Genomic DNA, 288,358 nt, shown 5'->3' with positions numbered 1-288,358 from the left:
GTTGCAGTTCTCGTGTGTTTAGTAGAGGCTTTGTGTGTGTCTTAGAAATATTGTCACTTCCTGAGATAAAGTTGCTCATTTTTAAAGAATTCTAAAACTTTGCTAATTTTCGGCTCTGGGGACCTAAAAAGCATCACTTCAGGTTGGCTTTAGTGGATCAAAAATTTTAGCTGTGGGCTGAAGAGATGGCTCAGCAGTAAAAAGCACTGACTACTTTTCTGAAGGTCCTTAGTTCAAATCTCAGCAACCACACGGTGGCTCACTTCCATCTGTAATGAGATCTGACGCCCTCTTCTGGTGTGTCTGAAGACAGCTACAGTGTACTTACATATAATAATAAATAAAAAAATCTTTGGGCCAAAGTGAGCAGAGGTCTTGAGTTCAATTCCCAGCAACCATATGATGGCTCACAACCATCTGTATAGCTACAGTGTACTCATATACATAAAATAAATTAATTAATTAAAAAAATTTAGCTGCAAAAACATTTTCAGGATAAGGCATAGAATGGGCATTATAACACACATGTAGGTAACTGCCACATGTAAGTATTTCACAGTTTTATAAAAACACACTTCTTGTCCACTGAAACACTTGACTATGTATAGAACTTTAACAGAGCTGCTCTCAGCACTGAGAGATCTGGAAGTCTCCAAGTTTTTATGCTGGAGGTAAATGGTCCTTCAGAGACTAGAAGCAGGAAAGAGAGACAAGTCTTGAATAAGCAATGCCACATCTCTAAGCAGGTTAAATTCTTTGGGAATCAAAGATATAAAGAAGTAGAATTCATAACTCAGCCTGGTCAGTGTTTTTACTAACTGAAAGACATTCTTTTCAGGACTTAGAGTTGTCATCATTATAATTTACCTTGCTCTGTATCTGATGTATTTTCTCTCTCTTTTTTTTAAAAGTCATCAAATAATTTATAATAGTTAAATGCCTCTTAAATATACATGATATCTTCTGAAGCTAAAAGTAATATGCATTCAACCAGTTTTTAAAATCTATTTGGAACATTAAACATGATAGAAGTAGAAAAAAATCTCTTATGAAGTCCTCTATGAAAGGAAATTGTGAAAAGTTCCTGATTAGACAGAAACCGTTCCATCTCCAAGGGAGAATTACTATTCAGAAAATAGTATAATTATAATACACTAATCATTTATCAATAACAGGTTTCTCACGATTTGACAATTAAAAAAAAAACCTTAATAAGCAAAACACATCAAGGCAAAAGTTAGTCTGCACAGTTTCTATAGCAACACTTTTCTGTGAAAGCCCAGCGTTTCCAGACAGTGTACCATTTCCTTCCAGCAGCTCAGCTGAAATATTCAAATGGGTCAGCATCCCTCTCCTGAGTCCTTCCCCAGTTCCATAAAGGACACTACATGCAGGCCACCTGTCTTAGTCAGGGTTTCTATTCCTGCACAAACATCATGACCAAGAAGCAAGTTGGGGAGGAAAGGGTTTATTCGGCTTACATTTCCATACTGCTGTTGATCGATGCAGGAGTGGAACTCAAGCAGGTCAGAAAGCAGGAGCTGATCCAGAGGCCATGGAGGGATGTTCTTTACTGGCTTGCTCAGCCTGCTCTCTTATAGAACCCAAGACAACCAGCCCAGAGATGGTCCCACCCACAAGGGGCCTTGCCCCCTTGATCACTAATTGAGAAAATGCCTTACAGTTGGATCTCATGGAGGCATTTCCTCAACTGAAGGTCCTTTCTCTGTGATAACTCCAGCTGTGTCAAGTTGACACAAAACTAGCCAATACACCACCTATGGCTGCAGCCTCAAAGAGCTGCCAGGGAGAGAACCACGACAACACTTGTGGATGTCCTTCCAGTGTTTGGGTGAGCACTGGGTCAAACAGGTAGTGAGAAAAACTGTACACCCCGCCTTAAAATGCTAGGCTTGAAATTTTGGACAGTGCTGGCTCAAAAAGTGGTATAGGTTTTGAGATTCCTATTAACTGGTATGAAAGTGTTGAGCAAAATCCCATTCAAAAAACCAAAAGTCTTCTTTAACATAAAAGGGTATTTTGCTCATAAATTCAAAACAAAATGAGAGAGAGAGAGAGAGAGAGAGAGAAGGAAGTCAGTCAGTCAGTCAGTTGGGAGAGAAGAAAGGGAAGGGGAGGAACTGGGAGGGGAAAGACCTGCAGGTTGGAAGGCTCATCCCAAGCCAATCCAAGCTGGCAGAGAAACCACCAGACTGTTCCAAGGAGCATTTAGTAGCATAGCCGAAGGTCTGACAGTGAGGGTAGTGGGATGCGGCTCACACTTGGCCCCACAATAGAGCTGGGGCCCTCTACTGGATGCACACGGCATGGCAAGCACCCGCAGAAGTCCTTACCTTGCTGCCTGGGCTCTCTTCTCATCATCTGAGCTCACACCCACATCACCTACATCTTCTGCAACAGGGGAAGCTGCCTGCTCCTCCTTCCTATTGTCCTGTTTGCACTTCTTTCTCCTTCGTTTCTTCTTTTTCACAGAACTCTGAGTGAAAACTGCCTCTGATTCCAAGGTGTGAGAAACGTCTGAACTCTGAGCTGGCCTTTCATTTCCACTTGATTTCACCAAAGGGGTTTCAATATGTTTAAAGAACTGGTCTTCAGTGGGAATTGGTGAGGTGGCAAGATAAGCAGGTAATTTTTCCTTAAAGAACAAAAGGAAAGTTATCTATGACAAACTGGATGCTCTTTGAGTACACACCTTTTTATAGGGGTAGGAGGGAATAGTTCCTAAGGGCAGAACGTCAAGTGCTAGCAAGACTCAAGTGCTAGCTCATTTCAGGATGTGACTGAGTACAACATGCAAAAGCTGTGGTTGAAGCAAAGCCAATTATTCTGTGCAAAGAGCTGTCCCAGGGCAGCAGCTGAGCATTACAAGGACTGACACAATGTGATGAGGCAGAGGCCAAGGCCAAGGCCACATCTAACAAGGGCAGCAGGGCAGGCGAGAGAAACAGGAAGCCAGCAGGTTTAGAGCCATGTGAACAAATGAATGGGAAGGTGAAGAAGGTGACTGTGACTGTGACTTAGGGACACCTACAGTGAGTGAGGTCAGTCAATGTCATTCCAAATATCCTCTCAGGAATTCAAAACAAAAGGTGGCCCAATGTTTAGAATAGTTAAACTTTCAACTTAATACTGAATAAACTAATCTAGTGAATTTCTTGGCCTTTCAAAAGAAAGGAGAGGCACATTAGACAGGCATAAATTAACTCCATAACTTAAATGGTCAAAATTTTATACAATAGTTCAAAAAAAGTGTGTTTTCATAACTAAAACTTTTAACTTGGATTTGGTAAACACCCTGCAGCTGAAAGTTTAGTTTACCAGCTCACCACCAATATACAACTGCCATAGCCTGAACGCCCCCAAGGCACCCAGATGAGGCTCATGTGCCCTAATTTCTAGAGGTTTCATTTAATGGGTTTTGTTACTTATCAAGGTGCCTTGCATTTCAAAGCTGTTATGGTTTTCAGGAGTGTCTTCCAGTTTTATCACAGAAGTGTCTGGGGTGAGGGAGAAAGTACCCGGATGTCTACGCTAGTTGGTTTTTGTCAGCTCAGCACACACCTGATATATCTGGGAAGAGGGAATGTCAGCTGAGGAACTGCCTGCCTTAGACTGCTCTTTGGTTGGGCAAGTCTGTGGGGTTTTTTCTTCATTAATGTCTGACGTGGGAGGGCCCAGCCCACGGTGGTTGGCTGTGTAGGAGAGCAAGCCATGAGGAACAAGCTAGTCAGCCACGATTCTCTTTAGTTTCTGCCTCCAGGTTCCTGCCCCAACTTCCCTTCATATAGTAAGCTGTAAGGTGAAATAAATTCATGGTATTGATCACAGCATTAAAAACCTAGCTAAGGCATCTACTAACCAATAAGACAAGGGCTAGATAAGCCAGTGAAACCTCACCATGGAAACTGTGCAGCTATGAAAGAGGCTGTTTCAGAATCGCTGACTGAAAAGCAATGTTGATGTGGACAATTATGTGAGAAGAAGTCAGAGAAACAGACTAAATAAACAGTACCTGATGAGTTTTGTTACCTTCTAATTCACTTTAAAAGCACGTCTTTATTTTATTATTATTTTATTCATAGTATATGTCCTAGTACAGTAATTCTAATGTTTGTTTAATGAATTTGGATATTTTTATTTTTACTGTGTTGTTTTGTTTTGCAACAGAGCCTATGTAGCTCTGGCTGTCCTAGAACTTACTATCGTGCAGTGGAATCTGCTCACAGAAAGAAACCGCTAAAGCAGGGTTTCCAGAGAAAGGCTGGCAGTACCTGCAGGCAAGAGCTCTAAAGAACCCCCATCTCCTGGGTTATGTGGTGACAGCCAGCTAATATTTATTATGCTTCACTTGCTCTTTGCCTCTTCTGAGGAGGTGAAATGTTGTTTATGTCACGTCAATGCAGATGAGGTAGTAACACACCAGCAAGAGGGCCAGGGACACAGCAGCCAGAGGAGGCTCCTTTGTAGGCTGCAGGACGCACAGAGCAGCACCTCATGCTCATAGGCAAACACTGACCAAAGTAAACTAACGCTGCTTGCTGCTGGTCACTCTTGCTGTCATCAGGCTAGAAGCTCACCCGCAAAAGCCTGTGCCCTAATAACTTGAAACTTCTTAATTTTGTTATAAGATATAATTTCTTATGGAAAAAGATATAATGACGCTCCTATAGTTTTAGAAAAGAGTCACAATGACTGCGTCAAGAATAGTTTGTTCTTGTCCCAAGTGGGTTATGTGTGTCTGGAGTGCACAAGGACAGGGACTTGTATAGACTTGTAGAAGAGGCCAAATGTATACTAAAATATAGAAAGCCATAGGCCAATCAGTTTCTATCTCTTGACATTATAGGTCAGTGGTTCTTAAAGTCATGGGTATAACGTTGCTAACCAAACAAAAGAGTCATTCTTGAAAGCCTCATATGTGTATGTGTGTGATCGTGCATGTGTGTACATGCGTGCATGTGTGTAGTGGACTCGTGTGTGGCACAGCATTGAGTTCTCTACATCTTCATGTGGAGATAAAAAACGCAGGCTTGTCAGGCCTATGTGAAATGTGTCTTTAACACTGAGCTCTCTTTCTGGCCCCAGAAACATCTCTTCTAAATTTAAAGGTCACATATATACACTTGCACACTTAGTCTAAAGAGATATGCCTCAAGGCAGGGCTGAATAACTTCAAGTCAAACCGTAAGCTATGATGGCTATGAAGCAGGAAATCCCTTTGATATCACAACAAGCAGCTTTCTGCATGCTCTCTGGACTCTGAAAGCTGGTGTGAGCTCTTTTCTGAGAAGTTGATTTCAACATATAACAAAAGCTTGTTTAGTTAAAAATAATTATTCACACAATCATGGAAATAGTGGAAGAGCTGTTTTGTGACATGCTATAGAAGCCTGGCTCAACATGCAAAGGGCTTTGAGAACTCACATATTCTTCTTCAGTCTCCTCTACAAAGAAGGCTTCCCCATTATCACCCAATTTCATGTGAAGATCCACAGCACTGCCATTGATTTCTATGTCAATCTGAGGAGGAAACAAGTGTGGTTTAGCATGAAGAGTCTTTTCCTTCAGGCTTAGCCAAACCCAAATTCTGGACTCTCCAGCCAAACTTAGCACTGGGTTTCTAGAGCTACAGTCCCAGAGAAACACTGTTAATAACCCACAGATTCCCCCCCCCCAACAAACTTGGGGAACACCGGTAACCATGGGTTGAAAGAAAATGTTTTCACAGCATTTCAAAAGTTTATTTCTTAATCTCTCAGTTTTCTTTTCTTTCTGGAGAACAAGGCCTGGCTACGCTGATCTTGAACTCACAGAATCCTGCCTCAGTTTTCAAGTGCAGAGGTTACAAGTTGAGTCACTACACCCAGCTTAAACTTCATAATATTGTGAAATGGGAGAAACATTCTGCACTTGCAAGTTATAGCATAAGCAGGGCTCGTATTGCAGAACTCAGACATTCAAATGTTTCACTGACTCTAGTGTTGAGTTGTGAGCATAGTTCCTGTGAGTATTTTTAACCCAGGTCACTATGCAACAGCAGACACTGTCAGGACCAGTGAGCAGCCACTGGCCTTCTGCAGACTGTGCTGGTGACTGGCTACAGAGTTTTGTTACTCAGTTCAGCCACAGAGTGAAGTGTGGTAGGCATATGTGTATGTGTGTATATGTATATACATCGTTGTGTATGCATGGGTGCACATGTATGTGTGTGCATGGGGTCCGAGATCAAGCTCGGGTTCTAAGTCCTTAGGTGTCATTCACCTTGTATAAGACAAGATTTTCACTGGGATGGGGACTTGCCTGCTCAGGGGGTGCTGGCTGGGCAGAAAGACCTAGGGATCTGCTCATCTGTCTCCCCAGAGCAGATAACAGCACATGCTACCATGCCCAGCATTTACATGGGTTCAGAAAATCAAAGCTAGGTTCACATACTTGTACAGCAAGCACTTTACTGACTGAACTCTCTCTCCAGACCTCAAGTAACATTTTGTAAAATTAAACAACTCAAAGAGGTAACTATTGAACAAGATATGAAAATACAGGGGGGAAAAAAAAGGAAAGAACTGATAGTGTTGTACGGAAAATCTAGCTTTTCCAATGTGGTGTCAGTAAGTCAGTGTACACTCTCATCAAGGATGTTCTCCTTGTACCAGATGGAGAGCACTACAGAAAACCACCACCAGTCCAAATGCAGAGCTGTGGAGCCCAGTCCCAATGGATGCACAAAATCCTGCACGCTGCTGGAACACTGCTGAAGAGGGGCAGAAATACTGTAAGAGCCAGACAGGCTCAGGAATTTGCTGTTAGACTGTGTTCCTTAGGAATGTTAGAGGTGTCACCCGTAAAACCACATGGCCACCCAAACACGCTCATCACAAGGATACCACAAAAGCGCAATAACGTGGATGAGGTCTCAGCTCTAGAAAGCCAACTACAGGCGACTATGGCATGCTGAGTGGGGCGTGTACTCAGTAGGGAAAGCACACCCGCTACTTACCATGATCTGTCCTGAAAACATACGTACAGGTGACATGATACAGGCCAAGTGGGTTCTACTTATGTGTTTCAGCACGCACGTACACACACACACACACACACACACACACACACACACACACACACACATATAATAACAATGAAAACAGTCATGATTTGAAGGAGAGCCAGGAAAGGTATCAGGGAGGCTTTGGAGGAAGGAAAGGGAAGGGAAAAATGATGTTATTTACATTATAATCTCAAAAAATAAAATAGTTTAACAAAAGAAAAATTAAAATCAAATTTGAGAGTTATACAAAAAACAGCTCACTATAGGAACCATGAGGTTGGAGCTTTTGGACAGACCTAGATATATAACCAGAAGAACTATATATAGAAAAAAGTCTTTAGGTGTCCTTGAAATGTCTTTTATACATCTATATGTATGTATTCTTTATTTAATATATTTAAATACATATTTATATAAATATATAAAACACATTTATTACGTGTAAGCATATGTACACGTGTGCATATGTATGTATTATGTATGTGTGTATGTATGTATGTGTATGTATGTATGTGTGCAGATGACAGCACCAGATGGGTGCCTTATAGCTATAGTGACCATCTTTCTGCATTTTTACTCACAGGACCAAGGGCAATCCCAACCCGACAGACAATCTACACTGTAACTTCTGTATTCCTTACAAGTACAGGGAAAAATGCAAAGTCAACATTAGAAAGGACCCTGGCACAGAAAGCAGACAGTCCTAGAAACACTTGAGGCATCTGAATAATGTCTCTAGTTGGCAGTGTATGCCACTATGAATTTCTGGGTTTTGGCAACTCTCCGATGGCAATATAAAGTGTTAACATTAAGGAGAAAACACTGGGTAGCAGAGTCTCTTAAAACTGTTCTATTTATGAATGCTGGGAGTTCCCAGGGCGGAGGCCACTGTGGCCAAGCGGAGATTTAGATGAACTTTCTGGAGTTGATTTGCTTTCTGCCACAAGGTTCTGGGGACTGAACTTAGGTTGTCACATCTGAATGACAAGCACTGTCACTGACTAGTCTCACCTAAAAGAAGCTTTACCGAATTACATCTGTGACTTGCCTACAAGTAAAAAATGAACATATTCCCCTTACTTTTTAGAGGAAATGGCAATATGCCATTTTCTGTGCGAATCATGTATGTGTGTGTGAGAGAGTGAGTGCACGTGTGTGTATGTGTGTGTGTGTGTGGGGGGGGTGTGCTTTCTTTCTTCATTGCTCCTCACTCTATATCCTGAAGCAGCACATAACATTGGAACCTAGGGTGCACTTTGGTTAGTGTACCTACACAGTTTGCTCCAGGGGTTGCGTCTGTCCCTCTTGTATGCTGGGATTAGAAATGGGTCATCCACCACCCTGCTGCAAGCACTATCACCCCATCCAATGCCATTCCAAAGAGCATTTATGCTGCCTCATTTTCTAGTCAGCTTTCTTTATTTTACTGAATATTTACTGCCAAGAAACCAATGAATAGAACTATGGTTTCTGAGAGGCTTTTAGCCTGGAAACTTCTACAATCATGGAAGGATGTTTGCTAACTTAGTACTTTTTAAGAGACAGCTCAGCAGTTAAGGCACCAACTGCCTTTGCAGAGGACCTGAGCTGAATTCTCAGCTCCCACGTAGGACAGCTCGCAACCACCTGTAACTCCAGCTCCAAGCTGACATCCTTTTCTGATCTCCTCAGGCAGCTACACTCACACATGCAGCTACACACACATACACATTAAAAATAAAAAATTAAAAAACTTAAAGGTAAATACAAGTGTTTAAATAAAATTATGTATCTGACATTTAATAAAAATACATTCCATGTATTTGAATTCTTCCTATTTGGATGCTATCCATTCAACCCAATGGAGATAACGTTAAATAACACTTCTTTTAAAATGCAAATTCAAAGTCTAAATTGCGTAGGCATCATCTTAGAAAAACTACCACTCACAGCCATTATCTTGAGATTCAAATACATTACTCAACATGTTCACTTATTTACTCTCTTCATTTGTCTATGAATAAAGTTTTGTCTTTCCAAAAATTAAAACATATGTCAAATTGTGCCAGTACTGAGTGCACTTAAAAGAATGTGCTTGGTAGATTTCTGAGTTCAAGGCCAGCCTGGTCTACAGAGTGAGTTCCAGGACAGCCAGGGCTATACAGAGAAAGCCTGTCTCGGAAAAACAAAACAAAACAAAACAAAGCAAAACAAAAAGAATGTACAAGAATTCCTTAGGCAAACAACACCCCCCCCCAAAAAAAAAAAAACCAACCAAAACCAACCCAACTTGTGCACGTGAGAACATGGTTCCCTTGGTGGAACTATTTAGGAAGGATTAGGAGGTGTGGTCTTTTATGTCATTGGGGGTGGGCTTTGATTTTTAAGAGCCCATACCAACTGTCTCCAATTTGTAGACAAGAATGTAAGCTCTCAGCTCCTCCTGCAGCACCAGGCCAGTCTATATCCATGATTCCTGCCTTGATGGTCATGGACTTACCCTCACAAGCCCTTAGTTAAATGTTCTCTTATATAAGTTGCTTTGGTAATGATATCTCTTCACAGCAACAGACCAGCAACTAAGACAAGCACCAAGGTAGATCAAGTGCTCCCCAAGGAGGACTCTCAATTTGTCAAATTCTAGTGATACTGTCTAATGGTGGTGACTCATTATTCCCTAGTTGTATTCCTAGATTGTGCTTTAGCCTTGTTCAATGTATTCAACTGATGCTAAAATGAGAAGATACAGATACTGGAGGTAATGAATGTCTGCTTTGATGTGCATCCTTTAGTTGTGAGTATCTCTGATACCTTCTGGGATCTGCCCATCCTTATTTCAGACTCTACATTTCAAGTGGATTCAGGTGAAGGTGAGGCTTTTATTTAATCCAGCCCAATGGACTTGTTCCATTCCAGCGACAGTGACTAGCCTTGGATGGATGTGATCCAAGCATGAAGCCAGCACTTCTAAAGGCAATGTCTCTCTCGCCTGTGCTGGCTGAATTAATGGCAGTGAGCCTGGCAGCACTGGCTGCTGTCTGGCATGAGGAAGAACTCAGACAGAGGCAGAACTCTAAGGTGGGGAATCAGAATCCTGCCAGTGCCTTTAACCCCTCCCTACACCAGCACTGACTAAAGTAGATGCCCCTGGACTTTGGCCTAACTTTTCTGCTTATAACAGTAGGAGGGTAGGCTTTTGTCACCCATGCTGGGGACAGTTCCAATACATTGGGCATTTACTTCAATAAATAATCATGATACTGATTTTGTGAAACATTAACAAAACGTGTACTCTGAGTTACTAGATGTCACAAGAGGACTGGTCTTCTGTCAAACATGGACACGTCATAGGAAATGACTGCCTCTAAACAGCTGTTTTAAAGTAGTTATGATTTCAGGTGCTGCCACACGTGAAAATGTAGTTAATTTAAAAATCAGTGAACAGCTTACCCTAATGCAGAAAGGCCTGCGACAAGAGGTCAATGTAAGTCACCAGTGCGCCTATGACAGATAAAGCTCAAGTTTTACTTTCATAAGAAAGCTGTGTTTTGGTAAATCAAATGGACAGATTTCTTCTCAAATAGATCTCCTAGATTCTGGGATATGAAGGAAGGGAACAGGAAAGAAGAAATTTTTTCTTTTCTTGGGCCCTGTGTATTATGATCCTAAAAGTACTTGGGGTAGGGGTGGGATGTCTGACAAGGTATTTAACAGTTAATGGTTAATAAAACCACCCGTGTAACCTGGTAAAGAAATTACATCTCTAATTACAAAGTGCACAGAGAATACACACATCTGCTCAGCTTCTCACTTACACAGAGGACAAATGCCTGCACACATCTGCTGCAGCTCCACTCAAAGGCCAAAAGCCTGAGTCAACCTATCAATTAGAAACCTGGTTCCAGAGAACGGTGGGGGGCGGGTATGGTATGGTGGGAGAAACTTCTGAGAAGACCCCCAAAAGAAATTTTACAAACAGATCCTTGAACATCTATGGAGAAACAGCTCTAATATGAAAGTACTAATAGTGTCACTACAAAAACCACAAAGGAAACAAACACAGAAAGCACTAACTATGGCTAGACAACCCTGCCCTAGAGTAGAAGCTGCCAGGCCAAGAAGTAACACTGTAGCTGCTTCTGCTTTCTAATGGGATCAAGCAAAGGCTAGTCTGAAAAATCCAGTGGGAAATGATTTTATAACACCCAAAGAGATGGTTTCTCTTTGAAAAATAAAGTCTAGTTTTGGAAACCCACTTTCTTTCAGTTTCAAAAACCCAAAGCCTAAGTAGAGGGAGATGTATATCCAAAAAAACACCAGCAAAAACCTCTTTAACTTGTGCATGTTGGTCCTTCGGCACCCACCCTTCCACTGTGCTACCCAGTGGCAAAGTGCTCCGAAATCTTAGTAAGAGTTGCTGACATTATTATCACCATGTGGAAGACAATGTGGAAGTGAAAAGTTGCCAAATACATGCTCTACAAAGTTTTATCATTAACTCTGTTTTAAAACCTACCATACACACAATTCAAAAACCTTCTTATTGCCCAATACTTGAGGGAAATGATAATTTAAAAACATCCAAACACTGCCCCCCATTAAATGCAAAAGAGGAAAAATACAAACATTCAATTGGGGTGTTTATTTCTTTTAAATAAATATAATCTACACTTGATTACATGAGCTTAGTCTACCTACTCATAATCAGTACAACAATATTATCATATATGTTTGTGTGTATGTATCAATCAATCAATCAACAGGCTCTCCTGTGTCTCAGGCTGGCCTCGTGCACCTCTGCTATGTGGCTGAGCTGAGAATGCTCCTGTCCTTCTGTCTCTACCTCCTCAGTGCCTGCACAGGCTTGGTGCATGGTATGCAAATGTTTTGCTGACTAAGCTGTATCTCCAGACTGCATTATTTTATTTTTAGAGAGCCTTTTTTTTTTTTTAAACTGAGGATTTAAAGCATGTACATGAGCCACAGGGTACACGGGTCAAGTCACTGGATGACTTCTGAGTGTGTTCTCTTGTTGCACCCTGTGGGTCTCAGGACTGATGGAGAGAGCCTTTACCACTGAATCATCTTGCTGGCCCTACACTATTTTAAAGTGCTATATTAAATAAAGCAAAATTTCTTTTTCAAAATAAGCCCAACTTCCTCATTTGTAATTATCTCCAGTTTTGTTCTGAGTCTCTTCATGATTTCAGTTTCTTTTTCATTTGGAGAAACTTTCTATAAGAGAGTCTTTTGAATTTAGAAGCCAATTCAAAAGCAGTACCTATAAAGTTGGTTTCTTACCATGGTCTTCAATAGCATGCAAGTTTAAAAAAAAAAAAAAGAGTAAGAGGAAGGGGCCGGTCACCATGGTGACCTGTGCACTCACCACTTTCTCCTTGGACCTCAGGACACCCAGCTTCCCGAAGCGTACGTGAAAAGGCGAGCACTGGTAGGAGCCATCCTGCTGCCTCACCACGACCACATCGATGCATCCAGACAACGTGGCTTGGTTAATGCCCTTGTAGAGTTCCTTCACAGTGACGAGCACCTGCCCAGCCAGCTGGCCCACATAATTCATGGTTTGAGACTGAGAAAAGAAAACGATGTCAGCACTAACTTTGACAACTAACAGCAACGACATAAAGAGTTTGATTAAACATACACTCTGCTCTGCTGTCCAGAGCCCATTGCTCTCCTGCTGCCCCAGCTACATCACACATATGTCTCAGACTGGCAGTGCCTCTAAGTGGGGTTGGAGGCTGTGGAAGTTCTGTTTCCTTCCACACCCCAGGGTGGGGCCAACTGTCTTCATCTCCCTCCACCAACCGCTCAGGACCTGCAGTACTATGTCCACTCTGACCACAGGAGGCAAGGACAGGAGGACTGTCACCTCCAGGGGAAGCTTGGGATTTATCTTTGCAGAGAGACAAGGGATACAACTGAGAACCGAGATCTTCTGGTTCAGATACATCAGGTACATGCTGCGTCAAGCGAGCTGTGGTAAGCTGCGCCAAGACTAACACACGTACCATGACTTCAGAACCTCAACATGGCATAATGGGACATAACGTTTGTGTCCCACAATGTTCAGAGCACAAAAGGGGTTTTGGTTTCTCAACTTCAACTCACTACTCAAATCAAGATCACCAGAGCTCTGCAATTCAAAAGAGAGAGGGTACATCTAAATCTGGCTTCACCCCTTACCCTGACTCATCCACTGAAAAACCCAACCCACACCAAAACAAACCCATTAGTCCTCAGGCTGTCAGCTCTCCCTCCAGCGGGTGAACACACCATCACTCAGCAGACACCTTTATGTTACGTTAAAGCCAAATCCACAGAGAGTCCATCCCCTGGATGTAGGATCAGAAAAACCTCCAGCTTTAGGCTAATGCAGAAGTCAATTTTTATTGGACTCTAGGAGTAATGAGTCCAAACTATTAACTGCGCAGAGTGGCCTCTCTAAACCAGCTCTGGTTGCCCTAAGCTCAAGATTCCATATTTGCAAAGTTCTAGAGAGACATTCTGTGTTGTCAGGTAAGTCCTAGGTGGAACAGGGACAAAGTGCTGATCCCCTAAAAAAAATGAAGTGGACCTGCCAGGTCCCATCAGCACATAACTCAGCCTACTGGCCAGAGACAGTCAGTGCCTAAGGCAAGACAGACTCCACTCAACAGTCTATACAGAGATGACTGTAACCACAGTCTAGCTGTTGAGTAGCCTGAAGCATATAATCCTGATTATTCCCCTGGGTATTCCAAGGTTTCCAACTGCACATTCCAAAGAGCTTGCTTTGTGCAATGTACACAAGCAGCTACATTTACTACGATCTCCTAAGGTGGAGGATGTCATAATTATAAAGAAAATATGTTATAGCCATGAAACAATTATAAACAGGTGGCTTTGGTTTTAGGATGAGGATGGTTGCTTTTATTTTGATAGCAAGGCCAGATTAAGCACACATCAAATACTTAATTTTTGAAAAAAAAATTTTTTTGAGATAGAGTCTCACTGTACAGTCCTGGCTGGCCTGAAACTCAAGACATAGACTAGGTTGCTTCTGAGCACAGAGGGATCTGCCCACCCCTGCCTCCTGGATGCTGAGATTAAAGGTGCCACCACTCCTGACCAACCTTTCTCTCCAGGGTCTCTTTGTAGTCAAGATGGCCTAGAACTTAAGACAACTTTAGTCTCTAAAGTGTTGGGATTACAGGTGTGTGCTACTATATTTGACAATAATTATTTCTTGAATAAGGAAAGAACTATCAAATGAACTACCAATAAACAAGCTAAAACCAATAAACAGCTAAGAGTCATTACTGTACTATGTGCAGCAGAAATACTATTCCATCAGATCACTCATGGATAATCTCATTGTATTTTTTCTTTTTGAAATGGTCTTACTATGTAGCCCCAGCAGGCCTGGAATTCACTATGAGGACGCTACCGGCCTGGACTCACAGAGACCCACTTGCCTCTGCCTCCTGAGCACCACTATTCCTGGCTCATTATGTTTTTAAAGATTAACATTTCTGGATCCAGAGTTCAGAAGCGGCCTGGGCTGCATGAGATCCTACCTCTAATACAGCAAATAAACAACAGTAAACTGCTGTGAGATCAGTGTAGACCTTCAGAGCTCCAAGAAAGAATATGGCTGCCCCAAATCCTCTACTGAGCGTCCACTCAACTGAGTGTCTTTTACTTGGTGTTAATTGGGATGCACAAGCAAAATATCATAACAAGGACACCAACAATCGCAGGTAATGACGGAACACGCCAGGCAGCGTTAACGCACGCCTTTAATCCCAGCGCTTGGGAAGCAGAGGCAGGTGGATCTCTAAGTTTGTAGCCAGCATGGCCTACAAAGTGAGTTCTAGGACAGCCAGGGCTACACAGAGAAACCCAGTCTAGGATGGGGGTGGGATTGTGAAAACCCGAAATTCCACCATCAGCACAACAATCCTGTTGCCCCATACAGTCACACACATTTTTCTCTTGCCTTCTCCTCCCCAGTCCCTGGCAACATTAATATGTTTTCTATTTCTGAAATGTCTGCCATTTAGAAAGGAAGTCATACACACAGCACCATGAAGAATGTAGCCTTTTAGGACTGCCTTCTTTCCCTCATAATTCTCTGGAGACTGATCCAGATGGCTGTATTAATGAACTCATTCTATTTTATTGCTGCACAGTATTTCATGGTATAGACTTACCATTAAAAAGAAAACAAAACAACCCTCCCCCCAAAATAAACCTCTTGTTGAAGAACAAGTAACTGCAGTTTCTGGCTATTACAGATAAAGGCACAATTTTAAGTATCCACACACTGTGTGTGTACAACTGAGTGCAGCTTGTCCGTTGTAAACCACTACAGGCGTGGCTGTTTCGGAGCAGTCAGACTACTTTCCAGAGCTGCTCTACCATTTTATCTTCCCACCAGCAATGTCTACGAGGTGAAGTTATCTGGCATTGGCACACAATGAGGCAGTACTGTTTGGCCATGATTACAAAGATTTGCATTTCTTTAATACCTAACAAAGCTGAACATCCATCTTTTCATGCACTGCTCTGCCCCACGAGTGTCTGACTATGGCATGACAGGACTCAGAGAGTCCTCATCTCACTAAGAAGGGAAGAAAATGCAGGTCTTTGTTCCCACTTCTGTGGTCATGGTATACTGCCATTTTATGTTAAAGACAGACTATCTCCAAAACCAGCCCTGAGGTGAAATTCATCTGGAGGTAGTTCAGCTCATCGCCTCTTTTACCAGAAATGCTTCTTTGTCACCTACCACACCTGACTATTCCTGTCCTCTTAAGTTACACACACTTAAAATATGCTGTTTTATCTGCTGCACCAGACTAAGCAGTCAGTATTATATGACTGACCAATGGTGGTAATGATAAAATGAATACTGTTACAATTTGTAAAAAAAAAAAAAAAATAATAGTACAGACCTTAAAAAAGAAACTGAAAATGGCTACTTTTAAACATCTATATTCAGCCATAAACAACCATGTTCTAAATGTGTAACAAGCTTATATCAACTAGAGCATACAATCCATAATTAAATATAACAACATCTATTCAGGATGATTTTAATTACTGTGGTTAAGAGATATGCTGTTATACATGAAAATCTAGTGTGGAAATTTAGTTGCTAAATGTAGCAAAATACAGGCTGTTAAGAAACTTGTTTTCTGGAGCTGAAGGGATCTGCAGCCCTATAGGTGGAACAACAATATGAACTAACCAGTACCCCTCCCAGAGCTCGGGTCTCTAGCTGCATATGTAGTAGAGGATGGCCTAGTCGGCCATCATTGGGAAGAGAGGCCCCCTGGTCTAGCAAACTTTATATGCCTCAGTACAGGGGAACGCCAGGGCCAAGAAGAGAGAGGGTGGGTAGGGGAGCAGGGTGGGGGGAGGGTATAGGGGACTTTTGGGATAGCATTTGAATTGTAAATGAAGAAAATATCTAATAAAATTGTTTAAAAAATTTAAAAAATTAAAAATAAACTTGTTTTTTCTTGGAAGGCATGAAGCCCTTTGGGTTTAAATTTTGTAGGATACAAAACCAAAAGTTACACGGAGGCCTGGACTGAAACAGATACTTACCCCAGAGACAGCCAGAGCAACCTGCTGACCACACAGGAAACCTAGCAGCAGTAACTCTCAGAGAGCCCACTTACCCCAGATAGACCTTATTTTGAGATGGGATTTCACGGTATGATCTTGGCTGTCTGAGATGGAATTTAATTTGTACACTAAACTAGCCTCAAACTCACAGATACCCATCAAAGGTGTGCACCACCATGCCTGGCCTCCAAGTATTTTAAGAACTATAGAAACAGAAGCTTCAGATACATTGGGCGATGTTACAGGGTGGATGCTTCTACGTGCCTCCTACCCCCACTGCATGCACTGAAGCCCTCATGCTAAGTGAAGGTATTTGGAGAAGGGCCTTTAAACGTAATCCGTTTAGATGAGGTCACGAGAGTGAACATTAGTGCCCATCCTCACAGGTGCCTATAGAAAAAGTTAAGAGCCAGCATCCTTTTACCTTGCCATGTGAGGACACAGTAAGACAGCTGCAAGCCTGTGAAAGTGCTCCCAACTTGTGTCCACACACACACAGACACACATTTTTTTTTAGATACCAGTACAGTCAACTCAAAGTCCTAAAAGTGATGCTCACACAACAGAAACCAAACACTTTTCTCCAGACACTAGCCAACAGCCTCCCAGGGGAAAACCTGCATAGTCTAACTTAGACAGTGACGAGACACTCACCTCATAATGTAAAGTCTCAAAATATACCTGTGAGAGCAAACGACAGCCATACAGATCATTCTGAAGGACCCTTAAGTGGTCCAGCAGAAAACTGCAGACAAGAGAGTCTGCTGGTCTGAAAAGGAAGTTCCTGTGGGAGTCAGTGTGGGTAACTAGGTGACAAGTGATCATCCCAGACTACAGACACACACAATGAAAGGTGGGCCAGGTTATTTCAAAACACAACATTACAATCTATACAACATGGCTTCAGGAATGTTAGAGCTACAGTTTAAACATTCAACAATGTACGAGTGTATTTCTTCAGTAGCCATATTTAGACTAGAGTAGGAAAAGCTACATGCTTACTCATGTACACATCTTCAGATTTCAAAATAACGAGCAGATTCTAACATGGCAAGCAGCACATAGGAGAGGGGGTATCAACTTCTCTTCCCAACCCCCACAACAACACTGCCCTGCCCTGTGGAGGAAGAAGAGGAGGAAGAGAAGGAGGAAGAAAAAGAAGAAGTTTCAATAAGCTTTAGAAGGGGCATGGTGGCATACACCTTTAGCCCCAGCATTTGGGAGGCAGAGGCAAGAGGATCTCTTTGCATTTGAGGCTAGCCTGGTCTACAAAGTGAATTCCAGGATAGCCAGGGCTACACAGAGAAACCCTGTTTTGAACCCCACTCCCCACCTCCAAATAAAACAAAAAACACAAGTAGACTTAGATATGTTATGATCAGAAACCTATGTTTAAAGGGTCAAGTTCTAAACTTTCTCTCCCTCACACTCCCAGCTTTAAACCTTCTACTTACAATGTGATAACTATACTACTAGTCTATTTTGGTAGTGATAATAACTTCAAGGTCTCTAAAATAAACACAGAAGTCTGGTCCTTTGGCTTCCACATAAAGTCATCCAGTTTTAGTAAGTTGCTATAGAAACCATGCTTTCTACCTCAGGGATGACTATTAAATATACGGGTAGTACAATGTACAATATACAATTTCCTTTGAAGCATCCCTCCTTACTGGAGGTTCTTTTTACTTATGCACTGACTTCTAAGCCAAGAATTAATATGTGCTGGAGCTGTGGGTTAGCAGGTAAGACTGTGGACCCAAAAGACCTCAGTTTGAACTCCAGCTACTGTTTGATGGCTCCCAGCCATCTGAACTGTCATTTCTGGGCTGGAGACATGGCTCAAAGGTTAAGAGCACTGACTGCTCTTCCAGAGGTCCTGAGTTCAATTCCCAGCAACCACATGGTGGCTCTGTAATAAGATCTACTGCCCTCTTCTGGTGTGTCTGAAGACAGCTATAATGTACTCACATAAATGAAATAAATCTTAAAAAAAATTAATATGACTCTTTTAGAATCAATACACTCCCTGGGCTTACAACCTACATTAAGATTAGACTGTAACCAGGCTGAAGCTGTCCTTTGACCACCAGAGTCTAATATTCATGTAGTCGTAGCCCCAGGAAAAGTTAGGTTAAACCTCATTTATCTTTCCCTCTTCTCTTTTCTTGCCCCCTTCCACCCCCTTTAAAACAGTTTAAAATAGTTTTAAAGCCTAGAGCCAAGGGACACTGATACTGAGGAATCATACAACTGTGTGAGTTCTCTAGGCTGAAGGTCTCCCCTGAGTCTGATGGTGCCCTGGTAAAGCCCAGGGAGCAGTGAGGCACAGGACTCACTGTGGCTTAAAGAGTATCACAGCACTTCTATTAACAAGGCAGCTATTAACACTCGCAGGCCAAAGGTCAGTGACAGCCTCAACAACCCAAAGCTAAGACCTTTGTTTATCAATAAGTCTGATAGAATAATATTTTCTATAGAAAGAAAGCTATACTTAAGAGTTGAAATAGAATTGGTTTTAGTAAAATTCTGGCCCAGTTGTACTTGAAAGCGTGGCTGAGGGGAAGCAGAACCTCCTAAGCATCCCCTGGTGACTATAGGTAGCCACGTCACACTCTTACACAAAAGGGAAGACAGTAGCTTTACAGTGTGGGACCTTCAGGCACCACCATAATCAAATAATCAAGAGGCGACTCATTAAAACGGAGTCATTGTTTCTGTGGTATTTTGTCAAGAACACAAAATCCCAACCTAATTGTGAGATGATATCAGACAAACCAAAATTAAGGATACAGCAAGTCTGATCAGTATTCACTGAAATGTGAAGACCCTGAAAACAGGGAAGAGTAAGAAGGTTGGAAGGGACTGACTGAGGACACACAGCAACCAGAGAGGCGGGTTCTGAAATAGAAAATGTGCGTGCGTGTGTGTGCGTGTGTGTGTGTGTGTGTGTGTGTGTGTGTGGTGTGTCTTGGGCTCCCTACTGCTTCAGTCTGTTTGGCACATACATGTGAGGGAATAGTACTCTCTGGCTCACAGCAGAGGCCCTCGAGGCCTTCCTAGGACCAGCATACAACCTCACTACAGGTACAGTAGTTCCCAAGTCCTCAAGTGACTGACTCCTAAATGTCACTTTACTTCAAATTGACGACCAGAGGCAAGCTTTCAGTTCTCAAAGTTGAAGGTGATACTTACTGCTTTTTTTTTTTTCTTCCTTTTTTGCTTCATTGTCCTCGAAGGAATTGGGTTTTTTCCAATATAGTTTCAATATAGCTCATGAGTGGATGTCAGCCTATATGGGCTATGGTACTATGCACTGTTACCAAGTAAGGAATATAAGGTGATAGATGACCACCACAATCTCAGCTCTTGTGCCCCTTGACCTGGATGGAGATCCACTTGTTTGCTGGTCAATCTGTGCGCGTGATAACACTTCTGAGATTACACAACTCCCTTCAGGGCTGCCCCAGGGTTCACTGTAGGTGGAGTTCTTTTTTTCTTTACCTCTATTTTGTTTTTCACTTTGAGACAGTTTAACAAAAAGCCCAGGCTGGCCTCAAACTCACCAGTCTTCTGCTTCTGCCTCTTGAGCCTAGGAGCCACCACACTTACAGACCCTTACAGCGTGCCTACATACACACTGCTAGGGAAGCTCCCTTGCAGATGGACAGCAGCTAAGATGATCTACCAAAGGCACCCAGGAGCAAGTAGGATTTCATCACAGTTAAAAAAGACCATCAGCAGTACTGATGACTTACAAAAGACATTTGGATAAGTCCTCCGGAGCATATAGGATTTGAGGAAGAGGGAAAACAAGTTCTACAATAAGACATGAAAGCCGTGAAAACTCACACAAGTTGCCCTATTTTCAATTAGGTAAAAAACATCACACACAGAATTCATTTACTCTAGAATGTGAGCCTATAGTTTTCTTTTCCTACTGTGTGGACTTTGTAACCCTGTAGAATTGGATTAGAATACATAAATGGTATTAAATACTTTCCCAAGAAGGGTAAGATTTTAGACCTTTTAGGGAATTGTGTCCCAGTTCCTTTAAGACCGAGTCAGCAGCCTGAGGTTCTATCAGAGCACCCTTCGTCCAGGTGTTTTAGAACACTCTCTCAGATACAAGGATTTCCGCAGCGCTAGCACACAGCCAGTGCGACTCCTCAGTTCGGGGAGTGAGGTGGAGGAGGGAAGCCATGGGGCTCAGCTCATCATGGGCACTGGCAGGGCCAGGGTTGGGGAGTGCAGTGAAGACATCTGTTTAATGTCCGTTTAATCTGTGGAAGTCCTGTTTAGACTCCAAACCACTTTCCTCAACAAATCTGGTAGTCAGGAAGACAGAGGACTTCTTGCCTTATTATCCTTCTGTCTGTCTGCCTGGTTCAACACTTAGAGCTCTGGTTAATTTAAAAGCCAGGGCTCTTTACTGCACACACCCATGTTCGTTCAAAAGTCAAACTCCTAAATAATTATCATAGCTTATTAAAGCAGATATCAAATCTAGTATGCCAGCCACTAGCCATTCAGAAAATTCTCTTGGGGTGGGGTGGTGACTCAGGGCACATCAATGACATAAGAGGGAACTGTTAACAAATTGCAGTCTAAGCAAACGTCTCTGACTTCCCTTGAAAACATCAGTAGCAAAACATCAAAGAAATTCCCTTGAAATGGGCAGTCTATATGCGGTACCACTAAGTGGACTTTAGAACTATTCCACAGAGAAACAAGTATGCCCATATCCTTTCCTCTGACCATTAAGACAGACGTGCACGAATGCATAAACATACCCTTTGTATTATGACAGACTTAAAAATAAAATTGCCTCGCACAGAATCTTATGACTCATATTCATACTCGATTAATGCTGCCACTAGTGAGTGAAGTCTGTATGTGGACACCGGTAACCTCATCAATATCAGACAGAATATGGCAAAACTTCTAAGGCAGCATAAGCACTCTCATGCCTTTAAAACCCAAATCAACTAGGTTAACAGATTTCAGAATTTATTCATTTTTTATTTTGTTGACTTCATCCTAGTTTTCATAAAAATATTCAACCTAATTCGATTTTTTAAAAAAGTAACCAAGGCAATTTAATGAGAAGATACAACGTCAGTACTCTCATTTGGAGTTCCTGATTATCTGAATGTAGTTTTTTAGCCTCTGCCTTTAAAATGAGCATTTAAGACAACCCTAGTGGCACAGGACTGTGATTCCCAACACTCAGGAGTGCTGAGGCAGGAGGATAGTAAGTTCAAGGCCAACCCACAGAAGCAGTCAGCATGAGCAACACACCAAGACCCTCATGCAAAACAAAAACCAATGTAATTAAAGTCAGACAGATTCGAACACATTGGTTTTTTAAGGTCCCACCAGCAGAGTTAAATGATCTTATCTTTACATCATCTGACTTTGTTTCCTTAACAGATTTCTAGAACTCAAAACTTAGAAGTCATATTTGACTTTGTACCTTGTAGCAAGAGAAAACTAGATTAAAAGTTCCAACTCCAACAGGCATACTTTTTGTTTGTTCATAGTCATAAAAGGGACAGCCTAACATCATTCTTTTGTATCACATAGCCAAACAAAATGCCACTTTCAAAATACTTGCTTAGCCTTACAGGAGAGTTTGCCAGGACAATAAAACCCATAAAACTTAAGTGACTTCTACCCCCTCAACCACCACCTGAGATGCAAGAACAGAGCTCAGCACGTTGCTTTGAAATCTAGCGGTAGACAAGTTCTCAGTTTAGAGCAAACGCATTTTTTCTAGGCATAAAGTTATTAAATAATAACGAACAGAGTAAGGAAGGCATAAAGGCAAGTGGGGAGAGCGGGCAGCCAAAGATTTGTGTTCTTTGTAACATTTTAAAAATTAGAAACTTACCACAACAATACATTTTCCAAACGAGGGGCGCTCACCACTTACAGGGGCGCTCACCACTTTCATTTAGCAGGTGCTGCCCCTTCTCAGTGCTACCCAGTCTGAGCCTCAAGCAAAGGGAAAGAGAAGTGGGTGAAGGAAACTCACCAGAATCCCAGGAGGGGCCTTGCCATGGTAAACACTTGCAGGTTTACTCAACGAGCTTTCCTGAACCGTCTTCTCATCTTCACTGTTATCTTCTAGGTAAAGCATCTTTAAACTAAAGAGACTACTCAAGCATGACTCTACCTACAGAGGTGAAGGCACCACAAACAAAAACTTATTCTGTGGACAACCAAGTGCTAACTGCCGCAGAAAGGGACATAGTTAAAACTGAAAGCAAACAGGTCTTTAAAAAAAAAAAAAAGCAATGCACACACCACTTTACCAATGAGATTTGCTCAAAATGCCTCAGCCCCATCTCTCCACGGATGATAAGCAGGGGCATGGGGCAGGCCGCACCATGTGTTTACACTGATAGGTACCAAGTCCTGCCCAATCACAAGACGGTCAACTACAGCTTCCATCACACAGAACAGGGATTGAGTTAATGATTCCTTAAGCCAATCACATCTTCATATGCAGAAATAAAAACAGCTATACACAGGGGGTAAAAAAACTCCTGTAGTCATGCGAGGGAAAAACTTTTCATATGCTTAGACTGCATCACTGCGCTTCTATAGTCTAACTACTAGATATTTTTTCTTCATTATACTGGCATAACCTAGCACTTCTCACAAACCTGGGAGATACCCTGGCTCAGCACTCTATAAATGACAAAACTAGATGATTTCACGAGTGTGACAGGGCAATACTTAGTTCACAGTGTTTACTTGCCAGCTCTCAGAATGCCTACATGGTTACCTCAAACTTTTCTAGAACCCTAGCGCACACGATACACATAGGTAAGGCACACATATATACTTCATTTTTAAGTTAAAACATTTTATTGAAGTCATTTTCTAAGACTCTGGAATTTATTACAAATAGCCTCCAGCCATATAAGCCTATTGAATTTGCAAGCTAGTACTAAATGTTATTAATGAGTGAAGATGGCCACTTGATTTGGAAGGCTTAATATGAAAAAAGAAAGTGAAGAAATTGTGATGTATATGTGTAGTAAAATAATATTCTATATTCTGAATTAAATATACTAATTGAATTTTTGGGATTCTTTTTACATCTTGTATGTTAAAGTATGGCACAGGTACACATGCTTAGAGTGATGTGCAATGTTCAGAGGACAGACTAAGTCAAGTCTGCTATATTACTCTGCTCTTCCTTATTTCTTTGAGACAGGGTCTCTCACTGAACCTAGAGCTTGTGTGACAGCCAACAAGCCCCAGTGATCCTTCTTTGCAATCCTCGGCAGTGCTAAAGGTGTGCACATAAGCTTTCCCATGTGTGCTGGACTCCAACTCAGACCCCTATGCTGCATAGCAGGCACCTCTCTCCCACAGAGCTACCTCCAGCCTCTGCCGCTTCTTTTAATAACATGACAGGGAGGGAATCTGAAGTTACACTACAGCACACATGCAACTTCTGCTTATGCCACTGTTTTTAACACCAAAAGAACCTGGAGAGGCGAAATGTTTTCCTAATGAGGAACTAAAGATAACGGGATTTTAATCATTCTTTTCAAGTATTTAATTCATCAACCCTCTGATTCACTCAAACATTTTGGCCAAGAGGGGATGGAAATGCTAACTGCAGCAACACTCCATCAGGACTCAAACAAACTGAGGTGTGATGGAGGTGTCTCAGTGGGTAAAGCATTTCCCAAGCCCGACAACCTGAGTTCTGTCCCTAAAACTCCTATGGTGGAAGAAATGACTCCCATACACTGTCCTCTGACCTTCACACACATGCTGTGGCACTCCACCCACAAAACGAATTGTAGAAAATAAGGAGAACAATTGAGAAATCAATCTCCCCAACATTAAAAATAGGAAACCCATTCATTATATTCAAGTCATTTTCCCAGCTGCTGTCAGAGATTAACAAAGCATCCATACTCACTTGCAATTTAATTACACATCACATATACTACTCTCCCCCTTCACAGGGGAACTGAAGAGTTCTGACAGCTGAAATGTTATGCCATGGACAAAAATTCCAGACTCTTCCCCCATGACCTGCAGTAGCTCCAGGCCCCGGCATCAGACAAGAGCAATAAAATGTCACTCTGAGGTGAGGGAGACATGAGAGGTCAGGAGAGAAGAATGGGAGAAAAACGAACAGGGAATTGATTAAGGAGAAATGACCTAAGATGAAAAGTTAGATGCAGAGGAAATAAAATGTGGGTAAGAAAATATATAGAGAGAAATCGGAAAAGGCAGAATTAAGCAGGAGGGTAGATGGAGACAGAAAAGAGAAAAATCATGTTTTAAATGTGAGGAAGCTAACTAAGGCCCAGAAAGAGGTCAAGCTACTAACTAGAGGTCACTTGCTGAAGAGGGCAGGGTACAGAATGAGACTCCCCCCAGCTTCTCCAGTCCTTTCTGTGGTTTATTTGTTTCATTGCTGAGACCCAGAGAGAAGCAGCTGGCAGACTCAGAGGCCATGGCTCAACAAGTGAAGAGTGTGGAACTCAGCAGGGCAGTGACAGCTGTAACAAAGTCAGTGGACAAGGGTCACTCCAAAGGCCTCTTACATGGGTTCCTGCCCACCTCAGTATTATGTCACTGTTTTGATGAATAACTCACAAACTGTCCTGCCTGCAAACAGCGTGTACCTTGGACCCACCAGAGATGAGCTCCTCTCTACACCTAGATCGCCACCTCTGGAATCCTGAAGGCTGCTCAGGCGGCACTTTTCATCATGTCCAACACACAGTAAAATCACGGGCAACCATTTCCAATCAGCCCCATAACTTTCAAAGAAAAGCATCAGCTCTTCTGTCCAGGTTAAGGATAACAGTGACTCCGAGGGCTTTGGAAGGAGCACAGTGTAGAAGGAGCAAGCATCTCGCCTTCAGGAAGCCCTGAGTCCCGTCCCATCCCTAAAGCATCAATAAAGCAGGTCGGATGGTGCAGCACTCAGGAGGAGAAGGAAAGGGTCAGGAAGGAAGCCCAGCATCGGCTCAAGCGTGTGGGCCAGGCCAGGCCAGCCTGGGATACGTGGGGTTGTTTGTTTGTTTGTTTGTTTTGATTTGTTTTATTTTTTATACAAATGGTTGAATCCTGAGAAAAATATTTTTACTTTTGCATAGCATTTTTTTTTTAATTATCTGCCCACCTTGACCCTCGAAAGCAGACCTCCCCACTTTGCCCAGGCTGGACTCAAGCCATACTACCATCTCAGCCTCCTAAGTCTTGAGACTCTAGGGAAAGGCCACTGTGTCGGCTCTTTTGAGACTTTGAAAAGTGGGGATCAGAATGTGGTCTATGCCTCCAACGCCAGCATTCAAGAGGCTGACTCAGGAGTGAGGAGAACCTGGGCTACGTAGAAAGTTCAAGACAGTCTGTGCTGTAAAATAAGACTGTCTGGTGATGGAAAGGAACGGAGGGACAGAAGTTTCTAAGATTTAAGTTTGCACCTAGCTTCAAAAGCAAAGTTAAAATGATGCCCAGAGAATCAGATTCTGTTTTTTCATTATTAAGTACATGGGACAGCAAGGTGTGGTGGGTTTCTCCTTCTCCTTTTTTTCTTTTCCTTTCTTTTTCCTTTTCTCTTTTTAAAACTTTTTATTGATTTGTTTATTTCACATCATGTACCCCAATCCCACTCATCTCCCTGTCTCTTTGTATTTGCCCTCTACCTCTGCAACCTGCCCACAAAACAGAAACAAACAAAAAGCAAACAAACCAACACTCCATCTTGCCCTGGAGATGCAGTGTGTCACAGTGTTTTGCTCAAACATCTTTACTTACAAATGTCCACTGTAATGAATCATGGTCAGGCTTGGGACCTCTGGCTTCTGCTACATTAACAATACTGAATCCTCACCCAGGATATATGACTCCTGACTCCTCTTGGATATATGTTGTTGTCCTGTTTCATGGAGATTCTGCAGCAGCTTTGGATCTGTAGGACTGGCCCCTTTACCCACTTCAGCAGTTCATAGATGGGCTAGATATACGGGTGGGCCAACTCAAAGCCCTGGATCTGGGCCTGGGTGGTATCTGAGCTAGTGAGCACACCAGCTCTCTCAAACCCACACTAATAGTGCTAGCTCTCTAGCACTGCCTCAGCTAGTTCACCCACCTGCTGCAGCTGGGGCCAGCTTACCCCCACCTCCACCCCATTCACATGTCCTTGGTTTCTCTCCCATTCCATTCCTTGGGTCCCACTCACCTGCAACTTCACTACCCCAAGTCAGCTTTACTGTGATGCACAGGGGAGGTGCAGGGGCTGCTCTTCTGCTGCCGTAAGGGATGAGGGTGAGAGGAAGAGAGCATCTCTCCGGCACCCAGACCACCTCACAGCAGACGAGGTTGGTACCAGCTCTCCGGAGCTCCAGAGCCGTGCGGCTGGATCTGCCACCAGGGCCAGCTCTACTTGTGCTGCCCAGTTCCACATGTGGGGGACCTCTCTCTAGAGTGCTGTAGCTGATGAGGGGCATGGCCAGCTCTGGGCAGCCCTTGAACATCTACACGGCCCCAGTGGCAGCCCAGTGCTCTCACATGGCCTTTGGTGGTAACATGGGTCACAGACATTGACACAGACTCCTGTTGCTGCATGGCCATAGACACTGTGAGACCCTCTGAGGCAGCACAGGCTGGCCTTCATCATGGCCTTAGGTGGCAGTATAGGCTACTCACATCAGGCTATTCCCTATCACCCCCAAGTCTCCGGTTTCTGTGTCTCTGTCTCTCCCATCTCTCTACCACATACTTGTACATTAGAGTGACACCTGTTGTAGGTGGCCTATGCGTGTCTTCAGCATGCCAGCTCTCCAGGGAGCTAGGCAAATTTCTCTAGGATGGATTTTAATAACTAATACTGTATAATTGTGTGTTCTATATACGAACTTGGCAAATAAGTGCACTGAGAACGCATCAATCACTCAGTATTCCAGACTTCCAGACCACCCCTGGATTTTCAATTATTTGGATGATTGGCTGAAGTCCTTGGGTAAGCTAAACCACAGGAGTCTATCTTCCACTTAAAGCAACAAAACATGGGGTCCTGTGATCCCCAGTGTGATGATGCCCCTCTGGGGCAGACTGATGCCACACTGTCAGAGTTGCTGGCTAACTGGGGACGCTCAGGTGGAAAAGTCACAGTTCTTAGTCCTTCGTATGTATTCATCTTTGATCCTTAGAATTGCTTACTCCTTTCCCTCACAGATTACAAAATAAGAGATTCAACGAAATGTCAGAGGAGCTGGAATAACGGTTCAGTGGTTAAGAGCACTGGCTACTCTTTCAGAGAGCCAGACTTGGTTTCTAACACCAACATGACAGCTCACAAGTTCAGTAACTTCAGTTCTGGGAAGATCCGATGCCCTCTTCTGGCCTCTCCTGACAAATCATCTTTGCAATGACATGGATGAACATGAATAAAATATGCAGATAGTACTCTTCTTAAAATTGAAAGCAGATTTTATATCAAGGGACATTATGAAAAGACAACCTAAGAATATAAGAAAATATTTTTAAATCATCTTTGATGAGAGTTTAATATCCAGACTATATAAAGAATTACAAGTCATCAAAAGGACATGTTATTTATGGCTGAGGAGATAGCTTAGCAAGTTAAGGAGCACGTGGTCAAACCTGGCAACTAGAGTTTGATTCCCAGAACTCATGGAAAAAGAACTAACTCCTCAAAGCTGACTCTGGCCTGCATGCATCAATGTCCTCCCCTGAGAAAATAAAGAAAGGAAATTAAAGTGTGGGCAAAGGGTCTGAACAAACCTTTAAAGAAGGTATACCAACAGCCAGTGAGGAGATGAGAAGATTCACCCGTGAAATACAAGTCAAACCACAGTGACCCTGTCACGCCACTGCCCACTACAACTACCATAACTTTTTGAAGACAAGTACCAGCAGGGTAGAAAAACTTTGTGCACTCTTAATGGGAATGCAAAATTGTGAAGCCACTGTGGAAATTGTCTGGCAGTTATTCAGAAATCTAAACAGTGAGTGACTATAAAATCCTGTCATTCCATATTCAGGTATGTACATGAAAACTTGAAGAGACTCAAACTGATGCTTGTAAGTAAAATTGTTCATGGAAGCATTGCTCAGAATACTGAATGAGTTAGTTGGAAAACTCACAATGTTCCATTAGTAGATGGAGAAAAATGTAGAACATATAAAAAGATGTATATTCTCTAGCTATAAAAACAAATGAGGTTCTGACATATGCTAGCCAGTCCCTGAAGCATGCTTAAAAAAAAAAAAAAAAAAAAAAAAAAACAAAGCATACATAAAAGGGCATCATATGATTTCAGTAAAAACAAAAACAAAACTAAAAACCTAGAAAAGGCACATTAATAAGTCAGACTAGAGCTGGGTGTGGATACACATGTCTGCAGTCCCAGCCACTCAAGAAGGTAAGGTAGGAGGAGAGCCAGGACTGAAGACTAGCCTTGGCCTACAAAGGAATGTGAAAGATCACGCACAGACTGCGTTAGGACGAGGGCTAGGGAGCTACTGCTTAATACTGAGCTACTGCTTTACTGAGCGCACGTCACAGACGCAGGTGCCTGTGAAGGCCAGAAGAGGTCATTAGATCCATGTGGAGCTAGAGTTACAGGGAGCTGTGAACCCTCACCCTCACCCCACTATGGAAATCAAGCGCCTGTCCTCTGCAAGAGCAATAAAGTGCTCTTAACGCAACCATCTCTCCAGCCCTTATCAGGCTTCTAAGGATCTATTATGTAGCCTGGGAGAAAACAGTTAAATGGTAGTTTATGATAATCACATTTTTCAAAGCCTAACCAAGTGCTGGGATGTGTCTTCTATCCAGTGTCCTCGTTGACAGACAGCATAATGTGTATGTATACTCACACAACTACAATGTCTTGTGGCCAAAGCTTTCCTAGAGCCCCTCTTTAACTTATAGATTCTAAGAATGAATGTGGTATGTGTGCTACGTGTGCACTTGCATAGTCACGTGTGTAAAGATGGAGGTCAGAGGACACTCTGTGGTCCTTGCCTTCCACCTTGTTTGTCACAGAGTCTCTGTTGTCAGCTGCTGCATGGACCAGCTAATGGGGACAGGAGCAATTCTCCTGTCTCAGCCTCCCATATTGCCATAGAAGCACTGGATTCAGACAACTGATAATGTGTCTAGCTGTACGTGGTTCTAGAGATTCAAACTCGGGTGCTGTGCTTTCAGGATGAACATTTTTCTCACTGAGTCACTGCCCCCAGCCCAAGAACCTCTGATTCTAAGTTAACTACTATTTGTGAAACAAGAACATTCAGGTGTAGAAAAATTTTCAATTATTCCTCAGACAAAGTAGTTAAAATATGCTTTATCAGTCAGGGTTTTCTAAAGGAACAAAATTTATAGAATGAATCTATATATCTATATATATCTATATATATATCTATATATATATCTATATCTATATCTATATCTATATATCTATATATATATATGAAGAGGATTTATTATAATGGCTTACAGGTTATGCTCCAGGTAATACAACAAAGGCTATTTACCAACAAAAGGCTAAGAGTCCAGTAGCTGTTCAGTCCACAAGGCTGGATGGCTCAGATGGTCTTCAGTATATGCCAGAATTCCAGAGAAGTAGACTCTAAAGCCATCAAAGGAGGGAGAGGCAGGTAGAAAGAATAAGCTTTCTTCTTCCAAGTCCTTACATTATAGACTGCCAGCAGAAGGTGTGGCCCACATTAAAAGTGGATGTTCTCACCTCCAAAAGTCTGGATTATGGGTGGGTCTTCCCTCATAAGAAGATCCGGATTAAAAGTGGGTCTGGCTACTTCAGATAACTTCATTAAGAAAAACCATCCCTCATTGCTATACCCAGCTGCTTGGGTTTTAGTTAATTCTAGATGTAGTCAAGGTTGACAACCAAGAAAAGCCACCACATGCATGTAGTAAAGCCAAAAGCTCAGTCTGGCTTTACTACATACATGACAACAGTCCTTAAAGTAGCACAGGATGTACACACATGCACATCTATCCCTCCAAGATCTGAATATGGAAATACAATGTCCACTAACCAAATACTTCCTCTTACAGGCCAGGAACCATGCCATCCTCTAACTCTGCTCCCTGCACTCTAGAAAGACTGCAACATTAGAACATTTGGAACATAAGCTGGCTTTCTCTCTTTGCAGACTTCTATCTAAGTTTTTAAACATAGATTCAATTTGCCCAAGAGAATTGGTGGTTAGCATCAGTCAGATTGCCTCATACCATGCCCTGTGATGCACAAAGAAACAGCTGGAGAACAGCAGAGCAGTGAGGTGTGTGTGTGGGGGGGGGGGTGTCAGCGGCCAGACCACAGGAATGCTGATTGGCTTTCTAGCTTTTTTTTTTTTTTTTTTTTTTTTTGGTTTTTCAAGAGAGGGTTTCTCTGTGGCCCTGGCTGTCCTGGAACTCACTCGATAGACCAGGCTGGCCTCGAACTCAGAAATTCACCTGCCTCTGCCTCCCAAGTGCTGGGATTAAAGGTGTGTGCCACCACGCCCGGCCTGGCTTTCTAACTTTTGATATATTTTTAAGTCTGGATTTTCCAGTCTTAGCATACTTCATTTGGGGTCAGATAAATCTTTGGGAATAAAAAGACACTCAGCGTCCCTGGCCTTCAACCACTAGATGTCAGCAGCACCCTCTCTTAAACTGTAACAATTAAAAACAAAACAAAACAAAACAAAACAAAACAAAAATTCTGTTTACTTTTGAAAGTCTGCTGGCAGCAAACCTGCCCCCAGGTGGTAATCACCATCATTCTTCATTTGTGTATTTAGTTAGTCCTCTTTGTTTTGATGGTTGGTTAGGTCTGAGACAGGTTTTCATTTTTCAGCCTTGGCAAAATTCACTAGGTAGCCTACCTAGGCTGGCCTCAAACTAATGATGTTCCTTCCGGTCTACCCAGTGCTGGGTTTACAGCTATAAGCCCTCATGAGCAACACAAGAACCACCAAGTTACACGAATGGCATTTCCCTTATTTGTGACTGACGGGTTTGCTAGGTTCTTAGAAATGTTGGCAGTGGGCCAGCAGGTCCGTAAGCTGCGTCTAACATCATACATAGCGCTCTCACTTGCTATGATAAGAACCTGCAGCACATAACCATTCTTAGTTTCAGCTTGACCTGGGGCAGGAACACCTATCAGGTAGGACTGTGGTTAGGACTCCATGAGGTGGTGCCCAAAAACTACTTAAAGACAAAAACTATGCCACGCACAGTCCATGCTTAATCAGTAACTGTCAGTTGGGTCACTGCCACGAAGGTGGTCACTATTTAGAGAGGGACACAGGAAAATACAAATGACTCCATCTAAATTCTCACTGCCATCAACAGTGCTTTAAGTCTTTTTAGCCTTGCGAATCCTTTTCCCTTTCTGAGGAGCTCAACCAACTGAATGCCACTCTTCAGTCCATTGCTCAACAAGTTAGGTCTAATTCACAGTCTAGCTACAATCAGGCAGGACAAGACAGAAATGGGTCAGAAGAGCCTACAGCCATATGAAACAGCTGTAAAGGTGAAGCTAACAGCCTGAGCTCTCCCAGGCCTGTGCTCAGGCAGGTAGGAGCACTTCCCCACGGTGTGCAACACTTTCTAATTACACTCACATCTCTGCAAAATCACACATGAAGGCTATGTGTGAGTCACCTCTTAAGGCCCTGATAATCAACATATCACCACCTAGCACATTATCAGTTCCTCTTTCCTACCCATGAATTCTTTCTTATTTATTTTTATTATTTTTAACAGGTACTTGTGGAGGCCAGAGGCATTTGGGTTCCTCTACAGATGGAGTTACAGGTCTTTGTAAGCCATATCTGTCATGAATACTGGGAACCCAATGTGGCTCTGAAAAGGGAGCCATCTAGCTTCTAAGAGTGCTCTTTCAATAGTCACAACACTCATAAGCCAAAAACTTAGTTCATTTCTCTTATATACATGACTCATCATCAGATAGTGCAGTGAGTAACTTTTTAAACTATTTGTAAAACCTTAATCTACCACCGTGAAGGGTGAAAAATACCTCTAACGCTAAAAGATTTACTGGGAGAGGTGTTTTCCAGTATGACAGAATAATTGAAATGTATATAAATGTATATATTACATGGGCAAAAAAGGAGCTAAATGTGTCAGGTTACACACACACACACACACACACACACACACCCCACAACAGTCTTTGTACCTTTGGTTGTGTTCTCAATCATTCTCCTTCATAGCTACATTTTCATTAGTAGAGCCAACAGTTTCCTTCCACTACTCATATAATAAAGGGTAATACTAAAAACTACTAAAATTATAATTAGGTAACAGGTGAGGCTGACATTAACAGTGTTACATGCCATCTGTAATGGCTATCGATACTCCATTTTCAACAGGCAGAGAAGATGCAGAAAGAACTGATACTTTTACACCCTAGAACAGCATTTTCCCACATACAGCTTCACACACATATCCACAAACAGAACAACGCCCCTACACCAACTATTTCTTGGTTCTCCCAAAGGCCTTCTCTCAGCCACCAAAATCTCTGTACCTGCTATTAACTCCAAGGCTCATTGCCAACTTTTGCATAGCAGGTGTCAGCGGCAATACTTCATGCCTATGCACATTTCACTTTTGGAGGCTTGTATTTCTCTAAACCTAACTTAAATGCAAAGGAACACAATTGAGGTCAAAACTACAGCATTCCCCTTTGAGACAGTATCATAATGCCTACCCACTGAGCCAGTCATCCCTCAGTGTGCTATGATAAAATCTAAATGTTAGGGAAATGAGGGAGGGAGGTGTGGAGAGAGGAAAGTAAGAGGGGGTGGGGTGGGACGGGGCAGAGGTTACTTTAACATGTAGGAACAGAGAAAGACCAGAATAAGAAAACTAAGGAGAACTCCAGGAAACTTGCCAACTGAAAAATGGAGTTTAAAGACCCTAGGAAGCATCAGAATGGGCTACCCTGTAAGAAACCAGACTAATTCTGTTGCACTAGGCCCCACCATTGGATTCTTTGTTCTTGCCAACCTCTGAATTACTTTAGAAAACAAATAAGAATGAAGCACGCTAAACTATTAAACATCTGAGAAATTTTAGTGGTTACACAAGACTGAACAAAAACTTCCAGTTATAATCTGAGAATTACTTCCTAAGGACTTTCTGATCTTCAGTGAAAATTGCAGACAGTGCCTCAAGGCACTTTTTAAAATATTACTGTAACTATACACCCTGCTAAGCCACACAATGACACAATGTTTCCACACCCTTCACTGGGGATGGAGACAGGAAATCTAAGCTCTGGTTCTGGTTCTTCAGAATGGGTCCTTAGCTCAGTTTTTAAAAAAATTTTTAATAAAATATTCAAAATAAAATGCTATTGCCAGGTATGGTGGCACATGGCCTGTAACCCCAGCGTTTAGAAAGCAGAGGCAGGCAGAGCTCTGAGTTTTAGGATAGCAAGGGCTACACAGAGAGACCATACCCCACCTCCAAAAACAAGTGGGCCCTATTCCAAGATAAAAGGGTCCTTACATTAAACAGGGGATTTGGAATGGATTCATACACAAAAGAAGGTGAAGACAAAGAAAACAAAACAGCCCTTGCAGACAGCCTTGATCTTAGCTTGAGTCAATTCTGAGGCAATGAATTCCTATTGTTCACGCTACCTAAGCCCACAGTGTGTCATAATGCCCTCACAAACTATACACATACACAGGATTACATCATAACCAACAGTAGCAGAGGCTATCTATGAATCTATTCCAATGCAAGCAAATAACCTGAACTTATCAACTGGAATGAGATACTTATTTTTCATATAAAATTCCAAATGCATGATACTGTACTCTCAAAAATGACATGGGTAATTCCCACCCTTTAGATATTAGCTAGGAGAGTAATTTCTAGAAGACATAAACTAGGGCCAGCAGGATGGTGGGGGATGGAAGGTAGGGACCAGAGAATTGGGATGGGGTGAGGCTTTCATACCCAGCACAGCAGCAAAAACACGGGAGACAGACCCTGCCTTAACAATGTGTAAATAAAGAACCAATTCCTGGAGAGTTGTCTTCTGACCTCCACACACTCACTGCGATACATCCTCCTCAGTAAATAAGTAAATAAGTAAATAAATAAATAATATATAGGGCCCAGAGAGCTGGCTCAGCAGTTAAGAGCATTTGTTGCTCTTGCAAAGGACCTAGGTTCAGTTCCCAGCACCACATGGTATCTCACAATCACCCATAACTCCAGTTCCAGGGAATCCAACACTCTCTTCTGACTTCCACAGGTACCAGGCACACATATGATGCATTCACATACACACAGAGAAAGCATGCATACACATCAATATTTTTTATTAAATTTATTTATTCACTTTACAGCCCATTATCAGCCCTTCCTTTCCTCCCAGTGCCCCCTCATGTAAGTCCTTCCCCAATTCCCCTTAGAAAGGGAAGCCCCCCTCTGGCTGCCAACCCCCCTCCCCCACACACACACTACCATCCCCCCCTTACGACCCCCCTACAAACTTCTTATACATAGAAAAAAATACAAATTAGGTTGTCAGTAGAGAAAAATCTGAAACACACAACCTCAAACTGCTGTTGATCAAGGCCATGACCACCATGAGTCACAAGGTACTTTACCCTCTGTGGTCTTCCTTAGTCATAACCCAGTCTTATCATGAGAAAGCAATAAGGAAAACTTACAGTGAGGCATCCCACAGAATACTGACTAGTTCTCTAAAAGCTGGTGAGGTCTTGGACATAGTGGCATCCCCCAGTCCTCATCTCAAGAGCTATAACAATAAACTGAAACCATGGAAGTCCTTGAAAGGCCATACCAGAACGACCGAAGGGTCCACCAATGACAATCCTAACAGACAAAATGCCAAGAGCCTCTGGAATCCCCTACAGACAGGACCACAGCAAGCAAGACAGAAACATTCCCACTCAGAGGAACAGAGCCCAGCGCCAGCCAGCCACCTCCTCAACTTCACAAGAACAGAGGCCCCGATGAGTCTCTGGTGCTCTCGCGCCCTCTGGCCTGCAGACTCTGGTAACACACCTTCCTTCTCAGGTGTGAGGGACAAAACAAGGCCAGGAGTGAGGCCGGTATTTCCCAGGTGAGAAAGGCACTTCAGTAAGAGAAGGCAAAGTTAGAAGATGAAGATTTAAGAGATGGAGGAGGAGAGAAAGAACCACAAATAAAGAAAAAAAACCCCAGTAAATGCCGCAAAGGTAACAATTCCAGATAAGCAGGAAATTGAGTAAAGAATGAGGACAAGGGACCCAACGGGAGAGAGACTCAGATACTCAGAACAGGACGCAGACCCCACTGACAGTCAGGCAATGTGAGCCTGGAGTCACGCAAAGTCAGCACACCACTGTTCACTACAAAGAAAACAAAATGTATAGGAAAAGTAAAATCACCGCACATGTGTAATTCTGCACACTATCTACCTATGAAGACATAAGCAGTGAAAACTGCTTATACTAGCTGAGTATTAAATATTAGATAAATACTAGTTACACTGTGAAGTTACCCTAGGCAAATTTATCACTTTTGCACAGTCCACAGCTCCACACCAGGAAACCTCAAAGTCCACTTTCAGGTTGTGCCTTCCCACATCAGGTAAAGGAACCCAGATGATCCCCACAGCCAGGCCCACAGGCCAAACCAAGGCGCACAACCCCTCCTCCCCAGGCTAACTCCTAGGCTGTACCAATTTGACAATTAAAACTCTCACACAGGATTTTCCAATACACAGAATAAGATTATTTCAAATGCTTCACAATTTTTATTAACATGAACTAGAATTCACACAAAAATAGTCACTCCTAACTTTATCAACTATCAGCAACAAAACTGCTCGTATTGTCGCTAGGAAGGCAAGAGTCAAGGAAGAAAATCTATGCAAGCACACAAAATGGTTTCCTTGAAATATTAAAAAAAAAAATCCTTCAAGTAAACATTGACACACTAAAAATATAAACACAGGAGCTCTCCCCAAGATACTTCTTTGCCTTTCACTTTCAATTCTCTAAGCTGACTCCCATTCCTAACCCTCAGGGCCTCCGTTTAGAACACCCTGCTTTATTTTATACGTGAGATGACTAGTTCACTTCCCCCAACAGCACTACAAGTTACTTTCAGGTCTCCCTTTGCCCCGTGACTCGCCCTTAGCTCGCAGTCTTCCAAACAGGTATGCTTTAACACACACCCTCATCTAGTATCAGACATAGCCAAGCGGGCAGGCATGCAGGTCTCCAAGAGACAACCGAGTGAACCATGTGCCAAAAGTATCATGAGAAAATGCCTCGATAAAGTCAGTTATTTTGCACAATTAGTATAAGCTAATACATTTTAAGTGGTTCTAAATATACTTCGTCTAATGAAAGATTCTTAGCCACTCATTGATTCTATTACATAAAATAAAAGGTGCCATCACAGGGACCTTATCTGCACATGTAAGTACTGAGTGAGTCAAGTGACACTGTAAGGAAAGCCCTGGAGGACAAACAGGATCCATCCATGTGCGGTACTGAGGTCTCAGCTGGGTACCAGTGTGATGGAATCCAGACTTGGAACACAGAAAGAGACAGGCACTTCTGCATCTAATGCTGACAGGTTAATGCTCAGTACTTAATGCTTAGTCCCTCTGCTCAGTACTGTTCTGCGGGGATCTGGTGTATACTCTCAAGTCAGGAACTGGTAGTATTATAGTGACTGAAGAAAATCCGTTAAGGCAGCAGCACAGCGGACAAACGAGCGTGTATCAAACAGTCCAACAACCATTTCTCCTCCTTCCCAACAGTGACACAGAGCCACCTGCCATATTTGAAAAACAATTTTTAAACATTTCCTCTGACCCAGTCTCAGCCTAATGAGAGGTCCCCAGGGGAACAACAGCTGGATGATGCCCAGTTCGTCCCAGTACAGGCACCTGACAGGCAATGGTGGGGCCTCTCAATGCCATTATTTTCCCAGATGTTTTTCCTCTCCCTGGTTCAATTGGCCTTGTACACATAAATGCTTCCGAGAAACCCAGGGCTCCACAGCAGGTGCACTCTACTACCAGTTTATAAATGCTGGCATTAAGAACAGTTTCTTATTCTAGCAAATGCAAGCAAAAACAAATTCCTAAAGTTGACTTAGGGATATCAAGTAAATGCATATGAATTGTAAATCCTTGGGCAGCAAGGCCCAAGGGCCAAAGGAGAGTAGCTATTTGCTGTGAGCCCTTCCCTACATCTCTTGGCTTCAGAATTCTCACATAGAAAGCAGGGCCATTCTCTCTACCTGGTAGTATTATAGTGACTCTTAAGACAGTGTAAAGCTCTCAGCACATGCCTGCCCAAAGAAGGTGTTAATCAAGTGATGATAGTAGCAATAAGTTTTATAAAGCTAAGATACACCCTTAGATGAGTCTAGTAGGCATCACACCACGTGATAGAGTGAGCTTAGTGCATAGACCATGTTGAAGGCTCAGATTCTCAAGTTCACCCTTTTGCATCACACTGATTAAGTAGGCTACTATGAACTAGTTTAAGCCACGACCCATTAGAAAACCTTACAACTGAAAACCAACCCTTTCTATTAGGCATTTGTCCAATACACTGTAAATCAGTTTCTCTTTTCTAAGTCATCCTTCATATTTAATTAGATGGTACAACTGTCAGATTGGTGCCTCTTACACACCAAAAACAAGGGAAGGCAATTTAAGGAAACTTAGCATGTGGATAGATGTTTTGGAGTGTTTAAAAGGGAAAATAATGACGAGTGCATCCCTTTAAAGGGTTTTTTCCCACAGATGCTTCATGAAGCCTGGACATTCCTGACTTACAGCCTCTCCTAAGAGAAGCCCTTCCTTTCCTAAAGACCATACTTTACAGACTCAACCACTGGGGAAGAAATTACAGCATGAGCCAAGCAACACCAATCCAAGCTTCAAATCCAGATTAACTACTGACGTAAGGGATAACAGTCCAAAACCTCACGAAACCAAATCACCAGATAACACTGCTCCATTTCAGTCCCCATCGATGAGCTTTTTGTTTAAAATTGAGTAACTTTTTATTTTAAAAAATTCTTTTAGTCAGGCCAGGTAGAGGCCTTGGGGGGTGAATTAGGGAGACTAGGGGTCCAAGGCCAGTCTGGGCTGCATAAGACTGTTTCCGAAAATGAAACCATTGTACCATATAGATTTAAAAATAGGTGTTTAAATGAATATTCTTGTGTCAACTATCCCTTCCATTACATTTCAGAATATAAGAGCAAAAGTACAACCAGCAACTAAAGAAGGTACTGGATGCCACATACCTATCTTCTCTTCCTGGACCAACCTTGGCACTTCTAAAGGATGCTTTTCCTGCCTGCAGTTCCTCCTCTTTATCTGATGGAACCATGGAGATCAAATCTAGAATCTTCTCGTTGAAATACTTGTCTCTAATCATGTTTCCTAAACTTTACAACTCTGGTCTCTAAGCCCCACTAAACGCTACTTAAATTTCCACTATTACTCCAAAAATACTGAAAGAACACTCCAAACCTTAAAACACACCCCAGTGCCATGAGCTCACAGGTCTCAGCAGTGCCTCTGCCCGCTAGCACTCTCATGCACACCTGCTCTGAGGTCTCTTCTCCCTACATAAGCACGTGTAGTTGATAGATCCTACCTTGCTACTCCTACTCCACAGGTGTCAGCCCAACTTGCCACCAATCCTCAAGTCCTACTTTCTCACTAGACTTTGCTGTACCCCCAAGGATTCACTTCCCAGGATTTGGACTCAAGGTTACATTTCCCTCTAGTTCAGCACCTACACTAAAGAAAGATCAAAGGGGCTCTGCCTATACCGAACGTAAGAAAGTTTAAGAAGGCCAAGTTACTCACCCTGATAATGACTAACAACTACAAGAAATACCCAAGCAGCACACAACACAAAGTAGCATGCCGCCACATGTGAGGGGGTTGACGCCTAAAGCAGAAGTTAGTCAAGATGCGGGGAGGTGGGGGTATTAGCGTCTGGGGAGAAAAAAGCCAAAAACTCAGAGAACAAAGATGAAAACTAAGAATGGATCACTGCGTAGTCTAGAGCAGGAGAGACAAGAGTTGAAGACAACTTAGAATTTATAAACCGTCACTTAACATTTTATGTTTCTAGCTGATAAAAATGAAGAGTTGAGACAGTGCACACACTATTCAGCAATACATGGAGGGAATGCAAGAAGCAGATGAAGATATAGTCAAGTGGCATTTAATTTAGTGTTCAGTGTCAGCTAATAATGTTAATTCCGTTACAGCTAATGAAGTTAGTAGAAGTGCGAGCCCTCTGAGAAACTGGATAAAGGCTGGGTAAGGAAAACAACCCAACCCCCACTAGGTCTGTCCTTCTGGAAGCCAGCGTCTACACACCAAAGATACAAAGCTTACACTGGACAGCAGTTCCTATTCAAAATGTGTGTCATTACATATAAGGACCAGCACCCAATTGCAAATCCTTGGCTTTGCACAGAGGTGAGGTAGAGGTGACTGTTTTTAACATGATATGCAAGTTAGGGTTCTACCTTCTGTCCTGATTTCTTAGTAACATCACTAACAGCTATCTAAATCCACCAGTTTAAAAAAATCACTTAATATTAATATCCAAAGGCTTCTGAGGCAAAGGACTCTAATGCCTGTGAGATGGCTCAGCAGACACTTGTCAGCAAGCTTGTCAACCTGAGGCTGATTCCTGGAACCCACGTGCTGGAAGGACACTGGCTCCAGAAGTACACATGTACGGGTTCACAAGTCAGTAAATGTAAAAAGCTGTTTTAAAAAGACTCAACTGCAGTCTGTGAATCAAACTAGAAAAGAAGTGCTTGTGTCGTCATACCGCACGGAATAGATCTTACAATGTAATAAAGTCTCCTAACACATCCTCGGGTTTTGTTTTGTTTGGTTTTGCTTGGTTTTGAGATAAGATCTCACTCTGTACCCCAGGCTAGCTAATCGTGGAACTGGTGAGTTCCTTCTGACTCCTGATCCCAAAGCACTGGGATAACGACTTGGGCAACCTCTCTTCTTGTTCTTCCTCTTATCTCTTTCCAGATTCTAACAACAGTAGGAGGAGATGATCAACTCAAGCTTCCTGCCATAAACAACAGGGCTGGAGGTGAGGCAGACAGACAGAACGCACAGGGTAGTAGTACTCCGGCCATCCCGCCACCACATACGGGTTGCTACCAATAGTTAGGGATCTCTACTGATTTCATGTGGTCCCCAAGAGTGAGTGATTTTTCTCTTACATGTTCATCTTGAAAAATACAGGACTGAAACATGTGAAGTGTTTCGCTATTAAACCCACTGCTGTGGCTGGAAAGATCAATCACTGGCTAAAAATGTTTGCTGTACAATCATGAAGACCTAGTTCAGATCCCAGCACCATTAGGTCTGGACAACTGGAGTGAGAATTGCTGGCTTAGCAGAGTAACTAAATATATGACCTGTAGGTTCAGGGAGAGACCCTGTCCGAAAACAATATGGTATAAGGTAATAGAGGAAGGCACCTGACTCCCTTCTTTGTTTACATGAACACAAGTGCACACATTTACCTATGACATTGTAGGGGAGGTAGATCCCCTAACTGTTAGCAAAGTGAGTAAGAAAATGTATTCAAATATTTTATTACAGGGGGCTTAGGATATAGTTCGGTTGGTAGAGTACTTGCCTAGCATGCACAAAGCCCTGAGTTCAAGTCTCAGAACTTCCTCAACCAATTATGGTGGCACACAATACAGAGTAAGTTCAAGACCTGAACTATCTGAATGAGACTGTCTCAAAAACATAAAAACTTTATTATCAAGACATCATCAGAGTGTTATCACTGCAGGGTATATCTTCCAGCTATTCCAATTTTTTTAAAGAATTATTTATCTTATATATATGAGTACACTGTAGCTGTCTTCAGACACACCAAAAGAGGGCGTCAGATCCCGTTACAGATGGTTGTGAACCACTATGTGGTTGCTGGGAATTGAACTCAGGACCTCTGGAAGAGCAGTCAATGCTCTTAACTACAGAGCCATCTCTCCAGCCCCCATTCCAATGTTTTAATGAGACATTGTTTACACTGGATTCTGACAACTGAAGGCCCGACTACAAAGCTATAAGCTATTTTGCCATGAAGGTGACAGGTCCTAGGACCCTGAACCTAAGCCAAAAGTATTAATTTACTTAGCAATGAAGGGAGTCAGACACAGCTAAAGCAAAGTTGCAAATCAACTCCTGCAACCCTGCTGACCAGCTGATTGAGAGGGTACACTTCCTACAGCCCCACCCCTAAACAAAGTGACAACAGGCCCTGGGGACAGACAGAGGATTTCAAAGACAAGACACATAGGCTTAACTTAGACTTAAGATCTTGCCCACAGGCTGCTGAACACCTAAGGGAGGCACCAGTGCACCTCCCAGCAAGAAGGGTTCCAACTCATTGTCCCACTTCTGAAGTATATTATGCACACCATCAGAGAGGATAGCTGCAGTGACCTATACTATATTTAAGTCCAATATTAATATTTAAACACAACAAAATGTCCACCGTAATGTTCACTGGCCTAACCTTTGACCACCTCTGACCCGTGATAGCACCAAGATTATCCCATCCAAGGCATACCATACAAGAAAATTTGATGATTTCATTTCATTCCACTGGCTCCCAGTGACCTACAAGGACAAACTGCTTGCAGCTTCTTCTCTTCACTCAAGAAGCCCCAACCAAAGCTCTTCTAAAAGCCAGCCTCTGTGCTTAGTAATAAACAGCTATTGGAGTCTTGCCTGCGGGGATCCTGTGCCCAGTGCAGGGGATAGTCCAGTCAGTAAACCAAAACGCACAAGGCTAAGCAAGGAGAACAAGCATACAGCCATTCAAGAAACAAAGCTCCGACCTTTATCCCTTTATCTGCTTAACTGCACTTGGCGTTCAAGGGTTTTCAAATGCTCCCATTTCCAGAGCCTCTTAAGCATACAGCTGCTCTGCCGAATCTCAATTTTGCCACAAACGCGAAAGTAGACCCAGCCATTTCATTTCTAGCATGCTACAGCTATTCTGCTACTACCTCGAACTTGAAGATCGCTGGGGCCGATAAACCACAATCAAGAACACATTTAACTAGGAGGAAGCCCGTAGGAGGCTACCCACGGGCAATGTGAGAGGGCACACCGGGCAGGGCAGCCCAACGAGGGCTAAAACACCTGTTTCCTCCCACACTTGGTGGCTGGCTGGGTTGCTAACCCAGTCTAGCAATACCTGCCACGATTCGTAGTTTTAAGCCAGTGAAAGCAATCAATGTCGGATCAACACAGACACTAACCGGCAAATGATCCCAAAATAGATTTCAAAATTCAACTTGTGTTATCATAACGTTTTAAATTAGTGAGGCGAGGTTCGGTACCAACTTAACCAGCATCCCTACTGCTGGGCAAATGAGCTTCAGCGCCATGCAAGAGCCTCAGTTTCCATTTTTAATTTTTTTTTAAGTCTCAAAGATGCATTAAAATAAGTGTGTGGCCGCTTGTTCAGTAATCCCTCAGTGCCTCTCCAAGTATCCTGCGTTCCAGTACTTTCTGAAAGCGAGGGCGATCTTCCTAGTCTTGTTCTGCATAATTATGGCTCCGAAACGCCATCCTAAATTTGAATGAAAATAATTTTCTTAGGCTGGGGTGGATCCGCGGCGCTCAAAACTGGGCCTCAGAGCTCCGGTTCCCACAGCCGACAGAACCTTCCAGGGCCCCGGGGGTCGCCGGCAACAGGCTACTCACATCTAAACCAGGTCCGCGGCCTGCAGGAGGCGGCGGCGACGGCGACGGCGGCGGCGGGCAAGCCAACGGCCTGAGGGAATAACTGCACCTCGCCAGTCCCGGCCGGGGGATGACCGCGACCGCGCGCCGGCGTCCGCTCCCCTCCCCCAGGCCCGGGGCTGCGGTCCCCGGGCGCGCCGCCCGCGGCTCGGAGGACCGCTGCCGACGTGAGGGTCTCCGCAGACGCCCGCGCGTCCTCAGGCGGCGCGGCCGCGGCTACGTGGCCCACGCGAGGCGAGGCCGCGAGCGGGGACGCGGCCCCCCGGGAAGCCCCGGCGCTGTCTCCGGCCCGCTTACCTGCGGCACCGCGCGCGGCTCTCACTCGGCGGACTGTTGTGCAGCCCCGCAGGGATGCCCCAAGAAGCGGGGGAGCAGGGGGCGGGGCCGCCGCCTCCGAAGCCGCGGGCTACAGCGGAGCCCGCCGGGCCTCATGAATGGGACGCGGCGGCGGCAGCAGCGGCGGCGGCGGCCGAGCTGGCGGTAGACTGCGCGCACGCCCCGCCCCGGCCCGGCCACGTGACGCGAGCTCCGCCCCCGCCGGCCGCGCGCCTGGAGCCCTGGGCCCCTCCGGGGAGAGAGCAGCTCGACGCCGGCGCCGGCCTCAGAAGGGCGCTTTAAAAAAAAGTTTCCTCCGGTCCCCATGGCAACCTTGCGGCGCTGCGTCGGGCTTCAGAGTCCAGCTACCAAAAAAGAGTGCAAACGGTCTGCTGCATAATGGTGTCCCCGCGTAACGCGAGTGCACCATCATGGGATCACTGCAGAACCCGTATCTTTCCTTATTTACCCTTGGAGCTCGGTGATAACACCGCCTACTTAAAAAGTGCACTTTAACGGCTGCAGCTGCGAGTGTTAGTGACGGCGGCTGTTTTTCGTCTTGTATATCTGCAGCTGGTTCTTTCGATGGAAGGCCATGGCATCACTTCTAAATGCTTGTTAATTTCTTCGTGCTCACCGCGAGCATGAACAGTGTGACACAGTCTTCCGGCCGCTGAGCCATGCATTTATACAAACTCTCTCCGGTATGGGCCTGGGCACAGCAGTTTCTTTGCAACAATGAAGCGCGGTGAGCATAGTCTGTGCTGGGACCCGGGAAACCTTTCGTTTCCCTGCCTAAGTACCGCCGTGTGGAATTCAACCAGATTGCCTCAGTAGTTACCAAGGTCCACAGAGACACCCAAACCTACTGGGATTTTTCACTTCAGCGTGGCTCTTCATCTGATCTACCAGTGAAAGAAATGTTTTCAAGGTTGAAAGTTTCCCGTAAATGCTCGAGAAATACTACTCCTCCGCTGTGGGGAAGTGCAATTAAACCCAGAGAACCCAGTCCTCAATCCCCAAGTCAATGCACTGGGAACAGCTACACCTTCATTCCCATTGGGAGCCCAATGTAGCTTGCAGCCCAGACTGTAGAACACGCTGTTACTGTTTGTTCTCTAGCTTCTCATTCTTGACTTTTCCTGTTTCTCTCGGGATAGTTTCATTACCTCCTACCTTGGGAGGGAAATATTCTCACGCTTCCTTCCTCTCATCATGCAGAAAGCAGCAGACAACCCGCCCTTCCTCTGTCACCGCCCCCTCTGGGCTTTGACACCTTACTCAGAAGGATTGGTTCATGTTTATAGTATTTTCCTCATTCTCTAGTGGCTGCCTGCTTCATGCTACTACTGAGGCAGAAGAGGAACTAATTAAATATTTGTTGACTGTTCCTCGACTTCCCCCAGCTGATACCTGTAAAGTTGGGGCACACCCAACTCCCATCTGCTTCACTGCCCAGAGTCTTTCCTCACCTTCTGACCCTACCACCTTCCAGTTTCATGGCCAAGAACCTTCCCCCACCAATCATCGGTCTGCTAGTCTAGATGTATCTTTCATTTCAAAGAGAGAAGACCTTGTTGCCCCTAATGTAGTTTGGCCCGAGATGTTTTGACTCTAGAGTTGCAAGCTGTCTTGATGTTTTGTTTAAGAATATCTTTCTGTGTCCTTTCGGGGTTTCCCCACCGTGCACTGCAGCCTCTCCTTACAAGCCATGGAACGGCATATTCTTTTGTTTGTTTGTTTGTTTTTGTTTTTATTTTTAATAATTCTTATTTTTGAAATTAGGATATAATTACAGCATTTCACCTTCCTTTTCCTTCCTCCAACCCATCTCATGCATTCCTTGCTCTCGCTCATATTCATGGCCTCTATTTTTTCATTGCTTATACATACATTCATAGATATATAAATCAGCCTGCTCATAACATAAACACATACATGTTAATTGTATGTATATTATTTCAGGACTGATCATTTTGTACTGGATAACTAATTGGGGTGTCTCTTCCCTAGAGAAGACTATTTCTCCCACTCAGAATTACTTAATTGTCTGCAGTTCTTTGTCTAGGGGTGGGGTCCCCTAAGAATTCTCCATTCCATATTAATATGCCTATTGGTATGGTTCTTGTTCAGGTCTTGAAACAGCCAAGTTGAGGCTTCGTGGGTATAGCTTCCTTGACATTTCTGAGACAAAAATCTCATAGCAAACTTCCTGTTCCCTCTGTCTCTTACAATCGGTCTGCCTCCTCTTCTTCCACATGATTCCTGATCCTTGGGAGCAGGATTTCTGTGGTAGATATATTGGTTGGGGCTAGTGATGGGCCAGCCTGACTCCATCTGAGTGATGGAAGCCATTTTACTATAAGGTCAGAAGAAGTTCAGTTCTGTTTGCTGAAATTTTCATGATTTTTTTTTCTTTACAGCTGAGTAATATTCCATAGTCTTATCTGTAGCACATTTTCACAGCTGAGCAATATTCCATAGTCTATCTGTGGCACGTTTTCATTAGTCTTTCATCAGTAGAAGAACAGTCAGGTTGTTTCCATTTCCTAGCTATTGTGAATAGAGCATCAGTGAAGAGGGCTGAGCAGCTTTCTATAGAGTAAGATGTGGAATTCTTTGGAACTATGCTGAGGAGTGGTCTAGCCCTGCCCTCAGATGATGAACTATTTCTGAAGATTCTGGAAACTTTAGGAGATGAGACTAAACTCGAGGAAGTAAGTTACTGTAGCGCGTGGAGACATGTCACCTCTGACTGCTTCCTGTCTTGCTTTCTGTTTCCTTCCATACATGAAGACCTGGGTTTACTCTCCAGGATCCAGATGAAGATGCCACACATGTTTACACTAGATTATAATCCCCAGGGTCTTAGTTATACTCAGTCTGCAGTCCAACCAGCCCAACAATGGGCAACTGTGATTGGGAAGTCAAGAGTCTAGGAGTTGCTCAGTCCCACAAGGGTCGCTGTTTCAGCTGGTCTTCTGTATGAGCTGGAAGACTGAAGAAATAGATTCCCACAGATGTGCTGACAAGTAAGCCTAAGCAGGAGAAGGAGGAGAAAGGGGAGTAGGAAAAGAGAGAAGAGGAAGAGAAGGAAGAGAAGAAGAGCGGCATAATCTTATTTACTGGCAAGGCTGTCTCTGTTTATCTGGTGCCTATTTTTAATTTTCCCAAGTAACGTTCTTCACAATTAAGAAGTGGAATAGGATGCTTTGCTAAACTATTATTAAAATGTTTCTAGGTAGTACCTGAACTCACTGTTGTTGGGTAATGTAAGAAAAATAAAAAATAAAAGTCCAAAATGACGGTTGCTAAGGTCTTGCATGATATCCTACTACAGTGGCTCATCGATTTAAATTTTGGAAAATGGGTGTTTTGAATATGATTAGGCCACAGTTTTCATTATAAGCATGAACGTTATTTCAGCTAGTAGTTACTTAAGGTGTTTTCTGTGTCAAAGCCTGGTTCCTGAGAGTTTAAAAAAAAAAAAAAAAAGAAATGGTGGGCATCTTCTCCAATCTGATCTTCAGCAAGCTCTCTCTTCCCCGTAACCGTGCTCCTAAACTTCTCTGGGTGCCACGTGTGAGTTTGTGGCCTCAAATAGTGGACTTCAAAATACATGAAAACCACTCATAAAGGGCGCCTCAAACATTTAATGAGGTTTAATTTCCACAAAGGTATGTTCCATCCTAATCAAGCACCTGGATGGAGCTCACTAATGTGTGTCAGCTAGCCTCCATGTGAGGTTAATTTGTCTTTATTCTTTCCCTATTCAGGCACAGTAAATCTTAGAAGGATTTAATGAGCTGTGAGATCTGTAAACATGGGCCTCCATCCCCTTCCTTCTTTCTAACTTAGGCAACACTCCCGTTCAAGCTGTCTACTTTTCCCTCGGAGGCTGCATTACCAGGCCCAGCTACCTGGAATAGCATGAAGCTTCTCCCGGGAAAGCCTGTCCCTCCTCCACCCATGATACTGCCCAGGCTAGAGTCACCAAGACCCCTCTCGAAGTCAAACATGGCGGACTCCTTTTGGGACCTGCATCTGGAGAGATGCTCTTGACCACCACTTCCCTGAAGCTCCTTCCTGCTCTCGTTGGCTGAACACCTGGGCAATCTGTGTGCATGTGCTGGGTGGTTTTCACAATGACGTCAGATTCTAGTCCACCCTTTGCACTCCTCTTTGACCCTGGCCCAGAATCTCATATCCCAGCTAATGGCACTACCAACCATTTAGTCATCTTTGTCGGAAACCTAGGGAAGAGTCTCAATTCCGGTACTGTCATCACATGTCCACCCTCCCTACCTCAGCATGTCTACTGTCTAAAGTTCTCTGAAGAATGGCTACCACAGGCACAAGTCATATCCTCTTCAGTTGTCCAATTTGCGACCTCTCCCTAGTTGCAGTAAATCTCTCCATCTCTCTGAAAGTCCAGAAGGGCAAAAGAGCTTTCTTCCCATCCCTCCAGCCAGTAATACTAACCACCCACCCTCGTTTGGGCAGATCTGTCCTTGCCAGTCCTTTGCCTTCAATACAAAGACTGACCTCCCAAGAAGCAGTGCCCCCTTTTGCTCCAGTTGTCTCTCCCGTTCTATGTGCGTCAGCCGGTCCTTCTGCAGTGTGATAACTTTTTAAATATTAGCTTCCACATTTCTCCCTGCACGCTCCTCTTTACAAGAATTCAGCAGGCATGCCACTTGTCTTGGGGAAGTCTGCTGGGGAGATGAGAAGCAGAAGTTGCCTGCAAGATGTTTCCTTCCTGTCTGTTATTTCCCAAACTCTAAAATCACCAAAGCACCCAAGTCAAGAGGGAGAAAATGTGTCTTTCATTCCTGAAAGAGAGCTTTCTCTGGAGTCAGGAGGAAAGCTCCTACACCCTCCTGCCTGGCAGCTCTGAGGACAGGGTGAGGTAGGGAACGAAACTTTAGAAAAGCAGCTTTTCTGTTCCTGGCTTTGATGTTCCCTGGGTCAGATGACAGCCTGGGTTTCCTGCACCGCCACAGTAGACCCAGCTCGTTTTGTAATTATATTCAACGGAGACAGGAGTGACTCAAGTAAGTTCCCACGGCTTGTAACTGGTGGTGCTGAAAGCTATCCTCAGGACTCCGTGACTCTGAAAGCTGTTTTGGGGGGAAGATATACTTTATTTCTAATTAACTCACAAAAGTGTAAATTTTTAGGTGACATAGCATGACATTTCAATACATCTCTAAGGATGTGATGATAATGAAGAAAACTGGCTTGTGTTTAGTTTCTTTGTTTTAGGAACATTCGTGATCTTGTCTACAAGTAATTCTAAGTATGCAATTAATTGACGCCAACCACAGTCAAAACTCTAGAAGTTCTTTCTCCTATCCAGCTACACTCCTGTCCCTATTAGCCCTCCTCTCTCCATTCCCACCTCCCACACACCCTTCGAGGGTTCTGTAGACACTGTGTCCACTTATCCTCCAGTCCTAGAGAGATCAGCATTGGCTTTTAAGTGTAAGTGAGAATGTTCCTCAACCTGTATTTTTAGCCACCAGTTTCCATCACCTTATCTCAGTGGCTTCAACTGCCTTTCCCCAGTCAATGACTCTTTTTTTTTTTTCTTAAGCTTGTAGTTGACCACATAGAGGTAACAACCTTAGCTCTTCTTCTGGGCATACCAGGCAATCAATAAACACTGGAAGAACAATAAAGGTGAGCTTATCTTCCTAGGAATACGCATGTGTAGGGGTCCAGACCACCTCTCCCTCTAAAAGCAAAACAATACAAGTTCACTGCATGGCTCCAGGGACAAACCTTCCTCTGGTGGCAAGGGACTCAAAACAAAACAAAACAAAACAAACACAGATAGAAATCTGGTACTGAGTGATCTGGACTCTCAAAGGGAGACACTATAACACCCAGGAAGCACAGCATGTTTATTATCCAGTTGGACATGGAGCCGGGATTATTGCATACAGCCGGACAAAGAGGAGAGGCCGTTATGTACAGATAAACAAGAAGACAGAGGCTATGGTCTTTAGCTGGATAAAGGAGACAGGTTCTAGTCTTGGTAGAAGCAGCCTCTGTAGGGGAACAGTCTTCAGGCCCTGAATATCTCAAGGGAGAAAGCCACAGCAGACATGTTCTGCATGAATTGTCAACATCCAGACAGAACAAAAGGGAACACGTTGTCATTTCCCTTGGGTCTACAGCTCGGGGTCTTTATACGGCTGATCCCAGAACAACAGCACACACATTCACTCAGGACCCCACGTGTTCAAGGCTTCCTCCATTCCTCACCAAGGTGAAATATGTATAAAATATGTTCCAGAAAAGTCTACAAGTTGTCAATAAACTAAGACAGCAAGACAGGATGGAGACCAGAAGCCAGAAGGCAGAAACTCAGCAGTGGCCTGAAGGGTATTTACTAAACTTGAATTTAAACAATGCTTCCTATAGCCCCAAGTGTCTTAAAGGGCAAAAGGAAAAAACACCCTGTGCTTAATAGATGACCAATAAAAATAGGCCCAGAAACAAAATAAAAGAATGAGGAAAAAATATCAGTTTTTCACAAGCCCACTCCAAAACCTCATGAAAGTTGACACTTGGAAGTCATAAAGCAAGCCTATGAGCATTTTGAAAAATTTGGATCACACTAACTAGAGTCTCTGACAACTGAGACAAGTGACTAGCCTGGTGCTGCGTGGCTGTAATTCTCTTGGGTTCTCTTGGGAGGGAGGCGACTGAGGCCAGCTTGGGTAGAGAGTGAAACCTTATGTCAAATGATAATAAAAATTATTAAGTTAAAATTAAAGAAATAAAAATATGTAAGCAAGCTGGGTGGTAAGCCTGTAGTTAAGGAACAAGGCTGTGTGGAAATGCTGCCATGGTGTGCATGAGGTATTTGATACTATGTATCAAAGCTGAGCAAGTAATCAATGAGAGTTGTAAAATAAACCTTTTTAAATGTAAAGCGCTTACAGGTTATTAAAAAAAACCTGGCAACATAAAGTCCAATAGAAGAAAGTAATGAAGGTCAAATAATATAGCTAGAAACAGCAGACAGCGGAAGGAATACCTGCTCAAGTTTATCTATCTGAGACTCCTAAGTTTACAAACCTTGCAGAAAAACAAGGAAGAGAGAAAGGAACACACCAATTCGAATAACATAAAACTATAATTACACACAATCTAGAAATTTCAGAATGTGGTGGATTTTTTTTCTCGTTAGTTAATTTGAAAAGTAAACAAGGAAGTCAGGACAGAGTCATAATCATGCAAGAACTTATATCAGTAGATATTTTCTGGCAGGAAAAATTCAGGCTGAAACTGTTTTGTAAAGGCTTTTGGTCAAACACTCAAATGGTAAGAAATTCCAATCTCATTTGCACTATCCCAAAGTGCAAAGGGGGGCGGGGGGCTTCTTCTTCAGTCCCATTTCATGGAGCTAGTGTATCGTTACACCGAAATCTGACCAGAAGAGTATAAGAAAGAAAGAAAAAAAGGTCCAATTTCACTCAACTATAGATGCAGAAACCGTGAATGAAATTTTTGTAGTATCAACCTGGCAAGATAATACATCATGATCAAACTAACTTCTTGGAGAATACAAGTTGGGCTACAATGACAAAGCCAATTAATGTCGCCCACCACATTCAAGAATTGGTGATGATCTGAACAGATGCAGACTTCATAACCCACCCAGGGAATTCACCTACTTCCACCTCCCTGAGTGCCAAGATTAAAGTCCTCAGCCACCATGTCTATGAGGAATGTTTTTCTTGCAAAACGGCATTTATCAAAACCTACAACCAATATTATAAGCTACCCTTCGTTTGAAAATGTTGTGTTATCTACATTTTTTTTTCTCAGTAGACCAAAGCAGAGAGGTAAGGTAAGAGGTAAAATATATCCAAGTCTGCAGTGGGAAACCCATAAGGATGGGTTGAAGTGTGCAAATATGCAAAAGAATACACACTTAAAATAACTCGAACACCGTAAGCCATTGCAATGTTGCAGGACGCCAGAATCAACAAATAAAATCAGTAGCACTTAAAAAACAGTGGCAATAAATAGTTAGGGAGTTTTTGTTTGTTTTAAAAATCCTGTTTTGTGTCATGTTCTTTGAGTCAAACTGTTACCATCTTCATCAGATCAGCTGTGCCTGCTTGCAAAAAGTCCATCACTGTCGCATTCATTGACTATTGACATTCCCCCAGAAATATCAGGAGGAAAGGCAGAGAAGGTCGTGGAACCCTGACCCAAGGATGCAGCCATGCCTCTCAAATGGCTGTTTGCCATTCTGCTCTGACTGCACATGGTCTTAGTAAGGGGCTGGAATATATAGGGAGGACTAGAGGCGGGGCTTCATCTTAGAAGCCATTGGAAAATCATCTTCAATGTTATGGAGACCTGGTATGGCTGTTTAAAAATGACCCACATTCCTGCCAAGAATCCCTCACTCATAGCTCTGTAAATCAACCTAAGAAACTCACTGGTGCCCCTGAGTACAGGTGGAACTGTACCTTAGCTTGTCGTTGATAGTTTAGGACAAGGGGGCAGACACTGTTTATATCTTCAGCAACAGATCTACCTAGAAAGATATCCAAAAAAGAAAAAACAAGCAAACAGAAAAACAAAACAAAACAATAAACCCAAGATACTTAGGAGCAAATCTGACAGAACACGTGTCTGACCTTTATAAAGATCATTCTAAAACCTTACTTATGATTATGAGAAAGAACAAGGGACATGATAATGTATGTGTGTATGTGCAGTTGTGAGTCTGTATTACAGAAGTTATAGGTACCAGGGGTGGAAATGAAAGCCTTGGGCAAGCTCTGCCCTGAGCTACACTCTGCCTCTGAGCTAACACTCCCTGTCCTTGGTTTTATGAAACAGAGTGTTTCTTTGTAACTCAGGCTGACATTGAAGTCACGATTTTCCTGTTTCTGCCTCTTGAGTGCTTGGGGTTATAGGTACATAACACTAAACCCAGCTAGAAATAAAAGACAGAAAGATCTTAATAATTACCCTATGGAATCAATGCAGTTACACAGAGGCCCATTTTTTTCCCAAGAAAGCCCTAAAGAAGATAAAAGTAAGAATTACCTTGTAGCTATAAAAACTTTAATAAGGAGGCAGGATGGTGTTGGTCTGGGATAGACAAAAAGACTAATTAAACACTTTAGAGTCAGGGAAGGGGGGTGAGAAAGGATAATGAAGGCCGAATTTGACCAACGTACATGACTTACGTGTGTGAAATGTCCTAATGAAATCTATACTTTTGTACAATGATTATACACTAATAAACACCATAGGAATGCCCCCACGACAAACACATGAGCAGGCACTGAGGATACAGCTTAGCTGATAGTGTTTGACTCACGTGCATGAAACTTTGAGTTCCAGCCTCAGAACTTCAATACTGGACGGAGGAGAGGAGCATGCCTGTAATCCTATTGGAAAGGAGAGGTTAGAGGGTCAGAAATTCAAGGTCATCCTCAACTACTTAGTGAGTTTGAGGTCAGTAAGCTACTTGAGACAGTGAGACCATGTGTGTAAGTGTGTGTGTGTATGGGGGGGGGGCGACAGAGACACAGAGACAAGGGAAGAAACAGAGAGAGGTTGTGTTTTTAAGAAGGCACGTGCATGGCTATTTTACTTAGCTTGACGTAATAGGGGGAGCAAAGAAAATCCTGAGTCAATGTGTATTGTTTGACATCACACAGTCATGTCAAGAAACTCAGACCTATGGGAAAATGGCAAAGCCTTCCTTTTAGGTGAGGCTCCGAGGGGCAGCAAAGCCTTCTATGTGTGGATGTTGATAGTGTATGCAGTAAATGTCCACTATAGCTTTCTCCCTACCTGCTACCATATTTATGGCCTGAACACTGTTCCTACCAAGATTAGCTAAACTTGCCTCCTTGGTCCAGCTGTATACAGCTGTATACCACAAATCCTGTCTCCTTCCTTATCTAAATGCAAGAACCCTGCTCAACTGTTTATAAAATACACTCTGGGCTTCTTGGGGCTTCTCCTTTACCCAGTGTACCCAACTGCAACTTTCTGTGTGTCTGTTTTTCATTCCCTCGCTGCCTGTGATGGTTTGAATAAGAATGGCCACCACAGGCTCTTTTGTTTGAAAACTTGTTCACTAGTTGATGGAACAGTTTGGGAAGGATTAGCAAGTGTGGATTAGCCTTGTTCAAGGAGGTGTGCTATTAGAGGCAGGATTTAAGATTTCAGAAGACTGGCCTCATTATCAGCTCTCTGCCTTATGCGTATAGATCCAGATACAAACTCTTAGCTGTTCTGACCATCATGCCTTTACTTAGATATCATGGAAAAACATAAGTTAAAATGTAGTATAACACTTCTAGATGGTCCTTAGCAGGGTAAAATGTCAACTATTAATGCCAAGATAATGATGTGGCCAATTAAATCTCAGATAGCACTGCTGGCTCCCACTCACATTGTAATGATTTCAGAAAACAGTTTGATATTTCCTAGATAGAAAGTCAACAGTCTATATCCACAAGCTGTTCCAGAGTTAGATTCCTGCCCTAGGGAATTAGTACAGGAATAGGAACATACAAAGACATGCAGAAGAATACAGAAGAATTTCGAAGAAGCATGGATCAGTCTGGAAGATACAATGTTAGCCATCAAAAGAGTAACGCTTTCTTCTGACAGCTCTATTCCATGATACATTGTTTAAGGATGAAATTGAAGGCAATAAACACTAGAAAGAACAAGGAAATCAACAGCAGCTTTCACAAAAGAAGCCTATAATCCCAGTGCTGGAGAGACAGAGACCAGAAGATCAAGAGTTCATGCTACAACATGATTTTTGAGGTCAGCCTAAGCTACAAGAAGGTTGCTGCAATCTGAGAGAGATGCACAGTGCATCTCTGGACTGGTCATGTGCTATTGCTTAGACTGTAGTTTTGCATCTTTATTTCACAATACATTTTAAGACAGGAAAATGAGTTAAATCAATACATTTCTATAGGTTTTTCCCAAGTTATTGTATACATTTAAGCTTTGTTAAGTATTACCTCCAAGACAAAATCTGTACATTTAAGAATTTTCCTAACACCTTGCAAGGAATGGCTTTAAAAAAAACAAAAACAAACAAACAAACAAAAAAACAGGGTGCTATACAATTTGTTTTGTAAGAATCCCTTCTAAATGCTGAGGAAAGAGTTATGTAAAATAGGTCAGACAGGCAAAAACAAAATAGCTGAAGCATGGAAGCTCTTTTAATAGGTTGTCTGCAATTTACATTGCATGGCTCCAGTGCGTTACATGTAGGTCTCTGCTTTTGTTTTGTTCTCTGAAACTGGAACCCCACAGCGTCAGCTACACTAGGCAAGTGTAGTTCTCCTGCACTGCACTTTCAGCTCCTTTAGTTTTCTTTCATTTTATTTATTTATTTTAAAAGTTATTGTATTTTATACGTACGACTGTTTTACCCGAGTGGATGTCTTTGCATTATGTGTATGCCTGATGCTCCTGGGGGCAGAAGAGGGATACGATCCCCTGGAACTGGAGTTATAGAAGATCTCAAGCTACTATGTGTATGCTGGGAATGGGACCCAGTTCCTCTGGAAGAGGAGCAAATGCTTTTAACAATTGCATTGAGCTCTCTCTCTCTCATCCCACTAATTTATTTTCAGGATAGGGTTTCCTATGTATCACTATACTCAAGACCCAGAACTCGTGATCCTCCGGCCTCAGTTGTCAACTGATGGGATTATCCCTAGTCTTCTCTGCTTTCTTTCAGAATGATGGTTATAATTCTTTGTCCCCAGAACATCTACCCTTCTAGTTGTTCCGTGAGCTTTCTATTGTTGCTGCCATCTTCCTCTAGCTCATAAAATTGGAGTCCTCAGGGCATTGGAATCATTGCTGAGGTTGAAATCCCTGGAGACTGTCTGGCAGAATTCCTTGGGGGCATGTCCATGGGAACTTATGCTATAGCCAGCACCTAGGACTATTGCTCTGCCCAGTAGACAGACCTATCTACAGAAAGCCGAGCAGAATCTCTCAAAAGAACGTCAGCTATTTAGAGTATCTGTTACCTCCCATTGCTTTCAACTAGCCAGTTTAGAGAAAAATGTGTGCTGCCAATTCTGTATAAGAAGTGGGCATCAGAGCTGTGGTGACCAGTTTGGTCCTTGTTTTGAGTTATTTCATAATACACGGAACCATGTCTTTCAGGCTGTCCCTTGCCCTGAGTGACTCCATTTTGGGTGTCAATGCTGAGGCAGGATGACTCTGCAAGTAGCCATCCACTATCTATCTAGAACAGACCATTCAGACTGACAACGTATTCATGTAAATAAAGTATTATTGACAATGAACTTATGAAACTAAGTCAGGAAGACATGGACACACGGGCTTATCAAAATCATATCATAGAAGCCAGGCTTATCAAGGATACCAGATGTCACTCCTTTATCTAGGACTATAAAAGAAGGAGTATCCCAAAGCTGAGTCATGGCAGCATATTGACCCATCACTCAGTCACCCATCGTAAGTCTTGCCCAGGGGAATTGCTGCAGCTAAGGACCTCTGCCTCAGTTCCTGGGCTCCACCTCGAGTTCAGGTTCTCCTGCCTAAGATATTTATAGCATGCTTCACACTGCCTGTAAATGTGTGTGTAACTATGTGTGTATAAGAATGTATGTATATATGCCTCTGTGCACACTCCCCTCCAAGATAGAACTCATATGATACCCAGACTTGTCTTAGCTGAGAATAGAAAAGGTAAAAGAAAAAAAGGTACAAACAGGAAGGAACAAGGAAGAACAAACTAAAAAAGCCACTCAGACCTACCACCATGTAAATTAGGAAAAAGAAAAAAAAAAACCATTGTGGCCATTCTGTAAGTAAACATGTACACATGTGTGTGTTCCTGAGACATTATTAGTAATTAAGATTGAACTGAGGAACCGAGTTTGCCAGTAGCCAGGAGTACCTTGGTGAGTGGTCAGATTGACACAAACCTGGACATACGCAGAAGAAGGAATCTTAGTTAAGAAAAGGCCTCCATGAGATGGCCATCTTCTTAAGTAGTGATTAATGTGGGAGGGCCCAGCCTGGAGTGGTGCTCTCTCTACCTTAGGCAGGTGGTCTTGGCATGTGTAAGAAAGCAGGAGGAGCAAGCCATGGAAAGCAAGTCAGTAAGCAACATCGTTGCATGGCCTCTGCTTCACTTCTTGCCTGCAGGTTTCTGCCTTGAGTTCCTGCCTGGATTTCCTTCGGTGTTGAACGGTAACCTGAGCGTTCCAGGCTGTAATAAAACATTTCCTTCTCAAGTTGCTTTTGGTCATAGTGTTTTAGCACGTCAATGGAAACCTGGATTAAGATAGTGAATTAGGCAAAAATGTAAAATGAAAATGACCCAGCTTGCAAAGTTATTGTTACTCAATAAACTAAGACAATGTGGAAAGATACAAATGTATTTCTTCTAGAGTTTACTCCAGTCAACAGCCTCAACCAGGCCCCACCCATTCACAAAGGTATCCAGGGCCAGAGATATAGCTCAAAGTGCATTGCTTAAGTTATGTCCAAAGCACAGGGGGAATGGAAGAAAATGAATATGCTGATATGAATATACTGATTACAGGAAAAATAATTAGAAATCTGTATCTTTCAAATAGATTAACCACATGGCAATATAGATAATATTTAGTCCTCGTTAAAAGAAACTAAAGGTTGTTCATAAGAAGCACTGTGTGGTTTTTCTGCTCCTTGGCACTAAACATTGGTGTTTATATAATCCAACAGCTAATGACAAAATCATTTTATCAGCTAAGAGGGACAGGAATTCTGAGTGTCACTCACCTCAGAAGGAATGTCCCCACAGCAAGCGTGCAGGCTTTCAGGAAGCCAGCTGTAATGCAGCTATGATTCTTAGCCTGTCCTGGAAAACTTATGACACATAAGTCTTAACTGTCCCATTCCTCCAGACTGCTTGTGTCAGTGGCTAATATCTCAATTTCTTTTCAAAAACAGTTCTTAATTTAAATGGAATGCCTGGACTGTTGCAAATTGTTTTTAAGAATGTGCTGTGGGAAGATGGACATCTGGTCTCTGAAATTCTACCTAAGAAACTTCCAGAACTTCCCATTCCTCCTGGGAAGGGCTGAGGTGCGCTCTCACCAGGACAAGGCCTCGTTGTTATAGGGAATTTGTCTTTGGCAGCTGTATGGTTTCCTCATCTTCCTCCTGTATTAACCTCCCCACCTCTCTCATGAAAGGTCTTCTCACCCATATTTCTCCTGTCTCCTTATATTCCTCTAAATAGCTTAGTCATGTTAGGCAGATGATCCAGACAGAGGAGGGGGCAGACAGCTTTGTAGGCTGTCCTCTACTCTGCCAACTTGGTCCTTTCTTGCTAAGCGATTCTTCTGTTAATATTCCCCAGGGTTGGCAGGATAAATACACAGCCGCTTTACAGTGTGTATCTGTCTTACCTGATGGGTGAATGTATGGACACCCCCTGAGCTAGTTAGCTGGTTGTTCACTACCCACAAACTTTGATGAGAAAAGAGTGTACTCCTCAGCCCAGGGATGGCCCACCGTGTTAGCCAGCATCAACACCTAGGCAGAGAATTAGTCAAGACTTGTCTCAAAGAGCATATGAAGAAGGCACAGGGACGGCTGAGTGGGAAGACTGCAAGTGTGTCCTTGTTGAACAGCTGCTGTCCCCAGCTCATCGCCGGCAAACGACACATCCCGCTCCCACGGCATCCTCCCCTCCAAGACTCAGCCCGCAGGATACTCAGGCTTTGTTCTCATCGAGAAAGGAAATGTACAAACTGGGGAGGGATGAGGAGGACCAGGATAAGAAAGCCCAGGCTGGATGCCTCCAGACAAGAAAAACAATTTTATATTTGGGGAGAAGAGGAGGAGGGATAGAAGAAGGAGGAGGAGGAGGAGGGATAGGAAGAGGAGGAGGAAGAAGAAGAGGACATTCCCCAAGCCTGAAAGTATTGATGCCTAGTAACCACCTTCTTTGCCAAACTTTATGTGTCTTCAATTTTTGAAGAAGTCTCTGGAATTTTTCTGTGATCTGGTGCCAGAGAGCACGACTCTGTATAACCAACTGTCCAGAAATGGATGAAGCCCGGCAGAAAAAAATGCTCAGGCATGACTGCGCACAAGACTCCAAGGGGGTGTGGAATTTGCAGGAAAAGGGCTCCTCATTTTGTTCTCAAATTGGAGTCTAAACATAGGTCCCATATAAGCAAGTGTGCACATGACTGACCAGCTCTTCATGCTGGGCCAGCATCTCTCCCCTCATTCATTTTTAGGCTTCTGGAGGAAAATGTGTGCTGCTTCTGTTAAAGCTTTGGAGATAAGAGAGCTCCTGCGAAGGCAGGCTTCAGAGTGGCTTGTCAACTGATCTCTGTGCTATACACAGTGAACACTATTAACAGCGTCTGTTAAAATGCTTCCATTCCATGTCATGAAATGGGACTTGAAAGCATTTAGGATAAATGACCTAGTGTTAGGAGCCAAGCATTGACACCAAAACTTAAAGTCTCAATTGTTATTAGTTTGTCCTACTTTGGAATGTCTAGAACATAAAATGTTAGCACCATCTATTTGGTCCCAAGCCTATGTGAACTTTCAGTTTCATCTATTTTTCCATATACATGGCTGCTTTATCCAACTTATTTGCCACTTCCTCAAGGACCAAAATATGTCCTTCAATTATTTACAGTTCTGTTATTAGTTTAGGAAATAATGACAATGATGATTATAAGTGTCTGTCCCTGTTCCTGCTACCACCTTTGTCATAGATAACCCACTGTACTTCTGGAATGTTGTCAGACATGGAAGTGTCACTACTAACACATACACATACCACATGCACATACATATGCACACACATCACACACGTACACCACACACATACACCACCCATGCACATACACACCACACACAAATACACCACACATACACACACATACACCACACATGTACACACACACAAACAGACACATACACATGCATCAGTCTCTACCCTCTTACCTGTGTGCACCTGACAAGCCTAGGGCTAATAGAAGCCCTCCGAGGGCCTTACTCAGATCTGAATGATCTTCCTTGTTCTGCTCATGCTGCTTCAGACTCGGCCTTCATGTCGCCTCTGCTCCTTGTGAAACTCCATGTCCCCATCATTTTCTCCTGTGACCATCACCCTGCTTGTTCATTGATCCTCAAGCCTGCATACATCATTAAACAGCATCTTGTCTCTATTCCTCCCCACGGTCCTTCCAGAAGACAGGGCAGTGTGTCACATTTACTCAACAAACATTTACGAGTGCAATACCCCAAAACCTAAAGTCCCAGTGTACTTTTCACTTCTAGGCTAAAAATCTATGTCGATTATATAGACTCTATAATTATACTGATTATATAAATTATATATGATTATATTATAAATGATTATATTATTTATAAATGATTATATTAACTATACTGATTATATAAATCGGTAGCTTGTTGCTAAATGCCTCCTGTATTGCAAAGAGATCCAAGACAGATTTCAAAAGGAAGTTTCCCTTTCCAAAATTGCTTTTGTATCTCAAATGTTATTCAGGAACACGGCAACAGTATCACCTGAGGTGAACAGTATCTTTTTTACAAGTGCGCGCGCGCGCACACACACACACACACACACACACACACAGAGTATTTAAATTACAGCAACTGCTAATGATAACACTGTGTCTTCTAAACCGCTGGCACTTCTAATTAAAGCTTTTCCTGTCTCGTTTCATCGAATTTAGCTGTTAAAAAAAAAACAAAACAGCAAGGCAGATCAATAAACAGCAGTGGTCCTTCTCTTAAGCCTAGCTTCTCAGCATAAATCATGTTGGTGCTTTAGACTGCTGGGGTTAGTGACTGTGAGTTACTGTTTCCAACAATCTGATAAAAGAGACAGGGAATGAGCCCAGGAGCTCAGGTGCCTATGTTGAATGGGTATGTGCTCACATATGCAAAAGGAAAGCTGACTTACTCAGCCTTACATCATTTAAGAGAGCTGGAAGGAAGCGTTTGGAGGAGACAGAACTAGTACTCACAGAAGTAATTACTACTACAGAGGTAATGGGGGAAATTTCTAATCCACAGATCTCAAGTGTATCTATTACAGAAATGAGAACTACAAAAATCAGCACGAAGGATTCTAAACAAAGCAAACAAACAAACAAACAAACAAACCAGCAAGAAACAAAAGCTGCCCTATGACCCACCTGGCCATATATACCCAGTGGTTCCATATTCTAGCACAGAGATTTGTTGTACATATTCATTGCTGTTCTACTCAGAATGGCCAGGGAGTGGACTCAGCTTGGATGCTCATCAACAGGTGAATGGATAATGAAAATGTGATACATGTGCAGAACAGAATTTTACTAATTTGTAAAGAAAAAGGAAATTATAAAACTTGAAAGATAAAAATCCTCCTACTCTCTCATGTATATAAATATAGGTGGAGCCTAAAAAAACTAGAAGAGACAGACCAAGCAAAGGTGAAGAGAGAGACAGAGGAGATGGAGAGATGGCTAGCAGCTCTCCCAGTACTGCAGGGCTCTGTTCTCAGCACCTACGCGCTAGCCCAATTATCAGTAACTCTACTTCCAGGGATAGCCTCATAGGGAACCACACGTGCATGCGGTCCCTAGAACATCCATGCAGAAAGAACAGCAATACGCATACAATAAATTAATAAAATCAAATAATACATGTGTACAATATGGAAATGAAATTAGTAGAAGAAGCTCCTAAAAGGAAAACAGGGTGCCTAACACAGAGTAATAGAATAGGAACTATGCAGTTTTAGAAAAAGGTTTATATTCATTATTTTAAATTGTATCTCTGCGTGGGTGTGTGCACATGAGGACAGCGCTAGGGAAGCCAGAAGCATTGAGTTCCAAGGAGCTCAGCTACAGGAGTATGTGAGCCATCTGCTGTGGGTCCTGCTGAGTTCAGGACTTCTGCAAAAGAAATATGTGTTCTTCACTCCCAAGCCTGGAACTATGGGGTCTGATTAAATTAAAATAGTGGCAATTATTCCATAAATTCCAATTAAATAAAAGATGTTTGAGGATGTTTACCTAAACATTAAAAAAAAAAAAAACCCTGAAATTTTGAAATTTGGGTACATGGCAAAAATTTCATTTTACTTTATAATTAAAATTTATGATTATTATGCTAAGAATAAAATTAATTGATAGTTGTAATAACATAGTATAGACATTTCTAGGAATGGAACTAACCCAATCTAAAAATACTTATTTGTAAGGTAAACATTTTTTTTAACATTTTAGTTTGTAATGTAAATAAAGTTTATTTCCTGTTATTTTTCACTCACTCATTAATCTCTATAGGGATCCAGTTAAGTCACCAAGTTTGTTTCCTTTTGATACATGCTGATGTAGCAGACAACAGCAACAGAGCATGTGGTATGACTCGTTCAAATTACCCAGCTAACCACGCACAGTCAGCTGGGGATGGAACAGAAAGGCCTGACTCACTATGTTGTCTTCCCAAGTTGTGAAATCTTCCTTCTTCCTGTTGACAAATCTGGCTTACTCACAGATACGACCTAGCAGAGCGCTAAATATGACACGAGACAGAAGTGTAGCATGAGGCCCTATCAGCTTCCCCTATGAAACTCATAGCGTGTGGTCTTCCCTGAACACAAGGAAATTGGGCCCTCACCAAAAGGCAGGCACTACTGCAGGACTGAAACTCTGAGCAGATGTTAGAAGGTGAAGAAGAAGAAAAAAAACTTTCTTAAAAATGCTATTTACTAGTAGCATACAAGTGCGAATAACTTGCAAAATAAATCCATTTTTCTTGTTTCTGGCATGTGTATGCTGTGGTACACATATGTGTATGTATGCATGGTACACATATGTGTATGTACATGTGTACATGAATCCCTGTGCATGGGACTGATTTGTATCTCATATATAGAGGCAGGGCCTCTCACTCGAACCCAGAATTCACCCCTTCAACTAGTCTGGCTAGCCAGGATCCTGGTCTCTGTGGTTACAGGTAGGCCACCACATCTGCCTGGCACTATGTGGGCTCTGGGGATCCAAACTCTGCACTTACCATCTCACAATGTACTTCTGTAAGAAGCAAACTAGCTGGGCATGGCGGCTCATACCTGCAACAGAAGCACCTGGGAAGCCGAAGCAAGAGGCAGTACAAGTTCTAGGCCAACCCAGACCTTGTCTAAAAATCAAATAAATCAATAAACAAGAAAGAGCAATTGACACATCAAAAAAAAAAACCAAAAAAAAAAAAAACAAAAAAAAAAACAAAAACAAAAAAACCCTCTTTCTTCCAAACCTAAATCAAAATAAGACCAAAAAAAAAAAAAAAAAAAAAAAAAAAAAAGGAGAGAAAGAGAAAAGAAAGCATAGATTTTTTTTTTTTTCTCCCAAAGGTTAGACCCTAGTTAGATTACACTTGAATATCTGTTTCTGCCATGGTTAAATCAGAAAAGCTCTGATCAGGTCAACTTATACTGATCACCTCATAGGGAAAGCATTCTAAATAATCAATTTATTTTCTTCTTGCTCCTGACCTTTACCATCTGACACCTGCCACTAAGTATATTCTATATGTTATACATACCATATATGTGTGTTATATAAAATACATGTTATTATACATACTATATAATACAAAATTTATAACACATGTTTTCTTGTTTATATATTTTTTCTCATTTATATGAAATATATAACATATACTTTATCTATAGTTATATAAAATATATAACATACTTTATATATAGTTATATAAAATATATTTGCATATAGCCTCTCTTGCTACTTGCTCTTGAATTTCATGTCTTCCTATCAACCTTTCACTGATTTTGTGCTCGCCTGGCTGAATTCCATCCATTTGTCCTGTGTGTTCCCATTGAACCAGGAGGTTATAGCCCAAGATCTAAAATTATGATCTTTTTGAGAGCCGGCACTGGGGTGATGTGTGTGGCCTATTATTTGCAGTTGGCTCAGCCTGATCAGCGTGACTGGCATTCTGAAATATCCTGTTTCTCTAGGATGTGATCCCTACTGGGGGTTCTAGGTTTGAGCATCAGATCCTTCCCTTCGCCAAAATGTGTGTTTTCATGGTTTGGAGGAGACGGCTCAATTGGTAATATGCTTGCAGTGCAAATATGAAGACCTGAGTTCTGTTCCTCACACCCATATACAAGGTTGGGTGTGGCAGTGCACATCTGTAATCCCACCCCTGAGGAGGTGGGGACAGGCAACTTCTTGGCACTTGCTAACCAGCCAACCTAGCATAATCAGCAAGTTCAGTGAGAGATCCTGTTTCAAAAATATTAACATGGAAAGTGGCTCTGGCCTCTACACATATCTACACATATGTGTGCACACACACATAGACACAAACATACATGCACACAAAATAAAAATAAAGTGTGAATTTTCAAAGGCTATTATTATTCATTTTTATTTTTATTTTATTTTTTTATTTTTTTTATTTTCTTGAGATAGAGCCTCACTATAATAGTCCTTGCTGCCCTGAAACTTTCCATGTAGACCAGGCTGGCCTCAAACTCACAGAGATCCTTCTGCCTCTGCTTCCTGAATCCTGTGACTCACCTGCCACCACACCTAACTGGAAGTATTATTTTACTCTAGCGACCCACAGCACACTTTGTCCAGAGCTGGGCCTGGTTTTTAGGTCAGGAGGACTGTTGTGACAGACAAGCCCCAAGTGTGTCTGAAGCCAGTCAAAGCTGCAGGACAGAGGTTTGGTCAGCTAGACTCTGCCTCAGGTTTGTGGGACACAGGTAGAACAACCACACTCAGAGAAGGTGTGTGACATAAAGTGGGAGAAGAGTAAAATCATTCCTCTGCTTCACAACCTGCTCTGGGCCCACTCTGGTTCTACCTTTAGTAGATGCAATGACTGTTACACACTTTATATACGATATAGAGCATAGTATATAGTATACAGTGTAGTGTATAGTGTACAGTATAGTATATAGCATAGAGTGTATAGTATATAGTATAGTGTATAGTATACAGTATATAGTGTACAGTATATAGTATACAGTGTAGTATGTAGTATATGGTATATGGTGTATAGTGTACTGAATACAGTATATAACATATAGTATACAGTGTAGTATTTAGTATTATAGTATACAGTATAGTATATAGTATACAGTGTAGTGTTATAGTATATGGTGTATAATATATAGTATACAGTGTAGTATGTAGTTTATGGTATATGGTGTATAGTATACAGAATATAATATATAGTGTACAGTATAGTATATAGTGTAGTATTTGGTGTATAGTATACAGTATAGTATATAGTATACAGTGTAGTGTGTACTATACAGTGTATCATATATAGTACACAGCATATGATATATATTATGTAGCAAGTTATTATACAATGTACAAATATTATGTTTCAATTTAAAAAACCAGCCCAGAAAGCCAAGTAAAAGCCATGTCACAGAGGTGCTTCTTACATAAATGCCTGCAGAAAGTCACTGCTTAATTATCCCAATACTAAGAGTAAATCATGACCAACTATATTTATTTGCCTAAAACTCAACTCCACTTGTCAAAACAAGTCAAAACGAAGAGAAAGAACGGGCTTTGAAAACATTTTTTGCAGACAGCTGCCATCTGTGTCCATGGGACCCTGAAAAGCCTGCTCATGCAAGCTTTCGTCCCGATTCTTGTCTTCTGTTTTATCCTTCCCACTTGTAATTTGCCTTTTGCAGCGGCAAAGCTTTCTCTCTTAGCAGGTAATAGCACCTTTTTAAAGGCAGGGCAGGGTCATTGGAATCTGAAGTTTTCTGAAGCAGCAAAATAGAGGAAGTTGTCATGTGTTAGTGAGAGCTGTCACTCCCTCTAAACCATTTAATTAAGACGCGTGTTTATACTACTCCCTATGTTGGGTATGTGTTTGTGTGTGATGAGTGTATGTGTATGTGCACATGTGGTGCTTATGTGTGTATGTGTGTGTGTGTGTATGGCGTTATGATGTGTATGGTATATTTTTGTGTATGGTATATGTATATGTATGGTATGTGTATGGTGTATGTGTGTATATGTGTATAGTATGGTTTGTGTACATGCATGTTTGTGCATGTGCCTGTGTTCATTCCAGCTCAGGATTTATGTATTTCAGGCAAGCATTCTATGTCTGAGATATGACCACAGCCTACATCTGCTTCTTGACCCTCACAGACAAAGCCAGAAGTTATCTAGTACAGTCAGGTGCCCACCTTCCAACCTTGGGCTTTAAAAGGCCAGTATTAGGAAACAGCTTATGTGGAGGTACAGAGAGACAGTCCCTTCTTCCCTCATGGCCAGTGGCTCTACCTCCACACTCCTCCTCCATTTATCTACACTTTATCAATGATTCATGTACAAGAAATGCTGTCCCCATTACCAAGCATTAAAAATGTGTTTGATTCAACAATAATAAAATAGTTGCTGTAAAATTCTAGGGCAATTTAAGTAATGATTTCACACGCTTAAAAGACTTTTATGGGGGGGAGGGGAGGACGGAAGCTCTTTCTATGTCTTTAATATGTTTTGTTATCTTTTGAAAAGGGGCTGTCTTAGAATTTTATGGCTGTGAAGAGACACCATGACAACACCAAGTCTTATTAAAACAAAACAAAATGAAACAAAAACCAAACCAAACCAAAACAAAACAAAACAAAATATTTAATTGGGGGTGGGTTCCAGTTCAGAGGTTTACTCCACTGTCATCATGGAGGGAGGCATGGTAGCATGCAGCCAGACATGGTGCTGGAGAGTTAGGTAGCTGAAAGTTCTATATCTGGATTGGCAGGCAGCAGGAAGAAAGAGTGCCACTAGGTTTAGCTTGAGCATATGAAACCTCAATGCCCACCCCAGAGACCAACTTCCTCCACCAAGGCCACACCCACTCTACCAAGGCCACACCTCCTAATGGTGCCACTCCCTATGAGCCTATGGGGGTCCTATTCTTTCAAACCACCACAGGGGCCCTCAATAAAATGAGATAAGAAGTAAAGGGCAGCAAAATGAAAGAAGAACCCCCCTGACTAATCAACTAAGTCACGGAACATTCTACCTGGCACATTTTCCCGCTTCTTCCAATTCATTCGTGCACTCATTATCTCTTACTATAAAAATCAAGCAGGCCTGGAATTGGCAGCCATCCTCTTGTGTCTCTTCCCTGAGATGACAAGCATGAGCCACCTTGCCTGCTGAGTAAGCGGTTTTTACCTGGCCCACAACAGCACGAAAGTCTTACATACATTTATCGGCTATCGTGTAATATTTTAAAACATGTGTATTAGATACCCAGGCCACAGTATGCATGTGGCAGTCGGAAGACAACTGGCAGCAGTCAACTTTTCCCTTCCACTGAGTGCATTCCAGGAACCAAACTGAGGTTTTGAGCTTTAATAGCAAGTGCCTTTCCTGGCCGAGCCATCCGAGGTCCCAGGACTTCTGTTCATTACTTAGCAGGTAGTCATTGCCTTCTTCTCGCCCCCTCTCTCCTTTAGATATTTATAAAACAAATGGTCTCATTTGATCCTTGCTTAGTCTCCATGTGGGGAACACAACAGTGTCCTTCTTTCCATTTACAGGCGACTCAGCATCAGACGGAAGGAGGAGGTAGAGTCCATCTCCCTCGCTCTGGGAGTCTCCTACTGAACAGGGTCGAGTATGATCCTTACCCACCATGGAAAATCCGTAACAGATTGAGACTGAGCTAAGCTGACTCCCACCAGAGACTTGTATTGGTCCCAGATGGCTGTTAATCAGCCCTGAAGTTAGCACCAGAGAGCTTTTGATGGTGTGTAGCAAGACTCGTGAATGGGCTCAGCTCCAGGATGTGCATACATTTCTGCCTCCATTGCAGTGATCAATAAGATAGGAACTGTCTGATGTAAGAGGCCCGGGGTCACCTCTTGTCACCGTTGGGAGCTCTGGGTCTGGGTCTGGCTCTTTGGTCTAGCCGGGTGACTACTCTGTAAAGTATCCACGGTGCTAACTTCTCATTTGTAAGCTGGAGCCTCTGTATAGAATACAAGGAAAACCGTGGCACTGTTTATTCTTGCTGAAGAGTTCTGTGATATTCCTGTGGCATAGAGGCCAACAAGTCGGCCCTTGCTGCTCTTGCTGCACTCACAGATTTGCCTGGAGTTGCTCAAGTCCCCAAACCAGCCCCTTCACAAGGCCTCTATTGTGGAAATGTAGTCAATACATTCCAGAGCAAAAGATTTCAAAGCTTTTGAGGCTTAGCAGCAGGTCTGGTCTAGTTTCTGCTTGCTGAATGGGCAAACGGTGCAGATGGGCCACCCACTGACTGCCCGAGGTTGGATTCAGCAGGGATAAGTTAAGTATTTACTCAAGGTTGTCTGAGCAAGGACCCTATCCTGTGGAATGCAGCCAAGATCTAAACGGGCTACACTAGGCATCCTAGGAGGGTGTTGAAGGAGGACCAGTCTATGAACAGACAGGTAGGAAATGCCAGCCTGGGGGGACCTGGGCTGCACAGCTTTGGCATGCCTTTAAAGGTGCTCGTTACAAGGCCCAGCAAGAGGGGAAGGAACAGAGGCTAATAGGCACTGCACAGCAGCTACTGGGAGAACTAGAAAATGACCAAAGCCGATTGCATGATGAAGCCCAGCTGGGAGAGGGAGGGAAAAGCAAGTGAAAGGCAATGTTTCTATATCAAAAGATTACCTGATTATCTGATGCACAGACAACGAAACAAAAAGCCAGACTTCTACCAGTCATGCTATGGCCGGAACTAAGGTACCAGTTATCTTTGGGGACTATATTCTAAGACCAAGCCCCAATGGATGCCTGAAACCTCAGATAGCATAGATTCCTATGAGAACTATATAAATATAGTTCTACACAGTCACATTCTTCCCTATACGTACAGACCCATGATGGCGTTTAATTTACAGAGTAGACACACTAAGAGAGTAGCAACAGTAATCACTAATAAAATAGAAAAAAATATACAAGGAATAAAAATTATTTAAAACTTAAAAAAATTGTTTGTCCCTGGAATTTTCCTTTTAGTTCTTTTGGAACTCGGTTGACTACCTCTTACGAAAACCTTGTAAAGTGAAGTCTGGGTAAAGGTGGGGGACCTGTGACATAAGATAGAAAATATCCAGACGGTGCCTGCTGGTGGGGAATAGACAGGCAAAGGGCAGGGAGGTGACCTTGGGCTTGGCTGTTGGGTCAGCTGAGGAGACACCACGCAGAGACTTCCTCTTGGTTTATTTCCTGCCAGGGTACTGTTTATCTGTACTTTCAAATTAGATTTCTTTGAGCCCCCTCTTTGCATCTGGCTTAATGTCATGCAAAAAAAAAAAAAAAAAAAAAAAGCAGACTTACTGTACTCTGTCCATAATAAAATGAAGCCTCTACAAGATGGGGCGTTGGGAGGGTAATGAGACATTAGATGTAGGTCTGTCGTTAAGAGACTGGCTTTCTTCAGCATCTCTTCTCTTTTCTGGCTCTATCGTGTGTCTGTGTGGCCTGGATCTTTCTGCTGGTCTATTTCAGATGTGCTCTTAAACACACCAGACTTCCTGAGCTGTGGCCATGTTCTATACTGGGACAAGAACTATACAGGCTTGCAAATCCCTTAGAATTTCATGGAGATGGCATCTTTATTGCAAGCCTGGAGTAAATATCTACCTGTGAATTTGATATAAGAGGGAAATCTGCCTCTGTGTGGTTTGTTATTTGGGGTTTTAAATTATTAGCATCTGTGATGGCTAGCTTTGCTTGTCAAGCAGACACAACCTAGAATCACCCGAGAATTGATGTGGAAAGACTCAGCCCACTGCGGGTGGTACCATTCCCCGGGCAGGGGTTTCTGAACTATCTAAAAGTGGAGCAACGGAGCTGAGCACACACAAGCAAACAAGCAAGTTTACATGTTATTTCTCTGTTTTGACTGTGGGTGTGACGTGACTACCTGCTACAAGCCTCCAGCACTGTGATTTTCCAGCAGGAATGGTCTAAGATGAACCAGTTCTATAAGTTGCTTTGTGTCAGACTATTTTATCAGAGCAACAGAAATGAAACTGCAATAGAACTCTGACCTTTTCTAACAAAAATTCAGTTTTTAAAAAATTTTTAATAGGTATTTTCCTCGTTTACATTTCCAATGCTATCCCAAAAGTCCCCCATACCCACCCACCCCCCACTCCCCTACCCACCCACTCCCCCTTTTTGGCCCTGGCGTTCCCCTGTACTGGGGCATATAAAGTTTGCAAGTCCAATGGGCCTCTCTTTCCAGTGATGGCCGACTAGGCCATCTTTTGATACATATGCAGCTAGAGACAAGAGCTCCGGGGTACTACTTAGTTCATATTGTTGTTCCACCTATAGGACTGCAGTTCCCTTTAGCTCCTTGGGTACTTTCTCTAGCTCCTCCACTGGGGGCCCTGTGATCCATCCAATAGCTGACTGTGAGCATCCACTTCTGTGTTTGCTAGGCCCCGGCATAGTCTCACAAGAGACATCTATATCTGGGTCCTTTCAGCAATCTTGCTAGTGTATGCAATGATGTCAGCGTTTGGAAGCTGATTATGGGATGGATCCCTGGATATGGCAATTACTAAATGGTCCATCCTTTCGTCACAGCTCCAAATTTTGTCTCTGTAACTCCTTCCATGGGTGTTTTGTTCCCATTTCTAAGAAGGGGCTAAGTGTCCACACTTTGGTCTTCGTTCTTCTTGAGTTTCATGCGTTTAGCAAATTGTATCTTATATCTTGGGTATCCTAAGTTTCTGGGCTAATATCCACTTATCAGTGAGTACGAATGGATACAGAAAATGTGGTACATTTACACAATGGAGTACTACTCAGCTATTAAAAAGAATGAATTTATGAAATTCCTAGGCAAATGGATGGACCTGGAGGGCATCATCCTGAGTGAGGTAACCCAATCACAAAGGAACTCACACAATATGTACTCACTGATAAGTGGATATTAGCCCAGAAAAAAAAAATCAGTTTTATAATAGCATTTCTTCTTTGTATTATATTTAAACATAAAATAATTGATAAACAGCATATGCACATATGGAGGTGTTTTCTCTGCTTCTGCCTCTCTCGGCTTGCAGACACTGTAACAATCTGAGCAGGAGAGAGGTTTGTTAGCTGTGCAGACTGCCCCATCCGAGTACCATGAGTGGCCTACTCCAGTAGACAGTCCTAGTGCCCTCCTGGCCCAAAGAAAGCAGGGGTAGAGTCCGTGGAAGAAGACAGAGATTGAACCATCAAAGAAGGGACATGAAGGGAGACTAGAAATGGAAGGAACTGAGGGTCATTATGGTAAACATCTGATTGTCATTGACGCTGGGCTGTGTAAGAAACTCAGAGTAGCTATGGCAACTCAAAACTCACACGTATATTCTCTAGATGATGTGAGTTCAAGCCGAGATACTGCTTAGGGCGTGTCCCCTCAGGCTGCCAGTGATGTCGCTGCAGATCCACGTTCTCCATGGTTTGTTTTGTTTTGTTTTGTTTTGTTTTGTTTTGTTTTTCAAGACAGGGTCTCTTATTGAATTGGGAACTTGCTAATTTAGCTAGCCTGGATGGCCAGCAAGTCCCCAGGGTCTCTTGCTTGCCACAGCACGTAGTTACAAATGTGTGCATTTTGTTGCTGTTGTTGTTGTTTGCTTGCTTTTGTTGTTGTTGTTGAATGTTTATTGAACTCTAACAATGGGATAGGTACCACACAAAACATTATATACAGTATCTGTCCAGTGGGCTTACAATCTAATCTAAGGACACAAGTAATTTTTTTGAATGGTGCCATGAGCTTACTTACTGTTGATGAGAATGAGGTAGGAATTGTACTGTTCAGTGCAGGGAAGGCCCACACAATCACTGACCTTTCAGGCAGGTTTGCCTGCACGAGTATACCCAACTGCTCATGTTGCTTGTTCATGGAAATTATGGATACTATTTTTCAGGTATTTGATGATAATCACAATAATCTATAAGGATAGAATCACTAAACCCACAACTTTAACAAAACCAGGGTTCAAAACTGGCCTCTAGTCCAGTAGAAAATTGTTGTATGTTCAGAAAAACAGCTAAAGCAGGACCCAGAGAGCAAGTGTCAGGAGCCAAGGCTTCTGTCAGAGTCCCCAGACTGTCCACAGCAGTGTCTCTTCTGGGCAGCTTCCCAAGTGCCCTTTATTCTCAAGGTCTTTGTCTGGGTAGCCCTGAGATGCAATCATTTGCTGGGCCTTTAACTCTCTGCCCTAGGGAGGTGTGTCTGAGGGCAGAACCTTGTCAGTGCCCAAGGATCACGGTGTAGGTAACCCACTTGTTGGTCCTTGTCAACACAGCACAGGGATTTAATTCCCAGAGTAGTCAAAACATATTAGAAGTATCTGGAATATATCAGTAATTTGTAAATTATAGCCCGCTAAAATATCTGCCATTGATACAAATTCCTAAACGTGCTGCTTATAAAAGCCTGCCCTTTCCTTGTCAAGGTCAAATCAGTTGCTAAGCAGCGCTTGCATCTGGTAACCACTTAGCACTATCAATTGATTTCATAGGGAAGGAAGTCTAAGGTAACAAATACGTTAAAATAAAATCTCTAGTGATTCATTGTTAGATTGCAGGGTCCTTTATCTTCTCCCTTAGCATTCCAATAATTTACGATTTCACTACATTTACATCCTTAGTCTTTATTCGTGTGTATCTTGAATTTCAGCCAAACACAGAGTGCAGATGCAGATGCAGGGTCTGCATTTAGTAATAACAGAAGTTTTCTGAGAAAACACTCTCTCGGTTTTAATCCTGCTATGACCTGTGTTATTTTTCTAACAGTTTTTCTCTGTTCTTATGAAAAGTATGAAAGACAAACGAGCCAGGCAAAATCCAACCGGCACACCCTGAAGAGTTTATGTCCATATACACAGAGGGAGCCCTCGCTGTTCTGTTCTGTTCTGAAATCTCCATTATGCTGACCAGTCACAGTTCTAAGTAGATTTCTGTCTGATTTGGAAAGGCTGCCTGAGTGTATATTTGTCATTTTATAATTATATTGCTTTCCACAGCCAAGCTATTAACAAGCTTATCTTACAAACAACCTTAGTGCTATTAAGTTGCATAAAACCAAATACATGAACAAATAAACAGTACATGCTGATGGGTTCGGAGCTTCTGGTGGTCAGTCTGAGGCCCTCTGTGCTTCCTTCTTAAGTAGCTCATTACACTAACTACAGCTTACATGGTAAAGCCCAACTTCATTTGTAATTCAAACCCAACTTCTAAGACTCTGTTGAGTGTTTACATAGTTAGTGTTCCTAAAATTCAAATTAGAAAAAAAAAAGGGGGTGAGATTTTTTTTCAAAAAAAAATTTTTTTTTTATTGAATTGATCCAGTAATGTTTGGTATTTGTCACTGGATAGGTTAGAAAACACAACTGGAATGATAAAACCACACTATAGAATAGATACATTATTTGAATAGTTATATCAAGGATGATCTTAAATTTAGTGACTGGCTTATCTAAAGGTATTTTGCTTTTAAGACATGTCTTGAGGGCACATGGTCTGAGTGAGACACTCAGAATTCACCATTAATCCAAGCGAACAGGTTTCATCTTTACTCTGTTTTTTTGTTTTGTTTTAATGTAAACAGGCTCAGGTTTCTCACATGGGTGTGTCCCTTCATGCCAGAACTGCTTATGTCTACAGAGTCCCCAAAGAAGTGAATTTTTTTTTTTTTTTTTAAGCATTAAACATATGGTATGGAGTTCTTCCTCAGCTCTTGGCCTGCAATTCTGAGTTCTTCATAGGACCAAAGGCAGATGAAAAGCTGGAATAAACCTACCTCAGGGTCTCTCTGTGTGTCTGCCTTTTCACGGGAGCTGGGGAATCAGAATTCAGGTCTTCATGCCTGCACAGCAAGTGCTTTGCTCCCTAAACCATTTTCTCAGCTTAGGGAAGAGTTAAGGCAGAACTGTGAAACTGGTTGACGGATACATTTCACACAGATAGGAAACAAAAGGAAATTGGATATTTCCCTTGATAGCTATGTATACTCAGGGTAGCAAACTCATGCTCGCCTTGGACTCTGTATGAACCCTGGGCCTCAGACATATCATCTTCCTGACGGTGCTTCTGGACCCCTGGGATTAAAGGCATGCATCACATCCAGATATCAAAACAAAACCCCCAACACTGTAAAGCATCAAGTATCAAAGTAAACTGAACAAAAACCTCCCATAATTCCATTCTTCAACAGTTGTATATATACGTGCCCCTTTCAGCTTTTTGTCCCCTACATTTATTTATGTACTTCTGAGCTAAAAAACAAAGTAAAGGGCACGGGTATGGTGACTCACCTCTATAATCTCTGCACTTGGAAGTCTCAGGTTCAGGAGTTTAAGGTCACCCTTAACTTCACAGTAAATCTGAAATCTTGCCTCAGAAAACCAAACCAAACCAAACCAAACCAAACCAAACCAAACCAAACCAAACAGCATTAATAGCAGCAGCTGCAGAGGCTACAACAGAAATAAGCAAAATAAAAGCTTTACTAACTAGATAAGATCTCAGACATACAGAAAGACTGAATGGCATTTCCTTAGTAGATTACTAAGGTCGTTTGCTTGTTTGTTTTTCTCATTAATCTTCTATTCTTTAATATCAAAATAGCCTTTTGTCTGGTGGTACTGTAAATAAAATTATGATGAACATAATTATTAAGCCACCTTCTACTATATTAGGCTAAATTGTTTAATGTCAAAATTTTCTGTGTCTAAGGGTACAGTCATAAAGATTTTTTTGATACAAATTTTATATGCCCTTTTACAAAATTGATTTCTCCTACCAGTAGGTTTATTTTTTAAAGAGTGATTATAAATGTTTGAACCTGTTACCTAAGGGGGAGAGTCTAACATCTAATTCAACAGGAAGCTCTGAATAGTTACATTTGCTTCAGTGGAGGGCTGTGTGCCACAGTAGTTGAGGCAAAAATGGGGCAAATAAAAAAGTTAAATTAGTGCTAAACAACGATCCACACGCACTTGGTTCAAACAAATCAATTCTTCTTTTGTAAACCAAAATTGTTTTTCCATATACTCTTTTTTGATACTAATTCCTCCTGTTTTCTTTTTTTTCTTTTTTGAGACAGGTCCCACTGTGTGGTGCTACATGACCTAGAACTCACTATGTAGATAAGGCTAGCCTTGAACTCAGAGACCTGCCTGCCTGTCTCTCTCCAGTGCTGGGATAACAGCTTGTCACCCCATTAACTCCTACAGAGATTTTAATAGAAAATAACTAGGACCAGTGGCTTGGGTTCCTCTGGCCAGTTTACCTTGGACATGAACTCTGCAGCCAGTCCCACAGCCCCAGGGGAGGCTCCACTCCCAGGTGCTCTAGCACACCCAAGATCACAGGATCACAGGATCTTGGTCACACCATGATTTCAGGGACCCAGAGGCAGCTTGACTCCCAGAAACAATGACACACTCAGAATCTCAGGATCACAGAATCCCGGAACCACAGGATCACAGAGACAGCTGGACTCTGAGGAGTTCTGACTCAACCAGAATTACAGGAAGGACAGGCTCCAGTCAGATATAGCGAAGGCAGGGAGCACTAGAGATAATCAGGTTCTTATAAGAACATAAGCAACAGAAACCAAGGTTACTTGGCATCATCAGAATCAAATTCTCCCACCATAGCAAGTCCTGGATACATCATCACACCATAAAAGAAAAAAAAAAAAGACTTGGATCTAAAGTCACTTCTCATAATGATGATAGAGGACTTTAGGAAGGACATAAATAACTCCATTAAAGAAATACAGGAGAACACAGGTAAACAGGTAGAAGCCCTTAAAAGAGGAAACACAAAAATCCCTTAAAGAATCCAGGAAAACACAATCAAACAGGTAAAGGAAATGAACAAAACCATCCAAGATCTAAAAATGGAAATAGAAACAATAAAAAAAAGTCACATAACACAAGAGATAGAAGAGAGAATCTCAGGTGCAGAAGATACCATAGAAAACATTGACAAACAGTCAAAGAAAATACAAAATGCAAAAAGCTCCTAACCCAAAACATCCAGGAAACCCAGGACACAATAATAAGACCAAACCTAAGGATAATAGGTATAGAAGAGAGTGAAGATTCCCAACTTAAAGGGTCAGTAAATATCTTCAACAAAATTATAGAAGAAAACTTCCCTAACCTAAAGAAAGAGATGCCCATGAACATACAAGAAGCCTACAGAACTCCAAATAGACTGGACCAGAAAAGAAATTCCTCCTGTCACATAATTATCAAAACAACAAATGTATTAAGTATAGAAAGAATATTAAAAGCAGTAAGGAAAAAAAGTCAAGTAACATATGAAGGCAGCCCTATCAGAATCACACCAGACTTCTCACCAGAGACTACGAAAGCTAGAAGGTCCAGGGCAGAAGTCATACAGACCCTAAGAGAACACAAATGCCAGGCTACTATACCCAGCAAAACTCTCAATTACCATAGACGGAGAAACCAAGATATTCCATGACAAAAACAAATTTACATAATATCTTTCTATAAATCCAGCCCTACAAAGGATAATAGATGGAAAAAAACAACACAAGGAGTGAAGCTACACCCTAGAAAAAGCAAGAAAGTCATCTTTCAACAAACCCAAAAGAAGATAGCCACACAAACATGATTCCACCTCTAACAACAAAAATAACAGAGAGTAAGAGAGTAACAATCACTTTTTCTTACTATCTCTTAACATCAATGGACTCAATTCCCCAATAAAAAGACATAGACTAACAGACTGGATATGTAAACAAGACCCAGCTACATACAGAAAACGCACCTCAGAGACAAAGACAGACACTACCTCAGAGTAAAAGGTTGGAATACAAATTTCCAAGCAAATGGTCCCAAGAAACAAGCTGGAGTAGCAATTCTAATATCAAATAAAGTTGACTTTCAACCAAAAGTTATCAAAAGGGATAAGGAAGGACACTTCATACTGGTCAAAAGAAAAATCTACCAAGATGAACTCTCAATTCTGAACATCTACACTCCAAATGCAAGGGCATCCACATTCATAAAAGAAACTTTACTAAAGTTCAAAGCACACGTTGCACCCCACACAATAATACTGGGAGACTTTAACACCCCACTCTCAGCAATGGACAGATCATGGAAACAGAAACTAAACAGAGACACAGTGAAGCTAACAGAAGTTCTGAACCAAATGGATCTAACAGATATTTATAGAACATTTCATCCTAAAGCAAAAGAATATATTTTCTTCTTAGCACCTCATGGCACCTTCTCCAAAATTGACCATATAATTTGTCACAAAACAGGCCTCAACCAATATAAGAAGACTGAAATAATCCCATGTACCCTATCAGATCACCACAGACTAAGGCTGGTATTAAATTCTAACAAAAACAACAGAAAACACACATACACATGGAAACTGAACAACACTCTACTCAATGATAACTTGGTCAATGAAGAAATAAAGGAAGAAATTAAAGACTTTTTAGAACTTAATGAAAATGAAGACACATCATACCAAATCTTATGGGACACAATGAAAGCAGTGGTAAGAGGACAACTTATAGCTCTAAGTGCCTCCAAAAAGAAACTGGAGAGAGCTTACACTAGCAGCTTGACAGCATATCTGAAAGCTCTAGAACCAAATGAAGCAAATACACCCAAGAGGAGTAGATGGCAGGAAATAATCAAACTCAGGGCTGAAATCAACCAAATAGAAACAAAAAGAACTATACAAAGAATCAACAAAACCAGGAGCTAGTTCTTTGAGAAAATCAACAAGATAGTTAAATAAACCCTTAGCCCAACTAACCAGAGGGCACAGAGACAGTATCCAAATTAACAAAATCAGAAATGAAAAGGGAGACATAACAGTGAAAACTATGGAAATTCAAAAAAATCATTATATCCTACTACAAAATTTTATACTCAACTAAATTGGAAAAGTGGATAAAATGGACAATTTTCTAGACACATACAAGGTACCAAAGTTAAAACAGGATCAGATAAACCATTTAAACAGTACCATAACCCCTAAAGAAATAGAAGCAGTCATTAATAGTCTCCCAATCAAAGAAAAAAAAAAGAAAAGAAAAAGAAAAAGCCCAGGACCAGATGGGTTTAATGGAGAATTCTATCAGACCTTTCAAGAAGAGCTATTACCAATACTCTTCAAACTATTCCACAAAATAAAACAGAAGATACACTACCCAATTCATTCTATGAAGCCACAATTATACTTATACCTAAACCACACAAGACCAAACAAAGAAAGAGAACTTCAGACCAATCTCCTTTATGAACATTGATGCAAAAATACTCAATAAAATTCTTGCCAACCTAATCCAAGAATACATCAAAATGGTCATTCACCATGATCAAGCAGGCTTCATCCCAGGGATGCAAGGATGGTTCAATATATGGAAACCCATCAATGTAATCCACTACATAAACAAACTCAAAGAAAAAGACCACATGACCATTTCATTAGCTGCTGAAAAAGCATTTGACAAAATTGAACATCCCCTCATGCTAGTTCAAGGGCCATACCTAAACACGGTAAAAGCAATCTACAGCAAACCAGTAGCCAACATCAAACTGAATGGAGAGAAACTTGAAGCAATTCCACTAAAATTAGGGACTAGAAAAGGCTGTCCCCTATCTATTCAACATAGTACTTGAAGTTCTAGCTATGGCAATTAGACAACAAAAGGTGGCCAAAGGGAGAGGAAGAAGTCAAACTATCACTATTTGTAGATGCTATGATAGTATACTTAAGTGACCCCAAAAACTCCACCAGAGAACTCCTAAACCTGATAAACAACTTCAGCAAAGTGGCTGGGTATAAAATTAACTCAAACAAATCAGTAGCTTTCCTCTACTCAAAGGATTAACAGGCTGAGAAAGAAATTAGGGAAACAACACCCTTCACAATAATCACAAATAATATAAAAATACCTTGGTATGACTCTAACTAAGGAAGTTAAATATCTGTATGACAAGAACTTCAAGTCTCTGAAGAAAGAAACCAAAGAAGATCTCAGAAGATGGAAAGATCTTCCATGCTCATGACTGGCAGGATTAATATAGTAAAAATGGCCATCTTGCCGAAAGCAATCTACAGATTCAATGCAATCCCCATCAAAATTCCAACTCAATTCTTCATAGAGTTAGAAAGAGCAATTTGCAAATTCATTTGGAATAACAAAAAACCCAGGATAGTGAAAACTATTCTTAACAATAAAAGAACTTCTGGGGAAATCACCATCCTTGACCTAAAGCTGTACTACAGAGCAATAGTGATAAAAACTGCATGGTATCAGTACAGAGACAAGCAAGAAGATCCATGGAATAGAATTGAAGACCCAGAAATGAACCCACACACATATGGTCACTTGATCTTTGACAAAGGAGCTAAAACCATCCAGTCCAAAAAAAAAAAAAAAAAAAAAAAAAGACAGCATTTTCAACAAATGGTACTGGCTCAACTGGCAGTTAGCATGTAGAAGAAAGCAAATCGCCCCATTCTTATCTCCCTGTACAAAGCTCAAGTCCAAGTGGATCAAGGACCTTCAAATAAAACCAGATACACTGAAACTTATAAAGGAGAAAGAGGGGAAGAGTCTCGAATACATGGGCACAAGGGAAAAATTCCTGAACAGAACACCAATAGCTTATGCTCTAAGATCAAGAATAGTCAAATGGGACCTCATAAAATTGCAAAGCTTCTGTAAGGCAAAGGACACTGTCAATAGGACAAAAAGGCAACCAACAGATTGGGAAAAGATATTTACCAACCCTACATCTGATAGGGGGCTAATATCCAATATATACAAAGAACTCAAGAAGTTAGACTCTTATTTAAAAAATGGGGTACAGAGCTAAACAAAGAATTTTCAACTAAGGAATACTGAATGGCCGAGAAGCACCTAAAGAAATGTTCAACATCCTTAGTCATCAGGGAAATGCAAATCAAAACAACCCTGAGATTCTATCTCATACCAATCAGAATGGCTAAAATCAAAACCCAGGTGACAGCAGATACTGACAAGGATGTGGAGAAAGAGGAACACCTCCATTGCTGGTGGGATTGCAAGCTGGTACAACCACTCTGGAAATCAGTTTGGCGGTTCCTCAGAAAACTGGACACTCTTGTGGATGCCAAGAAGTACATGCTGAAAGGAGCCTGATATGGCTGTCTCCTGAAAGGCCCTGCCAGAGCCTTTCAAATACAGAGGCGGATGTTCACAGCCAACTATTGGACTGAGGAGTTAGAGAAAGGACTGAAGGAGTTAAAGGACTAAAGGGGTTTGCAACCCCATAGGAAGAACAACAATATCAACCAACTAGAACCCCCCAGAACTCTCAGGGGCCATCAACAAAGATGCATGCCTTTAATCCCAGGACTTGGGAGGCAGAGACAGGCAGATTTCTGAGTTCGAGGCCAGACTGGTCTACAAAGTGAGTTCCAGGACAGCCAGGGCTACAGAGAAACTCTGTCTCGAAAAACCAAACCAAACCAACCAAACAAACAACCAAACAAAAAACAAAAAACAAACCAAACCAAACCAAAACAAAACAAAAAACCAAAAACAAAGGAGTACACATAGGTCCAGCTGCATATGTAGCAGAGGACGGCCTTGTCATGCATCAATATGAGGAGAGGTCCTAGGTCCTGTGAAGGCTTGATAGATGTCCCAGTGTAGGGGAAATCAAGGGTGGGGAGGTGGTAGTGGGTGGGTGGGTAAAGGAACACCCTCATAGAAGCAGGGGGAAGGAAGATGTGATAGGGTGTTTCGGGGAGGGAGGGAAACTGGGAAAGGGGATAACATTTGCAATGTAAATAAAGAAAATATCCAGATGAAAGAAAGAGAGAGAGGGGGGGGGAAGGAAGGAAGGAAGGAAGGAAGGAAGGAAGGAAGGAAGGAAGGAAGGAAGGAAGATAACTAGATGGTGAAACAATATAACTCCTACAGTGATTTTAACAAAAAATAACTAGTGGGGAGGGAGGGAGGGACCTGGGAGGGAAAGTGAAGGGGGGGAGAATGGGGGGAGGGAAAAGGGGAGTCTGATCTTGTATTGGGTGAGGAAAAAGGACTGAAGCCCTGAGGGCCAGCAGAAACAATGTAAACAGGCAACCTCAGGAAATAGGAGGTTGGGGTACCCCCCCAGAATGTACCAGACACCTGGGAGGTGAGAGACTCCCAGTACTTAAAGGGAGGGGTCTTAGATGAAATGCCAGAGAGTAGGGAGAGGGACCTGATAGAGCCTACCTCCAGCAGGAAGACAGGACATCAAGTGAGGGACGGGTTGCCAGGCCCAAGTCATACCTCTGACCCATAATTGTTCCCGTCTAAAAGAATTACAGGGTTATAAATGGAGAGGAGCCTGAGGAAAAGAAGGTCCAGCGACAGTCCCAAAGTGAGATCCAGCTCAAGGGGAGGTCCCAAGGCCCGACACTATTACTGAGGCTACGGAGTGCTCACAAAACACGACCTATCAGGACTGCCCTTCCAAAGACCCAACAAGCAACTGAAAGACTCAGATGCAGATATTTGCACCCAACCAATGGACAGAAGCAGCTGACCCCTGTTGTTGAATTAGGGAAGGCTGAAAGAAGCTGAGGAGAAGGGCAATCCTGTAGGAGGACCAGCAATCTCAATTAATCTGGATCCCCAAGAACTCTCAAACACTGGACCACCAACCAGGCAGCATACACCAGGTGATATGAGGCCCCCAACACACATACAGTAGAGGACTTCTGGGCCTGTGTTCATTCAGAGATGATGCACCTAACTCTCAAGAGACTGAAGGCCCCAGGAAGTTTAGAGGTCAGGTGGGGGAGGGAGGGGGACATCCATGTGGAGACCAGGTGGGGTGGGGAGGAGGTGTGGCATGTGGAGCAGTCAGAAAGTGGATGGGAGGGGCAGGGAATGGAATACGGAGTATAAAAAATAAATTAAAAATAAAATTAAATTAAATTAAAATAAGAAAATAACTAGATGGTGAAACAATGTGATTTCAGCCAACCATGCAGAGGTACAGGCATATATCCTGGGTGTGGTGATGCCCCATTCTTGCCATTTCTCTTGAAACATTTTTTTAAGCATGATCATTATTGTACATGGGCATGTGTTGCAGGGACCAGTTTTCTCCTCCCACATTTATCTGGGTTCTGAGGAAGAAGCTCAGGTTATCAAGACTTTGCAGCAAGCCCCTGAACCCATGGAGATATCCTGCTGGCTCTTTTTCTTGTCATTTCTGAATCTCATCCCATAACCTGCTCTTGTTGTTGTTGTTTTCTAGACTGAGTTACACTTTGTAGCCCTGGCTGACCTGGAGCTCACTATGTTGGTCTCAAACTTTCAATGACCCTCCTGCCTCCCAAGAGCTGCGATTACAGGTGTGTGCCACCATGTCCTGCTTCATCCTATAGATGGTCACCTATTCTGCAGATGTGTAAGTAGAGGTTAGGGAGGAGGATGTCTCTGAAATTTCAAATCCAGGTATTCCACACTCTGACTAGGATGCTATCCCTCCAGTCTACTATATCTCCTCAAGACTTCACGTTCACCCAACATAACTTTCTCTCCTCTGTTCTATCCAGGGCCGTGGTTAAACATGGATTGCCGAGTTGATGCGCGTCTGATTCACAGTGGAAAGAAATCTCTGGGCGTGCCTGTGTAAGTGTGTGTTGGGGGGAGGGTATGTAGATTACGCAGAAGTGAACCGGTTGACTGTAAATGTGGGATGAGCTACCATACTCTATGATAGAGTCCTGAACTGAATACAGGACAAGTGGGCTAAACATAGGCTTTCTGCCTCTGCTTCCTGACTGGATGCAGTGGTGAGCCCCGTCCTTCTCCTGCAGGATGGACTGTCTCCCCCGGTACTGTAAGGCAGACTGGACACTCCCTCCTTAGGTGGCTTTTGTCGGGCATCTGGTAGCAATGGCAATGACACTCCTAAGCTGACTCACAATGAGGTCCAGCACTATAATCATTTCTCTGTAGTTCTCCCCCGTTCCGTTTCCCCATTCTTCCTCTGCGTACTCACCTGCCAGATTCCATCTTCATCGTCATAACAGCTGCACAGCCCTGCCCAGCTGTGCCGAGGAGCCTCCTCTCACACACAGGCCACCGAGCGTCACGTGAGCCCTGCACTTCCTAGAAATCCTGCTATGTCTTCAGCTCTCTAAGATCCTTATGCCAAACCCTTTCCTCCTTCTTAATAATGAGAACTAAATCCTCTATCTCTTCTTTGATCCCTCCCTTTAGGTTGGTGGCTTAGCATCATGATTCCTTAAGAAAACATCTAGTGGTCTCCACCTATAATCTCAGCAGTCAGGAGGCTGGGACCGGAGGCTCTGAAATCAAGGCCAGGCTGCTTGAGTTTGAGGCCACACTGAGCTACATAGACAGATCCTATGCAAAACAAAGATACAGTTAGATCGAAACATCCCCCTTGTCTCACCGTTAGCTACCTGCCTCTCTGTCACATAGAGGTAGAAGGCCCTGGTCCCTGTCCAAGCACAGTACAATTGCCACCTGCTCTCTGACAAGTTGCCTTTTCCTGTCTACTCAGGACTCGGTCCTTGTCTTTGTTGTCTTGACGCAGACAAATTTCATTACCATCTTTCAGTTTAATACCCCTGCCCCTAAAGAGATGCCTCCCCCTGCCCCCCAACCCCTGGCCCCTCAGCTCCTTCCTTATCTCTATTCTCCACTCAGGCTATGAACCCACCACGGCCTGCAACTATGCGTCTCCAGGATTCAACCTCTATGTTTGAAAGTCCTCACCAAGGCTCCTGACACCCGAGTTCAAAGACAGCTTCCTTCCTTTCACCCTGCTGGTCACTCCATTTGGGGGTAGGATGGGGATCCAGGTTTCTCTTTTGCCTTTCTGATACTTCCTTCTTCCCTGGTTGTTTCAGGAGGTAGCTTCCTCATCCTCTCTCCTAGCACCTTAAACACCAGTGTGAAGTAAGGCTCTCTGCCTGCTTCCTTTCCTCTAAACGTGGTCTTCTCTTAAAAGCCTGAAACTCTCAGGAGTAACTGTGTTACAGTGATAAATATTTTTTTATGCTAGTTGATTAGCCAACTCTGTGTCAGAGGGAGGCGTGAGTGTACCATGATACATATGTGGAGGTCAAAGGACAACTTGCAGAAGTTCCTTCTCTTTCAGATGTGTGGGCTCCAGGAACTGAACTGAGGTCATCAGAGATGGTGGCAAGCACCGTGCCATCTTACTGACCCTTGATGACTTTAAGGAAAAATCTGAGACATGGTCTCATGATGACTAGCCTCAAACTTGTGCCCCTCTTGTCTCTGCCTCTGAAGCACGGGGCACCACAGGCCAGGACAATGACTGCTAAATATCTTTGTCTTTGGGTCAGCCTCCTAAAGCCCACCCAAGTCCATCTAACGCCTCCTCTACCCTATCCACATGTCTGATGAGCATCTCAGATTCAACACACTTGACAGAAGGTGTGAGTTCCTCCATCCCCCAGATGATTTCATCTCCATTTTTTTTTTTCTGCCTCAAGTCCTGGAGCCACCTTCCCTCGAGTGAGCAGATCAAATGACGTGAAGTCCACACAGCTCTCCCCCTTTCCCTCATTCCTGTGTCCAGTGTGTCATCAGATCTGTGAGTTGTGTGCACACTAGTGTGTAAGCATGCGGAGCCCTAAGGACAGTCTTGAGTGCTGTTCCTCAGGACTTGTCCACCTTCTCTTTTTGATTCAGGATTCCTTGTCATCCTGGATGTCATTAAGTACCTAGGCTTGCTGGCCATCTAGTCTCAGGGATCCACCAGCCTCCACATTCCCAGGGCTGGAATTACAAGTGTGTACTACTATTTCTCCCCTCCCCCCTCCCCCTCCCCCCTCCCCCTTCCCCTCTCCCTCTTTTCTCTCTCCCTCTTTTCTCTTTCCCTCTCCCTCTTCTCTCTCTCTCCCCCCTTCTTTTCTCTCCCCCCCCCCTCTTGTCATATGGGCTCTTTGGCTCAGACTTGTGTTCTCATGAATGCAAAGTTAACACTTTCAGGACTGCGCTCTCTCCCCAGCGCAGAATTAATGAATCTTAAACCTCAAACTGTATCTCAAATTCTTCTGTTTTTCTCCATCTCTACTGCTAAATAATCATCTAAATTGATCAAATCTCACCTGGATTTTTGATGCAAGACCAACTTTTACTCTCTTCTTTCATTTGCATTGCTTCTCAATCCATTATTCTCCACTAAGCACCCAGACTAGAGCTGTTCTCTCTTGGCCCACTGAAGCTCTGACTCAAAAGTGACTCAAAAGTGAGCCACGAGGAAAAGCTGGCCACACACCTGCTCCCCTCATGGGCTGCCATGTGCTCTCACGCCTTATCCACACATGTAGTGCTAATACAGTGACTCGCAACCTTCCTAACATTGCAGCATCCCTAACATAGCCTCTCAGGTTGTGATAACTCCCTACCATAAAATTACTTTCATTGTTACTTCGTAACCAAAATTTTGCTACTGTTATGAGTTGTAATATACATATTTGGGATGCAGGATATCTGATATGTGACCCCTGGGAGTTGTTCAACCCAAGAGGTTGCTACCCACAGGCTGAGAACCACAGTGCTAGAATTTTTTTCCCCTTTGTTATCCTGCTCATGAAACTGAATCATATTTTTTGAATAAACAACTCCCTTTCCCCTGATAATGTGTATGTGGCACACGAGTGCGTGCATGTGCGTGTGTGCATTGTGTGTGTGTGAGAGAGTGTGTGAGTGTGTGAGTGTGTGTGTGTGAGTGTGTGAGTGTGTGAGTGTGTGTGTGTGTGTGTGTGTGTGTGTGTGATGTGGATAAAGTCTAAAAGTCTAGAAAGGAGATCAAGAGAGTCTAATATTAGGTGATAATAAAGAAAGAAGAGGTCTTGGGAAGACAGGAGAGAACCAGAGACACACAAATTGACAGAATATTGCAGAGGGGCTGGAGAGATTAGGCATCAGCAATTAGGAGTTAGGTCCTTTTCTAGAGGACCCACGTCAGGTGGCTCACAACCAGCTGTGTCCTACTTTGCTTTTGATTGCTTTGCTAAAGATCATGACCTAAAGCAACTTGGGGAGGAAAGGGTTTATCTGACTTACAGGTGACAGTCTGTCATGGAGGGAAGCCAAGACTGCAATCTGAGGTGGGAACTGGAAGGCAGCTGAAAGCAGAGGCCCTGGAGGAATGCTGCTCACTGGATCGCTGTACGCTGTCCGAGACGTGCTCAGCCTGCTTTCTTATACATCTTAGGACCACTTTCCAAGTAGTGGCACCGCCCACAGTGGGCTCTTCACATCAATCCCTTAATCAAGAAAATGTCCCACAGGCTTTCCTGCAAGGTCATCTGATGCAGGCATTTGCTCAATTGAAATTCTTTCTTCCCAGATGGCAGTGACTTGTGACAAATTGACCAAAACCCTACAAGACCCGCCCCCCACAAACTAAGCAGCACGGCCTGTAACGTCAGCTCCAGAGAACCCAACACCCTCCTCAGGCTTCCTCAGACACCTGCACACATGGCATTCACACACACACACACACACACACTTTAAAAGAAAGATATCGGAAACCCAGAATATTCGCATGTGAAAATATCATAAAAACATTAAACTATCACAATGGCACCTAACATGCCATTTTAAAAGTTGAAACATAAAATGTAATACCGTATTCTTCTTACTCACTTCTCTGAAATTCGGCTTGGGTTTATATTGATATGGTTTGTCATTATTATTAATTATTACTGATTTTTGGAGACAGAGTTCCACTATATTGCTTTGCCTGGCTTGGAACTTGCTGTGTAGACCAGGTTGACCTCCAACTCATTGTAATCCACCTGCCTCTTAAATGTTGGAATCAAAAGTATGCACCACCACTCCCGGACTGATATGGCTCCTGGAAAAGATTGACTACCCTTCGGTCTATATGTTGGGTGTTTTGAGTGTATGTATGTCTGTGCACCACGCCTGTGCACCATGTCTGTGCCCGGTGCCTGAGGAGGAACTGGAGTTACAGAGAATTGTGACTCACCGTGTAGGTGCTGGGAACTGATCCTCCTTCCTCTAGAAGAACAGCCAGTGCCATTAACCTCTGAGCCATCCCTCAGGCCCCTAATATGTCTCATTTTGTAAGACCCCCTTTCGGGGATCCCCACTCTAGTCTCAGGAGTGTGAGAGCACCCAAAGAAACACGAGGACCCATCTTGCTGTAACTACATGAGGTCGTTTAATGAAGGAGCTCCAGACCGACATGCATCTCACACAGGAGATAATGGATGTCGGCCACGAGGCTCGAAATCTAGGGGTTTTTATGGGGTGAGGGGCTTAGGGGTGTGGAATTCAGCATAGCGACACACTAGACACACTATTGGCTTATTCAAACATTAACAGAAAGATTACATGTCAGCAAAAGAGCATCAGGACTTTGTTCCTGTGGGCTGGGGGCTTATCTTGTTCACATAGCAACCAGTTGATGTATGACTTTACCCGGCGTCAAGGGGCAGTAGACAGAGGGGAGGTTCCAGCCAGGTGGTGTTGACCCAGACAAGATAGCCCTGTTTGTCCTTGCATTTTTTCATTTTTACAGTCAAGCTGTTCTTAGGAATGTCTTAACAACAGCCCTGTCTGTTCTGCTTTGTTCTCGGCCCCAGGCCGTGGGCTCATAGACAACTCTTTTACATGAATCACAAGTTACAAAATCTCATTTCCCTTCAATTTTAGACTCCAGGTCTCTCAAATGATCTATGGTTTTCATTCATATATATATATATATATATATATATATATATATATATATATATATATACACATACACATATACACATACATATATATACACACATATACATATATATATATACATATAATCAGATTACATATAATCAGATACATATATAATCTGATTCATGAGCTATTTCCTTCCATTTACTCTCTAATTCACTAATTACTTTTCTGGTCAACTCTGTATTAAGTTTTTCTTCCATTTCAGTAAATAAATTTTTGATGTTCCTTTCCAAATGCATTTGCTTGTTACTATGGCAACTAGCTCCTGCTCCCAGGCTCCTGCATTTCTTTCTTCTTTCTATATTTAAACACAACTACCTTAGAAATGATTTTCTGTTATTCCATCAGTTCTTGTTCTTACCAGAAGACTCTCCTCTGGCGTGCTTCTACATGAGACATCTTTTCCTGAGTGGTTTCTGAGTTTTCGCTCATGAACTTGCCTGTAGTATTTGTTTTGTCTCTCTGCCCCACAATTTATGGATTGTGTAGACAGACTTCCAAGAGATCAGGTGGTCTCAGAGTTAGCCGCTTGCTTGTCCCGTTAGAATGTCCTAGTTTCTGGGTTACAGATGAGGTGATCTCTTGGCTTTTATGGGGCTCTCTTCTCACAGCGTTTGCATGTGTGTGCATGCACATGTGCATGTGTGTGCAGGAGCCCTAGGAGTCCAGCGATGTCAGTCTGCACCAGAGCTACCCTTGCAGGTGGTTGGAAGCCACCTGACCTGGGTGCTAGGAATCAAACTGGGATCCTCTGCAATCGTGGTAACCACAATTAACCCTTGCATGTCTCTCAACCATCCATGGTCAGTGGTCTCTTATCTTTTCTTTTTCCTTTTTTTTTGGGGGGGGGGGGTTCGAGACAGGGTTTCTCTGTGTAGCTCTGGCTGTCCTGGAACTCACTCTGTAGACCAGGCTGGCCTCGAACTCAGAAATCCACCTGCCTCTGCCTCCCAAGTGCTGGGATTAAAGGCGTGCGCCACCACTGCCCAGCGAGTAGTCTCTTTTCTACTTTATTTCTGTTGGACACCTTTTCTGAAAGCATCTATTAAACCACTTTTCTAGTACACTTTTCTTTTCTGGGGTGCCTTCATGATGCTGAGTGATTTCTGGTGGTAATACTTTTCTTTTTGGTTTCAAAATGAGTGAGACTCACCAGCTACAAAAGCCTGGAGAAAGCACACACACACACACACACACACACACACACACACACACACACAGCCCTTTCTCAACCCTGGCTCTTACTTTTTTCTACATCCTTACCAATGGCAATTGCAGCATCTCTGAGAGCACCTATCTGTCTGGTACACACATCTGTTTACTGCTCTGCTAAGTGTTTAGTAAGCATCCCGAAAGCAAGTGTCCCTGTGGCTTGCCTTCATATCCTCATAGCTCCTGCTCATTCAATATGCTTTGAAGGATAAGTTATTGGCACAGCAAACCTGGTGGCCTCTCCTGAGTATTAATATGTTCCAAAAAAAATATCAGATCAATAATTGACTCATTTGAAGAGATAAGGGGCTTAGTGTAACTTTTCCTGCCTTCTTCGGGTAAATTCCTGGGAAGCCTACTCTGTGGGCAGGGAAAACATGCAATGACTCTGTTCCTTTATAGGTCAGATGGACTCCTAGGAAAAGAGCGAGTAACAAGCTATTATTACAGCACTTTGAGGCTTGTGCACACATGGTCCACAGCGCGTGCAAACACGGGTCAGTGATTGGCCCGATTACTACATAAAACATGCTTTAAAAGGTGTATCCATTGCTTATTTTATTTATGCTATGTGTGTTTGCTTTCATGAGTTTATGTACACCGCATGTATGCAGGAGTCTTGGGGGGGGGTGTCAGATACCCTGGAACTAGAGTTACAGGCAGAGTAACAGGTAGAATTGCAGGTAGTTGAGAACTTTCATGTGGGTGTGAGGAGACAAACTTGGGTCCTCTGTAAAGGCAGTAAATGCTCTTAATCACGGCTACTTACCTATATAAAGTAATTTCTTTAAAACTTTATTATTAGTGTGTGTACGCACGTGCATGCATGCACCATGGGGTGTGTATGTGTGTATGTATTTATGTTTCATGGTGTTTGTGTATAAATATATGTATATGTGTGTACCATGGTGTGTGTGTACCATGGTGTGCATGTATGCACCATGGTGTGTGTGTGTATACCATGGTGTATATGTGTGCACCATGGTGTGTGCATATATGTATGAGGGTATACCATGGTGTATGTGTATATACCATGGTGTGTGTGTGTTTGCAGCATGCTCTCTGTATGTGTGTATGTATGTATGTATGTATGTGTGTGTACACCATGGTGTGTGTATGTGTATACGAGTGTGTACCATGGCATGTGTGTGCAACATGGTGCATATGTGCATACCATGGTATGTGTGTGTGTGGGCCATGGTGTGTGTGTGTGTATGGACCATGGTAGGTGTGTGGACGTCAGAGGACAACTCTGTGGAGTCAGGTCTCTCCTTCCACCTTTGCGTGGGTTCCGGGACTGGAAGTCAGATTGTTGGGGTCAAAACTGGGTGATCAGGGCTTACGCTGGAGAGAACCAGCTTCCTCCTAAATCAAACCAGCCCCCCTCCAGCCGGGAAGCTCCTTAAAAAGGAAGGTAAACAACTCAAAATATCTTCAGGAAGTCCCTTAAAATGGTCAGATTCACTAGGCCCCTCCCTGCCGGAGTAACCTGCAAAGTAGCTGAGCTGCCCAGACTCCGACAAACTGGGCTTGGAAGAACGCTCCAAGACTAGAACAGCAGCTCGAAAGAGGCAGAGAGCAGCCTCGCCATCTGGAAGATGTCTAGAGCAACTGAGGTACCAGGAGATGTCCCTCCTCATCGTGTTGAGCAGTAGATAAGGCTGTGTGCTGCGCTGCAGGCTCCCAGCTTTGTGAGGTGTTAACCAGGCTGGGGTGTGGGCTTTGGTGATGCAGCTGTCTTGGAGTCATTTCTGCTCCTATGAGGAACTCGTCACCCATGCCTTTATTAAGTAATCCCTAAAACTCATTGGGTCACCAAATTGGACTTTGGTGGTATCAGGGATGTGCTGTGAGCTCCCTGTCCAGGGTGAGTAGACCTGTGTGCTGCATCTCCCCCAGGAAGTTTGTCATGCCAAGCACCTTGACTTACTGAACCACCGACAGTCCCTATATAAAGTATTTTGGAGCCAATGGAAGTAAATGCGTTCTGATCCACCCTTCCCCCACCCGTTGTATTTAAAAGGTGTTCCCAGCATTTGACCCTTGTTGTGAATGATGTCTTTATAGCCAACTTCCTGTGTTGACAAGAGACACAGTGCATTTCTGCTTCTGTGGCTACTGGAGAGGCAAGAAGCAGTTTCAAATGTTTCGTTTAAAGCATTTATGCAATATTTTTTAAAATTCAAGATCCCTAGTTTTAACTTACTTATAGCTCTATAGTAAACAACTATAATATAGTATTATAATAAAACAATATGCAATTATATCCATATACTATCTCTATGTAACAAAAACTCAGCTTTACATAATAAACAATACAGAAATAATAACATATAATCGTATCTCTACAATATACCACTGTAGTTATTGTTTAGTGAGTGAGATTTTGTTTGCATATTTTAACTTCTAGACTTTTGTCTTATTTTGCTTTAAGTGATTAATTAACAAAGATCTGATCATTTACTGGATACTCTGGCCTTGGGGTGATGCGTTTTCCTCTTTTAGTTTTGAATTAACAAAGTGGAATGGACAGACTGGCTGGCTCTGTGCACCGCTGTGCCAACGGTCCAGCTACTTCTGCTTCTTAAATGTTGCTTGCATGCTGCCCACTCGAACCCTGTCAGATATCCCAGAAATGTCCTCCATAGGGTAAAATGACTCTTTGCATGATTGGATTTTTAAATGGTTTCATGATTTTTATTTTTAATGGGGTGGTGGTGGGGCACATGTGTGTGTTGGTACCTTTAGAGGTCAGAGAAGGTGTCCAATCCCCTGGAGCTGGAGTCCTAGGGTTTCTGGCAGTTGTGAGCCTCCTGACAGGGGTGCTAGAAACTTAACTTGAGTCCTCTGGAAAAGCAGTAAGCAAGGGCTCTTAACCAGTGAGCCATGGGTAGAAAACTTTTCCATTCCTACAGACAAACTTGCTTATTCTTACACCTCTGCTTACAGCTTTTCTGACTTCGGACACTTATATTTAAAGACATAACTTTTATTAAAACATGGCTTTTAAAGTGCTCAGCAAGCTTTTAGAAATGCTAATGACCATAATGTGGCCTTGTCAAGAAACTATATTAAATGTAATGAGCCTTAAGAAATATCAAATTAAGGAGTATTCTAATTGAATAATGATTAAATGCAGTAGACTAGTTCTTCACAGGCATGATGTTCATGTGACTAGGCCAGGACTTTGTTCCGTCTTTTCTTCTTTTTTTTTTTTCCCCCATCACCACACAATGCTAGACACTTGTGAGGAACTGGGTCCGGACGCACTAGAAGAAACAGTTCTGCACCCGGAGGCACTTCCTTGATTTTCAGCAGCGTGTGTGCAGAGGTCAAAGCCATTAGTAACTTTCCACTTACATTGGGCAGCAGCCTTGCTGGATGTCAGGGCTTTTCAACTTCATGCTGAGGGCTCTGTGAAGATGGCCAATATTAGCTGTGAACTCTGTAACTACTTACTAAATGAGGAAATGATAAAGACATATATGACAAAGTGACAGTGACATAGAGGTAATCGCTTTCCTCTTCAGCTTGGAGGCCATTGGGTGCTGGATTTCATTGGTACCATCAGTCTCCTCTTTATTCTGTGACTCACAAACTGGCAGACTCTGAAAAGGATGAGTTCAGCTTTGCTGGTTCAAGTGTAGCTAGGAGCCACTTCACTTCTCCTTCTGCAGATTTCTCTTCCGTGAAATAAAATACTGAGCCCTCCTCTTGGTATCAGGGGTCCTTGGTTTGGGTTGCGTAGAGGGACACTTCTTGTGTGACTTTCTGGTGAATGGAACTGTACAGTTCAGAAGTAAAGGAACAGGACATGTCTGTGTTGGCAGATGGCAGCGAGCATGGATGCTTTCCAGGCCTGGTGACCCAACAGGGAATGCTAAGCTGTGGAGAGCAATGGGGAGTGGAAGGGCTGTGTGGATGGACTGTGTACATGGGCTACATGGACAGGCTGCATGCATGGGCTGCATGCATGAGCTACATACATGAGCTGTAGCTGGCAATGGAGAGCTGCTTGTGGAAGGCTTTTGGTGGGCAGGACCAGAACACTGTTGAGATAGCCAATATTAGCTCAGAGCCATCAGATAAAGGACACAAAACACTACAAGGGACATAACTGGCTTCTGGGAGGAAATCCTTGAGTTCTGTTTGTCCCAGTGACATGGAACTTTTATTCCTGGCTTAGACAGAGCAAGGCCTTTGAGATGATCCAAAGCTGGTTGTTTTTTGTGCTGCTGGGGATTAAACCTAGGGTCTGATGCCTACTAGATGAATATTTTACTATGCAGTGACACCCCCAATCTTTTCAAACCTCTAAAAATGTAGTCCTTTCCTTTTCTTCAAGGTGCAAATATCTGTTCTCAGAGGTGGAGTCCGGGGACTAGAGAGATGCTCAGTGGGTAAGAACAATGATTGCAAAACCATGAGATCCAAGGTTTGAATCCCTAGCATCCGGGTAAAAGACCAAGCATGGTTGTGTGCACTAGTAACCCATCAAGCATGGTTGTGTGCACAAGTAATCACCCATCATGGGATGAGAGAAGCAGAGGCAGGTTGATGGCAGTAAATACTTAGAAGTAATCAAAGCATACAGTTTGTGCTAATGACAGCGCAGTGTTATTAGTTATTAGCCTGGTGTGTAGATGTCAGGTAGAACTTGAAGCAACAGAGCAGTATAGAAATTCCAGAGTCATGGCTGGGGGAACTTATTTTCAACCCAGCAACTGTGGTTAAAAAAAAAATCTGTCCAAGGATGAGGGGCTTTGATTTGGGGGTGCACAGTAACAGAATTCAGAGTTCCTGGTGTCTTCACTGTCTTTTAGTTGTTCTTCGACACCAGCCTCTGCAGCCATGACACACTGTCCCCCCATTGCCTTCTCCTCACACATCTCGCATCATCTTAGGGTTAGCGTCTAAAATGTCTGTTTGTTTCCATAGGCACACATGTACAATTGCAGGTTCACATGCTTTTGCCAGCTGGTTTTGGGGGTCCCTTGACTCTGCCCTCTGAGGATGGATTTACAATCAGACAGCTACAGCTACACGCCACCCGTGTGAGTTCTTAGAGACTCATGCCCCAGTCCTCAACCACTGAGCTGTCTCTCCAGGCCCTAAAAGCATAGTTTTTAGTAAACGTCATATGTTTGCCATCTTGCTACCCTCCACACGCCCTCTCCTTCAACCTCTAAATGGTCTCCTAGCAGCTGCAGAGCCCTCCTGCCGGTTGTTCTTGCATATAGGTAGGCAACACCTCCTGATCAATTCTCTCTCTTAGCATTCTGCTATCCCCAGACTGGACTTCCTCATTTCACTTCCGAAATATGTTTCCAGCCCGGGCATCATCCTCTTCTCTCGGGTCGCCATAGTGGCCTCCGAGTTAGCCCTGACCAAGGAAGAATTGACTTCCCAAAGGTTCAGGTGGAGGGGTGGAGAGGGGACTGTCACTGACACTGGAGAAGCCTGGTTCTGCTATAGGTTGACACGCTTGGGTGCTGGTCCTCGATGCCGGGCCAGATGAGATGCACCAGGAGTCAGAGAAGGGACATGGGAAGAACTGTTCTGTAGTTAGCCAAGTATTTACACTTCCATAATGTCCACTCGGTGGATATGAACTCCCACCTGGTGCCATCTGTCTCTGTCAAAGGACCTTTCTTTACCATTTCCTGCAGCACAGATCTGTGGGTGGTAGATCTCTCAGCTTTCATTGGACAGGGAAAGTCCATTTTACCAATGCTTAATGGCACCTGAAAATGTTGCATGTTCTTTTTAGAATATAATCTCTGTTCCCCACAGACATCAGGGACCACCCTCAACTAAGATTTTCATGATCACGTTTCAGCTGTGCTCTTTTTTATCAACAACTTTGTTTTTTATCTAGACCTTTATTTTACGAGTTTTAAAGATAATTTCTAAAACTTTTGCTTGTGAAATATTTAATTTTAAAAATACACATTATAATTTATTAACTATTGCCTGTGTAAGTCTCTTTCTGAATAAACAATAAATGGTTGAAAAACAAAAGTCCCTTTTACTTTCATTTTGTATAATATTTATAACAGATGTGTGTGTGTATGTGGGTGGGTAGGTGTGGGTGGTAGTGTGAATGAAAATGGCCCCTATAGGCTCATAGGAAGTGGCACCATTAGGAGGTGTGGCCTTATTGGAGTGGGAGTGGCCTTCTTGAAGGAAGTATGTCAATGTGGGAGGGGCTTTGTGATTACAGAAGCCCAAGCCAGGCCAAGTGGCTATCTATTCCTGCTGTCTGCAGTCCAGAGGTAGAACTCTCAGTTTCTCTAGCACCATGTCTGGTTGCATACAGCCATGCTTCCCTCCATGATGATAATGAACTAAACCTCTAAAACTGTAAGCCAGCCCCAATTAAATGCTGTCCTTTATAAGAGTTATAGTGATCATGGTTTCTCTTCACAGAAATAGGAACCCTGAATAAGACAGTGTGTGTGTGTGTGTGTGTGTGTGTGTGTGCTGCAGCATGTGTGTGAAGGTCAGTGGACAATCTGTGAAAGTTGGTCCTCTCCTTCCAACTGTGAGTCCTGGGGACTGAACTCAGGTTTCTGGGGACCGAACTTAGGTCATCAGGCTTGGTGGCAAGTGCCTTTACCCACTGAGCCATCTCTCCAGCCCTGCTCTTTGGTACTTTAAAGTTCTTGATCCTCTGCCCCCTGGTTTCCATAGCCTCTCAGGCAGAGTCTCATAACAGTCTACTTTTGTTCCACTGCAGTGTAACTTGTAGTCTGCTGACTGCTTTAAGGAGTTTTCTTTATGAATATTTTTCTTTTGCAAATTCACTATATTTTGGTAGACTTCCATTTCCTACTTAATGTATTCATTCTCTCCTCGGGCTCCTTGGATACATGGAAGATATTAAGTCATTTTGCAGTCAGCACTTGGGACTGAATTTAGCTTGCACATGCTCTGCACAAGTAATATACGAATGAGCTACATTCTTGGCTTTCTCATTTTTTTATTTTGAGACAATGCCTCACAAGATTGCCCAGGCAGGCCTTGAACTTAAAATTCACCTGCCACAGCCTCCCTAGTTGCTGGTATTACAGGCCTGTGCTACCAGCCTATACTATATTTATAATGAATCCTTTGGATTGCTTACTCACCTAACATGTGTTCCATACTCATGTCATTTCTGGGATTATTTTTATGACTATTTTTCTTCTACTCATCAGCTATAACCATTTTATGCCTTATGCCATTTATTACTTGTCTGTATATATGCATGTATGTGTCTATATACATATATATGTATATATGTATGTTTAAATGTATGTGTGTTTGTATGTATATATGTACATGCATGTATGTGTGTATATGTATGTATATGTATATATGTATGTGTGTATATATGTGTATGTATACATGTATATATGTGTGTATATGTGTACATGTATACATGTGTGTATATGTATATGTGTGTTCATGTATATAGGTGGATATATGCATGTATGTATGTATACATGTATGTATGTGTGGATATATGCATGTATATATGTAGTATGTATTATATATTGGGGGTGCTGGAAACTGAGTAAGGCCTTGCCTGTGTGAGGCAGGTGTTCTCCCAGCAGCAAGACCCCCAGTGTAGAAGCCTACTAAATTTGGATTGGATACGTGCTCTTGTAACGTTACTCTGTTCAATCCTGACCTTGTTTGAAGTGCTTTACATATGATTCTGACACAGTTTCCACTCTTTCAGAAATGTCATCCTTTTTAGGCTTGTTTCCTTTTGTGTTTGTGTCCTTGTGTGTATGTGGTGTGTGTGTGTGTGTGTGTGTGTGCATACACATTTATCTGTGTGTGATGCCTCTGTGTGTGCACACATGTGTGCCTCTGTGTGTGTATGTGTTTGTACATACACATGTACCTGTATGTACACATAGAGGCCAGAAAGCGATGTGGGCTGTCTTTCTCTATTATTCTCTGCCTTCGTACATTGAGACAAGTCTCTTGGAAGCAGAAATTCACCATTTTGAATAGGATGGCTGGCCCGTGAGCTATCCTGTCTCTGCCCCCATGCTAGAATGGTAGACACTTGGAGCCATACCGGGTCTTTATGCGGACACTGAGCTCAGAGCAGGCATGCTCAGCCATTGAGGCACCTCTCCATATGCGCAAAGCTTCCTGAGCCACCCCTCCGTATGCGCACAGCTTCCTTTTCCACTCTGGGGTCTGAAGCAGCTTCCTTTGCTGCTTTCAGTCTAGGCCTCCAGGGTGAAAGTGAGAAACTTCTGGTCCATCTGCCCAACCCGGTGTGGACCACACTTTTCACTTGCATTGGTGGCAATGAGCTCTACTTCCAGCCCACGTGAGCTTCAAGAATTGTTTGTCTGATCACTCCACTGGCTCCCTCCAGAACTCCCACAGGCCACCTGCAGCACGCTGGCCCCTGTCCTCTGTGCAGTTCTTCTCACTCATAAACTTCCTAGGCGCCTCTCCCTCTTCAGTTCAGTGAAGCTGAGCGGTAGCCTAAGCTCTTCATCCAAGCAAGCAGCCAGAGAAGTCACAGCTGTTGCTATCACCCATTCCCAGCCCCCTTAGGAGTCACAGTCCTATGTGTGTGGGCTACCCCAGGCCCCAGACATTTTCTGCTTTATATTTAGCCAAGTTTTCTAGCCGTCTGTGGGAGAACAATCCTCCTAACAGTGATCCTTTGTGGCCAGACTCAGAAGTCTCCCGTAGCGAAGGATTACACTTGCTTCTCTGGACTCCAGACATCATTTCCATTTTTATGGGTGTTCTTGTGGGACTCATACCATGATATGCTGTAAATGTGGACCCCACATGCAACCATTACTGACTTGAAGAGTTAATTTTTTTTTCTTCCTAGAACCACCTCCAGGCAGATGGCTTATACAGCGAGCATCCCCATGCCAGTTGGCGATACTTTTTACTGTGACCAATTTTGTTTTGTCTAAGCTGCCTTTGCACAGCCCACTTTGAACAAGTGAGTCTTGTTCTGGGGTTAGTATTAATTTCCAGTCCCTGCTGTGAGGACCTCTCTCTATATATATAATTAGTATTATGGCTTTATAGAGTCTGCATATTTTATGTGTGTATATATGAGTATTATGCGAGTGTATGTGTGTGAGTGTGCATAGGGGTGTGTATGAGTGTGTTCATATGTGAGTATGTTTGTGTATGTAAGGGTGTGTTTGAATGTGTATATGAGTATTGTGAGTGTATGTGCATGTGTGTGCATATGTAAGGATGTGTGTGTGTTTGTGTGAGTGTTTGTGTATGGGTGTGTGTGTATATACATTATATGAGTGTGTGAGAATGTGGTCAACCTCAGATGACATACGTGGGGAGCCATCTACTTTGCTTTGTCTAGACTGGCTGGCCAGAGGGCCCTGGGATGCTTGGGCCTCCCTCTGCCTCTTCAGCACTGGGATCCTAAGGGCACACCATGCTCTGCTTTGTATGAGGTGCTAGGGATCCAACTCTGGTCTTCCCCCATGCCTGCGTGGGAAGTTCTTTACTGACTGAGCCACCTTTCCACTCTCTTTATTTTTATATACTTGGAATTTTTCAGATAGTTTAACCTAGTAACAGCTTAGGTTTCTGATTCGAACTTAGAATGTTTGACTATCATCTTATATCTAGGTTTATATATAACATGAAAATATTTAAAAGAACTCAAATTTTCTGGGTTTTGGGTTTTGTTTTGTTTTGTTTTGTTTGTTGTTGTTGTTGTTTTTGGCTGTTAAGGTTAATTTCTTGGGAATATTGTTTAAGCCAGATAATGACAATGATTAAAATGGAAAAAAGATCAGTTGATAAATATACTTTAACAAATTAAAGAGACTTTTTAACACTATAAAGAGTAGTCTTAAAACTAATTTTTTCAATGACTAAACGTTTAAATAGAAAAAAAAAAGTAAGGATGTACTTTCAAGGACTTGGAAATATTCAGAAGTTGTCACTGGCCTGTATATATTAATTTTATAAAAACAGACATTTACTACGTTCCAGGATGACTATATCCACAGCCTGCCTGCAGCAGGCCACAGATTCCTAAATTATGGGTTAAAAGGAAACTTCAGAATAGTTTTATCAACATGACTGTGGTTTCAGTTGTGGCCTTCTATGTAGAAATAGCTTCAAAAGCTACTGGATAATGATGTGGTCCAGTTTGGTCGCTATACTGGCTGGGATAGTTCTTAGAGTCAGTTTGTTGAGGAATCTTAGCATCTATTTCCCTGATATAAACATTTCTCTCCCTTTCCTTGATGTTATCCCATCAGGTCCTCCTACCACATCGTGGGGTTCCCAGTGGGAGTACATGTTGGTTTCATGTTCTTGTACAATTTCAGAAGTCAGAACATGGTGTGTGTGTGTGTGTGTGTGTGTGTGTGTGTGTGTGTGTGTGATTTAGCATGTCTTCTCCAGCAGCCTGGGTAGGTCTCTCTCAGTAAAAGGCAATGGGATCAACTCCCACTTCTAGTCACCCAACACTGGGACCCTGCTTGCTGCTTCGGTTGCTGCATTGTGAGTTCTGCAGAGGGCTCAGGAGCCTCTATCTCAGCATGAGAGACTGCCTCTGCTGGACTCTTCTCAGGCTTCCTGGCAGGTATGCATCCAGTGGCCCGTTCCTTCTGGGTCTACTTGAGCCCAAGCAGCCTTTTGCTGAAGCAGGGAGAATTTGAACTATGTCTGGAAAGCGACCTTCAGCTGGGGTTCACTTGGTTTCCAGGAAATGCATTTATTAACTACACTAGAGTGTATATTTTTCCATACTGAAGGACTTGAAGCCTGCTAGTTTTGCAAAGAAATGAAGTTTACTTAGTTTAGAAGTGGAGCAGCCAAGATCAGGCAATCCCAGGCTTGGCTTTGGTGAGAGCCTCATGAGTCCTGTGGAAGTGAGGGCTGCCGTCACCAGAGAGGAAGCTGCCATCCAAGGAACAAGCCCTTCTCATGAACCAAGCTTCCTGTTACGAGAGCTCAGTGCCCCGCTCCTGCCTGGGTTCATCGCTGCAGCAGCTGACACTCAGCTGGATAGGGAAGGACCAACAGTCAGATTAGAGCCAACTTCAGCCCTGATCTTTTAAAAGCTCTATATACTTAGGAGCCATTTCTGCAGCATAGGGAAGACTGCTTGGTTCTTGGTGTCATAGTTTGAATGTGCCCCAGTGTTCACAACCAGGACTCATGTCTGCTGGTGTGGAGGAACGGGATCTTCAACAGGTATTTAACCAGGAAAGCAGGGGTGAATGTTGTCAGTGTGCACAGTAGACTGGTTTAGTTGCCTCTAGAGAGGGTTCCTGACAAAAGGCTGAGTTTGTATGCAACCTCCTCACTTCTGAGAGTTCACTCTTGCTTGTCTTCCTGGCATCACAGGGCAGCCAAAAAGTCCTTAAGATTCTGGCTCCCTATCCTTTCCAGATGCCAGAATTTTGATCTTGGATTTTGGTGCCTCCAGAACTTCAAAAAATTAATCTCTTTTCATTAGGTTTGGATGTTCTGTCATAATTAGTTGACACACTTCAATCAAAGACTACTCCATCTTAGTGATGGAGTATAGTGTACGTGATCAGATGTGCAATGTGAGTGTGACTTGGAATTCTGAGCCGTGGCTGACCACAGATGGCTTATCTGACCATGTCCAGAAGGAACTGCTTTTGCCCTAAGGGTGTAAACCAAAAGATGAGCTACAGAAATGATTAGGAGGAGGTGGAAAGGCCCCAACATGGTGAGGATCAGAGAGACACAAGGGGAAAGAGGAAAGGCAGGAGACTTTATTCACACTGGGGGAGGCCAGTTCACAAGGCTGCTATCAGAAATGCACCACCTCTACTAACAGGGACCCACCATACTCAAGCCTACAGGCACATGCCTCTATTTTGATAGAACATGAGGTATGGACACAATTCCTAAGAGCTTACAGGTAAAGCGTCACCGGCTTCCATGCTGGCCTCACTTCTGCTCTCGCTCAGCACTTCTCCAACATCCTCTGCCCTTCTTCCTTGAAATCATTTCCTAATGTTTTCTTACTACATAAATTGTAGATTAAAACCCTTAATGTGTTCTTCAATGGTGCCTCCTCATCTATAGGAATAAGAGATCTGATGACTTCCTCCTAAGCCAGCACAAAATGGAGCCACCAGGAGGATTTCATCGTCTGTAGCCCAATCCTTTTCACGACAGCAGCATGATGGGTGGCCAGCTGGTCCTGGCTCTCCTCAAAACTCCCCCAGTCTCTGCTCACTTGGACTTCTGGTTGCCCTTGGGAGGCTCCATTGCTCCCTTCCTCAACTCCTCCTCTGGGATGAACACACTAACGGTGAAGTCGCTGGTCTCCGAGCCATATTTGTTCTTCACCACCAGCCCGTACTTGCCGGAGTCTGCCGTGCTCACGCCTGAGATGGTGAAGAAGGCGGTTTTCCCGGCCTCAAACTTGAGGCTGCAGTGGTCGTCAGAGGTCAGTGGCTTCTCGTTTTTCAGCCAGGACACCTCAGGGGGCGGGTCACCCCACACATTGCAAGTGAGATTGAGTGCCTGCAAGACAGGATTATGGGAAGGGAGGTGATAAATCAGCTAGTTCTAATCCAACTCCATATCAGCAATAACTGCAAGGCCCCCAGGCTGGAGTTTAAATAGTTGCATAGTTTAAAGCTAGGCGCCCATGGCTATGCTCCGAATAAGGTGCAAAAAGCATCCATCCTCAGGGCGGGACTCTGGGACTCTGGAATGCTTGTCTGTGTCAGCACACCGAGGGGCATTCTTTTTTTTCATTCTCCATCTCCACTCTCTCCTCCATAAACACCCAGACACCTTTCACTCCCTTCGATGTGGGCCTCTGGGCTGCATCAGCCGAGAAATCTCACTCCCTCCTCGCCACCTGCTCAGCTAGGCGTTGCATTTGCGTCACGGGGCCCAGCAGTGGAATGGCAGCAGCTGCTGTACATCATCTAAGTAATTTCCCCATTCCATCTTCCTCATTTTCTTCAGCTCCCTGGGCCCTGCCAAACCTGTGCTGTGGCAGAGGCGCTTGGCCCAAATGCATCCTAAATAAAATATTTCCCGGCGTGTTGAAGCTCTTCTGAGACGCTGGCATTTGGGGCTGCAGTTTTACTTTGCCTGATTAAGAAAATGTAAGACTCTCGTGTGCAACTCTAAGGAGTACTGTAGAGGCTTCTGTTTAAGATTGTTCCATTCAATGGGGAGTGTTGTATACCCACCACCATGGTCGATATATTTTCCTCACCACAAGCTCTCGATGCTGTGCTCTCAAAGCCCCGTGAACCACCCCAGCCTCTCAACCTCGTTCCTTTTTAAAAATATATATCTTTTATTTTTGAGATTATAATATAATTGCTGAGATTATAACTTTATCATTCCCCCTCCCTCTCCTCCTCTGAACCTTCCCACACTCCCCTCCTTGCTCTTTCAAATTCATGGCCTCTTTTTTTTCATTAATTGTTGTTATATAAATATATGTATACATGCACACACACACATACATACGTATATATCCCTACATACAACAAATACAATGTTACTTGTATATGTGATTTCAGGACTGAATATTTGGTATTGGATAACCAGTTGGTTTTTTCTTCCCTGGGGAAGACTGTTTCTCTGGCTCTCAGCATTTCTAGCTGGGCCTCCTGGTCCTCTCCCTGTCCACTTTGGCAAGCCCATTGCTGTCTTTGTTCAGCTCACATTGGGGTGGGTGGGGTCAGTTCCTGATGTTAGTAGGAGACACAGTTGCACATAAACTCCCCATCCCCTGGCTCTTACTATCGATCCTTCTGCCCCCTCTTCTGCCTGATTCCCAGGCCTGGGGTATGGGAGCTGTGTTATAGATGAATTCACTGGGACTGAGTTCCACAGCTTTGTGTTTTGATTGTCAACACTGTTCTCAACCTCCAGCAGCCACTCCTCAATTTTCCATTCATAAGACATTGTCATTTCAAAATGTTATATAAACATGGTCTACAGTAAGCAAACTTCCCAAGCTGCTGCTTTGCCTGCACACAATTCCCTGCAGATCCACCTGCTGCTGAATCAGCCTCCTGGCTCTTTGCTGCTGACGAATGTGCCAGTATATGTGTGTGTCCCTGAGGGTCATGTGTACCGTTTCCAGTTTGGGGCGGTCATGAACAAAGTTACTATGACTAGAGCACAGGCTTTTCCATTTCTCTAGGGTAAATGCCCAGGGTTCAGTTGCTGGGCTGTATGATAAATATATGATTCATTTTTCTCCCTAGAATTTGCCAGGCTCTTTTGCTAAAAGCTGATGTAATTTTGGCTTACATCCCGCCAACAGCACATAAGTAATCCAGTCTCCCCACACCCTTCCTGCATTTGCCACTGTGCATTTCTGTTGTGTGTCACTTATCACTGGAGTTGAGGCGGGTTCATTGTAGTTCATGGTCTCTTTACCCACTCTCCATGGCTAGGGCTAAACGACATATTCTTGATTAGGAACGAAGTTGGCATTACTCAGAAAGGAGTGTTCTTTTAGATATCTTCCCAATAGATCTTACGTGATCACTTACTGCCTCTTCTGTGGGAGCACAGCTGGGTAGCTTACAGAACTTCCTTACATCTCATCATTAGTTAGCAAGTTTTAGAGACAGGCTGTGTAGCTCAAGCTTGACCTGGGATTCTCTCGCTTATAATGCTGGGTTTATAAGCATGTGCTGCCATGCTAGTTTAAATTAGCATTTTTACTGAACTACTCTCCATTTAAGAACGAGAAAAGTACAAGCTAGAGAAATGGCTCTGAGGGTAAAGATGCTTGCTGCCAAACTGGGTGACCCGAGTTCAATCCCCGAGTAACACACTGTGGAAGGAGTGACCCAAAACCTGTAAGTGCCGCTCTGACTTCCACACACGTACTATAGCACGTCCTCCAATAAAGGAATGCATGCGTGTATAATTTTTAAATGAGTCAAATCATTATCATTAAATATACCCGAACAGACCGGGTTCAGGTTTGGGAATCTGGGGATTACTTGGGGTAAAATGTAATTAAGTCAAACTGAAACTGCAAACATTGTAGGCAGGCATTGTGGAAGACGAGCATCCATCCTTGAGAGCTGAGCTGTGAACTGGAGTACTTTCCCATACATTCTCCCCTAATTGTCACTACTGCCCAGTGAGTTCACCCTCGTGGAGTGAGGAGAGCAGAGGAGACAGTTTAACAACAGAAACTGCTCTCAGAGGTTGAGCTGAAAGTCGACTATGGTATTTTCTACCTACAAAGAAATGTATTGCACAGAATCTACAGCCTTGCTTTGATACAGAAGCTCTGCCTGGCTTCCCACCCCCACCGCTGCAGCCACTGCTCTTCTGGGTAGGAAAAGGTTTTATTTCACTACGGGTCTCTCTGGACTCGCAAGATGTATATTAAACCTATTTTGATTGATGTGGGGTCTGGCTATGTAGCCAAAGGTGGCCTTGAGCTCTAGATTTCCCCATTGAGTCCTTAGATTACAGGCAAGGACCATTCTGCCCGGTTTACAGGTCAGAGAGCACAGCCATTGCCTCTCGGATGGAAGAAGCCAGGAAATACCAGTTTAGCATCAAATGGAGAGATTGGATTTCATCAGGGATGGAGCTAATAAAAACTCACGGGCCAGGCAGCATGTTTCCCTGTAACCACAAGATAGCATGGCACCTTCCAGTATGCTGGAATAATTTCTTTCTTCTGTGGTTACATGCTTAAGAGCTAACGCTTTCAGGTTCGTTTTCAAACAGCCTAGTGGCTCCTGATGGTTTAAAAACATGACTCTAGAGAAATGGCCTAAATCCAGGCTCACAAGATAAACTTTCATCTTGATGCTGGCCTGACAAGGAACTATGACAGGAATGCTGATCTTTTAACCCTGTATTTGGTGATTCTGGTCAAGTGCAGGCCCAAGGAAATAAGACAGAGATGGTGGGGTACAAAAGGAAGGACTATGGTGTAGGGGGTGAACCTTTCCCCATGTGGACACAGGACAATACTCACCTTGCCCTCTTGAATGGTGACAACATCAGGGAGACCACCTAACACCCGGGCCCGATCTGCAAGCACAGGAATTTCTGGTTAATCTCTGCAATGAAGAGAGCCAATGACCATGCCTCAAAATGCTTAATGACACAAACCTCCAACATTATTCTTTCCTGTCCTGGTGGTTATTTCATACTGCTTTCAACATGCAAAATGAGAAATGACTCAGCAGCTCTGGGGTTTTTTGTTTGTTTGTTTGTTTTGCTTTGTTTTTTGAGACAGGGTTTCTCTGTATAGCCCTGGCTGTCCTGGAACTCACTTTTTAGACCAGGCTGGCCTCGAACTCAGAAATCCGCCTGCCTCTGCCTCCCAAGTGCTGGGATTAAAGGCGTGCACCACCACGCCCACCCGGCAGCGGTTCTGGTTTTAATCCTTCTTTACTTACTGTGCACACGCACAGGTGCCTGAAGCTGTACCTATAGCACCAGCTTAGAACTACCTTGTCACATAAAGACCTGCTGTATGATTTTCATGGTTATATCCAGCTCTAGCCCTTGTGTAGTTCAGCAGGTGTAAGCTCAGGAAAGCACAACAAATCTTAATGTAGTGGCTCTGAGCAGGCCATGGCCTCGGTATGGTTTCCCTATGATGAATACAGTTGCATACTAGAAGGGCTATAATCTGGGAGCTCTGGGGGGCTGTGCAGTTGTGGGTCTCCTCTGAGGTTCTCCTTAAATAGCTCCCTTTTCTTGGTTCTTGGTAGTGCTGGGCCAGTCTATCTGAGGCTGAGTATATCAATAATAGGAGAATAGAGGTGCTGAACTCTAGGGCTGGACACACACACATGTTCTGGGTATGACTGTCTCGATACCTGATGAAGGAGCCCTTCTCTAACACACTCCAAGGCTTCCTCTCTGGCAGAACACCATGGCTCCCAGCCTTATTTCATTTTGTGACTCTTCAATCTTGTTTGCCCAATGTCAAAAAGACAGTGTTTCAGACTCCTATATTATTCATTGGGCCTAATTTTCTTCTGACACACTGTACCTACAAGTGACTAATATCTATCATATGGTTTGTAACCAAGGGATTTTTTTTTACAATGTCTGCAGGGGATAAGAACCAGATGTTATAATTGAGACCTTCCTATAGACACAAGACTAAAGTGAAGACATATGTAGATCATCTATAATTTATAAAAGAAAGGAGACAAAACCCATTTTCTATTTTGAGACAGGCTCTCAGTACATAGCCTTGACTGTCCTGAATCTCCCTCTACAGACCGAGCTCAGAGCCTCTCCATTAAGATTTGTTGTTCTCTCGAAGTCAGAGATCTGCCTGCCTCTGTCTCTCAAGCGCTGAGATTAAAGGCTTACACTACCAAGCCTGGCAAGAAAAGAATCCATTGTCATCTGTGGATGTGCCAGGAAATGAGACTGGTGCTGAGTTTGCCTCTGTGATAAGTATGAGGTAGTTACTCACTTTTTTCAGCAATGGCAGCTTGTCTGTGGTTGAGAGAGACAAAGAAGAGTTGTGTTAGTATCATTTCAAGTAGTCTCTCTCTTCCCCTGTGTGTGTCTGTCTGTCTGTCTCTCCCTCCCTCCCCCTCCCCCCCCCCCCCCCCGCCCCGACACACTTAAACACACCCAGGCATTTGTCAGTGCAGGCTTGGCAAAGCTGCTCTCCCAATTGGAAATCTGCTCTGAGTTCCATGAGGAGCTGCATTGAAACCAGGCTGCATTTAATACACAGAGGAGAGAGGGGGAAAGTCAGTCCCCGCTCTGCTCTGCTCCCGAGAGAGCTGGCAGCTCGACTAACAGTGTCAAGTGGGCTCTTCCTGCGCTTGCTGAAACAAAAAACTTTCTGATGCTCAGATAGGCCAGTGGAACACAGGGTTCCAGGAATAGAACTTGAGTAGAAATGGCCCTTGCCAGGAAGGGAAACTTACTTTAACCTCTGGAATTCAGCAAAGGCCTCATCAAATGCTTTAAAAGAAAAAAATGGAGAGAAAGAAAGAAAGAAAGAAAGAAAGAAAGGAAGAAAGAAAGAAAGGAAGGAAGGAAGGAAGAAAGGAAGAAAGTTAGTTAGTTAAAACTTTATCAGTCAGAATTGATAACACAAAGTTAAAGTCACAAGGTTAGGTCACTGACCACCTTTCCATGAGACTGCCTATGGCTTCACATAAAGCTCTCAACAAGACAGATAAGGACTTTCTGTGTAGGGAGTATAAAGTAGTAGGTTTTAGATGTTTTCATTTCAGCAAGGAGCCTTCAACCTTAAACAAAAAAGTTAGCTAACAGTCCCAGTAAAAGTCTTTCAAACAAAGGTGTGTTGTCTAAACATCCTTGCAAGGAAAAAAAAAAAAAAAACAAAACCCAAAAAAACCCAAAAACCTTTTCTTATTAAATTAGCCCTCCTAGGCTCCTGGCTAGATGGCTCAAATGTGTTCATGTTAGGTTTTCTGCTCTGTTTAGGCAGGAGAGCACACTGAATCAGAGTTATCACGCTGTATGCCAACACTGGCCTGAAATCCAGTGCTCTCCATTACAGAACACAGACTGTTGTTTGTTATTATAATTTTTTAAATACAATTTTGTTACCATAGAAAACCATAGGTGTCACTAAGGCACTGCTCACACGCGTACTGGTGGGCCTTGTTCATGGTCCTCCCCATCCTCTGTCCCTCCTCCCTCCTCTCACTGAGCACTGTTTCTCAGTCTGATCTCCCTCCTCTCACTGAAGCAGTATTTCTCAAGCCACAATGGAACAAAAATGGAGGCGACTGAGATAAGAAAACAAGCCTCACAGGGTTCTAAAATAATCTTATCCCCGTGACTTCAGGGTGAGACACTTGACTGAAGTTCATGAAAAAAGGCAAGTTTGTTTAGAAATCCTTGTATTTCATTTCCCACCCCTTTTGTAGCCCAAGAAACACACACACACTCATGCACACAAACATACACATACATGCACACACACACTCATGCATACAAACATACACACATGCTCACACACACACACACACTCATGCACACAAACATACACACACATACACACTCATGCACACATATACACACATGCACACACGTGCTCTCACACACACATGGATATGATTTATTTTCATGTGAGTTGAAGGTATGTCTTGACTTGTGTGGAGGGATCGGGACACAACTTTCAGGAGCCAGTTCTCACTAGCTGCTCAGTGAGGCAGGGTCTCCTTTCTGCAGCTGCTCAGCTTACTGGGACTGGCTTGCCTTGAGTGTCTTGATAATTCTCCTGTCTCCACCCCCATCCCTATGGCAGGGTAGAAGTAGAGATTGCAGATGTGCACCATCACATCCAGCTTTCCATGTGGGCCTCGAGAACCAGCTTCAGGCCACCAGACCCTCACACCCACGGTGCCATCTCCCCAGCCAAGAATCCTACTTATATCTAGAGAGTATGGATTTAACTGGGTTGCACTAATCCACACCCCTACACACACACACACACACACACACACACACACACACACACACTCTCTCTCTCTCTCTCTCTCTCTTTACATATGGAAGAATAAGGATAAAGTCAGGCCTTGTTTTTTCTCCTCTGAAAACTGACTGAGCTTCAGGTTGAACACAGGGTGATAACACAAAACTATTTCTGGTCCACACACCACACTGAGAAAAAGAATGTATGGTCAAACTAATGTGTTTGGTGGCTATGGCAACCTGGTGAGAAGATCCACAGCCTTTGTCTTATGAGGGCTTAAAGTGGGGTAGTTGCCTAAGCTTTGTTGTTAAAAATAGTCTTTGAAATGTTTTAAATCTACCCGCCCACCTGCGGCTTCCCCTGTCTATTGTATTGCCCACAGTCAGATGAACGGTGGGAGAGATCCACAGCGCTGCTTGTACAATGTGGGTCAGAAGGCCCTGCCTGTCTGCTGCACCTTCTCCTGTGACTACAGATCCTTCATTGAGTCTTTGTGGGTATATGGGTAGGGATTGGGTGAGAGTAGGGGATTCAGAGAAAACACACACACACACACACACACACACACACACACACACACACACACACACAACACGCGCGCACGCCCTCATTGCATGCTTAGAAAACTCTTGTCTAAATTGTGAATCTATTCTGAGGTTGAAAAACACGAAGAGTATGATACTCCAAGACTGCATCTTAGTGCACAAGGGCATGAGTCAGATTTAGCCTGTGGTGGCTTTCATCTCAAGGGTTTTATTCTTTCAGAAAGAACAGAGGGGAGAATACAGCCAGAGGACAGGGAGAAACAGCATGCTGATATTAGCTGCTCACTTAACTCTCTCAGTTTTATTCAGTAGTTGTCCACCACCTTGGGTCACTGCTTGTTGCCAGTCATATACTTGTTCCTCTTTTTACCCCCCTTTATCTCCAGAACCTCCCCCATCCCTGCCCCTGCGCCAGGCCCGGTCTCTCAGCAGGGAACTAAGACATCTGGGACCCTCAGTTGCGGTCTCTCCAGCTTCCTCCTGTCCTGCTCAGCATTTCCTCCTTTCCTTTGCTTCTTCTCATCCACTCCTCTCTAGTTTTGGACAGAGAAGTCCTTTGTCACTTCATAGGTGACCATTTGCCTTCTGCCCTTGCTCTCTCACCGACCACTTCCTGGAGCTTGGGTAGGTCACTGATCCCCTTCATAGCCAGCTTTCCACTCAAGCAACGGTTTCCTGGACTGGATGGATATGCTCAGATCTCCACCCCTGTGCACAGTTCCTTTCCCCTCTTTGCTCTTAAGGATGTGATCATGAGTCAGCTGACCTCTTCTAAAACTCTTCCCGTGAAGAGTCGTGCCTTCTCTCCACGTTTGCCGTCTCCACCTGCTTTTTACGGTTGTCTGTCCCCTAAGTTTTCCACAATTAAGACTGCCTTGCCAAGAAATCACCATTAATAAAATGCACTGGAGGCCATTATGTTAGCCTAGCCCACACTAGTCCTCAGCTGACCAGATCTAAGTAGAGCGGCGTCACTCACATAAGGTGACATATAATTAAACTTAAAAACAAGACCGGCTCCAAAAAAAAACGGATTGGGACTCAGAGTAACCAATCAGAACAGACCCACTCAAACACCAACTCCTCTGACATCCCCCGTGTAACAACCTCATTTCACTTTTGTCCATTCTATAGTAAATGTGAGTAAGTACATTTACCTTGTCCAGAGAGATCCACCGTCTTCTGGTGTCCAGTCTTGCCGTCAAAGAGCTCCATCACGTATTTCCCTTTATCATTCGGAGTGGGCTCGTTGATCTGCAGCCAGATCTGCTCCCCAGTCACGCCACTCTTGACTCTGTCTGTGTACTTAATCCCCGTCCCACTGTTAGGGCGAAGAGAGTGTCATCAGTGCTTCCTTCTGTGGACAGCTCATCTTCCCTCTGCTTTTACTAGGTGACATACCATAAACTTTCACAGGCTTTCAGAAAGCATGAGACCTGCTGCCTAAGCCATCCCACTTCGGGGTAATTATAGGCCCAGAAGCCCACCATTTGGATTCCAGGGACCAAGAACTAACTGATAGCCCAAACATCTACTAACTCTTTACAGTAGACTGAATATCAATTTCAAGACCAGTCTTTCTCAAGGATGCTGACTATCTTCAGGTTTGCTTGGGTTTGTTTCCAGGATTAAGAGACTCTTTAAAGATGGAAGACCAAACTAAGTACTATTTTCCTGCATATTTAACACAAATACTCTATGGCCAAACTTGATTAGTAAAAGAGCACACTGACCGGGGGGACTCCTGACATATGTCGCTCCGGAGCTATTAAAGAGTACGTAAATATGCACTTGGGAGTAGAGTCAAATGTGAATGAAAAGCAGAGTGGCTGGCAACAGAGTGAGGCATGTGCTACGACCGTGTATGAAATCAGAAGGAAACACAGCCCTTTCACTGTGAGCGGACCCTGATGACACATAAAAACATGATGGTTACAGAGAAAACAGAGCACAGCCGAACAGTCTCCTCATACTGTCAAGAGGTGCGTCATGAAGATTTTGTGAGACTGTGAAGAAATTTTAAAAAGCAGCATAGGGGCAATGAATGGTGCAGAGGTAAAGCTGTGTGTGGCCAAGCCTGGCAACTGGAGTGAATCCCTTAAAGCTCACGTGGTCAGGAAAGAACTGACTCCTACGAACTGTCCTCTGATCTCCACATGTGCTATGGGATGTGCTCACACACACACACATATACACACACACTAAATGCAATACATTTTTAAAGCAGTATAAAAAATTGACAGATATGTACATATATAAAATAATTATAGAAGGAGAAAAATTATAAGAAAGTACCTTAAATGTACATAAAGGGGCTAACCAAACTACTGATGATATCATATTATAAATGCTTCTAGACACACAACTTTAAACCCAATAAGGACATAGAGGCAAGCAGATCTCTGAGTTCAAGGCTACTGTCTACAGAGTAAGTTCCAGGACAGCCAAGGAGACAGAGAAACTCTGTCTTCAAATCCCTCACCAAAAAATTTTTCTATTTCATAGTATCTACATATGTATTTTCCAAAAACGCATGTAGGAAGTTTATAGCTTAAATACAATTTCAATATGAACTTAAAAAAACAAAATATTTTTACCTAAAAATATTTAGCTTCTAATTAATATTTAGTGTTTTTCTAATAATACTAAATGCTATGAGGTATTGCACATTTAATGACATATCTTTAAATTTATTAGCAATTGAGATGCCATAAAAGTAGGGTAAAGAAACACATCTGTATCCTGTAGTTTTTAGCCTGAATAATAGCTTTTTCTTAGAGAGTGGGACAGGAAGACAGACCTCTGCTTTGCTTGAATTATTTAGTCTTTGGCTGGCTTTCACAATGGCGCCTTCTATATGCTAAGTGCTTCGGACACAATGGATCATATTGTTCTTATTTTACATGAGAAAAATAAAATTCATAGAATTTAATGATTTGCCAAAGAAGATAAAACAAAGTCAAGGCTAACTCCTACCTAAAGGTGTGTTTGTTCTTCTCAGTATGCCTCCAACTTACAAAAACAAAACAAAACAAAAAAACCCCACAGTAGTATAATTCTCAAGCCCTGAGCTTTGTGTGGGCACAAAAGTATAAGACAAACTCATGTAAATGAGACTAACACTGTAGGAAGCGCAGGCCTTGCTACTCTAGTGACAAGTTTCTTAAAATATTTTCTCAATGCACTCATTAAAAAAAACTAATTATGGTTTTAAAAGACTTATTTTAATTATGTACATGTGTTTTGTGGGGAAAGGTTATGTACACCTGAGTGCAGTTGCTCGTAGAAGCCAGAGATGTGAGATCCTCTGTAGCTGGAGTTATAGATGTTTGTGAACCATTTAACATGGGTCCTGGAAATAGAACTCAGGTCTTCTAGAAGGTCATTGTGTGCTCTTAACTAGCGAGCACTTTCCCTAGTCCTTGAATAAATGGTTCTTTTCCAAAGGACATAACTTTACAATACTACATTTATGTATTTAATTATTACTGTGTGTGTACATGTGTGTGCATGTGTGTATGTGTGTGCATGAGTGTATGTATGTTTGTGCGTGTGTGTGCATGTGTGTGTATATGAGTGTGTGCATGTGTGTATATATGTGCATGCATGAGTGTATGCATGTGCATTTGTGTGCATGTGTGTCCATGTATATGCATGTGTGTATATATGTGCATGCATAAGTGTGTGCATGAGTGTATGCATGTGTGTGTGCATGTGCCTGTGTGGTGTGCCGCAGTGCATATGTGGAGGCCAGACAACAATTTGTTATTCAGTTCTTTCCTTCCACTTCCATCTGGGATAGAACTCACGTCCAAGTGCCTTTACCCACTAAGCCACCTCGCTGGCTCCAAGGCTCAGCACTGTGATAGATGATCCAGCTAATTCTGCTCCCTTCATTCTTCACACTGATATATTATAGTGTCCTGGGTGTCACAGAGGAATGTCCTAGGATTTGATCTATTTTAAATTTTAATTACTTCTCTGTACTATTTTCAGGGGGGAAAAAAAAGAGTACAAAGGGCCAAAGACACAGTGTTCCACACGGGCATTTTTCTATTTAATTCTAGAACTCAGCAAATGCCCAAGAGCTCCATCAGATGCCAGTCTGCATGTTAGTAAACGCTAGCGAACGCTCTGTGGGGCCTGGCTCTGGGTAACTGTTTGACTTACCCTGTTCTTTTTCCCTTTCTGCTTTGTGGTGCCAGGGATTGAACTTAGCCTTGTGTATGCTGGGCAAGTGCTCTACCTCTGAGCTACACTGACACATGGTTTAGTTGGGTAGTGCTGGGCTTATTGTTTTGGTTTTACTCACTTGTTTTGAGACAGGTTTTGCTCTGTAGTATGAGTTGCTCTCAAACTTTTAATCCTCTTATCTCCTTAGAACTGGGATTACAGATGTGCACCTGTAATCCACCATCCTCCGCATCACGTGACTTCTGACATTGTTTTTTGAGGCAAGCACTTGCTATTCAGTCCAGCTGGCTGGAAGTTCCCTAAGTTGCCCACATCGGCCTTGAACTCACAACTCTTCTGCTTCAATTTTCTAAATACTGTTATTAGAGCTGTGTGCCACCATGCCTTATGTTATCATTAGGTCTCAAACTGAAGACAAATGGCAAACTGAAGTGTCTGATTACCATATCAAAGCAGACACTGGCTGCCAATCTCTCTCAGCATCAAGAATACCTGCTACAGTGTCCTGGCTCTTCTTAGCCCTTCTTACCCTGCCCTGTACCCTAAACTCTGCAGTCTAGGGGCTTTCCTTCCCAGCCTCTGACCCGTTTGTGTGTGTGTGTGTGCATGTATGTACCTCACATATATATATGACAATCCTCAGTGTGTGTTTATATCATAAAGAGACAGAGGTGTATTTAAATCAGATTAAAAATATCTTCCCAAACTACCTTTCTTTTCTATGTGGCCTGGCTGGCCTAGAACTTACTGTGTAGACCAGGCTGGCCTCAAACTCAAAAAGAACTGTCTGCCTCTGTCCTCCAAGTACTGGGATTGAAGGCAAGCACCGCCACACATGGCCTGCTTATAATGTCTTCTTTTTAATAGATATTTTCTTTATTTACATTTCAAATGTTATCCCCTTTCCTGGTTTCCTCTCCGAAAACCCTCTATCCCATCCCCCCTCTCCCTGCTCACCAACCCACCCACTCCTGCTTCCTGTCTTGGCATTCTCCTACACGGGGGCATAGAGCCTTCCCAGGACCATGGGCCTCTCCTCCCATTGATGCTCAACAAGGCCATCCTCTGCTGCATATGCAGCTGGAGCCATGGGTCCCTCCATGTGTACTCTTTGGTTGGTGGTTTAGTCCCTGGGAGCTCTGGGGGTACTGGTTGGTTCATATTGTTGTTCCTCCTTACAGTGAAAACTTCCCAAATCTTTTTCTATAGCTTTTTGGAATATGCAATGTATTATAGCTAGTCATAGTCACAAGCAGCAAAGACTCTTTGTTATATTCTGTACCCTAGTAACCAATGGTCCGCCTCTTCTCCCCCACATTTGAAACTTTCCATGCATGGGGGTGGGGGTGGGGGGAAGCACAGCCATCAGTAGTTCACTTAGCTATGTGCCCACAACCAAGTCACCTTCCCAAGATTGAGCTTTCTCTCCCCTGAAGAGAAGAGTGCCTACTTCACAGAGCTATATAGCTACAAAAGACCCCACGTGTTGACTGGTTGGTAGCAATGCCCGGTGGATGGCTAGTGCCCAGGGAAAGAATAATATAAACAGCCATTGTTGTCTGCTTCCTCAAGGATGCTGCAGGACTCTGTTAATAGTTTACAATGAACGTCTAAACTAGATTGGACTAGAGGTGGCTGCATCCCCACAGATTTTCTAGGCCATGTCTCTTTTCTCTTTCTGCCAAGGATGTCTCAGGGAACCCAGGGGTTGAGTATACTCTCAGGATTAGGTTTGAAAGTCTGGTTTGATTCAGATATCTATGGAATTCAAGGTAAATATGAATGCTCACAAAGGTAGCCTAGGAAGAGGGTAGACTTCCAGATTAACACAGTTCAAACACAGGTCCCCAAAGCCTTCTGGAGCTGGACAAGCAAGATACAAGATGCTAATGCCTAATTATGTCAGCTGTTGTAAGGGACAGCAACAAGCCAGGACTCCTCTCAGGATGAGACTTCCATGGTAAATGGCTCTGAGTGCAGATTATAGGAACCTCAGAGTCCTCCCAGCACTCACTGCTTCAGTTTGTTTCGGAGCACACGCGCTGACTGTACACACAGAGCTGCAAACACAGTCTGGGTGCTTGGTAGCAGAGGTAGCCTGTGTATGGCTGTCCCAGGTACATTCCAGAGATACTGGTGAATGACGATACGTCCGTCGCAAGCAAAGACATAGTACCAGCCATTACTAGGACGTCACTGTGTGTGTGATGAGAGAAAAAGCTAAAACCGTAAGGGTGGGGACTCAGTGTTCTGTCCTATGCCCTTCAATACGATACCTCTTTCTTGAAAGGGGTTGGGTTTTGGTTTTCATTCCTCCTACTTGCCTGTGGGGGGAAATGTCTACCAGGCAAGTAAGTTTGCATGTACTTACTTGTGGGACCAGTTAACTTTCAAGTCATCCAGGTAATAACAGACAAAGGAGTATAGCCGGATGCCCTCCGCTGTGCTCTGGATTTTCAGGTCTGTGGCAGACAACGCTGAGGAAGAGAGCAACACAGTTGGCATACCTACGGGTTCCTCCTGGAAGGGGCGTCCTGAAGCATTTGCTGCAGCAAGGGAATGGCCACTTACCTATCTTCTTGCATACTTCAGTCATCAAGTCTTGGAAGGCTGTAGATAGAGAGGGTCATAGCCAAAACTTTAGCATAAGTATATTCCATATAAGGTCAAATTTCAAGCTGTTAGCTCTCAAACAGTCCTTGCCTAGTAAAAGCCATTTGATAGGAGGTAAATTTGGTGACCCCACTGATAGTGGGGTTTGTTTGTTTGTTTGTTTGTTTAGTAAAATAACTCAGTTTTTATAAGGCTTTAAAAAGATTTCTGCTTATTTTGATCGATGCTTTCCTTGACTGGTCTGTAACTAATACCGTGCGTACATCCTAGAAAACGTCTGTAACTAATACCATGCGAACATCCTAGAAAAGGTCACAGTGGCATCTCTAGAAAAACTGATGGCTTTGGGATGCTCTATCTTCTTAAGTCCCAGGAAGCCTTAGTTTGAATTACATGAGTTTTCTTATCTGTGTCAATTCATAATGAAATTAATTGTCTCTGTCAACTGTAGTCCCACCTCTACTGAGAACTGGAAGGTGAACTACGGTCTCTGAGGCTGATTGCGACCCTGCGTATTGAGGGGGAAACTGGACATTTGGGGGTGGGGGTTAGAAGTAGATTTGTTATCATGATATATTTGCCCTTAGTAAAAGTCTCTGAAAAATGGGGATGGCTGCTTTGATCTGCTAATAATTTGTGAGATCTCAGATTTCACACATGTATCTTTGTTACTGCTCTAACAATGGGCTGTTTGGGGCATTCTTCTACAGAAGGTTTTGATCCTGGAACATTTTTGTAGAGTTGAAACAAAGTGATGATTTAAATTGAAAACAGACTTCTAGTGGCCTGTGGGCTATAAATTCTCTAAGGATCAAAGGTATAATTTTGATTTCTAGGAAGGCGAAAAGGAAAAATGTTTTTGAAAAAGAACAGTACTTTGCTCCGCTGGAATTTCCATTAAATTAAAATCAGTGGACACAAATCAGCATGTCGTCCATGGGCAGCCCAGCCCTGGTCATAATTCTGGTAGCTGTAGAACTCATTAGACAGACTGCAGCCGCTGGCTGATTCACCTTCATCCACGAGCTTCAATCTGCTCTTATCTTTTCCTCGGTCATCTTTCAGGATAACTTCATAAAATCCAGCGTCTTTCTTGGAAAACTGAGGAGACAGTGAACGTGAGTGTTTGCCATAGCTCGGATTTGGTTGTTACAACTCTGTGTGTGTGTGTGTGTGTGTGTGTGTGTGTGTGTGTGTGTGTGTGTGTATGTGTCTGTGTGTGTGTGTCTTTGTATTTGTGTTTGTGTGTGCATGTGTGTGTGAACATATGTTCATGTATGAATGCATGTGTGCCATGTGGCTATGTGTGTGAGCATATGTTCATGTATGAATGCATGTGTGTCATGTGACTATGTATGGATGAGCATACAACATGTGAGTAGAAGCAGAGCTCAACCTTGGGCATCACTCTTCAGGGCTGTCTATCTATCTTGTTTGCTGTTAACCTTTTACTTTTATTGTATGTGAATGAGTGTTCTGATTGCACGTCTGTCTCTACACCACAGGCATGCAGTAACTGTGAGCAGTGACATGGATTTCTAAAGAAATCAGTCCCGAACTATTTTAGTTGAGAAAGGGTTATAAAAAAATGAACAGAACGGCACTGTGTTCTTTAGACTGGCGTTACAGACAGTTGTGAGCCATCCTGTGGGTGCTGGAAATCAAATCCGGGTCCTCTGGAAGAGCAACTACTGCTCTTAACCACTAAGCCATCTCTCCAGCTACGACCTTATGTTTTGAGGCAGAGTTTCTTATAGGACCTAGCGCTCTCTAATTCAGCTACACAGCTGACCATGAAGCTTCCAGGATCCACCTGTCTCTGTCTCCACGCTGGGATTATAAGTGTGTTCATATAGCAGTTAGTTGTAAGCTGTTGTAACTCGTGGCATGGAACGAATGATGAATCTAGTTTTTGTTGAGCAAACCTCAGTACAAAGCCAGCAGCTCACATAGCCATGGCCACCCACCTCTGTGATGAGCAGGGTACAAATGCCATCCTTAAAGTCATGTTTCTCGTCCACGGAGATCTCCCGTTCATCTTTGTACCATACAATGTGAGTCTCTTTTTTAATATTTGCCACCTGTAAGAGGAGTTATGATTATCCTCCTTGGAGAAATAAACGTCATTTTTATGAAGGTAAGCAGTTCTTATGCATCCAAGTATTAAAGAAAAAAATACTGAATTTGGAGTCAGAGGACATAGGGTTGTAAAGATATCGGTCTGAAATGATTTTAGTGGAAAAAGAGTTACACTAAGGTGAACGCCAGACAATAAGCTTAAATCAGAAGCATCGTTCCATGACAAATACAGAAAGTCTACATTTGTAGAACTGCTTCCTGCATGGATATACTGGGACAACTGGAATGGAATGGACACTATCTTACTGCCAGGCTCACTCCTAAAGGAGCAGAGAGATCAGTAGTCAGGCCAGCTTGTTGATGCTACATTGTTTCAAAACCAGCTTAAAAGTGATGCTGAGGAAGAGCTCGATGTGCCCATTCAATCAAGGCACATCAAAGAAGTACTTTCCAACTTTAAAAAACAAACAAAAACAAACAAACAAACAAAAAAAACACTGTATCTGTGGGGTTTTCTCTCAGATGTCTCAGTATACAAGCACAATTATTCGAAAATCCCAAACAAAACAAAATCCACCCTAATCCCCATACTTTTTTTAAAAGATTTATTTATTTATTTATTTATTTATTTATTTATTTATTTATTATATATAAGTACACTGTAGCTGTCTTCAGACACACCAGAAGAGGGTATCGAATCCCATTACAGATGGCCATGGGCCACCATGTGGTTGCTGAGATTTGAACTCAGGACCTCTGGAAGAGCAGTCAGTGCTCTTAACCACTGAGCCATCCTTCCCCATGCATTTTGGGGAAGGGGCCTTCAAGCTGCCCTTCAGGAGCTCAGGGGCGACAGCAGGAGCCATCACTTTTCCTCACATGGTTTCCCCCTGGCTCTCGCCAACAGAAGGGTCCACCACATTCACAGAAAGGCTGTGTCTGCTGCTTGGGAGGTGGAGGGCTGATCTCTGTTCCACATTCAGTTTTATCTTTATTTCACCTGAATCAAATATTAAAGACACACCCATCTCTTACCTTGCATTTCAACAGCACGTTACATTCACCAGTCACTTCCCAGCTCAAATACTCAGCGAAATGTGGGCCTGTGAAATTTTAATAACATAAGCCATCTTTTAACAAGTTGCAATCGCAAGATCAAAGCGCATCCCTAAATCCTGAGGCGATTTATATTTGAAGTCAGATTTTCTTAAAGTTAGGGATTTGGTTTTAAAGTATTCTAATGCCTGCATATTTAATATTTACTATTTAAAATTATTTTTTAGCAAACATAAAATGCTGCTCATTTAAGTTTGCTATGGAAATAACTTTGGAATACTTTATTTTTTAAAAATAAGTGTCTATTTTTACCTTGCTTCCTGATCCATTCTTGTCGCTGGAATTCAGCTTCTTTCTGTAGCTTCTTATAAACTTGAAATTGAAAAACAAGGAAGTGTGAAACTGAGTTGAGCAGCACAGACCCACACGACAGCCATGGTGTTAGTGACCCACTGACCTATTTTCATTATTATGATATCATAGATTGTGATGACACTATAAAGAGATAGCCTTTGAAAACTATGTAACTTTGTGTGTTTGTGTGTCTGTGAACATGTGAATGTGTGTGAGTGTGTTTATAAGTATGCATGTGTGTTTATGTGTCTATGTGTGTGTGTAAGAGAGTGTGTGAGTGTATGTGTATGAGTGTGTATGTATGTGTGAGTGACTGTGTGTGCATGTATATGTGTGAATATATACATATGAGCATGTATGTGTGTATATGTGTGTGTGAGTATATGTGTGAATGTGAGAGTGTATGAGTGTATATATGTGTGTGTATGTGTTAGTGTGAGTATGAATGTGTATGAGTACATATGTGACTGTGTGAATGTATGTGTGTGAGCATATGAGTGTATGTGTATAATATATGTATATGTGTGGGGAGTGTATGTGAGTGTATGTGTGTGAGTATGTGTCTGTGTGAGTATATGTGTACAAATTTGAGTATGTGTGTGTGTGAGTGCATATGTGAGTGTGTGTGAGTATGAGAGTGTATGAGTAGAGTGTGTGCATGTGTGTGTCTGTGTTTATATGTGAGTGTGTGTATGTGTCTGTGTATGTGAGTGTGTGTATATGTGTGTGTGTATATAAGCTGGAAATAGACATTGGATATCTTTGTTAATTGTTCTCTACCTACACCCCCCCCAAGACAGGGTCTTACTATATGGCTTGGTTGTGCTGAAACTTATGTGTAGATTGGGCTGTCTTTGAACTCAGAGATCTAACTGCCTCTACTTCCCAAGTGCTGGGATTGAAAATTTGTGCTACCACACCCAACTCTCTCCTTATTTTTTTTTTTAAGACCAGGTTTTGGGACTGGAGAGATGGTTCAGTGATTAAGAGCAGGTATTGCTTTTACACGGGACCCGAGTTCAAGTCTCAGTACCCATACTGGGCAGTTGGTAGCCATCTATAACTCCAGCTCACACACACTTCTGCAGAGACCCACACAGAAACACACATTCTCACACTTAAGAATAAAAAACAAATCTCTCCTTTTTAAAGGTAGGATTTTAAACTAGACCTAGAGTTCACTGATTGGCTAGTCTGGCTGCCCACAAGCCCCAGGAAGGCTTCTGCCTCCGTATTCCCAGTCCTGGGATGAGTAAATGTTGCTATGCTGGGCTTTTTATATGGGCACTGGTGATCCAAACGCAGGTCTTATTGTTTGTACCTGCAGCACTTTATTAACTAAGCCATCTCCCCAGCCCCAAGGTCATAATGCCGGGAAATGGAAAAACCGTACCAGCTATTACAAACATAGACAGCTGGCAGTCTTTTCGAAGCTGGTGAGTGCCACATTTTAAACCATGATGGTTTCCACAGACATTTATTACAGCTGACCTCTACAGTCTAGTTACTTTATGTATATATATATATATATATATATATATATGATTGGTTTGGCACACATACAATACTTTAACTTTTTTTTTCTCTCCAAAGTTGAATAACTTACGGTAACCACCACATGTTGTTAAGATAGAGTCATGGTTCATTACTGAGACTATGTACGTCTCTAGAGTTCTGGCTGCCCTGAAACTTCCTAGGTTAGAGAACTTAGCAATACACATTTGTTTATGTATAAAATGACTTAAGTCCAGTCATGCCTCAAAGTCGGGGATGATTCTGGCATTCCCTTAAAGCAATGTTCATTGCTAGGCAATGGAATACTACCGGAAGTATTGACTGGCCTTTTAATTTGATGCAGGAATCCAATAAACAGTTCCAGCCCAGCAGTCAAGGACGTCTCCTAAGCCACTCGGTATTAGTACTGACATAAGTCACCAGGTGTCCCACTGACTGCCCTTCAGAGTTCTTACCGTCTCCAATGAGAACAAGAGTCGAATGGCCAGTTGCTTTTCCATCTTGAATTTGGAATGTGTACGTCCCTTCATCCTCGTCCTGTAGCTTCTCCATGAACATTTCAATGATGCCCGTGTTTCGGTCTATGTGCATCTTGTATTTCTTCAACGTGAAAAAGACACAGACACAAAGCCAAAGAAATCAGCAAGGAAAATAGTTTGCTTTGGAGACAATAACCTCGATGAAGTAAAAAACAACCCCCCCAATCAGAATTTTAATATTTCTAGACAACTGAGCACGGTGTCTAAATATCTTGTTCATGGAACAAGGAATGTATTATGTGGGTAGATGCGTACACAGAAATTGACTGTGACATCTCAACAATATGGTTCCCTAAACAAGACCTTCTCGGTTGACATGCCACCATAGATGGGGCAAATCTTATAATGCCTCATCTTTCAATGAGAGCTGAGGCTGCCAAGAGGGGGAGAGTCAGTCTTTTCCTAGGATGAGCCCCTGATAGGTTACCCAATCCCAGCTGGTTTTCCACATACATACGTACAAGCCACATTTTAGATAGATAGATAGATAGATAGATAGATAGATAGATAGATAGATAGAGATCTGGACATATAGGTATAGATGTAGATATATTGATATATATCACATATATGAAATTATTTAAAATTAAATAAAAATAAAATATCAAAAATAAATATTTTTAACTGAAAGCAACAACAACAACAACAACAAGTGTAAAGCCTACCGGCCCCTCGAAAATTTCCTTCTCGTTAAATATGTAGCTGACTTTGGCATTGCTAGACAGCTTCTCAGCCTGCATCCAAAACCGGACCTGACCTTTCTCCAAAATTTCAACTGCCAACTCAGACTTAGTTGGGACAGCTAGGAAGAATAAAAATAGACATAGTAAGTCACTGGGGAACAACAATATTGATACAGACGTTCTAACAAGTGGAAAAGATGGTCAGTACCGATAGCAATTGTAGACCCTTCGTCTACATGATCCAGGGATGGTGGGCACATTATGGGGGGGCCTCAGACTGACAGACATCATTACAGGGGGACCTCAGACCTTGAGTCACATACACGGGACCTCACCCCTTTTGAAGCACGGTTGTCTCAGTTGTCCAAACAATGGGGATGACGTTATCTATAGGGTACATAAAGTTAACCTCTGGGACTCTCTACCGCAGCTTTGGTCAAGGTTATTCAAGGGCAGTCACAAGGTAAAATGAGAGATAACCTGGAATGCCAGTGTATAGCCCCAAATCTGCTAGTAAAAAAAACAGGCAGATGTCAGGGATTCCTTTCTTTGGGTTTTCCCCCTCCACTCCATAAAATCAGTTACAGATTTATTCTGCTTCAAAACTGAAGGGACTCTTGGGTATTCTGTACTGAGGGGAAGCATCTGGGGGAAGAGAAGATAGACTTTGAGGCTGAAACATGATCTTGACATTGGCCAAGGGGTCAAGGGTGCTCCACACCTGTCAACATGGACACCATGTGCCTTGCTTGGCAATCAGACAGTTAATTATGGGACAACATGATACATTAATTATCAGTAGATGGAAGTAACAATACCTTAGTAATCAGTAAATGGAGGTAAGTTCTCTGTCCCCCACCACGTTAACTGATGAGAAAGGTGAATGCTAAGAAAGAGTGGTGACCCCAGAGACACAGAGATTATCCCTGTGATAATCCCTGCTATTCTGTGCTGGTTTTTGTTCCAGTTCCATTTCTAGGGCCGGGCGTGGTGGTGCACGCCTTTAATCCCAGCACTCGGGAGGCGGAGGCAGGCGGATTTCTGAGTTCGAGGCCAGCCTGGTCTACAAAGTGAGCTCCAGGACAGCCAGGGCCATACAGAGAAATCCTGTCTCAAAAAAACAAAAAAACAAAAAACAAAAAACAAAAAAAAACATTTCTATGCAGAAGGCCATGGTTTTCCAGTGTGAATAAAAGTCTGAGTGGCGGAGATAAAAGTTCCCAAGACTAGAGGTTAACCCTTGCTACAAATAAATCTTGAGAATGTTCCAGAAAAGTCTGGGGAACCCATCACGGAGGACCTAATGTGTGGTACTGTGACTCGGAGTAGCAATGCCAAGTAAGGGACTGGCTTTCCTGGGAGCCTTTGATGTTCTCTGTCTGGCCCCAAGTCACAAGAACATTGTCTAGAGGAACACAGATCGCCATGAATTGCCACTGAGGGAACAAGCAAACATGACATGTGCATTCGAGAGACAGACTCAACAAGCTACATGTAACTGGTTTCACTATTGGATCTGCTGGTCTCATGTGTTCTTAACCTCTAAAATCCAACCACCATAGTACTTTCTGCATCAGTGGATTCCAACTGAATGCCCCAGGAAGGGCCTGGCATATAATATATGCTCTTCTTATTTTGGTATCTGCTTTTTCCTCCAGTTGCTTCAACAATATTCTATAATTGTTAAATATAATGTGTTAAAAACTAGGAGCACCTAGCAGTGTGTTTATAGTTATGGATATACACTTATGTGTGTGCATACAATACATTACCTGTGTATGTAGGACAATAGCAAATATCTATAAATGAAGAACCTTGATGCAGGATGTTGACGCTGTTGCATCTTCTATGCTCAGACAAGCTAGGTGACTTGCCACACTGCAACTCAGCACTAATAATGCAGGGCAGGCTATATTATTTTTAGGTTTTACATCTCTACTTTTTTTTTTAATCTTTTCCTGTTTCCAGATCCAAATCACCTTCTCAGGCAGTTTATTTTTTCTAGCAAAACATATTATTTATAGACTGAAGGCATATGCTTACTGGTTTTCAAAATATTTTTGAAAATGGCTTTAGAGAGGAGAGTTTTACTATCTCAAAGGATAAAGGAATGGGATTTTTAAATTTTACAATCAGTGAGAAATGAGACATGTAGAACCTTATAAATCTCAAGAAAATGACTTGATGTCTTCTTTGACCAGGAGGAAGTGGGTGTGAACTGAGAAAAGAGATATGCTGCTCTGACCCACTGGCAGCTCTCTGAAGGTTTCCTTTCACAACCTCATCATTGCAGTTGGTGAAAGAAAATACTGGAACTGTCCTTTCTACAATGCTCTTTCAAGGGTCTCAGAAAAGCTTCTCTGGGTTGGGGTATGATATTCACACTCAGAGTTTAAAACCTGTCCCTGGGCTCTCCCTGTGTGCTGGCCATGATGTCACATCTGGTCTGCAGTAAGGAAGCCTTGAGTTTGCTCTCGCCCTCTCCAAGCACCGATGATTAAACCCTTAGGCACAAGCAGGATAAAGCATCTGCGTAGATGCCGACCATATGAGTTGGCTACGAAGCCCTTAATTATACTGTCTCCACGTCCACGTGCTCCTCAACCCGGGGAGGCCCAGGCAATGGGAACCTAACAGTGACACCGTCTTTTAACCTAAATATAAACGTTGTTGGGGAGGCTGTTGCCTGGATACATGAGCAGTGTTTCCTAACTAGATTAGTGCTTCTTTCCACTTCGATCCGGCTTGAGCAGAGGATGTAAACATGCACCTTAGACACAGCTTCTGACTGGGGCCTAAGAACTGTCACGACTGCCAGTCCTAGAAAAAGAAACCGAAGCCCAGGGAAACGGAAATGGTTCACGCCGTGTCAGGGAGCCAAGAATGTCCAGGGAGGCCTCCACCTTCCACATGGCTTTCAGAATTAACTCTATCCTCCACAATAGTACTTTCCAGCTTTATGGTGACTAAGCACACAGAGGAAGTTAGTTGCATGGGCTGGGACCTCCTGAAACTCCATAGTCATAAGAAATATAAGCAAGCATTGAGGAATCTTTTAGATTCTCCATTTAAAAGAGGGAGAGCATTCACCACTCTTTAATCTGCTTTCTCAAACATGACAGTGTGCTTGACTGGCCAGTGAGTAAGGGATCCTTTCAGGCCAGCGGAACCTCCGAGGTGTAATTTCAAGCGTTCCTTCCGTTAGGTGTCAGCTGTAGGGTTTAATCTTTTATATGGAAGGTGCTTTGTCTAAGGGCATGGAAACAGTTCAGAGGGGCTCTACTTCAGAATGGGGCCCTTTATCCGGTTTCCCAAGAGTACAAAACATTGTGTTCAGATTGGCTTTGTTTAGAGCTTTGAGTCTCCTGCTATGTGCCAACATTACAGATTTGTCTGAAACGTATAAATGAGTGTGTTTAGAACATATGAGTGTGATCCCAAAACACACGTGTTAAGAACTGAACAACAGATCTACTCATGATACATCTCTGGCCCCTCACACTGCCATGCAGAATGAAGCATGGTGTGGGTTTTCTTTCCATCCCCTTCCCTTTCTCTTTCCTCCTGGTCCCCTTCTCGTTTTCTTGTTTGTTTCTCTCTTTTTTAGACAGGGTCCCTGGTAGCCCAGGCTGGCCTCTAACTTCCTATTTTGCTGTATCGCCCAGAGCGAGCTTGAACTCGGGATATCAGGTGCTGGGACAGCAGGGGTATGCCATCATTTCTGACTTTATGCAATGCCGGGGATCAAATCCAGGGATCTCTTCATGCCAGAGAAGCACACAGCCCATGGGGTACTTTTCCTATGGTAGTATCTTGGCACTTCTCGGGGAAAATGGCAAAGAAAGGTGTCATTTCTATAAGGCGTTTTTGTGGCTGCTGGCTTGTGATATATATCCTAACGCCTCTCCCCATCTCTCTTTCTCTTTCCTTTCTCCCTCCCTCATTCCTCCTTTCTTTCCTTTGCCAGGTTTCATCATGTAGCCAGACCAGACCATGAACTTAGGACTCCCCTGCCTCTACTCGCAGCTCAAAAAAAAAAAAAAAAAAAAACAAAACAAAACAAAAAAAAACCTCTTAGGTCTAAATAGAGACTTGAGGTTGTCTAGTTTGACCTTGAACTTGAACTTTGTAGCCCAGGCAGGCTTTGAACTTGCCTTTTCCCTGTCTCTGCTAAGTAACTAAGATTACAGCACTGTGCCATCAGGTAAGGCTCTAAACTTTTTCTTAATTCCACCTGAGCTGTCATTTGTTCTATTGCAGAAGCTGAGCCCCGGCAAAGCCACTGAAATCTGCACGGGTACCAGGGTACTTACTCGGGAACTTGTGCTCCTGGCTGAGGGCAAGCAGACGTTTCATTTCTGTATAGAAAAATGGAAGACAAACCTTTACTTACTAAAGCAAACGCCACTTATCACACACAGTTGATAACAACTGGGAAATGAAAGCAACATTAGACTCAGGGAGAAATGATTTAAACTCACCCTCCTCGTCTATCAGGTAGCTTGACGCTATCCCATCCGTGTCTGTCACATCACAAGAATAGGTGCCCAAATCATCTGTCCCGAGGTCTTTAAAGGTCATTTTTGTCCTTCAAAACAGAATATGTTTCCCAGAAATGAGCCTGTACATGATCTGTGGGCCTGCCACTCTCTCATTTCTGACCCCCTATACATGATAGTCCTGTCATTAAGACTATCCCTAATGTCACTTGTCACATCCCTGCCTATCCCTACCCCACTGAGCTAAAGATCACTAGCTCTTGGTGTCTTGGGTTGAACATCCTTTCCACTAGGAAGACTTTCTTGGTTTCTTGTAGGATGATGAGGACATAGGTATGAATAGTCCCATTCCAAGCTCTGCTGCATATTAAATACACATCCTACAAAGAGACAGTCTCCTGATTCGCCCTTTCTGAGGAGCCTAAGTTTTTCTCCTATAAGGGTAGAGCATGTGGCAGGTGACTCTGGGTGTTTCTATGCCAACCCTACATTTCTCTTGTCGGAACTGATGGTAAACGGGGGCCATGCTCCTGTACAGTGCCTGTGCCTTCAGAGACAGGCTTCTGCTTGGCTATCTGCTGCTTCTCTGGCACCCAGCTCTTCCTCTGGAATATACAAGTTAATGAATGAACAGATCAATATTCTAGTTCACCACGCTTCCTCATTTTCTCAAGTTCCATTACCAGCCATGCTACCATCTAAGATCAACTGAACATTTTAATGTTACCAGAAGAGAAGTTTATAGTTTGATGGGTTTTCTTTTTTTCTTTAACCAAATGTGTTCTACTCCAAGAACTGCATTTGAAGGATTATTTTAAGGCTTATACTGGTTGTGGATTTTTTTATAATACCAGATGTAGAACAGTGATGACGTCATCTTCTTATGGCATGGAGGTTAAGTAGGGGCAGGAGCTTATCTTAAGTTCTTCTAGTGAAGAGGTAATGTGTCACTGGGATAGAGGTATTCCTTACTTATCGCCTTTGTTTTCGACTTCTAATCGTGGAGAGTCTTCAGTAGGTACATAATCTTTGGACCAGACGAATTCTGACTTGGGAGTCATCTGATCACATTCAAAGTTCAAGGAAATGACTCCGTCATCATCCACACTCACCACAACCTCTTTGGTGCCTAGAAGATCATAAAGAAGGCAGTTGGGACTTGTGATAAACCCAGCCAGCTAAGAGCTCTTGTGTTCAGGTGCCTCCCTTTATTCAGCCTTAGAGCAAGGCTGGCCTGGGCCAGGGATTCTCTCAGCAGTTCAGCTTCCATCCTGTGACATGGAATTAAGTGAATCTGTCATGTTTCTTACGTGGAGGCAGCACCAGAGCCAGCTTTGTCTGCCTGGGACTGAGGAAAAGTTGATTGAAATGGATACCACAGTTGGGAATGGACTTGATCGTCATTGTGGACAAAGAAGTCTTGAGCAAAGGGAAACTGGATTCATGACTTTTGCTTCAGTAAACCCCATATCTACTAGGTTACCAGAAAAGAATAAAAAAATATTATTAAACTAACAAGAAATTTCCAAGAGAAACTAAAAAGAATAAGCACTACCTATATTTTCTTAATCAAAGTCCTAAGTCATTTCCAAAGGAAGCATGTATGGGAACTTTCTCTACTTACCCCATAACCGTATCAATTTGAAGATGTCTCTCTAGATTAGAAATGACAACTAGAGAAGATTATTATTGATCCATATGAAAATTTAAATGGAGATAAATTTCAAGAGATCCAATGTGTTTCAAGAAGACTGATTTCTGGGTTTGAAAAGAAAATAATTTAGAGTTGTTTTATTTTTAAATTACACTGGCTTTCAATATAGCAATTTAAAATTTGAGCCAGGCGGTGGTGGCTCACGCCTTTAATCCCAGCACTCGGGAGGCAGAGGCAGGTGGATTTCTGAGTTCGAGGCCAGCCTGGTCTACAAAGTGAGTTCCAGGACAGCCAGAGCTACACAGAGAAACCCTGTCTCGAAAAACAAAAACAAAAACAAATAAAATTTGTACAACAGCACATCTATTGCCAAATCCAGTTTGGAAGAAGCAAAATGTGCTCAATGCATGCAAATTTATGCAAATTCACTCATCAGCCTAAACTTGGTTTGTTTCCATATATTAGGAAAATTATTACATTTAGTCTCAGAATGATATAGTTTTGTTCTTTCTCAAAGTGTTAGCAAACTTTCCTAGAGATGCTTCCCAGAACAATGTTATTTTGTTTCTAGATAGTATCATTAAAGTCCATCCTTCCGGGCATTGTCCAGTATAACCATCAGTGGGGTTGGGGGAGAGCCAAAGTCTTGTTAGGAGATGTACGAGAGGAGACTAAGCCCAGACAATGAGGATCCCGGACCTTGATGCTGATAGTTGATATTCTTTGTGTCCTTCCCATCAACAACACAAGCTTTCACTTCTGTATTTATGTATACATCCAAATAGTAATTGTTAGCACACATAAAGAGCAGAGAGAGGGGGGCAGAGACAGCAATAGGTCTGGCAGCCTTTCTCAGGCTGAGTTTTCACAAATGGCTATCATCATATTTGACTCATTGCTGATCTAAAATAACAATCAATTAAATGTCTAATTGTTCCTTAAGTGAAGCATCTGCCACGTGGTCCTTGTAAAGTTATAGGCCCTGTCTTTTGTTGTTTGTGGGGAGCCGCCCTCACATTCGCCGTTACAAGATGGCGCTGACATCCTGTGTTCTAAGTGGTAAACAAATAATCTGCGCATGTGCCAAGGGTAGTTCTTCACTCCATGTGCTCTGCCTTCCCCGTGACGACAACTCGGCCGATGGGCTGCAGCCAATCAAAAAGTAATACGTCCTAGGCGGAGAATAATTCTCCTTAAAAGGGACGGGGGTTTCGCCATTCTCTCTCTTGCTCTGGCTCTTGCTCTCTTGCTCTCTGGCTCCTAAAGATGTAAGCAATAAAGCTCTTGCTCTCTTGCGCTCTTGCGCTCTGGCTCCTAAAGATGTAAGCAATAGAGCTCTTGCTCTCTTGCTCTGGCTCTTACACTCTTGCTCCTAAAGATGTAAACAATAAAGTTTTGCCGCAAAAGATTCTGGTTTACTACGTCTTTCCTGGCCGGTCACAAACGCGTGTAAGAGTTGTTGTTGTTGTTCCTGACAGCACATGGCTAATCCAGACACCTATCATTATAAAGTACTGAACCAATGTGCTTTTTGGAATTTAGGTAAAGGCCAGTGCTGAAGAATGCTTGGGCCCAGCTAGTATTACAAGGGTTTGCAAGAGTCACTGTGAGAATATAAATTCAGCATATTTGTATATCTGTATTACTATGAGGAGGACAGAAGTGATGTTCTACTTGTATGGGTGTTGACTGACTCTTTTTCCCTTTTTGCATACTGTCGGCTTTGGAAGCATGACCAGTTATTCATATCGACCATTATCTTACCTATAATCCTTTCCCAGAGACAATGAATCACCCTGTTTTCTCTTTATTATAGTAAAGACATGACTTAAGTTTATAAAAGATGTTTGGTCTAAAAAATCTTAATTTCCCCCACTAAAGCTAAAGACGAGACTTCAATGCAAAGAAGTCCCAGAACTAAAAGCATATGGTAGGTCCATTGGCTCCACCTCTCTCAGTTCAGTAGAAACCTTTGTACTGTACAGCCTCACCCACCTGGAGCCTGGCTCCAAACCAACAATTAAAGAACACAGTTCTCTAAGCGCCAGGGCTCATGTGCCAAAGTCTGCCTTAGGGTCCTGCTCACCGGGAATTCCAGACTGTCACACCAAATCTATTTATACTTTACTAGTGACGGCGCTGGCAACTCTAACTGGCGACTTCCTTAGCAGATTAAACTTAATAAATAGAGATGAACCTACTTCTGTTAAACATGTTAAGAACAGAAAACAACCAGAAAAAAGAGAGAAAAATACCAAATTCCTTCTGTCCAGTAAAGGTATCACTACATTGCAATCTTGTGCTACAAATAAAGTTTGTAACTATGGCTCGGAGCCATATACAGAAAGTAAATAATAAGGTCCGGTACATGGCATCCAAAAGTGTTTATTGAAACACATACTCTTTTCAAACAATCACGTAGAGTCTTAAAGTGAAAAATAACTGATGGTTTGGCAGTGAGTTCTCAGGTAAATAGAACAGTTAGATACTTAAAACTGAACTTTAATTATTTATTCATGCATTCATACTTTGATAAACAGGCGAGTGGGGAAAAAAAAAAGCACCGCGCTGATGGCAGGAGCTTTTCTACATCATCTTACACTTAAGAGCCTAAGCAAGATCAAGCCTGTTGCTCTGCTGTCAAAAGAAAGGGCTCCCTAGGAACAGACTCATCTAGGTGAAAGGGCGAGACACTTTCCTTAACGCTGGGTTGGAAAGGGGAACCAAAGACTGCAATGATTTTTTTCAGGAACTCCTTCTGAATCTGTTTAAGAACATGAAAATTCACCTCCTACACCAGGAGATTTGAGTAGAGAGAGAAAAAAAGTGAGAGATTACTTTGTCCTGACAAGGTGTTACAGGTTGTCCTGGGGCTACAGAGATGGCTCAGTGGCCATGTTTTATAGAGGATCTGAGTTTGGTTCCCAACACTCACAAAAGGCAACTCACAACTGACTGTTCTCTGGCTCCAGGAGATCCAACACCTTCTCTAGACTTCACAAACACCTGCACTCATGTGCACAAAGCCCCCCTCCCCCTCCTCCCTCCCCTCTCTCTCTTCCCCTTCCCTCATGCATGCATACACACAAACACACAGTTAAAAATAAACCCTTAAGAAAAAAAAAAAGTTGTCTCCAGTCAGCTCTTCAACCTCAAATGTCCTCAAATATTAAGGATAAAAATCCTTAATATAGACATGGGGAATGTGATCTCACAGATGATATTGCAATGCCCCCCCCCCCAGACATTGGGAACTCTCGGGATGATAATGGGCTAAGAAATGGTCAGAGATAACATGAACTACTTGAAAATGAACTGATCCTATCCCGATTTTCTCTTTCTTAAAACTAAAAGTAAATAGATGAACAACTTAAAAGATTAAAACTCAGTGAGCTGTTTACTTTTCTGCCCATCTCATAACAAGATATAATTTTAAAGTCTTTTACATGGGCGGTATCCTAAGCTTTATTGTCCTGCTTCATGTACATATGTGCACAAGGATGACATACGCCTGGCTTTTAAACCCTCAAAAGAGGAGCAGAATATCAAACAACAGTGTGCCAACTGTCACCAGTGGCTCCCATCTCTAAGCTGTCTTATTTATTTATATTTATCACACTCAACTGGCCTACTATCTTGGTACCTACCCTGTGGCCTCCACTAGACTCGGCTTTCCCAGCTCAACCGTCACAACCATGTGAACAACAAGATGCCTAGGATGAAGGGCACACACTGATGCTACGGGAGTCATGCTGCTCAAGTCACGGTAGTTGTTATTGTTCAAATATGAAATGTCCCTTATAGGCTCGTGTGGTGATGCCTGGTGGTAGCAGTGTTGGTTGTGGTGATTCTTGTGGTACTACTTTGGGAAGCCCAGGGCCCTCTGGAAGTAGGGACTATGCTGAGGATATAAGTCACTGAAGATGGTCTCCTGCCCCTTTCTTCCTCTTTGCTTCCTGTCTGCTACAACATGAGCTGCTCCACCATGTCTTCCTTGCATGGTTGACTAAAACCTCTCAGACCACGAGGTCAATGAATCTTTCCTCCTTTGAAGATTATGTCCGATAGCTGCCACCACTGAGAACTGTGTGCTGGGGTCCAAGGGACAGTTAGGAAGCAGGTATGAGAGCAGTTTTCTTAATTAGCCACTAGTGCTCATCTTCAGAGGAAGCCAGCCTCCTGCCTCAGAATCCCTTAGAGTCCACCCTGAGGCCCCTTGTCCACCTTTGCCTTCTCAGGGCCTTACTAGGTGCTGCATCAACCAAATTGTAGACATTCAGCTGTTAGCTAAATCCCAAGTCATTTTTCTTTGGGAGAATGTAGTCTCCTAGCCTGCTCTGCTGCTTGGGCCCAGCTCCTACTTGAGGCCCTGCTTGGTGTCTGGGGGGCGAGGGGAAGGAGTCTCCTGCCCATCACCTGACTCTCCCACCTGCTACTCTGTTTCTCTGACAAGAATAACTACAAGCTGCACCGCTAACCAGTTAACCTCCTGATCACCTGCCAGGCCAGGTCTCTTTTATTCCCTATCTGATCTGGCTCACCTGGCCTCCACTTCCATTGCTGCTGTGATACAATCAACCAGACACTGTTTAAAAGTGTCAAGCATCAAGAAAAAAAAAAATGTCTTTTTAGGCACCACCAAATTTACACTAAATAGTTCTAACCTCTTCTTTCTGAGGGTTTCTTTAGCTAACAGCTGTCTTGGGAAATCACCACAGGCACACTTGGTCTGTTGTCTGGCTTCTCATTACCAACACAATTGGACTTTGTAGCAGGGCTGGACAACATCTCCTTGGAGCTTCTTTGACTTCAAAGGGAGGCTGATGATCCTACTGACTCCAGTGGATTAAGTGAACTTTCAGCTGAAGTCTAATTACAACCGAGGTATCTTGTTCAGTGTACTTTCAGTGTGCTGTTACTTGAGAAGCCGTATTTTTACCGGAGATTTTAATAATGTATTGCAAATGAAGGTGTTTTTCTCAAATAAAGGCCAAGGGTTTCAATGATCTGAACAGAATCCAGAGTACTTTCTCGCTAAGGGTTGCAAGTTTCACACCCAAAGTCTTGAAATTGATAACATTTCTCTCCTTCTTCCTTCTATTCGTTCTAACATAAAGTCAGCAAAACAATACACTTAACACTTAGAAATGGAATGAGGAAATTACGTAAATTTTAGTCTACATTTAAGTTTTGTTAGCCAGCAACTAACAAAACCTTGAATCCTAGCTCCTAGCCTATTTGGCTTTGCAGTTTGTACAGAGGTCTACCTTAGCTCTCACCATACCAAGCTGTAAACTCTGTTGATGATCCCATGTGATCATAAACCTAACCAGCCTATCCCAGGGCACATACAGGACCTGCCACGCAGTATCATGTTGCAAGAAACTCATGTTGCAAGAGTGGCCATGCCTGCTGACTAGAAACCGATTCCAAACATCACAGGGAAGCATTTTGGCTTTGTGTGCCCGAGGATTCTTTCCTAAGCTGTGAGCGGCTAAGTGTATTCATGTCTGCAGCTGTTAACTTGAGTTACATCCCAAGAATGGAATGGCCATAGATGTGACTTTTGGTGCTTTTCCAAATCAGGAACACGGAACTTGTGTTCAAGAGGTCCACAGCCAGCCCCCAATGATAGTCATGCTAACACGGCATCTGGCTGGCAGCCTGCCATTAGGAAGGTCCTGACTTATTTGGGAACCTATAGCTTAACAGGTGCTTTGTTCTAGATGGGCAGTTCCCTGATACAGTAATCTAAATGTTCTCTGAGGGGTAGATACTGCACATGAACCCATATAAATGTCTATTGGATACCACTGATGTTCACAGCTGAAGAGTCTGACCCCAAGACACCTGTACGCGTGCGCACTTATACATGCCCTGCTGTCTCTGTGTAGCTGGTCATGTGCGCACTTATACATGCCCTGCTGTCTCTGTGTATCTGGTCATGTGCGCACTTATACATGCCCTGCTGTCTCTGTGTAGCTGGTCATAGCATTTTCATCTTTCTTTGGGAATTTTGCAAAGGTTACTATGAAGTGTAGAATTAGCTGCCTCATCCTGTAAAGCTCGATTTTGTCCAATAAATACCTACCAACGGGTTTAGGAGGAGACAAAAGCAGTCATGAAGAAACAGGAAGCAGCGGGCAGACTTGGGAGAGTACGCTGCTGATATTTTTCAAGTAATAAAAGGAGTAGAAATTTCCTGTTTACAGTGTTCTCATCAGGAAAATAAATATGACTTTTTCTCTTTGCCCTGTGTTTGTTTCGTTTCTGAAAACAGGCACACAAAAGCAAAGGCCCTTTATGCTAGAATGTTTTTTTTTTTTTAGAAAAGTAACCGGAAAATAATTTTTATCCTTTACTGTTACTCGTACTTCAGTGAACAGAAATAAAACTTTTAAAACAGAACAAATTGAACAGGAACGAGATCATCATTTTCGTGTTGTTGGCTGATGAAACACATGGTGAGCAAAATCAAAAGAAGATTAATATTTCAAGGTATGAGAGCATAACGTGGAACTCAAATTTGATAGTGGGCAGACTATATGTTATTATTTATGTGATATGCAGAATGCATAATATTACATGCTGCATGTATGGGATGCACATGAAAAGGCTTTGTTGGAGCACAGCCACGTCTGCTCATGCCCTGGCAGGCCAAGGAGCTGGAACAAGGACCATGAGGCTGAGAAGCTGAAAATACTACCTTGCCCTTGATGGAAAGTATGCTGACCTCCAGTTTAACTTCAGAGCTAGATTTGCATACATCTTAATCTGTATAAGGGACGTGCCCACTTCCTGGGATATTCCAGGTCCTTCTGTGATTGTAAAGTATCAGGGCTAACGGCCAGGTTAAATTGGAGCAGCCTGGTATGGGTACACACTTAAGTTGGTTCAGACTATGAAGCGCTTAGGTATTAACCACAGTACCTCCTAGACCGCTTCAAACCTGGCTAATCCCAGATCTGAGGATCCTTTAAAGGAATACATGACTTTCCCATGCTAAGGGTATATTTGTTAACTACTCAGACAGCACCTACAGAGAATGAAGAAAGGTAGGGTAAAGTGGCTTCAGGATCTTACTTACACAGGTAACATATTTTCCCCACTTTGGTACTTGGTGAACCCTGGTTCCTGTGTACCATAGTAAAATGTGCTATTTCCAAGTGGTACCCCAAGCCAGAGATAAATATTAATGAAAAAGTAGGACCCACCTGGACGTGTTTCAGCCACAACAGGTCCAGCAAGGTCTGAAGGCTTTCCAACGCCTGCCTGGTTGACAGCACGTACACGGAACACGTAGCTGGTACCCTCTTTGAGGCCTTGCACCTGGAATAAGCAGGTTTAGAAATAATGAGCATCTTATGTCACACATGCATGTGTGTTCTTTCTCTTTAGGTACCTTAGCAGAGGATGGCCTAGTCAGCCATCAATGGGAGGAGAGGCCCTTGGTCTTGCGAAGATCATATGCCCAGTACAGGGGAATGCCAGGGCCAGGAAGCAGGAGTGGGTGGGTTGGGGAGCAGGGCAGTGGGAGGTTATAGGGGACTTTCGGGATAGCATTTGAAATGTAAATGAAGAAAATATCTAATAAAAAATAATTAAATAAAAAATAACTTTTAAAATGTATTCCAGCACTAAAACATAAACACCACCCTTGTACATTTATCGCCCATTTCTCCCTAACTAGACAGGACGCTAATATAATTGTGAAATTATATTTACATGTAAGTTCTCCCCTAATGCTGTGGTAGAGACCAACATTCAAAAATCTGACTTAAATCACAGTGCTGGTGAACACATGTGACTATGAATTTAGACTATTCATGCTTGAACTGCGATGTTTTAAGTCTGACTGTTGGATTGTATTCTGATGACATCTGACTATTATCATACAGCAATAGCTCCCACTGGAACTAATGAATTTAGCTGTTTTGTTTTGTTTTGATTTGTTCTATGAAGCAGAATCTTGTATATGTAGATCAGGCTGGCCTGGAACTTACTGCATCGTGATGGCTGACCCTACACTGCTGATCTTCTTGCTTGTCTCTCAAGTGCTAGAATTACAGGCTTGCCACCACTCAGCCGAGCTAATGGAGTTTCAAAAGTAATTTCAAAATTGAAATAACCTCAATCTGTAAATGAACTTGAACTAGGGCACAGGCTACCTGCATAGAATTTAATATATTTAAAATTCTACATTGAAAAATAATACTAAGAAAGGAACAGAAACATTTCCTCGTGATAAAAATAGCCCAGTCACCAGGTGTCTGACACATCTGCAGTGACATGTAGTGGGTAAGTGGCTGTGAGTTGAGTTTCTGTAACACACAAGGAAGAGATCCACATTCCAGAGTCCAGCCCTGTTGTAAGAGGACGACATCTACTCTCCCATCACCCCAGCTCAAGGAAAACATCATGACACATTCATAATCTATGCACACGTACTCTTGGGTTTCTTTTCTTTTCCTATAACCTTTGTTTTAATTAGTTAATTTATTTATTTTACATTTCAAATGTTATCCTCCCTCCCTGTTTCCCCTCCGCAAACCCCAATCCCATTCTCCCTCCCCTTTGCCTCTATGAGGATGCTCACCCACCCACCCACTCACCCACTCCCGCCTCACTGCCCTAGCATTACTCTACACTGAGGCATCAAGTCTTCACAGGACCAAAGACCTCCCCTCCCATTGATGCCCAACAAGGCCATCCTCTGCTACATATGTATCTGGAGCCACGGGTCCCTCTTTGTGTATTCTTTGGTTGATGGTTTAGTCCCTGGGAGCTCTAGGTGGTCTGGTTGGTTGATACTGTTGGTCTTCCCATGGGCTTGTCCTTCTAGCCACTCCTCATTTCACATGCTCGGATTACCAACACCGGTGTGAACCGATTGGTGAGAATGCTGTAATGAAAATCTCAGTGGCTATGGTCATGTCACACTGATTATGCCATGGAATCCTATTTCTTGTCCTGCTGGGTCTTTAAAGGCTTCAGGCACTCTGTCTGTCCCCATGCCGGGCAGGGGGAACAGTCTTCTTTGGCTCACAAGACACAGCCCACACAAGTAAGAGAACCTGCTGCTTATAAGCAACACCTGCGTGTGAGTGAGGCGCGGGTTCAGTGAGCTCACTCAGGGGATCTAGAGTAAGGGTGAGGTGAAGGTCAAGGGTCAGTGAACCCAGTCCAGTAGGCGCTCCATGTTCATGCAAGCATAAAGAATTTGGGTGAAAGGTCACCCATGTTTCAAGAGTCAAAAAGACAAAAAAAAAACAAACAAAAAAACCCCAACACTGATGACTGCCAAGAGGATGGAATCTTACCAGGAGCCTAAAATATGAAACTGGGTCTGACTATGTTAGCTTAGTGTTAGTAGTTTTCCTGCTTAGGGAGAGGAAGCTCTGAGTCACAAGCAGCCTCTCACCCTCAGGTACTTGTTCACAATGGCTGCCTCATTAAGTCCTCGCCATTGGTCATCTTTGGCACTGGCTTCCTTCAGGTCCACAAAGTAACCCGTGACTGGAGTCCGGCCTGAGTAGACTGGAGGCTTCCACTGGAGAACCAGGGAGTTCTTCCTGACTTCACTGAGCTTCACGCTGTGTGGTGGTCCTGAGTCAGGGAGAGAGAGCGGCAGAAGTCTGTGTACGTGAGGAGACTCGCTCTGAGCACACTCCTATGTCACCCTTAGGGTCTCTGAGCTGACCCTCAGGATGGCATTCTCTTTAAGAAACCTATCAGTCTCCTGAAAGCAGGCATACTGTAGCCACTGCAAGTGTCCATGGCTGCTATACGGCCACTTGAGCACAGGCTGTTTTAGGGTAGACACAATCCTCACTTATTTCAGTCACTCTGAGGGTAACTAGCACACATCCTCAGGAGCCTTGACAACTTTCTGAAGAAAAGATCCTGCGATGTGTGCTGTGTGTACGTGGCTGCATTTTTTTCCACTCTAAACTATGATGTCACCATGTGTACCTTTTTGTGACCACTGGCTGTTATTCAAGCGCATATCTCTTTTCTTCTTTCAAATAAACAACTTCTGTCGAGCCATCCGATCAGAATCACCTGACATGACTCACAGTGACTCGACACCAACTGCAAACACTGACGTTGCCGTGCTAGGCTTCAGCCTTATGCAACTGGCAGTTCAATATTTGCCTTCTTATTTACTTTGGTTTAGCAATTTCAAGTAGGTACCGTTCTTGTTTCCTAATATTTTCTATGAAAGTATATTTAAATATTATTATCAAATAGTACGGCATGTTCTGCTCAGCGAAGGGCTTTGGTGACTATGAACTTGGGTCATCCTTGCAGCCAGTGGGGCAGTCAGCCTTCTCTACAGGTGGACTAGATGCTGCTCTGTCACCTCTGAGAAGAGGAAGGCCACAGTTCAAGTCCTGACCCTGCCACTTACTTGTTCCCCTTGTGACTCTCCATGTGTCATTTAAGTCGTACCTTAGGTTAGTCACCTTCACAAGGGAAGGAAGGCAAAGCACTGTGTTTAGAACAGCTCCTGACAGCTGCTTGCCCAACGCTCCTCCCTAAGTCAAGGACACATCAGGGAGGTTTCTGGGATGCTTCTCTACTGAGCCCACCCTGCAACTGTTTCATCAGCATGCTTCCTTTGTGGGGGCTAAGTCTGTAGACAGTCACATTGAACTTTCAGAACTGTAAGAATTTGGAAACAGATCTACCTGTGTGGCGGTGGCAGAAAGGATTTTTTAACACCTGGCTCAAAGGCAGGTGTTTGCCTCTGCAGATCTGCTGGTGTTGAACAAGGCTTGAACCAACTCCTGTTTCTTTTTGCAAACTTTGTATTCACATTTGGAGGAAGGAAAGCAGAGAGGTATTTGCTGAGTAGGGCAACATGGTAGTTCTTCAGGAACACGGTTTCGGGGCTTCAGACAGAGGAATTTGTAGAAGAATGGGTGGAGAGGGCAGGGTGGCTGCCCACACAGGTTGCCTTTGTGTGATCTGAACTGTTCATACAACTTACGATACTAACAGACAGTTGTTCGATATGCTGATTATAAAACCAAGGAGTTCTGTGTACATGGGTCAGAAATCAATAGCAAAATTAAATCATCTACCATGGGCCCATTACTAGTTGGGACCTTAATGACTTAGTAAGTCTGTTAATATTTAACGTTTATATGTGTTTGGGTTTATGGCACCATATGAGGCATAAACATGGGTAAGTTTTTCTGCTTACTTCTTTCTTTTCTTCCTCTTGTATCCAGCCACCCCCAAGGACAACCTCCAAAGCAGACTATTTGCTAATCAGATTCCATGACTGTTGAGGGGAGAGTGTGGTATGTGGACATATAGATACTAGGGCTTAGTAGAGAGAAGCCAGGCTCATAGCCCACTCAGGCATGATAAGCCAATGTAGGCAACTTAGTGGAGAGCTAGGAAGAGGAGGGAGGGCAGATAACTGGGAGAAGCCACCATCTCTGCCTGACCTCTAGGGAGTGATTTGGGTATTGGTAGGTGTGTGCTTCAGAGAAGGGGAGAGCAGTGTCGAAGGATGTGGTAAATGGTTCTGGAAGTAAATCTGCAATGCTCTTAATTGGCCTTTAAGAGACAAATGGAAGAAAGTTCCCAAGTGCTCACTTGGCTCAAAGTGTGTATTTCGGCCAGTCTCCCAAACAGAGGCTGAGCAATGGCAGCTATGGGTCTTAGTTGAAATAGGAGCATGAGGAATTTAGTTTCGAGTTTACATTGCTATCTACCATTTCATGTTGTTATCGTAAGACATTTTAGGTAGGCACAGCAAGTGGATTCCTGTCTCTCAAGTGCCATCTAGAGAGCACCTCAGGTCACTCCAACTTGCTGGAGGACAGGCACAGTCCCCAGCTTACCTGGAACAGCAATGGTCCACTCTTCACACTTGAAGCACTCGCTCACCGTGGAGGGCGCTCCCAGCCCTGCAATGTTCATTGCTGACACTTGGAACTGGTACAGTGTGTTTTCCTTCAAGTTGCTAATCTATAACATGGATGACATCGCAAGCAGTTGTCAGCATTTTACCTATGTAATTCGATGCGGCAATGCATCCTATGGTGATCTAGTGTTTCACATGTCATTTATTTTCTTCTCTTGGACATATCCTAGGTTATAGCCTGTAAGTCACACCCTTTCATAATCACATCCCTGCTGTAATCTAAACAGCATCTGCCTGTAACTTCAGCTCCAGGGAATCTGATGCCCTCTTTTGGCCTCGAAGGGTACCTGCATGTACACATTGCATATGCAGACAAGCAGGTCTGCATACACAAACACATAGATAAAAATAAAATTCAGGAAATAGTAACTGTGCCAGGCGTGGTGTTGTGCAACGTTAATCTCAGTGCTTGGGAGGCAGAGATACGTGAGACTCTGTGAGTCTGAGGCCTGCCAGGGCTGGATAGCAAGTTCCAGGTCTGTGGGGCTACATAGTATAGCCAACAACAACAACAACACCCCCACAACAGCAACAACAACAACAACAATAAAACAACAAGACAAAACCGAGCCTGAGGCCCAGACAGACATCAGTCTCCAGCACCCATAGAATGGGAAGAGGCCTGATGCCTGCAAGTTGACCTCTGACCTCCATGTAGGCGGGTGCAAATTAACAAATGTGCACAAATGTTTTACATATTCAAAAGCAGCCAATGGATAACAGAAAAATACATGCCACAGAAAGACCCAGCAGAAAGTACATAATATGGTGGTTAGCTTTTTTTAAAAAATCAGTAATAAGGTTAAATATTCCTACGTGATACAAAATATAAGCTGTCAGGCCACGGAAACTAGTGTAATTCTATAATTCTATGGGGTTTTTTTTGTTTTGGGTTTTTTGTTTTTTGGTTATTTTTTGAAGCAGAGTCTCAGATAGCTCAGGCTGGCCTTGAATTCCTGGCCCTCCCGCCTTCACCCTACAATACCAGGATCGTACACTTACACCACATGACTTAATTCTGTGCTATTTCTAAAACACACGAAAAGCATAAAGATACAGAAAGGTTAAAAATCAAATGATAAAAAGCTACACGCCATGTAAACACCAACTAAAAGAAAACGAAAAAACAAAAAACCTGTTCACTCTCACCAATGATTGAAACACCGCCTTTAAGGCAAAAACTTACCATTTGCATGAAAAGACTCACTCTGTCTTCCTGTAATCATGCCATCTCGAAATATGTAAAGCAACATTTAAAATGAGCAGGTTGTTTTCTGGTGAGATGGTCCTACGGGCTTCTCTTCCTGTACTGTTCATACCACTCATTGGTATGAAATTCTAGCTACTCTCAGGATAATCTTATTCATTAACGCTGCGGCAGGAAGCTTAGGTGACAATTAGCAACAAAATCTGGTGTATATATTTTTTTTTCAAAGGACTACAGGTTGTTTCTAGTCAATTAGTTGACTATACTAAGGAGAGAGAGTGTGTGACCACTCTGACTCGTTTTTTAAAAATAATTCAAATTCATTTTTAACAAACAAGGAGTAAGATAAAAACTCTCCTTTCTCTGGTAATGCTGGGTACAAAGTAACTATAGCAAATGTGATCCTGATGTTGGAATGTTCTTACTGTAAGATAAAGACCAAGGACTGATGCTGTGGTCCAGCAGTAAAGTACTTATCAGTCATGCATGAGGCCCTAAACTAAAACAGCTATATGTAAAATCAGTATATGTTACTCGTATTTTTTTTTAATTTCTGTGAATTGTACTTTGACCTCCGCAAGTATGCTCCCTCACAAAACCAAAAACAAATGGAGAAAATTACTAATGCTCAATGGTTAGAAGAATCAATATATTTAATATGTAATTACTCCTCAACATACAGATAAATTCTATTCACCTTCCATCAGAATTCTAACAGGTTTCAGTTTAACATATTACTTTTCCTCATACTTTGTCTTGGGTTTTTTTGTTTGTTTGTTTGGTTGGTTGGTTGGTTTTTTTGTTTTGTTTTGTTTTTGTTTTTGTTTTTGTTTTTTTTTTGGCTGGTTGTTTTTTTGTTTTTGGTGGAACTTAGTAGATACCTAATTCCGTAATTTATACCCAAGGGCAAAGAGCTAAGAGTAACCCTGAAAGACCAAGGAAACGGGAGAGTGGGTCACTTGCTATGAAACTATGATGCAGAGATGGACAAACTGACCAATGCAGAGGACAGAGCCCAGGATAGACTTGAGCGAGAGGGATCATGGGAAGAGAGGAGTCTCACTAGGTGCTTCTGGCCGGCTGTGCCTCCATTAGGGGAAATCAATTCTGACCATCAGCTCACAACACATTCAAATTGCAAAGGTGAATTAGCAACTGAAATATGAAAATCTGCAAGGCTTCTAGAACATAACCAAGTGCAGAATCTCTGTGACCCTGGCATAAGGGAGACCTTTCTGCTAAGAGCCACGTGTTCATCGACTGTGTTAACAACACTAAAGGTTGCTGCACGTCAGGAGGAAAACCATGAGGAAAATGAGCAAGACTTTGGATGGGCATACTAGAGAAGAGTAGATAAAAACAGAGTGTGTGTACGGGAGGAACGGGCATACTAGAGAAGAGTATATAAAACCAGAGCTTGTGTACAGGAGAAGACCCTAGAACTCATTTGACACTCAAATTATCCAAACTGAGAATGTTTTAATAGCCAAATGTGGGCAAGGATGCAGGCAGGCCAAGGATACACACACTTCAGGAAGGAGTAGAGAGCTGTGCAGAAAATAGGAAGACTGAAGCCTAGGCTCTAACTCAACAAGGCTAGTTGCCTAGAAACCAGTGCCTATGTGTATTAGCATACACGTGTGACATTATTGCTATAATGCTTGATGTAGCTAAAAACTGCAACCGTAACTTTGTAGGCCTAGAAGGTTTTCAGCCTTTGAGACTTACTGCTGTGTAAGCTCACCCTTCTGATCTCTGGCTGGTTGATTCACCTCAGCTGTTACGACTCAAACTCCTCTTAAAGCTGACTGATTTAATCTGGCCACAGAGGGACGTGCCTGCTTACCTTGTACGCTGCATCGCTGACGGCCTTGATGTTAGCTTCCCTCCATTTTCCTGGTACCTCACCAACCACCTCACGATAGTTCACATAATAGCCTGTAATCTCTGCCCCTCCGGTCGTATCTGGCTGCTTCCATCCAAGAACCATGGAGTCCCGAAAACTTTCAAGACAAGTGATGTCATAGGGCGCAGATGGCACGGCTGTCGTAAGACGGAGAGCTCATGAGTAAGAGAGGCATTTCTGAGTCTGAATGCATTCACCATCCTCGCCTGGCACCATGGAAGAGGTTGCTAGACATAGGACGCAATGAAAATGGGAAGTGGGTCTGAAACTTGGCACCTGGCTTGGCATACAAGGGAAAAAAATAGACACTGAGAAGTATATTGAAATTATCAAACTATAATTTTTTTTTAAATCTGTCTGGCAAAATGGCATGTCCTCCACAAGTGTTCTTTTCCTCATAAGGCAAAATATTCCCCTCAGGAACCTACACTTTTGTTGTCTTGAGGTTTGTTTTTATTTGGCCTCTGATGGCAACAGAATTTGTACATATGTCTGTTTCTATCTCAGCTTGCTTATTTATCATCTCCATACAGTTCCAAACAGTTTGTATTCAAATACACTCATCCTGACAAACGGTGTATACTCCAGCCAAGAAAATATCATGGAGCTCTTGTTAAATATACCTTTAATTTTTTTTTTTTTTTTTTACAGCACACGGCACCATTTGCCATATGTCTTTCTCTTGGTAGATACATGTTTGTCACAGTATTTTTAACTCCTGTGCTTTGAAACTCCACAGAAGGCTAGGTAGCTATGGCTGCATTTGCTAGTGCCCAGGTAGGAAAAAATATCTGAAGTATATTTCAAACTCCTTGTATATTTACATGACTTTGCTGGTCCCCTTTATATCGGGCCACTGAAGTGATAGTTTTCAATGATGAAAGAAGGGTGCGGTGACAAGAAGTCCTTCTAGATGTATGGCACAGCACAATGCTTTCAAGTATTTGTTTGAATTATAAGAGTTACATAAATTATTCCATTCCTATTCAAAGCAACTTTAGGGAACAAAGAAGACCTTTGGAATAAAGTCATTGTGTGTGTGTCAGTGTGTGTGTGTGTCCTATTTCAGAGCACTTATGAAGACTATCCCACTTATTCTTATTTAAGGACAAAAATAAGGGTTAAAAACAAGAAAGAAGAGAAATTATGAAAGATGAGATGAGGTAGAGATTGGGAATGGACAGGAGACACTTTAAATTTAAATTTTATCAGTGCTCTTATGTGATATATTATTATATATTATATATTTTATGTGATATATTGTCTCCTAGAACACACTAACCCAAAGAACCCACCCAGCTCATGATTAGCTAACAATCTCCCATGAGTCCCTTCTGGGGAGGAGTATTATGGGATGTAGCTCTCCATGACTATAATACTATACCAAGCTTTTCACAGCTGCCAAGAACTAGTGACTTAAATGAAATATGAAGAGTTGCTTAAAAGCCTGAGGTTGAAAAATAGAAATTAGTAACTCTGTCCTTGACACACTGTCAACTTGATCGTGAAATATTTTCCTGTGCGTGTCCTGAGCATGAACATGTCAAAGAGCTACCACGCGACCTGGTTGATCATCAAGTCCTCCCTACCTTCATGCCGAGGGTGTACAGTATCTTCCCGACTCGCTCCCCTTCATCCAAAAAGGTTCTGTAAACATTTTGTCATTTCTAAGCCCAAGAAATAATGCATAAATGCGAACCCCACAAGGTGACTCTGATAGCGTTATCAGGTCAAATCGTGTTGAATGACTGACAGAAACATCAAATCCAGAAGCAGCATGGGGCATGAACACAGAGGAAGCGGTGTGTGATCGGACAATGAGAGGTGAAGGCAGTGATGGAGACAGATGGATGGAGAGCTGGACTTGGTAGTTCTCACCTACTGGATCTTTCTTCTTTTTCGGGGGCTCGGATTGACTTTGCTCCTCCTCGGGAGCTGCTTCCTGGGGCGGCGAGCTGAGCGGCTCCTGAACTGACTCACTCACTGTACTTACTTCTTTCTGGCCCCGGCTGGAAGGGCTACTGGGTGGTGAGGGCTTATTAGGGTTGCTACCGAGCAAAGCATCTTTCTGAGAGGTTGGTGGGGAGGCTCCATTCATGCCCCCCCTGGAGTCTGTTAGTCCACCAGGCGTATCACTCAGTTGAGGCCACACATCTGGAGACACTCCTCCCCCTACAGTCACCAGACAACAACAGAAACGACATGAGCCAGACCCTGTACACGTCACTTTTGGAGCAAAACAAAACATTGACATTTAGGACTGCAAGCAGAGCGAAAACCAATCTTGGTTTAACAGTTTGCACCAGAGAGCACACTTCAACTTCCCCATAGTTTGGAAGAAGAAGAAATAAGAACAGAAACAAATCACAGACAGAACGGGAACCATTTCTATTTGCAGAACCCAAAGGGTTTTTAGCTTATACGGGAAAAAGCAAATCTCGGACATCTCTTGGGAGATAGATGTTCTAATATTCAACAGAACAGAGAAAGGACCACAAAGTGCACAGACACCAAATTAAAGACACGAACTGTATAACAGTTATATAAATCATGACTGTTAGTGCAACAGGAATGTTGTACCTTCCAACCCATAAAACAATATGTATGCTACTGTACACCTTACAGTAAGGCCCAAGGAAAAAACCTGGTATTAAATCTCGTTGTTATTGTATCTGTTGCTCTACATTTTGAGACAGTATCTTGCTATGTAGCCTAGGGTCTTGAGTACATAACTCTCCTGCCTCAGCTACCCTAGTCGCTGGGATTATAGTGTGAACCATCACAGCCACCGAACCTCTTTTTCAGTGACACTGGTGCTTTGTACATCATAACTATGTGCTCTATGACTGCGATCCATACTCGAGCAAACACTTCTGTTACTATGTTAGCTTAGTGCACATTTTCTTTCTGTTTTTCTGAACTAGCCGGATCCCTTACCCACTCTATCCAAGATTGGTAGGTACAACACATATATACATATAATTACCTTTTAATGGTGTTACTCTGTTGGTTAGTTTGCAAATAGAGATGAAATATGTGCTTAAGCAACCACATGTGTCTTGCATGAATCTCAGCGACATGGTAATATGCTGTTAGGAAGAAGCCAAGCTCTGTTGCAGGTGAAATGGCTTTTAGATACAGTTCGATACAAGTTACAGTGATGTACCACTTCATGGATGCAGGGCGGCCTGCCAGGTCCCAGGATGAACATGATGTTAGGATGGAATTTCATACACTGGGGAATGCCTGAGGAGACTGGGATGTGAAGATGGAAATACTACAGATGTAGACACTGGTAAGTGATGGAGATCTGTAAAAGGTCAGCTATGGAAGGTTAGTGTCAGATGGAGTCGAAGAAAATGACCGTTTAATGATGGAATCATGGAGTGACATTAGAAACTTTAAACTGTTTATGGAAATGATGGAAAGTTAGAAAACTTCAGTATTTTCCTTGACCAAACTGCATAAAAGGAACTTACCGATAGCAGCTTTGACTTCAATAGCTTCCGAATCCTGTGAATATTCGCTAAGTCCAGCTGCATTCACTGCTCTGACCCGGAAAATATAGCTCTGAGCAGTCGTCAGTCCATGACAAGTAAATCTAAAGATAAAAGAAAGCTTTTAACCCTGACCTAGGAGGGCCATTAGGGAAGTGATTGGCAGCTTTACTGAATGATCTAAGCAGCTTGGATTGTTCTGAAAAGATTCATTTTCCAAAAAGGAGGAAAAAGGACACTGAGAGCTTCCAGTAATATATGCACCTTAAACAAGAAGACTATGTGGGCAATTTATAAATCTTAGTGAGAGAGAGAGACAGAGACAGAGAGACAGAGACAGAGAGACAGAGAGACAGAGAGACAGAGACAGAGACAGAGACAGACAGACATGGAGACAGACACAGAAAGACAGAGGAATAGGGACAGACAGAGAGACAGAGAGACAGAGACAGAGAAATCCTAGCTTTTCCTTTCTCCTTTTTGATGGTTTGTTTTTGTTTTTGTTTTTCAAGACAGGGTTTTTCTGTGTAGCCCTGGCTGTCCTGGAACTCACTCTGTAGACCAGGCTGGCCTCGAACTCAGAAATCCACCTGCTTCTGCCTCCCAAGTGCTGGGATTAAAGGCGTGTGCCACCACTGCCCGGCTAATCCTGGCTTCTCCTGAATGTTCATCACAAGATGTTCAACAGGGAAATAATAAGACTAACTCATATTAATTCTGCATAAAGATAAACTAGATAGTATTTAAAATATCATTAGTGGGTCTAGCACAAATGAGGCACTTAATAAATAATAGGTCTGTTGACAACATTATAGATAGTTCATATATATATATATATATATATATATATATACACACACATATATAGGTAGTTCATGTATATATATATTCATATATATATATACACACACACACATATATATATATGTAGTTCAGGTATATATATATATATATATGTAGTTCAGGTATATATACATATATACATATGTACATATATGTAGTTCAGGTATATTCTTAAAATGTAAGGCACTGATAAATCCTGTCACATAAACCCAAGTGCTACCTCCTTTATGCCAGGGAAGGGATCGTCACTTGAGAAATCGCACTGGAATCTGGATCTAGAACTGCCGTTTAAATACAAAGTTAAATACCTCCAACTACAAGGTATGGATCCATGGTAGTTTCTTCACATTTAAAACCACCATACTCCTCAACAGGTGCTATAGCTGTAAGTAGCCATCCATGAACCACTGTAACATGAAAATCAGCCCTGAACACTGTAACCCAAAGGAAATAACAGTTCTTCTAAAGACACTATTACCACTCAATGTTCAAATGTTCAAAAAGGAAGTGGTATCTTTCAGTCTAGGTAGGGTCGAGCTGGATTAGTGAATGTTTATTGAACATTTCAGGGGTCACGGCATTGGACTAGTTATAGATCTGAAGATGAATAACACCGTGTCTGCCTTTCACTGGCTCCTGATTTTGTTGTTAAAGGTAGATGCTGGGCTCCGGGGCTTCTAAATGCCCCAGGATAGAGATGGAACGCATGGACTTTTCAGTCTAAGAAATAAATGCCATGTGAGACATCCTGCCCTCTCCCTTTAACCTGTAGCCTCCAGCCTCTCAGGCTCTGGTAGTCGTAGCCTTTCTACTTGGGAAAGGGCGGAGTCCATAGCCTTCTTCTTGGGAAAGGGCCAAGTAGAAGCTGTCTAACAAGCGCATTGTACTGGCTAGTTTTGTGTCAACTTGACACAGCTGGAGTTATCAGAGAAAGTAGCTTCAGTTGAGGACATGCCTCCATGAGATGCAATTGTAAGGCATTTTCTCAATTAGTGACCAAGGGGGAAAGGCCCCTTGTGGGTGGGACCATCTCAGGGCTGGTAGTCTTGGTTCTATAAGAAAGCAGGCTGAGCAAGCCAGGAGAGGCAAGCCAGTAAGGAACATCCCTCCATGGCCTCTGCATCAGCTCCTGCTGCTTTCTGACCTGCTTGAGTTCCAGTCCTGACTTCCTTTGGTGATGAACAGCAGCATGGGAGTGTAAGCTGAATAAACCCTTTCCTCCCCAACTTGCCTCTTGGTCATGATGTTTGTGCAGGAATAGAAACCCTGACTAAGACACCCATCCAATACGTTCTAGGGACTCTTCTCAGATTGGTCCTAAACTAACGCAGGCTTGCCTGGTTGAGAAAATAATTAAAAGCAAGGAAAAAAAAAACAGCTTTCTTCACATTGAAAACAGATACAAAGAGGTGGCAAACTATCCGAGTGTCTTTGTTTCGATGGGATTTTCTGACTGCTTGGTCCCGGGTTTAATCATGTTGATGTTCAGAATTTATAAAGTGCTGATAGTCTGTTCTCTGTTCTTTTAAAATACCAAGGTATACACATTTAGTAGAACATGTTAGGTCCTTAGAGTCTAATATTACTTTGTATATGAAAGGCCCTTGAGTTATCATTGGAAAAAAATAATAAAAAAAAAAACCTTTTAGGTGGCATTTTATGTTTCTTTTAAGTGTTTGACATTTTAAGTTCTTTTTCCCAAATATATTACACCAGCCCATACTCACACTTAAATTCATTTGACTAGTTACACTAAATGTGTATATGTCTTCTTAATTGTTTTTAAATTATATCTATGTTTGGGGGTGTGCCTATATATGGAGATGCCCATAGAGGTCAGAAGAAACTCTCAGATCCCCTAGAGCTGGAGTTATAGGGGGTTGACGGCCTCTGCAAGAGCAGGATATGCTTTGACTCTGTGTGTGTGTGTGTGTGTGTGTGTGTGTGTGTGCGCGTGTGTGTGTGTTTATTCTTCCACTGGATGTGTATACTACATGTAGTTACAGTGATCCTGGAACACGCATGCACACAGACAAGTGAACAAGAACATGAAAACACACATGTGCACACACACACACACACACACACACATTACCGTGAGCCCTTCACCGGGTTGTTATTGCAGGGTTCCCACTTGCCAGAGCCAACGACACTGGCCTCGATGTAGTACCCAACCAGTTCCTTGGCGTCTCTGGACTCCTCCCAAGATACCACCACTGAGGTATCTGTATTTCTACTTGGGATGATTTTGCCAGGGGCCTTTGGGATATCTGCATAAAGAAGAAAATGGTGCTCAAACCCAAGGTCGTTGAATCCATTTCATCTCCATCACATATGCGGAAACACACATTAATAATTATTTCATACGGTCATGTAATACATACAGTTGCTCTGTTTTATAATGAATTGTGCTGAAGAAGTGTCAGTTAGGAAGCATTTTACTAAGTGGAATATCTGTGGATGCGGAAAACTATACCTGCTGTTGAAACCTGTGATGTTCGCCTTGCATGAGCAAAGCCACGCTATGCATTTTTGGTTTGGAATTTTCTCTTGACCCACAAGGTCCCAGTTTCCTGGTCTGACCCTCTACTTACCAAGTTTGTCCCCTACGACGGTCACTTCAGTCGTTTCTGAGGGCTCACCAACTCCTGCTGAATTTGAGCAGCGGACACGGAAGCGGTAAGACTTCCCCTCCACCAGGTCAAACAGAGCAAAGCGAGGAGACTTCACCGGGAGTTCTGTGTTGACCCGCTGCCAGTTTTCTGCTCCCACATCACACTGCAACCGGAATGCTGGCATTACTGGAAGCCCCCTGAGCACGCAGAGGGCCCATGCTTATTTACTGCCGACAAACCACCCTGTCTTTTAGAGCTGGTTTAGAGAAGAGGTGGGGGGGGGGGGGACATTGGAAAGCCAAAGGATGCAACTGTACCGAATGCAGCTTGCTAGTGTGTTTGATAAACTATTTTAACACTTGGCTTCATGTGAACATAAACAAGCTATCCATCTACAGAAGTCTTTACTTCAAGGATAGGGTTGATGGATCTGATAAACTGTCTTCAATACTTACATTTCTGAAACACTGCATCCGGCCTGCACTCAGCAGCCACCTCCTGGAAAACACCTGTCTAGGTTCCCTCCCTTCGCCAGTGTGGAAGAATCCAGGGCCTTCTCTTGCCACCTTGCCTTGCTTTATTTAGTAACCAAAACATTTGTCACTAGTAGAAATGTATTTATTTACTGTCCCCTCTACCGGAAGGTGCATTCCATGAGCTCAGGGGACCTCCTTGCTCACTGTCCTACCTCAGCCTAGAGGGGCACTCGGAGTTTCTTCTCCAAATAAATGAACAAATGTGTAAGGTTACAGAAATCAAAAGATGCTCCTTTGTGAAATTGCGCCCGATTTTTAGGATAAATCATAAAATGCTTTTTAAAAAGACAGGCAAATGTAAAGATATTCAAGTGTGTGTAGTGGCACATGTATGTTACCTCAGCCATCAAGGGGCTGAAGCAGGAGGAAAGTCATGAGTTTGAAGACACAAGGACTACAGTGGCTTCCAGGCCAGCTGAGATGCAGAGCAGACTCTGTCTCTAAATAAATAAATAAATAAATAAATAAAGCAATGGATAAATGAATAAATTCAATTCCTACGGTGACCTGGAGACCCCTGAATGAAGATGTAAGTTTACACACTGACAGGACGTAGCACAGTAAGAAGTCCAACCAGACAGGGCAGAAATCTATATTTTGTGAGGTAGACTGGCTGTCAAAGATGACACAGAAGTTTCCAGACACTATTCAGCATGACCTCTGTTGACCTGACATGATTCGGTGGCATGGCAGAAGGGACTCAAAGGGTCTGGTCCCAGCCAGTAATGACCTGGATGACGTTGGAATGAGAAATGGGTGCTCCTGGTCTCAACATTATCATCTGTATAACAGGTAAATTTAACAAGGTGAAACGCTGGTGTTCCTCCAGTATACTTCATGGTAAAGTGTCATTTGTATGTGTGATGAGACTCTCCCACATCGTTATATTCTTGGCGTGCCTCCTCAGGGAAATACAGATGCAATTATTAATAATTTTTACTTCCATAATAAAAAAAACAATATCTGCTTTCTGCCATGCTATGGATGATATAACCCATTATAACTGAACCCGCTCAGCTGCAACGCCACCATTATTGAGAGGAACAGCTGGAAGCTCTGGAAGCGGCCCAGCATAACGCAGGAGGATTATCCCTGATTTCAAAGGCTCGGAACTAAAAGTGTATACAGTTTTAGAATTGTGCATGCATGCATATGTGAGTGTGTGTGCGTGCGTATGTAAAATCTACATAGACTTTACTGTTAGATATCCCCAACCTAAAATCTAAAACATTTTGAGTGTGTTGGATTGGATCATGAATTCAGATTTTTGTATTAGAGATGTTCATCCTCTAGTTGAATTTATGGATCTGTGTTCAAATCCTACCTCTGCCTTGTAACTACTGTGTGATTTGGGACAAATGATAAAACCTACTAATGACTCAGTTTCCATATTTATAAAATAGGCACCATGAAAGTAAAAATATGACCCTCACAGGGTTGCTTTTAAGAATTAAGAAGGTTCATCACTTGGCCTCTGGCAAACACCACTTATTTTCATTCCTAAAGATAGAAGCAGTGTGAGCGAGAGACGTTGTTCTGTGCCTGACAGAACCAGGTTTTTGAAAGAGAAATGAGAAAATACCCAAGACATGAGCTATCTGAGGGCAAGTTTAAGGCTGGAAAGAACAGAGCGGGATAGGGTAGTCTAAGGAAGCCCTTGATTCACCTAGTTCCCTTGCTACCGAAGCCCTCAGTTTCGACCGTCTTAGCAACTCCAGGCACGGCTTCAACGTTATTTACTATGGGACTGTGGCCCGACAGACCAGCGCACAGTTCATGTGCACACAGATCCCCAGTGAAAGCCCCATCAAGTGTAAGCAGGGGATAGCTGAGGAGACAGCCTGGGCTGTATGAGCAGTCTAGGCCGGTGAAACCATGTCAGGAGAGCCGAAAGTAAACCTGTCCAAAGGCCAACGCCTCCCTCATAAATGGCTCGCCGGAAATAACTAGGCTTCTAGCACAGTGGCTCGACATTTAGAAAATTCTGTAAATGCATCCTAGGCCTGTGTCCTAGCTCCTCTAGCATTCCAGATGCTAAAAGAGTGGGATACCCTCTGTGTAGCTTCTCCATGCTCTTAAATATTATCTTCTATTCCATCCAACTGAGCATGCTGGTAAGAAAAAAAAAAGTATTTAATTGTTTAATAACAGATGATATGTATTTTGATCTGGGAAAGTTACAGACTTTTCATGGAAAAATTTAGATTGACGTGACCAAAGGAAAAGGTCAGCAGAAGCCAGTGCTGACTGGTGTGATAACCACGTCTCAGGGTGGGTTGTTCTGAGTCACTGTCTCAGCAACGTGGTAATTACAGTCCCAGGGCTAATTCAGAGCCTCTTCCTGTGGAGTGTGTCAAAGAAATGCAGTGAGCGTGGGGGGGTGTGAAATATACCAGGAAGTACCCATTTAGCTATTACTCTATCATTGCTTCTATTAAAGTAGAAAAATGCCTAGGATACCTCCCAAGTTATATTTCATTTGGGGATGACATGTATAAAATATGAAGCTATATGTATACTTTTAGATTTCACAAACTGCACTCTTGGGAGATACCTATGTTGCATGGGAAAAGTGTCACAAGTTTATTGTTAACAATTTGCTGGAAATAAGAAGGGGGCCATCCCACCTCGGGGACCTCTGAAAAGTTCACTGCAAGAAAAGTGATAAATAATAACGAAAAGCCACAGGCCCTGACATGTGTTACTCTGGTGTAATTAGTAAGAGCCACCAATTTGAGGTAAATAAAAGGCTATTAAGATGTTGACATGTCTTACTAATGAAATGGCTCAGTGTGATAAAGGTCACTGCCATCAAACCTACACTGAATCCTGAGACCCACACGGAGGATGGAGAAAATTAACTTCTATAGTTTGACATCTGGTACATGTGGTGCCCATGGGCAAACACTATATATATGTATGAGTGTATGAGTGTGTGTGTGTGTGTGTGTGTACATACATACATATATATACATATATATCATAATTTATATGATATTTAAAATTTGTATATTGAAAGATCTATATATTGAAAGATCTGAACATAATTAGGCTGGTTAACACTTTATCACTGGGTAGGCAGTGCTCATTAGTTAGTGCTTGGTAGTGAAGGGGTGATGTTTTCTTTAGTTGAATAGCCACTGATAAGGCCCCTATGTTCTTATAAACAATCCCCAAACCATGCTCCTGTAAGCAACCCTAATGAAACCCATTGGGTTACCCAAAAACCCAAACAACAACAACAGCAACAAAACCTCTAAAAACAAAATAAGACAATAGGACAGAGAGAGAGGAGGGTAAGGGGGAGAAGAAAGGGAAGAGAGAAAGATGTAAAATTGCATGAAAATGCCATGGTGGAACTCATTTTTTTTCTTTTCTTTTCTTTTTCTTTCTTTCTTTCTTTCTTTCTTTTTTTTTTTTTTCTTTTTTTTTTTTTGAGACAGGGCTTCTCTGTATAGTTCTGGTTGTCCTGGAACTCACTCTGTAGACCAGGCTGGCCTCGAACTCAGAAATCTGCCTGCCTCTGCCTCCCGAGTGCTGGGATTAAAGGCATGTGCCACCACTGCCCAGCAGGAACTCATTTATAAATAAGTTATAAATAACTCATTTATATATAAATGATCAGTGTAGCAATCTAGATAAAACAGGAAAATTGAGTTCCAGATTTGGGGGAGGAGGGGAGGGTGGGGCTCCTTTTATGTAATTTTACAAAGATGAAATTTTAAATCATAAACTTTAGCCTCATTTTTTGGTTGACAACAGTGCATTACTCTGAATAAATACATAGATGTGTTTACATGTCAGACAAAAAAAATTAAACAAAACAAAAACAAAAAAGCTTCTCCATTAGATCCTAACCTTGTTTTTGTGGCAGAGAGAACGGAACCAGAGGCATCACAAATGACCTACAGCCCTTATGCTCCAATCAAAAACTCATCAACAATGGACTTGGAGCTTCGTGTCAAATTCTTCTTAAATCTCCTTTCCAGGAGCCATGCTATCATGGAGTCCTGTGCCCTTTGTCTGCCGATTCTCATGCATTTAGTGCTTGTTGCTGTCCTCAGTAATGCCCTGGCCTGGGCCTGCCCCTGCCCCTGTATCACGCCCTCATCAGAGCTCCTTGGATATGGCATGATCAATCGGATGGGCTCTCACATCCTCCTCACCCAGCTGCTTCGTTGGGTGCCGCCCTTCGGTGTTCGGATCCCCAACGTGACTGTAAGATGTTTGGGGAAAAGACCTGACATCTCAAATTGTTCTGTTTTGTCGACTGCTTACACAGCGATGCACAAAGGCTCACTGTCCTCACCGGTCCCTACCATCTAAAGTAGTACAGAGTTCTCTCACCATCCATCTACCCTCATCATGTCTCACAACCCTCAGCACAACATAAGAACCAGTAGCCAAAGAGCCAACACTAGAGTGATGAGCCTGCTCTAGAAACCATCGCTCTGCAGGCGATCTGTAGTTTCAGCGGCATGAGCGAATCTCAGGGTGCCATGATAAAGATCTGTGTGGCATATACACTTTCAACAGAGACCGTTCATAACCTGTAAGGGTTTAAACAACGTAGAGTATTCCGAGTGCTGCCCTCCTACACTTGCCTGTCATTAGAAATGAGGAAGGCTTAAGAAGACCATTAGGAAGTGGCATGGCTAATGGTGCTGGGGTCTTACCTTTTCTACAAAATACATAATGCCCTCATGGCCTCGCTGCCCAGGGGGTTTCCAGCTCAGCACTACGTAGCTCCGGGTGGCCTCGGTGACAGAGAGGTCTGTGGGGGGGCCAGGAATGACACCCTCTGAAAAACAAGGTAAAGTGAGCTGCACATATTCGGGGGAGCCAGGGACACGTACGTGGAGAACCAGAGATGCTTCTCCCTTGGTGACCCCACCATGTGAAGGGCCCTTGCCCTAAGCTTTTCTCTAGAAAACAAAGCCGTTCATTTGGTTATCCACATGATACTTTTGTGCATTTAGCAGACAGACCGAAAGGACCTGGGACTGGACTTGTGTCTAAATGGTTTATAGTTGAATGGATGAAAAGCCAAGCTGAGCCATGCAAGGCAGTGTGCGCTTATTTTCCAAAGCACATAACGTGCAAACTCAAGTCTAGAGTGGGCCATGAGATGGTGGGGCTGATTAAGGTCAAGGTCAGAAGTGGGAGTCACAGGGTGCTCTCTGGATTTACCTCACCATTCTGGCATCTTCTTTGGAAAATGTCTTTCCTCCCTTCCTCTTGTTCCTCCCTTCCTCTTGTTCCTTCCTCCCCTCCTCCCCTCTTCCACAACAGCTGAACTCCCTGCCACCTTGAGAAGATTTCTTTCCTCAAAACAGTGCCCAAAGGCATTTCTAGAAACATAAAGACATCCAGCATCAAGCAACACAGACTCAACATATCTAGTATCTAATTTTTAAAAACCCACGTATGTATGAAAGCAAGAAAATAACTGTCTATAGAGAGAGGGGAGGAGTAATTATTAGCAACAATCCCAGAGGGGCCGCAGGGCACAGAGGATGAAGGCTGAGGGAGCACAGCATCAATGAGCAGAGGAACAATTTCAAGTGGTGCCAAGTTCCTCCTAAAGAAGAGGAGGGAGAAGAGCATACAGCGAAAGATATTTAAAGAACCAATAGCAAACCCACAGGCTTGAGAAGTGTGTTGAACCTACACATAATACATAGGATGAAAACAACACCCAGTGATGCACACGGTAATCAAAGTCTAAAACCAGCAATAGAGGCAATATCTTAGAGGCAAGCAGAGAAAAAAAGATGATGTACTACAAACTCAGGGACAAAAATCACAGTGACAACAGTTACTGTGATAGCCCAGAACTGCAGCACACTGAGCTAAGATCACTCTGTGTGTGTGAGAGTGTGTGTGTGTGTGTGTGTGTGTGTGTGTGTGTGTGTGTAAGTGTGTGTGTGAGTGTGTGTGTGAGTGTGTGTGTGTGTATGAGTGTGTGTGAGTGTGTGTGAGTGTGTGTGTGAGTATGAGTGTGTCTGTGTCTGTGTCTATGTGTGTGAGTGTGTGTATGTGTGTGTGTCTGTGTCTGTGTGTGTGAGTGTGTGAGTGTGTGTGTCTGTGTGTGTGAGTGTGTGTGAGTGTGTGTGTGAGTATGTGTGTCTGTGTGTGTGTTTGTGTGTGTGAATGAGTGTGTGTGTGTGTGTGTGTGTGTGAGAGAGAGAGAGAGAGAGAGAGAGAGAGAGAGAGTAGGATTCTAAGCCCCTCTGTGATACTGCAAATCCTGTCAGGGATGGGACATGCAAAAGAATTTATTGAAGTTTTATTGATTACAATTAGTCAAATATAGCTGTCTATTTCATTTCCTAAAACAATCTAATTGTTATATAAATATAGGTAACTATGAAAACCATATATAGTATCATGGAGAGTGGCAATTTCCTTAAAAAGCTAGAATTTTTTTATTCTATAGCAACCCCAAGTCGTTTTGCTATTTGGTTCATCTATCTCAGATGACTTGATATGAACACAGAGAGAGATCCTGTCACTAAAAAGAATTCTACATGGTGATTTGTTTGCTACAGAAATAACTACAGTGTCCTGGGAACATAGGCTACCTCTGGGGAGGGCTGTCAGAAACGGTTTCTTTTTGACCAATTTAATATTTGAATGCCTAAATATCAATTTAATACACTAATTTGTATCGAGTTCTTGTGTTTCCCATGGGATGAAAACTCACCAACTTGTCAAGACAAAGCCTGTTTCGACTAGCTTTGTTATGATCAAATATACACCACTAGGAAAGAAGAGGGAATGTGTCATGCCCCCCTGAGTCAGCATCTGTGTCATTGAATTGTGTCACTGAGTTTCAGTGAGAATGGCCCATCACCCCCAAGTTCGTTAACGTCAAGCCACACTCTGCAGGTCTCAGGAGTGCTCTCTTCATGGGAAATTAAATTATGAAGCTGATCCTGGATTCATTCATTTTCAACAAACCAACTCCAGAAAAATATGTACATTTCGAGGACTTTTGCCGGAGTTTTAGGTTTAGAGTTAAAATATGCAGTGACTTGTTTCTCCCTACAAGATTTACTGCTTCTGACTTGAAGCATCAGGATACGGCATATGTTCTAGAAACTTCTTCTGGGGACTTGTTTCAGTGTGTTGTGCTCAGAGTGATTCTTACCGTGTAGGACATGCTTTGAGCAACAGTTTGACGCCAGCTGTTCTCACCCGCTCTGCTGCTTTCTTAGGCTAAGTGTCACTTTCAGTACCTTTTAGCTTTCATTCAACTTTCCTCTGGCTGCTTTAATGCTCTGGGATCATTATTTAAAGCTTGTTGTCTGGTGCACGAGGTTTTTGTTTTTTTTTTTTGTTTTTTTTTTTTTTTCCATACAGGGTTTCTCGGTGTAGCCCTGGCTGTCCTGGAACTCACTCTGTAGACCAGGCTGGCCTCGAACGCAGAGAGCCACCTGCCTCTGCCTCCCAAGTGCTGGGATTAAAGGCGTGTACCAAAACCCTCCCTGTGCTCAAGGGACACAAGGGCTCCCCCTGGAGCCTGGGACTGCAGCGTGGCTCCCACACTATCATTGCTGCCTCTAACTGGACTAAACTCTCCGAAGCTCTGCATGGAAACTGTCAAACTGGAACTCTATGTTCATCGAGGATATATTAAAGAACAAATGTTAAACAAAGACCTTTTCAGACACACAAAGGAAAGTTGATTGATAACCGGAAAATCCGAGCTAAGGGAAAGTTGAGAGATGTGCTTCTGCCGAAAGAAAATCTGGTCAGATAGAACTCTGGAATCTAGACACTGAAAAGAAAATAAAAGTGAAGGATGCAGTCGCACATGCTTGTGAGAGATCTTGTTTGAAATGAAGGAGAGGAGGATGAAGGAGAGATTAAAATGTGAGTAAACACAGAAACGTTCTTCAGGGGCTGGAGAGACGGTATCTCCTCCTCCACTGTTCTGAGACTGGAGAAATGGCTCCACGGTTAAGAACAGCAGCTGCTCCTTTAGAGGAGCAAGGTTTGGTTCTCAGCACACACAGAGTGGCTCTCAACCATGTCTAACTCCAGTTCCAGAGCATCCACTGCCCTCTCTGTCGGGGGTACCAGGCACACGCAGAGTGCACTTACATGAAGCAGGCAAAACACTCATACACAAAACAAAGATGAAGAGATCTTTAAAATGATGGGGTTTTAAAAAACAAAAAACAAATGAACGAAAAACCCTCTTTTCTAACTTTTAAAATCTCTCTGAAGAATCGATGACTACTTGAAGCCAATACAATATATTAACATTTATGATCTATACACAAATACAATGTATGACAATGGCAGCAAGGAATGGAAAAGGTAGGCTGATAATTAAGTATATCAAAAATGTCAAATGTTTAAGCTTAAAATAAAGAATGACATAATGTAGATGAGAGAGAATAATTAAAACATGTCCAAGTCCGAAGAAAAGAGAAAATGGGAAAAAGAAAACTGGTGTCACCAATAAACATATGATGACAGATTGAAATTCAGTCATGTCAAATTATCACACATGGGCCTGTGACATGGCTCAGCAGGTAAAGACTTCCTGCTAAGCCTCAGAGCCCATAGAAGAGCCAGGCAGGCACGGTGTCTGCCTGCTGTCCCAGTGCCTGGGACAGAGAGACACAGGATTCCCAGGGCAACCTTGAGAGATGTGCTAGCTAGAACCCGTGAGTTCTCACTACCATGAGACCCTGTCTCATTAGGTAGAGAACACCCAAGAAAGACACTCCACATGCCTGTGCATGTATGTGCACCTATGCACATACAAACATGAATGAACCACACACACACATACGCATATGCAATTAAGAATGTAAAGTGGAACTATCATTTTGGTAAACAGCAATTTCTTTGAAAATAAAACATGCACCTGCCACACGGCCCACCAATCTCTCTCCTAAGTAGTCACCCTAGAGAGGTGACAACCACATATCCATGCAAACACAGATGGCTCACGGAAACCTCTAGCAGGGTACAGATACGTTGGAATTGACTAATGGCTACATCTATATGATAAATCATAAAGTAAGTATGCTAGTGATAGGAAATAAAGATGAGTATGATCTTATTTATGCAAAATGTGGCCAATTCAAACTATGGTGTCAGGAAGCAGGACTGTGGTGAGAGGGAGGAGGGACCATGAAAGAACATGATAAGGTAGAAGTGCCAGGCATGTCATGATGATGTGCACACACATGAGGCTTATCAGATTGAACTCTGACATGTGCACAGTTCATCGTATAACAACTGCTTCGCAATATGTCGTATAAAATGAAACGTGATCCTTTGGGGCCTGGAAGTACAGCTCATAGGGTGAAGTATGTCCTTGGCCTGTCCATGGCCCTGGGTTCGAGCCTCAGCCCCCGCCACCCCACACCTCACCAATCTGCCTTCTCAGGATGTTCTTTCAAAAGCTTCATGGACAATAATATATTTTTATGAGCAAAGAAAGCTAAATCACACAGGCAACAGTGGCGTCTAGAGAGGACAGAGTTTTTACCTGTAGGCTCTTCTTCCGTGACAATGATCTGTCCAGTCCAGGGTGCTGAAGGATGACCTGAACGGACAAGTATAAAGGTCACATGTTCACAGATGTGCTGTTGTCTCTATGATAAACCAATAAACTGGCTGCATGAGTCAAATGGGTTGTAGTTCTCCTGTGTAAATTCCTAATGCGTCTTTATCAATGTGTGTAAAGTACTGGGTGAAGCATACCCCTCCCTGACAGTTTCTGGAGTCTCTCTGGACTGCGCTAAATTGTGCTCCCATATCTGCTCAATACACATCCCTTGAAGCAAACAGGCTTTCCCATGCCTTCTTCAGAGACAGCACATTTGGAAGAAACACCACTAGGACAGTCAGAAGCCTAACAGCTCTCTATCTATAGAGGAGGCAGGATCAGGCAGGAGAGCTGAGTGGGAGCAAGCCCTTCCTATTGTTTTTGAAAAGTATTGTCCATGGGAAGTCAGTCTGAATCCTTCCTGAGTGAGGAAGAAGGAAGAAAGAGTATAGAGGTAAACACCTCCTACTGGGTTGTCTCACCCAGCCTTAATATCAGGGGATGTGCCTAGTCTACTTACAGCATGCTGCGCCATGTTTCATCGATATCCCTGGGAAGCCTGCCCTTTTCTGAAGGTAAATAGAGGCTCTGAGTGAGAGGGAGGAAGCGGTGGGTGGGGGGTTAGGAGGAGAGGACAGAGGGGAAACTGTGATCGGTGTGTAATATACTAGAGAAGAATAAAAAAAATTTTAAAAGAAAATAAAAAGAAGGGGGTGGGCTCCATCTTGTGACCCTGAAAGCATGAAAAAAGAGAACAGCAGGTGGAAGAGAGGGCTAAGCAGGTAAAGGGGCTTGCTGCCAAGCCTGAGGACATGAGTTCAGTCCCAGGGACCCGCCTGGAAGAAGGAGAGAGAACTGGCTCCTGATAGTCGTTTGTCCTCTGGCTTCCACATGAACACTGTTGGCATGCACGCCCACATACATATATACACATAAACCCACACAGATAAGTAGGTAGATAGAAAGATAGATGATAGATGGATAGATAGATAGATCGATAGATAGATGATAGATGAGCAGATGGATAGATAGAGGATAGATAGATAAATGATAGAAGATAGATAGAGGATAAACATAAACAGCTAAATGATAGAAGATAAATAGACAGATAGATAGATAGACAGACAGATAGATGGTAGATGACTAGATAGATAGATAGTAGATGACTAGACAGGTGATAGGTAGACAATAGAAGATACATACATAAAAGATACATGCACACATAAATACACACATACATATATTCATACATACATACATACATACATACTTTAGGGAAGAAACAATGGCTCAATCTTGCCTTACTAGGGGGAATTTCCACCCAAGTCTGCACAGGAAACAGGAAGGCACAGAGATGACAGTGCTTGTTATTCATAAACATCTTGTTTTACAGGCATTCAGAAGGAGTAGAAGAAAGTGTGAGGTGGAACTGCCTAAGAGGAGTCTACAGGTGATGGTATCTTTCTTGGAGTTTTGTGATATCACTAGAAGGAACTGAGGCAAAGAATAGAACTTTATGTGCGGCATGGACCTGTAACCCCCCCACAAGGGTTAGCCCCTAGCCACTGGGGTATTTGGTAGCATCTGGAAACTTTCTGGATTAAAACAGGCAAATAATACCGTCACCGTGTCACAGGCAGAGACAAGGGCTATCTGTAAGCATCCCACATTCACATCCCTTCACAACTGCTGGCCCTGTGACGAGGGCCATTGGACAGAATGAAATGTTACTATCTAGTGATGCTTATGATGTTATTATAGACCCTAGTATTGGGAATGCCATACAGGTTCCCGTAGAAGGCAGAATTTATGTACATGGCTTTGGCATTCAGACTTGGAAGATAAATAGATGTAAATAGGTAAAATAATTATCTTTATAGGTTTTTATATTATATTTTAATTGTGTATCCCTGTGCACGTGTATGTCTTTGTATGTGAGGGTGCATGTGATTGCATATATACCACAGAGCACATATGGAGGTCAGGGTACACCTTGCAGGAGTCAGAACTCTCCTTCCACCACGGAGGTCCTGGGCATTGAACTCAGATAGGTCAGGCTTGGCAGCAGGCACCTTTACCGGCTGAGCTATCTTGACAGCCCAAGATTATTTTATATTACCTAAATGGAAACGCAATTTTTTTTTTAATCAACACAGAGACGCTCACAGGGGTTCAAGATTAGTGCTTTGATGAAGACGTCAAGGTCAAGAAATTCGCTTTGAACCGTAAATGCAGTTATATTCAGAATACACTAATAATGTGGATAAAAATGATCTTCGAGCTATTTGTCCCCATATTCATTCCACACCTCATGCTTATTATACAGATTGGCAAGGTACACTTTCCTGAGTAATGTTTTTAAAAAGATAAAATAAAATGAGGGTTTTAAAAAACACTCAAAAGAAATAATGAATCAAAAACAAATTATTTTTTATCCTCTTGGGCTCGCTCCAAACACGGGATTTTTCTGATTGGAAAAGGATTTCATATTCTTGTCTCCCTCTAGTGGAGAGGAGAGGAATTACTTGTAGTGACACCTACCACAGGTTTCTTGGTTTTGTTTTGGATTTTGGTGATGGGGGGGGTTGTTTGTTTTGGTTTGGTTTGGTTTGGTTTTGCTTTTGCTTTTCAAGAAAGATGCAGACAAATGAAAAGGACTTACTTTTTAGTCTAGCTTTCTCAGCTGGATCCAAAGCCGCCACAGGCTCAGAAACTCGGGATGGCAGGCCTATTCCAGTTTTATTCACAGCTCGGACTCTGAATATGTAGGAACGGCCTTCTATCAAGCCAGTGACTGGAAACCGAGCAAACTTCACAGGTGTGTCATTGCACTGAGACCAGGTATCTGTGCCCACCTCACACCTGAGGGAAAGGAGAATTAGCAGGATGTCAGGCAGACTACGACTAAGGTGAAAATTCACCCTCTCGCTTCAGATCTTCCCCGTGCCAAAACATGGAACTCCTGCCTGGCTTCCTAGTCCTAGACTTCAGACACTCAGTTCCTCTCAAGTTCAATGTGTCTTTTTAAATTTTTCTTTTAAAAAAAACTCAAGTATTTGTGTGTGTGTGTGTGTGTGTGTGAGTGTGTATATGTATGTCTGTGCCTGTATGTGTGACTGTGTGTGTGTGTGTGTGTGTGTGTGTGTGTGAGTGAGCGGAGTGTGTGACTGTGCATGTGTGTGTGTGTATGTGTGTGCGCACTAGTGCCACAAATTGTGTGTGGAAGTCAAAGGACAGCTTGAAGGAGGTTTTTCTTCCTCCGTCAGGTGGGGTATGGGCATCTGTCCACCTGTATTCACTACATCTCACCAGCCAGCAACTAGACATGTTTTAACATGAAGAACGAAGCCTCAGACCTTTCTAAACAAGCAGCTGATTTGTCTTGTGTGTCAAGAAGAGGAGTGAGAAAATCACGCAGGTATCAGAATCCTTTTTTTGTTTTTTAATGTGTATGAGTGTTTTGCACGTATGTGTACCTGTGCCCCACTTGTACACGGTGCCTGCCAAGAACAGATGGAGTTGGATCCCTTGGAACCGGAGTTGCAGGCAGGTGCGAGCTGCCATGTGGGTGGTGGGACTTGAACCCGGGTCCTCGGAAGCCAGTGCTTTGACCACTGAGCTGACTCTCCAGAATCTTTATTCAGGAGAGGTTTGGGAAAAAGATCCCTCATCCCTGCCCCACTGACACCTTTGACTCCACTGCCAGTCGTCTCTCTCTGTCTTCTTCAGGTGCTTTCTTGTAAAAGCAGAACTACTGTAGGATAAGTTGGGACCTAAAAAGATAACTGGACAGCTGGGCGTGATCACAACCCTGAGGCTAGTCTCGGCTCTACAGGGAGACTTTCCAAAAGGTGAGCCAACCATCCAAAACAGAAGGAAAAGCTATTTGTACTGCAGTTTGGCAAGCCGCTCACTGTTTTCCTACTTGGTGATCACTGTGTTCTGTGTGAGTACAAGGGTCAGGAGGTTATCGTAACGTTTTTGTTTCTTCTCTTTCCTCATCCTCCACTCTGTTCTCTCTCCCAAGCTGGTTTTGAACTCATGACCCTCGTGCCTCTACCTCCTAAGGACTGGGACTGCATATCCTGCCCGGCCATGTTTTTTTATTTTACAACGAGGCTCATGGTTTCCACGGGGAAATGGAGTGCTTTGGAAAACGCTTTCAGCTGCCTGCTAACGTAGCAGCTGGGACCCAAGAATGGAGTCAGAGAACTGCTCAGAAGATTGCAATAGTTCACATGACGGCATTGAGCCAATCAACACAGCTCCAGAGACAACCCTGGAGAGAACTGTGCAGCATTATAATACAGCAACTCCTTGTTCTTATTGCAAGTAGTACACAGTGCTTTTAGTTTAAAATGCATCCCCAATACAGCACTATGTTCAAAATGTATAATTCCCAACTAGTTCTCATGGGAGGGCAGTGCCAAAAAATTGGGATATGGCTGGGAAAGGGGGATCTCCCCTTCGTCACTATCATTTACATTCTTTGATATCGATAACGACTGCTTTATTTAACGTTATGTAAATTCCCATAAAATGTATTTGCAATTCATGTCTTCCATCCACTCTCCCTAAATGTCTGCTTTGTAGAGTTTCTGGAGTTGCTATGTGTGGGAAAATGGCAGGGAGCTGAGGAGACTACAGCAGTTATGCTAGAGGTGTCTCCCAAGGTCTGTCTGTCTGTCTGTTCAGACATTACCACTGTGACTCAGTGACACTAAAATATGCTTCTCAGCCTTCATTTGTGCAGGTGAAGGCATCATCTCTAGAAGCTTCTATAGCATGTTGGAGCAGAAAGAGCACTGGCCTACAGCTGAGCTGTGTTTGAATCCTAGCTCTGGGCTTTCTACCCATGTGACCTTAGGCAGGGTAACAGGGTATCTTTGCTGGCATGTGGCTTGGGCCAGCTCTTTCTTTCCTACCTGTAAAAGCAAGGCCTGTCCAGGATGGTCAAGGGCTAGTGGTAAGTACATGCAGTGTTTTGAACAGTGTTTAGCAAACAGTAGCTATTAGCCATGCCGTCATTTATCATGGCCAAGGCAAGAGAAGAACAGCATGCGTTGCTTACCCTGTCTATAAAGTGTGCAGATCCCTTGGCTGTTTGTCAAAGACAACAAAGCAGAGACTGACAGTACAAAAGAGTTTATGTAAGCCTCCACATTCACCGGAAGTAAGTGAGCTTCCATTCTATTTTACATCTACGGCTAAAATAGAACCGACTACAAACATTCCTCTGTCAGGTACTGAGCACAGTAAATAGAGTTGGGTTTTGGTTTTGTTTGTTTGTTTGTTTTACTTGTTGTTACAACTATGAGGTTTGATGCATTGATATAGAGCTGTCTCTAATTGTTTGCACAGCCCAAAGCAAAAAGAGCTGGAGCGACCACTCTAAGAAAAACTAAGTAGAGGATCACCTACTTGGGCCAATAGTTTGAATTCATTGCTTGTATTGTTCAAACACAGTAGATGTGTAAATGTGCAAAAATGACAACTCTTGGGATCCATCAGTTCTGAAGGCTATACTCAAGAAAGACTCTTGGGTAAGAGTGTAGCCCAACACTGGGAATTTTTGTTACTATTTCTTATGTTATATGGATAACTTGAAACCACATCATACAGTATAAGGAATTAATTTGTGCCCCTAAAGTCAGTACTTTTAAATGACTGTCATACCAGGAATGCAGTTGTTTAGTATATTGAATATCAGTTACTTCAATTCTACAGTGGCCTCTGCTGATAGGTTTACAATTTAACTATATTCTTGCCATGTTAGTGACTTGAGTTGATTGTCAAATCAAAAGGATTAATGTAAATAAGTAGGTACTAATACGTATGTAGTTATGTGTAGTATACATATATATTGCATACATTGTATATATTATACACACATCACATACATACATACATACACACACAGAGAGAAAGAGAGGTAGAGGAGGAAAAAGTCAGAGACAGCATTTCACTTAGAAATAACAGGAGGAAATCAAGCGCACATCTGGACACCTACAGAACTATGACTGAGGTTAGGCCAAGCACTAACTTATCGATAAAGTATCCCAGGATAGGGCTCCCTCCATCCACAGCTGGCTGCTTCCAAGAGATGATGATGTAATCCTTGTTAGCATCCAAAGACACCACATCCAAGGGTGCAGCTGGGGCTCCTTCGATCTCTGCATCAGCATCTGTAGAGACAGAGGGATCCCGTAAGCTGCTCAGCCAGGCTCTGCCAGCTCGGCAGACTGTGGTCACGGCGCACACATTTCCCACACGTCACAGTAGCTACGTAGTCGGCTTCACAGAGCAAGCTCCAAGTCTTATCATTTGTTCAGCAATATAACAAGGTATGCTTTCCACTTCTGGTGGAAGATCATTAGATGAGAGAATAAAGGGGGCTCTGAAAAGAACCCATGAACCTTTTCTTCTTGGTTCTCAAAATTTACCCCCCAAAATTAATAGGGAGATGTCAGCTAGGTGATTCATGCCAGAGAGTCCATTCTTAAGACATTGTTTGGCAATGGTACTCACCCAGGAGAAAACACTCCTCCCAACTGAACAATCTTTCCCTACGAGCTACACCTCTGCAACGCTTGTGAGTTACAAAGGTGTTTGATATGATGGCAGAAACCTTTGCAGACCTCTGGGTTTAATGTTAATAGGTTGGCGTTACTTGTGAAGAGCTCAGGTTACCTGGGTTTTGGACATTCTGTTTCATGACCTATAAACCATCAGGGCGTGTTCTCTGGGAAAATGTCTCCTGCAGACACACTAAATGAGAAGGACACCAACAAACCATGGCCAGGGCTGAACGTAGAACGTTTCCTGCATGCCAAGCAACAGGAAACGAGTGCTTTCCTGGGCACTCCCGTCTCTTCCCAGGCTTTGCAAGCAGGGCAGAGACAGAAGGAAGAGCAGAGCAAGAATGCAGTGGTGATGCTGATGCTGATGCTGATGCTGATGCTGATGCTGATGCTGATGCTGATGCTGATAAAGCCCAAGTACCAGAAGAGGCACTCAGAGGAGGTCTCTCTCTAGGGGAACAGCTAGCAACAACACAGAAACGTCCTTGTCTTAAAGGCCTATGACTCCACATACTGATGGAGTAATTCCCGTGTTAACAGAGCAGAGTCTAGTTAGCTGAGCAGCCGGCGATTCTGGGTTGTAATAGAAAGCAGGGGACAGGAGGTGTCCAGAGAGCCACAGACCAGCATTTCTATAACAAAGGGTGCAAGATGCCATTCAGGGGGTGAGCTTGAAGATCTATTAAGTTACTTAGGCATTCATCCGCATATGGCCACCTCTGGACCACACCTTCCATGTGCTGACCCTGAGGAAACATGTCCCAGAAAAGCCTGCCTCAAGGATACTAGCCTCTTCTTCATCAGCTGATGCTTCAACTCCAACTGACAAGCGCTCATTGTTCCAGGAAAGCAAAGGTTTCATTTTTGTGGCTTTTAATTCACAATACCACAAGAATAATCACAGTTTAGCTGTGTCTGGGGAATGGCGGCCCCACTGTCTGGTGATGATATTACTTCGTAAACAATCATGTCTTCTGTTTCCTGTATTATCTTCCACTTTTACTAACCTTGGGCATGGGTGTTTGTCAGAGTTGCTTTCCTAAGTTCATTTAACGCTCTTCTGGGTGCCCGTCCTGGCTAGTTTTATGTCTGCTTGATACAAGCTGGAGTCATTTGGGAAGAAGGACTCTGAATTAAGAAAATGCCTCTGCAAGATTTGCCAATAGGCAAGTCTGTGGTGCATTTTCTTAGCCTTGGGGATTGATGGGAGGGCCCAGGCCAATGTGGGTGCTGTCATCCTTGGGCTGGTGGTTCTATAAGGAAGCAGGCTGAGCAAGCCACAAGGAACAGGCCAGTAGCCAGCATTCCTCTGTGGCCTCTGCATCAGCCCCCCACTCCCTTGGGCTCTGACTCAGCTTCCCTCAGGGATGGATTTGTATGCTGTAAGACGAACTAAACTATGCGTTGCTTTTGGTCACAGTGCTTCATCGTAGCAATGCAGTGGTAAACTTTTAACAATAGTTAAAAGTATTGTTCCTGTTCTCAAGATGGGCAACACAGTGTGGGGAGTCTAGCATGGTGGGAATGTATTCTGAGGGGCGCTCTCAGTGTCCAGCTCCAGCAGCTCCTGTCCAGCTCCGGGCCACAGAGCCCACTAGCCAGCATTTATCCTCTTCAAAGCTTCTAGCTTTCTCTCTCTCTCTCTCAACTTCCAAATAGCCTAACTTCCTATGGGTTGATTAATCTGGTCAAAGATTAGCCTGTTACTCATTATGGCCTCAGACATAGGCTAATAATAATAATAATAACTTTTTTCAAAATGTTATCTTATTGTTTATATTTATTATAGAGGTAGTTCATGATTATCAAAGAGATGATAATCAAGAAGGTTAAAATCTCCTTTAAATCTGTAACTCAGAAATAATGGCTACTGACATACTGGCCTAAACTAAAAGATGAAAAAATATTTTGAGATGGGTCTTGCTAGAATTTATGGCTCAGGCTGACCTTGAACTGGGGATCATCCTGCCTTGGCCTGCTGAGCGCTAGGATTGTAGCTGTGTGCCAGCACGTCTAGCAAAAATGATAATGATTATTACTAGTCCAGGCTGGCCACAAACTCATATTTGATCTACTTGCATTTTCTTGTGTCCACTCTTATGTGGGTTATGGATATATGCAACCACATAAGAAATAAATCCTAAATATGATGATTTTTTAAATAACTTGGGTCATGGTGTTCATGCAAACTTCTTTTTCTTGATACATTTCAGGAAGTACAGATATACATCATTCGTTTTCACTGCTGCATAGTAGTTCTTTATGTGAAGCATGAACTTCTTATATTTATTCATATATATTTATACCTTTTTATTAAAATATATGTACAGATAAAGACATTTTAATTTAGTACTCTCATTGGTAAGCAACTCTGGTTTTATGTCATATTTGTCTTCATCTTTGTCCATTTTGTCCTGGAACTGGAGAAGTAGGACTGTGTGCTTTAAATACATAGTTGTAAAACATCCTCAGAGACTTTGAACCAGTTCATAATCACAGCCTCGTATAGGAGGACCGGCTTCTGCGTCCCCCTGCCCTGGTAGAGTTGTTTTTATTATGTGTATTATATGTGTGTGTGTGTACATGTGTATATGCATAGGCATGTGTATGTGCACGCATGTATGTCGACCAGAGTTCAAGGAGTGATGTCTTCCTCAGTTGCCTTGCTCTTTGAGACAGTCTCTCACTAAACCAGGAGTTTGTAGAGTCAGCTAAACTGCTGGGGTCCACCTGTCTCTGAAGCTAGAGTTCCAGGGGTCCCCCTGCCTCTGCCCAGCCCTACACCCTCCAGTGCTGAGTTTATAGAGTGTGCTATTGCAGCTGGCTTTTACACGGGGGCTGGGGGCTTAATGTGTGTGTGGCAGGCACTGAGCTCTCTCCAGCCCCCACAAGGGAGTTGTAAATCATATTATCTTTTCAGTATGGCAGGTAAAAAGGGTCATTTGTCTGCAATTTATGCAAAAACTGAATGCTACAGTTGCTAATGACACTTTCCGTGCACTTGTTTGCCTGCCCCCTCTCTCCTTCCCACCTCCCTCCCTCCTTCCCTGTTTCCCCGCCCCCCCAGTGTGTGTGTGTGTGTGTGTGTGTGTGTGTGTGTGTGTGTGTGTGTGTAAAACAGATGTTGACATTAAGTATCTCTGATGGGCTCAGCACACTTCTGCTGTGCCACTCTGCTGTTCATGTGTGGCCCAGGCTGGCCTTGAACTCCTGATCCTCCTGCCTCTGCCTCCTTCAGCAAATCCTACCAGTAATTCACCACCACATGTGTGAAGTCCCAGGTTCATTCCCCAGCATCTCCAAGCAGCCATAAATTCACTCCACCCCGTGCCCCACCTCCCCTCCGCCCCCAGAGCCCCCAGGGACTATACCACCAACCAAAGAGTACACGCAGTGGGACTCATGGCTCCAGCTGCATATGTAGCAGAGGATGGCTTTATCTGGCACCAATGGGAGGGGGCCCTTGGTCCTGTGAAGGCTCAATGCCCCAGCATAAGAGAATGCTAGGGACATTGGGGCGAGAGTGGGTGGGTGGGTGAGGGAACACCCTCATAGAAACAGTGGGAGGGGGCATGGGATAAGGGGTTTGCAGAAGGGAAACCAGGAAAGGGGATAACATGGGAAGTGTAAATAAACAAAATAACCAATAAAAATTTTAAAAAACAAAAAAAGTATCTCTGATGGCAACTTATAAGTGGTTCTTCTCTTTTTATTGTCTGTTTACAGTATTTTCATGATACAAATTAACTGTGTCATAAAAGCCTGCCCAGATGCGCTCGGCTGTGAAGTGTTTCTGTAGAACAATATGCTTTACACGCTGAGAGTGATGATGCAGAAGCTGCTTCGTAAGCAGCAAAAACACCAGGACCCCAAAAGAGAGTGCCTCTGAGTAGCCTCACGGGCCACCACGGAACAAGGATGAAGACATATCACTTGAAATGCTTTGTAGTTCTGAAAACAATGAATATGAATCCTATGATCCAGCAACTCAACACAGGGGTATGTACTGAAAAGAGATGAAAAAAAAAACTGTCCCATAAATACGAATACTGATAGTGCCAGCACCCTTAACAACACTAACCAGTAGGGACAATCTCGCTGCCTATCAGCAGACAGCATGAGGCAATCTAGACACTGAAGCACTAATCTAGCCACAGAAAGGAACAGGCTACCATATGTGTTATGAGAGAAGTGAATTTCAAACGCCGAGGGAGGGGAGGCAGACTCAGAAGGAAACTGTTGACCAAAGGTTTCCTGAAAAAAAATGTGGACACGGAAAGGAAGCCCTGGCTACAGATGTGTGAGTGGACACGGGGGCGCTCCAGGGAACCCGGAGTGACAGAAATGCTGATGAAGGAAGTCATAGGTGATGACCTGCTAACTCTGCTCATGTACTTAAAGACACTTAGTGTACAGTTAATGTGGGGGGAACTTTATGTGTGTTTATATCTAAATTAAGATGTTCTTTAAAGACTCTAAAAATACATCCTTTCAAATGAATAAGTGAAAGGACGAAGCCGAATGACAGAGTGTTTGCTCTGCACTTACAGGTCCCTTAGCTTCCCGACACTGTGACAGTTACAGTCGTAGTCATCTCAGTAATATAAAAAAAACAAAGCTTTTACTAGAAGTTGTTAAATTCACATACAATTGCTGAAATCTCCCCACATTTTTCTTTCCAGTTATCTACTCAATCCTTTCATATTAACATCTGATAAATCTTAGCATGTTTCCATTTTCTTAATTTGTAGATTATAAAAACTGATACGTGTGAAACTGAACCACTGGTCCCTTCTCTGCGTCTGGCAGAGGCACAGTTCTAAGTGGGGCCTGAGAAATGCAGAGCAACCTGGTCAGGCCAGAGTTCCCAGAACAAGGCCATGAAGGATTTTGTTTCTACTTCTGTTGTTGTTTGGAATAACTAGAGGTGGTCTCCAGATAGTGAGGGAAAGGGATGGCTTTGCACATTCTTTTAGAATCTAGTCACTTCTATCCAGGTGGTGTGGCTAACCTAATTTCCTGATGAGTCCCAGGGAGCCTGTCTCCATAGCAACCTTTATGAAGGTTGCCTCTTCCACTTCCTTAGGGACACCTGGCTTTGCCAAGGATGCTTCTGTGGAGGAGACACCCTGCCACATTTCCCGAGTTACAGATGTTCACCTATGTTTTATCAGTTGCTAGTGATCGCTTGTCAATGTTCAGTTGGCTATGACACAGTGTGTTGAGTCCCCAGCACTCAGTCTTCCTCCTTCCTTTCGCTGTTATGACCTGGAAGTATTGGCAGGAACACTCGGCCGTCCTTGTTAAGTGTTGTACGAGGACTATACAAGAGATTTGTTCACCAGACAGAAGTGACGTGAGCAGCCCTGGCAGCCGTGGTGCCCATGAACTGAACTGGGTTCACCTGCTTACTTGGCAACCAGTTTGCCTACTGAGCTATCTCTCAAACCCACTAAAAATAATGACTTAAAAATATTGAACTTTAACAACAGTATGAACTAACCAGTACCCCCAGAGTTCCCAGGGACTAAACCACCAACCAAAGAGTACACATGGAGGGATCCATAGCCTCAGCTGCATATGTAGCAGAGGATGGCCTAGTTGGTCATCAATGGGAGGAAAGGCCCTTGGTCATGTGAAGGCTCAATGCCCCAGTGTAGGGGAATGCCAGGGCCAGGAAGAGAGAGTGGGTAGGTTGTGGAGCAGGGGAAGGGGAGTGGGGACAGGGGGGGCTTGGAGGGGAAACCAGGAAAGGGGATAACATTTGAAATGTAAATAAAGAAAATATCTAATAAAAAATTTAAAAATTGAAATTATTGAAACTTTAAAATTATGAAATGCCATAAAAGGCATTTCAGAAGAAATCAATTATATTGCTAAAAGGCTCTAGTCACAGAGCTGTCTTTGGTCTTATTTTAAAGGCATCTGGATGGCATCTACAGTTCCATCTTGATCGAAATGCCTGTGAGTTAATTTTTCTATTTAGTACATGAGAGATAAGAATTAATAAATCTGCAGAGACCACAGCCAAACATTGGATGGAGCTCAGAGAGTCTTGTGGAAGAGTTGAGAGAAAGATTGAGGGACCTGGAGGGGATAGAACTCCACAGGAAGAGCAACAGAGTCAACAAACCTGGACCCCTAGGAGCTCTCAGAGACTGAGCCACCTACCAAAGAGCAGACACAGCTGGACCTGGGCCCCCAGCACATACATAGCAGATGCAGCCTGGTCTTCCTGTGGGTCCTGAACAACTGGAGCGTGGGCTATCCCTAAAGCCATTGCCTGTCTGAAATCTGTCCCCCTAACTGGGCTGCCTTGTCTGGCCTCAGTGGGAGAGGATATACCTGGCCCTTCAGAGACTTGATGTGTCCAGGAGGGCCCACTCTCTCAGAGGAGAAGGGGAGGGGAGAATATGGAGAAGGACTGTGTGAGGGGGGTCTGGGATGAGGGGGCCAGTGATGGAGATGTAAAATGAATAAACAAACAAATAAATAAATATATGGAAACATCAGTCAATCATTGATAATGTTTACACTTATAATTAATTGTGTGTGTGTCGATGTTCTCCATTATTTCTGGCTGAAAGAGTAGACGCTTAGAGACAACAGCCTTTCTCCACATCAGGGCTTGGACATCAGGCTAAGCATCCTGCAAGTACATCTCTTCCACCCCACTCAGGAGGTAACACTTCTTAATCAGTCTCTCACAGCCGTACTGTCCTCTACCCAGAACCAGGCACTTATAGGGACCTCCACAGAACCAGAGCCCCCAGAGTCAATCTAACCAAGCCTACACCTTGCCCTTTCGAGACAACTTCAATGAAGGTCACAGTCCAAGTCCTCCCTTTGTTCCTGACCTTTGGACTCTGGAGCCATGAACCCCTGGTGCTGTCCCACATGGCCTCCAGGAGCCTCCTGTTTCTGAGACCTGTGAGCAGAAAACACTTTGCTATACTGAGACTATCCATGGCTCCTCTGTGGCTGTACCTGAGGGACTGTTACATGAAAGAGCACAGAGCACAGGCTGAAGGTGCTAGGATCCCATGGAGAGCGACATGACACTGCACAGATGGAGAGCAATAGGCCACTGTACATATGGAGAGTGACAGGCCACTGCATGTAGGGAAAGCAACATGATACTGCACGTATGGAGAGCAACACAGCACTCACTGCACATATGGAGAACAGTGTGACACTGCACATACAGAGAGTGACATGCCACTGTACATATGGAGAGTGACATGACACTGCACATGTGGAGAGCGACATGACACTGCACATATGGAGAGTGACATGACACTGCACATATTGAAAGACACATGCCACTGTACATATGGAGAGCAACAGGCTACTGCACATATGGAGAGCAACAACACAATCCCGCATATGATACTGCACCTATGAAGAACAGCATGACACTGCACATATGGAGGACAACATGACACTGCAGATATGGAGAATGACATGCCACTGCACATACCCAGCCCATTTAAGACAACGGTAGGAAAAGAAAGCCTAAAACTAATTATTGTAGTCTGCCCTAAGAATTAAGTTCCACCACCCGTTTCTTTCTTCATCAACCCAAAGTCATGAAAAGGAGGAGTCTGGAATGAAATAATACATTTGCACTCTAAGATGCTTGTTGAAGATGAAGCCTTCAGAGTGAGAGATCAACCTTTTCTGTTCATGGCAGCATCCATGAACTAAGACAGCTTTCCAAATCACAAGAATCTATTGTTAGTGACAGGCAGGGGTTGCAAACCAATTCCCTTTGTTTTGCTGCCTCGGGGGTCATCTAACATTCCTGTCCTGGGTGATCTCGGAGGCTTTTTAACTGACTATCATTACTAAAACATGTTCACGCAGACTGGTTTGGCCTCGGTGTTTTAAATGTGCGGTTGTGTGTGGTTGTGTGCCGTTGTATGCAATGGTGGGCTTTTTCCCAAGTCCTACCTCGAACAAAGACGTAAGCACTGTACTGTTCGTAATACTCTCCCATTCGCACTCGGATCGTGTAGAGACCTTCATCTTCTTTGTTGAGGTGAGAGAACGTAAGTGTCGCCCGGTCTCCACTCCAGTGTGGCTGCACCCATTTTGATGGAGAAACAGGTGCTCCTAGGAAAGTAAAATGACAAGCGGATTCATTGATTTATCCCTACTCCACCCCTCCCTCTTTCCTGTCTTCATGGAAAGTTATTTAACTCTTAGAACTCTCTAGGTCAGATCTTTAAGCCATGTGTGTGTTCAATATCAGGGAGAATATTAAGCAGAAGTGAAGGGCTCTAGGACAGACATGTAATTTGTAACATCTGACAGAATTAAAATGTAAAGCTCTTTTTTTTCAAAGAGCAGAGAAGTTCCAGTGTTGAGATTTACCCCTGTGCTGGCTGATTTATGTCATCAGCCTCAATGATAGATGGTGATGTGAAAATATAAGCAAAATCAATTCTTCTTCCTATGGTGTTTCATCACAGCAAGAGTAACTCTAACTAAACCTCTTTTTATTTTAAATATCTTGTTACTTATAACAGGGGTCATACAGACTACAAAAAAATGTTTTGGTTAACATAACTTATGTGCAACAGATAAATATAAATTTTAATATTCTAGAATTGGGAGTGTTGAGGAAGAATTTTTCTAACAGACTCGGCTGTACAAATCAATTTTTTGTCTTGTGTGAATTAAATTTTAGATGCAAATTTACACAATTGTATTTTAATGTTTATTCTGGTATGCCCTTAACTTTTAGAAGTTACAAGTCATATACAATCCAAAACGCCTGCTTATGCATCTCATCACTGTGTTTTCTCTCAGCTATAAGGAAAAAAAATAATTCCTTTTGTTAATAATTGGCCCACTCAGAATCTTATGTGAAAAGCATGCTCTTTCCACTGAATACTAAACTTCGTTTTGTTTGTTTTTTTAAGACTCAGAGCCACCGGGCAGTGGTGGCACACGCCTTTAATCCCAGCCCTTGGGAGGCAGAGGCAGGCAGATTTCTGAGTTCGAGGCGAGCCTGGTCTACAGAGTGAGTTCCAGGACAGCCAGGGCTACACAGAGAAACCCTGTCTCGAAAAACAAACAAACAAACTCAGAACCAGGGGTTTCAAACTCTCAAGAAGACTAAGGTCCTCAGGCACTTTGTTTAGAATGTCCACAAGCTCACTGCGATGAGTGGTATCTCACTGACAAGCTCACTGCCTGCCTGTCAGCCCTGTCCTTGTGCTGAGACAGTCTCGTGAGTGCCAATGAAGGACTTTGGCATACACGTGGTGGGTAAACTGAGGCAGGCAGCCGTCGGGGTCATTGCTTAGAGCTGCTGTCAGGGGTGGATCCAGATACCTACAGGGGCTGCTGCCAATGGCGCCCAGCGATTAGAGAAGTTACTCAGCAGACTTTCCTCTGAGGGAACAAAGCTTAATTTACTGAGACTGGCACTCCCTGTGGCCATTGGAAAAACTATGAACTCTTTCTGGGGCAGGCGAGAAAGAGAAAAAGAGAGAAAATTCACACACACACACACACACACACACACACACACACACTGAGTAGATGAAACAAAAGGCAGAGTCTAATAATTTTATACACACAAATATATACATACATGCATAACATACATACACACACACATACAGAACTACAGACTGGTTAGAGCAAAGCTCCAGCAAGCAGAATCCAAGCATTTCACACAGACAGACAGACAGACAGACAGACACACACACACACACACACACACACACACACACACACACACACACAGAGTTGATGGGTGGAAGGAACAATGTTCCAGCCCTCCACACTTTATTCTTTCTGCCATAGCTTATGTACCCCAGCAAAATCTTTCAAGCAATATAAAATTACAATGTGATTTCTTCTAGTCAATGATTATGAAAACAGTGTGTTCCCCATTAACTTTACCAGAAATAATTATATAGCACAGGTAATGAAAACAAATTATTCCCCCCAAACCACATACATTTGTAATTAAGCAAATTGTTATAGATTAATGAACTGTAAGCAAGTAAGGTAGTTTTCTCGGATGGTTTCTCTTATTGGCAGGCAGCAATTTGCAGTCACAAAGAAAGGATGAATTATTTTATTAGTTATCTTTAAAAGTAATCTTATTAGAATCTTAAAAGAATCACAAATATAAGCTTTTATATTAAAAACAGTCATAAATCCTCAGAATGCATATCTACTCATCAGCAATTCTTATTAAATCATATCAGAAAGTTAAGAGCAAAAGTGGGTATAAGAAATCAATCATTAGCTAACAAGTGCTTGCTGACAGGAGCCTGATATAGCTGTCTTCTGAGAGGCTCTGCCAGTGCCTCACAAATACAGAGGTGGATGCTCACAGCCATCCATTGTATGGAGCACAGGGTCCCCAATGAAGGAGCTAGAGAAAGTACCCAAGGAGCTGAAGGGGTTTGCAGCCCCATAGGAGGAACAACAATATGAACCAACCAGTAACCCCCAGAGCTTCCAGGGACTAAACCACTAACCAAAGAAAACACATGGAAGGACCCATGGTTCCAGCTGCATATGTAGCAGAGGATGGCCTTGTTGAGCATCAATGGGAGGAGAGGCCCTTGGTCCTGGGAGGGCTCGATGCCCCAGTGTAAGGGAATGCCAAGACAGGAAGCAGGAGTGGGTGGGTTGGTGAGCAGGGAGAGGGGGTTTTTGGAGGGGAAACCAGGAAAGGGATAACATTTTAAATGTAAATAAAGAAAATATCTAATAAAAAGAAAAGAAAAGAAAAAAATCATCACCAGTCCAGCCTCAGCGAGAGTCACATCAGCCAGGGCTGCCATTGTTCTTGTTCCCTGACCATAAACAGTCCCTAGCTTAACTATTAAGTGTGTGCCTTTCTGAACTTCAGATTGTTTCCTAAGATTTTCTACATCAGAGTCAGTAGTAAAAACATCTCCGCCTAGCTTCACTAACAATTTTATTTTTCCAAATGTTTTCTAAGGGTGGTGGCCATTGCTGACAACCTACATCTCTAAGTTCTCCTCTAGGGTGGTGATTGAGTCATAGCAGCTCCAGCAGCGATGCCTGAAATCGATTAAGCATTATGATTGTGAATGCCAGAGATACTGCTCCATGAGGGACTGGAAGCCCTTTAGAGTTTTCATACAACTGTTAGATTAAGAGGGATGTGAGGGCAGCAAGCAGAGCAGAGCTTCATAACAGCATGAAGTCACGTGGTCCTTGGGGCCATCCTACACCAAGGGTCACTCATGTGGTTGTGTCAACAGGTGGGCTGAATTCCGTGAGTTCTAAAGCAATTTGTCGCTACTCCTACATGGTCCTTGGCAAGTGGAGAAGCTTCCTCCTACTGTGGGTTCCCATTACCGCTTCCCTAAAGAATCTCTCCTGTCCTCTGGGGTCAGAGTCACCACTTTCGCTGGGTGGTGGTGGTGCACACCGTTAATCCCACCACTTGGGAGGCAGAGGCAGGTGGATTTCTGAGTTTGAGGCCAGCCTGGTCTACAAAGTGAGTTCTAGAACAGCCAGGGCTACACAGAGAAACCCTGTCTCAACAAAACAAAACAAAACGAACAGTTACCACTTCAATGCTGCTGCTGCTAGGACCACTGTCTTGTTAATTCCAGTCTGGGTCAGGTCATGGTCCAAACCACCATGTTGGAAACTTAGGGGCCCCAGACTGTCCCAGGTCCTATATACACCTGACAGCCAGGCCCTTAGCTCAGTAGGCATGTTGGCCACACGCCATCACTAGCTTGAGCTGTGCTGTATTGTCTGGTTGACCAGTTGGATTGTCTTCTCTGCTATCTTCATGCTCTCTAGTCCCATGGGATTTCACATATAAGTTCATAGATAAAATGAGGGGCTGGAGATGGCTCAGTGATTAGAAACACTAGCTGCCTTGCCTGAGGACCTGGATTCAATTCCCAGCACCCACCCGGTGGCTCACAACCATCTGTAACTCCAGTCCCTAGAGAAACCTAATGGCCTCCTCTGTCAGGGCATGCACTGTATGCACAGACATGCATACAGGCAAAACAGCCATACACATAATAAAATTTTTTTAGAAGGATAAAATGATATGAATATCAAGCCAGTGGCTACATAGCATTAAACCCAGCTCCGCTGGCCTTCCAGGGCAGTTCCTGTGTGCTGGCATTGTTTACAGCCCCCAAGAGTCAGTCCCGGCAAAAACAAAACAAACAAACAGTATAACTTTTTATCTATTTTATATCCATTTTTGTACTAGCTTACATATTTCATATGAAGAATATATTTACTATAAACTTTTAAAATATAAACACACTATCACATTAAAGTAAGATTACTGTCTGAATTGCTTCTAAAATTTTATTCCGTTGATTAATAATATTAGTACTTAATTATTTCATGAGATTATATGTTTTAAGGTTTTATAGATATCTTATAAATGATATCTATAAGTAAAAATACTTTATCTAATTATCTAGCTTATAAAGTAAATATACAGGGTTTTTTGGTAATTTGTTACACATATTTTCTGGTGACAAGGAACTCTTACTTTCAAAATTATATTTTAGCTAGGTATGGTGGCAGACACTTTTCATCCCAACACTGGTGAGGCAGAGTTACATATATGCGTGTATATATAGTATATGTGTATACACACACACACACTATATATATATGTACATATATATGTACATATATATACATATATATATATCACATATATACATGGTGTTTTCATTTTGAAATGTATGTTAAAAACTCAGTACAGCACTGTGTTGTCTTTAGCTTACAGGTTCTGTTAGCCCTGAGAGACAGATCTGCAACTGGGCTCACATGCAGAACTCACCAAAGACTCACCATTTCTATACCACTGGACCTCGGGCTGAAAGTGCTTTATCTCAGGAGTGATGACTACGCGACAGCCCAGACTCATGGTCTCTCCTTCTCTCCCAAAAGACACATCAAACTTGTCATCGAAGTGGATCTCAAACTTGGATGCATAACCGTAAGGGGTCACAGCAACTGAGTACAACAGAAATAAATACCAGTACGTGTATTCTCTTCCTCTTTGAAGAGATACAGTATTATAATAAGCTTAGGCAGAAAGCAGCTGAGATAACAATAGACCAAATTATTTATGTGGATAAAAATCAAGTTCCATATGGGAAGTACGTAGAAATGCCTATCTCATTTGCATAAAAGTCCTAACTCATTGATCATATAAGATAAATGTCTATATTTATTATTATAAGGAACACATTGTAATGGGACACATGTAATTCTCAAATGTAAATTAAAACCACATTTAACCTAGACTTTCTTACCTATAGTATAGGAGCTTTTTAATCTTAGATTTTGAGGTGAATTCTACTGTTTAAGTCGAGGTGACAGTGGGATGCTTTGTCCCCAGGTTGTTAGAGCTGACTTCCCATGAATACCAAGGCAGTCTTTGATAGTCAAGCTCAATTCCAGATACAGAGAAGTTAGAGACTGCACACACTTGCACTTGGCTTTGGGACCTTAGGACTGATATAGAACTTCCTCATAACTCTCCTCTCTCCCCCAAGGCAGCTCCGGAGCCAACCTAGCCCCTGAAGCCTGTGCGGGACAGGATCCTGTCAAATCTCTCAGATTTCATCGGAATATTATCACATAGAAATTAGGTAGATGGCAGATGTTCTTCAAAGAGAAGCTATTTCCCCGGTGACTAGTGGTTGCCTGGTAACACAAGTTGGAGGCAGTACAATGTGTTAGTTGAAAATCAAAGTTCTGGAAAGTTCTGTGGGTGAATGTGGGCAGTCATTTATCCATACTTTGAGTCCCACATAAAAGTTTCTCTGTGGAGAACATTGAGGTACTTAGCTGATAGGATTCTTGTGAGCTTAACTGAACTGATAGCTAGTAAATACTTAGAATACATGACAAAATTGAACGTAATGAAGAACAGGTTGTATTTTTTTTCTTTTTTTTTCTTTTTTGGTTTTTTGGTTTTTTGAGACATGGTTTCTCTGTGTAGCCCTGGCTGTCCTGGAACTCTCACTCTGTAGACCAGGCTGGCCTTGAACTCAGAAATCCACCTGCCTCTGCCTCCTAAGTGCTGGGATTAAAGACATGCGCCACCACTGCCTGGCCAGGTTGTATTTTCAATATAATATTTCAAGGCCTTGGGGAAAAGAGACAAGACACAAGAAGAAAGGACTCTAGAACTAGACTTTGGCAGTTATGGTCTATGAAGTCATGGCACTGGCTGGCTACCACCATGAGTTCCAGTGCCCCCGTCTGAAAGGAGAAGAGAGGCTCTTCTCAGGCTGTTGCAGGCATGTACCCATATAAGGTACCATAGGTGCCTGGCACAGTAAGTAACCTGTCTATATGCAGCAATTTCTTTCCTAGCCCAGGAGAGTCAATGGTGATTTTTAGATATTTGCTCAACCTATAAATATTTCTAAGAATAATCTTCAGGAAGTTATGCCCCCTTCCCCTCTAACCTTCTTTCTCTCCTACCTAGTGCTGGGGTTGGAAGGGATTGGGGTGCAGAGGGTGGTAAGTATAAGAATCTGATCAAGTCGTAAGCAGTTAGCGTATGATCACCAACACTCACTGTTCATTATTTAATGTGCAGAAAATAAGTGTGAGTTTAACTGTCTGAGCACATGATCAGTTTAACAAATATAAACAGGCTAATTTTAAAATATAAAGAACAAATCAACCTTGAGAACAGAATAGCAACCAAAGAACTTAAAAACAGCAAACGAACCATGGATGGGTAGTGCACATTATATCCAACCTAGCATGTCCTAATACATAAGTACTGTGAAATTATTTCATTATTTTAAAAATCATGTCGCTTCCTTAAACGCCAGGATTCAGAACATGGTTTAGGATTTGAGCGTTACTATGGTACACTTTGCATAAAGATGGCGCTTAGCCAATGCTCTGTGAAACTTACAGCTGAGAGGCATGGAAACCCCACCACGGAGGAGAGACTCATCCAGTTCTCCCTTATATCCTAGAGACGAGAAGAGGAGACATGTGAGCTATTTTGTATTGCCAGAATTTTCAGCGCGGGCAGGAGTTTTAAATCTACCTTGAACAAAGCAAAGGCAAACCTACTCTTTACTACGACTGAGGCATATGCTGACAGCTCTCCTTGAACATTCATCGCCGAGGCCCGGTACTGAGCTGTGTCTTCAAAGTCACATCTGCAAAAAACACATGAAGATCAATGACTGTGGGGGTGACCCCTTGTAACAGTTGGCTGTTTTCTCGAGGAATGCTTTGCTAACAGAGCAGATCAGAAATTAATGGTTCACACATGGCTCTTTAGGACTCCTGATGAAGGAATTGTCTCTGTTCCCATGGTTATCTACTGATTTTCACACCGCTGTAGGGTGGGAAGAGAATATCTATGACCCAGTGTGACCCTAACGTTGGTTCATTTAAAATGCCAAAGAGTTAACAAAGTACTAAGGATGTCAATTGCATCCAGTAACTACTGCTGAAGGAAAAAAAATGCCCAGCCACGCGTGTACTGTTGGAGCAGATAATGACCCTGAGCATGTGTGCTCCATGCTGCCCCGCTGCAGGAACGAGGTTTCAGTCTAGCATCAGGATGACAGGGAAGAGAAAGAAGCAACTTCTCATGACAGCTTCCCACAGCCTCCCTGAGCCACAAACCTGCACAAGGCTGGTCTTTCATATCATTCCATATTGGAGTTTTTCAAAACGTAAGAAACTTAATTGATTCTACTGATGCTTGGGCTTCAATTGGAGTTTCAGCTCAGGGCATCACAAAAGTACCTCTGGATGTTCCTTTATGTGGTAGTGTAGGAATAGGAAAGTCTTACCAAGATGGATGGGGAACAACGCCCTCACAGAGGCCAGACTGAGATTCAATCACTCTAGTTCTCCTGTTATTCCTTGTTTCTCTGGGTTTAATTAGTTTCATTTGTGATACACTGTCTTATGGTGACGCACATACACACTGGTGTGCTTTTGGAGTGTCTTGTTGTCTCACACACACACTGGTGTGTTCTTGGGGTGTCTGGTGATATCACACACACACACAATGATGTGCTCTTGGAGTGTCTGGTGATCACACACACACACACTGGTGTGCTCGTGGGGTGTCTGGTGGTGACATACACAGACTCTGGTGTGTTCTTACTTGCTGATCTCAAGAGTATGCATTCCGTATCGGCTTTCAATGATGTACTTTCCCGGGTTTGCATGGACATTTATAGGCACCTGGTTCTTATACCTGAAAGAGAAAGGAAACAAGATGAACAGATTAAAGAATAATTAACTGCATAATCTGTGTATCTGTGTGTGTGTGTGTGTGTGTGTGTGTGTGTGTGTGTGTGTGTGTGTGTTTGGGGGAGGAGAAAGACACATACACAGGAATTATTGCGTTTCACTTACAGGTGTATCTACATATCCTATAGATATACCTGTAAGTGAAACGCAATAATTCCATCTATTGAAAAAAGAAAAGTGCAAATTACCCTAGCTTTACTAAATTCACCAGCACCACAATAAAACTTCTCAAAATGCTTTCTCCTCTTCGTTAAATTTTATATGAAAAAATGTGAACCAGTCACAATATGTATGCATCTCATGTAGTGAAAAGCTACAGCTATGAAATAGCAAATAGGATAGTGATTATTTATATAAAATAGGAAAACATTAAACCGAGAACCAAAGAGCAGGCACTGGGTGGACCTAGGCCTCCTACATATTTGTAGCAGATGTGCAGCTTGGTCTTCATGTGGGTCCCCTAACAAAGGTCTGTCTCTGACTCCATCGCCTGCCTTTGTATCCCCTGGCTGGGCTGCCTTGTCTGGCCACAGTGGGAAAGGATGTGCTTAGTGCTGCTGCAACTAAGCCTGCCAGGGCGGGTCCCCATGTTCCCAACAGTCAGTGCTCTGGTGCCACATGAGGCTTATCTACTGGAACCTTTTATTTTTTATTTTTTGAAGAGAAGAGGTGGAGGGGAATCAGTGGCTTCTCCTTCTCTGAAAGGGGAGGGGGCGAGGGGGGAAGAGGAGGAAGGAGGGCTGAAATTAGAATGCAAAGTGAATGAATGAATGAATAAATAAATAAATAAATAAATAACAGGAAAACAGAATGGCTCATTGACATTGTTCAAAGTCAAGATGGTGATTTCCTGAGGTGGGCACATGGCTTGAAAGAGGTGTCTTGGGTGCTAAATATATATATATATATTTGGGCTCCGTCTGGGTGCTGGTATGCACATGGGTATGTACAGTTCAAAATAAAGTTGCCTAGACTCTGCCTTTATATATAACATACATTTCTTTGTATAAATATTATATGCAACAACAACAACAGTTGACTATAGTAAAATAGAATGAGAGCTTTGTGTTGGCTTTCGGTTGTTGGCTCTCTGTGGGAGGAAAGAATAATCCTTCGCCTGGCACTCTCACATGTTACTCTTGAGAACAATGTCACTGTGTAGAAAGGCCATTATACTCAAGTGACTTGAGTTTTATCACAGTAAGAAAGACTTTTGCCACAAGAGACACTGTCATTTTGTCATGACAGTTCCAACCGTTCCAGTCCTGTTTGCAGCTTGCTGCCCTCACAGAAGGTAAACCAAGCAGAAGGGCTTCTCTGTGAGGCAGTGACTTCCATTTTGTAAGTGGTACAGTTACATTCCCTACATTCTCAAAAGCCAGTGCCACATAAGGTTTATCTACTTAAACCTTTTTTTAACTCTTAAAAAAAGGGGTATGGTGGGGGGGGGGGGGCACTGGAGAGATGGTTCAGAGGATAAGAACACTGTCTACTCTTCTAGAAGTCCTGAGTTCAATTCCCAGCCACCACATGGTGGCTCATAACCATCTATAATGAGATCTGGTGCCCTCTTCTGGTCTGCATGTGTACATGCAGGCAGAAAGCTGTATGCTGTATACATACTTACACACACATACATATATACATACACCTTTGAGAGAGAGAGAAGAGGAGGAGGGGGGAAGGTGAGGGAGAGGAAGAGGAGGAGGAGGAGGAGGAAGAGGAAGAGAAGTATTAGCAAGGGATCCCTTGCTTCCCTTTCAGATAAACTACCTCACGTGTGCAAGTAAAACTGATAATATAACTAATAATAAAATTACTAAGCACAGATGGCAAAGAATTTCCTGTTCTGTGTATACATAGCATCAGGAAACCCAGCCTTCACAACCACCAAGTGAGAGGCCTGTCTTCAACCTCACTTCCCAATGAAGAAACTAGCTCAATGGACAGATCAAGGAACTCAGCCTGGTCACCAAGACAGGCACGGCAGAGCTGGGATTGGAACCAGGACTGCCTGGCTCCTGACTCGTGAGTCACTTTCATGTTTTAGCTGTTCTCTCTGTGGCTGCCTTTCGTTTCTTTGGACTTTTGAAGTAGAGCTCCAGAAGGTTGGGAGGGCGGAAGGGGTGTAAAGGAAGAGAAAAATATTGGCTTCAGTTAACTCTTTCGCCCTAATGTCTTCCTCCAAAGATTCACATTTTGGAAGTTTAGTCCCCAGTGTTGTAGCATTCTGAGGTAGTGAAATGTTTACTGGGGAGGGTCTTGGATCATTTGGGGTCTTGTGTCTGATTAATTCTAAGATACTGAGCTGCTGTAAAAGAGCAAGCTTTCTCTTTTCTGTATCGGTGTGTTATTTTTCCCTCTGGCAGTGCTTGCTTACTGTGATCCCACTTGCCATGGTGTGGCACTGCCCAGCAGTACCTCGTAAGAGTTGGCATGCTGCTCAACACTGTCAAATAAATCTACCTTTGTGTAGGTAGCCTTGCGTATTCTGATATAAAAATAGAAATCTAATGTAATTCCTAGTATAAGTCACACAGTTCGTTTTTCTTCTTTTTATGTGCGCATGTGCATGATGTATGTGCATGTCTCCGTGTGTTCACATATATGTGTGTTCTGGTGCATGTTCATGTAGAAATCTGAAGTTGAAATCAGCAATTTTCCTCAGTTGTTTTTCCATCCTTTTTCTTGGAGCAGGGCCTCTCACTCACAGCCGGAACTCAATGATATGGTTAGTCTGGAAACCAGCTTGCTCTAGGGGGCCCTGTCTCAGCTTCCCAAGGCTGGAACTTCCCTTGGGCTACCATGGTGTCCAGGCACTTACACCGGTTCTGGGGGATCAGAACCCTGGTCCTCTTGCTCCCATGGTACACACCATTTCCCAAGCCCCTCCACATTTCTGTTGTTCTATGATTCTCATTTCCCAATAGCTAAATTGCAACCCGGCTGTCAAGACTTGTGAGATGCCAAATCTTCAACACTCCTCTTTACAAGTCTTACAAATTACGAACTGTTTTCATCTCTCCCAATCTTGGTTACTCCCAAGTGCCTTAGGTAAAGGCACTCACCAACAAACCTGATGATGACTAGAATTTGATCCCATGTTAAAAGGAGAGGAACCAACTCCCTCAAGTTGTTCTCTGATTTCCCCACACATGTCATGGCCTGACAATGCACACACATGCATACACATGCATGCATATACACACACTAAAGGAATGTAATTTTAAAAGTTCTGGTTGGGTCTGCATCTCTCCTCCTAAGTTGCTAGGCCTTTGGTGATGGGGAACTCTCTGCATGTGATATACATTCCCTTCTGTTCCCACTCCCGAGGGAGTTATGGGTGTATTGCCAATGCTCAGCGTTGGTTAAATCGAACTGAACTGTTATATGATAAAATAGTTAAATTATAGCTTCCTCTTTTTCACTAAAGAAATCAAGTTCTGGGAAACACACACCTCAGGCTACAGGTGACTTTGAACGAGTGCACACGAAAAGAGTAAGTTTCCCTCAGCTCTGAAATGAAGCCGATTGTTCTAGCTCAAGGGTCGCAGCTGGATGGCAGGCATGCTGTAGGATTCTCTCCCTACTCAGAACACATGGCTGCCTCTCTGCTTCCTGAAAGCCTGGAAGTGGCTTCAGACAGTGGTCTCAATACAGAGCTCTCAGCCATGGGGACGTGTGGTCAGAGACAGCTATCTGCAGCTCTTAATCTCAAAGGCTCCCATTTCCGTGAGCAAAGCGGGTAAGAGTTCTGATGAGATAGCTTTGGCTCAGCTGGGCATCTCCTGCCTCCTTGGGTTTCGTGGTGGTGGCTGTGGCTGTGGTAGCTGGGTGTTGGGTTTGGTTTCCACATCCTGAAGGGTTTTCAGTAGCTCTTCCCAGTGCAAGGGAATTGATGTGACACTAAACATTGTGTCATGTGCTGCCTGACCAAATGACTGAGCGATACTCAGGTTGGCTTCAAGTCAACAATGCTGTTCATATCTCTATAAAGTTTGCAATAAAGCACTATTTTTGCAGCTCCCACACACTGGCACCACTCGGCTTAGCACCTTTACGGCTTTTCCAACTAAATATTCACAGTTCTTCCCGTGTGACCACCTGGCAAAGGAAACTGGTTTAAAATACACAAGGCTTGTCTGTGGAATGCCAAAGGCCTCGAGAAAGGAACTCCTGGTTAAAGCCAGAAGGACTAAACCAGAGAGCACTTTTGTTCTACTCTGCAGGGTTTGGGTCACTTGAGACTGTCTGCCTTTGGCATTAGGTCACAAGGGAAAGAAGGGGTTTGGCCTGCCCCCCACCCCCACACTTCACAGCTTGTTGTTTCTGGAAAGTGGAATTCCAAATTAGCCATTCATCAGCCGGCTATGGAGAGTAATCTGCCCCCTGGGATTGCTTCCCAGAGGTGTAAATGCTTTGTGTGTACAGCACTCCCCTAACCTTCCCATGCCGTCTCTGAAGCGCTAACTAATGAGGGTCGCGTACTTCTGGAATAAGGCTCTACTGTCCCGTGACTTGGTTTAATGTGTTATGCACATTTCATCCTTATATACAAACGTCTGCCTTGCTGCAGAGCTCTAGTCGACGGGGAGGAGAAGGTAGGGAGAGCTCTTTGGTAGAGTGAAATTCAGTGAAACAAATATGCCCTGGGATCTTTTTCCTGTCACAATGTCCTGCAAGTTGAGATGACCGTACACACATTAAATCTCACAGTAAATGGGAATGCTGGTGGGAACCCAACTTAGACAAGCAGCCATCATCCACTGTAAAAACCAAGTATCTGGGACTGCAGAGTTGGCTCAGTAGTTAAGAGAGGAAATACAGTTAAAGCTAGCTTTAAAAAAACAAAACCAAAAAACCCACAACCAAACAATTTTCTCTTTTTACAAATTAACAATTTTTTGAGACAGGGTCTCATGGCTCCCAGCCTGGCCTTGAACTCTTTATAAAACTGAGGTTGACTTTGAATTTCCTATCCTCCGGTTTCCAACTCCTGAGTTGCGGGGGTGGGGGTGAGGGTGGGGGTCTCCCACCTTTAAACCAATAGGTGTTAGGCAAGTTATTGTATTAAATGGTCTATTAAACATTTCATTTTTCCCCACAATAGAAATATCTCCTCCATGTTGACTATAGAAATCTCTCCCCCACGACATCTTGCTTTACCACCCTGGTGTGTTGGTGTTCTCTGCAAGCAACTTTTCTACTGGACAAGAACACCCAAGTAAGACACTTTCTACTTCCAGTGTGATCTGGGAATGCCAACCACGTTCTGTACCTGGCCTTGCTGAGTGCTGCGTTTCTGCTGTGCAGCGTTCTCTGGGTAACCTCTAAGTTCCACTTAAATAGACATGACCAGTAATATGAGACTGGCCAGGAGGACAGCTGCTTCTGAGTTCCACTTAAATAGACATGGCCAGTGACATGAGAGTAGCCAGGAGAACAGCTGCTGCCTGCTCGCATTTGTTAGACCTCAGACTCTCATGACCTAACAGCAGCCAGTGGAAACTTGGAGCCAAACTGTCTTTGGAGAAGGCTCTGAGGGAACCAGAGCCCTGGTGCACTTGCTTCTTAGAGTCATGGCCCAGGACTTAGCTGCTCTCCATGAGGCAGCTCGCCTGTGCCAAGCACTCTCACAAATGCATTCCCTTAACCACCACCCCATATCTAGGGCCCAAGATTTCTCTCACTTTTATATTTGGTGCCAGTGCCAGGAAGCTGCAGGCAGGCACCAAAGAATCCTGAATGTCAACAACATGATCACTAACCACTCTGGGTCTCACCTGGTAATGAGTTCTCTGCTCTGTGAGGAAGAGGATGTCTGTGAAAAATACACAGCTTGCACCCATATTGTGACAGAGATTAGAATTCTAGCAGATGCTTCTTAGAAAAGGCACCGTGTCCAAGGAGAGACACAAACTCCATGAAGAACCTCTTCCCTGAGGTGGGTTTACCATCCTCTCTGGGAGAACCTTAAAACCACTTCGGTCTAGTGTTTCTTTTGGTAATGTGGCCCCCAAATGGTAGAACTTCTTGCTCCACATCCCTGGGTTTAGCCCTGTTATCACCAAAGCCAACTGTTAGTGTGTGGACACTGATTCTCAACATTCCTATTTGCCCAGAGACAACTCTTGCTCTCAGGATCATGGACAGGACTCTCCCACCAAGCCATCCTGCAGCCCACTCGGAAACAGAACCATTTCTTAGTTGCTCCCCATTCTTCGGTTCTGAATGGCATTTTCCCCTGAGTATGAAAGAGGAGACTTCCACTGGAGCATCCTGCTTTTCCCTCCTGGAAGAACTGGTGTCAAGATCAAGTCTCAGTGAATGGTGCCCTCTGTCAAGTGAAGGGAAGGGAAGTGATAGAGATGGACACTATCTGAGTTTTAGCTTTTGGGTACAAATACATATTCATGTGTGCATGTGTGTGTGTGTGTGTGTGTATATTATATACAAGTATGTACAAATGTGTGTGTGTATTATACATAAGTGTGTACAAATGTGTGTGTGTGTGTATTATACCTAAGTGTGTACAAATGTGTGTGTGTGTGTGTGTGTGCGCGCGCGCGCGCTCGAGTGCATGTGAAGGTCACATCAACATCAAGTGTCTTCTTCAATTACGATCCGCCATACTTTTGAGATAAGGTCTTTCACTGAACCTGGAGCTTCATGGTTTGTCTAAACGAGGATCAGGGCTCTTCCCATCGCCACCTATTTGGCTCTGGGATTACAGGAGCACCCAGCTTCCTACGTGGGTGCAGGAACCCAAACCCAGGCTGTCATGTTAGCACGGCAAACACTTAGCCGACTCTCCTAGTATTGTGATTATAAAGTATTAAGATGTAGAATCTGTATGCAAGGACCATTTATTTGTCCTTCCCATGGGTAAAACTGTCTCGACGCTTTAACTCTTTTGAAAGCATATGCAAACATATACAAGCACATACAACATAGATACCTGTGTTGATTCTGGCACATGGCTAACCCAGCATGCTTTCTCTAAATGTGAACGTAAGTTGGCAATCAGTTCTCCTAGCTTCCACAAAGCAAACATACCACGTGAGCCGAGGCTCTGGCCACCCTGCTACAGAGCAGTGCAACTTCACATTCTCCTTCTCCCAAACTGTGTGAGAACGAGGCTTAATGATAAACTCAGGAGCATGAAGGAGATGGTCTTCATTTAGCTTGCCGTGATATGTTTGGGTCTCTTCTAACTGAAAAAGCAAGCAAGGAAACAACAAGCACACGTTTTAAAAATGCTACCACGTGAAATTTCCTTCTAGTGCTAACATAACACGGAGAAAGCCAAAATTTTACTTTTGCTTTGTTTTTTGTTTTTGAGAGAGATTCTTATATAGTCTAGGCTGGCCTCAAACTCACTTTATAGTCAAGAATGACTTAAATTTCTGAGCTTTATGATTTTATATCTTAAGTTCAAGAATTACAGGCACCCATTATCATGTCCGAGTTCATGGCTTGATGGGGATTCATCCTGTGGCTTTAGGCGTTATGCAAGCAGTATCAACTTACTACACTCTCAGAGCTAATTTTTACATTTTGATACTTATTTTTACAGTCGGGTAGAACAATTTTTGATTTAAAAAATGGGTTTGGTTATTTAAAACCCTAAGATTGAGCAATGTTCCTAGAGTGGATTTCTAGCGTGGCTTCGGAAACATACTTAAATCTTTCAGATCTGAAATGCCATGAAGTTTGGGGTTCCAAAGCATGCTTTTGTTTGACCTACATATCCCAACGTCTTTTCTCCTTGTTTCTGTTAGCTTTGTTTCCCAGTACCACATCGTTCTGCCCTTGAGACAAACTAGTCCATTTATACACATGTGCTCACACACAGCCCATGAAACACTTTTGCCCTCGTCTAAATAGCCTGAAATTAGCTCCTTACTGTTTTCTTCAGTGACAGCTCTTCCGCCTTTTCTCGAATTGCAATGTTCCTCGACTTCTTTTCAAACGTTTCCTCTCGTTGAAGGGTGGACGTGGTCCGTTTGGAGGTTGCGGACTGTTTGGAGGCTGTGCTCTGTTTGGAAGCTGCAATAGCTTCCTCACTCGCAAGGAGAGTCTTCTGAGCGATATAAGCAGCAGCCTCTTTAATTCTTTCTTCTTCCGAGTCTCTGATCCCACTGATGTGCACTTGCCTGAAACAGTGGAGCTGAATGTAGAAACGGTGTGACAACGACAAGATTACCCAGCTTCACTGAGCCCAGGCAGGGGCTCCCATGCCCAGAGATAACCCTGGAATGATGGCGCAGAAGTTAGGAGCATGCGCAGAGGGCCCTGGTTCAGTTCCCAGCGTCCAGGTGTTGACTCACACCTTTCTGTAGCTCCAGTTCCCTAGGGGGCCACTGCCCTCTGCTGACCTCCATGAGCAAGGCATGAAGGGGATGCACTTACATACAAGCAAGCAAAAGATTCATACACATAAAACAACACACACCAAAAAATAAATCTTTAATAACGTCCTAGTAAATCAAAGTCTCTTTGTTATAGAAGAAAGTGTCTTCCTTTAACATTAAGAATGACAAGAGTGGGCTGGAGAGATGGCTCAGAGATTAGGAACACTGACTGCTCTTCCAGAGGTCCTGAGTTCAAATCCCAGCAACCACATAGTGGCTCACAACCATCTGTAATGGGATCCAATGCCCTCCTCTGGTGTGTTTGAAGACAGCTACAGTGTACTCATTTACATAAAATAAGTAATTCTTTTATAAAAAAAAATGACAAGAGTAATATTCCTATCCTGGTTCTGGCACCTTTCAGGTGATACTTCATTCCATCCAAACTAAAGCCCACAAGGGAAACACTATCACTGCTACTTCAGATACATGGTAGCAAGACTTAAAGAAGCTAAGTGAATTGTCTGAGGAGTGTCATTGGTCAACTCAGTGTATTTATAATAAAAGATGAAGTTATACATTTTTTCCAGAAAAGTTGATTGCATCCAATGAAATAGAGACAAGATGTCTGAAGCCTGAAATCTAACTGTGTGCACTTGGCTGCAGTGCACAGCCCAGGGGCCTTGTATGTAAACGTGTCCTAATCCACACAAGACTCTGGTGCATAGTAGGTCTCTCTGGGACATTGTATAGTTTGGGATTTTAACATACATAACTTAAAAAGTTATTATCAGTGTATACTCATTCTGCAAAGTAATTTGGTTTTGACATTGTATTCATATACTATACATTGTATGCATTTTGATCATATTCATCCCTCTAGCTCCTTTTCTTACTCTCCTCCCTTCGCCCTTCTTTATACTTTATAGTTTTGAATCTCTTTTACTTTATATGAATTAGTTTTAAATAGTATTTAATCACTCATACCTAAGTCTCTACTTCCCATGTCAACTGGCCAGATAAACAATGTTATGTCCTAACCACTCTCTGTTGTCATGTATCCTATGTATATGTATATGCATATGTATATGTATGTCCTAACTGCACTCTGCTGTCATGTATCCTATGTATATGTATGTCCTAACTGCTCTCTGCTGTCATGTATCCTATGTATATGTATGTCCTAACTGCTCTCTGCTGTCATGTATCCTATGACAAAAGCTTCTGAGAATGCAATGCCTTGATTTCACTTAGCCCATCTTCCTCAGTGTGGGCTCCAGTATATAGTGAGTCCTCAATAAATGTTGGCTACTATTGCCTCCTCGCTTATCAGAACTACACGCAGGAAGAGAAAGTGCACACACCGTCCAGAGTAGATAGGCACCAGGTAGTTGCCTGGCAAGCTTCCAGTCTCCTCTCCAGACAGAAGGCTCCGCTTGGCTCTCTTTGTTTGGGGGCTCAACTTGGATGAATAATCTTCTAATAGCAGACTGGAATCTGTGAGTCTGAAATAAGATGTCTAACATTAGATAGAACGAACACAAACTGCATTTAAGATATCCCAAGGGTTGACAAAGCAGGGGTAAGAGTCATAACCTAGGGGAATTTCCCCAGAACCTTGGGTCTCTGACATTATTATCTTTTCCAGTTAGAAGTGAATGAAAGTTGGAAGAATTACAGCTATGTAAACGGATTCTAGACAGACACTCAGGAAAATCGGTAATAGAGATTTCATGGCTTTTTCCCTCAAAATATCAAGGGAAAGGAGATGCTGATATTTTCAAATAGCCTTTTGGGTTAAGATAGTGTTTGATTTAGGCAGTCTGCGGTAATATGATGTGCCGGGGGGAGGGGGGTTGGGGGAGGGGGGTTGGGGGGAGGAGGGCAATACTCAGAGTGACATTCCCTCTTTTCAAAGAAGTGGAGGGAGGAATGGGGGAGAATCTGTATGAGGGGGTACTGGGAGAAGAGGGGGGATTGATATTGGAATACAAAGTGAATAAATAAATAATTTTTTAAAACTACACACATATATGTACATATATATGAAATATAAAGGGTCCATGATATTTTTTCAAATATCATAAACATAAGTATTTTTTAAAAAGACATTTAGGCAGTCTATATAAATGTGTTTCTTTTTGCATTGTTAGGAATCAAACCCAGGGCCTTGAGCATATAGGCAAGCATAAGAATGGTTTTGATGCATTCTATACTCAAGTCCTCTTAGAATATAATGGGAAATGGACAATTCCCCACACGGGGTCTGAGCTAACTGATCCAGACCGCCGTGCTCTCGCTGTGAGAGCTTCGCAGACTTACTTCAGGCAGATCCCAGCAGGTGAGGGGATCCTGACTTCATCAGCTAAGTCTCATTACATGACACTTGGTGTTGAGTGATAAAGTTTGATGACAAACCTGGGGCCAGTTCTATTGGATTGTGCACACGGAGGCAAATGTGTGTAAGGAGGCAGTTCATGCTTGAATAAATGAAAAACTTCACTAGGGAAATGGGCAACAATAGAAACCAAATAGAAAATATGGCCTTAACTTACTCAGTTGTTGAATTAAATAAAATGTGTTTATATATATATATAAACATACAATTTGATGAACTCAAGTAGACAGATCCAGGGGCCAATGTGTAAACTAAAGACTGAACACCCCCTGTTGACTACGGGGATGAAGGATGTCAACGACAGGGGGTTGTGTGGGGATTCTCGACACTCGGTTTTCTCCTGTGGACTTCAACTCTAAAAGAAAATAAAATTTTTAAAGCTCCTGGATTACCTATATCAAACGCAGGAACACAGGCCAAACATGCACACAGTATAAAATGGGTAACCCAGAAAGCATATAGCACCATACAAAACTATAAAGATCAAGGATTCACACGGTGCCCAGGGGCCCAGTTTCTGAGCTGACATTAAGCACAAACCCATGAATGAGTATGTGTGTGCAGGGTGGGCTACTGTCATTGACCCGCTGGTGAGATCACGTGGAAGTGTCACACACACAGGTGGTCGTCCCCCACTCTGCGACTCAGGGTGATAGCTAGCTTATTTCTAGGGAACGGTTTTTAAAGCTAAAGGTTAGAACCTTGAAGTTAAGCTTGGGGATTGCTTACCAATTGGAAGCCAGAGTGAAACCTGTCCCTGGCTGACTGTTCCAGCAAAAGGAGCGCATTTTATACCCCAGGTCACACGGAACAGCCTGTGCTTACACAGGCCCAAGTTTAACGTGGGATCTGCCCCTACCTCTTAGTCGCCAGACAAAACAAGCCATCATATCAAGGATACTGCGGAGTTCCTTGAGAACAGTAGAATTTTCTCATTACACTTCTATTTTTACTCTATTTTTTCATTATTGTTTCTATGAACAAATTTTTGCCAACTCATTTTTCCAATGTTTGATTGCAATAGAAGTTAGGATACCCCATTATTTTTGTTTGTTCCTTTTTCCTGGAAGACAAATATGAACTTACTATACAGGACATACCCCAAATAAGATGATCCTATTCTCACAGGTGAATCATAGTAGTAGCTAAGTTTTAGTAGTTATATTAGATGCTAAAGATTTGTGCCAATAGCATTAGCTCCCATTTAATATCTTATCTGGAAAACTAATAAAAAGTATTATGCTATTCTATATTATACAATATTATGTAGAAAATGCAAGATTGCTACATTTTTATCCTTTCTAAATCTTATTCAACTCATTGTTTCTTTCTTTGAAAATCTGAGACAAGGTCTCACTATGTATCCCTGGCTGTCCTGGAACACACCATGTAAACCAGGCTAGCCCAGAACTCAGAGATCCACCTGCCTTTGCATTCTGAGTACTGTAATAAAGGTCTGTGCTATGACAACTAGCTAAGTTATTGTTTCTTACAAAGTGTGTGAAATAGATACTAAATAACCATTTGAATAGATAACATAATAATGTCAAGTTATCTACTGATTGATTGGCTGAGATAGGGTCCTGATAGATAGCTCAGGCTGGCCCAATATCATGGTGATCCTCCTATTTCTTCCTCCTAAATATTTGAGATTACAGGTGCATGCAACTATGTCCAGCTTCCAAATTATCTACTGAAACCAGAAAACAAAACTAAATTAGGACCCGGGCAGTGGTGGTGCACCCCTTTAATCCCAGCACTTGGGAGGCAGAGGCAGGTGGATTTCTGAGGCCAGCCTGGTCTACAGTGTGAGTTCCAGGATAGCCAGGAACCCTGTCTCGAAAACAAAAAACAAAACAAAACAAAAACAAACTAGATTAGGAACACGTTTTTGAAGAACCATGTAATAACCAGTGCAATTATCTGAAAAGAATGGCAGTCTATTTCGTCATGATCCATGAAACCAAAGTCTAACACTTTACCCACCAACTCTTCAGCTGGAAAGTGACTCTGGGAGAGTAAAGTGTATAGACTTTAAACTTCTTTGCTTCTAAAAACCTAGATGTGGGTTTATTAATTTCTTGGGACTTTAGTAATATCTAATTTTTGGTAAGGCCTTTGTCTCTCAGTTTCTGAGTAGATAGGAAAGCTGACACATATAAAGTTGGGTAGGTAATTTATTAAATCTATTAAAGTTGTGTTGATTATTCTTTAATACTGACTCAGATCATGAAGTTTCCTGGGTTCCTGAAAGTTAATTAATCAAATCAATCACACTGAGTGTGTTCCCGAGCATCTCTGTGGCTATGTCTAGGTTTATCTTTTTGCATATGGATATTACTATGTCATATGCTCTGTTAATAAGTCTACATTTAGGCCAGGCAGTAGTGGTGCACACCTTTAATCCCAGCGCTTGGGAGGCAGAGACAGGTGGGTTAGATAAGATAATCATTAAACTTAATATAAATTAAGATATAGTCACTTAAAATTATGTTTAATTATCCCATGACTTGTGAACATTGTCCTGGTTTCCTGAAATAGATGGGTATGGGAATGCTAAATGAGCTTTTGAGAAAAAAAAAAATCCTCTGTCAAGACAAACAAACAGTGCAGTGTGGGCTACTTCTGCTGGCTTTGCTTCGGACTCGGGGTCGTTCATCCTTACATGCTCAAGTCTGTACTGCACTGCTAGCTCCTCTGTCTCACCCACTGAAGAGCGATCTCCACAACTTCCGGATCCTCAGCACTGATTCTCTACCTGACGTTCAGTCGATGCCTCCTGACTGATGGGAAATCAAATTGCTACTCCCATGATCAGACCCTGACTGTGAGTTTTAATAGCTGAAGAGCTCTTTTAAGAGAGCAATGCAGGCACCTAGGAGATGGCTCAGTTGATAAAGTACTTGCCATGCCAGCTGTGAGGCCCTGCATTCAATCCCCAAAACCCATGTTAAAAAGCTAAGTGCAACAATGTATATTTCTAATCCCAGTCCTTGAGGGGAAGAGACAGGAGGACCCTAAGGCTCACAGGCCAGTCAACTACTTGACAAGCTTCAAGCCAAGGAGATAGTCTGTCTCAAAAGAAGGTAGATAGCACCTGAGAGGAACACTAGAAACAGACATTTGCCCCCAACTCACACACACATACGTGCACTTGTGCTACCCCTGACATACTATACATACACATACACACATGCACACACATCCATGCACACACACTCACACATATGCACACACTCACACAATACACATACATATTCTCTCTCTCTCTCTCTCTCTCTCTCTCTCTCTCTCTCACACACACACACACACACACACACACACACACACACACACACACACGACCAATGCAGAGGCAGTATTCCCAGTACTGGGGTTAGTTGTTCATCCTCCCCTCTGTTTAAAAGGCAACGATATAAAGCACAACAGATCAAGACTCAGCTCTAAAGCAAGTCTAAGGACTATATTACATGGAGAAGTGGTTCTTCGTAAAGATAAATAAACGGTGGCAAGAGCACTGACTGCTCTGCCAGTCTTGAGTTCAATCCCCAGCTACCACATGGTGGCTCACAATCATCTATAATGGGATACGATGCCCTCTTCTGGTGTGTCTCAAGACAGTGGCAGTGTATTCACATACATAAAATATTTTTTTTAATTCTTTTAGAAACTTGTATGCAGTTGCGTATTGTGTTGTGTGGAGGTTAGAATATAATTTGTGGGAAGGCCGAAGCAGGAGGATCACAGGTTTAAGGCCTGCCTAGGCCAGTTAGTGACCCCTACCTCAAAACAAAAGGTAAAATTAAAGGCAGCTAGGGGATATAGCTTGGAGGCAAAAGCTTCCCTAAAACAAAAAGACTCTGTTCAGCTATGTAATACCTAAACACACGTATGCTATCATAAGCTGATTAAAATAAACAGAAAAGAAAGGGTGGCACAATAAAGTTAGAGAAGAAGCAATGAAATAGGAAATAGAATAGAAATATATATCATATATTTTATACACATTATATATTTATATAAATATTATATATAATGGATCATGTCAATGAAGACCGCTCCCAAAGGAAACTCTGAAAAAATTTTAGTAGTTTAATCAGGAAAAGAAAAAAAAATAAGCAATTAAAACCAAGAATGAAAGCAGAAACATCCTAACCAGCCCTAAAAAGCTAAGGAGACTCACAGGAAAGTATACAGATACGTCTGTGTTCACACACTAGACAACTGAGATGCAGTGGAACAATTCCTATAAAGACCAAAATGACTGAAACCATCTCACAAAGAAATGTAAAACTCTGAGTGATCAAAGTCAAGAAATTGAATTAATAATCTAAGATATGCTCACAAGAAAATGCAGACACCTGAGTGGTATTTACTGATAAATTATATCAAACATGTAAAGAAGAGGTGATAGGGCTGAAGAGATGGCTCGGCTCTTCTGAAGGTCCTGAGTTCAAATCCCAGCAACCAGGTCACAGCCATCTGCAACACGATCTGACGCCCTCTACTGGGGTGTCTGAAGACAGCTACAGTGTGCTTACATAGAGAAAGAAAGAAAGAAAGAAAGAAAGAAAGAAAGAAAGAAAGAAAGAAAGAAAGAAAGAAGGAGGGAGGGAGGGAGGGAGGGAGGGAGGGAGGGAGGGAGGGAGGGAGGGAGGAAGGAAGGAAGGAAGGAAGGAAGGAAGGAAGGAAGGAAGGAAGGAAGAAAGAAAGAAAGAAAGAAAGAAAGAAAGAAAGAGGGAGGGAGGGAGGGAGGGAGGGAGGGAGGGAGGGAGGGAGGAAGGAAGGAAGGAAGGAAGGAAGGAAGGAAGAAAGAAAGAAAGAAAGAAAGAAAGAAAGAAAGAAAGAAAGAAAGAAAGAAAGAAAGAGGGAGGGAGGGAGGGAGGGAGGGAGGGAGGGAGGGAGGAAGGAAGGAAGGAAGGAAGGAAGGAAGGAAGAGAGAGAGAGAGAGAGAGAGAGAGAGAGAGAGAAAGAAAGAAGAAAGAAAGAAAGAAAGAAAGAAAGAAAGAAAGAAAGAGAGAGAGAAAGAAAGAAGGAAAGGAAGGTGATAATAATTATTTTCATATTTTTAAGAATATTTTAAAATATCACTGTGCAATTCATCCTGTAAAGTCTGTGTTTTCTGATCAAGACACCCAGACAAGGTTACAGCCCAGTGTTCTTTTTGTGTAGAAGTATAAACAAGCTCACAAAGCATTAAAAAACTGAATCTTGGGCTAGAAAGATAGCACAGTGGTTAAGGGCACAGGCTACTCTGGTAGAGGACCCAGGTTCAATTCCCAGCCCTAACATGGTGGCTCACAACCCTCTGTAACTCCAGTTCTGAATAGTCCTGGTTCTCCTGGAACTCACTCTGTGGACGAGGCTGGCCTGTAACTCCGATGTCCACCTGCTATCGCCTCCTGAGTGCTGGGGTCAAAGGTGTACACCACCATACCCAGCATGATTCATTTTATGCCAGAAATGGGCAGACACTTAACAACAGAATAAAGATGCCTTGTGTGTCTAAGGCTGCCTCTTTTACACTGAATTGTTCTGTCCTTGTATAAGGCACATTGACACATTCCACTCACAGTGTAGATGGTGCTGTAGTTGACTAGATGCGACATCAAATTTACTTCCCAGAGAGTGCTGGGAAAGGTCAAGCCTGCTGAAATAGCTCCTCAGGCTTTCCCACTGTCTGGCCAGCAGGAGGGTGCTGACAGGCCTAGCATTTCACCCCAGGCACAGGAACTGAACTCTGGTCAACAGGTTTGGCAAAAGCACCTTTACTCAAAAGAGCCATATTGCCAGCCCTCTTCCGGTATTTAAGTATCAACATAATGACATCATATTTCTTCCTATATAGTTGAGGATCAGAGGAAAAATAGAACAAAAGTAGAGCAGCCAGTGTTGCAGAACATGGGCTGGAATGTGGCTCAGACGTAAAGCCTGCTCTAACAGCTTGGGGATCCCCACACCCATGGAAAAGCTCAATGTGATAACATACACCTGTAACTTCAACACTGGGAAGCGGACATGAGAGGATCCCAGGGTCTTGCTATCCAGCTAATTCAGCTGAATTCTAAAGATCCTGGGTCAGTGAGATTGCTTGACTCAAAAATGTGGAGCATGATGGAGAAGGGCACCTGACATTGACCTCCGTACATGCATGCACACACATGTGCACACTCAGAACCCTCGCATTCCTCATTGATGACACTTACTGTTGATACCACTGTTATATAAAACATCAAATGCCATTCTGACAAGATCTGTGCTGTTTGGGGGAGGGGGAGGTTTTTTCTCCTCAATGTAACCTTGAATTAAAGACATTTAATGTGTTTTTATAACATAGTAACCACTCAGCGGGACAACCACACTGACTCCAAATAAGATTCACTAAGGTCAGCCAAGCCCTGAGAACATCTAAAGCTCCATACTTGCCACATTAGCATAGGACATCTAACCACAAAGTAGAGGCTAAAAATAGAGCTAGCCTAGTGCTTACATCCACTGCAGAGAGATGCTCCTCCAATGCAAAGGGCCTTCGTTAGCAACATGGTTCACAATCCAGAGATATTTCACTTAGCAGGAAGAATCTTTCCATTTACAATAAACTTAAAAGCAACCTAGAGAAATGACACAGATATTGCGCCTGCATCTCTATTCCTAGTTCTAATGAAGAGAGACTGGGCTGCCTCTAGGTTAGGTCAGTGTTCTTTCTTACACTGATAGATATGAAGAAAAAGACAGCATTGGCATTTTTTTCTCCCAATATGCACTGTGCCTAGCTGATCCTGCTCCCACCAAGAATCCTGAACTCAATCATGTTTGAACACAGTGCGCTGTTGATGAACACCAACCTACATACACAGTGGAACAAGGCGTGGGATAGAATATGGGGAAGCACTCATGGTTTTTTTCTTTATAAAGTTTGTTTAAGGTTACATAGCAAGATTCCTAATCTCTCCAAAAAGCCAGTCCCATTACTAGTCCTAGAGATGACATATCAGACTACAGGTAAATAGGAATAGTGTGCAGAGGTTAAATAAAGCATGTCAGATTAAAGTGATTTGAACATAAACGTTTACCATGGAGCTAAAGAAATAAAAATCATTTAAAAATATAAATGTAGAACACTCTGTCAGTTCTTCCATGTTGGGAAAATGAAATAAACACACAAGTAATTAGCTAACAATACTATCTTCTGTAGACCCAGGGCAGACAGTCCAGGAAAATGGATATTTAACATCTAATCCTCCTCACTGTGAGATAGCTGCTTCCCTAAATGAAGTTCTTGAATATAGCTGTGGAACATTCTCAAGAGAATGCTGCTCAAGAGAACAAACCGATGCTAACACACACACACACACACACACACACACACACACACACACACACGGTGTTAATCCCTCCCGACTTTCCTTTGGAAGGTGATTCATTTGAAGTAAGTGCTGAAAGAAATAGATTCTCCTCGGCGACAATATTTCCATTTTTATAGCCAACACGAGGTCCTTGTGAATATGACCTATGAAAGCGATAGGCAAATGATCCTGTTCCAGTCTGAGTGGAAACCAGAATGTTGCCATCGCATGTTCCAGGTACACCCCAGAAGACTCAGGCTCTGTTACTGAACCTGTCAGAAGCTTCCTCGAGGTCATTGTCCCTGACAGGACAGCTGTAGGTCAGGGAGTTAAGAGTCCCTGCCTTCTCCACATTGATTCACACAGACCAACACAGTATTTCTCCAGGAACCTTCTGTATGCCCAGAGAGACAGACTTTTTCCAGTTGCTTTGACATGTATTTTATACATAAATTTTAGAAGACTTAGATACTACATTTATTTATTTATCTCAAGACAGGGTTTCTCTGTGTAGCCCTGGCTGTCCTGGAACTCACTCTGTAGACCAGGCTGGCCTCGAACTCAGAAATTCGCCTGCTTCTGCCTCCCAAGCACTGGGATTAAAGGCGTGGGCCACCACTGCCCAGCAAGATACTACGTTTATTATAGAAAATGCCACCTAAGCCCAATACATTGGAGAAGAGGATTAGAGGTAGCAGGTGATCATAGCCACACAGCCCAGAAATGTTTTAAAGATCAGCAATTTTTTCTGTAGACTATAAATAGACTTAATTAAAAATTGCATATATCTTACATGCGTTTTCTTTAGTTCCCATAAAATGTTTTATTCTTAAGAGTGGTGAAATAAAAATTACCTCAGACTGAGGAAACAAACATCAACCCAACACACTGGGCTAGCCAAGCAAACCCAGATAAAGCAACTGCAGAATTATGGGGCTTCTCCCAGGCAAGCCTCCATTGTGCAATGTTACCGCAACCTCTTTCTTTGAGTGACTGAAGACTCTGTCCAACACTTTTTTTTTGATATCCAAAATAATCAATGAGTTTTCTGTTTAGGACTGTTTTGAAATCTGTTGAGGTGCTTGCTGGGGGTGGAGGAAACACAGAATGGATGATGGAGGAAGGTAGTTATATATACCAGCTAAGGCTATGTGATCAGTTGCAGAAACAAAGATTATAATTGACAGGATTGTTTCTGTCATATTTGTTAAGAAAGTGTTTGTACAGATATATTTCCTCAAGTTGCTTAACATGTAATGATAAATGTTTAAGTACATCAATTAAGAGAAAATTAGTGGTTATCATATTTAGGTTTGAGATACCAAAAGAATGTCCCTCAAGGGACACCTATTCTGAAATTTATAATGCGTTTCAGTTGTTTGATGGATAGTTATACCATGTTAGACATAATATTGACATGGATAAATATATAATGCATTTGAAACTATATGTGGGATAGTTATGTTATCTATAATTATACCTAATTATTTTCATTTGGAAATTAGTATGACATAAAAAGCTATGATTATGGATCAAGTTGACAGCGGGTGGACTTGTGGTAACTATTCCTGGTTGCCAACTTTAATTCATCTGGAATTCACCAAAATCCAAGTGGTCGGGTATATCTGTGAGGGATTTTTTTTTCTTCTTAGTGAAATCATTTGAAATGGCAAAACCCATTTTTACCATGGATCTTCTGAAGTGGTGAGACCTCAGAGATGAGTGGATCCACGTTTAATCTGGGCCACACCTTCTGCTGGCAGCCTATGGAAAGGATGTGGAAGGAGGCAACATCTGGTCCTCGCCTGCTTGCCCTCAGGCTTACTGGCAAGTCCATTCTTACACTGGCATTAGAGCCTGCTTCATCAGGATTTGGGTGTGTACTGAAAACCAGCTGGAAAATTCAGCCTTATAGACTGAACAACTACTGGATTCGTGGACCTTCTGTTGATAGACAGCTATTGTTAGACTGGCTGGACCACAGCCTACAAACCACTTTAATAAATCCTGTGTGTGCGCACGCGCGCATGCGCGCACGCATGTGCATGTGTTCATTCTACCAGTTCAGTTCCCCTAGGGAACTTTGGTAGTGATAAGAATGGAATGTCCTGGGACTGCAGAGTTGGCTGAGCAGTCAAGAACACTTCTCTCCTTCGCAGGATTCAGGTTCTGTTCCCAACACTCATTCTCTGTGGCTCACAACCACCACCTAAAATTCCAGTTCCAGGGGCTCTGATGCCCTCTTCTGAGCTCCGTGGAAACCTGCACACCCATGGTACACACAAACTCAGCAGGCACACACACATATGCTTAAATTAAAACTCTTAAAAGACGGAAACTTCCTGCTCTCCCACAAAAGAAAGACCTCAGTTAGAAAAGCAGCTTTTACTCCCACTCCAGCAAAGAGATCTAAACGGGAAATTTCTAGATATAATAGTTCACATTTATGTTAACTTTCTTGTTCCCAAGGAGAGGAGAGTCCAGGTTTGCTTTGCAGAACAAACCTTCATCTAAGCTTTGCTCTCCCTAGCATCCTAACATAGCTTTCCTGTTTGGGAGTATGGTCTCCCTCATTGTGTTTGGTCAAGAATCTAACTTGGCGCACTGTTTGCTTGTTCCTACTATTCTTAGGCTCACTGAGAGAAAGCCATGCTTCCGTATAAAATATTCCAGGTAAAGAAAATGTTTGTTGCTTGAGTAATAGCTCAGAATTTTGAGCACTGGTTTTTGGATCTTGAAATTTTCCCGTGTCTCTGCTACAGTTTAATTCCCTAGGACCTGTGAATTTGAAATTCTGTATTGGCTTTTAATCTAAGCAGAAACACTATGAGAGCCAGGAAACCTGCTAAATGTCAAAATGTTTTCTGCCTCTGTCGCTGTCAGAGTAGAAACCAAAATTTTCTGCTTTTAAGAAATATCACCATAGCGGATGAGTCGAGCAAGACACTCCAGTGAGACTCTGAAACTCTGTGGATGTCAAACAGACCATAGAGGGGGAAGGTAAGACACAGTGATCAGGTCCCCCCACCTCACCCCAACACACACTGTTATAGCAGGGTTGTAATATTTAAGAAGACAGGAAACCTGATCATTTAGAGCATGTGCCCAAGGTTGGAGGGCTGCTCCTGACATACCCGTGGGAATAGCCGTAATCATATGCAGAGGCTGTCTTCCGGCTGACTTCAGACCCTTGAGAATGCCGGGATGATGATGATGCTCCAAGACTGTAGGTCTGTGAGGCCTGCTGCTGGTAAGAGGTGGCTGATGCTTGACTGAAGGCCTCTGACTCCTGGCGGCGTGCTGCCAAGGAGCGGCTGCTGTAGGCAGTGGAGCCATGGGTGTAGACAGCAGAGCGCTTCTTCTCCTGTTGGTAGTGGCTCATGGTCGTGCGAAGGTCCTTGTTCCGGTAACTGAGATCATAGTGCTGATGGGACCGCTGATAAAAGGGCAGAGACATCCTGGGCCCTCCAGGGGACGAGAAGACCTGCAAGGAAACAGCTCTTTACTGAATGAACCCAAAGAACAACTCATCTCCACTAATGTAGAAAAGATGCGACTGCAAGCGTTCTGAGAAGTGAATGGGAAAGGGTGTAGGCTCTGCTTAACAGAGTACCCACAATCCCCCTCTTCAGAGGCCCACACACTGCACCCCCATCATGAGGCATGCCTTTCTTTCTTGTCCTGGGCTGCCAAACAGAGTCACCTCTCTGGCTATTGGGCTTTTCTCCCAAACACTCTCGTGAGGCCTGTTTCTAATTTTCTGGCGTTCTGTTCTGCTGTGTGCTTCGTTTAGGGGAATGTGGAATGATGGGAGAATAATGGTGGGAGAATAATGTAGTAATCATTTAAGAAAAAAATGAGCACCTTGTTGGGAGCCTGTAGTGATTCCAGCACAAGGACAGGGGGAAGGGGAAAAAAGCAACAAAAATCCCACTCCAAGCCGGGCGATGGTAGCACACACCTTTAATCTCAGCACTTGGGAGGCAGAGGCAGGCGGATTTCTGAGTTCGAGGCCAGCCTGGTCTACAAACTGAGTTCCAGGACAGCCAGGGCTACACAGAGAAACCCTGTCTCAGGAAAAAAAAAATCCTACTCCAATGGTCCAAGGCAGGACTCAGGATATATAATATCTCCAAATCTGACAATACATGACCTCTGAATTCCAGGCTCCAGAACTAAAAGGGAATACCATTCTGTGGGTTAAACTGTCTAGTCCTGGACACTCTGTTCTCATGGACCTAGCAGAGAAAACCACAGGTCACTTCCCTAGTCCTGGTGAATGATAACAATGGCAGCATTAGGAGCGGCGTAAGAAGCGCTCAGACTCTGTGCACAGTCTGAAGAGACAGCCAACGGTATTCACCGGATGGTCCGACTGGAGCATGAAGGAAAGGTTTTTTGCCTGGCTAGCTAGAAGACTGAGGCTGCCATTATCCGAGATGAGGAAGAGAAGAAAATATCATCTAAGGATGGGAAGAAAAAAACTCAAAACCAGCCTGAGATATTCTCCATCTGAGGAACCTGCTACACTATCCAGCTGAGGTTTTAAGTAGGAAGTCGGATGTGTGACTTTAAAGTTCAAGGTACGGGATGGATATCTGGATCTTGGAGGCAACTGCACATAGGTGAAGCTGGAAAGCAGAAAGCTCTCTGGGCGGTGGTGCACACCTTCAATCCCAGTGCTCTGGAGGCAGAGAGAGACAGGTGGGTCTCTGTGAATTTGAGGCCAGCCTGGTTTGTGCAAGCCTCAGATCAGCTAAGACCTCACGGTGCCACCCTTTCCCAGGCGGCAGGAGACGGATGTGAGTGACTGCGCACAGAAAAGCTGAACCTCACGGTCTGATAACTTCTATAATTGGGAGTTCTTTCAAATTGTGCACACATTACAAAAAGGCAGAACAGTATTTATTCCATATAGAAATATGGGAGAATCCATATAGGAATATAAAGAATCTGAGCTCGGTGTGGCTCTGGCATTTCATATCTATCTATCAGGTAATTGATTTTGTGCGTCTAGGGGGTGCATGTGTGTCACAGCATGTACACGGAGCACAGAGGACAACTTCTCAGCACCCGTTCTCTCCTTCCGTGAGGGCTCAGGGGACAGAATTCAGGCCACCAGGCTTAGCAGGAAGTGCCTTTGCTTACGGAGGCCTTGCATTTACTTCATGTGTAAATCATGTGTTCACCGAAAGACTACCAGCCACATGGCAAACTGGAGCAAGTCATAATTTTATAGACACCTCTCCTAGGTTTTTTAAAAAAACCTCCCATGTATAATATTATTATTTTCAAAACTATATAACAAAATTGTTTTCAAGCAAAGGTTTTTCTTTTCCTAACCTTGTTTTGCTTAAAATTCCTAACTGAGGAGTAAATCCTTTTAAATTTTTGTCATATTTAAAACTAAGTTTTATTTAAGCTGCTTAAAAAGTCAGTGTGTTCTCTTTAGAGAAGAAAAGCCAACAAACTTCACTCCTGAAATATGTATCTGAAGTCTCATGGGAAATACCAGTCTACATGACATTTTCTAAGAGAGAGAAAAAAAAAATAGCTACCAGCAAGCAACTGTGCTTCCTTAAATCCTTAAATAGATTGCCTTTTCTGTTACTAAATATGCAGAACTATACTTAATGGATAACTTTTGGGTGGCGTTTATAGTATAAAAGGGTTAGAATACACTGTATTATGAAGTGTTAGGTAAGTCTCTGTAATGATGTCATCAAAGTGACTTACAAATAATAAAAGCTCCTTTGCTGTGTTATATTATAAACTAACATTGCTACCCAGATGGTTCAAAATGCTATCATTCTCACAAAACAGATGGTTTAAGTGTCTTGTCCCAACTCCATTTTCCATTCTTCATTATCTGTCCCAAGAATACTTACGTGATTAACATCTACTACTTAGTACATTGGTTAAGCCACCAGTGCTGAACCAAAGTATAGCAGTGACCAAAGTATAACCAGCCAGTGAGCCAGGCTTAGCCCAACACACAACTGCCAGGATTTGTTAGAAATAAAGACTTTTTTATTTTTTTGTCTTCTGTGCTTCTGAAAACTAACTTTTATTTCTAAAAATAATCTCGACGGTTAAGAAGAAATACTACCTCCAAAATTGTAACCGTGCTGTAATATTCTGATGCGGGCAGCAGAGGCCAAAAGCTGATGGAAATTAATTACAGAAGGCAATCGCTCCAGGGTCACGGTGCCAGGTCTGCCACCTCTGTGTTACCCAGTCATTTTCAAGTCAGAAATATCACAATGCTCCTGAGAGAGAGGTCGTCCACACTGCTCTCTCATGGCAGAGTTCATCCTCTCGCTTCTTCCCTCCCCCATCCCTCTCTTCCCTTGGAGCTATGTCACCGGATCATGAATTAGTGGCTCTGAAGAGAATTTGTATCCTTCTAGCTTAATTTGCACTCAAGGAGCTCTGTAAATACTTCACTGCTCCTTTCCCTGAGAAAATACTTGCATTGGATATGAGACAAATGTGAGCTTGCAGTTCCAGAAACAGAGGCATATTCTTGTTTTCAAAAGAATACGGCAAAAACAGCCACCAGCCCAGGCAGGTACCTTACTGCTCCCGTCTCCCCTTCCAGGAGCTCCTGTCACTCCCCTGCTGAGGCGAGAAGGCAGACTGAAACTCCTGAGTACATTTGCCACCTCCATGTCACTTACCGGTTTCTGGGGTGGGGGTTACGGCCCACTGCCCTGCCGCAGTCGAGGAGCAGGAGAGAATGAGGGCCCACCTAGGTTGAATCCAAGAAAAAGTTAAGAGGCAGGGCTAGAGGCTGGATTCTGGGGGCCAGTTCAAAAATAATGCATGTGGTCAGGCAGCAGAATGTCAGGGCCCCACAGCCAGCCTTTTATGGCCAGGAAGGCAGATAAATATAGCAGCACATGGGGAGGGGAGTCCCAAACCCAGAGAAGAGCATGGCAGGAAGCTGCAGGAGCAGTAGGATTAGGTTAATGGCTCAATGAGTACGGCCTGATTAAACCAAATGGAGGACCGACTTAAATAGAGGATTCTACGGACTGTGTCCGATATATCTTTACTGCTTTGTATTTAAACATACAGGGCTTGTGTTCAGAGCTAAAAACAGGTGTAGGAATCCGATCCTCAAAATGGACCTCATGGAATCTTAACGCCAAGACGCGGCTTTGTGTGCGCTGTTTGTGACACATGGAGCACAGCGTTGAAAGACAACATGGGAGAGAAAGCTGGGGCTAACTAAAGGTTAGTGCGGAGGCTTTGGGACACTCGCTGTCCCTCTCTGTTTAGGAAAAGTGAATCTTAGCATCAGGTGCAATTGTCCAATTCCTCATTCATTAGAAAAAGGAAAAGAAAAATTAGGAAAAGGAATTCGTTATCTTATCCTTCCACACTCAAGAGCAGGCTCAGCCTAACTACCTGATTCTTTGCTTCCAACCAATGGTGTAATGAAGAAGTGGCCCAGCCTGACACATGGGCTCCATCCCAAAATCCTCGTGAAAAGAACCTGCAGCAGTGGTGCACATCTGTAATTCCAGAACTCCATAGAAACGGTAATTCCATGAGTCCTACAGCAAGATGACAGACAGAGGCAGGAGGATCTCAGCTAAGCTGGTGGCTCTTTCTCTCTCTCCCTCTGTCCCTCCGTCCCTCCATCCCTCCCTCCGTCCTTTCCTCCCTCCCTCCCTCCCTCCCTCTTTTATAAACACACACAGTAAACACACTAACAATAAACAGAAAGTAATCCATTATAATCTATAAACTTCAGAAACTATTTGCTTCAAGAATTCTACTTAGACCCCCTTGCAATAGACAAAAAGACACCTTGGTGGTGGTATTCGGTCAGGGCCAGAGCAGATGGCAGTCCTTTGTTCATTCTAGCTTGATACCTGGCTTGGTGGCCAGAGCTGTTGTATGCCTAGGACTCAAAAAATCAAGTCAACTCAAATGCAGGCAGCACAGCGCAGGAGAAAGAAGACAGATAGACCCACCCTCCAGCACATGGCACAGGCAGGCAGACCAGAGACACACTGCGTACTGCCATGTTAGCACAAGATGGAGGATGTCACCCAGGGGCCTTCCAGCTGCATGACCAAACCTGCAGTTGGAGCCACCACAATGTGTGAGTGTGTGGTGGTCAGATGTGAGAGAAAGAGAAACAGAGCAGCTTGGGCATTGCAAAGAGATGGGACTGGAGACTGAACGTTCAGGAGGAGTAGCTTCATGTGAGTGGCTAGCCTCATCCCCTGAGACCTTGGTGAGGTCCCAGTCAGAGCTGCCACTGAGGACCACATCTCAGTTCATGGCTATGCAGCAGCAGGGCATTGGTGTCAAAGTCTATGACTCATATTATCTCTAGCGAACATGGGATCTCCCCTGTTGGGGCAGCGACCTGGGACCACGTGAATATCCCAAGTGGGACCAGGTAGATATCCTAGCCCTGCCCCTCACTAGTTTCAGTGATGGAGAGTTGGCCCCATCTCTCACCAGCAGCAGCACTTGGGAGAGCAGTCTGTATGTCTGACCCAGGTAGCACAGTGCAGCTGGTGGCAGGGGTATGGGTGAACTAGCCTCAGGGTATGAGTATGGGAGAGCTGACCCTCCCACTCACAGGCTGCAGCATGTGGGGTAATGGGCACTGAACCAGGACTGGGTATCACAGTGGAGCTGGCTCTGGAGGTGTGGGTGCAGGTTAGCCAGTCCCAGGGGCATGAGAGCAGGAGGGTTGACCCTGCCTTCTGCCAATGGTGGCACTGGGTGGCCCAGCTGAAGCAGTATGGATAAGGGAGAGCCATCGCACTGACCAGCTCAGCAACCACTGGGGCCCAGATCCAGGGCTCTGAACTGGTCCACCCCCAAATCTCCATCATCTGTGAACAGTTGGGACACATGAAAGGGCTTCCAGTCCTGCTGTTCCAAAGCTGCAGATCTCCATGACACAGGACAATAACAGGATAACCAAGAGGAGTCCTGATGAGGGTCCAGCATTGATGGTGTCTTGGAAGCCAGAGATCTGGAATCAGATAAAGGACTCATTGCAATGAACATTTGCAAGTAAAGATGTGTAGGCAGAGGGACTTACTGTGGGACACACTACAGCTTCCACCATGAGATGTTTTCTATGCTTTGTTTGGTTGTTGTTGTTATTGTTGTTGTTTGGTGGCGGTGGCGTCGGTGTGTGTGTGTGTGTGTGTGTGTGTGTGTGTGTGTGTTACGGGGGAGGTTGCAAGGGCAAAGGGCAGACATGAGGGGGTGGGGAGATGAGAGGGCCTGGGGTGCATGATGTGAAACTCACAAAGAATCAATAAAAAGTTAAAAAAAAAGAATTCTAGTTAATAGATTTCCCTTGCATAGTTCCAAGAGATTTTCTTAAGTTTATTTTCTGCTGCTTATTGTGATCACACTATCTATAAAAATACCTAATTCTATAATTCCAGTCCTCTGTACCCTAAAAGAGAATTCTAGATAGTTTCTTTCCTTGAAGGAATGACTGGTTTTAAGGTAGATATACATTTTTCTCTTTAAGCTGATTAGAAAAATGTAAGTGTTTTCTGAGTATAAGATAATGATGAACTAAAAGACAAGATAAATGTACGAGTTGCATCTAGCCCCTAGAACTCTGCCTGCTCAGTTTCATTTTAGAGAAGGACACAGAGTAATTGTATCAGATCGTTACTCTATGTATGGGGGTGAGGGATGAAAGAAGCATCGTTCCGGGACGAAAAGTAAAGAAAACGAATAAGGACTAAGTTCCACCTAAAATTATTAATGCCTTCCCTTAGTCTGCCAGCTTTAATTCACAACTAAATCTCACATATCAACCACATGAAGAAAGAAAGATCTGCATCTGCTCAGTTTGGTTCATGAAGCATTTCTAGACAGCCTATCAATGGGCAGCAGCACGGTGGTACCCAGCACGCCGAGCACAGCTCAGCAGGATGGGAAGTCCCTAGGGACAGTTACATCATGACGGAACAGGTGAAATAAGCATCCTGGTTAGAGCTTCATAAGAGTAAACCTGAAAGAACCCCTCACCTTTACAAGGCAGGACTAAAGGGAAATCTAATGTTATGCTAAGGGAAGAAACTGTGATCGAGACAGAAATGTGCCCTGTGGTTAGAAATGTCCTTCTCTCTCTAATGAAGATTCTTTAAGCATAAGAAAAATCTTAGCTGAATAGTTCCAAGAGTCCTTTTGAAGGCTGCAGCTGGAGTTACCTATATTTTGTATGGTAACTAGCTTGTATCCTCTCTAGCTTACAGTTGCTCTGTGTGTGTGTGTGTGTGTGTGTGTGTGTGTGTGTGTATGTGTGTAGTATATGTGATGAATGTGTGTATGTGATGAGTGTATGTGTGTATATGTATGTGTGTGAACATGTGTGTATGTGTGTGGTGAGTGTGTAATGTGTGTGTGGTAAGTCTGTGTGTGTATGATGTATATGAATGTGTGTATATGTGTGTGAACATGTGTATGTGTGTGATGAGTGTTTATGTGTGTATTTGTATGTCTATAATGAGTATGTGTATGTGTGTGAACGTGTGTGTATATGTATTGTGTGAACATGTGTGTATGTGCATATGTGATGTGTCTGTGTATATATGTGTGTGTGTGTGTGGTGAGTCTGTGTGTATGTGTGTTCAGAGGTGGGGTCTCAGGTATCTGAGGTATCTGGCATCAAATCTTACTGTTTATTGAATGACTTCAAGAACCAATTCACCTCTAAAGCTCTGAACCTACTTTGTTCTCTAATAGTGTCTCTAGATTGATGTGTGTGTGTGTGTTTCTGCTCTGTCTTCACTCATAAACTGATCTGGAACACTTTGTTCTAAAAAAGGCAACTGCTTGGAGTGACAACTCACCTCTGAAATGCCCCTTCATTGGTATGTTTTGGGTTTTTTTGGGGGGGGTTGCTTTATTAATGTTTTTAATCTCTAATGTCCCTGAAAATAATCCAGATATGTTTGTGTTACCACTAAAGGCTGTGGTTTGCAAACAGGGGAGGGGGGCATGAGGAAGACAGGAGGGAGAGAAGACTGGGCCTAGGATTCTTATGAGGAGCCAAGTTTCACCTAGTTATTAAATGATCCAGTTCTGAACTAGATCTGGAGCTAAAATTAGAGCTATTTATCTGAGCACTGGCAAAACGAAGCCAACACAGTGTTCCTTCAGGCCCTGCAGGCTACGAGTTGCCCAGGCGACCTCCCTCCACACTGGGCAGAAGGGAAGGATTTCTGGGTCAGTGGTCCTGAAAACAGAAAGTCTGTGGTGATTCAGCCTAGCAGATATGTGATAAGACAGGGTCCCAACATCCACTTGGTTCCTGCCGACTCCCATGTCTGTACCGTAGGCTCTGTGCCACCAGTAAACTCAAACAGTTTCACAGAGGGAGGCCTTGGTTGTCTGTGGAATGCTGCACTCATGCATTTAAATATTCATTTCTTTCTATTCTCTTCTGTTGCCTATATTTCCTTCTCTCCAGTTTTTCCCTCCATCACAGGGACCTTAACTTTACCAGACCCTCTGTATTAGTTACGTTTCTTACTGCTGTGCCGAAACCCCTGAAACAAGCAACTTCAGGAAGGAAGGAAGGGTTTGGTCTGCAGGTCGACGGTGTGGTTTATGTCAGCAGGAAAAGCATGGCTTCGGGATCATGAAGCCACGGGTGGCATTGTGTTCACAGTCAGGGAGCAGAAAGATGCATGCTGGGACTCAGCTGGCTCTCTCCTTTTCACTCAGTCTAGGACCCCAAACCATGGAATGGTGCTGCCCAAATTCAAGTGAAGTCTTCCCTGCTCAGTTAAACCTTTCTGGAAACATCCCTAAAGATGCGCCCAAGGTATATTTCTATGGTGATTCTAACTCCTATCAAGTTGACGACCAAGAGTAACTCTCCCACTCTCCATGTTTGCTTGAGGAGAGAAGCCCTTGGCTGCTAAGGTATAACTGGTCTAGGATTGTTGGTTAGGCCTGCAGAGGCTGATCAAACACTTCTGCACAAGCAGAAGTAGCCAGCAGCACTAGTACTTATGCAGAGGTGAAGGGGTACCCTTGGCTTCTGCCACCACCCTAGATCCAAACCCTCTTGACGCCTCTCTTCCTAGACAACATCTTCTGCAGGAAGGAGGGCAGAGTTTAGTATGAATGGGACAGCATCTTAAATGACAAGAAGGTCCCAAGTTATATCTGAGCCTTAGCTACCTTTACCATAGCATAAGATACCCTACTGCGTCTACGATGATAAGAGGGTAACTGTACTGTTTTAACCTTGACCCATACCTTGCTCTCAGCATGCTCTTCTGCCCTCCACTGGCGAATAAAAGGCTCTGTGAATGCTGACTTCTTTACAGATAAACACTAAGGTCAGGCAGCTGTCTGCTCAGTCACTTTCCTTTTCTCTTTCTCCCCACCTGAGCCCGCTTCCTGTGATTCGGACAGTCTCTTTGCTTGGCTTGGGCAGTAATGGTTTGGGCAGTAATGTATCCCTTATTGCTAACTAATGTGTCAGCAAACCATGTTTGAATTCCCTGAGACAGAAAATTTGTAATGTTGCACTTTGAGAAGAATGATGGCTTCGTCCTTGTTTGACATAAAGGCAGTAGAGCTAGAACAAACAGGCTAAATAAACAAAAGTCCATTTATTTTCCAGATCAGCAGATACGTTGGATATAATTCGTCAAAGTGGTTGGGAGCTGTGAAGCCCTCATGCATCAGCACTGAGACACCCTGTCACAAAGCCTTCGCAGTGTGACGAACCACAGCAAAGCGGGTCTAATGACCAGGCAATGAGGGCTACAGCTGGGGACCAAGGATGTGCACGGGCAGAGCTCACTCAGCTTCCTTTCTTTACAACCTTCCTGGGTCCTACCCTCCTTAACACAGTTTAGGGGATCTTGGCCATCAGACCCCCATACTCCTCCAGCTCCACCCCTCTCAGTTTCTGTTTGGCTCCTTACTTCCAACCACAGCAATTCCCCAAGCTCGGAGACTTGAAGGCTTCAGTTCCTCCACATGTGCCACTCCTTTGTTTGCCTAGCACCTGTCTAGCACGTGCGCACCTGTCTCCTGTCCTGCGAGTCACCCGAAGACAAGAAGCTCCCATATCTAGCACAGCTCTTGACATATAATGAGCATTTGTATTATATTATTCCTCAGTACCCCATTCATACTACAATGTTTCCCAATGTAGTGACTCGTGTTTGTAACAGGAGGTGGCAGAAGGAGGCTCATGAGTTCAAAACCAGCCTATCTCAGAAACAAAAACAAAAGAGAAAAGTTAGAATGTTTGGATTATTTTGTTAAAGCCTTCAGTTGATGTAAGAAATATTTATTTTTAAATGCATTATAAGTTTCTTTGTTGTACTGTACATTTTTTAAACTTGATTATTTGGTTTTCTTCTTGGGTAAGCTACGTTTTAGCTGTGACATAAAATATATATGAGATATATCAATCCATAGGTAGATATTTTTTATATCACTCTTTGTGGGATTTTGTTGTTGTTGTTGTTTTGTTTTGTTTTTCGAAAAAGAGTTTCTCTGAATAGTCCTGGCTGTCGTGGAACTCACTCTGTAGACCAGGCTGGCCTCGAACTCAGAAATCCACCTGCCTCTGCCTCCCAAGTGCTGGGATTAAAGGCATGTGCCACCACTGCCCGGCTTTATATCACTCTTAAGCTGCTATAAACACCCAACATTATTGAGAACTCCAGTGTGTTACGGGAAATATTTAAAAAAATGAATCATGCTATTGCTGGCAAGGCACCGTTGGGCTGGCTGGCCAGGCACTGGCAGGCAATGGCTGTCCTGTTCTCATCTCATGAAGACTCTCTGACTCAGAGCTCCAAAATCTCTCCACCCAGCTCGCTAAATTCCCACTGGCAGGTGGCTACCACGACAGCCCCATGCTTCAATGTTCCCACGGCCTTTTGTGGTGCACTTCTGACAAACCCACCCTTTGCCACTATACCCTTTCTTTCTATAATCAGTCGAGCTGCCACATGAGGAGAACACTACACAAACTTAGTTCAGAATCAATGGTAATTCAATTGCTGGGTGCAACAACTAGAATCCTAATCTTATAGCCATATTAAATCTAAATCTTCCAGTGGTGGATCCTGGTAGATTCGCCATCTAAATCAGGAGACACTGGTAGCTACATCTTGTCCTCTTGCTGTCCCTTTCTAAAAGCCCTTATCTCTCCCTGCCCCCTCCATCCAACCAGGAAGTCCCGCCTACTCACCCAGTGATTGGTTCCTTTATTTATTAGGGGAAGATTTTTAAGAAGTCACTTGAGTATGTAACTCATTCCTGGTTCCAGACAACCCCTCCTGGGAAAGCGACATTAACATCAAAATACAAACAGCACCAGGGCCACCCACAATACCAGTGTTTTACATACCATACCAGTTCTTTACAGATATTGTTTTAACTTTTTATTTTTACCAAGTCTCTGAAAGATATTATTATCCCCAAGTATGAATGAAAAAAAAATTAAAGTTCAGAGAGGTTAGGCAGGGCTACTTCTCTTAACTCCCTAAAGTTACTGTAAGTGACAAAATTAGTAAATAAGAAAAATCTAGGGGGCTGGTGAGATGGCTCAGTGGATAAGAGCACTCGACTGCTCTTCCAGACTGCTCTTCCGAAGGTCCGGAGTTCAAATCCCAGCAACCACATGGTGGCTCACAACCATCTGTAACAAGATCTGACTCCCTCTTCTGGAGTGTCTAAAGACAGCTACAGTGTACTTACATATAATAAATAAATACATCTAAAAAAAAAATCTATTTCCAGTATGCTCTAAAGGCCCACTCTGACAGGTATGGTAGCACTCTGTATCTGTGCTCGCTCGCTCTCTCTCCATACACACACACACACACACACACACACACACACACACACACACACTGTCCTGACCATAGCTACTCAGCTTACACTTCCTGCGGGGCTCTTGCTCTCCAATCACAGATGGTGGTTGGCTACAGATCCAAAAGTACCTGATGTATATCCGAACCAGCAAACGACCTATGGAATATGGATTGGCTCAGAAAGGCAAATGAAGCTAAATTCCATGGGTCTCTTTGGAAACTGAATTGGAACTATTGTTATAACACTTAGTAGCAGGAACAAAAGTCAAGAGGGCTAAACCTGGAGATGACATGAGTATATTTAGAATGAGGGAAACCATGGTGTGATGGTTTGTATATGCTTGGCAAGGGAGTTTCACTATTAGGAGGTGTGGCCTTGTGAGAGGAGGTGTGGTCTTGCTGGAGGAGGTGTGGCTTTGTTGGAGGTGTGGCCTTGCTGGAGGTGTGGCTTTGTTAGAGGTGTGGCCTTGCTGGGGGTGTGGCTTTGTGAGAAGAAGCATGTCACTGCGGGAGTGGGCTTTGAGACCCTCCTCTTAGCCACGTGGAAGCCAGTCTTCTGTCTGTATTTGGATCAAGATGCAGAACTCTCAGCTCCTCCAGCCTCACATCTGCCTGGATGCTGCCATGCTCCCACCTTGACAATGGACTGAACCTCTAAACCTGTATGCCAGCCCGTTAAGTGCTGTCCTTTGTTAGAGTCGCCTTCATCGTGATGTCTATTCACAGCAATGGAAACCGCTAACTAAGACACATGGCAAACTGAAGTTCTGGGGGTGCCACAAGCTCTGGGTGGTTGAGGAAAGCAGTTGGTAGAGGACGAGCAAAGCCAGGCGCAGTGCAGAGAATGACCATGCGGTCCGTGAGTCAGAAAGCAAGCGGCCAGACACTCAACTCCTGGGTTTGTGTGGTTCCTAAAGCTTTTCTCTTGAACTCTTTGAACTGTGTGTCTGTTCCTTGCCATTGAACGGGTGAAAATGCAGTAGTGTATTAAATATAAATGCAGTAGGGTATTAAACACTTGATGCTCTGCATATAACGCTTGTATTTGTCCTATCTGACACACAACATCTCCACTTCAATTTTTTCCTTTTTATACTCTCTTATGAAAGCAGAACCGTAAGTTGTTTAACAGTAATACTTCCACGCATTAAATGAAACTCACGTTCATGTAAACTCTGCTAACATAAGACTGCTGGTTGCCTGGGCTCGGGGAACGGGAGGTCGGAGAACCGGGAAGCTCCTCTGCGAAGGGGCATGAAGCTCTGAGGCGTGATGTGACCATTCACTATCATGGGTGTGGCGATGGCTTTCCTGAGAATATGCATATGCCAGAATGTATCTCACTGTATTGTATAGTTTAGTGTGTTGTTAATCATGTGTTAAAAATACCTTAAAGCCATTTAAAATTTTATCCTCTCCCCAACAAAGATACAGGATTCCACTCCTCAAGATACTACCCTTATGTTTATGAGTGACAAAGCTGCAGTTGGTTGCCAAACATATTGTGAGCACTAGTTTATTCCCGGGGCTGCTCTTGACCTTGCTCTGCAGCCCTGCAGGACCTGCATTTGCCACTGTCTAGGTTCACCCTCACAAGTATCTGGGGTTCTGGGCCTGCACCACTAGACATGGCTATCAGTTTCTGTATTTTGTTTTCCAGCTGAATTTCACTTTAGAAAAGCTGTCTTTCACTACTTATGACACTTAGGAAAACAGGTATTGACCTTCACAGTTTCAATTTTTTTCCAAATCTTTTTTTCTTCTTCTTAATCCTTTGGCTAATTTTCTGCTTTTAAACTTAGTAGCGTCTGGTTTGGAGGAATTTTGTACATTTATAAATGCTTTAAGGTTGTGCTGAGACATGGTCTTTTATAAGACATTTTATAAGAGATGATTATAACGTGGAATTCCAGTCCCTGCACTAGCCTCCAACGGTGACCTGATCTCAACTGCTCAAGTCACAGGCTGCATGGCCACGCTGAGCTGATGGAGCGCAGAGGAGCAAACTCAGGGCTGTGCACTCGCACGCACTCTGCCAGCTGTGCTACATCCCCAGCCTCAGTTTCCCATGCTCTCACCTTGTTTATCATTCCTCAACTTCAAAAGCATTTTAATTAAGCCCACAGCATGAATGTATGAAAATTTCAAAGAATTAAAATATTATATTGACAATATTACATTGAAATATAATATTACAATGATAATATTGCACTGAAAAAAATAAGTTTGGGGGCTGGAAAGAAGGCTCAGCAGTTAAGACCAATGGTTGCTCACTCTTGTAGAGGACCTAGGTTCAGTTCCCAGCACCTACCTGATGGCTTCCAGGCATCCCTAACCCCAGTTCCAGCAAATCCAACACACTCCTGACCTCAGAAGGCCCAGACATACATGCAAGCAAAACATTCACACATAAAGTAAATATAAAAATTTTAAGAAAAAAATATTGACTACATTTTAAAAACCAGAAATTCTTCATTCACGTTGATTTTTTTCTATACACTTTTAATACACTCTTTGTAGTCTATTTGTAGCTCTGGTGCTCCAAGTCTAATTATCAGACAGATTGAGCTAAACATTCTCTCCACTTAAAAGACAGGAGCTCCTCCTACTGTCTTCTTCCTGGACTAATAGATTAAAGCTCATTGTTACATCATACACACACACACATACACAGAGAGAGAGAGAGAGAGAGTCATACCTTACCTACAAGCAATTAAAATGTACGTTGTTAAAACCAAACTGACAGAGTTGGAGGTGGCTCAGTTGTTAGTGCTTGCCCGCTATGCATGAAGTCATTTCAGTTCCCACAGTGGCATAAAAACAGCTCCACGGCACACACTGTAACCCCAGCCCTCGGGAGGGAGAGTCAGGGGGATGAGGGGTTCAAGGTCATCCACAGCTGTTCATGGAGTCTGAATCCAGCCTGGGACTACATGAGGCCATATCTCAAAAGATAAACAAGATTGGAAGCCCATATTTCTCAACATTCAACAGTTTCTTTTTTTTTTTAAATTATTTGTTTATTTTATGTATATGAGTACACTGTAACTGTCTTCAGACACACTAAAAGAGGGCATCAAATCCCATTACAGATGGTTGTGAGCCACCATGTGGTTGCTGGGAATTGAACTCAGGACCTCTGGAAGAGCAGTCAATGCTCTTAACCGCCAAACCATCTCTCTAGCCCCATTCAACAGTTTCTTATATACAACAAAAATCAAAAGTAATCAAGCCAGTCAGGTAGCTAAGGGGGTAAAAGTGCTAGCTACCAAGCCTGGTGGATGAAACTTCAGCCCGGGAACCCAAATGGTAAAAGAAGAGAACTGATTCCCACAGCTTGTCTTTTGACACATGCACACACACACAAACACACACACACACACAGAGATATACACACACAAACACAGACATACACAAACACAGACATACACACAAACACAGACATACACACACAGACAGACAGACACACACACAAGCACAGATACACATATAGAGACATATACACACATACACAGAGAGACATACACAGAGAGTCATATATACACACACAGTCATACAGAGAGAGAGACATATACACACAGAAACACACAGAGAGACATACACAGAGAAAGATATACACAGAGAGAGAGGCACAAAGAGAGTCATACACAGAGAGAGAGAGAGAGACAGAGACAGAGACATAAGAAATACATACATACATACACAAACACAGAAACACACACTTAAGATTTTTTAAAAAATAAAAAACATAGGTTTCTCAATTGTGCTAACTAGCTATATGCACCCAAGTAAGTAATTACCAAATATTTGTTGATATTCATAAATAATTAGAGGAGCAGGGGTGGGATTTATCTCCTATCCTTGGAAAATCAAAGACATAACTTACACTTTTGGCTTTTTGTATGACTATTAAGAGAACCTGTGCAAGTAACTGAAGTATCTTGAATCTCGACTTGTGTAAGAAAAGCAAACAATAGTGTCTTCAGGCCCTACAGGGCTGTGGCGAGAATTAAATGTTACACAAATACCTGGCACGTGCTGGGCACATGGTAATTTTAGCTCCTTTTTTCTTTTTAGACCTGACCTCAGAAAACTGTCCTGTCACTTGGTACTCATAGTACCCCCAAACCATTACTTAATACTGAGCCCCCAAATCAGTGGTTATCGTGGTTTCTCAATCTCAGCCCTTCAGGCAGCATCTCTAACTCCTCTCTAGTGGCCAGCAGCAGCCCTCTGGTTATGAAGACGCAGAATGTCTCCTGACATGTTCCTTCAGAGGCAAAGTCTGCACGCCTTCCTCCCTGGCTCCTGAGAACCCCAGCACTGGTGGAATATGAACTCACGTTTTAGTGGGACTTGGATGTGATTTGGAGAGAGGTCCTTAGGAGATAAAAAAATTTAGACAGACCATAGGGTAAGGCCCTCATCAGTTAGGACGCATAGGAAGAAGAAAGGAAAGTCTCTCTGCCATGTAGGACAGGGCAAGGAGGTGGCTGTCTGTGACCATAAAGATGGTTTCAGCAAGAAGTGAACCAACCAGACCCTCCATGTTGGACTTTTCAGCCTCCACAGAGTGGAAAACAAATTCTCGTTATTTGAGCCACCTGGCCTGTGAGTGAATAGAGATTTTAAATAGAAAAGAGAAACTTGCTAAGCATCACAGACACGTATTGTTTAGGGATAACCATCTTTTCATTTTCATTGTTACGGCTTCATTTTTGTGGGTGTGTGTCAGTGGACGGTCAGGGTCCAGCCTTGACTTTCAGCTACCGAGGTGGAACACGAGATGGTCCAGAAGATAGTGACTTCTGACAATTAACTCTCCCTTGCTATTCTGACACCAAAAGCTGATGACTTCTGGCAAATGACTTTGAAAGCAGTGGGGGAAATAGGAAAGAAAATTACTTGGGCTCTTTAACTCAAGAGCCACTTGCTAGCTTGGAGAGGCTTGGAGCTCATTAACTATTCATGAGACAGGGAGAAAGAAAAGGATAGAGAAAAAGTCATGTGCATGTGTACACACACACACACACACACACACACACACACTTGGCCAGGCCCAAACCACCAGTTCCATTCATTTCATATGTGCATGTGCACACTTATATACCTACACATATGCCTACATACATATATATGTAGATGCATTTAGATAGACAGACATATATACACATTTGGTGGGTGGAGCAGAGCCCCAACAGCCACACTTTGCTGTTTCTCTCAGCCCTTTTATAGCTTCTTAGACAAAAATTCTTTATAAAATTAACTCACAGATAAAATCTTTTTGTAACAAAAGGGAGTTACAGAAAGATGTTGATAGTAAGTTCAAAGCAGTGTTTATTCTATAAGCTCATTATAAGTTCAAAGCCACAGTTTCCCATAGCCTTGCTTTATCATAGTGCACACCTGTGGCTCCATCCTTGGACCTGACCTAGAATGACTGTTTTCCCTTGATCTCAAATATGCCCCAAGCCTCTTTTTCTTCCTAGTGCAGTTTACATGCTTGTGACACCGAACTCTATTTGTAGATTTTTATTCTACAGGGGGCTTAAAGATACTTGAATCAGTTCAGGAGTTCTAGAAAATCATAATCAGGAATTATGAAATCATCGGTCCATCTAAACAGCATTATTACATGAAAGTACATCTTCATATTGATCCTCAGGAAATTTGTCCAGTAGGGTGGGCTGATGTCCAGGAATCACTAGGCTATGTAATAGTGGCAGGAAAGGCACATCAGCAGCAAGAAGCCATCTGGGATGAAGTCTCTGGGTCCATGCCTCTCCAGAGTGCACCCATCACAGTCATGCAAAATGATGGACCACCTCCAGATAACTCATTGTTCTGCCACAGCCTTTCCTACATGGCTGTGCCAAAGGACAGCTTGTGGAAGTTAGTTCTCTCCTTTTGCCATGTGGGTCCCAGGAATTTAACTTGGGTCACTAGATCTGGTGGCAGGCTGAGCCATCTTGCCAGCCCTTATATAAATTTCCTACTATAAGTTTCAGCTACAACTCTGAAAGCCACTAGAAGTTGGGGAAATGGCTGATATGCCTATAACTGCAGCAGTGATGGGCAGACACGGGCAGGGGAGCAGGGGGTGGTAGGCGGGGGTGTGGGGACTCCCCAGGCTTGCTGGCTGGGCAGCCTAGTACAAACAGGGAGCTTCTGATTCAGGGAGAGACAGAGTGATAGAGGAAGACATCGGACATCTTGCTCCATCTGCATGCTAATGCACAGTGTGCACCTGCACAATGAGTTACAGATACCATTTACACCATACCACCCCCCACATATACACACAATCCCATAGACAGCGTTTAAAAGCCACTCTTGAAAAATCTTCTTTTTTAAAAAAGATTTATTTATTTATCTTATGTATATGAGTATACACTGTAGCTGTACAGATGGTTGTGAGCCTTCATCTGGTTGTTGGGAATTGAATTTAGGACCTCTGCCTGCTCTTGTCAACCCCACTCGCTCAGTCCCTGCTCGCTCTGGCCCAAAGATTTATATATTATTATAAATAAGTACACTGTAGCTGTCTTCAGATACACCAGAAGAGGATGTCAGATCTCATTGTGGGTGGTTGCATAATGTGGTTGCTGGGATTTGAACTCAGGACCATCGGAAGAGCAGTCAGTGCTCTTACCCGCTGAGCCATCTCACCAGCTCTGAGAAATCTTCTTTTAAAGCAATAAGTGTCTTAGTTTGGGATTTATTGTGAAGAGACACCATGACCAAGGCAACTTTTATAAGGACAACATTTCATTGGGCTGGCTTACAGTTTCAGAGGTTCAGTCCATTATCATCAGGGCAGCGTCCCGGCAGACACTGTGCTGGAGGAGCCAAGAGTCTGGATCTGAAGGCGACCAGGAGAGGCTGTCCTCTGCGGTAGGAGACTGTCCTCTGCGGTAGCTAGAGGAGACTGCCTTTCCACATTAGGTGGAGCCTGAGCATAGGCGACACAAAGCCTACTCCAACAGTGATACACTTCCTCCAACAAGGCCACACCCACTCCAACTAGGTCTTACCTAATAGTGCCACTCACTCCCTGTGCCAATCGCATTCAAACCACCCACAGTAAGCAAGGAGCTGGAGAGGTAGCTTAGCAGTTAAGAGTACTGGCTGTTCTTGCAGAGGTTTTGGCTTCAATTCCCAGCACCCACATATATGGGATCTGATGCCCTCTTCTGGTGTGTAGATGTACATGCAGTTGAATATCCATATACACAAAAGAAATAACTGAAATTGTAAATGATCTCATTTCACCAGAAAGCCTTGTAAGGCGGGCTGGAGGGATATCAGAAAATTAGGCCTCAGGTCAACCCAGGGACTTGCTCTCCGAGTTACACAGCTTGCTAAAGGAAAGATATGGGGCAGAACCCAAACTGTCAAACTTGGAGTAAAAAGGACTCACCTGCTGTTTCATGAAGAGTTCTGTTAGGTTACAAAAGAACAGGCTCGTAGATGTCAGAGGCCTTCAGAAGTGGGTGTAGTCATTAGAACTTCATATCAGACATTACACTATGCAGACTTCCTTTTCCACCTTGATTTGATATGTCCATGGTTATCTATGGCAATGAATACAGGGTGAACAGAAACCAATTTCATATGAGCTGGGTTCTTTGCCCCTCCAGAGGACCTGACACACTTCTCTCTCCTCTTTCCTCTATCAACTCCTAGAATCGGCACAATTGCCCTCTGGGACATCTTCCACTAGTCCCCAGGTAGGTTTATTTGCTCTTCTGTAACTTATTCATATTTGTTTCCTTGTAGATCTCCGCCCTTTCTCTTCCATCCCACAACCCAGTCCCGAGGTAGCAACTGTTCATTTTAAAACAGGCAAGCCAGAGCCTTCCCCCTCCTCCCACAGCACTTACCAGTCTAAACCTATTGATTCATTTGGCAAGGACATATCAGGCAGCTCCTAGAGAAGCAACAAGGTCCCGTTTTCCAGCTGAGGTGGGACGGATAATGCCCATCCTGAAAAGGGGTTTTGGTGTTCTCCTTCTGGACAGGGAGCTGAGGAAGGCCTAAGCTTTCCAGGGTGACAGGCCACCTCCTCGTAGAGGCATTAGGGCATTGCTGCACTGCCTCAGAATCCACGGTCTCTGACTGCTCAGACCTCTGAGTTTGTACTGTCATAGCCAGCCACCAGCTGTGTCCCCAGTCTTCCTTAAAAGTCATGTTGGGCCCCTTAAAGTCCCTGAAGATGAAGAACACACTCTTAAAGACCTTGGTGTAGGGAGCTGGAGATGAAGTACCCAGTTATTTGTATTTGTACAAGTATCAAAGGGAGAAAAATTTTGTTTCTGACATCTGTAGGATTAGGACATTTTCCCCCTCAGCGGCTCTGCTTTTGAGTTAACTTCAAACCATATCACTGATTAATGGGAGGAATGTTTCTTGAAGAAAACATCCAGTCTTGGGGATACGAATCCCGCCAGGCTCGTAATAATCTCTCTTCCTTTAAATAAGAACTATTGTTAGCAGCTGCTCCACGCAAGGAGACCCGGCGGGTAAATTGGTCCAGCACTTTATTCCAATTACATCATTCACCCTCGAGCGACATAGGTGGAGCAAGCAGGAGTCACCATCAGGGTAAAGGGGGACTCTTGTAGAAAGTTCCAGAGAACGTTTGGGAAGAGGGCAATCGATATTGAATTCATGAACTCTTAAGTGGACCAAAGAGACAGCGCGGCGGCGGCCCTGAAACTTCAGTGTTTCCTCCCGCGTGGGAAGCGTGAAGAACTCCATAAAAAACTCCCACGCTGCCCAGACCCAGAGGCGCTGACCTAGACAGTGAGTCACCCTAGCTTCCTGCGCAGGCGCGCTCCAGCTGCGGGGCGAGGGGAGGCCCCGGGCTCTGGGGGGCGGGGCCAGGGCCAGTCACGTGACGTCCGCGGCCCGGCTCCTCAATTGCCCTAAAAGGACTTAGACGGGGGTCCCCGCCTCTCGCCGCGCTCTGGAATGCGGGCAGAGGGAGAGCTCCGGGCCAGGCGCAACCATCTGCTGACAGGGGGGAGGGCGCAGAATCACAATTCTAAAAGAGACGGGAGAAAGAGGAAGAGCCGGTGATTAGACCGAGAGACCCTCCACAGGATTCTTTAAGCCCTACTCCGCGTCCCGGACTCCCCGTCGGCGCCCCACGCCTGCCATCCGCTCTGTCACCTTCCCCGAGGCGCCCCCTCCCGTCCGGGCTGGCGCACCGAGGCGAAGGAGCATGGCCGCTAGGCTTCCTTCCGGTTCGCGAGCGGAGGCCGGAAGTGGCCGTACTGCGGAGTCTGGAAAGTTAGAAAGTCTGGGAGGGCGGCAGCGGCGGAGCTTCGCGGAGACGCTCACTCTCGGTTCTCGCGGCTGAGCAGGGTGAGTGGTGCTGGCCGCGGCGCGGGGCGGGGGCGGCTCGGTCCGGCCCGGGAAGGTGTCCCCGCGGGGCGGCGGGGACCGGCGGGAGCCGCGGCTCGGGGAGCGTACCTGGGCATGTGTGCGCGAGCCGGGGGAGAGCTGGAGCGAGCTGGGGGCGGCCGGGGCGCAGACCCCGCTCTGCTTCCCACACTAGGAACTTGGGAAATGTTGCTTAGCTCGCCGGCGCCGCGCGCCTTGGATCCTTGCCTCCCCGCGAAACCAGAGAGCCCCAGAGAGCTGACTCCGGAGCTCTGTTGAGTTGCTAACGTAAACTTGCCGGGATCGAGGAGGGAGTGTGCGGATAAAACCGTAAGATAGCACCGCCACCCTCGGCAACTGTCGTCGCAGCTGCGCGGCTATGTGTAGTAGCAAGACCCTGTTCAGATATACAACTCTAGTGTGCGCCCCTCTAAGTAAAACTTTTTTAAAGCGGTATTTGAACAGAGAGGAGATTTAGAGCTTCTTTTGCCTGTCGAGGGGGCTAAGTCGACTCTACAGAGGAGTGTTATTAAGAGTCTTTCAGTAGGCGTATAAACTATATTATAGATCTTTAGAGATCTTTTAAGATTTTAACATCTGAAGTGCAGACGTTGTATCAAAAGGTGACGAAAGCGAATCTTCACTAAAATTGCTGATATTTTCTTTTTTTTCTGGATGGCCTTTGATGAGGATTAATTAGAAAGGTATTTTGTCTTCAAAAGTGAGGTGTAGTTGACAAGTCGATCCTGGCGACTAATGACTTTTAAAAGGTGCTCAAAACTTTTTTTGGGTGTGGCTGTGGGAAGATCCAAGCTGACTGTCAACCGGAAGTGTGCCTAAGAAATAAAGACTTGGTTTTCCTTGAAACTGAAATACCAACTTTTAAAAACTGAGTCTATCCCCTCCCCCACATCTCATCTAGTAAGAAATGCACTGATTAAATAATAGAGATTTGATCTGGACTTCGAAGCAGGCCAAATACCTGAGGTTTTGAAATGGGAGTATTTGGAAGGATATATTTACTAGTTTTAAGAGAGCTTTTTTATTAAAAGGTATTAACTAAGTATGCTTAGTTTAGATGTTCTGTTAAGAATTTCTATCTTTTACATCTATTACAAGTTTAGGCACGTGAGATTCTATTTAATTTAGGCAATCTCATGTATATCTTTGTATGGCTTAGTCCTACTTAAGAAGTTTCATAGTCTGCTCTTTTGTTGTTGTTGTTAATTTGTTTGTTAGTTTGGGTAGGGTCTCCTTTTAGTCCATGCTGGCCTGGAACTTAAGATGGTCTTCCTACTTCCAGGGCTAGGATTATAAATCCAGTTACCAGCCATCACACCAGCTTTAGCGTTTTCAAAACTTAAGTACCAACGTTTCTATAAAGTCTACATTTCTAAAGATTCTGTAAAATCTGGTTGCCCTTGGCATGTGGAGAAAGCCTCTCCAGGACTGTCTTCACAGTCTGATGTCTTCCTTAAGCATGAGGCTGTCGCTTATTCTTGGGGGGGGGGGGGGTAGCTCAGTGGCAGAGTGCATACCTAGCATACATGAGGCAGAACTGCAAACAACCCACACCATACACCATGCATGGCTACAGCACTGTCTTGGTTTAAAACAAGGTTATACTCATTGCCATCTGTGAATAGAAACTACCTTGACCACCCTTGCCCTCCCTTCTCTGTTGATGATCTGAAACTTTCTGCTGTTTTCTAGAAGGCCAGCCAGCCAGTCTCATACCAAAGATCTTTCACAAAGCCTTCAAAGTGAGGTTCTCAGGTGATCCTGCCGTAAACCCTAACAAATATTTGCAGTTTTATTCTGCTCTTTTTAAACTAACTTGAGGATTATTTTACAGCTTCACATTTTTAGAACTACAGCAAAGAGACCAGCGCCACTCTCAAAGATTCCCTCTGACGTCACCGTGCTCCTTTACCTGAGCTTGGACAGAGAGATTAGAGTTTCTCTTGCCTGTCGAGGGGGCTCAGTCGACTCTACAGAGGAGTGTTATTAAGAGTCTTTCAGTAGGCGTATAAAATATATTAGAGATCTTTAGAGATCTTTTAAGATTTTAACATCTGAAGTGCAAAAGTTGTATCCAAAGGTACGAAAGCGAATCTCCACTAAAATTTTGGATATTTTCTTTTCTCTCGCGTTTGTAGGTTGGTGTTGTTTGGGTAGGTGGGTATTTGGCTGTGTCATGGCTGTGAAGCTCCAGGTTTCTGTGTGGGAGACAGACCTGTGAGTCAATGTCATCTTGAAAGAGTTGCGGCCCAGCATCATACATATTACCAGATTTGGACAGAATTGGCTTCTTTGTTTGTTTGTTTGTTTTTTGTTTTTTGTTTTTGTTTTTTTCAAGACAGGGTTTCTGTGTGTAGCCCTGGCTGTCCTGGAACTCACTTTGTAGACCAGGCTGGCCTCGAACTCAGAAATCCACCTCCCTCTGCCTCCCAAGTGCTGGGACAGAATTAGCTTCTTGAAGTACGACAAACATCTGATCTTGATTCTACAAACAGTGATAATGTCACTTCCAAGTGATAGTGACTGGATTTGCAGTCTCCTCTCTGAGCCTTAGAAAGAAGGGAACCATTCTGAACTCTTAAGTGTTTAATGATCACGTCTCACTGTGCATCCACAGCTGCCTCCCAGTGTTGGGGTTAAAGCATTCACCACCCGCATCACATTTTCATTACCTTTATGCCTTGTTTTAACTTGAGAGTCACTGCTCTGGAATGGGAAGTATGTAGCTCATTGCCCAAGTCGGACCAATCATTGTACTGCATTCCTTTCCTGCTGTGTGGATAGGTTACATACGAGCTTTAACACTTTTAAACTTAAGTTAATATAATTAGCCGGTCCTAATACAATTGAATTAAGTATGGGATAAGCTAACACTCTGTGTGAAGCTGTTGCTAATGCTGAATAAAACCTCTTTTCCGCTGCTTATAATGTGTTTACTAATTTTTAAATGCATGCTTTAGGTAATAGGAAATAATAAAAATTACATGTTACTTTTAACATTTGAAGCATTTTACTAAGGAAGTTTAAGAATTCCCCCGTCAAATGTAGTTTTTACATGAGAATTTTGTAGATTAAAAAAAAAATGCACCTTCCTCGGCTATTTGACCTGTGGTCCTCATCAGGTTTTCTTTTTTTTAAGATTTATTTATTTATTATGTGTGTGTACACTGTAGCTGTCTTCAGACACTCCAGAAGAGGGCATCAGATTTTTGTTACGGATGGTCGTGAGCCACCATGTGGTTGCTGGGATTTGAACTCAGGATCTTTGGAAGAGCAGTCGGTGCTCTGGAATCTCTCCAGCCCCTCAGTTTTTCAAATACCTGACATTCCAGGGTCAGTGGGAGAAGGAAGTCAGCATTGCCATACACAACAGGCTATTTTTGAAGATGATTTTTGCCTTGCAAAGGCATGCAGTGCTTAAAATATTAAAGATGTGAACTAGTATATATGTGTACTGTCTGCCCCTTCTTGAGCCATTTAAGAGACAGCCATGATGTTCTCCACTTGGCCTGGTGGTTAAACCATTTAGCTCAGAAGGGAGGAATACAGCCTGTAAGTGAGGCGTGCAGCCTCCAGAGGACGTTTGGGTGACATTGCGCGCTCATGAATGGTACAGTAGGTTAGAAAGACAGTCTCAAAGGATAAGGAAAAGTAGACATTCGAGACTATATAATTGCCTTGCATTGCATCTTTCTAGAGTCCTTCCACTCTACCACCTAACTCTGGTAGATAACTGGAGTTGTGGCTGACTATCCACTTAAGCTAGCCTATTAAATCTGAAACCTGATTTAGATAAAAAGCACTGTGAGTGGAGCTTTTCTAATTGTTTCCATAATTTTAGTCTGCTGGTGTGTTGTAATCAAGGGAAGAATGTAAGAAATTGTTTTGTTTTGTTTTTTTAACTCGTAGGAAACATTCTAGGGGTCACTTCGGGTGCTGGAATCTAGGTAGCGGCTCATTCTTTGCAGTCCACAGCCTTATTTTTAGAGCAAGGGCATGGTGCTTTGCCGAATCATGGCTGAATGTTGTTTTCAGAACGTAAGCTTTAAAACTGTTATCTTGGTCAGAGAGTGAAGTCAGTAGTGCCTGTTTTAGCCCTGCCTGGAGAATATAACTGCGGAGTGTCTTAGTCCTGCTGATCAGGGCTGTTCACTCTGTCATCTCCACTTCACCTCTGAAGAATGGTATGCCAGGATTTTATTATCTGATAACTATGGGATTCTCCACTTCAAACATTTTATATTGTTTTAAAGTTGAGTGTTCACGGGAAAAATTATATTTTTATAATTATAATTTACAGGGATAAATTTATTAGAGAGCAAAGATAGTATCTTTATATTTCTGGAAAAATTATATTTTTATAATTATAATTTTCAGGGATGAATGTATTAGAGAGCAAAGATAGTATCTGTGATTTTAAGGCGTTCTTTAAATGAAATCGCTTTACGACTTGTGTTCTGAATTCGAGAGAGAAGCTTTGGTTCTATCTAGTGGATGAGTGCAGCTACAGTTCATAGGACAGGGCTGTGGAAAGTACCGTTAAGTCTCTAAGTACTAGAAAGTCTGTAAGACTTAGATCTTGGTGGATTTACTTCACATTCCGTGCTTTTGTGTTCGCCTTTCATCAAAATGTTCTTGAATGACATTGACTCCTGAAGTGTGGGTGCAGTCTGAAGTGTTACCTAAATGTGGAAGAATAGCGTTTGTCTTAGCGAGTAACTTAGCTAACTGACCTGTTGCTTGCTGCTTCCCTCCTCTGACAGAGGATCGGCTAATTTAGCTGTGAGCTACACAAGGGGGAAGGTTCTGAAGATGAGCTAGTCTTTCCTAGCAGCCCTGTCGTGCCCCTGTATGGGATATGTAATCTTGATGTGTTGTTTGCTTTAACTTGATGTTGATTGGAATCCTTATTTTAAAAAAACAAACAAAAAAACCGTACAACTTTTCAGAGTGACTGAACTCAGAGTTCAAGACAGGTTTTTTTTTTTTCCCTTTTAGTTTGGTTTTTGGCATGAAATTTTTACCCAGTTATGTCACCCCACTGAAGCATGGCGCTGTGTAGTCTCAAGCGTATATAAAGACAATTCCACTTATTTTTGTTAATCACTACTGCGATTCATACTTAGTAATCTTAGGTACTGATTTCATTCGCCTTGAATTCTTGCTTATCTAGGATTTAACCGCCACCATGTCTAGCAAAAGGGCAAAGACCAAGACCACCAAGAAGCGCCCTCAGCGCGCAACCTCCAATGTGTTCGCCATGTTTGACCAGTCCCAGATCCAGGAGTTCAAAGAAGCCTTTAACATGATTGACCAGAACCGGGATGGCTTCATTGACAAGGAGGACCTGCACGACATGCTGGCGTCAATGGGTAATGTCCACTGGCAGTGCTGATGTATTGTGTAGCACTTCCTTCATATTTTCATGAAACAGTGTCTCCTCCTGGCACACGAGTATTCCTGTGCCTGTCTCTGGATTGGACTGGAGGGCTTGTGTATCTGCGTTCCTCCTCCATGGATGTGGCTTGGGGTTTGAGAGAGTGAGGGCTGAAGAGACGGACTGCTGAGAGATAGGAGTGCACACTGCTTGTTGCCGCGTGCACACTCAGCTCACAGTCGCCTGTGACTCAGCTGCCTTGGGTTCTGTGGGCACCTGTACTCAACATGGGCACCCCACCACCACCCCCCGGTTTGCCTTCGTTAACCCAAATGATTTTATTCCCTGCTAGAATGTTTACTGTGATTAATAATTGGTATAGTTCCCAGTGTCATCACAAGTGTGGCTCCTTTTATTCAGGAAAAAACCCAACTGACGAATACCTGGACGCCATGATGAACGAGGCCCCGGGCCCCATCAATTTCACCATGTTCCTCACCATGTTTGGGGAGAAGCTGAACGGCACTGACCCCGAGGACGTCATCAGAAACGCCTTCGCTTGCTTTGATGAGGAAGCCATCGGTAAGCCTGGTAGCCTTTAATCACAAAGTTGGTTTTTAGTTACGCAGCAGGATATTACTGACTTTTAAGTGTAGTAAATTGACACTCAGCACTGTGTGGAGGTTTTCTCTGCAGCTTTCTGGCCTGTGCTCATCACTCACCGGTTTTCCCTTGAGTATCAGTGGTTTGCAGGGAGGGGTTCATCGGTTTGGGCTAGCTAGTAAGAAAATTATATCTCAAAAAACAAACCACTAAACAAACAAAAAGTGTCAGCGACAGGAATGCCAGTGCTCTGCAGAAGTAGAAGAGAAAGCACATGGGCATGCTTCCCAAGATTTCTGCCTGTGGCTCAGCAAGTGTGTGCAGAGAGGAAGAAGACAGCTGATGCCCTGCGTCACCTAAGCTAGTCTTAAGTGCCAGGGTTGTCCTGGGCAGCTGACATAGGCATGGTCTCCTCCTCTAGCTCTCAGGACTCTCCGCAGGTTGGCTGTCTTCTGATTTTCACATACGTGGTCCTCACCCACAAAGGAGGCTCACACGAGTACATATGAGCATGATTTTATTTTATTTGTTTATTTATTTATTTGGTAGAACTTTCTCTTGGCTCCTAAAAACTATAAACTTTTCCTTTCTTTCCATGCACTAAGTTTTTTTGTGTCTATCTCTTGACACATGCTTGATTGGTATATTTTAGTTGTACCCTTATTCCCAATCACAGTTAACTTAAGTGTCAATCAAGTGAGTTGGCTGGAGTTGATGATTTCTTTCTAGAAAGCTACACTTCTAAGATTTTAGGGATTTTTTTTTTTATTATTATGTAGGATTGAAGCTTCTTTTCTAATCTTATTTTGTTTGTTGAGTTCACTTTGTGAGAAATGTATTCTTTGTATGTTAATTTCACACACCAGGAAGTTGTCAGAGTCTTTTTTGCTTCATGATTAAACTCCTGTGTTTCATTTATTTTCAACCTATGGTATATTAAGGGTTCTTAATCATTGTTCATACAAGTTGTTTGGGGAACCCTTTAAAATGCCCAGTGCTAGCAAAGAAACGAGGGCTGACACAGGGTTCTGCTTCTGTTCTGCAAGTAATGACCTTATTTTTGGCGGGTGGGTTTTATGAAAGTGATGTCAGGTGGCAGGTTGCAAGGCACCTGTTGTATTGGCTTGTGTGGTAGGTCCAGCCTTGTGCTGATGAGCCACGGCAAGGATGTAGGGCAGACAGACAGAGCCAAATAACCACACTAAGTATCTGGTTGTCTGCACGGGGCTTTCCAGGGCTGGTGGAAGTACACAGGCTGTGAAGTTGAGTGTGGGTTCTCTGACCCTCCATTCCTTATCCTCCAGGCACCATCCAGGAGGATTACCTGAGGGAGCTGCTGACCACCATGGGCGACCGCTTCACAGACGAGGAGGTGGATGAGCTGTACAGAGAGGCCCCCATTGACAAAAAGGGGAACTTCAACTACATTGAGTTCACACGCATCCTGAAGCACGGCGCGAAAGACAAAGATGACTGAAGAGCTGCGGCGGCTTCCAGCCCATTGCTCCCGTTGCCATTGGGGTATTTCTGAGATTTTCTCCTGGAGCCCAATGCATGCCCTAGCTTTACTGCTTTTTGCCTTTCTTGTTTTATATTTATTCTCAGCCATTTTGGGCCACATGTACCTTATAATACTGGAAATGGGACCTTCTGTCATTGTGATGAGAAAGTAAGTTCATTTAACTTACAGGCAGTCTTGTCCCTTGTAATAACTGCAGCCCAGAATCAATATATTTTTTCAGAGAAAGTTATCCACTCAATTTTTTCTGATTTATAATTAAACTTTCTGATAAAATGCTTAGTTGTTTAGCGTTATTTGCCACTTGACTTTTAGTTTCACGTACGCCTTTCTCTCTAAGCACCGTGGGCCAAGTGAATGACAGTCCTGTCAGGGTTTGGTCCGACTGCTTCCAGTTGTGTTATTAAAGCAATCCTGGTTTTCTCTGCTCCTGTTCATTTCTCCCTCCAGGGAAATCAGATAAAGCCCGAGTTGGGGGCCCTAGACTTTGTCTTTCTTTTGGAAGATAGTTCCTGCAGAATTGTGACCCTGCATTAGCTCTGCCGCCAGCTGGACGGACCTGCTTTACCTCGTCCATGTAAACTTCCTGCCACCGAAACTAGCAGCCGCTGAGCACACTAAGTTTTCTGTGTTCTATTTTAAAGGTTCTTTGGAATGCTTTTAACAAAAAGGACAGATTTCGCTGTGTTTCCAGCTGTTGGAAATATAGTATTTTTTTTTGTATACAGTTTTTCCTTATTATAACAACCCCTATTAAAAGACCTGTTTGTTTATACAGAGATTCCTCCTAAGTCCATATGAGAATGTTAGACATTCCTGACCTACCCACAGTCAGAACAGCTGTGGCTGCATGCCTGGGAAAGTGAGGTCATTGTTTCAACCCTATAAATAACTTGGGTCATTTTTGATAACTGAGAACAGTTGTCATGTTAATCAGGGAGTGGAAAACACCGTTGTTCTGTTTTGTTTCTAATGTTTCAAAAAGTTCTAAGTGTAAAAAGGTTTGAACGGGGTGGCTTCCCCCCCCCCCCCTTCAAACTCTTATGCTATTGAAAGACTGTTCTTGAGGGAAACCATTACCTCATTTGATAAACAATTACGTAATGCCTTTGAGCAGCAGGAGGCTTTAACCCAATAATGCCAGTCCTGTAGAATGGGGGTTGGGTGGGGGCTATTAACTAGTAACACCTACTCTTCCTTCAAGACTAGAATCACAGAAATCTGTCCTAATTTCCTGCTTGAATTTCATTAGATTTTAAGCAAAATACTTTTTTTCAGCTTATCCACTCAGTGTTAGAGTTTTGTTGAATTTCCACTTTTACTGAAGGGGGAATTAAGAAAAAAACCATAAGTATGTTTTGCTAACAAATCTTATTTCTACTGTAGGAAAAGAAAAGTACTACTAAAATTCGCTCTTGCAGCATCCATTTCCATCCAGGCAACCCCCTAAATAGCAGTTAGGAACTGTGGGTGGTCAATCCTGGATGAATTAAGTCTCTTAATTTGCTAGTAGGATTCTCTATGCTTAGGTGTGGGTTTTGCTTAAGCAAGAATGGCTGCCATTAAAAAGCTCGAAGAAATCTCCTCCAGCAGTGGGCTTGAAAGCAGAACCGATCTCTGACGTTTCTGTCATGAGAAGGAACTCAGGGTTGGTCCTCCAGCTTCAAAGCCCCAGCAAAACACTACAGTGCGCAGCCACCCGCCTGTCTGCTTTACGGCAGCCTGCTCACCTGCTTTACGGTTGTTTATGTTGCCACTGGACTCCAGTGCCCAAAGGAAACCGCTTTCTACCAAATGTGAGGGGCTGAGACCAACAGGAAGTTTAGGAGTGGGTAGACACTGACTTAGAGAGCTTCAAGTACAGGCCTTGGAAAGTTATACACAAAGCTCGTTTTAGGAGGGACTAGGGAAGTATAGAGGAGCCTACTGGATTTGGAGTGCTCTGGCCTACTGGTGTTTTTTCCTCTTCCTCCCACTACCTCCCCTCCCCCAGGGCGCAGCCCTGGCTGTGCTGAGCCCTGAGCTGCTGCCACCCACCACCCAGCGAGACCTTTCTCAGCATTTCAAGTCCCAGTTTTGCTACAGCACGGCTTTAAAGCTACTTTTTTTTTTTTTTAATATATGTAAGTACACTGTAGCTGTCTTCAGACCAGAAGAGGGCGCCAGATCTCGTTGTGGATGGTTGTGAGCCACCATGTGGTTGCTGGGATTTGAACTCAGGACCTTCGGAAGAGCAGTTAGAGCTCTTAACCGCTGAGCCATCTCTCCAGTCCCCGAAGCTACTTATTCTTTGTTGACCTATTTATTCATTTATAAAATGAATTCATGCTGTTCATAATGGTCCCTTTATGATAAAAAGCAGCGTCTAGTCTATCTGGAGCTGGGTGTGGTTAACCAAACCCCACCTGGTACCCAAGTGGATCTGCGCCCGCCCTCATGTGGCCAGGTTGTTTTAAAATGTCATCTTCCTCATTTGAAATAGGAGCGCTTCCTTCGTTTGCTACAGAAATTGGAAATGTGGGAGAGGGGGGTGTTTATGTATGGAGCCGATTTGTGGTTCCCTGGAAAGAGGGGAAGCCTGGCCCTTACATGAGTGCTGGGACTTCAAACTTGAGTCCTCTTGTTTGCATAGCAAGTACTCTTAGCCACTGACCCACCTCCCTGTGCGCACTCTGGGTTTTTGAGAGGGACTTTTGCTGTGTTAAGTTTACCCGTTGGAATGCCAGGGTTAAAGGCCTGTGCCCACCACATCCTGCTCATTAACTGATTTTACATTGCCTAGGGTGAGGATCTAGGAAGTGGTGGTAGACTTATGTAACAAACCCTGAAAGTGCCATAACTTTATAAGAAACATAATTATTTAAGCAATGATTTTTGAGGACAAATAGGATCAAAGATACAGCATCAGTACCACCTGGCGCCTATTCTCCACCTCTGACCTACGCAATCCCAGACCCTGATTTTTTCAAGCGCATATTTAAAGCCACCCTCAATTTATTAGGATTATTATCTTATTTTACATTTTATCTACTAGTTTGGGGAGGAGGCTGCACATTCCCTGGTACCTGCATACGGGGCTCAAGGAACAAATTACAGGAATTGGTTGTTCTCTGTGGGCCCTGAGAAAATAACTCAGTCATGCGTGCTAACAGGCACTTTTACCTGCTGAGCCATCTTGCTGGCCCCTAAGTTGTATTTGTATTGTCTGGACTGCTGTGAAGTACACGGATACTCAGTGCTGGAGACCATAGTGTTCCTGCCTTGGAGGAATTTCTTTTGGAAGTGGGGTAGGAAGGGAGGTGGTTTTCTACGTGTAGCGTGGCTGTCCTGGAACTAAGCTCTGTAGACCAGGCTGGCCTTCAGCTCACAGAGATGCTGCCCCAGCCTTCTAAGTGCTGGAATCAAAGGTGTCGCCACCACCGTCTGACACGGAATTTCTGATCAGACTTCTAGAATATGACCTCCCGGCGGGGAGAAAGTAAAGGCCACTGGCTGGAGTGCAATTTCAAATAAGCGAGAACGTTTCTGGAGCCCACTGGAGAGTGCTCAGCCGCCGCCCTCTTCCGGATTACATTCCTTCTCTTGAGCATTGTTTATCTAAAACTCAGTTTAACCAGGCCAACTGCCCTCTGCTAAATCAGGCAACTTCGGGCTGCCCGCTGCAGGCGCCAGGGGACCCCCAAACCAGGGCGGCTCCCAGCCCACCCGGGTCAAATTCCAGCGCTGGCGCTCCGCCCTCGGCTCGGGAATGCGGAAGGGGCGCGGGACTTGCGCTGGGAGCCGGGGAGACCAGCAAGCCGGCGCGGCTGCGGCAGGAGGATGCCGTGCCAGTGAGCTGGGGAATATGTACTCGCGGCTACAGGGGCTGAGTTCGTCGGGTCGTGCAGCCAGGCTAGTTTCCGCCGCTGGCTGCCTGGGTCCTCCGGGTCTTCGAAACGCTTGCAGCAACCCCCTGCCACGGTTGGTCGCGCCGGGCTCGCCGGTGCTCCTTCCGCCCCGCCCCCGGGCCGGAAGTGCGGCGCCGCCACTGTCCCGCCCCAACCTCCGCTGGTCGCAGTCGCCGGTCGGATCCTCTCGGGTGTGCAGCATCAGGTCAGGTGAGTGGCTCTCGACCCCGCGGGGCATCTCCCGGGCCGCATCTGTCCCTAGTGCTGCGCAACCGCGCCTGGAGCCTGCGGGCGGCTGGACCATCGGCTGGTGGAGCGGAGGTGGCTCGGTTCGAGGCCCTACGCGGTTCCTGTGCTGGCGAACCCTGGCCGAACGAGGCCCCGGGACCGTGTGCACTGGGCCTGCGACATCCGATGACTGACACCTGGTGCCCGGCTGCCCGCACCTGCCGCGGCTGCAGGCTGCAGGCTGCAGGTCCAAGCTGTGTGTTAGCGCAACTGCGTGCATCTGTTCTAGACGCGTTGGGGGAGGAGAAGCCCGCTGGTGTATGGTTCCTGCCAGAGGAAACCAGGAACTGGTACTAGAGTTCCTGGTTAGCAAATGCTAAAATGGGCTGATTTGCATAAATCCTTACTGGGTCTTAGGTCTTGCAAAGATTTAGCTCATTGTTAGAGGACAATTCGAAGAAAGCTGGAAAGAATGGAGAACATATTGAGCCAGGGATCCAAGATGAACTGGTGGATCTCTGCTAGGAGGTACCGAGCAAAAAGCTCAAAAGATGAGCATCGTATTATGTGCACAAGAAGCGCGGGTGGTCAGCCGGAAGGGAGAAGAACAATAACTGAGTACTAGCTGGGAAAGAGGAAGGTAGTTAGGGTAGGGCTCTTGGATACACACGACCCCAGGCGAGACCCTATACAATAAAATAACGTAGTTAGTTAGCCAAGGTAGGCCTCTTTCTTTAGAGGTGTACTGAAAACTCGATGAGAAATGAAAAATTACGTAAGAGGATTTGGGGAGTCACCCACGACAAGGAAGTAACACGACAAAGGATGTTTAGGGAATCGGGTTGACAGCTTTTGTTCTAGAGATGGCTTGGCTGTAGTCCTGTGTGTTAGAGAAATATCACAGCATTTTCTCCTTCAATAAACCCTTAAGTGAGGTGATGTCATTTGCCTGGGAACATCACTTCAGGAATTCATATGATGCCACCAGGGTTTTTCTATCCACTTGCTCCTCACTCTGTCTCTCTGTCTCTGTTTCTCTCTCTGTCTCTCTCTGTCTCTCTCTCTCTCACACACACACACACACACACACACACACACACACAAAGGCACCTGTTCACTGAGCTGCAGCTTATGAAGGACAGATCCCTGGGTGATAATGGTTGGCCAAAGTTAGGAAAGCCAGGGATGGGACCGATATCCCCATTCCCCCAAGGTTGAATGATACAGTTGTGTAGGGATGGCTTTCATCTGCCCCGGTTACCAGCGTCTTTGATTCTTCTGTGACAAGTTTAACATGGCGGGCGAAGCAGGTTTCCCTTCCTCCCTCTGAAGTTCCCCTTACCTGGCACAAGCACAGGAGAAAAGGGTATCAGAACTCACTATGTGCAAAGGAGGAGGACAGGTAAACAAATGAGCCTCAAAGCTTGCTACCGCCGGGCGGTGGTGGCGCACACCTTTAATCCCAGCACTTGGGAGGCAGAGGCAGGCGGATTTCTGAGTTCGAGGCCAGCTTGGTCTACAAGTGAGTTCCAGGACAGCCAGGGCTATAGAGAAACCCTGTCTCGAAAAAACCAAACAAACAAACCAAAAAAAGACTACATGATGTTCAGAGGAATAAAGTGGCTTGAAAAACACGATATCCAGGACAGTCCCTTTGGGCTCTGGGTGTGGTGTCACCTCTGGACTTGTTTCCAGGCATTAGAGGGATGTAGCCGTAGCCTATTACATTCTTTACAGGCGTGCTCCCCATGGTCAGGTCCTTGGACTTTGGAAGAGAAAGCGAGGCCAGACAGACCTTAAAGACGCCTCTTGGTTGGTTCTGTGTCCTCAGCATGGCAGGCATCGTACTTCACATCAGCTCCAGGAACACAGCAGCCTTGCCAGTGGCTGAAGTTTTCATGGTCGGCCCTTGCAGCTGCTGATACGAAAGGCACAGGGCTGGAGGGACATGTCCCGAGGCTGGATTCCTTAGGTGTTGCTTCTGCCCCTTCCTAGTTTTTATCTAGGAAGGTTGGCATAGCAACAGCGCTCATGTTATAAGCTGTTGTGGGGATTAATTATTAATATGTGTGGCATGCTTACCGCCGTGCCTGGTCCACCTGCAGCCTGCTCCTGCGTTAATAAATGTTCCTCCCAGGTACTGAGCCAGGGGTAACCAACCAACTGGTGGGCTTTGTGAGGTGGTTGGGTGTGAGCAGATTCATGTGTAGATTCGGGGGGTGGGGGTTGGGGGGAAAGCCTTATTTTAGGGGTGCTCAAATCCAGCACCTTACCATGAACATTTGCGTATGCAGTATTGTTTGCGATGGGATAATTATATATATGTTGCTGCTTGCCAGGGCACCTGCCATGTGCAAGCAGTTTTCCTAGACTCTCATCCAAGTAGAAGGGCAAAAGGCTGTTAAAGGGTATTTGTAAATTATACGGCAGTATAATCATACTCATTAGTAGAAGAGGATAAAGAGCCAGGTGTACAGCACTGACTAACGTGTTTGAGGGCCTGGGCTTGATCCCCACACACTCAAAAACTTTTTTTTTTTTTAAAAAAGAGGCAGAAAGACCCTTGGGTCAGTCTCAAAGAAAAATTACATTTAAAAAAGTCAGGCAAGCCAGAGTGCAAGGATCAGAGGTGTGTGCCACCACACCTAGCCAATAAATTCCAGTCTTTAAAATCCAGAAATCCCCATGCAGTTTAGTCTTGCATGGTTGTCTTCATCTAAAGGGATCATGTCCAGCATACAGTCGTCCTTTGACTTAAAAGGAACTCAGACAAGAGAGGTCGTTGAATGAATGCTTGTAATCCTAGCACTTTGGAAGCTGAGGCAGGAGGTTCCTGAGTTTGAAGTCAGCCGGGGCTCTGTAGTACGACTTGGTCTCAAAAAAAAAGGAAGGAAAAGAAATTCAAGCAGGCTTTGCCAAGGAGGCTGAGGTACACAGCTGACTTCCGGGACTTTCTAGAATGATGTTAGCACTTAGTTGGTTGTTACATGGGCGTACACGGTGACACAAGTGATGACCTGAGGTAGGGAGTTAAGTGGCAGAGACACCAGAACACCTGTGAGGGAGAAGAGAGGACAGTCTCTGTGGTGAGTGTGAAAACACATGTATTCACCAATGTGAAGGAAAGTCATAAAAATTGTGTTTAGCTCTTTAAAAGAGAGATAATTGTGGAACCGTAAAAAAACAAAAAAAACAAAAAAACCCAAAAAACTATGTACGTAACATAAAACCAATTATATGTCATTAAGCATATGAGGTTAGTTTTGTGACTCATTTCAATTTGATTATGTTCGTAATTCCCTTTCTGATTGCTGCTTTCAAACTGGCCTCGCACCCAGTCCAGTGAGTCATCTTGTCCACGGTGATTACAGGAGAACCTGTGTGAAACTTCTAGATTCTGACAGACACCGGAAAAGACAAAATTGAATTTAAAAAAACCCTTAGTTTGGGTCCTGGAGCCAGTCCGTGCTTCCTGCCTTCGATGGCTCCTCCTGTGAATCTGCGCACACATCAAAACTCCCTCACTGCACACACACACACACACACCCGTGTCTCAGCTGCCACTGTAGTGTAGCTGGGCTAAAAGGAGAATCTTTCTGTAAAGATTTTCTTTTTAATTATCTGTGTATGGGGTGGGGTGTGTGTGAGAGAGAGGTATGAAATCCCAAGGAGTGGAGTTACAGGTGGTTATGATATTTCCCCACCTACCCTGAGCAGCCATCTTGGTCCTCTGCAAAATCAGTGAACATTCTTGACTAGCTGTCTCTGGCCACTAAACTTTGATTGCTTTAAGACTCCTTTGCCCACGGAACCAGTCCCGCCCTTTTCTCCTTATCTACTAACGATCAGCAGTGAGTTTTGTTTTTAGATTTTTATGGCTTGTGCTTTTTGGTTCAGTTTTGTTTTTTGTTTGTTTGTTTTTTTGAGACAAAACCTCACTCTGTAACCAGGCTGGCCTGGGACTTAACTGTGTACTTAGCCTCGAACTTGCGGCAATCCTCTTGCCTCGACCTGGAGAGACCCACACCAGATACAGGTTTTTCAACCAGCAATTAAGCAAGTCCAAGGGTAGAACTTTGAAGGAAGCAGTCATTAGAAAGCAAGAAAAACCTGCAGAGCGGTAAAGGAATGTGAGATGGAATGGTGGTACTCCTCTGAGAGAGCTTACCGAACAGGGGTGGAGTTCTATTACGGTCACTTATTTTTTTGTTGTTTTACCAGAAATAGAAAATTCCCCAGGCACCTGACTTGTGGTCCCTTTGAACTCTGTGGCGCTAAGCCTGAAACAAAGATGTTTCCTCCTGTCACTCAGAAAGAATTCACAGAACAAGGGCTCTTAACTTTGCTATCAACACCTATAAGGCAATACCCGGGGGTTTGTCGTTGTTGGTGGTTTGGTTTGGAGACAGGGTCTTTATAGCCCTGGCTGTCCAGGAAGTTAACTCTGCATTCCAGGCTGGCCTTGAACTTAAAGAGCTCTTCCTGCCTCTGCCTCCAGAGTGCAAGGATCAGAGAGGTGTGTGCCACCACACCTGGCTAATAAATTCCAGTCTTTAAAAGGCAGGAATCCCCAAGCAGTTTAGTCTCGCACGGTTGTCTTCTTCCAGAGGGATCATGTCCAGTGTGGCTGACTCACACAGGTAGCCTGTTGCCACTGGCTTTTGCAGGAGGCCTCCGTTCTCTCTGCTATCTGGTGCTAGCATCGGCAGATTGACTCACAGCAGAGCAAGCCGGGGATGCAATGTCTGTGGCAACAGTCAACTGACACCATTGCACAATGCACTGCTTACAATGTCCCATCCCCACTCTTACTTCTGGGTGGCTGCACAGTGACGGCCATTGAGGGTCATCTTGGAGCCCGACAACCACATTGGCAAGAGGGGGATGGACTTTCAGTGCCATCAGGAACCATTCAGGTAGCATAAACGTTGCTGGGAGAGGCGGGTGTAGGGGGCAGGTTTCTCATGGAGCACTCCTAAAGGATCGGGGGTGCTCATCTGGCGATTCCTTCTGTACTTGTTTGTTCAAGGTGTCCGAAATTCGGGGTTTTAAGTAAAATGTCACCTTAAAAAAGTCGACAAGGGGGCTGGTGAGATGGCTCAGTGGGTAAGAGCACCCGACTGCTCTTCCGAAGGTCTGGAGTTCAAATCCCAGCAACCACATGGTGGCTCACAACCATCTGTAACGAGATCTGACTCCTTCTTCTGAGTGTCTGAAGACAGCTACAGTGTACTTACATATAATAAATAAATAAATCTTTAAAAAAAAAAAAAAAAAAAAAAAGTCGACAAGGCTGGAGAGGTGGCTCAGTGGCTAAGAACACTGACTGTTCTTCCAGAGGTTCCAAGTTCAATTCCCAGCAACCACATGGTGGCTCACAACCATTTGTAAAGGGGATCTGATGCCCTCTACCGATCTGTCTGAAGAGAGAGACAGTGTACTCATATACATTAAATAAATAAGTTTGACAAGCTAATTTTTGAAGAAATATTTTAAAGGTCATCTCGGGGGCTACTACACAAACCTTCCTGCAGCCTGCAAATAATTTGCTAGCTGCCAGTTATTGGCTATGAGTTACCTCTTACTTAGTATGTATGTAAGTGGAGGCCGGAGACCAGTCCCCGGTGTCCTCCCTGAGGTGTGTTCGCCTTCTTTTTTGAGACATTGCCTCCGCTGGCCTGCATCTATAGCTAGACATGGACTCTCGACTCCAGCTCAGGTCCCCATGCCCAAAGGCTAAGCAGCAACTGAGCCAGCTTCTTTGCCCGTGAATCACCTCTTACATGGATGAAGAGACTGAGGTGGCTAAAGTAGCCGAAAATCAAAAGAACTGGAATTAGAATTCAGGCCTCCCATTTACCCAGAGTGACTAACTTTGAAAAGCCAGGGGAAACTGGACATGCGTGCAGCCAGTGTGGGCTAAGTGGTTTCAACCTTAGCTCTACGTTGGAACTGCCTAGGGCATTGATGATTTTTTAAAAATTAATTATTTCATGTTTATGAGGTTTTTGTGCATGCCTGGGACCTGTGGAGATCAGAAGCGAGTGTCAGATCCCTGGGGACTAGAGCTAGGGCTAGGAATTGAATCCAGGTTGTCCACAGAAGCAACAAGCACTCTTGATCAAAGGACCAACTTCCAGCTCCCACCTAGCGCACCTTTAAAACTAAGTTGGCCTCCGCTCCCAGCACTCCCTTTCTGTTAGGCTAGACTAAGACTCGGGTGTCGATTTTTTTTTCTTTTTTTTTAAATAAACTTCAGAGATGGCTGGCCCACGAGGCTGAGAGAGCAGTGTTTATTGCCTTGTGGTGGCGACCGATCCTTAGGGAAGCATCAAAGGGATGTTGGAATCCTCGGGCGGCGGCAGCATGTGCTCTGAGCATCTTTCCAAGCCCAAGGAAGTGTTAGGGATACAGAGAAATACTGAAGTGTTTTAGGAGAAAAATCCCTTTTAAGTTAAAGGTAACTTACCTTCTGGGCTATGATTTACTGTGAATACTTCCATCAGTGACGGTAATGACTGTAGTCTAAGGGTAGAGGGTTGGGTAAGGCGGCTCCCCCCTCCTAAAGCATTTTCATTAATAATTGAGCATAAAGGTTTTGTCTTAGTCAGGGTTTCTATTCCCGCACAAACATCATGGCCAAGAAGCAAGTTGGAGAGGAAAGGGCTTGTTCAGCTTACACTTCCACACTGCTGTTCATCACCAAAGGAAGTCAGGACTGGAACTCAAGCAGGTCAGGAAGCAGGAGCTGATGCAGAGGCCATGGAGGGATGTTCCTTACTGGCTGGCTTCCCCTGCCTTGCTCAGCCTGCTTTCTTATAGAACCTAAGACTACCTGCCCAGAGATGGTCCCACCCACAAGGGGCCTTTCCCCCTTGATCACTAATTGAGAAAATGCCTTACAGCTGGATCTCATGGAGGCCTTTCCTCAAGTGAAGCTCCTTTCTCTGTGATAACTCCAGCTGTGTCAAGTTGACACAAAACCAGCCAGTACAGGTTTCTCTGTTAAATCATGGCTAATAAAAAGTGATGCCTCTTGTTAACCCCATCTGACCTGCTACGCTGCATAGTCAATCCAGGCTTTGGCTTCTCCCCGTCAGTTGTTCCCGCCCGGTACAGCCTGACTGTCTATGTAGTTTCTCAGGTGTAGTTTGGACTTCTATGAAAACTCCACCTGTCTGTGGTCCGAATGCGGAGAAAAATCACCGCTCAGAAACCCAGGCTCACATCTGTTGGGAACTTTGAAAGGTTTCAAGGGAGCTACAATAACTAGAAGAGAGGTTAACGGGAAAGAGGCTGGGTGTGTGTGTGTAGGGATCACCTGTAGTAGAGTTTGGGGATACCCAACTTGGGGAGTTATTTAATGTCGGGCCCTCAGCTACATCATTTCAAAAGCAGGCAGCTTCATTTAATGTCGGGATGTTTAAACTTTCTCCACTCATGATTCGTCTCTCCTGAGAGTGAGTACACATGTACGTATGTATGTATATGTAATAGGTGTACACGAGGCTGACTAAATGTCTCCGTATAAAGGCCGTTTCTGCCAAGTCTGACAAGCCCATGTTTGGATCCGTGTGGTGAGAGGAAACCAATTCTCACTGTCCTCTAAAATGCATACGCATGTGCATGTGTGGGCACACACAGATTTAAAAACAAAGCAAAAAAAACCAAACCAAGTGTGATAGTGCATGCTTGTGATACTGGCGCTGGAGAGGCAGGATCTGAGGAAGCTGTCTCAAGTCTGTCATCGATGAAGGTGGGCTCTCCCGTGGTGGCAGGAAAGAGGCAAAGGGACCCAAGGACTGGTTTACCGGGGAGAGATTTAGAGAGGCTGACTCGCAGCTTCCTGGCTGGGAGAGTGGGGGACTGAGAGCTGAGGAAGTTGAGGGACGGGGATAATGGATTCCGTTCCCAGCCCTTTGATTTTTGCAGTGTCTGTAGGATGTCCAGAATGGGCCTGTTGCCTAGACAGCTGGACGTGAATCTGCAGCTCAAGGTGAAGAACAAACCTGGAGGTGTAGGCCCTGGAGCCAGAATGATGCAGAGGCAGGAGGATGCCATAGCAGCCTGGGATGCATAGTGAAATCCTGTCAGAAATGCTACTTGAGGGGAGATGGAAGCGGAAGAAGACATGCTGGTGGGCCAATACTGGAAGAAGGAGAACTGAGGCTGCAGTGGAGGGCCACCTCCCCACAGCCCAGCACACAACGGTGTCAGGGACAGTACAGGCCCTGAAGAAAGACTTCCTGAGGTGGTAAGCTGAGGAGCAAGTCTCCCGTCAGTAACTCACCAGAGGCAGTGGAAAAGTTATTTAGGACACAGGGGGACATGGATCTGTTTAGAAATTGTTCTTTAGAGCAAATCCAATCTGCGTTGTCAGGAAATCAATTCTGTTCACAGGATTCAGCGGAGGCAGCTCCATCCACTCACAAATACTCCACAAATATATCAGCAGTCCAGTTTAGTAGTGTCAGGATAGCAGAGTTAGCACGACACAGCAGAACCAGCCAGGCCTCAGCCAAATCAGCGAAGAGTCAGCAAGAGCAATTAGGACAGGACCAGCAGGGACTCCAGAAGTTTGTTTGCCAAGCCTGTCTCAATGAAGCGAAGACCAGCAAAGACTTGAGACCAAGGAAGCCTTGTAAAGCTAGCTATGCAAGCAAGCCTCGATCACTGTCCATTAAGTCCTGTTTATACTCCCTCCAAACACCGCATGTCCTCCATGGGGGTCTTAACCTCAGCACAGGAGTCTGCACCAGCTGACGTCACTCTGCCAATCAACCTGAGTCCGCAGAAGCAGCAAGAAGCCACCAAAACACCATCAGAAGCTTTGAGGGCCTTTCTCGCCATGGAGTCATAACAAATGGAGCTCAGCTATGCAGTGTAAGATGAACCAGTACATATGTGTGGTTAGCAAAGAATCCCTCATTATGAGTTCTTTCATGTGCTTGCTTGAGCAAAACATCCTTTCACCCGTGTCCGCTTCAGGAAAACACTCCTTCAAGTGTCTGCCCCAGCAAAACACCATCCAATACAGCTAACTTTCCAAAGAAACCATAAGTTTCCACTTCAGGGGTGAGACAGTAGAGGAAGCCAAGATATTCTCTCAGAAGGTGAGCAGGAGGGGACGTTTTCTCTGGACCAGAGTTTTCATCGGATTGGTGGTTTTGATACACCTTTGCTCAATTTTCAACTGATGTGTGTGTGTATGGATGCTGTGTGTGTGTGTGTGTGTGTGTGTGTGTGTGTGTGTGAAGTGTGTTTTGTTTTTGTGCTTCTGGAGATGGGACCCAAGACCTTGAACATACAAACAAGTACCCGACCACTGAGTGTATCCCCAACTCTAAAAATCTTAAACTCCCTGCACTTAGGAGACAAAGGCAAGAGGATCATAAATTGAAGACCAGCTGGGCTACAAACATAGTAAGACCGAGCCTAAACAACGTGTGTGTGTGTGTGTGTGTGCGCGCGTTTCCTTTTTTGTTGTTTTGAGACAGGATCTCGCTATGTTCTCCAACTGTTGTAGAACTCACACTTTAGACCCTGCTTGGATTAAAGACGCACAGCATCACACTCAGCCCACAGTTGGGTTTCTTTCTTCTTCTTTTTTTTTCTTCATATTTTTTATTTATTTTATGTATTTACATTTCAAATGTTATCCCCCTTCCCAGTTTCCCTGCCATAAACCTCCTGTCTATCCCCTCACCCTACCCTTGCTTCTATGAGGGTGCTCCCCCACCCGCTCACACAGTCCCATACCCCCACCCTGGCATTTCCCTACATGGGGTGCGGGTGGGGTGGGAATCGAGCCTTCACAGGACCAAGGGCCTCTCCTCCCATTGATGCCAGACAAGGCCATCTTCTGCTATATATACAGCTGGAGTCATGGGTCCCTCCATGTGTACTCTTTGGTGGTTTAGTCCCTGGGAGCTTGGGGGTGGGGGGCTAGTTGGTTGACATTGTTGATCCTATGGGGTTACAATCCCCTTCAGCTCCTTCAGTCCTCCTAAATCCTCCATTGGGGTCTCCGTGCTCAGTTCAATGGTTGGCTACATACATCCGCATCTGTATCAGTCAGGCACTGGCAGAGCCCCTCAGGAGACAGCTATATCAGGCTCCTGTTAGCAAGCACTTCTTGGCATCCACAGTAGTGTCTGGGTTTGGTGTCTGTATATGGGATGGATCCCCAGGTGGGGCAGTCTCAGGATGGCCTTTCCTTCAGACTTTGTCTCTGCATTTCCATTTGACGGGAATTGTGGATTAATATTTTTTTGAGGTGGGTGGGTTGGGTTTCTTAGACAGTTTTAGGGCTGGGTAAATGACCCAGTCAGTAAAGTGCTTGGCCGTGCAAGCGTGAGTCTCTGCGTCCAGATCCTAGCGCTCACATAGAAAGCTCACCCAGAATCCCAGTGCTGGGGCGGCAGAGGGGCGGGGCTCGTTGGTCCGCCAGCCAGTTGGCGAGCCCTCCAAGTGCAGCAAGAGAGCCTGCCTCAAAAATTAGGGTGGAGGGCACTGGAGAGATGGCTGAGAGGTTAAGAGCACTCATTGTCTGCTCTTCCAGAGGTCCTGAGTTCAATTCCCGGCGACCATATGGTGGCTCACATCTATGAGATCTGCTGCCCTCTTCTGGCCTGTGTGCATAATAAATACATAAATAAATCTTACAAAAAATGAAAGTGGAAAGCGTCTGAGGGAGACACCCACTGTCAACCTCTGCACATCCACTTACATACATGCATACATGTGCACATGCATACGCAGACACCTTTAACAGACATAAACAGGAGCATTAAGGGAGGAGTGCTTAGAAAAATGTCAGCATACACTTGGGGAAGTAGGTGAGGGTTTCTCTAGAGAGAGTCGTGCCAAAGCCACTTAAGGTCGAGTGCTGTTCCTGTTAGTCGCTTGCTCTGCAGCATGTTTTGATAAGTGCCAGTGAGTGACTGTGTTCTCACCTGTCAGCCTCGTCTTTCCCCTTAATCAGGGACCAGGCTGCTGCACCAGCTGAGGCTATGTGACAATGCCTCTCTCCCCTGCGCCCCGCCCCCCTAGTTATTTTAAACTCTTGATTAAACCTCAAAAAATGTTACTCTTTGGTTAGTTTGAGACATGATCGGCTGATAGAACTTATCCGTGCCTTTAGACTGCTAATACCTATTAAATCTTGAAATAAAATGAGTATCTCTCACATGAGAAAAACTTTTATCTGACAGTTCCAGGGTAAGAAAGTCAGTTGGCACTGGGGGTGTAGCTCATTGGGAGAGCCATGTATCATGCATGAGAACCTGGGGTTAAACCTATTTTGGCAAGTTTTATTAAACTTGGCATAAGCTGTAGTCATCAGAGAGGAGGGAGACCTCAATTGAGAAATGCCTCCATAAGATCAGGTGGTGAGCAAGCCTGTAGGACATTTTCTTAATTAGTGATTGACGTGGGAGGGCCCAGCCCATGGTAAGTGGGGCCATTCCCTGGGCTGGTGGTCCCAGATCTCTATAAGAAAGCAGAAAGCAGGACAAGCAAGCCATGATGAGCAAGCCAGTAAGCAGCCCCCCTCCCAACAGCACCTGAAGACTCATCCATCTGTAACTCCAGCCCCAGAGGATCCAGCACCCTTTTCTGGTCTCCATAGGCCCTGCACACATGTGTATAGACATACATGAAAGCAAACACTCATACGCATAAAAATAATAAAAGCTCATAGTTGTTCAAACAAACAAACAAACAAACCCAGCCTGGTATTTGTGAGATTTCAAATGATGTATAGCCAGTCTTCTGTGGCTTAGATTTTTAACTTGGCTTCTAACTCCAAAGCTGACAACAGTGTTGTGTTCTATTTGCTGTGGAGCATTGTCTAATAAAGGGGATAGATTCTGAGAATGTCATTGTTAGGTGGTCTCATTGCTCTGCAGACAACATACAGTCAGTCACACAAAGCCAGATAGGATAGTTTGCTGCAGACCAAGACCATGTGGTATACACCATTGCATATGTTATCTGTCATTGACCAAAACGTGATCATGCATGTACTGATATTGTTGAGAGTGCTACCAGGGCATGTACCACCCCTATAATCCCAGCACTCAAAAGACAGGTAAGAGCACCAATAAAATATGTTCTTTTTGCCTGTTAAATGGCCGATGACTGTCAGCAGAGTGGAGGGTAATGCCCAAGCCACTTGCAAAATCTCTGGGAACGATTGGGAGGATGATGGAATTCGGGCGTTGTCAGATGGGGAGATGCAGGGACAGCTCGAAGTCTAAGGGGAAATTGGGTCTAGATGATGTATCTTACAGGTGAGGACTGTATCCGACTTCCCTAGTCTACAGTATCCACTCAGTTCTCACCATACGTTATGGTAGATTTTTTTTTGTTTTTATAAACTTCTGGTGGATAAAATTTAGACTTGGGAGCTTTTTCTGATGCCTGTAACTGCAACTTCAGGGCTCCAGCGCCCTCCTCTGGCCTCCGAGGTCACCTGCACTCGGGCACACACCCACATGCAGACATAAACACATACACATGTAATTAAAAATAAAAGCTAACTCTTAAATTAGTCTGTTTTGTTTTGTTTTGTTTTGTTTTGTTTTTGTTTTTCGAGATAGGGTTTCTCTGTGTAGCCCTGGCTGTCCTGGAACTCACTTTGTAGACCAGGCTGGCCTCAAACTCAGAAATCTGCCTGCCTCTGCCTCCCAAGTGCTGGGATTAAAGGCATGTGTCACTACCGCCTGGCTCTTAAATTAGTCTTGCTAGGAGGTGGTGGTGGCCCACACCTTTAACCTTAGCACTCATAAGTTCCGGGACAGACAGGGCTATGTAGAGAAAACCTTGTCTCCAAAACAAAATAAAACAAACAAACAAAAAATTAGTCTTGTGAAACACGATGAAAAGTTCATTGATAAAATCTGTTCTTTAAAGTCCACTTTAACCGTCACATTGGAAATAAAGCGTGGGCAGACTTACTCTTCCCTCTCGAAGCAAATTTCCTTATTAAGATATTTTTACTATATAGCTTAGCACACAACTTTAATCCCAGCACTTGGGAATAAGAGACAGGAAGATCTTTTGTGAATTTTAGGCCATTCAGGGGTTAGGCAATGAGACCCCTGTTTTAAAAAAAGAGAAAAAAATTATTTATTTTTATTAATTTGAAATGTGTGTATACCCTTCTTGCTTTACTACATATTATGCATTGTTTTGTTTATTTTCAGATTTAAACCGCCACCATGTCGAGCAAAAAAGCGAAGACCAAGACCACCAAGAAGCGCCCTCAGCGCGCAACCTCCAATGTGTTCGCCATGTTTGACCAGTCCCAGATCCAGGAGTTCAAAGAGGCCTTTAACATGATTGACCAGAACCGGGATGGCTTCATTGACAAGGAGGACCTGCACGACATGCTGGCGTCTCTGGGTAGTCTTTCTGTGCATTTTCCCTTTACGTGAATTCTTCCTGTGATAATCCATGTGTGGATCATTTGTTTTGTGATTTAACCCTTGTTCTGAGGTACCTATGAAAAGCTTTCAGGTGGCGGTGGGGCCCCAATAAGGAGCAGGGGTCAGCTGCAGGGTGAGTACTTGGCGGGTACTGTTCCTGTTAGCTAAGTAGATTGTGTCTGCAGGAGCCTGAAAGCCATTCTCGTGTGTGTGTGTGTGTGTGTGTGTGTGTGTGTGTGTGTGTGTGTGAGAGAGATTGATGTTGGTTGGCTAGGTACAAGAGATGAGAAGATGCAGTAACAAATGCAGCTAGTGATATACAGTAGGCAGTATCCTGTGGGTGGAGGACAGGTCAGGAACAAATGGACAAAGAGGTACCGTACCACACATAACTAACAGTGGTTGTCTGGGAAGGAAGGGTGGTGGTACTCAAAGTGGACCCCAAGAAGAGAGACTTCCATAATAAAGCTCTTTATAAAAGAGAGAGAGGGAGGGGAGGGGGAATAAATTTTTGTAAAAACCGTAAATGGAGCTGATGAGATGGCTCACCAGGTGAAGGTGAATTCTGCCAAGCCTCGTGACCTCAGTGTGAGCCCCAGGATGGAGAGGCCTGGCTCCTGGAAATCGTTCTTAGTCCTCTCTGAGTTCTCCATGGCACTGATGCGGGCGAGTGCATGCGCACGCACACACTGTCAGGAATTCTCTAGCTGATGTCCTACGATTTGTTTTCGATAGGCACTTAAATCAGGGTCTCTCTTTACTGTGAGTGTTCCAGTCCAGGTATGGCCTGGTGGCTCATCCATCAACACGCAGGAGGAGGAGGCAGGAGAGTAACAGCACTTGGGTTGACAGTGCTTTCTATAGAATCATTCAAAATAAGCTGCAAGCCGTAAGCTGACCTAAAAGGTTTAACTCAGATGATGAGCTTATAAGTCATTTTGAAGCATACCAGACCACGGGCAACTGTATCATGATTAAAAACGATTAGACAAATGTTGATTTGTCTTGTAATTGCTGTTGTTGAGACAACCCTTGATGAACCAATGTAGAATCAATATTCAGCCTGTGATAGTATGGTGTTTTGCCTGTCAAACTCTGAGAGTTTGGGGTGTTGTTGTTGTTGTTGTTGATTTTTAATAAAAAGCAATGAAGAAGATAGCAAGATGGTTCCGCACAGAAAGATGTTTTTGTCTTACGCTTGTGGGTTTTGATCCCCAGAACCCTTGAAGAAGCAGAGAACCAACTCCTGAAAGTTGTCCTCAGACCTCCATACATGTGTTATCCTGAATATTACATGTACATGTAATAAAAACCTTTAAAATAATAAGTGTGCTAGCATAGCGATAGCCAAACCATGCCAACCTAAGTGGGTTTTCTCCTTTGTTCCAATGTGCGCCCTCACAGGGAAGAATCCCACTGATGCCTACCTGGACGCCATGATGAACGAGGCCCCGGGCCCCATCAATTTCACCATGTTCCTCACCATGTTTGGGGAGAAGCTAAACGGCACTGACCCCGAGGACGTCATCAGAAACGCCTTCGCTTGCTTTGATGAGGAAGCCACAGGTAACGCGCTGTGTGTGTGTGTCCTCACTTGAGGGTACATGGAGCATATTTTAGGACATTTTTTAATGTGTAAAATTTTTTTAGTCAAAGCAAAAACAAGCTAACCAAGCTTGTTACTTTAAAATAGGGCAGTAGAACCGAAAATGGCCTGGCCATAGATCTGCTGTAGGTCATGAAACGAACGGCTTCGCCTAGCTCATGCACCTTTGCATCTGGCTTCAAGCTTCCTAACAAAATCAAATGTATCGTTAGGTAGTCTTGGACAGTGAAAGCTGTGCTTTCTGAGACCCCTGGCTTCTCTGAAAAGCATAGTTTACAGCACGAGCACTTGAAGTGTTCTTTGAAGTGTTCTGTGTCTCTGGGCTACCTGGGGTTTTGCTCTGTTTTGTCTGGAGAATCACATTTCAGTGTGAAAAGCCTTCCCATCTCACCTTCCTCTCCTCCTCCTTCCTTCTTCAGTCATTTCTCCTTTTATTCCGCACTAACCTCCTGCTGGGTCTCACACATCACCTTGGTATCTCCCTCCCATGGCCCTGGCACATGGCTGTCCCTGCAGTGGCTCTGGGTGAAACTGCCTCTTGTTCTGGGCAGCCACCTCTTAATTTTGACTGGACTTTGTGTTTCTATATTGTGGTTTTTAAAAAGTTGTTTTTCTTTTCTGTGTGTAAATATTACAGCTGTGTGTGTGTACCACATGCACACCTGGTGGCCTTCAGGGGCCAGAGCAGGCATACGATTCTTGGGACTAAAGTTACAAATGGTTGTGAGACAGGAGGTGCTGGGCTCTGCCTGTGCTCTTAACTACTGAGTTATCTCTACTTTGACACTTTTAAAAATCAATTTAGTGTTCATAGAGTGCTCTGGAGGGGCTGGGAAGCGGCTCGTGGATGAGAGTGCCGAATTGCTGACTAGGGGTTGGTTTGTCACATTGTGCCATGAGCCTGCCCTTTGTTGCCCTCCAGGCACCATCCAGGAGGATTACCTGAGGGAGCTGCTGACCACCATGGGCGACCGCTTCACAGACGAGGAAGTGGATGAGCTGTACAGAGAGGCCCCCATTGACAAAAAGGGGAACTTCAACTACATTGAGTTCACACGCATCCTGAAGCACGGCGCGAAAGACAAAGATGACTGAAGAGCTGCGGCGGCTGACACGCCTCTTGCGTTTGCTTGCTCACTTCCTGTCTCAGACACACACACCCCATAGGACCTACTGCGTGCCACTTAGTTTCTCAGTCACTTCCCCTCCCCCATAGGGCCTACTGTGTGCCACTTAGTTGAGAGCTTTTTTTTTAAATGTATTTATTCCAGGCCCTTTCTGTCACTTAGCATGTGCATAATCAGACTGGAACGGGGGACAATGTTGTAAATTGTACTGAAAACGAGATGCAAATAAAAAATGAACCACTGTGAAAGCCCAGGACAATATATCCGGATTTCTGGTTTTGCTGGATTTTTTTTTTTTTACATTTTTATATAATAAAAATGTTATTTTGAAATAAAGATGATGCTGACTCAAGTGGAGTATAAAACAAACGAGCGATAGTGTGGGGTGCTCCTTTCTTCAGGTTTCCAGCTTTGTAAAATTCAGACTTTGCCACATTCTCATCTTCAGAAGTTTAAATACACCTCAGCGTCTTTAAGAGCTAGTTACACCTTTGATCTTTATCTCGCTGCTTCTAGGGAAATGCAAGTGGCTTGTCGTGTGACTAAGACTAGACAGAAATAGACACCAAGCCATTTATCTAGTACCCGTTACCCAGCATGCTCTTGTGAGTGTTGCTGACTAAGGGCCAGGACAGACAGAAGAGGCAAAGCCACATAAATACCGTGTGGTGACCAAGAACACTGCATGGTGGAAAGTGGACAGAAACGCTCCCTGGGAGATACAGCCTGGTTGAGGTCTGCTTGACAGGAAGCGATCCTAGTGCAAGGCAGACTCTCACCCAAAGCACAATGACAGTAATGAATGAGAACACGAAGATTGCTTTCAAGTGTGTCATCGATGTAGAGTCGAGATAGGGAATCCCATGACTGTAGGTAGGGGGGGGAAACATGGTTTGTGCTTGAAAAGCTCATTGTTGCGGTGTCGCGTAGAACAGAGAGGCAGCAAAGATGTAAAACCATCGAGGGAACCACAGCATCCAGGGATGCAGTCACTTGGCTTGAGCTGGTGCAGCAGACACGGCTATCCTTGGCCCACTGACCTCCAGTCTAGCTGTGTCTCATTATGGCCGGATTGAAAAGACTGGTGTAGGGTACCAAGAGGTACTTTCAATGTTTAAGACAAAGCAAAATCAATGTCCAATAAATAAATCTAACAGTGTCCTCTTTGAGGTCTATGGCCATTAGTGTGTGTGTGTGTATGTGTGTGTGTATAAACCTTTTTTTTTTTTTTTTTAAGTAGTTTTTGGTTTGGTTTGGTTTTGGTTTTTCGAGACAGTGTTTCCCTGTATAGCCCTGACTGTCCTGGAACTCACTGTGTAGACCAGGCTGGCCTCGAACTCAGAAATCAGCCTGCCTCTGCCTCCCAAGTGCTGGGATAAAAGGCATGCACCACCACTCCCCGTGAGTAGTTTTTTTAGTTAGGTATTTTCTTTATATACATTTCAAATGCTATCCTGGAAGTTCCCTATACCCTCCCCCTGCCCTGCTCCCCTACCCATCCACTCCCACTTCTTGGCCCTGGCTTTCCCCTGTACTGGGACATATAAAGTTTGCAAGACCAAGGGGCCTCTCTTCCCAGTGATGGCCGACTAGGATAAGATATGGCGTGAAGGGGCCTGAGGATGTGGGCCACTGGTATTTACTCGTGGAGCCTCAGGGTCCATCTCCAACACCTCATAAAAGTACAAGTGTTGGCAGCACAGGCCTGTGATTCAAGCACTGGGGAGACAAAGGCAGGAGGATCTGAAGTTGAAGCTCATCTTGGGTATATAGTATTGGGGCCAGCCTGGGCTACACCCTGTCTCAATAAATAAAATGTTCTGAGCCGTTTCCTATTATAGAAAAAAAAAAAAAAAAGAATCTGTCTCTAGATGAACATGTGCCATTGTTTCCTGAATTTTTTTAAATGATTTAAATATTTTTTTATTATACGTGCATTGGTGTTTTGCCTGCATGCATGTGTGTGAGGGTGTTGACTCCTCTGGAGGTGGAGTTAGACATGGTTGCAAGCTGCCGTGTGGTTGCTGGGATTGAACTGGGTCCTCAGAAACTCAGAGCAAACAGTCCTCTTAACCATTGAGCCATCTGTCCAGTTGTACCACTGCCACCGCCACCACCACCTTATGGGTGGATGGTTTTTCGAGACAATGTCTCTGTGTAGCCCTGGCTGTCCTAGAACCCGCTCTGTAGACCAGGCTGGCCTTGAACTCAGGGATCTGCCTCCCTAGTGCCAGGATTAAATTTGATCCTTCTTGTCTCCTGCCTTTAAGAGTTAATCCAGTGGGTTGGGGAGACGGTTTGGAATGCTTGCTGCTCTTGGGGAGGACTGGGGTTTCTAGCACCCACATCAGGTGGTTCACACCTGCCTGTAACTCCAACTACAGGGGACAGACCTTATACCCACTTTTGGCTTCTGTAGGTATATGCACACATAGACACATAAATAATAAGTCCCGAGAGAGAAAGAGTTAACCCAGAGTCAGGGGCGATGTCAAAGTCCTTTAATTCTAGCACTTTGGGGGCAAAGGCAGTAGGAACACTTCAAGTTCTAGGCCAGCCTGGTCCACATAGTCACTTCCAGGCAAGCCTGGGCTCCATAGTGAGACCCTGTCTCTGACACAAACAGAAGTTAATCCAGTTGGGCGGGTCAATCGTTTGGCCAAGGATCCAACCCTCAGGAAGGCAGGCCCACCCAAAGCTGTGCTAAAAAGGTGACTACAGTGAGACACTGTTCCGTCTGGAATCCCCCGGCTGCTGCTGCTCCAGAGCTGTCATGAGGCCCTGCTGTGTCTGCCCGCTTTTCCTCAGTCCTGGCTCTCAGAAAGGCACAATGTTTCCTTTTCCTTCCCTTCTGTCTCTCTTTTGGAAGCTGGCCAGAGCCCAAGTGTGCTTTTCTTGGGGCTTTGGCTTTCCTTGCCCTATCTCTAAAGCTCCCCTGTGGCCGAGTGTCCTCCTTGGGGCTCATCTCCGTGCAGTCTTCACTCGTGCGTGCAGCAGGGATTTTTCTCTTTCTCTTCTCTAGCCTCTTCCAGGCAGCCGTCCGGGTTTACCGCGTGCTTCTCTTGGGTATTTATATTAAATGAAGTTGGCCTTAAGCTCTCCTATGAATCTGTTCTTAAATCCTTTTGTTCACAAAACTGAGAGCCCCTAGGAGGGACCCCAACTTCTCCGGTATCACTCTGTACTAAGCTGGATACACTACTGCCCTCCGAGGCTGGTCTTTTCGTGGTTTTATTTGTCTGGGAGAGGAATTGAGGCATGGGAGTGGGGTCTCAGGGTAACACAGCTGGCTAGTAAGCGTCGGGATGCAATCTGAGCACAACTCATGTGACCCAGGAGAGTGATGACCTGAGAAGACACCAGCAATTTGTTGTCTTTGTACAGAAGTTACAAAAGCCTTTGTCATTACATTTTGTTCTCAAGACACTAGGTTCTGGATAATGTATGCATTGTTATCTCATTTTCTTTCTTTCTTTCTCTCTTTCTTTAAGATTTATTTATTATATATGAGTACACTGCAGCTGTCTTCAGACACTCCAGAAGAGGGCATCAGATCTCATTACGGATGGTTGTGAGCCACCATGTGGTTGCTGGGAATTGAACTCAGGACCTTCGGAAGAGCAGTCAGTGCTCTTAACCCCTGAGCCATCTCTCCAGCCCCCGGTTATCTCATTTTCTAGGTAAGAAGACCAAGCTACAGAAGTTACCCTGCTTGCTCAGCTTGGCCTCACTAGACAGAATCTAGCTTCTAAGCTTTCTGACAAAAACAAACAAACAAAAAACAAACAAAAAAACATTAAGCCTACAATAATTGCCTCCCATGGCTTGGTCAAGATGCTTCTCAGTTAGAGGGAAGTTGAAATATCCCTCTACTCTTTAAAAGCTCAACAATGTGAGTCACTGGGTGTCTTAGTGTTTCTACTATTGTGATGAAACACTATGACAAAAAAAGCATCTTGGGGAGGAAAGGGTTTATGTTGCTCACAGTGCCATGTAACAGTTCACTGTCAAAAGAGGTGAGGGCCTGAACTCCAGCAGTGCGGGAACCTGGAAGCAGGAGCTGATGCAGAGGCCATGGAGGGAGCTGCTTACTGGCCTGCTTCTCATGGCTTGCTCAGCCTGCTTGTATAAATTTAGGACAAAAACCCAGGTGTGGTGCCACCCACAAACGGGCTGGGTTCTCTTCCATCAGTCACTCATTAAGAAAAGGCCCTACAGGCTTGCTACAGCCTGATCTTATTGGAGGTATTTTCTCAATTGAGGTTCCCCCCTCCCTGATGACCACCTTGTATCAAGTTGACATAAAACTAGCCAGAACACTGGACCAGACTGACAATAGACAAACAGGAGGGAAGTTGTACAAATCTATCTGCAGGCTCTACCCTGCAGTCTCACGGGAGACTTGAGGCCAGGTGGTTGTCATCTTAATCTGAGCAGGGCTGAGAGTTGGGGGCAGGGAGGGTGGGGGGAGTTTGGAAGGCTTTAGGGAGAAAAACCTATGACAGACAAAACGTATCTTGTACTGATAAAATCTCTCAGGGAGGAATAGGTGACAGCCTGGGCAAGAGCTGCCCTGGGCTCAGTGTGGACCTTTAGCATCTTTTTCTTGACTCGGATCTTTTCTAGAGTGATCTCTGGCATTCTTCAGAGCAGACCTCAGCTTGCCTGCCTTTCACGATGCAGCAGCATTCTTGAGCGCGATGCAGTGAGGTGTTTACGAGCTCAAGCGTGACCCATGCATGTATCACTGTTTAGTCTGATAAGTAAGTCTGTCACTGTTATTATGCCTTACAGGGGCTGGAGAGGCGGCTCTTGGCTAAGAGCAATTGTTGCTCTTGCAGAGGGAGCAGGTTTGGTTCCTAGCATGCGAGGAGGTTCGTAACGGCTGTAACTCCGGTTCTAGGTGATCCAGCTCTGTCTTCTGGCCTCCTTGGGCACCCGGTATGCAGATGGTAAACAGACATACATGCAGACAAAACACCCAAACTGGTAAGTAAGATAATATGGAGAATTTTAAAGGTGCTATGCATTACAGTATGGGCACAAGCCTTGAAATATGAATGTAGAAACTACTGCAAAACCTAGTATGGAGAAATCCCATGAGAACGCCATTCAGAAACTGAACGAGGATGTGAAAGTTTATCAGACTGCAGTTTTTTCTTTTGTTATGAAGCTAGTTTAGTTTTTGTTTTGATTTGGTTTGGTTTTTGGTTTTTTAGAGACAGGGTTTCTCTGTGTAGCCCTGGCTGTCCTGGAACTCACTCTGTAGACTAGGCTGGCCCACACGCGACAGTTTTGAAGAAAGAGCTCTCGGGTTGAAAAAAAAATGGTGACAATCGCCAATTACACTTGTCACCTTTGTACTTAGTCTCTGTGGAGCAAAACAAACAAAGAACAAAAATCAGTTGTCAAGTGCGATTCTTTAGAGACAATAACTAGAAGTGTCACTAGGTGTCACTATTATTCCTGATACTGTTGTAAACCATTCCCTAAGAAACTTGAGCTGTAGAGCTACTACTGCATGAAGATGGCTTCAGAGCACTGGCCCCACTTTGCCAAGAGTTCCTTAGATAGAACAATTCTGTGCAAAGCCCCAACAGGAATGTCATACATCTGTATATCCCAGATTTAGGGAGCAGTTTCTGGAATTCGATTTTTGCAAGGACCCTTAGCAAGGGCCTCCCTCCCTGCCTCTCCTTCCCTCTCCTCCTCCCCTCCTTTCCTTCCATTCATCCACTATTAATTCATGTATAAATATTTGTTAAGTGATTAGAAAGTTCTAGAATCCAGCTCTGCGGTCTTTGCAATCCCCAGGCTCAAACTATCCCCTGACCTTAGTCTGCCAGTCGCCTGTGGCTTGCAGGCAGGTCTCCCCCCCCCCCCCCCCCAACTTCGTTAAGTTCCACTCTCATGGTCATGTGAACGTGTGAGCAAATCTTTATCATTATTGCTGCTATCACATCTGTTGTAGAGAAGGGGAGGCTGAGGTCACAAGCCGGTAGACGTGTGTGAAATTGTGTTGTAAATATGCCTTATTTTCCTGCCTCAAAAATTTTGAGCACCGTCTATTTAATAGCTCTATATAATGTACGCTACCAAGCCATGCAACCTATACAGATCAAGACAACACAAATACCTTGTGAACCAGCTTCTCTTTATTGCTATTTCCTCCCCCACCCCACCCCACCCCACCCCCATCTCCTGGAAATACCATCAGAATAATACCAGAAAAATACCAAGTGAGCAGAAGGCCTGAAAGTGCTTGGAAGGCGGGACCAGTCATATTCTATGGAATGTGTATGAGTAGGCATGTTCATGTTTAAATATGAAAAGTCGTCTCGGACATACCTTCAGGAAGTCCCCCAATCCCTCCAATCCTGCGTCTGCTGTCTTGGGTTCTCAGGGCACAATGTTGCCTTTCAGATCCTCCTTCTGAAGGAGTATGATGACGTCTGTTTCCTCCTGAACTCTGGTAGCTAGCACTGTGAAAATTACAGCCGGATGCTTCCCTACACTGCCTCTTCTCTGAACGTCTCAGTGCAAATGGACTTCGGCTCACGTAAGGGGCAGACTGTAGATTCCCAAATAACCTTTTTCCGTGCACGCAGGCACGAGATACACACACACACACACACACACACAGAGAGAGAGAGAGAGAGAGAGAGAGAGAGAGAGAGAGAGAGAGAGACAGTGCAGTCTAGTGTCAGTTGCCCTGATCCATCAGTGTGAACGACAGCTGTTATTGAGCTATAACGTGTAACACCCCCAGGAGGCTGTCAAAGCTACTTTTTAAAATCTGCTTTCTGGAGAATGACACCTATTTCCTCTGCAGTCCCTTTGTTGGCCGCTGTGCTGGTCAGTTACCTCGGCAACACTAAGAACTGGACCAGAATGTAACTAAGTAAAGCCATAGATCAAATTTCCAGCATAGTCACAATTTTGGAAATGTCTGATATTCTTCGGTCATCGTTGGGAGCGGGGGTCTACTCGCTGAAAGGCATTTTGGGGAAAGCCACGCCCACTTCTCAGCTGAGAAGACAATGACCCTAGTGCCCCTGCTCTCCCTTGGTCCCTTGGCCTCTGTGCTCTCTGTTTTCTCAGTCTATCAGGAGGTGGGATTGGCTTGCTGATTGATGATGATGATGATGATGATGATGATAATGATGATGATGAAGAAGAAGAAATTGTCCTTAAGTTTCATATTTGAGTTGCAAAAAAAAAAGTATTTTCACAACGTTTGAGCCTATGTTAATTCTTTTTTTTTTTTTTTTTTTTTTTTTTTGTCTTGTTTCTTTTTGTTTGCCTTCAAGACAAGGTTTCACTGTGTAACCCTGGCTGTCCTGGAACTCACTCTGTAGACCTCAAACTCACAAAGATCTGCCTGCCTCTACCTCCAAAGTGCTGAGAGTAATGGCACGTGCCACCACCTCCCTGCCGGGGTCTATGTTAATTCTTTTTGTGCAACTATAACCAAAATTTCTGAGAGAACAGCTCAAAGGAGAAAGAATATGTTTATGGTCACAGTTTCAGGGAGCTGCCACTGTGGTTGCTTGGTCCAATACCACATGTGGAGAAAAATATCCATCTCACTGTGGATAGGAATCACAGAGCTCTAAGGAGGGACTGGGGACCCAGTATCATTTTCAAATCCATACTGTGACATATTACTTCAGCTAGGAGATACTATATTCTAAAGTTTTCAGAACCTTCCAGAACAGCCCCCACCTGTTGAGAATTAAGCTCTCAGCACAAGGGCCTGTGGGGGGGTGGGGGGGGCATTTACAATCTGAAAACCATGACAGAACCTGAACCTTTAATGTAATAAAGACAAGAACTTCCAAACACAGAGGCAGTGAGAAACAGTGCCTGCTTTTGCCTGGATAAACAGCAATCTTAGAAAACTATTTTGCCGCAAACTTTAATCAGTGATTCTGAGAAACTCCTCCCTAACCCCGGCGTCGGTTGTGTCTGAGCCTCTTTCCTTCCCCATTTTGTGTGTTGGTTCCTAACTAAAAGAGAACATGGGGATTTTTTTTCTCCAACATCCTCTTATTCTGTACCACATTAGATATATTTTTTTCCTACCTCACTCACGAGTCTGTTTAAAGACGAGTGGTTCTACAGTCCAGTCTCTTCACAGAACATTAACCCAACAAAAACCGAAACTCCTCTCTTCTAGTGGGCTTGTGGATTCGTGCAGGCCGTGCAGGCCCACTAGCTGTCTGGAAGTCCGTGATGTACTGCTGAGGGGGAGAAGAGAAGGAGAGAGGAAGAGCATTGGACAGAGGAGGGAGAACCCATAGCCAATCTAAGATGGCGGCTTTGGGAAGACCTACAAAGGGAGCTGGCCCCTTGCGGCAGCAGGCTGGGCCAGGGAAAGAAGACTTTCGGGTGTAATCAAATTGTTACCAAGAGGAAACAGGCAGTTCTCAAGAAACCAAATAAGCATTTCCACACGCTCCACAGTTGTGAAGGTTGCGAATACCCTTGCGGGTCTCTTCAGGGTCTATCCATTTTCTTACGTTCGTGGCTTTTGTTGGGATTTCTCTCTTTTTATTGCTTAAGCACATCCCTCACCTTTGCCCCTTTGCTACTTGACTTGGAGACAATCAGAACAGACCTCGATTTTAAGTCTTGCTGGCACACTTTTCTTTGAAAAGATACTTTGGATTTAGAAAACACAAAGACATTGTCTGCTTACTTCACTGGCCAGCTGAACTGGAGGGATGGAACCAAATGGCTTATCTCCTAGTGGCTGAAGATAGTTGGCAAGTTCTGGGGTCCTTGGGACTGGGGCCTAGCAGATGAAGGCTGTAGGCTAGGCCAGGCCAAGGACATCTTTCCTCCTTTGGGCTTCCTGCAACACCAAGGTCAGAAATGACAGTAAGATATGTCCCCTGTGGCCACATGTTAAAACAGAGTCCACAAGGCATTGGAAGGGCTATCAGCGTGCTATGAATGGTGTCAGAGCATGCATGTGGGGGTCAGAGGGCAACTTGCAGGATTGAGTTTTCTTCTTCTACAATCTGAGTTCAGGGGATTCAACTCAGGTCATGAGATTTTTCAGTTTAAAATTTTGCAAGTTGTACTGGCATTTCTCATTTAAAAACACAAAACAAAACAAAACAATATTTCATAGTCATCTCAGCCAAACAACATATTTCACAAGACTAGGTAAACTTCAAAGAAATTCCCTAGAGTGGCTCTTCTCCTAACATAAAGTAGTGAGATTTGCCTGTCACCTCAGTTGGAGGGGAGGTAGTGTGACAGGTCTGTTCTCTTAAAGTACAGATGTGCATCTATGTACCAGGTGCTCCTGGAACAGCACCATTTGGGGGCTCTGATGGCAAAGCTTCCAGAAACACATAAGAAAGTTGGGGTTACAATCCCTGGTTTGAGGTCCTGGACCATACGAGCTATGAAGGCTAGCTAAGCACTAAGCATGCATTTATTTCTCTCTGCTGTTGACCGTGGCTATGATGTGAACTGTCGTGTCCGCTCTCGACCAGCAAGAACGACACGACCACCAGTCCTTCTAACAGCAGTTTATTCAGTCCTGATTCTTCTTGTTTATATCTCCCCCAAACCCTGGGCCTCTCACTCCTTTTATACTCTCATCCACGCACAGCAGGCCACGCCGCCTCACCAGGCACGCAGCTTCAGCTAATCAGGGCAGAAGGGGCATATCTCCATCAAACTGGATTCACCGGTATCCTGGTGCACCTGCGCAGCTCTCAAGATGTTTGTGGCTTATATGAGGAAGTCAGGTGCAAGTCATACGACTTAGCTACAGTCCCTGGCGCCTTTGGGACTGCCGCCACACCCGCTCCTAACAGTGAACCTCAGATGCCATTCCTCAAATGCCATCATCTTGATTCTTAAGGCAGTTTCTTCCATTGTCTGAGCTTACTTCTTAGGCTGACTGGTCAGTAGAAGTCCCAGAGATGCGCCCGTCTCTGCCCCAGCTCCAAGATCACATGTGCTCTCACCACACACAACTTTTTTATGTGGGTTCTGGGGTGAGCACTTTATCACCTGAACTATCATCCTAAACTACATTTTTTTTAAAATTCACTTATCAGTTGATGAGTGCTTCAGTTGGCTTCATCTCTTGGCATCTTAGTCATGATGTTTTGTGCAGGAATAGAAACCATGACTAAGACAGACACCATGGGAGACAGAAGCCTGGGCCTCGGATCTCCTGGCTGACCTCACATGGTTCATCGGCTTGCTCCAAATCACAGCTTGGTTGTGATAACTATCTCTGTTTAGGTTTTGACCATTCAGAAGGCTTGCATTGCCTTTAAGGACTTACTAGAAACTTCCTGCTTGGAATGTGACCTGTTTCCTCTTTCCAGCTGCACGCAAGCCTCCATATTCCCATCCTCGGTTGGATGGCTATCCGGGGCCAACCGAGGCTCCTTCGGCGCTGCCGTATCGTTCCGCCTGGGCAGGATTCTGACTTAGAGGCGTTCAGTCATAATCCCACAGATAGTAGCTTCGCCCCATTGGCTCCTCAGCCAAGCACATACACCAAATGTCTGAACCTTTGGTTCCTCTCGTACTGAGCAGGATTACCATGGCAACAACACATCATCAGTAGGGTAAAACTAACCTGTCTCACTATGGTCTAAGAGCTACACCTTCTGCTGGAGACAATATAAGGACATTGGAAGAAGGGAGTCTAGCTCTTGCTCTTGCTCCTTTGCCTGCTTGCTGCGTGAGACTGAGTAACTGCTAGATCCTTGGACTTCCATTCACAGCTGAGACTGAACCATTGTTGGGAATTGGGCTGCCGATTGTAAGTCATCAATAAATTCCTTTACTATCTAGAGACTATCCATAAGTTCTGTGACTCTAGAGAACCCTGACTAATACAGAAATTGGTACCAGCATAGTGGGGTATTCTTGTGACAACCTGACCCTGTTTTGGGGAGGACTGTGGAAGGACTTTGGAACTTTGGGCTTGAAGATCCATTCGTTGTTAAGAGCTCTGTCGGATGTTGTGTAGGAGCTTGGGAGATAATGTTGAGAACACTGCAGAAGATGGAGGTCTGGTTTGTGAAATTTCGGAGGGAAAATTAAAGACTCTTTTCAGGGCCATTGCTGTTTTGATTGTGAAGATTCTGTAGTTCTGGTTAGCTGGGGCTAAAGAATCAGCTGTGATTAACAAGATACCAGAACTACTAAAGCAAAAACTTTACATTACTGGGACTATTGATGCTGGTTAGCTGGAGCTAAGAAATTAGCGGTGATTAAGAAAAGACCAGCATCATTGAGGTGACATCTTCTGGGAAGTGTTTTCTGAAAGCACAAAGAGGCTGTGTTCCAGAGATGGCCAAGGTTGTACTCCTGCTGCAGCGGGACTTGGTAATATGTAAGGGTCACCCAGGTGGTACTGGTTTTGAAGGCATGAAGGGGTCACACAAAGCAGCTGAGGCTCGGCACTGTGAGAGGCCATGGCAGGCCATTGGTGAAGGTGCAGCCTCAGTTGCAATTGAAGGCCCAGGACTGAAGGGGTCATGCAGTGTTTTGGAGATGCCAGTACCATGAGATGACCACCAAGAGCAGCAGCAGCAGTGGAGTACAGGCATCTGGAGCCTAGAGGATGACGCGTGTGCTACAAAGGGCATTGCTGGAGAAGTGACCCAAGCCCTTGGAGAAGCCCAGAAGATCGTAAGTTGGATCCCAGACATTGGACGGTTGGAGATTGACTTTTGCTTTTGATTGTGACTGTGCCCTGATATTTTCCCTCTTGAAGGAAGAAACTGTTTTAGTGGAGCCCACAGTTAAGAGACTTTTAATTGTAAAAAGACTTTGGATTTTAAAAGAGATAGATATTTTAAAGAGATTGAAATTTTAAGAATATGTAAAGACTGTGGGACTTTTAAAGTTATTTAAATCTTGGGGATGAATAAGATTGTAAGGGTTGAGGCTTACTAGTGATGTTTTTGTGTGTCAAGTTGACAAGGGGTCAATTGTACTGGCTAGTTTTGTGTCAACTTGACACAGCTGGAGTTATCACAGAGAAAGGAGCTTCAGTTGAGGAAATGCCTCAATGAGATCCAACTGTAAGGCATTTTCTCAATTAGTGACCAAGGGGAAAAGGCCACTTGTGGGTGGGACCATCTCTGGGCTGGTAGTCTTGGGTCCTATAAGAGAGCAAGCTGAGCAAGCCAGGTGAGGCAAGCCAGTAAAGAACATCCCTCCATGGCCTCTGCATCAGCTTCTGCTTCCTGACCTGCTTGAGTTCCAGTCCTGACTTCCTTTGGTGATGAACAGCAGCATGGAAGTGTAAGCTGAATAAACCCTTTCCTCCCCAACTTGCTTCTTGGTCATGATGTTTGTGCAGGAATAGAAACCCTGACTAAGACAGCACCCATAGCTTTCTTCTCACCCAGCCTATTGTGAGCACCAGGCACAGCAAGCACGTGCAGACCAGACGACAACTCTCAGGAGTTGGTTCTCTTCTCTTGCCTATCAGTTCCAGGGGTAAGTTTAGGTCATCGGTTTAGCAGCAAGTATCTTTACCTGAGGAGTCATCTCACTGGTCCTTAGAATCTTTTAAGCCTACATTAATTAATTAATTAATTAATTAATTAATTAAAGACAGGGTTTCTCTGTATAGTCCTGGCTTCCTGGAACTCACTCTGTAGACCAGGGTGGCCTTGAACTCAGAAATCCGCCTGCCTCTGCCTCCCAAGTGCTGTTAAGCCTAATTTTTAATCACCAGAAAAATGCAGAAAATATTAGCAGATGTCTCGGAGAGGTCTTATGGATGTTGTTTGTTGTCATCCATACCAAGCACGTTACTTCCTGCCTGGATCCTTACAAATATTCAAGATTCACGAGTTATTTTCTTCAAGGTATGTTGACAGATATTCTACCTTACAAATACTTCATTATCATTAAATATGTAATCATTTTTGGTTTAAAAAATGTTGAGGAATAGGACCAAGTTGATAAGATGAAATAAATTACGTAATCAATAAATTAAATCAATCCTTTCCCTGTCCTTCCATATTACTTAGACATATGACATGTGTAGACTGAGAATACCATGGATAGATAGATAGATAGATAGATAATCAAGGATTGTCTTGCAGGGACTGTCCTAGTGTAAAGTGACTAAGTGTCACTACCCAGTGTAGGAGTTGTTTCATGTTGTCACAAGGATATTCAGAAGGTCTGTTGTTCCTATTTCTATGCTTTAAGGGAAAATACACTGGGCTTTACAGCACAAGACAAGTGGATCTCTGTGAATTTGAGGCCAGTCAAAACTTACAGAGCAAGTTTTAGGCCAAGCCATCAGTCTTACATAGTAAGACTCTGTCAAACAAAACAAAACAAAACAAAAGCCTCAAGAATAAGTGTTTGGTATAACTAGCTATAACTAGCGAGCTCTGGTCTACTGTTTGCTTAGTTGCACTAGGGATGGGACCAGAAAGCTTTGTGCCCCACAACTGAGCCACCTCCCCAGCTCCCATGCAGCAAATGTTGTCATCTAGTGAAGAAATGTTTTTTTGACTTTTTTTTTAAAGTAAGAAATAGGGTTAGAGCGGTAGCTCAGTTAGTAGGGTGTTTGCCTGGTATAGAGGGAGCCCCGAGTTGCATCCCCAGCATCAAAGTGTACTGGAAGGGGTGGGTGGATGGGAGTTTAGGGGAAGGTAGGTAGATTGGGGGATGGAGGAAATTTCTGACAGGGTTTGCTGTTCTTTTAACTTAACAGAATGGTCCGTGATCTGCCTTTAAGGTGTCTCATCTCATCTTCTTCAACAGTCACTAAAAATAAATATGGAAGGATAAATTAATCAGAATGACAAAACCTGTGCTCCTTCCCCACCACCCCCCTTTTTATTACAGACTTTCACTAGCCCTGGCTGGCTTGAACTTATAGAGATCCCCCTGCTTCTGCCTCCTGAGTGCTGGGATTAACAGCAGGAGCCACCACATCCAGCATGAAGAATTGGGATCTTGTACTTCCTGTGTTCTTTTGGTGGAATCTGAAATGAATCTGTCCTGAGTGTCTGATGTCATTTTCACTAGTGGCATGTGGGGAGTGTGTGCATGTGTGTGCACATGTGTACTGAGAGGGGGTCTTCGATCCCTCTCCACCTTATCTGTTTGTTTGTTTTTAAGACAGTGTTTCACACAACCTGAAGCTCTTCAATTTGGCATGGCCAGTTGGCCGGTGAGCTTCAGGTATATAACTCTGCCTCCAGTGCTAGGGTTTCGGGTGACTGCCACCATGATAAGCTTTTTACTTGGGTGTTGGGGATTTGAACTCAGGTCTTCATGCTTTACAGACTGAGCCATCTTGTCAACCTGACACAGAAGCTGATTAGTGGCTCTTTACTAAGAAGGGATGGCTTTGCCACTGCTGGCGTTGCTAGCTATTTCTTAGCTCCTCCCTGATGGGTATACTCATCTGAAACTAATTACTCAGTAAATGAAGACACTTTGGGATGGTTCTAAGTAGATAGCTGGGGAAGCCAAGGAGACTCAATGATGGAATTTCATTGTGGGATGCTTGTGGTTTACATTTTTCTCCTTAGGCAGCTGTCTCCATAGATAGATAGATAGATAGATAGATAGATAGATAGATAGATGTCTCCATAGATGGATGGATGGATGGATGGATGGATGGATAGATAGATAGATAGATAGATAGATGTCTCCATAGATAGATAGATAGATAGATAGATAGATGTCTCCATAGATAGATAGATAGATAGATAGATAGATAGATGTCTCCATAGATAGATAGATAAAGAGAGAGATAGAGAGATAGAGAGATAGAGAGATAGAGAGATAGAGAGATAGAGAGATAGAGATAGAGAGATGTAGATATAGAGAGATAGAGATAGAGATAGAGATAGAGATAGAGATATTCCAGCTGGTCTACAATAGCAGTCTAGGTCATTTGAAAGTTCTGTCTTGCATGAATAATGATGAGAAGTATTATACGTGGCATCAATGGAACCTTTCCAAGCATAGCTTGGCTTGAGTGCCTTCAGAGCGCTACTCCCCCACACTCCCACCTTTCTCTGTTTTAATAGACACTGTGCTGTAGGTATTCACACTTGCCTCCTCACATGTAACCCTGAGCTCAGGCCCCAGAGCTCTCCATGACTGTTTCCTGGTACCCTTACCAACTACTGGTGGGTAACAGCCTGAAATGTCACTGACACGGTTACTTAGTTTCATGTGCATGTGCATGTGGCGGTGGCTGTACACTTGAGTAGTTTTGTGCATGTGTGTGTGTTTCCATCCAACTTTTGGATATATAGAGGTAGGCAGAGATTTTTGTCAGAAAAATATGTGTCAGGAAATATCTTAGCACTTTTTATTATTATTTTAAATTACTTAGTTATTTACTTGCTTTCAGTCATGTGCCATGGCTCATGTGGGAAGGTCAGAGGTCAGTTCTCTCCTCCTGTTTCCTTCCATGTGGGTTCTGAAGATGGAATTCATATTGTTAGTTTTAGCGGCAAGTGCCTTTATCCTCTGAGCTATCTTGTCAACCAGTGTGTGTGTGTGTGTGTGTGTGTGTGTGTGTGTGTGTGTGTCTGTTTTTTGATCACAGGATATAGAACCTAGTCCCTCATAGTAGGCAAGTTCTCTAGTATTTAACTGCAAGAAACGTCTTAGTGATAGTGGTAAATTCTGATGGAAATCCCTGCCAGTCAAGAGTTCTATCCTTTGCTTCATTGCTTCACAGAAATCCTGAGTTAAGGGGCTGGAGAGACGGCTCAGTGGTTAAGAGCACTGGCTGCTCTTTTGAAGGTCATGAGTTCAATTCTCAGAAATCACTTGGTGGCTCACAGCCATCTGTAATGGGATCTGATGCCCTCTTCTGGTATGTCTGAAGACAGCTACAGTGTACTCATATACATAAAATAAATAAAAAATTCAAGAAGGAAAGAGAGAGAGGGGGGGAGGGAGGGAGGGAGGGAGGGAGGAAGGAAGGAAGGAAGGAAGGAAGGAAGGAAGGAAGGAAGGAAGGAAGGAAGTCCTGAGTTAAGCAGGAGTTTAGATGGAATCCCAAGTCTTGAGAGCACTACAGTTGACTAATGGGAGCTTTGCCCCAGTACTCCTTTCTCCCAGTCTTCCACTCCCATGAGCTTCAGAACAAGAGAGGATTGTGCTCTGTGATGGTTCTGTGTCTCCGCCGCCGCCGCCGCCGCCGCCGCCGCCGCCGCCGCCGCCGCCGCCGCCGCCGCCGCCGCCGCCGCCGCCGCCGCCGGGGTAGCTCAGCACCAGCCCTTTGACTTCTAGTTCTCTCTTCCTGGGTGAAATATCATGTTCTGTCATTCTTTTTTTTTTTTTAATTTTGTAATTATATTTATGTACAGAAAACTTAGTGTACTTTTAACCCCAATTAGTGGCGAATTCTTTAGTCTTTGCTTTTTCCAGCTTGGCAATGCGAGCCACAGACTTAGGACCCAGGACGTTGCTTCCCAAGTGGCGGCAGATCTCGCCATATCTGTCATTATAATTGGTCCTAATAGCTTCCACCAACTCAGCCAGAGCACCCTTGTCTTCTGAGGTAACCTGTGTGAAAGCAACAGAAGTGCATGTCTTCCTGTGGACCAGGTGCCCCAGCCTGGCCTTTCCCTTGATGATGCAGTAGGGCACCCCCATCTTTCTACACAGGGCAGGCAGGAAAACCACCAGCTCAATAGGGTCTACATTATGGACAATCACCACCAGCTGAGCCTTCTTGTTCTCCACCAAGGTGGTGACTGTATTGATGCCTGCTCGGCGGACAGGCGGACTCTTAGTTGGGATGTCGCCTTTGCCAGCAGCTTTCTTCTCAGCATGGGCCAGTAGCCTTTGCTTCTTATCTTGCTTTGTCTCTGGCCTGTACTTGTGGGCAAGCTTAAGCAGCTGAGTAGCTGTTTGCCTGTCCAGGGCCTGGGTGAACTGGTTAATAGCTGGCGGTACTTTGAGCCACTTATTGAGGATGGCCCTTAGCTGCTGCAGCCTGATGTAGTGGGGCCATTTGACGAAGCATGTTAGATCTCTTTTGGGGTGGATGTCCTGCCCAATGCCGAAGTACTTGGGCCTTTTCTCAAAGGATTGACCACTTTTTTGGCCTCCTGTTTCTTGATGATGGCAGGGGCCAGGGCCACCTTCTTCCCCTTGGCCTTCTTTCCTTTGGGCATCTTGCTCGGCTGGTGGAGAGAGCATGTTTTGTCATTCTAAGGGCTAGCCACAACTTGTTAGGACCATTCCTAACAGGCCTTCAGTGTTAAGTCAAAATATTTTGGAGGATGTAGGTTAAAGGGTAAGTGTGATATGGTGAGACAGTCAAGACCCTGGGTAAATACCCCTTGTCATTTCTGCTCCTACAGTTTGGACATCTAGTGAGGACCACTTCTGCGCTGTCACCCCACACCTGACACTGTCATGGTGACACTAAATGGAGTTTGCACTGATTGCTTATGAAGGCTTTGTGCCCACGTTCCAACTCTTTGACCACATAATCAGGTCAGGGTTGAAGTCTGTACAGGCTGGGCTGGGCTTGCCACTGCCACCTGCGGCCTCCTGAAGGCTGTTTCTCAGTGTTGCTCAGCATAGCCGAAAGAGAATTGGACTGAAATATCCTCAGTTTCCACAGACAACAGCAGCAGTGGATGGACCTGTCCCCATGAAGTCAGTTCATGGCCAGGCTGGAACCCTGGGCTTGGTGGTGCCAAAACAGAAGCTGTCTTTTTCAAGAACACTGGGATGCCACCAAAGTCACACCTTTGCAGGAAGTCCGATTCCAAGAACCTTTAAGTTGTTACTCTGGGTGGGACTCTAGTAATTCTCTAAATCCAAATGAAATCGGCTCAGGACTCGCCTCCCTGTGGTTGCTGGGCTCCAGCTTTATAGTCTCCCTGTATTTATTCTTCCTTTTTAGAAAAAGACTTGTTAATTTTTGTTTTATTTATATGTATAAGGGTTTGGTCTGCATTACTGTCTGTGTACCATGTGTATGCAGCACCCACAGAGGCCAGGAGTGGGTGTCAGATCCTCTGGATCTCGAGTGACATATAGTTGTGAGTCACCATGTGGGGGCTGGGAACTGAACCCAGGTCTTCTGCAAGAGCAACAAGTGTTGTGAAACCCTGAGCGTCCCTCCAGAGCATCCCCGCATTTATTCTTCAATGTTAAATGAGCAATACTGTTCTGAGACAGGAACATGCTTCTGTGACTTTGCAGAGATACAACCCAGTACTGAGGTGACAGTAGATGGCTACAACCCAGTACTGAAGGTGACAGTAGATGGCTACAACCCAGTACTGAAGGTGACAGTAGATGGCTACAACCCAGTACTGAAGGTGACAGTAGATGGCTACAACCCAGTACTGAAGGTGACGGTAGATGGCTACAACCCAGTACTGAAGGTGACGGTAGATGGCTACAACCCAGTACTGAGGTGACGGTAGATGGCTACAACCCAGTACTGAAGGTGACAGTAGATGGCTACAACCCAGTACTGAAGGTGACAGTAGATGGCTACAACCCAGTACTGAGGTGACGGTAGATGGAGCAGGCGGGGAAAAACAGAACTCAGACAGAAAGAAAAAGTCAAGTCCTTCTGTAATTCATTTCCTTGTTCCACCTTGTTAAGTTTTCTCTGATCTCTAGAGCATGCTAAAAGTTTAAGCATAAATAAACCATAAAGAAGCCTTGGAAAAATTCTTTAAAAGAGCTTTATTCAATCTAAGATCTTTTGCATAATGGTTTTAAAAAAGAACATGGTGAGCCCAGAAGATAAGAGAAAAGATAGCAAGAGGTTTTCTTTTGAGAACAAAATAGATTAAAACACATTTGCCCCTTTCTGCTTAAGTAACCCTGCTCTGCATGACTTTTATGTTAACAATAAAAGGTCCTGTGAGAGGTGGTGGGTAAACTTGACAGTCTGAGTTTGATCCAGGTCCATATGGAGAAAGGAGAGAACATATTCCTGCAAGTTATCCTCTGACATCCATCTGTACATACACATAGACACAGACACATAGACACATGCACAAACACATAGCCACACACATAGACACCCATGAACATAGACACACACATAGATACACACACACAAACACATACACACAGACACATACATAGATATACACACATAGATAGCCACATAGACACACACACATAAATACACACACACATAGTTACACACACACAAAGACACACACACACACACCATATAAGCAAAGACATAAGAAGAAAATAAAGAGTAAAGCTTTGGAAACCAGTCTTTAGTGTTGAAGGCCAGTTACAGGGCTCTGTTGTATATTTGCTCACAGTGGCACTGGAGGTCCGCTGGACGCTCGATCTGGGTAGAGGTCAGGGCCCAGAGTAAGGCAAGATTTCAGCTGAACACTATGACTCAGAACACTTCTAAATGTAAGTTACACGTCAACAAATAAGACTTGAAAATTAGTGAAGAATTTACTGGGTTTCATTTATTAAGAGGCCCATTTGTAGCTACCCTTGGGCAGTGCTCTAAGCCACTCAACAGCCTACACTTGTGATTGTTCCAAGGACACGCTAGTGAGCTGACATGTGGGACCGCACGTCACAGTCCCCAAAGGACCTGCCTGACATGTGCCTGATCACCGGCACTGACTGCTCTTTGAATGTGGGGTTTTAGCCCATACATTTGAGCCTCTTCACTATTAACCCATGGAACACTGAAATCTAAATGGTTTGAAACCTCAGATACCTTTTTTTGTTTGTTTGTTTTTCAAGACAAGGTTTCTCTGTGTAGCTCTGGCTGTCCTGGAATTCACTCCGTAGACCAGGCTGGCCTCGAACTCAGAAATCCACCTGCCTCTGCCTCCCAAGTGCTGGGATTAAAGGCATGCACCACCACTGCCCGGCTCTCAGATATCTTTAGAAATAATTTTCTAGACACCACAAGATATGTGGTCAGTCATTGACCAGGACTCTAGAGAACCCGACTTCATGTCAGACAGGGTGGCACATGCCTATAATCCCAACACTGAGAAGGTTGAGGCAGGGGGATCATGGGGATTATACATGATCCTGTCTCAAGAAATAAGGGTGTGAGTATAATTCAGTGCCACAGTGATTTCCTAGTGTGGGCAAGGTCCAGGAATTCAAGTTCATAACCAACGAGACAGAGAGAGAGAGAGAGACAGAGACAGAGACAGAGACAGAGACAGAGACAGAGAAGAGAGAGAAGAGCTTGGCTTCCTATCTTCCCATTTTGGCTATGTTGCCTGTTTCTCAGTCAATTCAAGCAACTGAATGTTCTAGACTCAACTGTCTTTTCCTTCCTCCCTTCCTTCCTTCCTTCCTTCCTTCCTTCCTTCCTTCCTTCCTTCCTTCCTTCCTTCCTTCCTCCCTCTCTCCTTTCCTCCCTCTCTCTTCCCTCTCTCCCTCCTTTCCATCTATCTATCTATCTATCTATCTATCTATCTATCTATCTATCTATCTATCTATTTACGTATTTATTATTTTCAAGGCAGCGTTTCTCTGTGTACTTCTGGCTGTCCTGGAACTTGTTCTGTAGACCAGGCTGGCCTTGAACTCAGAGATCTTCCTGCCTCTGCCTTCCAATTCTGGGATTAAAGGTGTGTGCCACCATACCCAGGTGACATTCATTTTCTTATGAAGGTCTCAACTTGCACATTATGAGACTATAATATTTTGTATGTGATCAAATCATTTGAATGTATTGGACATTTGACTGTGCCCACTGGGCGAGGTAATTTTTTTTTCAGAAAAACAAAACAAAATGAACAAACAAACAAACATAAAACCCAAGAGGGTGGGCAGTGGTGGTGCACACCTTTAATCCCACCACTTGGGAGACAGATGCAGTTGGATTTCTGTGAGTTCCAGGCCAAGCCTGGTCTGTAGAGCTACTTTCAGGACAGCCAGGACTACACAAAGAAGCCCTGTCATGAGAAGCAAAACAAAACAAAATCCAAAAATGTAGATAGTTGAAACGATTCAAGCAGTAGAGAATATATTGTTATGGTTTGAATTTGAACTGCCTGCCACAGGCTCAGAGGAACCTTTGGGAGTTGGAGCTTGCCTGGCAGAAGTAGATCACTGGAGATGGGTTTTTGAAGCTTATACCCTCTCCTGGTCCCTGCCTTGTGCTGTTTCTTCTTGGTCTCCTGTAACATGAACAGCCTTCGTCAAATTGACATGAACTGGACTGCTTTGCCACAGCCTCCTCATCACAATGGGCTATAACCATGAGCCAAAACTTAATCTTTCCTCTCTGTAGTTGTTTCTGAGAGGTGTCAAGCTTACAGTGATACAAAAGTCACTAACACAGAAAGTTGGTATCAAGAATGGGGTTGCGGGCTGGAGAGATGGCTCAGTGGTTAAGAGCACTGACTGCTCTTCCGAAGGTCCTGAGTTCAATTCTCAGAAATCACATGGTGGCTCCCAACTATCCAAAATGAAATCTGACTGCCTCTTCTGGTGCATCTGAAGACAGCTACAGTGTACTTAGATATAATAATAATAATAATAATAATAATAATAATAATAATAAATCTTTATTTGCCAGGCACTGGCATAGCCTCATACGAGACAGCTATAACAGCTATAACAGGGTCCCTTCAGCAAAATCTTTCTGGCATATGCAATAATGTTTGGGTTTGATGGATCCCCGGGTGGGGTAGTCTCTGGATAGTCCTTTCATCTTAGCTCCAAACTTTGTCTCTGTAACTCCTTTCATGGGTATTTTGTTCCCTATTCTAAGGAGGAATGAAATATCCACCCATTGGTCTTCCCTCTTCTTGATTTTCTTGTGTTTTGCAAATTGTATCTTGTCATCTATAAGATGAAACACAGGACCCCCAATGGAGAAGCTAGAGAAAGCACCCAAGGAGCTGAAGGGGTCTGCAACCCTATAGGTGGAACAACAATATGAACTAACCAGTACTTCCAGAGCTCTTGTCTCTAGCTGCATATGTAGCAGAAGATGGCCTAGTCGGCCATCATTGGGAAGAGAGGCCCCTTGGTCTTGCAAACTTTATATGCCCCAGTACAGGGGAATGCCAGGGCCAAGAAGTGGGAGTGGGTGGGAGGGAGAGCAGGGCGGGGGGGGGGGAGGGAGAGGGTATAGGGAACTTTCGGGATAGCATTTGAAATGTATATAAAGAAAATATCTAATAAAAAAATATATATAACCCAATAATAAAAATAAATAAATCTTTTAAAAAATAATGGGGTTGCATAACTGTGACTAACCATTTGGTTCTTAGGCTTCTGGAAGTGGCTGTGGGAGGAATTTTTGAGTTGTTTGGAGATGCTGGAGAGAGAAGCTGTAGAAGACATAGGCAGAGATGTATAGTTAATGTGGTACATGTGTGGAAGAACAGAATGCCAACAGAGATTCAGATAGTAGACCACACTGATGAGGTTTGAACTGCAGACAAAACAAAACAAAAACACAAAATAAAACAAAACAAAACGTCAACTCAACCAAAACAAAACAGAACAAACAAACAAAAACCAAAAACCACAAGCCCAAATAAAACAAAATCTACATTTTGTACACATAAAGGAAATTTTGAATACAGCCAAGTGTTAAAGTAAAGGATTAATTTGATGGCGGAAATTTCAAACCAGCATAGATTCAGGCAGTGGCACGCCTATTATTTGTCACATCTAGCCGGGTTTATAGCGAGAACTGGAAGCAAAAGCAGGGCAAAAAGTTATAAGAACCATGCCATCTGGCCAGAAAAGAAGCCAACGTTGTGACAGAGCTCTTGTTATTAAAGGGATTAGCACTATGGGGCGGAAACAACGGATGAGTGGTTAAGAGAAGACACCAGTTTGGTTTCCACCACCCACGTGGTGGCGCACAGCCATCCCTAACTCCAGATCCAGGGCATTGACCCTTCTGTGTGCACCAGGCATGCGCATGGTTCATATCCACACCTGTAGGTCAAACATTCATTCGTGGAAAGTAAAAATCAGTAAACCTTTGAGAGAAAGAGGATTAGTTCCATTAAAGTGAAGGCAAGTACTTTCCATCAGAACCATAGAAAGGCACCCTGAGGACATTCCATGCTGCACCACACACTCCCATCAAGCTGGCTGCGAACTCACAGAGATCAGCCTGCCTCTGCCTCTCGAGTGCTTGAATTACATAAGTCCCGCTGGCTATGAAATCTTCAGGAGATGGGGCTTTCCTTATAGAAGGGGATTGATTGGGGGAGAGTCTTGAAGGTTATAGCCCAACCCCGTTTCAGACCTGAACAATCTGATTTCTGACTTGTAGAGACACAAGGAAGCCACAACGAAAACTTCCGTATCAGAAGAATACGTCTCAGCTGCTATGTGTCCCAGCTATGATAGGCTATATATACCCTACTAGGTTTTGTATTCACAACAGCACAAAAGGAACTAGCCTCTTCTCCATTGACTTCTAATTTATTTTCTTAAATATAATTAGTGCTATATATTCATTGAGAGCTTTATTGGGTGGTGTGATGTTTCAATGGTTAAGTGCACTGGCCGCTCTTCCAGAGGTTCTGAGTTCAATTCCCAACAACCACATGGTGTCTCGGGGCCGTCTGTAGTGGAATGTGATGTTCTCTCTGGCATGCTGGCTTACATACAGACAGGGAACATATATACATAAATAAATATGCCCCCCTTTTTTTTTAAAAAGGAATTTTATTAATATGTCTTAACAATATAGAATTATATAATGATGAATTAAATTGTGTCATTTCTACATATGTATACATGTTGATCATCATCACCCTAATATTCTCTTGTCTCCCCACTCCACCCCTGCTGTTCCCTTCTATTCCTAACAAATCCTTCTTCCACTTTCATGTCTTTTGTTGTGTGTGTGTGTCCATCTGTCTGTCTGTCTGTCTGTGACCCAATGAATTTCTTTAGGCTTGCTTACAGGAGTATATACATACACCTTACCAGTAGCTACATCACTGAAGAGAATGCATGTCTCCCCTAGCAACCATTAACTGCTTAAAGAATCCTCTTCTACATAAAATCTTAGGGATCTTTCACAAATATCTAACTCATTTTATTAGGTGAACAGTACTTCATTGCACACCACAGTTTGTCTGATTCCCATATAAGCGCGCTTGTGGTGACTTCTAGAACATGATTATCATTATTGCTTAATAAACACCTCCATGCTTATAACCAGGCATACTTTTGCAATTACATCTCATTTATAAGTCTATTTACACATTATTGTTAGTTTACATTTTTAACAATAGTATTGACAATACTATTACTATTATTACATAAGCCTATATACTCTACTTACAATAGAACTAGCAGATCAAATAAAATGTGTTTGATTATCCCCCTGCCCTGGTTTGCCTTAATTAAGATTGGGAGAATTCAGCCTGGAGCCATCCCAAAGAGAGCCTCAGTTGAGGAATTGCCCAGGTCGGGCTGAGGACATTGCTGTGGGGACTGTCTTCATTATTAAGTGATCCAGAAGAGACCAGATATTGTGGACTACACCATCCCTGGGCAGGTATCCTGGCATCTAAGAAAGCTCCTGAAGCCTGGGTCTGTGTGTGAGCCCGTGAGGCAGAAAAGAGCATCTCTCTATGGTTCCTCCTTTGAGTTCCTGCTCTGACTTCCCTCCATGATGGGGTGTGACCTGGAAGTGTAAGCCAAGTTGCTTTTAATTGGAATCTTTCATCACCGCAACAAAAATTAAACTGGAACACATTTCAAAGAGCGTGTCAGTTTACCTTCCAACTGTATCAAAGGGACTATTTCCTTCCCCTACTGCCAATGGTGGGCATGATCAATGTTTCAGACATTGCTGAGGGGTAGATATTAAGATCAAAATTAAATGCCGTAAGATTCACAGTTCTTATTCCTCCCTTGCGTTTGGCCTGACAGAGCGACTCCCCTCATCCTTATCTGTTTAGTGTTTGCCGTTATGGGTTTATCAGCTTGTTCTGTGAGAGCTTGAATGTTTAACAATTAACCAATTTGCTTCTGTGACTCAAGAGAATCACGACCCGCCTTAACATTTGCTTCATGTCTTAGGACTGCATTTTGTTTAGTAAAATATACCCTAACAGTCACATTTTTTTTTTTTTTTTTTTTGTGATTGAGTTGATACTGACAAGAACACAATGCACACTTCATTAGATGTCTGGCCCGTGAGAGGCTTCGTGAGTAGATGGGTATAAAGGAAAAACAGGTCATGCTGTACAGAACCCAGCCGGTTTCCTCGGATGCTCTCATGGTGGACTTTCCCTCGGATCTGGTTCTGTTCATCCTAACAGCAACCTGCTAATCCTTCCAGAAAGGCAGAGTGCACACTCTCTCTTTAAACCGCTTCAGGCAGAAATGTCGTCATTGAATAGCCACTGAGCTCTCTTTTGTACCTCGCTTCCCAGTCTACCGTGAACATGTCTTGTAGGAGCTTGTTTATATAGGAGGTGATAAATCAAAAACTCCCACGTTAGAACATACCTAAAATGCAGTGTCAGATTTTTAAAACTGGTCACCCAGGTGCTTGGGTTGCAGCTCAATGGATAGGATGCTTACCTAGCATGCCTGGAGACCTGGGGTTCAGTTCCAAATGCAACAGAAAACTGAATGCTGCATGTGTGCCCGCATCCCCAGTACTTGGGAGGAAGAAGCAGGAGAATCAGAGGTTCAAGGTCTTCCTTAGCTAGTTTGAGGTCAACCTGGGCTACATGAGAACCAGTCTAAATAAAAAGATAAAAATAAAATAGGATACACAACCTACACGCACTAATTTCCCATAATGAAATGCTAATGATCTCAGCTGTCTTTGAAACTTTCCTCTAAGCTATAAAAATCATTACCTATCAGCCAGGAACAAATCTCCAAACTGTGCTTACAGATATCTCAAAAGTAGCAAAGGGCACGTTCACCACAGACACGATGCTCAGGAAACGAGGAAAGCAAGACACAGAGGAGGAAGGAAGAACATTTGAAGGGGACCCGGGAATATATGAACAGTTTGGTGTTAGCCGGGCGTGGTGGCGCATGCCTTTAATCCCAGCACTTGGGAGGCAGAGGCAGAGGCAGAGGCAGAGGCAGAGGCAGAGGCAGAGGCAGAGGCAGAGGCAGAGGCAGAGGCAGAGGCAGAGGCAGAGGCAGAGGCAGAGGCAGAGGCAGGCAGATTTCCGAGTTTGAGGCCAGCCTGGTCTACAGAGTGAGTTCCAGGACAGCCAAGGCTACACAGAGAAACCCTGTCTCAGAAAAAAAAAAAAAATTTTGGTGTTACTATGCTGCCCAGCATGTGTGAGTGTCTGAAACCCTCAGTGTTGCTCCTCGTGTATGCCTGTGCACACATAAAAGAAAGAAACAGGAAGGAAGGCTAGGGCTGAGGGTATAGCTCAGTGGGAGTGCATTTACCTAACATGTACAAAGCCCCAGCACGCCCCAAACAAAACAAACAAACAAACAAACAAGCAAACAAACAAGCCAGAAGGGACAGCCAGGCTGAAAAACACAGGGTGGGGAAGTGGGAGGCAGGTATTTATTTTCCAATTTCTGTTCCTCCAGCCAAATTTATTTCACCCTTATACAAGTTATATGTTTCTCTATTTGCTTTCAGGGATATTTTAGGCTAATTTTTGAGAGTTTTATACTTCAATCATATTCAGTCCCCCAAACTCTTTCCAGGTCTACACCCTCTCTACCCACACAATTTCAAGTCCCCTTCTTATGCTTCTTCTTCCTCTTCCTTTATCTTTTCTTTCTCTTCTTCCTCAGCTTCTCTGCTGACAGTTGAATGGTGCCCCGATTTGGAGTTCTAGATTCTACAAAGTGATGAGTGGTACAATGGTTCTATTATTTATTTGTTTGTTTGATGCAGGGTCTTGCTATACATAGACCAGGCTGACCTGAAGCACTCTACTTAACCCAGGCTACCACACTCACAACCTTCCTGCTTCAGCCATCTACATACTATAATTTATAGGTATTTACTATCAAACCAGGCCATATGAACAAAAGATTCTTTTAAGATATTTGTTAATATCAGTGTGCAAAATAGAGCTCCTCTCTCTACCAAGATGTTAGAGTTCTATCTTAGAATTCTTTCTATTGCTTCCATACACACCGTGACCAAAGCAACTTAAGGAGTGTCTTAGTCAGTGCTCTATTGCTGGGACAATTGCTGGGACAAGAGACACCACCACCATAGGAACTCTTATCAGGGAAAGCATTTAATTGAATCTTGAGAACAGTTTCAAAGGGTTAGTCCATTTTCATCACGGTAGGGGAGCACGGAGGCATGCAGGCAGGTGTGTTGCTGGAGAAGTAGCTGAGAGTTCTACTTCTTGATCTGCAGGCAGCAAAAAGAGCCAGACAGTGTGCCAACTTGAGCTTTTGAAACCCCAAAGCCCACTCCCAGTGACACACTTCATCCAACAAGACCATACCTCCTAATTCCTCTCAAGTAGTGCCACTCCCTGATGACCATCATAGGGAGAAATGGTTTTATTTGGTTTACATGTTCATCATCAGTCAAGGAATGCCTGGGCAGGAACTCAAGTAGAACCTGGAGGCAGGAACCAAAGCAGAGACCATGGAGGAATGTTGCTCACTGGCTTGCGCTAATGGCTTGCATCCTATGGCTTAGTTAGGCTGCTTTTTTTATGCAACCAAAGGTCAGTTGCCCATGGGTGGCACAGTGTTCTGGTTCCCACCATGTCAACCATTCAGCAAGAAATGACCCGCAGACAAGCCAATCATGTCTAATGACCCACAGGCTAATATAATGGAGACATTTTCTCAGTAGCAGTTCTTCCCAGATGACCTGAGCTTGTGTCAAGTTGACAAAAACCTAAGCAGTGCAGCTGCCCCTCAGTGTACAGGAAAGTGATGCTCTGATGGTCCTGTTGTCCATTTAAAATATCAAAAATGCATTTACCACCTGAGCATTGTGGAGCAGGCCTATGAAAGCGGTATTTGGAAGGCTGAAGCTGGTGGATCATGAGTGTCAGGTCAGCCTGGACTATGTAAGAAGACTATCTCAGGCTGGAGAGATGGTTCAGTGGTTAAGAGTACTGACTGCTCTTCCAAAGGTCCTGAGTTCAAATCCCAGCAACCACATGGTGGCTTCCAACCATCCGTAGTGAGATCTGATGCCCTCTTCTGGTGCATCTGAAGACAGCTACAGTATACTTAGATATAATAATAATAATAATAATAATAATAATAATAATAATAATAATAATAAAGTTTTTTTTAAAGAAGACCATCTCAAACAAAACCAAACCAGTTTTTGAAATCACAACCCCACTCCCCTCTACTTTGCTGCTCCTTGCATAGCATGGGGTGGGTGAGCATGAATGTAATACCTAATTATTAAACATCAGAGCTTAGATTAGTCTACCTGAAATACATCAGCACACATGCGGCAGAGTCCAGGTGGGCACTTGCGATAGTTTTGTACTATTTATCATTAGAAACAGGAACACCATTTCTATCACTAGAACAGTATCACTGTTTGTCTCGCTAGAAACAGTAGTAACAGAAAAAGATAAAATTCAACATTCCAAGGACGACTTTCCCTTCTTCTGTATTTCTCTTTTTCTTTCCTTTTATGTATACGGGTGCTTTGCTGTGTGTGTTCTGTGCATCACTTGTGTCCCTGGTGCTGAGGAGGTCAGAAGAGGAAGTTGGGTCCCCTGGAATTTGAGTAACAGATTGAATGGTAGGGATCGAACTTGGGTCCTCCGGAAGAGCAGCCAGTGCTGTGTCACCTCTCCAGCCACTATGTGGTTTTCTTTTGCTCTATTGAAACATTGGAACATAACAAAATTAAACTACCACGAATCATGTTACATGCTGAAAACCTGGGGTGGGACACTATATACTTCAGGAAGCAGGCCCTCATCTCCCCCACAAACTGCAGTGCTAACTGCAGAGCACAATGCATAAAACAGAAGAAAGCTCTGCAATGAGAAAAAGCAGGGAGATGAGGGACCTTGAGACTCAAGGGACAACGAGATAACACCCCTCCCTCCACCCCCGCCTGCCCCTGGGCTAGCACCTTTGCCTCCTCCAGTCAATAGTCTGAAGAAGCCGAAATTCCAACTGACATAGATAAAACAGCAGGCTTGCTCTCTCTAGACAATGGCTCCAGGAAAGAGGCCACCTCGACACGCTACTCTATCCAAACATCACTCTTATCTGAAAAAGCCAGATGGGGAGCTTAGCTCTCTCTCCTGACTCACCTATGACAAGAACCCCAAATACCCCTCCAGGTTGAGGTCAGAGGGTACCCACTAGGGAGTCAGGACACTCCTATAGTAACCTTGTCACCCTCTGTTGTCAGCAGAGGTCACACTGGGCCAAGGTCACACTGGGCTCATATACAGCAAGGGGTGGTCTCAGGGGGTACCTTGTGGAGCCCCAGAACTCTCTCCACTCTTCAGCAGAAATGCGAAGTCTGCTCACACAGGAAACCTGTCCACCTGCCTCTGTCTTTCAGCAATGAGAGGGCGACCCTGTTTGTCTCCTGAAGTCGTACCAGAGGAAGCCAACGGAAATAGAAGCTGCAGAGGGAAGGCAGAGTCCTGCGTAGACACCAACATATAGGCATCGATCAAATGGAAACAGCATTCTCTGTTGGAAAAAATTCATTAAAAAAACCCTCAAATTTGTGGCAAAAAAAAAGGGCAATCACCAAAAGATGTTAGAATTATTTAACGAATATTTCTAAACACCTGTGACTGCTGGGCTTGGTGGTGCACACTTGTAATGCCAGGACCTGGGAAAATCAAGAATTCAAGTTCACTTCAGCTACATAGAGAGACTCTCTCTCAAAAAGTTAATTCAAAAACCAATCAAACTGAAAGAAACACAGAATGGAGTTATTAACCCAGATTTCTACATCCAATGACTCAAAGACAACATCCAACAGGGATGGAGAGAAAACAAAAACATTCTCAGAGACGAGAAAACTAATGTATTAACCCAGACCTCTCATTTCTGTGGGAGTCCTTAAGCAGAAAACAAACTTTTTGAAAACAGATTTATTCTATTTTTCAATTATGTGTATATGTGGGGAGTTGGTGGGGGGCGGGGAAAGACTGTCAGAATATCTGGAACTGAGTTTCAGGTGGTTGGGAGTTGCCCAGTGTGGGTGCTGGGATTGAATTCAAGTCCTCTGTCAAGGCAGTTTGAGCTCCTAACTACTGAACCATCTCTCTAGGAAATTACTTTTTAACAAAGAAAACTTGAGATAGTCATGGTGACTCATGCCTGTCATCCCAGCACTCTGGACCCTGAAGAAGATGACTGTGAATCTGGACCACAGAGTAAGACTAGCTAAAGTCTGGAGGCTTGCCTAGTGGTGGTTAAACAGTTACCACGCAATTTGAAGACTGGAGTGCGGATCCCAGAACCTACGTCAACAGTGAGTGAGCAAAAGGTGATCTGCTGGTGGTTCTGGTCTCAGAAAGTGGAGACTGGGGATCTACAGAGAGAGCCAGTTAGCAGAAGTAGCCATATCGGTGAGCTCTGGGTTCCAATGAGAGACCTGCCTTATGGAATAAGGAGGAAGGTGATCAAGCCTGATTCTTCCACATCTATGAGCTCACACACATATGTGTCCCACATATGCAAACACACACACACACACACACACACACACACACACACACACACACACACACACACGAGAGAGAGAGAGAGAGAGAGAGAGACAGACAGACAGACAGACAGACAGACAGAGAGACAGAGAGACAGAGAGAGAGCATAAAGCAGGAAGAGTCAGGGACCTTCTTTCTCTGGTTTGCTGACTATATTATTGTTTGTCTTGTTGCTGCAGCAAATACCTGAACAAAGCAACTGAATGAAGGCGTGGTTTTGCTGGGAAAGAATCCATCATGTTGGGGAAGGTGGTGGCGGGTGCAGAGGCAGCTGGTCACATTGTATCCAGTCAGGGAGGAGCCATGAGAGCTGGTGCTCGGCTGGCTGGCATCTATCTATCTATCTATCTATCTATCTATCTATCTATCTATCTATCTATCTATCTATTTGATAGAAATAAAACCTACCTAGGCTGGATCTTACCATGTTAATTAAGCTCATCTAGAAAAAGCTCTCACAGACACGCCCAGAGCTTTCTCTCCTTGGAGAGTCTAGATCCCATCAAGGTAACCATGGAGACTATCACATTGACTGTGTGAAGCAGGTGCAGACCAAGTTTGTCAGGAAGGATGCACGTCTAGATCTATGCGGTGTTACCTGGTTCCTGACATGGATGCTGTCGGGGTGGAAGACAACTGGCCTCGATGACTGTGATAAAAGAGGGTTGGAGGTTCTGATGGAGAAAGGCTGAGAAGAGAGGAAGATAAGTTGTGGGGAGGAAGAGGAGGAAGAAAACGGATGCCCACTCACACCTTCCGATTGGTTCACACGTGCCTGGGGTCAGCCGTCTCAACTCTACGGTTCTCAACTTATTTTAGGGGTGAAACCTTGAGCAGACTACAATGGGGAAAGGATCTCTTTCTAGTCTAAAAGTCATTTGCATATTTTCCTGTCTTAGTAAAAATTATATATAGCCAATCCACCATCACACATCTTCTCTGGCAGAATCTGCCGCTCAAACCATGCTGAAGGGCAGAGGGCGCTCGGCTCCTAGACAGGATTGCATAGAAGGCTATGTTTTCCCCCTCCTTTCTTCTTGTATTTGGCCCAAATAGAGTCTCTATGTGACTATATATAGCATGTGCTAAAACATATGTTCTCTCTTCTTTAATTAAAAAAGAAAAAAGTATTTGCAAATGTGGTTGTAAAGAACCAGCAAAGGGTGAGTTTGAGATGTTTGGGTGGGGGTGAGTGGGTATGTTGACTCTATGGAAGGAAAAGGAAAAGAGATTTTTTTTTTGTTTGTTTTGTTTTGTTTGTTTCTTTTTCTTTTCTTTTCCTTTCCTTTCTTTTCTTTTCTTTTCTTTTCTTTTCTTTTCTTTTCTTTTCTTTTCTTTTCTTTTCTTTTCTTTTCTTTTCTCTTTTTCAGGGTACCTTGGGTAAATCCCAGGGATGTTAGACTATGGCACCAGCATGTTTTGGGTTTTTTTTTTGTTTTTGTTTTTTTATTAGGAGTGCTTTTTGAGGGAGTGGTGAGATGGCTCAGTGGGTAAGAGCACCTGGCTGCTCTTCTGAAGGTCCAAAGTTCAAATCCCAGCAACCACATGGTGGCTCACAACCATCCGTAATGAAATCTGATGCCCTCTTCTGGAGTGTCTGAAGACAGCTACAGTGTACTTACATATAATAAATAAATAAATAAATACATAAATACATAAATAAATCTTAAAAAAAAAAAGAGTGCTTTTTGAGACAGGGTCTTACTAAGTTGCCTTAAACTTGCTGCTGTCCTACAGGAGTCTCCAGCATGATATAACTTAAAGGTGAGTTCATGGGAAGGAGCTGCTACAAGATGACCCTTCAGAAGAGAAACGAGGCTTTTAGGAGATAGGGTCCTGCAGGGGAGGAGCAAGCCTTCAGCCCAAAGAGGAGCTTCATTAGGAGAACTGACACCGTGGAAGGCATGAGAGATCCCTAGAGGGCGAGAAAGACTCTCCATTCCAGAGCACAAAACAGGATAAGGGGTCTGGAGGTAGCTTCACACCATATGACCTTGCCTAGCCTGGTCTGTATGCCAAAGAACATGGAAAGCAGGCCCTAGGTGGGACCATGAACTTATCCTTCAGACAAGGGGGAGGGGGCACAAGGTCACAGTTTAAACTTCTTTCTAATCAGCTCTGTCCCAGGGGAAGAGCTAGTAGAGGGCAAGGCTTGATTTGGGGGTAGAGGTGGGAGGTGGAGGACGACTAGAGTCACTGCATATCTGTCATCTAAAATTAGCGGAAATTACAAGCCTGCAGTAATCTTGGTTTTAAATTTTAAAAGTGAGCAAGTTACTTTGTTACAGTAAAACTAAATGTACACAAGATTATAATATCCAACGTGATCATAAATGTAGATAAGGAGAATATTTAATACAGTTGATTATACATGGGGAATTAAAAAGATGTGGGATGATATTTGTGCACATTCTCTGAACCCAACAGCAGTAAGTGGCGAAAGGCTGTGCATAATGTAATTCCTAAAACAACCAGTAAAAACCTTTATAAACAGAGCCGCTGAAAACCCTGTAGAGGAGTCAAATGGACCTCTCTTAAGGTGTAAGTAATTGGTTAAAAATCAGAAAAATGGAAGCAGAGAAACAAAACCAACAAAGAAAAGTACAGAAAATAAAATGTCAAACTCAAGCCCTAGCATACTGCGTATCACAACAAATGTAAATGGCCTAAATAGATAGGTTAAAAGATTGGTAAGGTGTGTTGGAGGAGTGGGGATGGGGGGAAGGTAAGACCTAACTGAAATTCATCTACAATAAAGTCACTGCATATCACATAACAGAGGCATGATGAGTGTAAATGGAAAGATACATATACATATTATAAAAGCCATCAAAAGAGAGCAAAGCTTATATCAACATCAGGTAAGGCAGACTTGAGGGCACAACAATGACAAGACATAGGAAAGGATACAGCATACTATAGAATACCAAGTATGTTAAGTCAAAGTCAGAAAGCTTAGCTTAACTGCGAGTGTGCCAAAGGACAGCAGTGAAGACTGTGAAAAAAAGAATGCATTCAGGATCAGATGGTTTTACTAGAGAAATTTTGCCAAACATTAAAATATTCAACACCAAATTCCACATAATCTTCCAGAAGGTAGAAAGGCAGAGCGCTTTAATGTAAACAGCTTTATTACCTTAATGCTAAAGCCAAAGGCAGCAGCAAAACAAATGCCCACCAAACAAACAAAAAAGCCTTTGAGGCCGGCGTTGCTCATGAACAGAGAATCTGAAACATCAGACAGTGGAATTTAACATCGAATACTGGAAATTGAAAGTTTAGGGAAAGCGAAAGCAAAAGCTGTGGTGAGAGTTCCCCAAGGTCAAATGGGAGACCCCAAGGTCAAATGAGAGACCCCAAGTTCAAGTGAGAGACCTCAAGATTATGGAGAATTAAAACGTTGCAGACCAGAGCTCAACTGTCCTGGGCTTTCTTTAGTCTGTTGCACTGCCCTCCCCTGGCTGACTTCTCATCCTTGGAGCTATCAAAAATCTTTAAAATGTATTTTATGGTGTTTTTCAGACAGGGTCCCACTGTATAACCTCAACTTTCTTGGTCTCGATGAAGACCAAGCTGGTCACCAACTCTTGAAGACGCAACATCTGAAGGATGCATTAGTAACAAGCAAGGTTGCAGGTGTTGTTCTCCCGTCTCCCTACAGGCTACTTTACTATAGTTGGCTAGCTGAGGTGCCTGCCAATGTGGTTGGTACATACCTTGATTTATGATTCTCTTCATTCTGCAACTAGTAAAATAATCAGGTAACCACTGGGTGTGGTGGTGTGTGCCTTTAGTCCCAGCACTTGGGAGGCAGAAGCAGGAAGATCTCTGTGAGTTCAAGGCCAGCCTGGTCTACAAAGTGAGTTCCAGGACAACTGGAGCTATATAGCAAGGTCTGTCTCACTAAATACCAAAAACTAACAAACAAAACCCCCAGGTACAGTTCCATGGTGGACTGTGGAATTTGAGTCAACACGAATGTACGTTCCTGGACCGTGAACATTCATACTTTATTGTGGTTTCACACTCAGAATATGAAGACTTGGGCACAAAAGCCTAGATCCTGTATAATTTTATTCATATAAAAAATTGGAGCAAACAAGATGAAATTATATTTTAAGGATGAACAGTTATGTGGTAAACGGCTAAAACAACGTGTAGAGGTAGTGTCCATAAACGTCAAGACGATAGCTGTTTCTGGTGTGACACCAGGGCTATCCGTCTAGGATATGGTAAGGGCGTGTTAGGTATTTTATTTCTTATGGTCATAGGCAGCTTCTGCTATTATACATTTATATTTGGCATGCTTTTCTGTATAAGCATTTTATTTTATTACTTTATTTTTATCCTTTTAAGCATTTTTTATTTAAGCATTTATCTTTTTAAGCATTTTATTACTTTTATTTTCTTTATTTTCTG

The 288,358-nt window shown here is 43.6% G+C and overlaps 4 protein-coding genes and 2 long non-coding RNA genes across 19 annotated transcripts in view; 3 read left to right on the top strand and 3 right to left on the bottom strand.

The window, feature by feature from the left end:
• Positions 1-44,064, bottom strand: part of Lpin2 (lipin 2) — a 66,287-nt gene extending 22,223 nt beyond the window's left edge. The window contains exons 1-4 of one of the 7 annotated variants that reach the window (NM_001357791.1): positions 43,852-44,064; positions 12,432-12,632; positions 5,446-5,541; positions 2,355-2,656 (exon numbers count right to left, since the gene is read on the bottom strand). In NM_001357791.1, coding sequence (NP_001344720.1) covers positions 2,355-2,656; positions 5,446-5,541; positions 12,432-12,623 — 590 coding nt within the window. In that variant the 5' untranslated portion in view covers positions 12,624-12,632; positions 43,852-44,064. Of the gene's footprint in view, positions 1-2,354; positions 2,657-5,445; positions 5,542-12,431; positions 12,633-12,707; positions 16,282-22,715; positions 29,321-43,515; positions 43,619-43,851 lie in introns of those variants that run through there. The other 6 variants (NM_022882.4, NM_001164885.1, XM_006524788.3 and 3 more) reach the window with 6 other exon arrangements.
• A 56,675-nt stretch (positions 44,065-100,739) lies between these two features.
• Myom1 (myomesin 1) lies at positions 100,740-224,264 on the bottom strand. 7 transcript variants are annotated; one of them, XM_030249548.1, is made up of 41 exons: positions 224,003-224,264; positions 223,540-223,693; positions 209,083-210,271; positions 207,945-208,826; positions 204,399-204,748; positions 192,885-193,025; positions 191,073-191,322; positions 190,223-190,380; positions 183,018-183,110; positions 181,964-182,052; positions 181,800-181,859; positions 179,708-179,872; positions 174,821-174,982; positions 166,330-166,471; positions 162,949-163,148; positions 160,227-160,283; positions 155,389-155,513; positions 150,156-150,339; positions 149,657-149,831; positions 146,701-146,822; positions 145,100-145,393; positions 143,162-143,358; positions 140,026-140,152; positions 137,589-137,773; positions 135,382-135,496; positions 127,486-127,642; positions 126,496-126,602; positions 126,328-126,372; positions 121,997-122,133; positions 121,248-121,392; positions 119,236-119,295; positions 118,903-118,970; positions 117,756-117,869; positions 116,802-116,889; positions 115,747-115,785; positions 115,547-115,652; positions 110,139-110,302; positions 106,914-106,950; positions 106,448-106,470; positions 104,984-105,039; positions 100,740-101,520 (listed from the first exon to the last, which is right to left on the bottom strand). In XM_030249548.1, the coding sequence occupies exons 5-41, from the start codon at positions 204,719-204,721 to the stop codon at positions 101,227-101,229; spliced, it is 5,004 nt and encodes a 1,667-aa protein (XP_030105408.1). In that variant the 5' UTR covers positions 204,722-204,748; positions 207,945-208,826; positions 209,083-210,271; positions 223,540-223,693; positions 224,003-224,264; the 3' UTR covers positions 100,740-101,226. The 7 variants fall into 7 exon arrangements, 6 of the variants coding, with proteins under 6 accessions (XP_030105408.1, XP_030105409.1, NP_034997.2 ...); XM_030249549.1 differs by lacking the exon at positions 145,100-145,393; NM_010867.2 differs by lacking the exons at positions 209,083-210,271; positions 223,540-223,693; positions 224,003-224,264 and having other exon boundaries at positions 207,945-208,039.
• Positions 224,265-225,062: 798 nt separating this feature from the next.
• Positions 225,063-233,803, top strand: Myl12a (myosin, light chain 12A, regulatory, non-sarcomeric). 2 transcript variants are annotated; one of them, NM_026064.2, is made up of 4 exons: positions 225,063-225,488; positions 230,701-230,899; positions 231,325-231,486; positions 232,812-233,803. In NM_026064.2, the coding sequence occupies exons 2-4, from the start codon at positions 230,716-230,718 to the stop codon at positions 232,982-232,984; spliced, it is 519 nt and encodes a 172-aa protein (NP_080340.2). In that variant the 5' UTR covers positions 225,063-225,488; positions 230,701-230,715; the 3' UTR covers positions 232,985-233,803. The 2 variants fall into 2 exon arrangements, with proteins under 2 accessions (NP_080340.2, NP_001344749.1); NM_001357820.1 differs by lacking the exon at positions 225,063-225,488 and adding an exon at positions 229,584-229,711 and having other exon boundaries at positions 232,812-233,799.
• Positions 233,804-237,079: 3,276 nt separating this feature from the next.
• On the top strand, positions 237,080-253,633 carry Myl12b (myosin, light chain 12B, regulatory). The gene is made up of 4 exons (NM_023402.2): positions 237,080-237,123; positions 250,350-250,548; positions 251,976-252,137; positions 253,100-253,633. The coding sequence occupies exons 2-4, from the start codon at positions 250,365-250,367 to the stop codon at positions 253,270-253,272; spliced, it is 519 nt and encodes a 172-aa protein (NP_075891.1). The 5' UTR covers positions 237,080-237,123; positions 250,350-250,364; the 3' UTR covers positions 253,273-253,633.
• Positions 253,634-255,790: 2,157 nt separating this feature from the next.
• On the bottom strand, positions 255,791-259,718 carry Gm41611 (predicted gene, 41611). The gene is made up of 2 exons (NR_168105.1): positions 259,653-259,718; positions 255,791-258,675 (listed from the first exon to the last, which is right to left on the bottom strand). It is a non-coding gene; the product is annotated as a predicted gene, 41611 (long non-coding RNA).
• Gm46595 lies at positions 258,075-282,894 on the top strand. Its single transcript, XR_001782184.2, has 3 exons — positions 258,075-258,293; positions 259,728-259,863; positions 282,778-282,894. It is a non-coding gene; the product is annotated as a predicted gene, 46595 (long non-coding RNA).
• Positions 282,895-288,358: the final 5,464 nt, after the last annotated feature.

This window comes from Mus musculus, chromosome 17 (assembly GCF_000001635.26).
Source record: "Mus musculus strain C57BL/6J chromosome 17, GRCm38.p6 C57BL/6J".
In the NCBI taxonomy this organism is placed as follows: Eukaryota; Metazoa; Chordata; class Mammalia; order Rodentia; family Muridae; genus Mus; species Mus musculus.
The sequence above is the reverse complement of the archived record's forward strand: the minus strand, read 5'-3'. Positions and strand labels throughout refer to the sequence as shown.

Coding starts and splice junctions, on each gene's coding strand:
- Myom1 (XM_030249548.1), bottom strand. CDS start 204,721: ATGTCTCTGCCCTTTTATCAGCGGTCCCATCAGCACTATGATCTCAGT. Junction 155,514..160,226: donor CACGGAAGAAGAGCCTACAG/GTAAAAACTCTG, acceptor CTTGTTTTTCAG/AGGGTGTCATTCCTGGCCCC. Junction 121,393..121,996: donor AGGAAATTTTCGAGGGGCCG/GTAGGCTTTACA, acceptor TTCACGTTGAAG/AAATACAAGATGCACATAGA.
- Myl12a (NM_001357820.1), top strand. Junction 230,900..231,324: donor CGACATGCTGGCGTCAATGG/GTAATGTCCACT, acceptor CCTTTTATTCAG/GAAAAAACCCAACTGACGAA. Junction 231,487..232,811: donor CTTTGATGAGGAAGCCATCG/GTAAGCCTGGTA, acceptor CTTATCCTCCAG/GCACCATCCAGGAGGATTAC.
- Myl12b (NM_023402.2), top strand. CDS start 250,365: ATGTCGAGCAAAAAAGCGAAGACCAAGACCACCAAGAAGCGCCCTCAG. Junction 250,549..251,975: donor CGACATGCTGGCGTCTCTGG/GTAGTCTTTCTG, acceptor GCGCCCTCACAG/GGAAGAATCCCACTGATGCC. Junction 252,138..253,099: donor CTTTGATGAGGAAGCCACAG/GTAACGCGCTGT, acceptor GTTGCCCTCCAG/GCACCATCCAGGAGGATTAC.